We start from the raw sequence: 288,358 nt of genomic DNA on the forward strand, positions 1-288,358 counted from the left end.
TCCTAAAAACCTGGCATTGGTTTATTGACAGCAAAGAAAGATAAATGATGTTTTATTTCAAAACTTTAAATACTCTTTTATTACAGAAGCAGTCCATGAGAATTATAAAATACAGAACCAGCAAAAACAAAAAATAATCTCTGTTACACCCAGAAATCATCACTGTAACCCTTGGTCCATATCCTCCCACATCTTCATATACGTACATACGTATTAATATGTATTTTGCTTACAAAAATGTTTTCATATTGTTTACAGACATACTGTGGCTTGTAACCTGGTTTTTTTTTCAGTCAATAATTTCCACTTTTCCATGTTAGTAAATGCTTTGAATATTCATATTCAAATTTGACCATTTGAGCCAAAAATGCCCTTTACAGCTAATTTCTCCAAATCAGTCTTCAACTCAAGACCTTACATTGCATCTCCTGATTATGTCCTTCCTATCTGTTTTAATCCAGTATAGTCCCTTTCCTATAATTCTGACTTGAAAAAACTGGTGAGCTGTTCTGAAGAATAGTTCACCTCCTTTATTTGCCTGGTTATTTCCTTGTGATGTCATTTTACATACATTTCCCTCTATCCTCTACCCTGGGAGATATAACTAAAGATGTGATAGAAGCCCCAAATATTTTGGGCTAGAATATTTCATGGGTGGTAATGTGTACTTTACGTTGCTTCACACCAGAATACACATTTTCTGACATCTGGTTGACCCACCATTAGTGATCAAATTGACCACTGGGGAATGGCCATAATTGGAGATTTTATAGGGAAGGGGCAAAAGGAGCAACGGAGTAGGAAAAGTGTGAATACAACTTGGCTACTTAAAGTAACCAAGGGTTTCCTAGGAAGTGGGAAACCCAGCAGCAGGAGGTGGAACACCAAGGGCATCCAATTGCGCTTTCCACTCCGACATCGCTCAGATTGTGACCGATCCTCTGATCTTGTGCTCACAATTAGGAAGGCAAAAACAGAATCAGAACGTTTTCCTTTGTAAAACTGAGTTTAGCTGAGCGGATGCAGTATCCAGCCCACGGAGAGGCACTATCGCCCTCTGTATAAACTGGGACAAGACCCCCCCAGAATAGCTCTCTGTGTTTGGACCCACCCTATTCTTTTTGGTAGCAGCCTTTTCCCTGCTTCTGGCCACCAGGGGGAGCTACGACAATACAATCGTTCATTCAGGCGAGCGGGAACGCGTCTGTTTAAGCTTGTCTAACCTAGGGATCCGTAGCAAGATGCCAAAGCCGGAGGAACTGTTTTTCTATTCTCTCGCGAGCCTGAATAAGCTCCTCCCCGCCTGCGTGTGCTCAGCCCTCTTCCGGTGATTTGCGGCAGGTGGCGCTGTCTGCGGCGTCGCAGCGGCAGTGGGTGCCGCGGCGACGCTCTCCCGGCGGGCAGTGCGGCCCGGCTCTCCGGCGGCAGCTAGTGCCACGTCCCAAGTGCTACGCGGAGGAGCGGAGCGGGCGGTGCGCAGGGGGCGGGGAGCAGCGCGGATCCCGGCCCGCTCACATTGATCGCCCGCCGCCATGGGGTCCTCGCAGAGCGTCGAGATCCCTGGCGGGGGCACGGAAGGCTACCACGTCCTGCGGGTAAGAGCTCCGACGGCGGCTCGGGAGCGGCTGACTGCAGGCGGGGCCCAGCCGCGGGGAGGCAGAGGCCCCGACGGGCCCCTTCCCGGGACAGCCAGGCCTGGTCCCGCAAAGGAGCGGCGACCGCGGGCGCTGCCTTAGCCGAGGCCGGTTCGGAAGGCTGCGCGCAACTTGCCTACCGGGAGCGCTCCGGGCCAGGGGTCCGCCGCTCTGGGAGGACGGAGTGGAGCCTGAGGCGGCAGCCGGCAACTTGGTCAGGGGGCGGCCCAGACACGGAGGGGGTGGGGGTACAACCTTGACTCCTTTTTCTCCTCACAGCCTTCTCTGTTCTCTTCCTTTTAATTCTTACCTTCAAAGTTAGGAAAGGCTTGGGGGCAAAGTCTGCGAAAGAGGTGATTGTCAAGGTAGCATTGGAGTTTTCTGAGAAATTGAAGCCTGGAACTCGGCAGGCTAGAGGCAGGGGATGCGACGGCAGGTGATAATTCACCTCGGCGCTATCTGGGTGTCCGGAAAGGTCAATTAGGCAAACAGAAAACGAAATGGCCTAATAGTAGGTTTGACGGACTTAAATTCACTTGCTTTTGCAGGACTCTTTTCCTGTGTCGCTCCTGACCTTTCCAACCCTCCTTTTCCACATTTCCTGGCGGGGGGTACTTCCGTTCTGTTCCAAGACTGCTCAGGGTGGTAAAAGAGGTAATGGAGAGGAACGTTTGAAAAAAACAAACAAACGTAGGTAAATACAGGAAAGCAGCCTCAGTCACTGGGATGGAGAAACATAGTATCTCAAAAAGCATTAGGTAAGCCCCTGCTTATGAGCAGCCTAAGTTGTTGCAAAGCATGTGGTTCTTAGGGAACTGGAAGTCTTTAAAAGTAGCATTGATGGTTATGTGCTGTGACACCTGCGTGAGTGGCAACATGATGGATTGTCAACTAAGTGGCCCTAATCCGTAGTACCATTTCAGGACATAATAGAGTGTCACTAGATATTAGCTGCTCTCAGGCAACAGCATTTTCACTGAAAGTGAGAAAGTACTTCCTGGTGCTTACGGTCATTCTGTCTTAGATCACATGTTTTAGGTGAGACAGCATTCTTAAACTGAATTACCCAGTTAAGTGTGTGATAGTACTGTGATCGATCCCCTTTCTGATCTTCAGGATTATCATGTCTTGTTGCCTCCCCACTGTACTGAAAATCTCTCTTGAAGCCACACTTTTGGTAGGAAAGGATGATTTTCCCGGAAAATAAAGGGAATCTTTAAACAAACCATATTACCTTCGTATTCCCTTCAGCTAAGCCAGCCCCATGTGCCACACTGATGGGAGAAATTGAAGGAGAAGTGTTGGATCTAAATGTAAAGTGAAAATTAGCAGCAGTACTTTTCTCTTATCTGGTTTGATTTTGATTTTCTACCCTGGAGCCCGATATCCAGTATTACCAGCTGATTCTCACAGTGGCTGATGGTAGCCATGAATCCTTGGAGACTCATGATATTTTAATAATATGTGCACTCAGTAAAACAGCATTATTGAGTTTTAAAAGTCTGTTAGAAAGCTGTATACATCAAAAGGATTGCAGTTGAATGACTTCTGTTCATGACTGTGTTCCACGTAAAGTAAGTTGAAGTATATATTCTTTACGTAAGTGCACCTCAGTAAATCAGCACTCATACATATTCAGTAGTGCAGATGTGTTATTAATCTATAAATCTGATTTTCCAAATCACTAGAGACAACCTTAGTTTTCCTGCATCTGGAGCATAAATGTTGCAAAAAATGAAATCTTATTCAAGCTGTGCTAGAGAGAGCTTTAAAATAGTAATGACCATTTAGTTTAGGAGCATTTTTAAAATGTGTTTGAGTCCTAACCTACTCTGTCCCTAATTCTGTCATTGATTTCCAGTTATCTTTGTTTTTAGAGGGGAAAGTACTATGTTAAATCCGGACATATTAAAAAAATATATTCCTTTCATTTATTATTGCCTAATATACAGTAATATATTGCAGTGCTGGATTACTGAGCTTGTAAACTAGAATAGATACAGTAAGATAACCTTGGAGTAAAATCACTCCTATTAACAAGTTCTAGAATGATTTCTGAGAAGTTTGTTTCCTGGGGCTCCTGGGTGGCTCAGTCAGTTAAACATCTGAGTCTTGGTTTCACCCCAAGTTATGATCTCACCGTTTGTGAGTTCGAGCCCTGCATCAGGTTCTGTACTGACAGTGCAGAGCCTGCTTGGGATTCTCTCTCTCTCTCTCTCTCTCAAAATAAATCAACTTTAAAAATTAAAAAAAAAAAAAGTTTGTTTCCTTTAGTAATCGATTCCCTGGCCATTTCCTTGTTAGTAATAAAAACTTGTTGGACTGGGTTTTAAAATAACAATTATAGGGGTGCCTGGGTGGCTTAGCCGGTTGAGCGTCCAACTTCAGCTCAGGTCATGATCTCACAGCTTGTGAGTTCGAGCCCCACGTCTGGCTCTGCGCTGACAGCTCAGAGCCTGGAGCTAGCTTCAGATTCTGTATCTCCCTCTCTCTCTGCCCCTCCCCCTCTTCTGCTCTCTCCCTCTCTCTTTCTCTCTCTCTCTCTCAAAATAAATAAACATTAAATTTTAAAAAATTAAGTAACAATTATACTGACAACCATTTCCACTGCTATCTTATTGTTATTTCAGCATTCCTACAGTTCAAGTACTTTACATTTTTTTCTATATTCCATATCCATTGGTAGATTCTGCTTTTAAAAATTTTTAGGGGGCAACATTGAAATAGTTTTAGGTTTTCTGCTGTGAGCAGTGTACTTTCCTTTTTATGCATTACGCATTTTGTATTAATGTACATTTTCGCATTGTGATCATATTGTATAGCCAACTCCCCATTCTTACCCTAGAAGTAACCACAGTAGTTTCTTACGTATCTTTTCAAAAATGTTTTATGCAGGTAAAAGAATTCTGCTCTCCTTCACTCTTTGTTTCTTTCTGTAACTGTTGGAATCACATGATACCTACTGTTACTCCCCTTGGTCTTTTATTTGCTAATCCATCTTGGCAGTCTTCATAGGAGCACATAGAGATCTGCCTCTTGGTTTCACTTAGCTCCACAGCAGTTTGTTGTGCCAGAGTTTAGCTAAGCAGCACCTGGTGGTGATGGACATTTACTTTTTCTAAAAAGTCTTTGCTGTTGTAAGTACATGTTCACAACCTCAAATCCTGTCTTGTTTTCACTTAAAATGTACATTTCCCAAATTATTGAATCTTAGTATTAATTTATACAAATGATCTTCATTTTGGTAGATTACTACATTGTTTTCTGATTATCAGCATATGTTCATTACAGGCTTTTTAGATAAGTTAAAAAAGTGTTAAGAACCTAAACTACCTGTAATTCTGTCATCTAAAGGTAAATAATGCCGAAGTATTTTTTCTAGTCTCTTTTTTTCTGTGCCTAACCTTGCCCCTTAGCCATGGTTCACAAAGATTTTGAATGATATGACATTTTCAAGTATGGTATAGCCTGAAGTTATGGTAAGATATTGGCTTACAATCAAAAACACAGTGCTAAATAAATCAGGGCCTAACCACAGATTGGAATGCTATACATTCATGAAAATTGTGTTTCAAAACACTGTGTGGCCATAGGCATGTCTCTCTGTGTAGGTGCATGTACATTCAAGTATCAAGGAAAATAAAACAGAAAGGTAATAAGCCAGGCTATTAAAAGGATTATTGGCGAGGGGCGCCTGGGTGGCTCAGTCGGTTAAGCATCCGACTTCGGCTCAGGTCACGATCTCTCGGTATATGAGTTCGAGCCCCGCGTCGAGCTCTGTGCTGACTGCTCAGAGCCTGGAGCCTGTTTCAGATTCTGTGTCTCCCTCTCTCTCTGACCCTCCCCCGTTCATGCTCTGTCTCTCTCTGTCTCAAAAATAAATAAACGTTAAAAAAAGAATTAAAAAAAAAAAAAGGATTATTGGCGAATGGTGACATTTTTACATTCCTTTAAACCTCAGTATATTCTTATTATTTTAAGTTTATTTTGAGAGAGCATAAGTGGGAGAGGGACAGAGAGAAAAGGAAAGAGTGAGAATCCCAAGCATACTCCACACTGAGAGCCCAACGTGGGGCTTAAACCCATGAAACTATGAGATCCTGACCTAAGCCAGAACTAAGAGTCAGACTCTAACCAATTGAGCTACCCAGATGTCCCCTGCAGTATATTTTCTAAAATTTCCAGAGTGGTCATGAAATACTTGTATATTCAAAAAAAAATTATTAAAAGATATTTTTATTTTAATTTTTTTTAAGTTTATTTTGAGAGAGAGAGAACATGCGCACAAGTGGGGGGCGGAGAGAGAGAGACACAGAGAGAGAGAGAATCCCAAGCAGGCTCTATACTGTAAACATGGGGCTCAAACCCACAAACTGTGAGATCATGACCTGAGCTGAAATCATGAGTTAGCAGCTTAACCGAATGAGCCACCGAGGCGCCCCAAAAGATATTTTTAAAAAGTGGACTCCTAGTGGAAATTTAATTTGTTCAGAAGCTCTCTTTTAAAAATAGCATTATATTTGGAGCACCTACCTGGGTGGCTCAGTCGGTTGAGCATCCGACTTCGGCTCAGGTCATGATCTTGCAGTTCGTGAGTTCGAGCCCCGCGTCGGGCTCTGTGCTGACAGCTCAGAGCCTGGAGCCTGCTTTGGATTCTGTGTCTCCCTTTCTCTCTGCCCCTTCCCCACTCATGCTCTGTCTTTTTCTGTCTCTCAAAAATGAATAAACGTTAAAATAAATAAATAAATAAAAATAGCATTATATTTCAGATTCCCTTATGCAGTAAGTCCAATTTCATGTTCATCATGAGTACCACTTATATTCGCACCCTCTAATGTTAACATTAGGCAGGAAAAATGTTAGCCAGGGCTTCTTAGTTTTGTTAGAAGTTACTATAAGTTACTACAGTTGAAGTATGTTGAATTCAAAATTCTTGCCTAGATTCTCCCTTAATTACCAAGTGAACTACACAAGGCTATTTTCAAAATTACATTTTTGGAATTGCCTTATTGATGCCCATTATAAGATCTGTTTCTAAATTTAAATATTCAAGTGAATTCATTCTACCTTTAATATTCTTTGAGATGGAAGTTCTCTGAGGACATTCTGGAACCAGTGTTCACACCACTATGGGAACATGGAAAATGTCATGTTCACTATTCTTTGTCATTTCCTTCAAGAGAGATTTTGGAAGTGATGGATGTTTTGAAGGAAAGGCCATTGAGATGAAGTATGTCTCCAGTGCAATAACAGGCCTTTATCTCTAGAGCCATTGGCTGCAGACTGGGCAGCATTTCTTAGAGGAGAAAGTGACAGTGAAATTATTTCCATGGAAAATGGAATATCGGGGCCCCTGGGTGGCTCAGTTGGTTGAACTTCCAACTCTTAGTTTTGACTCAGGTCATAATTTCATGGTTCATGGATTCATGCCCCATGTAAGGTTCTGTGCTTGACAGCTGACACTGCAGGGCCTGCTTGGGATTCTCTCTCTCTCTACCCTTCCCCCACTTGTGCTCTCTATCTCTCTCAAAATAAATAAACTTTAAAAAAGAAAAAAATGGAATGCCTAGACATAACTACTATTGCGTGGATCTGTTCTTTTTTTAATGGTGCCTCACTAATCTGCATGAAATCCTGCACAATTTCAACTTGGCACTTATTTTGAGAAAGATAATTCCCGATATTTGATAGTCATAATTTTTCTTTCTTTTATTCTTTTTAACTAACACAGTGTATCTCAAACTTAAAAAAAATTTTTTTAACGTTTATTTATTATTGAGAAACAGACACAGAGTGTGAGCAGGGGAGGGGTAGAGAGAAGGGGAGACACAGAATCCGAAGCAGGCTCTAAGCTGTCAGCACAGAGCCCGACGTGGGGCTCGAACCCACAAACTGTGAGATCATGACCTGAGCCGAAGTCAGTCGCCCAACCAACTGAGCCACCCAGGTGCACCCCGCCCCCCCCAAATTTTTTTTAATGTTTATTTACTTTTGAGAGACAGAGACAGAGCACACGTGGGAAGAGGCAGAGGGAGAGGGAGACAGTCCAAACTCAGGCGAGATCATGACCTGAGCCAAAGTCAGACACTCAACCAATTTAGCCACCCAGGTGCCCCTCAAACATTTTAAACTCATGTCCCCACTTGAAAAACATAAAAATCTCACTACTATCCTCTTTCCTCACTCACTCTGAAAACAATGGTTATAAAAAGAAAACAGTTGGGTTATTTGATGTTTTTCAAATACAAAGTTATGACTGAAAAAGCTCTATAAACACCACCTAAAGATAATGATCTCCCAAAGTTGATCTCTTGTACTAAAAAACCACGAATAAGGGCACCTGCCTGCCCCAGTCAGTAGAGCATGCAACGCTTGATGCCAGGAGTTGGGATGTCGATCCCAACATTGGGTGTAGAGATTACTTAAAAATATAATCTTAAAAAAAGTTAATAGTCTTTGAAATTCCTTTCAAATGTAGGAGTCAGATTTTTAGTTCATAAATGCCGTCAAATACAATGTGTGTGAACCTTAGGACATGCTTAGAAGTTGTATCATTAGACATAAACTTTTTCTGAAAAGACCTTGAACAAATTAGTGTTACTCTGTTTATCTACACTTTCATATTTTGTGATGAAGTGTGTTTTAATGTGTTTTTAAGGATCCTTAGGATCCTTATTTGGGGAGGTCTACTGTTGATGGGTAACTGTGGTTTCTGTTCTGGTCAGTTAAGTAGTAGAATGCACAGCACGGGGTGTAGTGTTTTCTGGGTCAGACACTGACAGCTTTTTTTTCAACGTTTTTTTTTTTTTTTTTTTTTTTTTTTTGGGACAGAGAGAGACAGAGCATGAACGGGGGAGGGGCAGAGAGAGAGGGAGACACAGAATCTGAAGCAGGCTCCAGGCTCCGAGCAGTCAGCCCCAGAGCCTGACGCGGGGCTCGAACTCACGGACCGCGAGATCATGACCTGGCTGAAGTCGGACGCTTAACCGACTGCGCCACCCAGGCGCCCCAGTGACAGCTTCTTTTTAAATAATTCCACTGAAATTGTCATAAGAATTGAACTTGGAATAACCATTAATATCAGTACATTCATTTTGTTGGCTTTAATACTGTGCTGAGAGGATTACATTATTTCAATTGATTCACTAATACTAGTTAATCTAAACTAGAAAATATTTTATATGTAAAGGTTTGGTACATGCTTTAGAATATAACTGTAGATTGCCTTCAGAGGTGTGATTAACTAAATAAGAGGACTTTTTTTTTTTTTCTCCAAACAACATGCAGAACCAAAGTAGTTAACCTGAGAGACTGTCCATGTCCCTCTTGGCACTGCAAATGAATTTACTGCAGCATGAAGGGAGTGATGCTGAGGATTGTTTTTTATTGTAAGCACCAGTGAGAGACCATTCCAGCACATTGTCAGCATTGAGGAACCTTGTCATCTTGTAGGCGTGAATGCATTGAGAGACTTGATAGTAGAGCACCAGAGACCCCTCTTGGGAATCACTGAACCGTCCTGTCCCCTCCATCACTTCATTGTGTTTCCTTGGGCAAACCTTTGAACTTCTTTGAGCCCCATTCTTTGTATCTGAAAAGTTAATACTAGTGCCTCCTCTGCCTGTTTTTGACTAAAAACCATAGTAGATACTGTATATGAAAGTGTTTTGAAAAAAATTGAGCACATTAATTTTTTTTCCTGGCCCACTGCCACCTTGCAGACGGCCTTGCTCTTAAATTTCTTCATTAAAGACTCTTAAAAACTGAGAACAAACTTAGGGTTGATGGGGGGGGGTGGGAGGGAGGGGAGGGTGGGTGATGGGCATTGAGGAGGGCACCTGTTGGGATGAGCACTGGGTGTTTGTTGTATGGAAACCAATTTGACAATAAACTTCATATTAAAAAAAAATTTCTTCATTAAAACAGTGCTATTTAGCATAGGGTCTGGAGAATGGTAAAGACTCAGTAAATGTTAGCTGGCGTCTTTATTGTTAGCATCTGCACTATTGTATCACCCATTGAGAACCACTGTTGTAGTGGCAAAATACTAATTAAAATGGACCTCTAAGCATTTTAAGTAGCATTTCCATTTACATGCTCATTCAGCAGCTACTTTTGCCCTTGTATCTAACCCTATATGTTACTACTGTTTAAAACATAAATGTGGGATCAGATGTGACCCATGAATTTTATTAATGTGCCTGTGAATTTTTAAGGAATCCTCAGTTTTAAGGAAATTGTCTTTTTTAAAAGGAAGGTACCAGTGTCCTTTTCATTGCTTTATCGCAGTGATACTAAACACATTAATTAAAATGACTAAAAAAGTCTATGCAATTAAAATAATGTTGTTGGGTTGGATCTACACTGTAGAATCTATAGATAGTGGCAGTTAGACTTACTTCATGGTGAGTTGTCATTCAGTCTTAGAAACTATCTCATCAGCCTCCTCGCTTTACAGCTAAAGAAAAGGAGCACAGAAAGATTATTGCCTAAGGTCACACAGCAAGTTTCCTTTCCCTAAGAAACGCCTAAATTGGTATTTGAAGATTATAAAATTAGGTGACAACTTGTCAGACTTTTTGCTTCTTTTGGAGCAGGTTTCAGTTTCTTTCAACATCATTTTTCTGATATACAGACTTTCTCTAAGAAAGTACAGTGTATTGATGGGTTTTAATTTCCTTGGTTATCATTAGAATTTTTAAATTGCTTCATATGTTATAAATTACATCATAGGGTCAGTCAGAAAAACATGCTCTTTGAGTTATTTTGGTAGAACATATAAGAATGTTTTAGCAAACTGGGGCGCCTCGGTGACTCGGTTGAGCGTCTGACTTTGGCTCAGGTCATAATCTCCCTGTTCGAACCCCACGTCAGGCTGTGTGCTGACAGCTCAGACCCTGGAGCCTGCTTCAGATTCTGTGTCTCTCTCTCTCCTCTTACCCCTCTCCTGCTCGTGCTCTCTCTTTATCTCAAAAATAAACATTAAAAAAAAAAATGTTTCAGCAAGTAAAGCTTGAACTCTTCCAGTCTACTGCAAAATAATTTCCACATATTTGTATCAAGTCCCAAACAGGAACACTGGCCCTTTTCAGACATGGAAGAGCCCCCCCCCCCCACAAAGTGTCTTTCTATTTTTATTTATTTATTTTTATAACTGAAGGATTTCGGGTTTATTTTTATTATATCACACCCCCCAAGTTTTCTCACATCATTTTGATCACGCAAGCGTGTAAATATGTAACATGAGGCCTTATGTGTATAGTTGAAATGAATCATTATCAATACTTGGATTACTTGGATTGGACTTAATTTTTACTTTTATTTAATATCCCTGGTGGTTTTTTAAATAGTACAAAACATTAAATTGAGAGAGGAGATGATGGTATAGACAGAACTACCTTTTATGTGTGAAGGAATTGGTGGTGCAGTAATAAAAAGGAGACACATATCACTGAGCCCATTTTATGGAAACATCTCCTTGGTTAGAAAATGAGAAATAATTCACATACTAGCCAGACGTGTGATAGGTATGTCTTTGTATATCACCTTATGAAATGCTTGGTTTGATGATCTCCTGTATTCTGAAAGTAGCCTTGCAGTTTCCTTTCTTTGTTACATTAAGATGGCAGTTCTCCACTCCTCAGCTGGGAGTAGTATATAAATGATGGAGTTAAGAGAATGCCTACCCCCAACTCCACCCAAACTCTTCTCCCCTTCTATTCTGCTGCCCCTCTCTCCTCAAGCCAAGATTTAAGAGAGTGGTTCATGCGAAACGACCCAAACCTAGTATAAAGTACTATGACACTTTTAACCCCCGGAGAAGAGATGGATGCTTCCCTGGAAAGCAACCAGCTTAGAACAATTAGGTCTGTACACAAGGGAGAACCCATGTTAAATCTGGTAAAACTGCCTCATGGTCCAGGATCAGAAGGTGAGAGAAAAGCCAAAAGTTTAATTGCATTTATTATCTGGAGGTTGATTGGACAAAAAGAGTTAATGACATCTTGTAGGACTCTTTCCAATTTTATTTTTATTACAGATCAAAGCAAGAAATTTATTTTCCACTGCAACTCATGTGTACTACTACATTTCATGAAAAATAATGACCCTTATGAAGTCATGAATTTTTTGTATTTTATCTATTCTGATAGTTTCTTATTTTGACATTTCCCTCTTCTGTAATGGTCCACTAAATTGATTTCAGAACAAACTCCCTGTAGTAATTGGATGACACCACTTTAAGAAGAATTTATATATAGTTGGTGATTCCAAATCCAGCTTCTAATCATTGGTGCTAATTTCTTTTTATGTACTGGGGATGGATACCCCTTCACTGTGCAGTTTCTCTTATAAGCTCATTTTTTGTTTCTTGAGTAAAAATCTCTAGCAGATTTTATCTTGCATATTGTAGCTCTTTTTTCTAGAGTGCTTATGAAAGAAGTATTTCTTTCATGTTGTGAAATTTATTTTGGTAAGATAACCTCCAGATGTAAAGTTGAACTCTTATAAGTGCCAGTAAGTGTGTTCATAATTTATTCTACATGTGGGTGTTTGGCTCACATTTATTTTTGTCATTCCCTTGTAAGCATAATTACTCTTCAGTATTTTCAGCTGCTATGTTGTATTCCTTAATTGTTCAAAGTAAACCATGAGGCCTGAGAAGACTTCAGCATGCTTGTTAGAACTCCCAGGGAATGGATTTGTCTAAAGTCAGTTTTTTCCTTAAAATGGAGTATTTGCTGCTTTCAGTATCAAGAATATATTATAAACAAATCTATGTTTTAAATGCATTGCATGCTTCCACCATTACTGATAGGTGCTACATATATTAAAAAATTTTTTTAATCTTAATTGTTGTGATGATGTCCATGTGCTGTATTGGAATACATGTACTTATCACCTAGACTTGGGCTGTGCAGTACAGTAGTCTCTAGCCACATATGGCTGTTTAAACTTGGATGTAAATTATTTAAATTAAATGAAGTTTAAAACCCACTTCCAGAGTCACACAAGCCACATTTCACATGTGGGTAGTGGCTACTGTATTGGACAGCACACGATACAGAAGATTTTTATAATTGCGAGAAGTTCTAAAAGCAGCTTAATAGTGGAGACCTTTTTAAATTTTTGTATTCCCTACCACAAGACACAATCACAACTACACCTTTTTTGTTAGCGCACAGTTTATACTCACTTGGTAGAATTTGGTAAGTGGCATAAGTTAACACTCAACTTTTTATTTTTCTTTTGGTTTTTGATTTTTTAAATTTTTATTTATTCTCATTTTCTGCCAGCTATCATTTTTTTGCTGTAAGCAAGTGGCAGTGGCATCTCTTTCAGTTCTTTTGTTTGGTTAGTACTCTGTTCGTGGCTTGGAATCAGGTAGCCAAACCACGTAAATATAAATAGAATCTAAGAGTGGTCCTGAAATGTTCTGAAAGGGGAGCATTAGAGTAAGTTATTTTGTGGCCTTTGTACTGACTGCTTTGTACTCAACTGACCGTTGAGATTTAATTGCTGGCTTTCAAAGTATGTTCTTTGTAGGTGAAATATTTGGTATGTTCCTAGGTTGTAATAATTGTATTTCTGCTTTTTGGATAGAGGGGAGTATATGTTAAAGCTTTTTAAAGTGCACATAAGTGTAAAGCTTGATGAATTTTCACAGACAACATACTCGTGTAACCAGCATCCCATCCCTCTCCAGGCACACTCTGACTTACCCACCAACCCCCTCAGAGTGAATGCTGTCCTGATTTCTAACAGCATAGATTAATTTGACCTGTTCTTAGCTTTATATAAATGGAATCATATGTACTCATTTGTGTCTGGCCTCTTTTGCTCACATACCACTTGTAAAACATATCCATCTTGTGTGTTGTTGTGGGTTTTTGTTTTATTAATTTACCTTATACCATCGAGAGATTATATCAAGATTGATTTATCTGTTCTGCTGTTCATGGGAATTAATGTAGTTTTTAGTCTGGGGCTAGTACAAATAGTGCTGCTGTGAACATTCAACTGTGTGTGTCTTTTGAAGAACATCTGTATACCCATTTCTATTGGGTATTTTTAAACAGTGCAATATTTGGTCAAATATTTCAATATTAACAGATATTGCCAAATAGTTTGCTCATTTGCATTCCCACCAGCAGTAATTGAAGTTTCCAGCTGTTTTGTATCCTCACAAACATTTAGTATTTTCCATCTTTTTCATTTTCGCCGGTCTGGCAGGTGGTATCACATTGTGGTTTTAATTTGCAGCTATTGAAGTTGAGCATATTTTCATATTTATTGGCCACATCAGTACCCTTTTTTGTCTAGTGTCTGCTAAAATCTTTTCCCCATTTCTCCATTAAGTTATTATTTTTTTTTAGCAGCTTCATTGAGATACAATTTACCTGCCATTAAATTCGGCCTTTTAAAGTATACAGTTCACAGGTTTTTTAGTATATTCAGAGTTGTGCAACCGTCACTAGTATCTAATTCCAGAACCTTTTTATTCCCCCGGAAAGAAACTCCATACCCAATTGCAGCTACTTCCCATTCCTCCTACCCCCAGCCCCTGGCAACCACTAATCTACTTTCTGTTTCTGTGGATTTGCCTGTTTTGGACATTTCATATAAATGGAATCATGCAATATGTGGTCTTTGTGATTTAGCATAGTGTTTTCAAGGGTCATTCATGTTGTAGCATGAATACTTCCTTTTTATTGCCAGATAATACTTCATTCTATGGGTGTAACACATTTGTTTATTCATTCATCAGTTATGGGACATTGAGTTGTTTCCACTTTCTGGCTGCTATGAATAATGCAGCTATGAATTTTGTGTACAAGTTTTTATGTGGACATGCTTTCATTTCTCTTTTTTATATATCTAGGAGTGGAATTGCTGGGTCACATGGTAACTCTTTGTTTAACATTTGAGGATCTGCCAAACTGTTCCCACAGCAACTGCACCATTTTATATTCCCACCACTAATATATGAGGGTTTGTTTCAAACCTTTGTTAGTATCTTTTTTATTTTAGCCAGTCTTGTGGATGTGAAGTTGTATCTCATTGTGGTTTTACTGTCTCTTTCTTAATGATTTGCAGTAATTCTAAATTTGTTCTGAATATAGCTCCTTTGTTGGATGTATAATAAATCTTTCCATTGTCTTAAGTATGTCTTTTGATGAGCAGAAGTTTGTAGTTTTAGTATAATTCATTAATTTTTTTAGTTTATGATTAGTGTTTTTTGTATCCAGTTTAAGAAGTCTTTCATATTTGAAAATCTCAAAGATATTCTCCTTTGTATTCCTCTGAAGGCTCTATCATTTTACCTTTGACTCTACCTCTATGGTTTTATTTTTTTATTTTGTTTTTTGTTTTATTACAAATTTATTGCAAATTCTTTCCCTTTCCTTTTTTAAAGAGGAGAAAGACGATTAATGCATAATTAGAACAATCATGTAGTGTCCAGGAATTCATTAGTTGTAAAGATTTGCCCTCAGGTGGTGATTGCAGAGTTAGGAAGGTGACTTTAAGATTTGTAGAAACCCCCCCTCTCCCCCCGGGGGTGCCTGGCTGGCTCAGTTGGAAGAGCATGTGACTCTTGATCTTGGGGTTGAGTTAAGGCTCCAGGTTGGGTATAGAGATTACATAATACATACGTACATACATATATACATATAAACTAATTTTACATTAATTAACTAACTTAAAAAGAAAGATTTGTTTAGGCATCAGACATGCCAGGCACATCATTAAAAAAAGATTTGTAGGACTCCTATCATATATCAGAGTCTTAGCTAGGCATTTCATAAACTCATTCAATCTCTACAGTATTCATGCACAGTAGATGATGTTATCCTTTACTTGTGGATGGAAAGACTGAGGCCCAGAAAGGTAAATAATCTTTCCCAAGTTCACGCAGCTAATAAGGTAAGAGCATGCCTCAAAATCAAGTCAGTCTGATTCTAGAACTCCATTATCTTTACATTGTGCATTTTTTCAAAATCTTGCAAAATCTTAACTATAAACTTTCTAATTTAACCTATTCATCTTAAATTGCTGTAATATTTGGCCCAATAATAAATACTAATGATCTATGGAACCAGATAGATAGATGGATAGATGGATCCAGGGTTTTATATATTCATTTTTTTAATTAAGGTGGTTTGAAGGAAGCAGGTGAATCAATAATTGAGAGATCTTATAGGGGGCAGGAAGTATTGAAGTGGTAATCTGATGCCTGACAGATTGGGTGCCTAAGAGATTCTTGTCAGTGGATAGTATTGCCAGAGAAACTTAACCTGTGTGGATGTTTAATTTGCTGTGTTGTAGATCTTGTTTTGCATGCTATGAAATGTAGGAAATTGTCTTTAAGTATATTAGGGTCAAAGAGAGCATTTTCTAGGGCTCCCTCTGTTGGCTTCCTGTTAGATACCTAGTTGCCAGAATTGTACTGGTACTAATGATGTAAATAAATTTAGGAAAGAAGTTAACTTCAAGGTACATTAGAAACAGAGGAGATTGATGTTTGTAGCAAATGCAAATAGAAAAATAGAGAAAGGGTTATTTAAGTGTACTTATTTTAGAATTCAAATTTGGCTATTGAATTTCTTTTGAGTAATGGGAAAGAATAGTTCTAATGTTATTAGGAACTCCATTTCAAATAGTGGTAAAACTTTATACTTGGAGGGTGGCATGATAAGCATCAGTGTGTGGGATCAACTTTCTAAGTTGGTGATGACATTACAAAAGTACTATCTTTGTCCCTTTTTAACTGAAAGATAAACTTTTGGCAGCCTCAGTGGAGAAGTCTGAAATTGATCAATGGACTGGTTGGTTTCTAGAAAAAAAAGTCATTTGGAAACATTCAGATTCAGAGAATTAGAGGATTAGATGAGGACCTTATTAAGTGAGAAACGCCACAGCAAAGGGTCTCCAGGAGTCTATGCTAATTATCCTCTTTTCACACTTGAGGCATTTCACACCTAATTGCTAGGCACCTAATAGGCATTTCACACCTAGTAGATCATGACTCTTTCCCAGCTAGCTGTGACTTGACCTCCCTTTTCTTCTCATAATAACTCCAGACTGCCACTGTTTTCCTTTCAGAGTTGCCTTTTGAAGAGAAATCTGTCTGCCACTTCGAGTTCTAGACATTTTGCTTGGTAACATGTAGAATATAAAATATCCTTCATTTAAGAAAACTGAGTATAAAGAAGCTAAATGAGTTTGTGCTGATTATTTTCATTAGAGCTAACACTTGTAAATAATAAAACCCTTTGATATTTAATCAACTTGTTTAATTTACAAAAATGATGTAGTCCCAAATTTGCAAGAGAATTTACAGAAAGCAAGATTAAACGGTTTTAGTAAATTAAAACATGGAGCCATCTTTATAATGGACAACTTTTGTATTGTGACAAATGAAGAAGACCTAGTTTTACTTCTTCAGAAGCAGTGATAGTATAATTTGGTTTTACCTAAAAGGTAACATTTGGGGCGCCTGGGTGGCTCAGTCGGTTAAGCATCCGACTTCAGCTCAGGTCACGATCTCACGGTCCGTGAGTTTGAGCCCCGCGTCGGGCTCTGGGCTGATGGCTCAGAGCCTGGAGCCTGCTTCCGATTCTGTGTCTCCCTCTCTCTCTGCCCCTCCCCTGTTCATGCTCTGTCTCTCTCTGTCCCAAAAATAAATAAACGTTAAAAAAAAAAAAAATTAAAAAAAAAAAAAGGTAACATTAGTCCAAAAAGTAATGAATGTATCATTAATCAAAGATTAAATTTCCTTAATCCAAGAAGTCTGGTATTAGAGGAACATATTCTGGGTTCCTTCCTGGGTTCCATTTTGAAAGCAGTAAAATTTGTTACTGTATAGATAACTGCAGATTTGTGTGTGGATGAATGAGTGCATCTATTATTTGCATAACTTCAGAATTGACTATTGACTGTTAGAACTGTTGGGAGTGTTACAGATAATCGGCCTGCAAATATCCATGCAAACCTCGTTTTCAAAGGATAGTTTTGACAGTATAAAATAATATCACTCTGAATAAAAAGTCCTTAAAACATTATGAAAATATTTTAGAGGAAATACAAAGTGGATTGTATTAACTTTTTGCTGTTTTGTCATACTATATTACTATTGCCAGCTACTAATATTTTTATTACTGTAAATTTAGAATATTTAATAATTTTAGTCCATTTCAAGTTTGGTATGCTAACTAACCATTTGAATTGTTGAGAATCTAAGTAATCTTAATCTTCCATTTAAAGTCCTGTATAAGTCTGGCTCCACTCTTTTTTTCCAGTCTCCTTACTGGACTAATGTTATAAGATAATACTTTTGAGTTTAACCTCTGCCACGAGCCAACTATAGGACCTTAGGCAAGTCACAGGATGGTTTCTTCACCTGCAAATAAAAGAATTGCACAAAATCTGTGGGTTTAGCACTTTATTTGGAGAAACCCTTTGAGAATCTAATGAAAGCCATGGATCTTTATACCCGGAAAACTGCTGATTTCTACAAAATGTTGCATATAATTTCAGGAGCTGCAGTGCTCCCTGAAGCTATCCACACAGACCTCAGTTTAAGATCCCCTGGATTAGAAGTTTTGTGATTTTCAAAATCTATAATTCTATATTTCTGTCCCACACCATTCTGTTGTCTAGCTATACTATATTATGATCCCCATTTTTTCAGACTCCTGGATATTTACTCATTTCAACTTTCAGATGTCCTTTTTATCCCCTTACCTATCTCAACTTTAAAACCCTCTATTTTTTTTATAAGTGGTATATTCTTAAAAAAGTTTTTAAATGTTTTTTTATTTTTGAGAGAGCACAGGCAGGGAAGGGTCAGAGAGAAGGAGAAACAGAACCCGAAGCAGGCTCCAGGCTCTGTGCTATCAGCACAGAGCCTGACTCGGGACTTGAACCCATGAGCTGTGAGATCATGACCTGAGCGTTGGTCGCTTAACCAACTGAGCCACCCAGGCTCCCCCAAAACCATTTATTTTAAAGCACAATTCGGATGTCTTTTTTTTTTTCCTGTGAAGCTTCTTCAGTCAGAATTACTCTTCTCCTTAGAACTCTGTACCTCCATTATAGCCCTTAACCTCTGTAGTTATTAGAGGACTGTGTGTCCTCTGTCTCTCCTTCCTCTTGTCTGTTCCTTAATAGATTATAAATATCTTGACATAGTAGCTATGTTCCTATATTAGTTTTGTTAATTGAGTGGTGCCTTACTAGTAGTAGTCGTGGAATAAATGCTTGCTAAATTAATTTGAATTTGTCACTCAGTTGTAATGAGTAACTGTCTGCTATGTCCTGTGCTACAACCTGAGAAGGTTGCCCCCAACCCCCAAAAGTAGAAGGTAGAGTGAAATAGGACCATAGAGAAAGAACCTCATATGTGGGATGAACTTAAAGAATAGGTAGAATATAGGGAACTACAAGGGCATTAGCTGGGAGAGAGGAAGAGAAATGAGAGAACTAGTGTGTTTTACCTCTTATCAGTGAAATTATCTTAATTTTACTGAAAAGAGATAGGTATTAAAATTTAGCTCATAATTTTTAATTAAGCTTTGCATTTTTCTTTTTTGGCACTTTTGTTTTTACAGGTACAAGAAAATTCCCCAGGACATAGAGCTGGACTGGAGCCATTCTTTGATTTTATTGTTTCCATTAATGGTTCGAGATTAGTAAGTTCAGCTTTTTGTAGTTTTGACTATAGTATTTTGTAACCTTTTGAAATTGGAATTTTTCAGATTATCTGGGGTGGATGTTTATTCATTAGTTACAAACATTAAATGGAGTTATGATACCAGTTTGTAAAAATTATGTTAGTAAACATGAAAATGTCAAATACAAAATACTATATATACCTCACCCTTCAGTGACTATCTTAGGAGAATAAAATTCCTGGAGACTTTTATATGTTAAATATTTAATTTTTTTAAGCAGAAAGAAATAATTAGGATTAAAAAGTTTGCTTTTTCAGTAATGTCAAACTTCTGTATGTTACTGACAAGTGGATTAGTAAAGACCCGTTCTCAAATAACTTAGTTTTCTTGGAGCTGAATTCCTTGATATATATAAATAATATTATTGGAACCAGATAATTATGTTCCAAAAGTACAGAATTAAAACCACCTTTTATAAGTTGCTTTCAGTTTCCCTGTAGTAAAGTCTTAAGGAAAAAAAAATTAGATAATTTCAGCAACAGAAATTCTTACGACTATGGCTACTTGGTTGGTTTATTTTTTCATAGCAGTTTTTGTTCATTATCAGCATCTCCTACATAATGGCTTTCAACTTTTTGTTCATTATCAGCATCTCCTATATAATGGCCTTTTTTCATTTATGTAATGAAATATTTAACATACTGCTTCCATTTTTCTCTCCTGCCAGTTCCTAATAAATTAATAAAGCATATGTTTAGGAGTACTGTCCAAAATTAAACTACAACCTCAGCAAATGTTCTAGATTTTAAAATCAAAGTCATACCAATTTTGTTAGTAATATGACTTCTTAAGAAGTATTTTGTTTTTTGGGTTTTCTTTTATTTTTCTTACTAAAAACAATTTTTTTTAATGTTTATTATTTATTTTTGAGAGAGAGAATCCACAGAATCCAAAGCAGGCTCCAGGCTCTGAACTGTCAGCACAAAGCTGTATGTGGGGCTCGAACTCACAAACTGCGAGATCACGATCTGAGCCGAAGTTGGACGGTTAACCAACTGAGCCACCCAGGCACCCCGGTGTATTTTGGTTTTTTATCACTAAAGCTCTAGATCACTTCAAATAATGTTGGGTTTCAAAATCCATAATCCGTAGTTAACTATTAGAAAAAAGTCAGAAGTTGTTGATAACATAGGAGTTCTTAATTTTTTGACATTCTTTCACTTCAAGGAGCATTTGAATGTTAATGAAAGCTTTACCTGTTGGATGTTGATTATTAATACTACTCCAGTAGGGCCATAGGATGCTTAAGCTAAAATAGTTAACATTTTTTATTTATTAAGAAAAAATATTTCTATGTGTTCACAGAATAAAGACAATGACACTCTTAAGGATCTACTGAAAGCAAATGTTGAAAAACCTGTAAAAATGCTTATCTACAGTAGTAAAACACTGGAGCTTCGAGAGACCTCTGTCACACCAAGTAACATGTGGGGTGGCCAGGGCTTGTTGGGAGTGAGCATTCGTTTCTGCAGCTTTGATGGGGCAAATGAAAACGTTTGGCATGTATTGGTAGGTATCAAGTGTGAGCTGTTACTTGAAATTTAAGAAATGTTGTAGAAAGGTGCTGTCTTCAGCTTGGTTGGATTATAGAGGTATTATTACTATTATTATTATTATTATTATTATTAGGCTATTTTTAGTTTCTGAAAAATGGAATTCATTGCTTTAAAAATATGGATTAATAATTTTTTTAAACTTAGGAATAATTTGTAAAACTTAGGGTGCCTGGGTGGCTTAGTCTGTTGAGCATCCGACTCTTGATTTTGGCTCAGGTCATGATCTCACAGTTTGTGAGATTGAGCCCCACGTTGGGCTTTATGCTGACAGTGCAGAGCCTGCTTGGGATTCTCTGTCTGCCCCTCCCCTGCTCACACACATGAACTCTCTCAAAATAAATTAAAAAAAAAAAAAGGAAGAGCAGCAAATGTAGGTGCCTAAGAACTATTTTTCTATTGATTTATCCATTAGAAGAATTGTTAAAGCAGATAGCTACAAACAGCTAAAATAATAAATATTTTAAATATTTATTAAATATTATGTGATTTTATGTTTGAGAGATTTAAATATGTATAATTCTATAGTTTCTGACATGTCTAACAAGATAGAAGTACAGAGGTTTTTAAATTTTTTTTTTTAACGTTTATTTTTAAGAGAGAAAGACAGTGCTAGAGGGGGAGGGACAGAGAGAGAGGGAGACACAGAATCCAAAGCAGGCTCCAGGCTCTGAGCTGTCAGCACAGAGCCTGACACAGGGCTCAGACCCACGGACCATGAGATCGTGACCTGACCCGAAGTCAGACACTTAACCGACTGAGCTGCCCAGGTGCCCCAGAAGTACAGGGGTTTTTAAATCATTATAATTAAGGACTAAACTGTAAAATTTGAAAGATTATTTTATGTACATTAATTTGGGGGTGTGTTTTTGTGCTATTCCAGGAAGTAGAATCAAATTCTCCTGCAGCACTGGCAGGTCTTAGACCTCACAGTGATTATATCATTGGAGCAGATACAGTCATGAATGAGGTAATTAGTGTGTTTGTTAATAATGAAAGTTGTATATTCTCATTAATGTTAAGTTCAGAAGTATATTTGCATACTTCACATTTAGAGTTGAAATTTAGTTCTTGGCTGATCAAGATAACTTTCACAACAGGGTGTTAAACAGAATATCTGGGAGGTATCTTACTAGGTATAGCTGTGAGGAAAAATACATATGTGTGGCAGTTGCACAGATTTTGTATGAGATATACAGAAATCTCTTACATACTTCAAGACTAAATCAAATGTTCATTTTAGTTATTGATTTCATTTTCTCTTCCTCTTTTTAAGGGATCAAAGTTGGCTCAGCTGCATTAGATCCTTTTCCTTGTCTGTTAGCTAGTGGAAGTATATATTGCTAAAAAAAGTGAGAGGAAAAATATGATGCCCAGGTAACCAGGTCTTACTAATGAAGAGTAAAAGCAGAATATGTAGAATTTGGGTGTAGAAGAGTTTTGCTAAACTTGCTGACTAGGTCTTAGAGAACTGGACATAAGACCTTGCACATAGGAGCTAGGTAAAATATCTGAAACCTTGTTTGGAATATTGGTTTTAAGGAATGAATTTTATGTCTAGCGGCAGGGCCCACAGTCTGTACTTTTTAAAAAGGTTTTCCAGGTGATTCCGATATTAACCAGGTTTGACCCACTGTTCTAAAGTTCAGTAATGTAAAAATGTTTCTTTCCTGTGATGCTTTTGCAGTCTGAAGATCTGTTCAGCCTTATTGAAACACATGAAGCAAAACCATTGAAACTTTATGTGTATAATACAGACACTGATAACTGTCGAGAAGTGATTATTACACCAAATTCCGCATGGGGTGGAGAAGGCAGGTAAGATCACCTTTTAGACTAAGTAATGATTGCATAAACTTACAGTAAACATGATTGCTTTTATTTTTAAACAACTTACTGGTTTATTATAAGACTTTTCTTGAGAAAAGGAAAGAGCTGACCTGGAATATCGAATTCAGTAATCCATTTTTTTTTTTAATGTTTTATTTATTTTTGAGACAGAGAGAGACAGAGCATGAGCAGGGGAGGGGTAGAGAGAGAGGGAGACACAGAATCGGAAGCAGGCTCCAGGCTCTGAGCTGTCGGCACAGAGCCCGACGTGGGGCTCGAACTCACAAACTGCGAGATCATGACCTGAGCCGAAGTCAGATGCTTAACGGATTGAGCCACCCAGGTGCCCCTCAGTAATCCATTTTTTTAAAGAACATATTTAGGTAGTGTCCTTTTCCTTACTGATCTAAGAGTGAACAGCCTTGTTTTGTTTTGTATTTTAATAAAACAGTTTTCAGTTTTATTTTCCCAGTTCCCTTCCCCAGCAATGGGACAATACAATTGTAACTTTGTCTAGCTGCTGGGGAAATTCCTTAGCATTTTGTGGAAAACTGTTGGCTTTCAGAAGTGGACAAACTAGCCAAAAGTTAGACAAAATTGCAGCAACTATAAGAAGCAATTTAGAAAGAGGATCAAGCCACGCAGAGAAGCAAACTAGAAAATCAGTTTCTCGGGACTGTTCATCAAGTCAGTTTCCTAATTTCAAAAAGGCAAAGCAAAACATGTGGACTTAACTTTGCCTCTGTAGGTCTTTCAGCTGTTGTTTAAATTGTACAAGTTTTTCATTATCTTGAAAGCCTTGTTTAATTGAGGAATTTTTGAGCATAAGCCATAATTATAGGAAAGCCTAGGGTTTGGAAACTTTCACACATATTTTATAAAAGTTCCAGTAATTGCTGGTAAGGGGATGACCTAGTTGACACAGGCAGAGAAAGCCCCTATTTGTTCATAATCATTCCCCACACTACCTGAGATTCTGTAGCTGACTAGATATTGCAACCAGGATGCTAGCTTTTTGCAATTTGAGAAAATAGATAGAGGTATCACCTTAAGAATCTGGCCTTTCTGGGACAATTCTTGATCAAGTTATTATCTTTTGTCCAGGTTTGTAAACACACAGAAATATGATCTTCTCAAGGCATTCAAAACTGACTCATTTCAGAGGGACTGCCTCATAAAAACTAAATTTGTAGAGAAGCTGATGTATTTATTAGAATGGCTTTTAGTTTATAATAGAAAAGCGTCTCTTCTCCAGTTAGAATACTCAGGTCGGATTAGCATCACAAGAGTACTCAGTAAGCATGGAATCATGGTGGAGTCCAATAGCAAAGAACATCACTAATTCTTTAATGTTTAATTCTGCAGACTAAATACTGCTACATTCTCATTCTTGGAGCCTTCTTTTCTAGACTCTGGCAACTATTCCTTTTCTGTGGAAGACATTTTTGTTTGTGACATGGTTTAGTATCATTGATCAGCCATTGCTTTAGACAGGTGCATATAGACCATTTTTAGTTTGCCCTCATCTGGCAGATATGTACCTGTGGGTTTCATTCCTTCCTCAGAGACTGACCAAATTTCATTTGTTCCGGCGTATTTCTCTTAGTTTCAGTCTCGGGCTATCCGTAAGTTTGCAGAGGGGCTCACTGTGGCCTCAGTGCTTTCTCTGCAACCACTTATTTTGATTAATCACCTTGTTTTAAAATGCACCTATGTCTGATAGGCTATGATCAGTCAGTCTAAATTATTTAATCTTACTTTCTTCCTCTAAATCTGAGATCTAGTTTAGTGATAATTACAGATTTGATGGTAGAAGGGACGAAAAGTAAGCAAAGGAAGAGGTAATTTTGTAATAAGAAGCATCATTGCAAAGTCAGATTTGGCTTAGGAAGAGCGGAAGTTGGCCACTGCTTGCTCTCCCGGCTTTTGTTGGGGGCTCAAACACAGAAACAAAAGATGCATTGGCGGGGGAGAGGCAGAGATATCTGTGCATGGACTTCTCAGAAAGTATCAAGTAGTTTAAGAAATAAAAGTAATAATGATGGAAACCTAAGTTGGAATCTGATTGTGAAGGGCCTTAAATCCCACAGTCAGGAATTTGGATATACCTTGGGTAGTGGGACTGAGAAATACTGTACCAGTGGGGGTTTGTTGGTTCCAAACAGTAGAAACTAACTGTCGTTGTCCTAAGTAGACATGGGTTTATTGCTGTGGAGTTGCTCAGATAATCAAAGAAACAGCTTAAAGAATCAGATGTGGGAAGGACAGAATTCAGCACTGCTAGGGATTTAGAGAGGAAGGACTAATTGGCAGTTTTCATTAGTATTCTACTGAAGAGATGAAGCTGTTTTTGTTTTCTGTCACTCCCAAGATTTGCAGCCATGGGCAAAGAAAGGTGGATTGGCCTGGCTTTGGTTATGAGCCACTCCTTGGGTTGGACTAGGCTCCCTGATTGACAGTCCCACCAGCACTGCCAACAATGCGGAGAAGAAATTCTGCAAAGGGAAGAAGAGAAAAGGAATATTGGGAGGCCAGCAGACTGAAAAGCAGTGTGATCATGTCTTACTAGAAAGATGCCTCTGGTGGCAATGAGAGGATAAATTAGGACTCTGGATTAACTTGGATTGATTTGTGTCAGGCTCTGAAATAGAACTAGGGACTGTGTAAATGACATCATCGGGCAGAAGTACTTGGAGCTCTTTGGTGGAAAGGGCCGTATGTCATTAATTCAGCAAATAATTATTGAGTGTCTGCCATGTGTCAGGAACTGTTATGGCAGTAAACAAAACGAGGTCTCTGCTCTTAAGGACCTTAACATTTTATTGGGGGAGACAGCAGATAAATAAATGTGCAGTGTGTCAGATGAGGATAAATGCTTGAAGAAAAATAAAGGAGCTGTAAGGGTAGTGTCTGGTGAAGGGGGGTGCTGTTTTTTAAAGGGTGGTCAGAAGAGGCCTCTGATAGGATGACACTTAAAAGAATGGGAATTTGGTTTTGTATTTCCAAACCTCAGTGAAATGCAAGCTGTGATTGATAACAATAACTTTAAGAAATAAAAATATTTTCACAGCCTAGGATGTGGCATTGGATATGGTTATTTGCATCGAATACCAACACGCCCATTTGAAGAAGGGAAGAAAATTTCTCTTCCTGGACAGATGACTGGTACACCTATTACTCCTCTTAAAGATGGATTTACAGAGGTGAGATAATTTTACTACCTGATGATGTATAAAGTTTTCGCTAAAACGAGTCAAGTGTCAGTGTGTGTGGTAGTAGCAGTAATGGAGATAGGGTAAGAGAGGAGTTAAGTGTTGGCCATGTTGAATTTGAAATTCCTGTAGGATATCCAGATAGATAGCCTGTGGATCTGGATTTCAGGAACGAGGACAAGACTAGACATACAGATTTGGGAATCATCAGCAAAGAGAGAGTAATTTAACCTAATGAGCAGCGATAAAAATTATTGAGGGATTGGGCCTGGTGGATCAGAGGACTGAGGTTAGAATCTTGAACATTCCTAATATTTAAATGGATGGGCAGAAAGGGGATCCAGGAAAGAACAGGGATCCAACAGAGGAAGTCCAAAGGGAAAACAGAAATCCAAAGGGAGGACAAAGCATCAAGAAAAATTAAGAGAAGTCAGGTTAGAGAAGGAGTGACAAACACATGTCCTGGGCTAGGACACTTTCAGAGACTAGCAGCGGGCAGAGATCAAGTCACAGGATGGAGGGCAAATGGTGGTAAGGTGGTAATGATAGCTGGTGCTTAATCTTTCAAGAAACTGAACTAGAAACAAAGCAAGATGCTGTGTGGGGATGCTTACAAGATCAAAGTAAGACTTTTTAAGGATAAGGTATTTGTACAGGCTTAACAGGCTTTTATTTTTTATTTATTTTTTTAATGTTTATTTATCTATTTTGAGAGTGTGAGTGCGAGAGTGGGGAAGGGGCAGAGAGAGAGGGAGAGAGAATCCCAAGCAGTCTCCACACTGTCAGTACAGACCCCAGTCATGACCGCAACCACAAGACTTGGACTCTTAACCAGCTGAGTCACCTAGGCGCCCCAGGCTTACAGGCTTTTAGCATGCTTTCTATGAAAGCCTCCAAGGACAGTCTGCATGACAAAATAAAAACCAAACATCCAGAAGGAAAATGCTACAGCTATAAAGAAAGAAAGGGCTGCCACCACTAGCATCAGTTCTAAAGAAAGTAGAAAAAATGCTACAGGGAAGTGTAACCTTTCCTCACTCCCCACCCCTGCCATTGGCTGACAGCCAGAGCCCATGTAGTTACATGTTAATCTGCTGCCCCTCATCTGTGGTTTCTGCCCCAGATAAGCCTCTGTGGGCAGTCTGGAAGACCAGAGGTGAAATGGCAGCTAGGGAAAAGGGCTAGAGGGCACTGGAGCTGGCGGAAGTTGGAGTATCCAGAGATGAAACCACCCATCCACCCATCCATAGACTCCATATAGACTTATCCCTCCCCCACCCCAGAAGGTGGGGGTCTGGCTGCCACATTCATTCATTGATGAGAAAAGATGAGGTGGACTGAAGGGTTAGACATCTTGAGAAACTTTTAAGGACTCCATTCTGCATTAAGACTTTGAGCTGACTTCATCCGGGAACGATGAAAGTTACAACTGGCTGAGAACTCAGAGAAGAGAAAAGCAGTGTTTTCAAGGTGGAGTAAAATGAGTTTTGGGCATCTGTGAAGGAGGAAAAAGTAGAATCTCCTCCTAGGGTGGGAGTAGCTAGAACAGTGTGTGTAATGGGGGAGATGCCACGTGTCAAGAGACTGGAAGTGACCGGACGGGAAGATGTTTATAGCACGTGGTCCTTGACATGTAACAAAAATAGGAAGGAGTGTCTGAAGGCAGAAGTGCCAGGTGAAAACGTTGACAGCTAGTATGATTAAAAAAGGACAAACAAACAAACATTTGTTTGTTAGAAACAAAACAAATGAGCAAAGGGAAAAAGGCAAACCAAGAAACAGACTCTTAACTACAGAGAACTGACAGTAACTAGAGGGGAGAAGGGTGGGAGGATGGGTTAAGTAGGTGATGGGGTTTAAGGCGTGCACTTGTGATGAGCACCAGATGTTGTATGGAAGTGTTAAATTGACTATATTGTACACCTGAAATTTAATATTACACTGTATATTAACTGGAATTTAAATAAAAACTAAAACAAACAAAAAAAGCGATATATGTAGGACCCGTGAGAGACAGTGTATATATTTTCTTTGAAATAAACCTGAGTGGTTTTTCTTTCTTTTTTTTTTTGGCAGGTCCAGCTGTCCTCAGTTAATCCTCCATCTTTGTCACCACCAGGAACTACAGAAATTGAACAGGGACTGTCTGGACTTTCTATTAGCTCAACTCCACCAGCTGTCAGTAATGTTCTCAGTACAGGTGAGCAGAAAAATCTATTCTCTTTTCAACTTACTTTGTTTTACATGATCTTCTTTTCTGCCTCAAGCCATAGATTTTAAAAATTAATGCCAGTGTACTTTGAAAACTGTAGATATGTCCTGCATTTAAACCACTTCTCAGTGTATTTTAGACAAGTTGTAGAGTCAGGACTGTACCTTTAAATTCTGTTTGCTCTATTTCCTCAACAAATGTTTGCAGTATCCCCTGGATAGTAAACACTGGAGATAACAGAAGTGAGCAGGATAACGTTCTCTTCCTAGAGGGTTCAGTCTTGCTCAGGGGACACATACATGTCTTCCTCCTTTTCTGTATTTCTCGTTCTACCTAATAGAGTCATTTTTTGTTTCAGTTTTTATTCCAGCAGCTTTATTGAGATATAATTTACATACCATACAATTCACCCTTTGAAAGTATACAATTCAGTGGGATTTTTTTCAGCATATTTGTGCAAAGTTGTGCAACCGTCATGTCAGTCAATTTTAGAACATTTCATTACGCCAGAAGAAACCCTATACCCTGTGTCTGTCATTTACTGTTTTTCCCCAGCCCCTCGGGCCTAGACAATTCCTAATCTTTCTTTCTGTGGATTTTCCTAATATAGACATTTCATGCAGTATGCATGGTTTCTGTGACTGGCTTCTTTCACATAGAATAATGCTCTCAAGGTTCCTTCATGTTGTATCATATATTAATACTTCCTTTCTAACGGCTAGATAATGTTCTTTTGTATGGACATGCCACATTTTGTTTATCCATTAATCAGTTGAGGGACATTGAGGTGGTTTCTACTTTTTTGGCTGTTATGAATAATGCTGCCAAGAACATTTGTGTACAGGTTTTTACATGGACCTATGTCTTCATTTTTCTTGGTTATATTCCTAGATGTGAGACTGCTTCATCACATGACATAGATCTTAGCTTGGTTAGGTTGGTAGAGTTTACTTTTCTCTTGCCTTTTTAAAAATCTCCTGTTTTCTGGTTTTGTTTCCTGATAATACCAAGAGTATATTATTTAATTAAATACTGAGGAAGCAAAAGAAATACTGACATAGTTTAGTTGTATTTCATTAATACCTTTTATTCTTGAGCTCCTTTTAATATTTGTGTTCAAATTTTGTTCATACTTGGCTCTGTTCTGGAACGGACTTAGAATGTATTCACCAAGATGCAGTTAAGTTCAACAGTTTATTTCTGCAATTGGTCCCTTTGGTTCAAATCCCAGCCCTTTTCAGAGTCTTCGTTTTATTTCCCAAAGATGTGTTTTTCTAGATAATATTTAAAATTTCAATTTTTGGGGGCACCTGGGTGGCACAGTTGATTGGGCAGCCAACTCTTGATTTCGGCTCAGGCCATGATCTCATGGTTCATGGGGTCAAGCCCTGCATCAGGCTCCATGCTAATGGCACAGAAACTGCTTGGGATTCTCTCTCTCTCTCTCTCTCTCTCTCTCTCTCTCTCTCTCTCCCCCCCTCCCTCCCTCCCTCCCTACCTCTCCCCCCCTCTCAAAAATAAATGAATGTTAAAATTTCAACTTTTTATAATTAAAAATTTCAAACAGTCTAAAATAGATGGTATGGTACTGTGAACCCCCAACACCCAGCTTCACCAGTTTTCAATATGGTGATATACCTCTCTACCCCCTACCATTTGCTTGTTTTTTTCCCCAGCTTTTTTACAATATAATTTGCATACCATAAGATTAACTCACTGTATGCATACATCTCAATGATTTTTAGTAAATTTATGAAGTTGTGCAGTCATCATCACAATCCAGTTTTAGAACATTGCCTAGATGAAATTAAATATTAATGTCATCAATATCAAGTCATAGATCCAGTTGGGATCCAATTTAAAGTTTATTTCACTTGAGCAGTGTTGGCATCTTGTTTTTATATTGTGGGTTTTTTCCTTACATTCCATCAGATGGTCCCCTAGTTTATTCCTGAATAGACTTAGTAAAGGTGGGTTGGTGTAACTGCCACGGCAGCAGACCATATCTTCCCTCACTACATTATGGTTACACTTGTGTTATCTTAAAAGCATGTGCTGGGATCCCTGGCCTTATTACGCTGTGGAGAAATGGCTTCTTGAACATTAAAAGATAGAAATGTAAATAAAGCAATACTCAGAAGAGACTGAAATCAACATTTTCACTCTGAATAAATCAATTAAAAAATTGAGTATTCTTGCAGTGTGACATGTGAGAACCCACTTTTTGTTAGGCATTTACTTACCCATCTTTGCTTTTAAGTAATTTGCTGCAAAGTAGCCCAAGCAGTAACTGTAGAAACATTAAAAGTATCTTTAAAAAAGAAAACTCCTGTATAGATTTGAAAATTTTTGGATTATGAAATTTTAGAAAATGAATATATCGTTTTGAAATAGCATTAATCAGTGTGACCTTTTTGCTACCCTCCCTCATGCCTCACATTTCTTGTCCCCTCCCCTGCTTGAGTTTTCTGCAGAGAACTCCCACCATTTTGCATGTTGGTTATTTTACTTGTTCAATCTCTGTGTCCCTTCTCCTGTCCATTATTAGAATATATCCTGAAGGTAGTGATTTCTAATTTCTTCATGTTGTAGAGTGCCTCAGTGCCTAGAACAATGTCTAACATATATATAGATGCCGTAGGTGCCCCCAAAACGCTGGAATTAATGAATAAACGTAGTAGTCAACCAACTTTCATGAGAATCTGATGGAAGCAAAGAACCCTCTTCTTCTTTTACATGCCTCCAATTTCTGCAGAAAAGTAAATACATGAAAAAGTAATTCTATGAAAAGGGTTGCTTCATGCTTTTAGGCACAGTTCATTCCTGCTACCATATTTAAGCACATTTCTGTAAGAAAATCTGGACTCCATGTGCACTATTGTTTGGATAACAGCAAAGCCTCTAGCATGAGTAGGTGGTAGACATTAATAGATAACCTTTATTGTGTAGAATCCTAAGAGTTACTTGCACTTGAAGAACATAACCTTCTCAAGCTAATAACATCAGTAAAAAGACTTCAGAGGAGTGTCACAGAGCCTGTAGATCAAAAGGAAATGGAAATTCAGGAAGCCAGGTCGTTCTCTCCATCTCTGGAGGCCCACATGCTCTCTTGTCTCTTCCAGGCCATCTGCATCTTCTCCCCTTTCACAGACCAGCATTCATGGTTTCAAAGGGCACATGCCCCCCCCCCCCCCCCCCCCCCCCCCAGCCAGCAGCCCTAGGTTTATGGGGCATTCTAGTTCAGGAGCCCCGTAGAGATTGACTAGAATCCTCGAGTCTCATTTCTGAATTTGTAAAACAGTTTTCTAATCTAGCCTTATGTCAGGTATAAAATTCTTGTCCAGTGAGTTTAGCTGGGGTGGGTTTGCAGAGCCTCCCGCCCTCTTAGCCGAGACTCTGCTAACAGTCTTTGTTAAAGGCCACAGGCAGAGTATGTAGATCAGCTAAGACAGTCGGTGAAGCAGCCAGAAGCCGGGCCTGAATGAGTCCCACGGAATGAAGACCCTACCGTGGTGGTGAGGGAAGGGGTCTGAAGACTGTCCTAGTAAAGTGTCTTCATTCTTTGTCAGCTGAATTTGTTAGAAATTTTGTTTAAGATCGTGTTTTTGTTTTAGGTGTACCAACAGTACCATTATTGCCACCACAAGTAAGCCAGTCCCTTACTTCTGTGCCACCAATGAATCCAGCTACTACATTACCAGGTAAGCAGCAGGAGACTGGAGATGTATGTAGTGATAATAGCATTAGTAATATTGAGTAATATTGTGCACCTTAAAAAAACAGTGGGAAAAACCGTATACCTCTGTGGTGACTTTTTATGTCTTTTCATCTCATTTTATCTTTGCTCTAACTTTGTGATAAATGAGAGGAAGTAGCAGTGAGCTGTCAGTCACCAGCTGTTAACTTCTGAGCCCCAGGCTCCTTGTCCTCAGCCAGCTATGCCTCCAGTGCAGCGTGAGGCAGGAAGAAGGAATATGCAAAAGTTCTGTGCTGAAAGAGAGCATTCCATATTAGCTTCTTTAGAAGCTTTAACATGAAGTTAGATTTGTGTTTATTTCTTACTGTTCCCAGTGAAGACCAAGTTTCTTTACCCATCAGATAACAATCTTATTTCAGGGATAACGGTGTTATTAGCAGTAACACTATTATTTCAGGGATCAAATATACTTGCATCATGAGAGCCTTTAACTGTATGACTGAAGATGTCATTGCACACACATATTTAGTGATTAACCAAGTGTGTACACAGACACACACAGAGTGGTAAAGAAATGTGGTAAAATGTTGACATGTGGGGAATTTGAGTGAAAGATATATATATATATATATGAAAGGTATATATATATATATATATATATATATATATATATATATTATAGTTATATAAACTACTTTTGCAACTGTAAGTCTGAAATTATTTCAGAAAAAAATTAAAAAGCCAGAAGGATTGTGAACCTCAGCCATTCAAAGAGAAATTTAATTCCATTTACTACCATACTTGCTGACACAAATCAGCTCTTCCCCGTGACACTCAGGCCATCATCGTTCTTGCTCTTGGGTTTGGAGGTACTCGAGTGTCTTTTAAGCCTTACCTACTTAGCCATCTAATCGCTTAGGTACAGAAAGACATTTCACATAGTGAGCTTTGTTGTTTTGTGAATGTTATGATACAGAACTGCCCCACAGTAAGTGGACTTCTGGTGTTCTCAATTTGAAGTGGGTAGTATTTTTTTCAAAACATGAGGATTGAATGTTTTCCCCGGAGGAAGTGGTTTTATCATTTGCTCTCTGCCTTCTCTTTAGGTCTGATGCCTTTACCAGCAGGACTACCTAACCTGCCCGCCCTCCCCAACCTCAACCTCCCTACACCACACGTCATGCCAGGCGTCAGCTTACCAGAACTGGTGAACGCGGGTATGTGGCCCATCTTGCCTTCCTAGGACTCTGTCTAAATAAAAAGCTTTTACCCAGGAAGGCAGATCCTCTATTGCAGTTTTTTCTGGAAAGGGCAGGTCAGTTGAACAAATTTCAGTTGCTTCAAATAAATATTATTTTTTTTATTTAAAAAGCTTAAGAAAGAGGAAGAATATTTTTGTGATTCTCCTCTACTTGGCCGCCTCTCTTCCATTTTCCTCTCCTTGCACCCTGACAGCCCAGATACCAGAAAGGCCAGTTGTAGAAATAAAGAACAGCAGTGTGGTGCTGCTTTGAGTGAACTGGACGGAAGGTGTGCATTCACCCAGCGCAAGTGAATGGACTCCTCGTGTTTGGGTAGCTGCCACCAGCGGTGTTTGTTTTGAGTAGCCAAGACCAGAAACGTGGGCTGTGAAACTGTCACCCTTGCTCAGCTGGCTGGGTTTGTTGTTATTTGATACGTATTCTCTGTTACTAATAGATGTTTTTATGATAAAAACTGAGAGAGACTTTAGCTACACATAGTTAAGCTGGCAGATACTCCAAGTATTTACGCTCAGATTTTATGCCCTGATGAAAATGAAGCAGCAGAGTGGCCCACAAGTCTGTTCTTCCAGTTAATGATTACCCAGCTCTCCTTCAACTTTGAGAGGACCGCATGTCAAGGCGACTGCTAGTTGCTCATTTCAGTGGCTAGGCCCCTTGGTGATGTCAGGGAGTGTGCACGGTCGTGTTTCTGTCTCGGTCGTAGGTGTCCCCTTTGTGCCGTCCCCATCTGTATGTATTCATCACCTGTCCTCATGGACGCATTTACTTTCCGCCCAGTAGTTTAAAAAAAAAAAAAAAGGAAGACTAGTAAACCCTCATGTTTACCCTGTGTTACCACTCCTTTTGTTTTTTCTATTGTGCCCTGTATTCTTGGCTTCATCCGCCCTTTCCTCGACTTAACAGACAGACCCTAAGAGCATTGAGGTTTTCACCAGCCCGGTGGTTGCTCTGAATATATCGTACCTTCTGCCGTTCCTTTGTTTCTTAAAAAAGCAACGCTCTTTTCCTTCATTCTCCATTTTGAAATCCTCACATTGAGCCCACCAAGCGTAATGGTTACCAGTCAATCAGAGGGCTTGAACAGAGGCTGAGTGCTTACCGTGAGGTGAGGCTAAGGGAGGAGGCTACAGGACAAGCGCCTCCCTCCCCAGGCCGGCCCGTCTCCTCTTCCTGTTTCTGTCCAGAGGGCCCCTCTGACTCAGCTGGGGGCTTGCCTGACTGAAGGGAAGTTACGTCCAACACTAGTGTGGCCGCATTGCTTGCCAGGTGGGCTTCTGCCTGTCCTAACGGGGAGAATCATTTCTTCTCTGAACTGGCTGAGTCACATGGAGGTTGTGGAGTCTGGAAGGCGGGAACCTTTCCTTCTGGCCAGCTGGTCTTGGATTGGATATTTAACCCTAACTGTCCTGGCCTCCACCTGAGGATAAGCAGAAGTTGCGATTTGTGGTGTCTCTCCTTGGCTTCAGTTTCCCTAATGAAATGCAAATAAAAACAGTCACGTGATGATGACAGCTGCTCTTTCAGTGCCGGGAGGATGTATGATCTGTGCCGTTTTTGTCCTAGGTTTGCCACCTCTTCCTTCCTTGCCTCCCCGAAACTTACCTGGCATTGCACCTCTCCCCATGCCATCCGAGTTCCTCCCGTCATTCCCTTTGGTTCCAGAGGTGTCTTCTGCAGCGAGCTCAGGGGAGCTGTTACCCTCCCTCGCACCCACCGGGAGCCCACCCTCCGACCCTGTCACGACCACTGCAAAGGCAGATGCTGCCTCCGCACCCACCGCGGATGTGACGCCCCCCACTCCCAAGGCCCCCACCACTGTTGAGGACAGAGTCTGCGAATCCAGCCCAGCCGGCGAGAAGCCTGCTTCTGCAGTTACGGATGCAAGTGCCTCCGAGTCACCTTAACTTTGAACCGGTCTTCGGAATTGGTGTGGTGGGCTTTGTCTAACCACAGGAGCGTGTCTGGAAATGCAAACTCTCATTAATTTCATACTAGTTTGTACCGTATCTGTAGGCATCCTGTAAATAATTCTAAGGGGAAAACTAAGGAAGAGGACGTGGGCTTGTATCCTGCCAAGTCGGGGTGGGGCTCATAGGCTGGGAGGGAAATGTCAGAAAGTGCTTGTATTTTAAAAACAACCAAAAAGAATTTAAGAGTGGCTTGCTGCCAGGTTTCCACTGCCATTCGTGGGGGTACACATCTTTGGGAAAGGTGACAGGGCATCCACGAGGCTCCCTGTCCCCCTGCTGCTCCTCCTGTAAGAAAATGAAATATTTTATGCCTAGTACTCACATGCAACATTTCTTGTATTTTGTAAGTCGTTTTTGAGAATGCCGACCACCTCACTTAAATTGTGAAAGGAACAGATATTTTACTTTTGGTTTCTGTGAGTCAATCTCTAAAGGTTTACACGAAAATTCCAACTGAAGATGTTTGTTAAAGTTACACAGTGTGCACTATGAATTGGACATCTTTTTATTCAGCCTATTCACAGATCTTTGTTTAGAGCTCTCAGAATTACTCAGACAACATTTTGTAACTGCTGCTGTTGCTTTATACGTCCACCATCAAATGGCATTTAAAAAGAAATAAAGGAAATGCTGCACAGTTTTAAACCAGAAGGTGGCACTTTGTGGCTACTTCTAATATTATAGCTATACTGGACAAGCATAGATTCAGCAATAAATTACAGTAATTTTATTTTTCTTCTTGTGGTGCATTTAAATGACAACTCCTAATTGCCATGTATGCACTTGTTACTCTCAAGTATGTCACACATCTTTAATGTAATTTTTCATGTCTTTTGTTGGCTCTCTCCCAAGTTTTCTAAGAGATGGTAAGTTAAGTGGAATTGATTTATTGAATGAAATTAAATGCATATTGTATCTGTTTTTTAAATAAGACAAAAGAGGTTCATCAGTTATTGACCTGGTAGTAGCATGAATGTTGCTAAGGGCCCAGCACGTGTAATTGAGCTGCGACTGCTCAGCCGGAAGCTAGACTTGCCAGCGCCAACCTAGTGCCTCTAACGGGGGGCCCAGCACCAGCCGATTTTTAGGATATATCCACTACTGAACCAGGTTTGTACTTCACGCTGAATGATAAAAGAAGGCTCCAGCTCTGAGCACTAGCTTCTTCTGTTTGCATTGTAAATATAATTCTAGAATATTTCAGTTAGCAATCCTATTTTTTTTAACAAGAGCTTGTAACTGGTAGGAAAAATATTCACAAGCATACTTAAATGTTATATGATTTTTTACTTTCCAGTATAGGAAGAGGTGAGCAAGTTGTTATTACTTTCTAAAAGATGCTCGTATTTTTTAAAATGTCAAGGAGATACCTTAGCGGAAAGCAAGTAAGTTTTACGCTTTAAAAGTGATTAAAAAACAAAAAACAAAAACGGCAGCTCTTCCAATGCAGTGATTCTTAACTCTTGTGAGGTCACAGTTCTCATTTGAGAATGATGACAGCCCTGGACCGTCTTCCCAGAAAAAGGAACATAAGCATATATAAAACACTAAGCTCTGGAGAGAGGGGGATTCTTAGCACTCGCTTGGAAGCTAGGCACAGAGTTGGTCTATGTTGGCTCATTGGATCTTCCTGAGGTGTGAAACACGTATTTTAGATACTCCCTGCTTCCTTCAGGAAAACCAGATTCAGTGTTTATGGAAGTAGGGATCCTGTACTGGGTCCAGAGACACAGATATAAAAGATAAGTGTCCCTGCCAGGAAGCCACTTACTATGGCTGCGTAGCGAAGAGAGCTTGGGGTGTGGGGTGTGGGGTGTGGGGTGTGTCGGGCCTCAGGGCAGTCCTGAAGTGTTCTAACCATGGAGATGAGCTCTCTGGCCAGCCCTTGGTGGAAGGATCACATGCACTCAGAATTACCTCTGAACTCCCTATATCACTCAGTGTTCCCAAGTTCACACAAGAGAGACACGACTGAGGCTGTGATGGTGGAGGATGTTTGGAATAAACTCCGTTATCACAAATATTCTGCAAATAATGGAGGCTTAAACAAAAAAGTTTTTCTCCCGAGTCTGGTAGAGGCAGGATTGGTCCGTTAACAACGTCAGAGACCTCAGCCCCTATCTGTAGTTCTGGAGAGTGTTCTTTTTCCATTTGCATGGTCATCCCGTGGACCCAGATGGCAGGTGGGGCCCCAGCCAGAAGAAGAGAAAGGTACATCCCCTTTTGCGTTGGGGATAATTCAGAGAAGTGTCACACAGCCCTGTGGTTTACATCCTCCTGGCCAGTGTGGAGTTAATGGCCACTTCTCCCTGAAGGGGAAGCAAAGAAGTGAAGTCTTTATCCTGCCCTGTGCCCAGCTATTACTGAGGAGGAAGAAGAGGAACTAGTGAGGCCGGATGAGCAGCCCTGCTGCCCCCCTGTGGGACTGGACTGAGCCCTTGGCGTGGCCCGTGTGGCGCCAGAAGAGGCAGCCAGGTGAGGGTGCTGGGGAGATGGGCGGGAAGGTTCCTGAGATGACATTTGACATGAAGAGTTACTCAGGCAAAGGAGGAGGCAGAAACCTAGGTTAGGGAGAGTCTGAAGTCTTTGAGGAATGGCCAGGAGTAGAGTGCACAGGGAGCCCCGAGTGCCAGGCCGGGGAGTTAGGGCTTTATCTTAAAAACAGGGGTCCCTGAAGGGGTACAAGCTCAGATCTGCATTTGAGAAAGCTTGTCTAGCGGCGGGGAGGCTGGAGCGTCTGCAGCAGCCCCTTCAGGGTGGATGGAAGAAATTGACTTGCTGCTGTCACCCAGAGGCATCTTTGGTAGCTAAGACCGTGAGGAGGATTTTCCCTTTCCCCTTTGGGCTTTGTTCCTGTTTTATCCTTAGTTCATTATTAAGCACACTTACCAAGAACAGCCACGTTTACCTCATTTGCCTGACCATTGAAAAAGGAAATGCAATGAAAAACACCTTTCTTATTTGTGAGACACCAGTTAAGGTTCAGGGATGGCTCTGCCTTGGCCTGAAGGTGAAGGCCTTCCCTTTATCAGACCACCTGGTAAGCATAGCATTTCAACCTCGGCTGCAATTAGAATCATCTCAATTAGAGTATGGATTCCTGGGCCCTCGGAGTTTTGAAAAGCTTCCCAGAGGATAAGAGCCGCTAAACACATTTCTCTTCCACGCGGAACCTGTTCCCACTCTGGCAGTCCAGAGCTTGGGGAGGTAATAAGACAACACAAAGATCATTGTTTACTAAGATATTTTAGCACGTAGCAAAATGCACATGTTAAGGGACTCGCTTACTGCTGGTATTTTTTGCATTAGACCTAAGAAGAAGAGCCTCCTGTATTGCTAACCAACATATTCCTGTGTAGGCTTCTTGCATATGAGCGAATGTGACTAAATAGAAGAATGGGAGATTAACAGCCAAGGCCAATTTTTCCAACACCAGAACCACAGGCCAGTGGAAGAGTGCATGGGACCACCCTCAGGCTGGTAGCATCCTGGGCTCTGGTTTGGGGGGCAGTGGAAGGAATGCACCATTCACGGGGACAGAGCTTCTGTTACAGAGCAGCTGAGGGCTGGATGCAGAAAAAGCTGCCTCTCCAGGGAGTTCTGTGAATGTGGGTGCCCTCTGCCCACTTTACCAGTTCAAACGTAACATGAGAAAGCCATCCACCAGTGGGGTTGGGCCCTCGGACTTTCAGTGTTAGCAGAGCTGAGGTTGCACAGTATTTCCTGACAACAGAAACAGGACCCTGGTCCGCGAAGGCCACTGGGACTCAGGTACCTGCTCGCTGCCGGTGGGGTGAATAGGGGTGCTTGGCTGACTCGATCAGTAGAGCGTGCGACTTTTAATCTTGTGGTAGTGAGATCGAGCCGCACGTTGTGTGCAGAGATTACTTAAATAAATGAACTCAGTTTTCTTTAAAAAAAAAAAAAAGTTACTGAGCCAGCCCTTTGCAGGACAATCTGCCAGGTGAACAAGAGGTAGCAAACTGGCTCTCCCCCCCCGCCCCCAGACATGGTTCCTTTGAACTGCCCTGTATATACTAAAATGTGAATTAATTGCCAACTTTAAAAATCAGAAAGTTTCACATAAATCCAGATTTCTGGTTTCTCAAAAAATCCCAAGATCTGGGATTTTTCAGTCCCGCAAGGAAACAATCCCCCTCCACACCACCCCACCATGAGCCTAAATCTTTGAGTTTGCCACGGTCCTCACCTGGCCCGCAGGCATCTGAATTTGCAGTGTCTCTCAAGTATTCTCCTGGAAGGGAGCTTCAAAAAGTTAGATGGCCCAGAACCCGGGGGATCCAGGATCAGAAAACAAGATTGTTCATGGGCTTAATTATTTTGAATCCATGAACCATGGTAGAATGGACACTAAGGTTTACAAAATGTTAAGCAGTCCCTTAAATTATAATAAACTTGGAGGAGAAATAGGTCTGGACGATGATTGGGACAGTGACAGGGATTCGGGTTTCACCAGCCTCTTCCTGAAGCCAATTCTGGGACCCCAAAGCTGTTAGTTATTTACCTAACAACCAACTCTTGGAATTCATCACCAGTTCTCTTTTTTGGGTATCAAGGAGTGGGTTATAAGAGGTCCTGAATTCCTGAATGGCCTTCTTGCCCTCCACTCTAAATGGCCTCGAGTCCTGGTTCGAGGAAAGTGGCTGACATTTGCCCAGCTCTGACCAAGCTGGTCTGGCTTAAGACTGGAGCCAGTAAGTCTGCCTGAGGTTATGGGGGAAGCATGTTTGAGGAGCCCTTGAATTTAGGGTGGCTGGTGGTAGAGTGATGGGAACTTCTTTCTTCTCTTACATACTTGAGTATTGCCACAATCTTTTAAAAACACATTTGAATGCCCTTTTAATTAACAAAAACAACAAGATCGTTTCCATGTAGGGGAGAAATGGGACTTACGGGGCCAGGGCTGCCTAGCCTGGAGGGTGGGGACTGGTGATCTCCGGCAGCATTTAAAAGGACTATATGGCTGGTCATATATACGGGGAGCTCTCTACAAAGAAATCTTTAACACTGGCCCCTAGGTTAGAATTATCAGCCACATTAGCCTTAATAGACTTGCACTGTGACTGCCCTACAATGTTGTGTTCGTAAATCAGTTTCGTCAGCAATGTTCCTAAGTCTTCAGACAGCTGTGCTGAGCAGAGGGGCCCATAGACATGGCAAGAGTCCGCCTTGCTTTGGCATTTAGATCTCTGGAAATGATGTGAGCTGTCAGATACAAGAAGCACACACCCTTCTAACATTGTTTCATTTGAAACCAGCAGCTGAACCCCTGTGTGCTTTGGGGCAGAGGGGAACATAAATAATGAGAGCATGCTCTTGTTAGAGAGCTGAAACAGGGGCTCAGGGTGCATTTAATAAACGAGGCATTTACCCACCTTGGTCTCTGCCAAGTTTTTGGTTTTGTTTTCCTGGAATGGCAAGGGCATGACAGCTCATTTTTCCAAATTCAAATCTCTTCTAGGCACATAGTATATAACCTGAGGGGAAAAAACCCACAGGGATCTCTGACACCCTGGTGTTGCTGTGTTCCAGGAGGGGGTGAGTGAGGGTTGACTGTGCTTGGAACGTGGAAAGAAGCAGAAGAGAGAAACGAGGGGGCCTTGGGCAAGCACAGATTCTGGACTTGCTCCCATGGACTGGTGTTGCTAAGTGTGATACGTGGAGGAAAGTTTTATTTTCTAATATTAATACCTATATATTTAGCATGTGTTGAAAACCTGAGTTGCTTTGGATGAGGTTAAAGCAGTTTCCTTTACAAATAAACTTTAGTAAGAAAAAGGAATGCATTTAAAGGGAAGTATTGAGTTGACAGCAGGTGCCAGGCGCCATATTGAGCGAGTGTTCTTATTCTCCTGGGCATCCAGCAAGTAGTTCCGATATCTCCACTTAACCGTTGAGAAACCTCCTCCAGTTCGTACAGCCGGAAAGCTCTGGGATAGGAACTGACTCCGGGTAGGTCCGTCCTGTCCCAGGCCCGTTGTGTCCCCTGAAGCCGGGAGGCCGCGGCGCCTAACGTTGACTCTCGCCCAGAGATTCCTGGTTTCTCCACCGCCCACGTGCAGAGGGAGCCCGGCCCGCAGTGCGCGCCGCGGCCACCAGGTGGCGCCACGAGCCTGGGAAAGCCGCTCCGCGTCGGAGGCCGCGGGGTCTCCGGGCCGGCCTCGCAGGGCCCCTGGGCGGGGCTGGGGCATTGCGGGAGCGGCCCCAAGGGTGGGGGCGCTTTTTGCTCGTTGGAAAGGGACTCTGGGACTTAGTCCCCTGCTTCCCTTCCACCGCAGACGCTTAGCTGGGTGGGGATACAGAAAAGCCTGGGTGCATTCTCCAAAAGGAGTCTTCAACACAATTTTCAAGTAAATATGTCAACCTGAGGGTTGTTAAGATAAAAAGGAAAAGCCCTTCACTAGCCTGTGAACCCCTCCAATACTTCAAGAAACATCCGGAGTCTGAGCACCTAGTGCAGGAGGAGGGTGAGGAGGAGTCTTGCTTCCCACCATTCCACCGTCCCCTTGGCTCCGCAACCCCAGGTTGACCTTAGGCCCTGGCTGTGGCCGTCACAGCTGAGCCTCCCTGGGCAGACCGGCCTGGGGGCCTCGCCCCGGGCTGCGTGCTCCCACCCCAGTGTAATCCTCCCCACGGCTCCGCAGAGGCGAATATTCCCGCTTCGCCGGCAGGCCCCAAGTGCAGCTAAGTGGTGGGTTTGGACCCAGGTGTCTCAGCAGCCAAAGGCATTCCACCACACCGCTTGTGAGTTAGCCATTTAGTATCCGGTGTGATGAGTTAGGAGGGTTGGGAGAGCACGGCAGCAGGAAACTTCCATCTGGGGAGATCCAGGAAGGCTTTGACGGCCGGCTGGGGCTCCCGGAGCGGCACTGCAGGCGGAGGGCCCCGCAGCCGCGCTGGCGTGAGGTATGTAGCACGCGGCGCGTTCTGGAACCCCGGGTTGCTCCGGACGGCCGGATCGTGAAGGGTGCCGTGTGCAGGGGCAGCAGCTGCCGCCGGAGGGGTTCAGGGCCAGATCTTGAAAGGCCTTGGATGCCGTGCCAAGGAGCTGAGACTGCACCGTAGTGGAGAGTTGAGAGAGGGTTTTTTTTGTTTTATTTTGGTTTTGGCAGGGGAGTAAAGAGCTTGCCCTTTATAAAGATCGGCGGTTTGGGAAATCTTTTTAGCAAGCAGATAGCCTTTTGAAACTGAAATATCATATGGAGCACAGCCTTCAAAACCAGATCAAGGTGTAGCTGCTGACAGCCTCTGAGCAGGAGCGAGAGGCGTGGCACCGCTGGGGAAGGCGGCCAGTCACCCCAGAACGGGATACGCCAGGGAAACTTTAAGATCTCATCTTCCTTCCAAAGAAACTGAAGTCCAGAGAGGTGCTGTGATGCCCCAGGTCTCCTGCCTTCCAGTCCACCGCATTTCGTGCCCCCAGGACCCTACTCTAGGTGTGGCTGGCGAGCACCTTCAATTCAACTTCTGGTCTCGTAGAGGTCTGGGAAGAGCCAGAAACCCGCAGGGTGAGCCCCCTTCCTCTTCTCCAGCCAAGGCAATCCTTTTTGCCTGGGTCGCTTTAAAAAATACATACCAATGCCTGTGGATCGAGTAAAGCAGCTTCGCAGACTTTGGAGTTCTTTGCCCTCAATTCCTCATTTTATAGATGAAGATGGTGAATCCAGAGAGGTTGAGGGACTCTCCCTCGGGTTCCCAGCTAGGGGTGGCAGAACTGGGCCTGGTGTCCAGGTGGAAATAGGAACCGTTCACTTGTTCTTTGAGCGAGGCCACAACCTGGGCCACTGGAGGGCGGGGGACAGCTCACAGCCTGGTGGACATGCATAGATGACACAGGCAGCTGGAGGGCTGGGGGAGGTAAGTGTGGGGTCCTGTGAGCGCTCATATGGCATTTTCTGTTTTAAGTTTACTTATTTTTGAGAGAGAGAGAGAGAGAGAGAGAGGGAGAAAATCCCAAGCAGGCTCCGCACCATCAGCACAGAGCCAGATGTGGAGCTGGAATTCACAAACTGTGAGATCACGCATGACCTGATTCCAAGTCGGACACTTAACCAGCTGAGCCTCCCAGGTGCCCCTCGTATGGGATGTTCTTTTTTTTTTTTTTAATTTTTTTCAACGTTTTTTATTTATTTTTGGGACAGAGAGAGACAGAGCATGAACGGGGGAGGGGCAGAGAGAGAGGGAGACACAGAATCGGAAACAGGCTCCAGGCTCCGAGCCATCAGCCCAGAGCCCGACGCGGGGCTCGAACTCACAGACCGCGAGATCGTGACCTGGCTGAAGTCGGACGCTTAACCGACTGCGCCACCCAGGCGCCCCATGGGATGTTCTTAATGCAAACCGGAGCTAACAGTGCCTTCATTTTTTTTAATCAGAATTTAACATGCCAGTTATTTTCCCTTTTTTTTCAACAGTAAGACAGTGTAGCCGTCAAGACTCTTAGTTGTGATAAGAACCCAACTTAAATCAGCCTAGTCAAACAGGGGCCGTTTAAAGGCAGGCTCCTGGGGGAATTTCTGTGTCCAGGCTGCAGCTCTCTTCGGCCCCTGGGGTCTTTCTGTCCCCACAGACTGGCAGAGAAGTGAAGGAAGAGAGGACTCAGGTGAGAAAGTGCTACGATGGGACACTTAAGGGGAGGCTGACACACACCTGCCTCCCTGCCTTGGTAGCAGGGACTGGGTCTGGTTTCACTGGCTCTGCAGCATCTAGAACACCCCTGACTCAGTGCCGAATGAGTGACCACCAGGATCTGTCCTCATCTAACCTGGAGTCTAGCAGCGGGGCCCTGGCGAGGATGAGTCCGTCTGGTACATGCACGGCTCCCTGCCTGTACACCACCATGTCCATCTCTGGGCCAGGGACTCAACAGAGATCTAGGGATCAGAGGAGCTGGAGGGGCATATGCCTTCCTAGAGGAAGTACACAGAAGCAGGCAGGGGAGGAGCTCTCCCGCAGGGGGGCGGGGGGGGGGGGGGCTGTATCCATGGGCTGACTGTGGTGCCTAGCATAAGTGTGCGGGGCGTGCTACCCGGGGTGACGAAAGGCAAGGACTGTTCACACCTGCTGCTGTCTCTAGCAGAAGCTCAAGGCTCATTAGGTCCTGTCAAAGGTAGGGGACGGGGGAGACTAAAAATGTTTTTTTGTTGGGGTTTAGTTGTCTTGCTCAAGAGGAAACAGTAAGTTATGGGCAGGAATTGAATCCTTTTCTTTCCCCAAGGCCAAGATTTTTATTTGGAAATAGATAATTTTATCAAGAGATTTTTATAGCTTGTTCATGCAAAGGCAGAAGGCCTTATTTTTTTTTTATTCTTTATTTATTTGTTGTTTTTTTTTTTTAAATCCAAGTTAGTTAACATACTGTGTAATCATGATTTCAGGAATGGAATTTAGTGATTCATCACTTACATAAAACACCCAGTGCTCATCCCAACAAGTGCCCTCCTTAATGCCCCTCGCCCCTTTAGCCCATCCCCCCACCCACCTCCCCTCCAGCAAACTTTAGTTTGTTCTCTGTATTTAACAGTCTCTTATGGTTTTCCTCCCTCTCTGTTTTTTTTCTTATTTTTCCTTCCCTTCCCCTATGTTCATCTGTTTTGTTTCTTAAATTCCACATATGGGTGAGATCATATATTTGTCTTTCTCTGACTTACTTATTTCAGTTAGCATAATACCCTCCAGTTCCATGCACGTAGTTGCAAATGGCAAGGTTTCATTCTTTTTGATTGCCGAGTAATACTCCATTGTATATATAGACCACATCTTCTTTATCCATTCTTTATCCATTCATCCATCGATGGACATTTGGGCTCTTTCCATACTTTGGCTATTGTTGATAGTGCTGCTATAAACATGGGGGTGCATGTGCCCCTTCAAATCAGCATTTATCTTTTTGGATAAATACCTAGTAGTGCAATTGCTGGGTCATAGGGTAGTTCTATTTTTAACCTACGAGGAACCTCCATACTGTTTATCAGAGTGGCTGCACCAGTTTGCATTCCCATCAGCAGTGCAAAGGGTTCCCCCTTCTCCAAATCCTCACCAACATCTGTTGTTGCCTGAGTTGTTAATGTTAGCCATTCTGACAGGTGTGAAGTGGTGTCTCAGGGTGGTTTTGGTTTGTATTTCCCTAATGATGAGTAATGTTGAGCATCTTTTCATGTGTCTATTAGCCATCTGGATGTCTTCTTTGGAGAAGTGTCTATTCATGTCTTCTTCCCATTTCTTCACTGGATTATTTGTTTTGTGAGCATTGAATTTGCTCAGTTCCTTGTAGATTTTGGATACTAACCCTTTATCTGATACATCATTTGCAAATATCTTCTCCCATTCCATGCGTTGCCTTTCAGTTTTGCTGATTGTTTCCTTCGCTGTGCGGAAGCTTTCTATCTTGATGAGGTTCCAGTAGTTCATTTTTGCTTTTGTTTCGCTTGCCTCCTGAGACATGTCAAGTAAGGAGTTGCTGTGACCAAGATCAAAGAGGTTGTTGCCTGTTTTCTCCTGTAGGACTTTGATGACTTGGCAGAAATTGAATCTAAAGAGAGTCTTTACTTGACAGGATTTTCACTTTCAAAAGATGCTACTCAGAGCTTTATTCTTTTTTGTTTTAATGTTTACTTATTTATTTTGGGATAGAGAATACACATGCGTGCGGGAGAGGGAGAGAGAGGGAGAGAGAATCCCAAGCAGTCTCAGCACTGCCAGAGCAGAGCCTGGCACAGGGCTCGATCCCACAAACCTGAGATCATGATCGGACACTTAACCAACTGAACCACCCAGGTGCCCAGATCTTTGTTCTTTTACTTAAAACAAGTTGTGGGAATTAATAAAAGTTCTCAATAATGAGGAAAAAATAAAATACTTGTAACATCTGAGTATGTCAGAGATTAGCAGCTCTTTGCTTTATCTTAGGAGAACAGAATGTAGCTGGAGGGAACTGCATTTGATAAAATATTGGCAAAAGTATTAAAAGAATACAATTGTAGTATCAACAATAATATAACCTATTAGCTTCTTCAGATTAGAATGCCCTAAATATCTGGAGTATTGCCATCTTTTATTGCAGATGATCTCAATCTGCAGCCTAAGGTATACTTTTCTGCTTCTGAAATTTTGGGGGGGGGGGTATGACTGTGTCCTATTATTTCATCTCCAAAATGAAGAGTTTTTAGAGTGAAATTATTATGCTAGAGTAGCATACATCTTTGACTTTTTCTATGGACCTCTTTCTATTTTTAATTTTTTAGCACCATTCATCAGGTTATTGTCTTCCCACAATGTAACTTCACATTTATTTGTGTGATTCTCTTAACTGACACCTGTCTCTACTATTAGACTTTTTATGTTCCACAAGGATACTTTTCTGCTGCTTTCTGTATCCTCAGAGCCTCAAAGAGTGTCTGGCATAGGATATATGCTCTATAAATTCTTATTGGATGAGTGAAAGGGCCTATGAGGGATTTTTAGGCTAGGCTAGATCAGTACCCATTTCACAGCATCCCTGACTGCATTATTTTCTAAATGTTCAGAAAGCATTATAGAAAGGAAGGATGGAAGGAAGGAAGGAGAGAGAAAGAGAGGAAGGAGAGAGAGAGAGAGAAGAGGAAGGAAGGAAGGAAAATGAAAGCATTGCAGAGAGAGAGAGAAAAGAGAAGAGGAAGGAAGGAAGGAAGAAAGGAAGGAAGGAAGGAAGGGGGAAAAAAGCACTCTAATGGCTGGAATTGTCATCTAGCCATCTTATAGCTTTTAAATGATACTATTTCCCATTTTGAAAATCTTTCTTTGATTTACTTAAATGTATTCCTAGCTAAAACCACTAGATAGGTTGACTTCTTGTCTAATTTTCTCAACTTTTTTCCTTGAAGAAAACAACATATATTAGACACTTTTGCCTTTATTTGCAGATGAAGAGATTGGGGTGAAGTAATTTTTTATTGAGATAAAATTGATAACAACATTAGTTTCAGGTGTACTTAATAATGCTTTCGTATTTGTATGTGTTACACAATGATCACCAAGATGTCCATCTGTTTAAAATCTGTCACCGTAGGTAGTTACAGATTTTTCCCTTGTGATGAGAACTTTTAAGATCTACTGTTAGCAACTTTCAATATTTTAACTTTGTATACGATACAGGATTAACTATAGTCACCATCCTGCACATACATCCTCATGAATGGTTTATTTTACAACCGTACCTTTGGTCCCATTTCACCTACTCTCTGCCTCTGGCGGTCACCACTCTCTTCTCAGTATCTACGAGCCTGAGGTTTCTTTGTTTCTTTTCGTTTTTGAGGTTTTGGCTTGTTTAAATAAAAAAATTTTAATGTTTATTATTTTGAGAGAGAGAGGGAAAGCAGAGCAGGGGAGGGGCAGAGAGAGAGAGGACCCCAAGCAGGCTCCACCCTGTCAGAGCGGAGCCCGACTCAGGGCTCGATCCCATGAACTGTGAGATCATGACCTGGGCCAAAATCAAGAGTTGGACACTTAACGGACTGAGCCACCCAGGCGCCCCATCATTTTGTTTTTTTAGATTCCACCTATAAGTGAGATCTTACGGGTCTTTCTTTGTGTGACTTACTCACTTAGCATAATGTCTTCAAGGTCTATCCATGTGGTTGCAACTGGCAAGATTTCCTTCTTTTTTTATGGTTGAGTACCATTCCCTTGTGTACGTACATTTTCTTTATCCTCTCATTTATTGATGGACAGTCTGGTTGCTTCCATGCCTTGGCTGTTGTAAATAATGCTGTAGTGCATATGGAGGTGCAGGTATCTTGTCAAGTTAATGTTTTCATTTTCTTTGGATAAGTACCCAGAACTGGAATTCTTGGATCATATAGTTGCATTTAAAAAATTTTTTTGATTATTTATTTAGAGAGAGAAAGAGACAGAGTGTGAGCAGAGGAGGGGTTGAGAAAGAGGGAGACACAGAATCCGAAGCCTCCAGGCTCTGAGCTGTCTGCACAGAGCCGATGTGAGGCTCACACTCATGAATGGTGAGATCATGACCTGAGCCTAAGTCAGATGCTTAACGGACTGAGCCACCCAGGTACCCCTCGTAGTTGTATTTTTAATTTTTTGAGAAACCTCCATACTGTTCTCCATAGTGACTCTACCAGTTTACATTCCCACCAGCAATGCAGGAGAGTTCCCTTTGTTCCATATCATCACCAACACTTACTGTTCTTGTCTTTTTTTTTTTTTTTTTTTGAGAGAGAGAGAGCAAATGTGTGCATGAACAGGGGAGGGGCAGAGAAACAGAGGGACAGAGAGAGAATCTTAAGCAGGCTCTGTGCTCAGCGTGGAGCCTGGCGTGGGGCTTGATCCCATGATCAAGGTCAGGATCGTGACCTGAGCTGAAATCAAGAGTCAGACACTTAACCAAATGAGTCACCCAGGTGCCCCCTTTTTTGTTAGTAGCCATTCTAACAGGTATGAGGTGATAGTTCATTGTAGTTTTGATTTGCATTTCCCTGATGGTTAGTGATGTTGAGCACCTCTTTGTGGATCTGTTCACCATCTGAATGTCTTCCTTGGAAACATATCTGTTCGGATCGTCTTCCCACTTTAAAGTTAGATCGTTTGTTTTCTTGCTACTGAGTTGAATGAGTTCTTTTTTTTTTTTTAATATATGAAATTTATTGTCAAATTGGTTTCCATACTGAATGAGTTCTTGATATATTTTGGATGTTAACTTCTCATCAGATATATGATTTGCAAACATTTTCTCCCAGTTGGTAGGATGCCTTTTAATTTTGCTGATTGTTTCCTTTGCTGTGCAGAAACTTTTTCATTTGATGTACTCCCACTTTTATTTGCTTTTATTGCCTTTGCTTTTGGTGTCAGATCCACAAAGTCCTCTTCTAGGCCTCTATCAAGGAGATGATTACCTTTGTTTTCTGCTTAGGAGTTTTCTGGTGTTAGGTCTTATGTTCAAGACTTTATCCATTTTGAGTTTATTTTTGTGTATGCTGTAATATAGTGGTCCAGTTTCGCTCTTTTGCATGTTGCTGTCCAGTTTTCCCAGCACCATTTCTTGAAGAGACTATCCTTCCCCCATTGTGTGTTCTTGGTTCTTTGTCATAAATGAATTGACAGTCTCTACACGACTCTGGGCTCTCTATTCTGTTCTATTGACCTATGTGTCTGTTTTTATGCCAATACCATAGTGTTTTGATTTCTATAGTTGGTAATGTAGTTTGAAATCAGAAAGTGTAATGCCACCAGCTTTACTTTTTTTCTCAAGATTGCTTTGGCAATTCAGGGTCTTCTGCAGTTCCATACAAATTTTAGGATTGTGTGGTCTATTTTTGTGAAAAATGCTGTTTGAAATTTGATGGGGATTTCATTGAATCTGTACATTGCTTTGGGTAGAAGGGACATTCCAACGATATTTGTTCTTCCAATCTGTAACCACAGAATATGTTTCAGTTATTTGTGTCTATCACTTTCGTGATTAAATTTATTTCTAGGTATTTTATTCTTTTGATGTAATTATAAATGAGATTTTTTTCTTAATTTCTCTTCCTGATATTTCATTATCACTGGATAGAAATGCAACAGGTTTTTGGGGTTTTTTTGTATATTTATTTTGAATCCTGCAACTTTTACTGAATTGTTGATTCTGACAATTTTTCAGTGAAGTCTTTGGAGTTCTTACATATAATATCATGTCATCTGCAAATAGTGACAGTTTTACTTCTTCAATTTCTGCTATAGATGCCTTTTATTTTTCTTGCCTAATTGCTTTAGATAAAACTTCTGTTTGGTACCTTCTGTTTTCTCCCTCTTTATTGAAGTTCTTGCTGTGCTCCTCTATTCTCCCAGGTTCAGTGAGCTTCTTTATTATTTGAAACTCTTCATCAGGTATATCGCTTCTCTCCGTTTAATTAAGAATTTTTTTTCTGAGGATTTATCTTGTTCTGTCATTTGGAATGTAGTCCTCATTTTCTTCATTTTCCTTGACATGCTATGTTGGTTTCTGTGCACTGGATAAGATAGCCACCTCTCCAGTTTTGGAGGAGTGGTCTCGAGTAGGAGATGAGCCTCATTCAACTCTGCCCGAGCTCTTCACTGTCTCTCAAACCTTTGTAATTTTCCAAATAATCTATTTCATTTTTCATGGCTCCTAGTAGGTAATGGTGTGCCAGGACATCACGGGAGGATCTCATTTAGCACTTAGATTCAGGCTGATCGGAAACCAGACCCTGAAGCAGCTGCCATTAAAATATACAAATATTTACAGTCCTATAGGACTACAGGCATGAGTCCCTCTGGCCACCAGTACCAGATGATCCAGAGGCACCAGGCACTGAAATCAGGGCACCAGACAAGCGTGTACTTCTTTTCTGGGACGTCCGTGAAGAGGATTACAGTCAGCCCTTCAATGTGTGTTTAATTAGAAGCCTGCCCCTCAGACTGCCGCTCTGGTCATAGACCAATCAGCCTCTTTAACAGAAAGATTGGGTTCCTGGGTCTGTTGCCTCTTGTTGTGCCCTGGTGGTGACAGCCACTTAAGAACCCTTTCCCTGTTGGTTATCACCCTGTAGGACCCACGAGTACAAGCCCCACTGGCCCCCAGGGCCTGGTGACTTACAGGTATCCCCTAGAAGCAGCTGCAACAATTGGGGTGCCAGAGAAGGGTATAAGCTCCTTTTTGGGAGCTACCCATAAGCTGGAGTAAGGCGGAGGGCGAGCACAGGATTCCACCCACCGGCCCCCATTCCCTGAGAGCCCTTCCGAAGGCTTCTCCACATATGCCAGACCTGAAGCCTGTGCTCAGACGGAAGCTCCTGGAAAAGCAAACAGGCCTCTTCCACAGAAGGACTTGGGGCGTGTTTCAGTTCACTGTCTGTGCAGTGCCCTGAGGGTGGTAGCCTGCCAGGAACCCTCTCTCCAAATATAGTCCTGTGGGGCCCAGGAGCACAGACCTGCTGGCCACCAAAGCCAGGTGATCAAGTGTTCTCCCCTGGGCAGCAGCCACAAAAACTAGGTCACCAGATGAGTGAACTCCCCTCCAGGAGACAGTGGCACTTGGGAGTATGACAGAGGGAGAGCACCCTGACACCCTCCCACCCTTCCATATACATCAGTCCTTAGATGAATACTTAACTGGAAGCCTATCCCACAGCCTGTAGCCCTGATGATGAGCTAATGGCCTATTTCACAGAAAGACTGTGTGTGTGTGTGGGGGGGGGGGGGGGTGGGGACTAGGGTGGCTCACTCAGTTGAGCATCTGACTTCAGCTCAGGTCATGATCTTGCAGCCCGTGAGTTTGAGCCCCGCGTGGGGCTCTGTGCTGACAGCTCAGAGCCTGGAGCCTGCTTCCGATTCTGTGTCTCCCTCTCTCTCTGCTCCTCCCTCACTTGCACTCTGTCTCTGCCTCTCTCAAAAATAAAGAAATGCAATAATAAAAAAAAAAAAAAAAAAAGACTGGGATCCTGGGACTGTTGCCTCTGGCTGTGTGTCCTCAGGGTGACAGCCATTGAAGAGCTCTTTCTCCATTGGTTACAGTCCTGTGGGACCCTTGAGCATAAGTCCTGCTGGCCACCAGAGTCAGGTGGTCCAGAGGTATCCCCTGGGGATCAACTGCAAAAATCAGGGCTCCGGGAGGGTGCAAGCTCATTTACATGGGATAGGAGTGAGCTGGAATGAGTGGGAGAGAGCGTGAAAATGGTGCCTACTAGCTGGAACAAGGAAAGAGAGTGCAGTGGTGGTGCCCCCAGCCTCCATCCTGGAGAGTTCCCCAGAGACCCCTAGATCAGGGATTAAATTAGATGCCTGCACCTCAGGCAGATACTTGAAGATAAACAAATAAACCTCTTTCACATAAAGTCAGGGCCCCTCTCCCTCAGCTGCTTCTGCCCTGGGCCTCGGGGCGAGTGAGTCTGAAGAGGCAAACCCTTTAAGAGCTGTCTCTCAGATCACCATAGGTCCCATGGGCAGGTCTCATGTGGGTCTCAAGGATGCAAGCCCCATTGGCGTTCCAAAGCTAGATGCTTTGGGGGCTTGTCTCTCAGGTGCAGGTTTGAAAAACTGGGATCTCCATTGTCAGGTTAAAAACGCTTCGCTCCTCAGGGAGAAGCCCTGGGGTTTGAATCCCTTCTTGGCCGTCGTGCCAGTGATGGGGTTTATGGTGAGACTGTGTCTCAGCCTCTCCTACCAGCTTTGAGGTGAGGAGTGTTTCTGTTTGCCTGACAGTTGCCCAGCCAGTTTTGAGTATTCTTCAGAGGCAGTTGTTCCATATGTAGCTGTAGGTTTGGTGTGTCTGTGGGAGGAGGTGAGTTCAGGATGCTCCTGTGTCACCATCTGGAACAGGAGCCTTCGTGATGGTTTTACTGGATGTCACTGGATGGCTTTTATTTCTTTCGCTTGCCAGGTGGCTCTAGCTAGGTCTTCCAATGCTGTGTTGAATAAAAGCGGTGAGAGTGAGTATCCTCGTCTTGATCCCGACCGATATTAGAGAAAAAAACGTTCAGCTTTTCATAAACAATATATTTCTGCGTTGAGGGCTTGGTGTTTTTGGGTTGTTTTTTTTTTTTTTTTTTAAGTTTTATACCTTTATTTGACAATCAGCGATTAGTTCTCATCCACATGAACTGTCTGTAGATTTGTGAAAGTGGTGACAGGTGCATCAGTAACCAGCGCTTAGCGCTTGTTTGGTGAATCTTCATCCTCATTACGTTTTCCGGACAACCACACACGGAAACGGTATGGAACATTCCTTATTCCTTTGGCCCAGGCAGTTCTGTTGAGCCTGGAGTCAATGTACACATCTGGAGTTCCTCTGTCCTTCATGGTAAATTTCCGGATCTCTTTGAGTGCCCGAGGGGCATGCTTCTTGAAACCCACTCCATGCATGCGATTGTCAATGTTCTCTGGTCACTACCTCAGTGATGGCAGAACAGCCGTTCTTCTCCCCACCCTTCCTTGAGGAAGCCATCCTGCCAGGCCCTGGCCCGAAAGGAAGAACAATGTTTGTTTTGTTTTCAACATGTGTATATGTATGTATGTATGTAGGCAGGTAGGTAGGTAGGTAGGTAGGTAGGTAGGTAAGTAATCTCTACACCCAACGTGGGACTTGAACTCACAACCCCAAGATCGAGTCCCATGCTCTAGGGCACCTGGGTGGCTCAGTTGGTTGAGTGTCCAACTCTTGATTTTGGCTCAGGCCATGATCTTGCTATTCATGAGACCGAGCCCCACCTCAGGCTCCATGCAGACTTTGCAGAGCCTGCTTGGGATTCTCTGTCTCCCTCTCTCTCTGCCCCTTTCCCAGGCTCATGCGCTTGTGCACATGCACTCTCTCTCTCTCTCAAAAAAAAAAAAAAAAAAAGAGTCCCATGCTCTAATGACTGAGCCAGGCACCCCAGAAGAATGTTGTTTTAAACTGGAATTTGATATTCACAGGATAAAGAAATAGGGCTTTCCCTCCACATTTTACAGATTCCATTCAGAATTGGAGCACACTGCCTGTATTTTTACTCAAGTGGGTCTTGGATCCCCAGTGGTAGAACAAAACCTTTCAAATACCCCAGTATAATACAACTGCTTTTCTGGTAAGATCATTAAGTATGTAGGGGCACCTGGGTGGCTCAGTTGGTTAAGCGTCCGACTCTTGGTTTCGGCTCAGGTCATGATCTCATGGTTCATGAGTTCGAGCCCCTCATCAGGCTCTGTGCTGACACTGTGGAGCCTGCTTGGGATTTTTCTCTACCTCTCTCTCTGTCCCTCCCTGGCTTGCCTCTCTCTCTCTCTCTCTCTCTCTCTCACTGTCTCTCAAAAAATAAACATTAAAAAAAAAACTTTTTTAAAGATAATTAAGTATCTCACCAAATAACTTTATAAATCTCAAAAAGGTTATGTCAAACTCTGTGGAAGTCCAATGTAATTTTTCTTAGATATTCCACTGTAAATTAATTGAAGACTTTGCCCTGCTATTATTTTTGTCACTTGAAAGGTTGGTGAATAGTGTGTTGGGGATTTTAAAGTCTCTTGAGTACAAAACTATAAGAAAATGATAAATTTTTTTCTCCAGCTTTATGAAAGTATTTCTGACAAATAAAATTGTACATATTCCAAGTGTACCTCTGGCGATTGGATATATGTATACTTTGTGATGTGATTACCACTGTCATGTTACTTAACGTTCATCACCTCATAGGGTTAATTTTATTTTTTGTAGTAAGAGCGCTTAAGATCTGTTCTCTTAGCAGGGGCGCCTGGGTGGGTCAGTCAGTTGAGTGTCTGACTCTTGGTTTCAGCTCAGGTCATGATCTCACAGTCGTGAGATGGAGTCCTGTGGAAGATTCTCTCTCTCCCTCTGCCTCTCACCTCCCTGTCAAATAATAGTAATAATAATAATAATAACAATAATAAAAGATCTATTAGCACATTTCAAGTTTACAATACAGTTATTAACTGTAGTTACTATACTGTACGTTAGATCCTCAGTACTTATGCATCTTATAGCTGAAGACTTGCGCCCTTTGACAAACACCTCTCCATCTCCCCCCCACCCCCACCCCAGTCCCTGGTAACTATGCTATGCTCTCTGTTTACATGAGATCAACTTTTTTGTTTTTAGACTCTACATATAAGTAAGATCATACAGTATTTGCTTTTCGACCATATCGTCTGCAAATAAAAATTTATTTTACTTCTTCCTTTTTACTTTGCATTCCTCTTATTTATTGTTCTTGCTAATTGTTCTGGCTAGGACTTCCAGTACCATATGGAATAAAAGCGGCAAGAGGGGCCATCCGTGCCTTGTTCCTAGAGGAAAAGCTTTCACCTTGAATATGATGTTGGTTGTGGACTTGTCACTTATGACCTTTATTATGCTGAGGTACATTCCTTCTATACCTAATTTGTTGGGAATTTTTATCATAAAAGAATGTTGGATTTTGTCAAATGCTTTTTCTGCATCTATTGAGATGATCCCGATTTTTATCTTCTATTAATGTGGTGCACCAATTTAAAGAGAAAAACCAACTTTCTTCAGTCTTCCATTTCCTTCCATTTTAATTATTCTTCATTTTAGCTTTCAAATATACACAAATATATACGAATAAATACTGGTCTGTGCTCCACTTCCCGACTCTCTTCTCCACTTATCTTTGCCACCCTCTATAAAATTATTATCACCAAGGTTGCCAGTGGGTTTGCTACTAAATCCTACCTTGTGATGCTTGTCTCACTGAGTATTGGAAAATATTATACATATCAACTCTTTTATTTTTTTTCAACTTATTTTTTTGTAGCCAGGAGTTTGTACTTTTGAAGCCCCTTCACACCCATTTTGTCCACCCTCCAACTCCTTGTCTCTGGCAGCCACCAATCTCTTCTCTGGGTCTATAAGCTTGGGGTTTTGTTTGTTTCTTTGTTTCTGTTTTTGTTTTGTTTCAGATTTCACATATAAGTGAGATTGCATAGTATTTGTTTTTATCTTACTTATTTTAGCATTTAGGTCTATCCATCCATATTGTTGCAAATGGCAACATTTTCTCTTTTTTATGGCTGAATAACATACCACTGTGTGTTGTGTACATATCTGTGTTTGGGTGTGTATGGATGTGTGTGTGTGTGTGTGTGTGTGTGTATACTTTCTTTATCCATTCATCCAGTGATGCACACTTACGTTGCATCCATGTCTTGGATATTGTAAATAATGTTGCAGTGAATATGGAGGTACATACATCTTTTTTGAGTTGCTGTTTTTCTTTTGTTTAGAAAAATACCCAGAAGTGAAATTTCTGGATCATATGGTAGTTGAATTTTTAATTTTTTGAGGAATCCCCATACTATTTTCCATAATGGCCACTCCAATTTACATCTTTTTTTTTTTTCTAATTTTTTAATGTTTATTTTTGAGACAGAGAGAGACAGAGTATGAGCAGGGGAGGGGCAGGGAGAGAGGAAGACACAGAATCCAAAGCAGGCTCCAGGCTCTGAGCTGTCAGCGCAGAGCCCGATGTGGGGCTCAAACCCATGAGCTGTGAGATCATGACCCGAGCTGAAGTTGGATGCTCGACCAACTGAGCCACCCAGGTGCCCCTCCAATTTACATTTGTTTTAAAAGTTTATTTACTTATTTTTGAGAGAGAAGGAGAGAGAGAGTGGGGAGGGGGCAGAGAGAGAGGGAGAGAGATCCCAAGCAGGCTCCACACTGTCTGCGCAGAGCCCAATGCAGGGCTCAAACTCACAAACTGAGATCATGACCTGAGCTGAAATCAGAGTCAGACACTTAACTGACTGAACTACCCAGATGCCCCCCAATACACATTCTCATCAAAAGTGTACAAGCGTTGCTTTTTCTCCACATCCACACCAGTACTTGTCATTTCTTGTCTCTTTGATAATAGCTGTTCTAACAGGTGTGAGGTGATATCTTACTGTGGTTTTGATTTGCATTTCCCTGATGATGAGTGATGTTGAGTATCATTTCATGTATCATGTATCTGTATGTCTTCTTTGGAGAAATGTCTGTTCATGTCTTCTGTCCATTTTTAATTGGATTATTTGCATTTTTGGTGTTGAGTTCTGTAAATTCTTCTTAATTTTTTTTTAGTTAGTTTATTTGGCGAGAGAGAGAGAGAGCGAGAGAGCAGGAGAGGGGCAGTGAGAGGGGGAGAGAGAGAGAATCCCAAGCAGGATCTGCAGAGCCCAATGCAGGGCTCAGACTCATGAACCAGGAGATCGTGAATTGAGCCATTGTTTATTTGGAAAGAGAGAGAGACAGGGAGGAAGGGAGGGAGGGAGGGAGAGAGGGAAGGAGAGAGAGAGAGAGAGAGAGAGAGAGAGAGAGAGAGAGAATATCCCAAGCACGATTCGAGAGCCCAATGCGGGGCATGAACTCACGAACCGGGAGATCATGAACTGAGCCAAAATCAAGAGTCAGATGCTTAACCAACCTAGCTACCCAGCTGTGTAGATTCTTTATATTTTTTGGATACTAACCCCTTATTGGATATATCATTTACAAATATCTTCTCCCATTCAGTAGGTTATCTTTTTGTTTTGTTGATTGTTTCCTTCACTGTACAGAAGCTTTCTGTTTTGCTGTAGTCCCAGTAGTTTATTTTTCATTTCATTTCCTTTGCCTTAGGAGACCTATCTAGAAAAGTGTTGCTGTGAAATGCCTTTTAATTTTGTTGGTGATTTCCTTTGCTGTCCAGAACTTCTTCATTTGATTTAGTCCCACTTGTCTATGTTTGCTTTTCCTTCTTTTGCTTTTGGTATCAGATCCATGAATGCCCACCGAGACCAATGTCAAAGAGCATATGCCTATGCTTTTTTCTAAGATTTTTATGGTCTTACATCTAAGACTTTCGTCCATTTTGAGTTAATTTTTGTACACGCTGTAACACAGTGGTCCAGGTTCATTCTTTTGTATGTGTCTGTCCATTTTTCGTATCAACACTTATAGAAGAGGGGCGCCTGGGTGGCTCAGTCAGTTGAGCGTCTTCAGCTCATGTCGTGATCTCACGGTCCATGGGTTCGAACCCCACATCAGGTTCTGTGCTGACAGCTCAGAACCTGGAGCCTGCTTCAGATTCTGTGTCTCCCTCTCTCTCTGCCCCTCCCCTGTTCATACTCTGTCTCTGTCTCAAAAATAAATAAACATTAAAAAAATTAAAAAAAAAAACACTTATAGAAGAGACTGTCTTTTCCCCATTGTATATTCTTGGCTCTTTGTCATAAATGAATTGACCATCTGTGTGTGGGTTTATTTCTGGGCTCTCTATTGTGTTCCATTGATCTATGTGTCTGATTTTATACCAGTACCATACTGTTTTGATTACTATAGATTTGAAATGGAGTTTGAAATCAGGGAACTTGATGTCTCTAGCCTTTACTTTTTCTCAAGGTTACTTTAGCTATTCACAATATTTTATGGTTCCATACACATTTTAGGATTTTTTTTTTCAGTGAAAAATGCTGTTGGTATTTTGATAGGGACTGCATTGAATCTATAGATTGCTTTGGGTTATATGGACATTTTAACAATATTCTTCCAATCCATGATCATGGTATATCTTTCCATTTATTTGTGTCATCTTCAGTTTCATTCACAAATGAACCTCATAGTTTTCTGAGTACAGGATTTTCACCTCCTTGGTTAAGTTTATTCTAAGGTATTCTTTTTGATGTAATTGTAAATGGAATTGTTTTCTTAATTTCTCTTTCTGGCAGTTCATTATTACTGAATAGAAATGCAACAGGTTTTTTTGTATATTAATTTTGAATCGTGCAACTTTGCTGGTTGACTAGTTCTGACAATTTATTGGTGAAGTCTTTAAGATTTTTTTTTTTATTTTTTTTAATGTTTATTTTTGACAGAGAGACAGAGCGTGAGCAGGGGAGGGGCAGAGAGAGAGGGAGACACAGAATCCGAAGCAGGCTCCAGGCTCTGAGCTGTCAACACAGAGCCCGACACAGGGCTCAAAGTCACAGACCGCGAGATCATGACCTGAGCTGAAGTCGGACGCTTAACTGACTGAGCCACCCAGGCGTCCCTGGTTTTTAAATATAATATGTCATCTGCAAATAGTGACAGTTTTACTTCCTTACTGATATAGATGTCTTTTATTTTTCTTGCCTAATTGCTCTAATACTATCTTGGATAAAGTGGTGAGGAAAAGCTTTCAGGTTTTCACTGTTGATTGTTCACTGTAGGCTTTTCATATATGGCCTTTATTATGTTGATATACATTCTCTCTATGCCCACTTTGTTGATTTTTTTTTTAATCATACATGGATGTTGAATTTTGTCAAATATTTTTTCTATAAGTGATTTTATGATTTTTGTCCTAAATTTTATTAATGTGGTGTATCACATTGATTTTTAGATGTTGAACCATCCTTACATCTTACATCCCTGGAATAAATCCCACTTGATCATGGTGTATGATCCTTTAATGACTGAATTAGGTTTGCTAATATTTTGTTGAGAATTTCTGCATCTATCTTTATCAGGGATACTGGTCTGTACTTTTCTTGTGTTGTCCTTCTTTGGTTTTAGTATTAGGGTATTGTTAGCCTTGTAAAATGAGTTCAGAATTGTTGCTTAATGTCAGGTAGAATTTACCAGTGAAACCATCCATTCCTGGAATTTTGTTTGTTGGGAGACTTTGATTACCCCTTACTAGTAATTGGTCTGTTCAGATATTCTATTTCTTCATGATTCAGTAGTTGTGATAGGTTATAAGTTTCTAGGATTTATCCATTTCTTCTGGTTGTCAAATTTGTTGGCATGTAATTGTTTCTGGTAGGTTCTTATTATTCTTAGTATGTCTGTTACCAGTGGTTTTGTCTCTTATATCTCATTTTATTTGAATCTTCTTTTTTTTTTTTCTTAATGATTTCAGTTACAGGTTTTTCAGTTTTGTCTTTTCAAAGGAGTACCTGGGTGGCTCGGTTGGTTAAACAACTGACTCTTGATTTTGGCTCAGGTCATTATCTCATGGTTTGTGAATTTGAGCCCTGTGTTGGGTTCTGCACTGACAGTGCAGAGCCTGCTTGGGATTCTATCTCTCCCTCTTTCTCTGCCCTTCCCCAGCTTATGCTTGCGCTTGCTCTCTTTCTCTCAAAATAAATAAATAAACATTAAAAATTAAAAAATAACCAGCTCTTAGTTTCATTATTTTCTATTGTCCTTTTAGTCTCTATTTCTTTTATTCCCACTCTGATTTTTGTTATTTCCTTCCTTCTACTAACTTTTTTTTTTCTTTTTCTAGTTCGTGTGGTGTAAAGTTAGGTTGTTTACTTCCTTTATTACTATGAACTTTCCTCTTGGAACTGCTTTTGCTGCATCCCATAAGTCTTGGTATGCTGTATGTACATTTTCATTAGTCTTGAGGTATTTTTTATTTCTCTTTGACCCATAGGTTGTTCAGTAACATGGTGTTTAATTTTCACATATTTATGAATTTTCCAGTTTTTTTCTTGTAATTCTAGTTTTGTGCTATTTTAGTTGGTAAAGATGCTTATGACTTCAGTCTTCTTAAATATATTAATGCTTGTCATGCGGCCTAATAAATGATCTATTCTGGAGAATGTTGCATGTGCACTTGAGAAGAATGTATATTCTGTTTCTTTTGGATGGAATGTTTTGTATATATCAGTTAATTTCTTCTGGCCTAATGTGTCATTTAAGGCTGATGTTTCCTTATTGATTTTTGCCTGGATGATCTATCCATTGATGAAAGTATGGCATTAAAGTCTCCTATGATTATTGTATTCCTGTTTTTCCCTTTAGATTTGTTAATATTTGCTTTATATGTTTAGTTGCTTTTATGTTGAGTGCATAGGTATTTAAAATGTTCTGTCCTCTTGTTGGAGTGATCTCTTATTACAGTCTTTGTTTTAATTTCTATTTTTGTCTAAGTAGAGCTACCCATTTTGGGGTGCCTGTGTGGCTCATTTGATTAAGTGACTCTTAATTTCAGCTCAGGTCATGATCTCACAGTTTGTGAGTTCAAGCCCTGCATCAGGCTTTGCTCTGACAGAGAATCCCTGCTTGAGATTCTCTCTCCCCCCTCTCCCCCTCTCTCTCCCCCCCCCCCCCCCCCCCCCCCCCCCCCCCCCCCCACTGGTGCACTCACTCTCACATGCGTGTGCTCTCTCAAAATAAATAAGTAGAGCTACCCATTTTATTTCTGGTTTCCACTTGCATGGAATATCTTTTTCATTTTCACTTTTAGGCTGTGTGTGTCATAAATGACATGAGTCTCTTTTAGGTAGCATTTAGGTAAGTCTTGTTATTTATCCATTCAGGTACTCTGTGTCTTTTGATTGGATAATTTAGTCCATTTCCATTTAAAGTAATTATTTAAATGTATGTACTTATTGCCATTTTGTTCATTGTTTCCGGGCTGTTTTGTTGTTCAGTTCCTTTCTTCTTGCTCTTTTCCTTTGTGATTTGATTTTCTGTAGTGTTATGATTCCTTTATATTTTGTGTATCTGCTATACATTTTTGCTTTGTGGTTACCATTAGGCAAGCTCAATTTCTTATAAAGCTTTTTACTAATAACTTTGTATGTGTGTGTATATATACATATATAGAGAATACATATTCTATATTTCTGGGAAGGAAGCTCACAGGCATAACATTTTAAAATATTCTTAGTGATGAAGTTAAAATTGTCAAACATAAACATTAATAAATTTTGTTACATTAATTCAGCAACCACCATGGTGTTAATATTCACAGTGGCTTGAACATAAAAAATCTTGGGATCCAAACAGCATCTTTAAAGTGAAGGAAAAAAGATAGACCTCTGGAAACAGACACCAGTAAATTTGCAACCCACAGTAGTCATGTGCCTTAGATGTGCAAGTCACTGGATATGCAAACTTCCAAAATAGCTGCAGGTATTAGAACAGAGAAGAAGTCATTTATGGAAACTGCTGTATGTCATTGGTGAGAGGCAGGGTTCATGCTAGGTAGTTATGCACAGGTGTGAATTAAAATATAGAAATATGTCCACGTTGGTTGATAAATGGCTGCTTCCTAAAATCTCCTGAGCTTCTCATCCCAACTGTTCTCATCCCTTCTTCAGGGTTTACCACAGTCACTCTGAGATAGGGGCCTCTTGACCCTCTCCTGCACTGTGGCCAGTATTTGTTCTGACTTGGCAGAACCCTTGCCATATCTTCTGGAGAAACTTGTGAACCCACTTCTGGTGCCAGGTGCCTACACAGCAGGTGCTTTTAGTATAAACAGTTTAGAGATAAAGAAGGTAAGCCTAGAGAGGTTATTGGCTTATCTAAAGTCACACAATTATTAAGAAAGGTGGGATGCAGGGACCCGTGGGTGGCTCAGTTGGTCAAGCATCTGACTTCAGCTTGGGTCATGATCTCGCAGTTCATGGGTTTGAGCCCTGCGTCGGGCTCTGTGTGGACAGCTCAGAGCCTGGACCCTGCTTCAGATTCTGTGTCTCCCTCACTCTCTGCCCCTCCCCCATTCGTGCTCTGTCTTTCAAAAATAAACATTAAAAATTTTTTTAATTAAAAAAAGAAAAAGAAAGGTGGGATGCAGAGTCAAGTCTGACCTCAAAACCAATACTTTTCACATTTTTTAATTATCTTCTGAATGCTTTCTTAAAAGGAAGGTATTTGGTCATTAGCAGACAAAAAAAAGATGTACTAGGATCCAATATGAATGACATAATTTAGAACACCAAAAATGACTAATATTCAGAACACTTTGGCCATACTCGTTTTTTGGATCAGGTTATTTTAGTACGTAAATTTTAGTATCTAATTTTAGTATATTGTCTGTCATATTCTAGAAATAAAGCCTCAATATCTCTTTTATCATGTGAATGGTATTTACTCCAACACACCACATGCTCCATTAAGAAAAATGGAACGTTGATCATGTTCATCTACTCTTTAGCTCAGTTAGGTGTATGGTTATGGGAATAGCCTAATGTCTAAATCCTTCAGATGAAAATGGATCATATATTCAAAGAAAAATTTAAATTCAATTACATACAGACTTTTTAAACCAAAGGAAGAGTCACTTGATGAAGTCAGGATTACTCATTTGTGGTCTTGGTGATGGAGCAGCATCACACATGAGTAGTGTCATCAGACTTAAAGACTGTTAGACACAAAGTTTAGGGGTCATGTATAGGCAACTAGTGAAGTTTCCGTAAAGTTTCATGGCCTACTTTTGAGAAAGTTATTGTCCTAATATAGTCAATTTTATAAATTTTTAAAATTAGAGACCACCTGGTACCACTGCAGGGAGAAAAGACAGGATATATCTTTTGTGCTCATAAAAGTGGGCCAAGGATGAGGAAGGTGAACCGATGTCTACAAGTTAGGCGAACCAGATCTGATCTTTGACTTGAATAAAAATGTGACAAAGAATAAATGCGAGGACAAGAAAAGGTTTGCGACCCTTTCTCCACTTTACCTAGAATGAGCCTGGAACAGAAGCCCTTCTCAAATGGCAGCCATCAAGGTACAGCTCAGATGTCATTCTGATCTAACAGGTGAAGAATTGTTTAGATTTGCTCTTTTATGATAACAATGATCTGTTCTGTTTGGTGTCACCTTTGAAGAGTCACAAAGATTTAACACACTAAACAAGTTTTATAATAAGTAGGCAAGATATTCACATGGTAAAGCTGTGCTGTAGTTCTGACGTTACTATGTATGTGGCCTTACCTAGTAATTTCTTTCCTACAAATTTGTTTCTTCCTCTGTAAAACTGGGATAATACTGCCTGTTCTACTTCAGTTGCTTGCTCCTAGCAAGGAAAACTGGAAAGTATGGTAAAATGGCCTCTGATGAAATCGCATAAGTGGCTAGGGTGTGCTCCTTTTGGAGATTGCAGTTTCCAGAGTTACTTTTTTTTTTTTTTTTTTCCAAATTCCTATACTTGCTTACCTTCCATTTTCAGGTAATCTAATCATTATTTGAAACCTGAGTGGAGCATTGTAAACTATTTCTTAAAAGAATTTAAATTATCACAGGAAGCAAAGTAGGCTGCATTTTATGTATAGGATAAAAGCAATAGAATAATCTGTGAGTTTTAAAAAAGAATCATAATAGCTTATTCTACGTGGTATTACAATGTTCCGGGCATGGGTCTAAGTACTTTTTCTATATGAACTCATTTATACCTTACAACCACAATATGGTGGGTACTATTCTCATTTCCAGATGAGGAATCTGAAACACAGGTAGTAAATGACAGTTGACAATTGAACCAAAAAAATCTGGTTCCAAAATCTGAGTTCTTAACCAGTATATTGTATTGCCTTTCTCAAAACAGTCATGGGTATGTAGATAATCCATGTTGCCAGTATTTTAAATGAGGATTTCCAGGTGAAAACCATGCATTTCATCCTAAATAAAAACAACTCCTCTAAGTTCTTCTCTGGCTCTGTGCAAATTTTTGAAGTTGGTTTATACACATTTACTCAAGTCTTTCCTATTCAAAACTTAAAGAATTCTCAGGGGGAAAAAAATCCTCAGAAAAAGGGGCAGGAGAGATAAGTGAAAGCAGGGTAGGGTAAATGAAGATGTGTACATTCCAGAAAATCTAATTCAAGTAGACCAATTATTTAAATTCTAAAGCTATTGTAGAGTTCCTGAAATATAGGAACTAGAATTCCACTAATTTGATTTTAAAACTAGCCTCTAAAGCACTTTTTTACTTTTCTAAACAGTATTTTTATTCAATCCATCTTAACCATTTTTAAGTGTACAGTTTCATGGCATTAAATATATTCACATTATTATGTATCCATCACTATAATCTATCTCTGGAACTTGTCATCTTACAAAACTGAAACTATCCATTAAACAAAAACTACCCATTTCCCCTGCCCCAGTACCTGGCAACCACCATCCTACTTTCTACGAATTTGATTAGTCTATGTACCTCATATAAGTGAAATCATACATTATTTGCATTTTTGTGACTGGCTTATTTCACTGAACATAATGTCCTCAAGGATCATCCACGTTGTAGCATATTGGAATCAGACACACTACCATTGCACCCCCAGGTCACTGTGTTGTAGCATATTGCAGAATTTACTACTTTTAAGGCTGAATAATATTCTATTGTGCACACATTTCATTTATCCATTCATCTATGGGCAATGGGTTGCTTCCACTCTTTGCCTATTGTGAATAATGCTCCTATGAACATCAGTGTAGAAATGTCTTGATAAGTCACTGTTATCAGTTCTATTGTATAGATACCCAGAAGTGGAATTCCTGGATAATATGGTAATTCTATTATTTTTTTTTAAATCACTCTATTTTTTTTAATAGTGGAGACACCATTTTACATGCCCATTAAGAGTGTACAAGTGTATCAATTTGTCTACAACCTTACCAACACTTATTTTCTGGATTATTTTTTTTAAACTGAGGTATAATAGACATATACTATTATATGAGTTTCAGGTGTACCACATATCGATTTGACATTTATACGAAATGTTCACCATTATATATGTAGTTATCATCTATCACCATAGAAAGTCATTGCAATATTACTGTTTTTTCTATGGTATTCATTACATCCCAATGACTTATTCATTTTTTTTTAAGTTTACTTTTATTTATTTTGAAAGAGAGTTGGAGAGCAAGTGGGGAAGGGGCAGAGAGAGAGGGAGACAGTAATCCCAAGCAGGCTCTGTCTTGTCAGCAAAGAGCCTGATGTGGGACTTGAACCCATGAACCATGAGATCATGACCTGAACCAAAGTCAAGAGTTGGATGCTTAACTGACTGAGACACCCAGGTGCCCTGACTCACTCATTTTATAACTGGAAGTTTGTATCTCTTAAGCCACTTTACCTTTTTTGTCCATCCCTCAACTCTTTGTCTCTTGCAACCACCAGTTTGTTGTCTGTATTTATGGTTCTGTTTCTGCTTTTTTTGTTCATTTGTTTTTTAGATTTCACATGTAAGTGAAACCGTATGGTATTTGTCTTAGTCTGATTTATTTTGTTCAGCATAATACCCTCTGGGTATTGTCATAAATGGCAAGATATCATTCCTTTTATGGGTAATCTTCCAGTGTGTGTGTGTGTGTGTGTGTGTGTGTGTGTATTTTACACACACACACACACACACACATATGAATGGATAAAGATGTATATGTATATATATACACACATATCACATCTTTATCCATTCATGTATCAATGGACACTTAGGTTGCTTCCGTAACTTGGCTATTGTAAACAATGCTGAAGTGAATAGGGGTGCACTGTTTGTTGTTGTTGTTGTTGTTGTTTTAGAGACAGCATGAGCAGGGTAGAGTGGCGGTGGGGGGGGGGACAGAGAGAGAGAGAGAGAGAGAAACCATCTTAAGTAGGCTCCTTGCTTAGTGTGGAGCCTGACATGGGGCTCAATCCCATGACCCTGGGATCATGACCTGAGCCAGAATCAAGAGTTGGACACTCAGCCAACAGAGCCACCCAGGTGCCCCAAAGGTACGTGTATCTTTTTGAATTAGTGTTTTAATTTTCTTTGGGTAAATATCCCATAGTGAAATTACTGGATCATAAGGTCTTTGTATTCTTCATTTTTAAAGGAATTTCCATACCGTTTTCCACAGTGGTTGCACCGGTTTGTATTCCCACCAAGGGTGCACCAGTGTTCCTTTTTCCCCCCACATTGTCACCAATGTGTTTGTTATTTCTTGTCTTAGATTTTAGCCATCCTGACAGATGTAAGGTGATATCTCATTGTGGTTTTGAAGATTAGTGATGTTGAACACCTTTTCATGTATCTGTTGACCATCTGTATGTCATTTTCAGGAAAATGTCTCTTCAGGTCCTCTGCCTGTTTTTCAGTTGGGTTGTCTTTTTGGGGTAGAGTTGTATAAGTTCTTTATATATCTTGGATTTGGATATTATCAGACATATCATTTACAAATATCTTCTCCCATTCAGTAGATTGACTTTTGATTTTTTTTCTGTGCATAAGTTTTTATTTTGCTGTAGTCCTGGTAGTTTATTATTGCATTTATTTTCCTTGGTTTTGGAGACCTATCTAGAAAAATGTTGCTATGAGAATGCCTTTTAATTTTGTTGATGGTTTCCTTTGCTTTCCAGAATTTCTTAATTTGATATAGTCTCATTTATCTATATTTGCTTTTGTTTCTTTTGCTTTTGGTATCAGATCCATAAATGTTCACTAAGACCAATGTCAAGGAACATACTGCCTATGTTTTTTTCCTAAGATTTTTATGGTATCAGGTCTTACATTTAAGACTTTCATCCATTTGTAGTTTATTTTTGTGCATGGTATAACATAGTGGTTTCGTTTTAAGTCTTTTGTATGTGGCTGTCCATTTTTCCCAGCAACACTTATAGAAGAGATTGTCCTTTCCCCATTGTATATTCTTGGCTCTTTATCATAAATGAATTGACCATCTGTGTGTGGGTTTATTTCTGGGCTCTCTATTCTACTTTGATCTATGTGTCTGTTTTTGGGCCAGTACCATACATTTTGATTACTACAGCTTTGTATTATATCTTGAAATCTGGAATTTTGATATATCCAGCTTTGCTATTTTTTCTCCAGATTGCTTTGGCAGTTCAAGATCTTTTGTGATTCCATATAAATTTTAGTATTAATTGTTTGAATAATATGAAAAATGCTGTTGTGGGGGTGCCTGGGTAGCTCAGGCAGGTAAGTGTCCAACTCTTGGTTTCGGCTCAGGTCATGATCTCACAGTTCGTGCATTTGAGCCCCACGTTGGGCTGTGCACTGACAGTCTGGAGCCTTCTTGGCATTCTCTCTCCCCTCTCTCTGCCTCTCCCTTGCTCACATTCTCTCTCTCTCTCTCTCTCAAAATAAATAGACTTAAAAAAAAAAAAAAAGAAAAATGCTGTTGGTATTTTGATAGGGATTCCATTGAATATGTAGATTGCTTTGTGTAGTATGGACATGTTAACAATACTAATTCTTCCCTGAGTGTGAAATATTTTTCTATTTGTGTCATCTTCAATTTCTTTCATTAGTGTTTTATAGTTTTCAGAGTAAAAGTTTTTCACCTACTTGGTTAATTCTTATGTATTTTATTCTTTTTGGTGCAATTATAAATAGAATTGTTTTCTTAATTTCTCTTTCTGCTAGTTTGTTATTAATGTATAGGAAAATAACCAAAATGAATAAAGAAGCAATTTCTGCATTTTAACCTTGGTACCAAAAACTATTAGATGTAATTTACATAAATCCTTTAGGGTTTTCTAGATACAGTATCATGTCTTCTGCAAACAGTGGAAGTTTTCCTTCTTTACTAATTTGGATGCCTTTTATTTCTTTTTTCTTGTCTGATTGCTATGGCTAGGACTTCCAGTACTATGTTGAATGATAGTGGCAAGAGTAAACATCCTTGTTCTTGATCTTAGAGGAAAAACTTAGTTTTTCACCACTGAGTATGATGTTAGTTTATTTATTTATTTTGAGAGCAAGTGGGGGAGGGGCAGAGAAAGAGATGGAGAGAGAGAGAGAATCCCTTAGCAGGCTCCACACTGCCAGCACAGATCCTGATGTGGGGCTTGAACTATGAACCATGAAATATGACATGAGCTGAAAGGAAGAGTCAGATGCTTAACCAATTGAGCCATCCAGGTGCCCAGTAGCTGTGGGGTTTCCATATATGGCCTTTATTATGTTGAGGTATGTTTCCTCTAAATCCACTTTGTTGAAAGTTTTGTATCATAAATGGATGTTGAATTTTGTCAAATGCTTTTCCTGCATCTATTGAAATAATATGATTTTAATGTTGATTTATTTATTTTGAGAGAGAGAGCATGCATGAAAGTGGGGTAGGGGCAGAGAAAGAGGGAGAGAGAGAATCTCAAGCAGGCTCCATGCTGTCAGTGCAGAGCCTGACACAGGACAGGGCTCAATCCCACAAACTGTGAGATCATGACCTGGGCCAAAACCAAGAGCCTGATGCTGAACTGACTGAGCCACCTAGGCACCCCCAAGATGATATGATTTTTATTTTTCATTTTGTTGATGTGGTGTATCACATTGATTTGTGAATATTAAGCCATCCTTGCATCCCCAGAATAAATCCCACTCTATTTTGATGAATGATCCTATTAATGTATTGCTGTTGTTTAAGATTTTATTTTTATGTAATCTCTGCATCCAACATAGGGCTCAAACTCACAACCCCAAGCTCAAGAGTCCTATGCTCTTCCAACTGAGCCAGCCAGGAGCCTCCTATTAATGTACTGTTGAATGCAGTTTGCTAATATTTTTTAAAAGGATTTTTACATTTACATTCATTAGGGATATTGGCTTGTAGTTTTCTCTTTTTTTTAGTGTCTTTGTCTGGATTTGGTATCAGGGTAATAAGGCTGGCCTTATAGAATGTATTTGGAAGCTTTCCTTCCTCTTCTAGTTTTTGGAATCATTTGAGAAGAGTTTAGTATTAACTTTTTAAATGGTTGGTAGAATTCACCTGTGAATCCATTTGGTCCTGGACTTTTGTTGGGAGTTTTTTGATTACTGATTCAATTTCATTACTAGTAATTGGCCTATTCAGACTTTCATTTCTTTCTGATTCAGTTTTGGAAGTTTTTATGTTTCTAGAAGTTTATCCATTTTTTTGAGGTTGTCCGATTTGTTGGCCTATAATTTTTGGTAGTATTCTCTTATAATCCTTTCTATTTCTTGTTACTTCTCTTTCATTTCTGATTTTATTTATTTGTGTCCTTTTATTTTTTCTTGAGGAGCCTGGCTAAAGATCTATCAGTTTTGTTGTTTTTTTTCCCAAAGAATCAATGCTTAGTTTTAATGATCTATTGTTTTGTTTTAGTCTATCATTTACTTTTGCCTTTACCTTTTTAATTTCGTTTCTTCTACTAACCTTGGGCTTTGTTCTTCTTTTTCTATTCCTTTAGGTGTAAGGTTAGATTGTTTGAGATTTTCTTGTTTCTTGGAGTAGGCATGTATTGCTGTAAGTTTCCCACTTAGAAGTGCCTTCTCTGTGTCCTAAAGATTTTGGACCATTGTGTTTTCATTTTCATTTGCCTCCATGTATTTTTTCAGATTTCCTCTTTGATTTCTTCATTGTCCATTGGTTGTTTAGTAGCACATTATTTAGCCTTCACACATTTGTTCTTTTACCATTTTTTTTCTAGTGATTGATTTCTAATTTCGTAATGCTGTGGTCAGAAAAGATGCATATGATTTCTCTTTTGACATTTATTGAGGCTCGCTTTGCAATTTATTGAGCCTAACACATGATCTATCCTGGAGAATGTTCCCCATGTGCCTTTGAAAAGAATGCATATTCTGTTGTTTTTTGTTGGAATATTGTTTGTATCTGTGATGTCTAAACAGTCTAATGTATCATTCAAAGACACTTTCCATGTTGGTTTTCTGCCTGGACAATCTAGCCATTGATGTAACTGGGGTGTTAAAGTCCCCTACTGTTACTATATTGCTGTTAAGTGTTCCCTTTATGTCTCTTAATATTTGCTTTATGTATTTAGATGCTCCAATGTTCAGGGTGTTTAGATACATACAATTGTTACATCGGCTTGTTGGATTGACCCCTTTATCATTATGTAATGCCCTTCTTTGTCTGTTATTATAGTCTTTGTTTGTCTGATAGAAGTACCCTATCCTGGCTTTTTTTCTGCTTTCATTTGCTGGGAATATGTTTTTTCATCTTTTCACTTTCAGTCTGTACCCAGTATCCCCAAATTAATAGGATATTTTTCTCTCTCTTTTTTTTAAAGTTTATTTATTTTGAGAGAGAGAGAGAGAGAGAGAGAGAGAGCAAGCAGGGGAGGAACAGAGAGAGAGGGAGACACGGAATCCGAAGCAGGCTCCAGGCTCTTAGCTATTAGCACAGAGCCTAACGTGGGGCTCGAACTCACAAACCATGAGATCATGACCTGACCTGAAGTCAGACGTTAACTGACTGAGCCACCCAGGCTCCCCAGGTCTTCTCTTTAATCCATTCTGCCACCCTGAGTCTTTTGATTGGAGTATTTAGATCATGTACATTTCAATTAATTATTGATATGAACTTACTGCCTTTTTGTTAATTGTCTTCTAGTTGTTTTTATAGTTCTATTCTGTCCCTTTCTTCTTCTCTTGATCTTTCCTTAAGATTGATAACTTTCTGTAGTGGTTGGCTTGGCTTTCTCTTCATTTTTTTGTGTATCTATTATAGGTTTTTGGTTTGTGATTACCATGAGGTTCATCTGTAACATCCTAAGTATATAGCAGTCTATTTTAAGTTGATGGTCAATTAAGTTCTAACACATTCCGAAAGAACCTCTTTTTTGCTCTCTACTCCACATTTTATATATATGTTGTCATATTTTATATCTTATAATTCATAATTTTCTTTTAATTATAGCTTTTTTCTTTTCCACTTAAAGAAGTCCCTTTAGCATTTCTTGTAAGGCTGGCTTTAGTGTTGATGAGCTCTAACTTTTGTTTGTCTGGTAAGCTCTATCTCTCCATCAATTCTGAATGATAACCTTCCCCGATATGGTAGTGTGTTCATTGTGGATTTTTTCATTTCAGCTCTTTGAATATATCATGCCACTTCCTTCTGGCCTGCACCTTCTGCTGAAAAATCAACTGATAGCATTATGGAGTTACCCTTGTACATGATATTTTGTGCTTCTCTTATTACTTTTGAATTTTTCTCATTATCTTCAACCTTCAAATTTTAATATGTGTTGTAGTGTGGACCTCCCTAAATTCTTATTTGGAACTCTCTGTGATTCCTAGATCTGGATGTCTATTTCCTTCCCCAGCTTAGGGAACTTTTCAGTTATTTCTTCAAGTAACTTTTCTGTCTCTTTTTCTCTTCTTCTTCTTCTTCTTCGAGGACCCGTATAATGCGAATATTTGTTCTTTTGAAATTGTCCAAGAGATCCCTTAACATATTCTCATTAAAAACAAAAAAAAACCCATTCTTTTATTGTTTATTTATTTTTGAGAGAAAGCGAGAGAGAGAGAGAGAGAGAGAGAGAGAGAGAGAGAGAGAACGAGAGAATGAGGAGGGGAGGGGCAGAGAGAGAGGGAGACACAGAATGAGAAGCAGGCTCCAGGCTCCGAGCTGTGACCACAGAGCCTGATGCAGGGCTCATACTCACAAATTGCTAGATCATGACCTAAGCTAAAGCTGGATGCTTAACTGACTGAGCCACCCAGGTGCCTTTCTATGGCTGGATTTTTTATATACTGGTTGCTCTTTTAAACCATTGCTTGCTTTTTTTTTTTTTTTTTTTTTTTTTTTTTTTTTTTTTTTTTTTTTTTTTTTGGCGTCGTAAGGTGAATCTGCCTAGCCCTCGGTACTATCCCGCCTCACTGCCTTTTGCAGCATTGGGGGTGGGGGTTTCCTTTGTTACTGAGTCTCCATCTTTCTTGCCATTCTCTATGATGTCTCTCTATCTGCTGTTCATTCAGCTCTCAGTTTTTATTCAGGAGAAACTACTTATAAATACATATAGATTTGGTGTATCCATGGAGGAGATGAGTTCAGGGTCTTCCTACATTGCCATTTTATACTGTAAACCCAGGTCTTTAATCCATTTGGAGATTCTTTTTGTTTATGGTGTGAAAAAGTGGTAGTCTCTCATTCTTTTCCATGTAGCTGTCGAGTTTTCCTGATACCATTGTTGAAAATAATGTATTTACTGCATTGTATATTCTTGCCTTTTTTGTTGCAGATTAATTGAACACATAAGTGTCGGTTTGTTTCTGGGGTCTCTACTCTGGGCCATTTATCTATGTGCTGTTTGGAGGCCAGTTCCACTCTGTTTTGATTAGTATTGCTTTGTAGTATAGTTTGAAATTTGGGGATGTAACATCTTTAGCTTTTTTCTTTTTTTCTTGGTTGTTTGGGATCTTTTGTGGTTCTGTACAAATTTTAGGATTATTTTAGTCCTGTGAAAAATGCTATTGGTAATTTGATAGGGATAGCATTGAATCTGTAGGTTAATATTAACAATATTAATTCCTCCAATCCATGAGCATAGGCTGTTTTTCCATTTGGGTCATCTTCCATTTCTTTCATCAGTGTCTATTAGATCTCAGGGTAGATGTCTTTCCCCTCCTTGGTTAAATTTATTCCTATGTATTTTATTATTTTTGATGCAATTGTAAATGAGATTGTTTTCATAATTTCTCTTTTTGCTAGTTATTAGTATATAGAAACACAACCAATTTCTCTGTGTTAATTTTGTATCCTGCAACTTTACTGAATTCATTTATTAGTTCTAGTAGTTTTTGGTGGAGTGTTTAGAGTTTTATATATATATTATCATGTTATCTGCAAATAGTGATAGTTTAACTTCTTCTTACCAATTTGGAGGGCTTTTATTTTTCTTGTCTGATTGTTGTGACTAGGACTTCCAATACTATGTTGAATGAACATGGTGAGAGTGGGCATCCTTATATTCTTCCTGATCTTTCAATTTTTCACTATTGTGTATGACGTTAGCTGTGGGTTTTTATATATGGCCTCTATTATATTAAGTATGTCCCATCTATACCCACCTTGCTGAGATGTTTTATCATGAATGGATGCTCAATTTTGTCAAATGCTTTTTCTGCATCTATTGAGATAATTGTATGATTTTTAGCCTTCATTTTGCTAATGTGGTGTGTCATACTGACTGATTGCCATATGTCAAACCATCCTTGCATCCCTGGAAGAAATCCCACTTGATCATGGTGAATGATCCTTTTAATTTATTGTTGAGTCCAAGTTGTTAATACTTTGAGAATGTTGCAGTTATGTTTATCAAGAATATTGGTCTATAATTTTCTTTTTTGTCCTTTCATTGCTTTTGGTATCATGGTAATGCTGGGCTCATAGAATCTATATGGAAGCTTTCTTCCTCTTATAATTTTTGGAATAGTTTGAGAAGTATAGGTATTAATCCTTTTTCAAATATTTGGTAGTTGGGGCGCCTGGGTGGCTCAGTCGGTTAAGCGGCCGACTTCGGCTCAGGTCACGATCTCGCGGTCCGTGAGTTCGAGCCCCGCGTCGAGCTCTGTGCTGACAGCTCAGAGCCTGGAGCCTGTTTCAAATTCTGTGTCTCCCTCTCTCTGACCCTCCCCCATTCATGCTCTGTCTCTCTCTGTATCAAAAATAAATAAACATTAAAAAAAATTTTTTTAAAATATTTGGTAGAATTCATCTCTGAAGCTGTATGGTCCTGGACTTCTGCTTATTGGGAGATTTTTGATTGCTCATTCAATATCCTAGTAATTGGCCTGTTCTCATTTTCTTTTTTTTCCTGATTCAGCCTTGGAAGATTGTATGTTTCTAGGAATTGATCCATTTCTTCTAGGTTGTTCAATTTGTTGGCATGTAATTGTTTGTAGTAGTCTCTTTTTTAAATTTTTTTTTTCAACGTTTTTTATTTTATTTTTGGGACAGAGAGAGACAGAGCATGAACGGGGGAGGGGCAGAGAGAGAGGGAGACACAGAATCGGAAACAGGCTCCAGGCTCCGAGCCATCAGCCCAGAGCCTGACGCGGGGCTCGAACTCACGGACCGCGAGATCGTGACCTGGCTGAAGTCGGACGCTTAACCGACTGCGCCACCCAGGCGCCCCCGTAGTAGTCTCTTATAACCCTTTCTATTTCTGTGGAGTTGGTTATAACTTTTGTTTCAGATTTAGTCCTTTTTCTTGATAAATCTAAATGTTTATTAAGTCTTATTTCTCTTTTCAGGGACCAGCTCTTAGTTTCATCTTTTTTATTGACCTTTTCATCTCCATTTCATTTATTTCCACATTGATCTTTATTATTTCCTTCCTTCCACTAACTTTGGGCTTGTTTTATTTTCTGTTCTTTTGGGGGTAAGGTTAGATAGAGAATTTTCTTGTTTCTTGAGGTAGGTCTCTATCACTATAAACTTCCCTCTTAGAACTGCATTTATTGTGTCCCAAATATTTTGGAATATTTATTTTGTCTCCACAATTTTTAATTTTTTTTTTTACATTTATTTGAGAGACAGAGACAGAGCATGAGTGGGGGAGGGGCAGAGAATGAGACACAGAATTGCAAGCAGGCTCCAGGCTCTGAGCCATCAGCACAGAGCTTGATGCAGGCTTGAACTCACCAACTGTGATCATGACCTGAGCTGAAGTCAGACACTTAACTGACTGAGCCACCCAGGCACCCCTGTCTCCACTTTTTTAAAATTTAATCTTTGATATCTTCATTGACCCATTAGTTGTTTAGTAGCATTTTTAGCCTCCACAGGACTTTTTTCCAATTTTCTTTTATTTTTAGAGAGTGCATGCTCTTGAGTAGAGGAGGGGTAGAGAGAGAAAGAATCCCAAACAGGCTCCGTGCTGTCAGCAGAAAAACCAAGAGTCAGACACTCAACCAAGTCACCCAAGTGCCCCTTTCCAGTTTTTCCTTTAATTGACTTCTATTTTCATAATATTGTGGTTGGAAAAGATGCTTGACATGATTTCAGTCTTCTTACATTTACTGAGTCTTATTTTGTGGCCTAACATGATCTCTCCTGGAGAATGTTTCATATGCACTTGAAAAGAATGTATTCTGCTGTTTTGAATTCAATGTTCTGTATATATCTGCAAAGTCCATCTGGTCTAATCTGTCATTCAAAGCTACTCTTATTGATTTTTCTGTCTGGATGATCTATCCATTCATGTGAGGGGGCTGTCCAAGTCCCCTACTATTATTGTGTTACTGTCAACTTCTCCCTTTATGTCTCTTAATATTTGTCTTATAGATTTAGGTGCTTCAATGTTGAGTGCATAGATACATATAGTTGTTTATGTCATCTTGTTGAAGTGACCCCTTTATCATTATGTAATGTCTTTCCTTGTTGTCTTACAGGCTTTATTTTAAAGTCTACTTCATGTGATGTAAGTATTGCTCTCCTGGCTTTTGTTTGTTTGTTTATTTTCATTTGCATGGAATGTCTTTCTCCATCCCTTTACTTTTGGGTTCTGTCATTAGGTCTGAAGCCATATAGACGGCTCTTGTTTTGTTTTTGTGTTTAGCTTATTTATTTTTTAAAAACATTTTTTAACATTTATTTTTGAGAGACACAGAGCACGAGTGGGGGGAGGGGAAGAGGGAGAGAGGGAGACACAGAATCCGAAGAGGCTCCAGGCTCTGAGCTGTCAGCACAGAGCCCAACGTGGGGCTGGAACCCATGAACCGCAAGATCATGACTTGAGCCAACTTAGACACTTAACCAACTGAGCCACCCAGGTGCCCCTAGTTTATATATATTTTTACAGAGAGCAGGGGAGGGAAGACAGAGAGGGTGAGAGAGAATCCCAAGCACACCCCACACTATCAGCACAGAGCCCAGTGCAGGGCTTGAACTCACAAGCCTGTGAGATCATGACCTGAGCTGAACTCTTAACTGACTGATTCACCCAGGCATTCTGATGGGTCTTGTTGTTTTATCCATGCAGTCTCCTAATGTCTTTTGATTGGGGCATTTGGTCCATTTATATTTAAAGTAATTATTGACACATCACAATCCCAGACTTCAAGCTATAGTACAAAGCTGTAATGATAAAGACAGTATGGGTACTGGCACAAGAACAGACACTCAGATCAATGGAACAGAATAGAGAACCCAGAAATGGACACACAAACATATGGCCAACTCATCTTTGACAAAGCAGGAAAGAATATCCAATGGAATAAAGACAGTCTCTTCAGCAAGTGGTGCTGGGAAAACTGGACAGTGACATGCAGAAGAATGAACCTGGACCACCTTCTTACACCATACACAAAAATAAACTCAAAATGGATGAAAGACCTAAATGTAAGACAGGAAGCCATCAAAATCCTTGAGGAGAAAGCAGGCAAAAACCTCTTTGATCTTGGCTGCAGCAACTTCTTACTCAAAATGTCTCCAGAGGCACGGGAAACAAAAGCAAAAATGAACTACTGGGACCTCATCAAAATAAAAAAGCTTCTTCACAGTGAAGGAAACAATCAGCAAAATTAAAAGGCAACCGACAGAATGGGAGAAGATATTTGCAAATGACATGTAAGATAAAGGGTTAGTATCCAAAACCTATAAAGAACTTATCAAACTCAACACGCAAAAAACAAATAATCCAGTGAAGAAATGGGCAAAAGACATGAATAGACACGTCTCCAAAGAAGACATCCAGATGGCCAACTGACACATGAAAAATGCTCAACATCAGTCTTCGTCAGGGAAATACAAATCAAAACCAAATGGCTAACATTAACAACTCAGGCAACAACTGATGTTGGCAAGGATGAAGAGAAAGAGGATCTCTTTTGCATTCCTGGTGGGAATGCAAGCTGGTGCAGCCACTGTGGAAAACAGTATGGAGATTCCTCAAAAAGTTAAAAATAGAACTACCCTATGACCCAGCAATTGAACTACTGGGTATTTATCCACAGGATATAGGTGTGCTGTTTCGAAGGGACACATGCACCCCTATGTTTACAGCCGCACTATCAACAATAGCCAAAGTATGGAAAGAGCCCAAATGTCCATTGATGGATGAATGGATAAAGAAGATGTGGTGTATACACACACACACACACACACACACACACACACACACACAATGGAGTATTACTTGGCAATCAAAAAGAATGAAATCTTGCCATTTGCAACTATGTCGGTGAGGACTTTAAGACACAGAACAGATGAACATAAGGAAAGGGAAGCAAAAATAATATAAAAACAGGGAGGGGGACAAAACTAAGAGACTCTTAAATATGGAGAACAGAGGGTTACTGGAGGGGTTCTGGGAGGGGAGATGGACTAAATGGATAAGGGGCATTAAGGAATTTACTCCTGAAATCAATGTTGCACTATATGCTAATTTGGATGTAAATTAATAAAATTAAAATTTAAAAAAGTCATTATTGATAAGTCCTTATTTCCATTTTTGCTAATTGTTTTCTGGTTGTTTTTGTAGTTCTCTGTTTTTTCTCCTCCTTTCCCAGTCTTGTTATTTGATGACTTTCTTATGCTTGGATTCCTTTTTATTTACTTATTTATAATATAAGGTTTTTAGCTTATGGTACCATGACGTTTATATATAGCACTTTATCTATATAGCAGTCTATTTAAAATTGATGGATGTTTAAGATTGGACAAATTTTAAAAGTGCATTTTTTTTGTTTTTACTCCTCATCCCCCCCCACCCATGATTTATGTATTTGACACATTTTACATCCTTTGTCTCTTAACTGTTTTAGATATAGTGGATTTTACTACTTTTGTCTTTTAAGCTTTATCCTAGGTTTATAAGTGATCTACCTTTACTATAGGTTTGCTTTTACTAGGGAAATTTTTTCTTATATAATTTTCATCTTATACTATTTTCTCTCCATTTAAAGACCCTTTGATATTTCTTTGAAGGCCATCTTGGTGGTGTTAAGCTCTTTTGACTCTTTATATTGCCTCAATTCTGAATAACTTTGCCTGGTAGAGTATTTTTGGTTGTAGACTTTTTCTTTCAGCACTTTAAGCTCTATGTCCAATGTGGGGCTTGAACTCACATCCCCAAGATCGAGTTACATGCTTTACCACCTGAACAAGCCAGGCACCCTTCCCTTTCAGTACTTTGAATATATCATGCTACTCTCTTCTGGCTTGTAATGTTTCTGCTGAAAACTCCGCTGATAGACTTATGGGTATTTCCTTGTACATAATTAATTGCTTTTCTCTTGTTGCTTTTCGGATAGTCTTTAACTTTTAACATTTTTATGTCTTGGTGTGAACCTCTTTGGGTTCATATTGTTTGAGGTTCTCTGTGATTCCTGGACCTGGATGTGTTTCTTTCTCGATTACTATTAATAAATTAAGTTTTCTGTCCTCCCTTTTCCTTTCTGGGGCTCCTATAATGTGAATGTTGGTATGTTTGTTGTTGTCACAGAGGTCCCTTAACCTAGCATCATAAAGATTTTTTTTTTACTGTTCAGTTTAGATGATTTTGTTTTCTGTATCCTCTATTCTGTTGATTGCTTCTAGTGTTTTTCATCTGTTACTGTACTCTTCAGCTCTGGTATGTATGCATGTATATGCGTGTGTGCGCACGTATTATTTATTTTCTACCCCTTTGTTGAAGATGAGTTTATCTTCTCCCAAGTTCTGTGAACATCTTTATGACCATTACTTTTATCAGGTAGATTGCTTATCTGTTTTATTTAGCTCTTTGCGGTTTTGTCTTGTTCTTTCATTTGGACCATATCCATGTGTTTTTGTCTGGCTGTTTCTATATAATATGTAGGCCTGCTACATCTCCTGGTTTTAGAGGTATCAGTATGTAGGTGTCCTGTGGGGTCCAGAAGCACAATCCCCCCATGGTCACCAGAACAAGGCGCTCTACAGATGTCTCCTGTGGGCTGCATGTACCCTCCAGTTGTGACTGAACTGTCTTGACTTTTGTGTGTATGCTGATGGGTGGGCAGACTCCCAGGGTGGGTGGCTGTAAGGCCCTGCAGTGACTTTGGGATGTGTTGCTAGGCAGGGCTGCCCCCGTCCCCAGGGCCAGAGCTGCTTTAAAGGGGAGCCAGTCTTGGGACGCTTGGGTGGCTCATTTGGTTAAGTGTCTGATTCTTGGCTCCAGCTCAGGTCATGATCATTATTCCTGAGTTCTCTCTCTCCATCTGCTGTTCACATACACTGTCAACAAATAAAACAAACAAATAAATAAATGGAGAGCCAGTCCTGACCAAGACTTCCCACCAGACTGTGGTAGGGCAGGCGGCAGCTACCTTGGAGGTATGCTTACTGAGAGATGGGTTAGGTGGGTCAGAGCTGTAGGGAAATGCCAGGATTGGGTAAGTGGTGCTAGCAATGTAGATGAAGAGTCCTGAACTGGCACCTGCCAGGATTGGGCCAGCTAGGCTGAACTAAGGCAGGAACAATTGTGCCCATCAGCACTGCCCTTCCCAGAGAAAATTTCTACAGATCTGTGTTCCTTGTGTTCCTCTGGCACTGGCTTTAAAATGAGTCAATGTGTCTCACTTACATAGAACCTAGGCGCTTTTCAATCTGCTGCTTCTGTGCTGGGTCTTAGACTTTGAGAGTGCATTGGCCTTTAAGAGCAGAGACTCCGTTTCCTACAGCTCTCCTGGAGTTAAACCTGGCTGATTTTCAAAGCCAGACATTATGGGGGAATACCTTCCTGGTGTAGATTCCCAGGACAAGGAGGGGGACCCAATGGGCTTGAACCCCTCATTCCTCAGGCAAGACCTCTGCACCTGTGATACTCTTTTCCGCTTGCAGGTTGCTAAGTGCTTTTCAAACTGTTTTTCTACCGGGTCTCAGGGTGAGTCAGCTTGCATGCAGGCCCTCCAAGCAGTGATTCTGTTTTCCTATAGCACTTTGGGACCTCCTGCACGTCTACCCTGTTCCAAGCCAAATGTTCTGGTGGCTTGTCTGATGCAGACCTTGGGGTCTAGAGTGCCCAGTGTGGGGCACCAACCTCTTGTTCTTCCTAGAGAAGCATCTCTCTAGTGTGAGATCTCTCCCTATTGTGTTGCCACACTGGAGTTTTTTTGTTTTGTTTTGTTTTGTTTTGAGACCATGTCTCTGCCTCTCCCTTCGCAATGTGATCATTTATATCCTTTGCTGTGGAGGGCAAAGCACAACCCCCATGGTCACCAGAACAAGGCGCTCTACAGGTGTCTCCCGTGGGGCTGCATGTACCCTCCAGTTGTGACTGAACTGTCTTGACTTTTAATTCATTTAGTTTTCAGATCTTTTTCAGAGGGAGATGATCCATATGTAGCTGTAGACTTGGTATGCCTGTGGGAGGGGGTGAGTACAGTGTCTTCATATACCACCATTTTCCCAGTTGTATCTTTTATTTATTTTTGAGAGAGCGAGAACAAACCCCAAGCAGCACGGAGCCTGATGCGAGGCTCGATCTCACAAACTGCAAGATCATGACCTGGGCCGAAATCAAGAGCCGGATGCTCAACCAACAGAGCCACCCAGGCGCCCCTTCTCAGCTGAATCTTGAAAATTAGCTGCTAAAGCAATTTTTGGGTTAGATTAAGCCTTCAGAACACTTAGATTCGGTTGTATTAGGGAAGAAAATGTTCAGATAACATATTAAAATTTAAAGTGAGACTGCAGAAAGACCTGCCAATATCAAAGTATGAGGTTTTTTCACATTTCAAACAGCAATGTAATAACTAAATTCTTAAAAGAACTGCTGTCTACATTAGCACTAAAACATAGCTAATAACATCTGATGTTAACATTGTATTTAATAAGTAATGAACAGCAAAACAGACAATATACTCTTTAAATGTTTCGCTGAAACTCTCCACCATTTTGGCTTCATGTAATGAGGTATTTGTAGAATATACAGTCACATTTGATGTACATTTAAACTGAGGTTTTTTTTTTTGGTTTTTATTTTTAGAAGGGGATGGTGGTCAGTAAGGAAACAAACCTGACTTTATTGCTGAAAGACAAAAACCAAAAATCTACGCAACTCCCAATTTAGATTAGGGTGGTTTCTACACTTCCTCTCCACATGCATATACTAAATAAAGCTAATTCACATCAAAGAAAGATTTTTAAATTATATGCAGAAACTATACATTTTACCTTGTATCACTGCTGACTCCTGATGGGAGACCTTGGCTTTGTCTTAGGGAAAAAAGACATGCTTTAATTCTGAGGACAGAATTCTGTAGATCAGGCAACAATGTATGCTTCAAAAGATATTAGAGCCATAGACTGAAATTATTTAGTGATAGTTACCGATATCCCATATGAAGGTAACAGTAAATGATTCAGTTTGGCTCAGTTAGCCATCCTATACCTGCTGGGTTACTGGCATATGACCCCAAAGCTGTAGCATTTGTTGGGAAATACTTTAGGAAGAGATGGCGTGTAAGTTGAATTCATCTTTGACTCCAAATGACTACCTAAACTCAGGTCAGGGAAGCAGTGTCATTTCATGGCTTGTTTTCCTGCATTTCCACACTACGAGGCATTTTCACTCACTTGAAAATAGTATGACAACGCAGTGATCTAGTCCATACCACTTATTCGACCTAGTGTTAGCATCTCACTAAAACTTAGAAAACCAGGCATTTTCTTTTAATTCAGGACTTTAAATGACAATTACTATGTGAAGACAGTACTTTATGATTTGGAAAGATGAAAACTCCACAAAACTGAAAAATGTGCAGGCAGCATCTAAAGCACTCAATGAATGCTAACATTCCGTTACCATATCAGTATTTTTTAAAAATAAGATTTCTGTCTTAATCTATGGAAGAACAGGTATAGTAGCCCTTAGGCCACTCCTCATGGTGCTAAATGTTACTTACCCAGGACTAGCCTTGATAATGATTATTAGATTTGCTTAAACAGCTTGAAGCACTTGATACTTGAAGTACACTTAAAGAATTTACTGAGCTGATTCTTAAGGAGCCAAGTCAGTTAATATCCTAAGTCTTGAAAGCTCCCTTCAAATGTAATTTTCATAGTCCTTAAATTTTAATTGTCACTGTTTATTACTGTTTTGGCTACATTCTCTACAATTTCAGCAGCATCTTAAAGAGACAATGTGTCTATATGTACAATGAAAAAACAAAATGGCTTGCAACATGAGAAATAAGAGCCACAGTTTAACTGTACAATATTAAGGAGAATCTGTGGTATCACCTCCTTTTTCCGCAACATGGACAACTTACATGTAAGTATCAGCATTATGAATGTGACAAATAATTCTTACAGGAGTAAAATACAACATCCTGAAAAATAATGGTTTCTACCATACAAGGCAGTTAGAAAATGTTCACATTTTAACAAATCTGTACAAACCACAAGAAACTTGTTTATGGGACCATCATCCCACCTTGCTGATAAGAACCTTCTAGAAATGTAGGATAAACATGAACAATTTATAAATCTAGTATCTATGTGCTCCACAGCCCTAGAACCCAAGAAACTGATTTAGTGAACCCTAATATGTCCAAGAAGGATCATTTTTACATGCCTTGATTGTTAATGAATGCCAACCTTTAATATCTCTCTATGATGTACAGTCAACTTGCACCTTTAAAGAGGTCATTAAATTTTTTAGCAAAGAAGCAACGTCATTTAGCAGCAATTAAAGCGCCTTCAAGAAGACTTAAAAAAAATACAATATCCAATTAGAAAAGCCGTATTTTTAAACATTTGTACAAGAATAAGCTGCTGAAACTTGGTAATTGAAATACAACATCTGTACAACAATTTACAATAGAGCTAGAAGGGAACTTTATCATTATCCTGCATAGAACTGGTCTGGTCCACATTTGGTCACATACTATCACTTGTTTATGAACAAGGCCTGGTAATAAAGGGAAAATAATCTTAATTCTAACGTGTTGAAAACACCAGAGATAATGCAATTTAGCGAATTCAACTGATTTCAAAACAAGCAGCTCCTTTTATCAAAGGTGTAAAGTATCTAGAAATAACAGCTTTCCCGTTAACATGACTAGTGTGTGTGGGGTGGGGAACGGACATGTGACTCCGAGGTACAACTTGGTAAAAGCCAGAATAGGCAAGTGACAAAGTCTAACTTTGTCCAAAGATGCTAACTCTCACATTCTACTACTACAAAACACAACTGTCACTGCCATTCAGTTCTCACTTTGGTTTCAGCAGGTTAACTGCTGAATGCTGAAGAATGTATCCAGGCACTATAGTTCTTGTGTTAGAAATATTTTTTCCGTGTGTTTTTAAATAATGAAAAACTACCCTTCATATTAGAACTCTCTAGTAACAACCAAATGTATTTAAGTATTATAAACGTTATTTACAGTGTTCCCCCAAACAACGATTTTTCTCCTTAAGTATGGTATTCCTGTTTCTGTGCAACAGGCAGTCATCTTTCACTGCTTAAGGTTACAAAGTGTACACTTTATTCATTGTCCATGATCCACTCTCATACAAATGACGCTATGAAGAACTTCAGTTCACAAACAACCATGTCTGTGTGAAAAAGGAAACAAAAACAATCAAATGCTCTCAAACTCAAGTGTGTATCTGGAAGCAATTCAAAGATACCATGCCAATTTTGGAGGAAAATCAGTAAGTAATTATGCTTGAAGAAGGGGGTGTGGGGGATGCTGTGAGGCCAGCCATGTGTAAGTTTCCTGAAGAATTTGATCTTCTCATGTGCGGGAGAAGGTATGGGTCATTTGCCAGTTGGTGCACATCAAACCGATCTTCTTTTCGGTAGGCCAAACAGCGTCTTATAAAGGCCTTAAAAAAAAAAAATTCAGAAGTTAAAATTTTTGTTTTTAAAAAAATGTATTTTGGGGGGAGGGGCAGAGAGAGGGGAACAGAGGATCTGAAATGGGCTCCGTGCTGACAGTAGTAAGCCTGATGTGGGGCTCGAGCTAAAGAATTGTGAGATCATGGACACTCAACTGACTGAGCTACCCAGGTGCCCCAATTTTTGCCCCTTCTAATCATCCTACAGAAGGATGAACACATTTAATAAATATATTTCATTTCATTAGTATTCAAATCTTTAAAATTTTGTAGCAATAAAATTCTTCAAATTCAACTCAATTCATCCTTAGTGGTTCATTTTAGTCTAAATGATTATTGCTACCGTTTAAACTTCCTGTTGGAAAGATGCATCTCATTTTTAAAAAAATTTACAGCTAGAACAAAAATTAGCATTTTAATCCCTTTTGGATATGCAGTTAATTCAGTGGCATTTTAAGTACATTCATGTTGTGAAACATCAAGATTGACCATGTCCAGAACATTTTCATCATCCAAAACTTATCCAACATCCAAAGCAGAAGTTAAAATTCTGTATCCATTAAACAAGAACTCCCCACTCCTCCTTCCCCCAGCACTTGGTAACCACTATTCTACAAGTAGAGTAAGATTTGTCCTTTTGTGTTAAGGCTTATTTCCCTTACCATAACGCTTAAGAGTTCTCCATGTTGTAACATGCATCAGAATTTCATTTCTTTTTAAGGCTGAATACTCCATTCCATGCAATTACCACATTGTATTTATCCATTTATCTGTTGACTGACATTTGCATTGTTTCTTCCTTTTGACTACTGTGAATAATGCTGCTGTGAGCAATAGTATATAAATATCTATTTGATCCTTGCCTTTTGGGGTGGGGGGCATATACCTAAAAGTGGAATTGCTGGATGACAATTATTTTTAAAAACTGAAGTATAACTGACTGATCTATAACATATTAGTTTTAAGTGTGCAACCTAATAATTCGATATTTGTATATTGCAAAATGACCAGCACAATGTAACTAGTTAACATCCATCACCAAAGTTACAACTGTTCTTTATTTACTTTCAGAGAGTGAGAGTGAGTAAGCCAGCATGAGTTGGGGGTGGGGGGGGGTGGCAGAGAGAAAGGGAGAGAGAGAATACCAAGCATACTCCACACTGTCAGCGAAGAGCCTGATGCAGAGCTTCACTTCATAAACCCTGAGATCATGACCTGAGCTGAAATCAAGAGATGGATGCTTAACTGGGCCACCCAGGAGCCCATGTTTCTTTCATTTGATAAATTTAAAATCTATTCTCATAGCAACTTTCAAATATATAGTGTTAATTATAGTCACTATACTGTACATTACATCCCCATGACTTAATTTTTTAATTTACATCCAAATGAGTTAACATATAGTGCAACAATGATTTCAGAAGTAGATTCCTTAATGCCCCTTACCCATTTAGCCCATCCACCCTCCCACAACCAACCCTTTGTTCTCTATATTTAAGAGTCTCTTATGCTGTCCCCTCTCCCTTATTTTTGCTTCCCTTCCCTTATGTTCATCTGTTTTGTATCTTTAAAAAATTTTTTAACATTTTATTTATTTTTGAGAGACAGAGCATGAATGGGGAGGGGAAGAGAGAGAGGAAGACACAGAATCTAAAGGGGGCTCCAGGCTCCAAGCTGTCAGCACAGAGCCCGAATCGGGGCTCAAACTCATGAACTGTGAGATCATGACCTGAGCCGGAGCCACTCAGGTGCCTTGTATCTTCTGTTTTGTATCTTAAATTCCTTATATGAGTGAATCCCCACGACTTATTCTGTAACTGGAAGCTTTGACCCTACCCTCATCGCTTATTCTGCTCACCCCCTACTCCCTGCTTCCCACCAGTCTGTTCTTTGTATCCATGAGCTTGGATTTTTTTTTAAATAAGATTCCATATACAAGTGCGATTAGATGGTATTCGTCTTTCTCTGACTTATCTCACTTATTTAGCATAATGCATTTAAGGTCCATCCATGTTGTTGCAACTGGTGAGATCTCCTTCCTTCTCATGGCTGAGTAATATCCCATAAATGTGTGTGTGTGTGTGCATGTATATATACATATACATGCATATATACATATACACACACACACATACACACATGTTCAGCCACTATGTTGTTTTCATGTCTTGGCTACTGTAAATAATGCTGCAGTGAACACAGAGGTGCAGGGGTATTTTCCAATTTGTGTTTTCCTTTTCTGTGGATAAATACCCAGAAGTAGAATTACGTGATCACATGGAAATTGTATTTTTAATTTTTTGATGAAACTCCATACTATTTTCCACAGTGGCCATACCAATTTACATTCCCACCAAACTGTGCACAAGGGTTCCCTGTTCTCCACATCCTTGCCAATACCTGTTTCTTGCCTTTCTAACAGCCATTATAACAGGTATGATGGGATAGCTCACTGTGGTTTTGATCTGCACTTCCCTGATTAGTGATGATAAGCACCTTTCTGTGTATCTGTTAGCTATATGTCTTCTTTGGAAAAGTGTCTATTCAGATACTCTGCTCAGGGCAATCAGATTATTTTCTGCTATTGAGTTGTACAAGCTCTGTATATATTTTGGATATTCACCCCATATCAGCTATGATTTGCAAATATTTTTTCCCATTTGGTAGGCTGCCTTTTCATTTTGTCGAATCCTTTGCTATGTAGAAGGTTTTTCATTTGATGTACTCCCACTTGTCTATTTTTGCTTTTGCTGCCTTTGCTTTTGGTGTCAGATCCACAAATCCTCACCAAGGCTGATGTCAAGGAGCTTACTGGCTGTGTTTTCTTCCGTTCGAGACTCTCATCCATTTTTAGTTTATTCTCATGTATGGTGTAAGACAGTGGTCCACTTCTCACAATATCATTTATTGAAGAAACTGTCCTTTCTCTACTGTATAGTCTTGGCTCTTTTGTCATAAATTAATCATCTATGCATGGGTTTACTTCTGGGCTCTCTATTCTGTTCCACTGATTTTTCCCTTTTTTATGCCAATATCATACTGCTTTGATTGCTACAGCTTTGAAATATAGTTCAAAATCAAGCAGTTTGATGCCTTCAGCTTTGTTCTTTGGCTATCCAGGGTTCTTCTGTGGTTCCGTACAAATTTTAGGATTGTGGAGTCTATTGTGTGGATTGTGTGAAAAATGCCATTGGAATTTTCATAGGGAGTGCATTCAGTTTTCAGATTGCTTTGGGTAGTAAGGACTTTTTAATATTCTAATTCATGAGCACAGAGTATCTTTCCATTTATTTGTATTGTTTTCAATTCCTTTCATCAATGTTTTATAAGTTTTCAGCATACACATCCTTCAATTCCTTGGCTAAATTTATTCCTAATTTTATTCTTTTTGATGCAACTGTAAATGGGACAGTTCTCTTAATTTCTGTTACTCGTGTACAGAAATCCAATAGATTTTTGCGTACTGATCTTTATATCCTGCAACTTTACTGAATTTTTTTATTAGTTTTGGGTGCAGTCTATTTAGGGTTTTCTATATATATATCGTCATCTGCAAATAGTGACCTTTTTACTTCTTCCTTTCCAAATTGGATGCCTTTTATTTCTATTTCTTGCCTACTTGCTCTGGCAAGAACTTCCAAATACTATGTTGAATATGGAAAGCTGCTGCATTTTTCCTTATACAATTGTAAACTCTTAGAATTTTTCTTCTGCTGAGAGACTCCTCTCACCCTCCTTCCATTTTACTATCAGTTTATTCTGGCCACAGGGTATGATGCCGCTTTTTGTCATATTTCTTTCCTTTTTAAACATCTTTCTTTAGATGAAGGGAATGCTGAAGTGATACTTCTATTGGGGTTTGTTTCTTAGGTTAATATCATGTATCAGTACACTTTTGAAAAAAACCAATGGAATATAATCTGTATCTGTTTTTCCTTCTCAAACTGGTTTTATATATTGTCCTTCAAAATGGCCTTTTGTTTTTAAAAAAAAATCTAACATTTACAAGACAGTACACAAATCCTGAGTGTATAGCACAAAGCAAATCTACGTAACTGGCAACCAGAACAAGAAAAAGAACTTTACCAGAACCTCTAGTCTCTTCATGCCCCTTTCCAGGCACTGGCTCTGTCCACAATAATCTCTTTCCTGACTTCTAATACTGTAGTTGAGTTTTGGTTGTTCTGAACTTTATTTAAGTGGAATTATAGCTTATGTTCTCTTTTGCCTGGCTTCTTTCACTCAGTACTATATTTGAGAGATTCATCCAATTTTTGCAACAGATAAAACATTCTCAAGGGATAACTGATTGTTTCCTTTTAATCCTGACACTAGAAATAACTTTAGCAGCTTGTCTTGAAATTCCCAACTTCCAGATACATTCATGAATTAAAGCATTTGTAGGGAAACTACAAGTAAGATACATAACTTCAAAATCAAATCTTAATCACCTTAAAAAGTATTCTGCACCTTCTCAGTTTGAAATTCATTGTAAGTAATTTTTTTTCTTTAAAAACAAAACCTAGCTTTTCTCATCATTATACCTTGGGTATTAGCTAATATTTACTAAAATTTTTTCTGAATCCTTAGGTCTTAATCATTTTCTGAGTGGTCATTGAAACCCAACATGGAGAAAAAAATATCAAGAGTGACTGACATGTTCAAGGCAGAGTTTTAGAAGATGAAAAGCTGCTGACAGCAAGGTTAGGAAGTCTACAAGGAGAAAATGTACTTCAGATGCCCACACCAGGTCAGTGGAGGTACTTGGTAAAGGTGTACTCTGTAAGGATGAGATCTGAAAAAGAACACATACAAAACCCCACAAAAAACAATGAGATCTTCCCCATCCCAGATCTGAGGTGGGGGAACCTAGGAAGAGCCTAAGGCTCGACTCAGGGATCGTCAAATGGGACTTCCTTTTGGCACACTACATTCATGCCTGGTCATTTCTGCCGGTTGATTCATTTAGTTTCTGTTCTCATGAAGGCAGAATTTAGATGCCAACATTGTCAGGTTCCTTTTAAAGGAGACATATTTACCTTATGAAAAATACGTGATGTTCTTATTCTGAAGCATAATGAATTATCTTCTAAGAGTCATCCAAATAACTTGCTAAAGCACCAGTTAAGATGTAACAGACAAAATGAAATACAAGACGGTTCCAAGAAGCACACTCAGAGTACAAAAAAACCCTAGTAAGTACATCTTCAGTTATGAAGGTCACTATGACCTTAATGAGTGGCAACATCTAGCAGTATTTTATCTATATTCTAAGAAACTATATAATGCCTGTTTATGAATTATCCTTATGGCCTAGACTACTCACACCAGAAAAAATGGGAACTTCATGTGTTTTTTTTCTCAGCAATTTCATAGGTTTTAAAAAGGAAAAGATGCCAACAGGGCTCACAGAGAAATGAGCTTTGTGAGAAGGATAACAAAGCAGGAGTGAAAATACAAATGTGAAAGGCCAACAGGATGAAGATGGGAAGATATAAGTACCGTAAACATTCTATTAATTAGAAATGGCTATTCTGTGTTACCACACAGACATATGGATTAGAACTACAGGAAGCCACTATTACAGATTCACAGACCGCTACATGGAAGCACAGGTGGTGAAGAGGTCAGGCTTTTTCCACAGCTACTGTAGGGTGGCATCTGGAGTCTAGCGTAAGTGAATACTTTGGTCCACAGCTCTCCTACTTACTAGCCAGTTTGCTTCTGGACAAAGTACTTCTACGGTGGCTTAGCTGGCTTCCTACTTTATAAAATGGAAATAACAAGAAACTGATCTACACCTCATAAGGTTGTTAATAAATAAGTATCAACACAATGCTTGGCACACAAGCACTAAATAAATGGTAGTTATTACTACTTTTATTACTTCTTACACACTTAAAATACTTCAGTATTAACATAAGTTTGTGATTTTCCCTTGCTCTCCACAAAGCAAGCTGGTGTGATCAAAGAATCAGGGACTGTATCTGGGTCTTCAAACTATCAAAACCAAAGACCGAAGAAACACTTTTCCAGAGCAAATAACCAGTCCCAACGGGACAGATTTTACTGTGGTAGTGATCCCTTTTACTTTACTTGTAAGTACAGTTGACCCTTGAACAATGTGGGGGTTAGGGGCACAACTGAAAATCCAAATATAACTTAAACGCCCAAAAATGTAACTACAAATAGTCTAGTGTTGACTGGAAGCCTTACCAACAACAAACAGTTGAGTAATATATATGTTGTAGGTTATACATATTAAATGCTGTATTCTGTCAATAAAAAATTAGAGAAAAGAAAATGTTAAAATCATAAAATACATTTACAGTATTGTACTATTTACTGAAGAAAATCCACATTAAGTAGACCTGTGTGGTTCAAAAGTCAATTGTACTTTGTTTTAAGCACAATTTATGAAAAGAATTACTTCACAAAACCTATTTACATAAATTTAATACCTTTGCTTCACTGCTTACAACTGGTTTTACAGGGAACTGGACTTCTGTGGCTTTTAATATTGTATTTTCTTGAAGAATGTCTTGTTGAGATTGATTGTGACCAAATGGCTTAAAAAAAAAAAAAAAAGAATAAAATGTTTAAATATTTTGTGAGAAATTTCTACGAGTAATTATCAGTGAATCCCCAAGATACAAATGATTTGTATTCTAAAAAATCTTGTCCTCAGTTATTTGGAACTTGGGATGCATTTTCTTAAAACAAGGTTCTGAGAGCAGGCTGAGTAAACCCATCTAATCAATCCTCCACATAGCTTAAACGTTGTGAATAAGCACAGAAAATAAGGCTGTTACAATATAATCAAGATAAAAATATAAAAAGAAATCAAAATTATGACTGGTCAAAAAACGGAAATACGATTAGAGGAGTAAGAAGCAGTGAAAACGTCTGTGAAAATTCCAAAGAATAAAATACTTGATCACAATACACTCCCTTCAATGACAACTCAGGGATGGGAAAGTCTGTGGCAGCTCACAGTTCTGACTTCAATATAAAGAGAGGTTTGGAAAGAATTAAGGCTAAGTTTGATGAAGTTTCCCAGAGAAAGCTAAACTGAGTAGGAGGAGGGGAGACAATGTGAGCAAATAGAATGGAGAATGAAAAGTGTTTTCCACTTTCCAATATCCCTACATAGCAGAAAATGTTAGCACTATTAACAGATAGCTTCTTTTACTTTAAAAAAAAGGGGGGGGGGGTGGGTAGGGATGCCAAAAACAACTTAAGTAAGCTGCCTGGCTTTCCTTAGAAGGATCTACACTGACTTGAAGTTAGTTAAACTTTGCATTTAAAAAGGAAATTCAACTTATCTCCACACAGCAGAATCCTGCATACTTTAACTTACCTTTCTACCATAAAGACACTGAAAGAAGATGACTCCAACTGACCATACATCAACCTTGTTGGAAATCTTTGGTGGTTCTTTTCCAACCACAAAACACTCAGGAGGTAAATACCTATAGTTTTTTGGGGGGGTGGGGTGGGGAGGGTAGAAAACAGGAAAGGATACTGTTAAGAATCTGTAACTTAAAGCCTTCTCAATGTACATTTAGAATACCCAGAACACTCCTGTCATCTATACATAAAACCTTAGGACTTTTATCAATGAAAATGACCAAAACTTTTGAAGCACTTACATCCTATAGAGTCAAAACCTACAACTTTGTGATGAAGTCTGCAATATACACATATTATGTATACGTATTATATATACTAACAAATTTTTCATTTCTGTAGACAATATATATATAATCATTAGAAATTACAATGTTCTAATTTGAGCAAGCAATAATAAATGCTCTCCCATGCCCTTTCACCTGAGTTCAAACCGTAGACAATTCTCTTCCTAAAGCACCTATCTGACCACCTGGTTCTTCTGTTTAAAAAACTGCAACATCATGAACCACCAGCTTAAGACCTCCTAGCTCTTGTTGGTACACACAGACCCATCCTAATCTAGAAGCAACTTAAATTTCCAAAATCTGCACTCCCTCTTCTCCTTCACCCTCACACCTCCTCAAACTGGCTAGGCAAAAACAATTCACTTGGTTCCCCAACAATGCCCTCTGCTGCATCCACCCCCACTACCCACCACCTTCCTATGCTTAATATGAATCTCTAATGCCTTCCCTGACCACTCCAATTCATTTGGTGAGTACTTTCTCTCTTTTAAGAGCCACTGGACCTTCATAAGCCTTCTCTATTTCCTCCAGGCTGAGCTTTGCTCCCTCCCTACGTAACCAGCAGATGTTATGGTACCTCTATTATGGCATTAAACTAAAATCCCACTAAACTGTGAGCAGAGCTCAAGGAGCTCTTATTATTCAATGTGTAGTTTTTGAACACGGCAGCATCTGAAATATGTTAAGAATTCAAAAATACTATTTTCTATTTTTAAGTTCATAATTTTATATAAAGGAAAAGTAAAAATAAATTTGTCACACCTTAGATTGTAAGTAAAAAAATCCACCAGGGATGCAAGCATCTCCCACCTTAAAATTTAGATAAACTTAAAAAATCCTGGAAAGGAGTTTTTTTTTTCCTTTAGTTTTACACTATGATAAAATCATTTACATTTCAGCAGAAATGGATAGATTTCTTAAAAAAAAAAACTTTTTGAAAAAGAACCAACAAAAATGACCAATAATTTATTTGGAATGTAAATCCTTTTCTACCCCCCAAATCAAGTAAAAAGCCAGACTTGTTTTATGATAAAAATATGTATTTTGTGTATATTTATGAAACAAGAATGGCTTGTAAACACTATGCTGCAATGTCTCTTGAGGCAAAAGGGTAGAACCAAAGAGAGAAATTGTAGGAAGAGAGACCCAAAGCTGGAGAGATGACCACCAGGACTTAGTGAAAAACTGCATTTGAAGCCTGAGAGGAAAGGGGGCACAAAACTGATTTCCTTCTAACTGGTAACTGACAAATAGTTTATACATTTCTGGGGATGAGATGTAATTTGTGAAAGTACTATATATATGTATTGTAAAAGACTGTAGAGAACATCCCAGTTTACCAAACACACAGCTAAAAAACTTAAAACCATTTTTAAAAACGTTTCTATGGGAAATACATTCCAGGTTACTACATGGAAATGCTCCAGCCCTCCTGTCAGAGGTAAATCTCCTTGCCCAGACCTCCACTAGCAAAGCCGGAGTGCAAGGGAAACAACATAGCAGGAAACTCTGCAGAGGAAGGACGATCTATTATTCAGAACTGTCTAAATCTACTACGTCAAGCTGTCTTCCATAGAATCCAGGGTTCTATAAAGGAGACTCGATGCTGCAACTCTAAAGACTGCTGATTGAGGATACTAACTTCTAGGGGGTTACTAATTTGATAATTTTCTTTAAATATGGAAGAAAAATCCATGACCTACTATCTTACTGATATTCCTAGAAAATGGTACAACCAGAATTTGAGAGTAAAATGGTTTTAGAAGAATACAGGGAAAGTCAAGTTCACACAGACCGGCGGCATCCTGTGGAACTGGTTATTATGTGCCCAGGCTGTGTGAAGACTGTTCTAGAAACTAGTCTCCATCCTGTTCAGTGAAGTTGTGTACAGTTCTCTCTCCAATTAAAATTTTACTCCTTTTGCTAAGCTAAGTTTGTTTTGAAATCTTATAGTCTTATGTTCTCCACTTTGGTGAATTTGACCAGAAGTTTGAAAATTCACTGAGAAGTGATTTTTGTCAACACCTTGGTACTCTGAAGGGAATGACACTCATTTAGACTTAGATCTATGAATCTATAGTTCTATCCAGAGTTTATACATATGAAGTTATTAAAAGGGATTTCTGAGAGTCAAGTCCAAAGACCAAGAATATGCTAAACTTCTTTCCCATTGTAAGATCAATGCAATCTTCATCTTCAACAAAAACCAAAAAACTTCTACAATGAGGGCTTCATGCTTATGACGATTGCTTGTAATAGTTATGTTGTTATATTCACGTAAGTATTTTTACTCATGATAAACATCACTTGAATATACAGAAAGAAAATCCATAATTTTCTATGTGAGGCGTTTCTGGCTGGTAGATACTGAAGTCACTCACTGATGCCAAGTCATTCTCCCTTCACTTACCTCATATTTATAGTTAAGAGCAGATGAGAAGAGAAGGCTGATGACAGGAATCTCCCTCTTTGGACTCAAACTTCGTATTAGTACCCCCTCACCACAGTAATCTCCAAAATACATGAACATAAAAACTAAACTCTCACAAAAAGTAGTCTACACAATTTCAATTCAAAATAAATTATACATTTACCAGTAAGTGCCTGCCCCTTGAGAAGTTAGATCCATTCCATCTACACCATAGCTATCATCATCCATAATCTTAGATAGACCAAAATCAGTGATTTTGATTTCTCCACATGCTGTGCCATCTACCAGAAGAATGTTTCCTAAGAACAAAATATAAGGTTTTTTTTTTTTCAATGACACATAGATGAAACACATTACTATGCTAGCTGACTTGTGGGCAACAAACAGATATTTAAAAATACATAGTTAAAAATGTAAACAAATTATAATTTTAAAGTGTGGTAACACAATAAACATTTTAAATTCTTCTAGTATTCCATGGAGTTTTTTGTAAAAAGCTAAACCACAAAGCATATTTGCAGATAACTTAATAAAAACCACAGTCTTTAAAGCTTAAAAAAATAAAATTATTTTGACAAATTTTATTAATTACCTGGCTTAAGGTCATAATGTATAATAGGGGGTTTGATTTCATTGAGATATCTTAGTGCATTTACAATTTGCATTACAATAGACCTAGCTTCCTTCTCTGACATTAATTTATGTTGCTTCAGATAGAAATCCAAGTCATTGCCTTCACAGTATTCTAACACTGTACAAAACCTACAATGAAGAGAAAAAAAATTAGACTTAAAATATCACCCAATAATTATCACAGTGGAGAAATGAAGTGTGTATCATAACAGAATAGGGAAAGCAAAAAAGCAAACAGTTTTTCTTAAAAACTAAATCCTTATATTCACTTACGTATCCGTATCCAAGGAGAAATAATCATAGAGTTTAACTATCCTAGGGTGATCCAGTTCTTTATGTATTCTATATTCTCTGCAGGCATGTCTATGAGAAAAGAGAGTATATTCATTCTCCGTGACTATTAAATGTACTTTCACTTGATACAAACCAGAAAGTATTAATATTTACTTGTGGTAGTTTTCCTTCTTCTCATCCCTCCAGCTTTTATTAAGCTGATGGATCTTCACAGCAGCATATCTTTGTTCATAAAGGTCAAAAGCCTAGAATTCAAGGCATAGTAGAGTTAGGACCGAAGATCAACTGAATAGCTGAAGAGATTTTTACAAATTTTTTGGTGATGATTTTTGCAGTAATATGGAATGAGAACATACACTACAGTTTTTGAACTATGATTATATATAGTTCTGTGAAACATTTATTACTGGAAACAAGATACAAATTCCATCATACTACATCAGAGAAAACTTTAATGTGAATTTTCATACTCAGGTTCGTAAGTACCAATATATTGAATCAAGATAAAACAAAGTTATTGTTTTCCTTCTTTACACATGGATCTGGCTCCTCTCTACTGGCAGTAGCAGTAAGCAGCCAACAGAACAGATGGCTATAGTGTGTTTTTTATGGGCCGGACAAAGCAAACCTTTTTCCTCTACCTTTTTCTAGCAACTCCCCACTTCTTTAAAAATAAACAGGTTCCTAACAATTTCCACCTGTTTAAAAAATTATAAACTTTGATTATGAAACTGTTCAAACATAACCATAACCATACCACATATCATTTTATCACACCTAACTACATCAATAATTTCTTAAAATCTCTTCTAATACCCAACTTGTCTTCAATTTTCACTGGTTGTCTTAAAAAAAGAGGTTCTTATACTGGTTTGTTCAAATCATCAGCCTAATTCTTACATAAAAAAATTAAGAATGATTAGTATTCTTTTAAGGTCGTGGGTAATTTATAAATTAAAAAAAACCACACTTGAATGTCATTAAAGAGAGATCTACTAATTTAGGTTCTGTTGTGATTTATACATAAAGGTGTCCCTTTATTAAAAACTTTTTAAAAAATATTCATTTTTGAGAGAGACAGACAGTGAGCGTGGGAGGTGCAGAGACAGAGGGAGTCACAGAATCAGAGGCAGGCTCCAGGCTCCGGGCTGTCAGCACAGAGCCTGATGCGGGGCTTGAACTCACAAACCACGAGATCATGACCTGAAGTCAACCACTTAACCGACTGAGCCATCTGGGTGCCCCTGAAGGTATCCCTTAAAAAAAAAAACACTTAAGGGGCGCCTGGGTGGCTCATTTGGTTGGGCATCCAACTTCGGCTCGGATCATGATCTCGCGGTTTGTGAGTTCGAGCCCCACATCAGGCTCTGTGCTGACAGCTTGGAGCCTGCTTCGAATTCTGTGTCTCTTTCTCTCTCTGCCCCTCCCCCACTTGTGCTCTGTCTCTATTAAAAATAAATAAATGTAAAATACATAAATAAATAAACACTTACAAGGTACATATTTATAAGAATGAAGGTCCCCAGTCCCTACTCCCCACACCCCCATCAACTTAACCTAAAAATAAACAGGAAACACAAACTGCTTGTCACATAAGCCTGAGATCAGAAATAATATAGGATGCAGTAGTTAAGAATATTCACTTTGGAGGCAGAACTCATCAACTATACGGGGCACCTGGTGGCTCAGCGGGTTAAGTGTCTGACTTTTGCTCAGGTCATGATCTCACAGTCCATGAGTTAGAGCCCCATATCGGGTTCTGTGCTGACAGCTCAGAGCCTGGAGCCTGGAGCCTGTTTCGGATTCTGTCTCTCTCTTCTCTCTCTGCCCCTCTCCTGCCCACATTCTTTCTCTCAAAAATAAGCATTAAAAAAAAAGAACTCATCAACTATAGAACTTTGTGCTAATAGCTTCTTAGCCTTAGTCTCATTTGTAAAGTTTGGGTTGTTGAGAGGATTAAATAGGGTAGAGCATATAAAATGTTAAACATGAACTAATTACATACAATATTAAAAGTTTAAAGAAATAGAAAAGGATAAAAGTAAAAGAAGCTCATGTGAAAGAATGCAAAAAAGCATAAAGGATAATTAATAGAAGTGAATAAAATTTTAAGTACACTAATAAAAGTTATCAATATATATTTGACTTATATATGATACATCTTTCTCTCAAGATTAGGGGAGTATAGTATATCCTTCCCATAGGCTAATGTGGTAATTACTGAGCAACTGATTCAGTATTTTCCACCTTGGTATAGATAAAAAAGTCTGTATTTTTTGATTTACAGTCTGCTTCTTTCCCAGTGGACCTGGCCACCACAAAAAGGCTTTTTGAATGGGCTGGAAAGAGTGGTGTTTAGTATCTAGATCAGTATTGAAGATTCAAGTTATTAGGCCCAATCTGCCTTTTCTATTTGCTATATAAGTCTTTTCTTCAAAAAGAAAAACCCCTTTTAGCCCCCACCTGTGGCATTAAAAACAGTGCAAACACTGTAGGGCAGTGGCAGAAGGTTGTCATGAAAGGTGTTAGCAGGCTCAAAAATTGGGCAACTCTAAGGCTGAGCTAGTACTAACTGTACTTTGGTGATTTTTAGATCCAGAGTGAGCTACTATGATCTTCTTTTCTATTTCGTGGCCTGGGTAAGCCTACTTGAACCATTAAGTGCTTGAGGATGAACTATTGTTAGAATCAGAGAACCAGGAATTGAGAGAGAGCTCACAGATCACTCCTGATGGGTGAGGAAAGTTGGGCCCACGAATCTTAATGCTCATCCAACTTAGCAAAACAAAAACAAAATGACTCATAGCTGAACTAAGATCAGAACTGAAGTTTTTTTAATCCAAATCCCATATTATTTCCCAGAGTTAGAACTAGAATCTAGGTTTGTCCTCAGTAAACCAAGAAGACACAGTCCTTGTCTCACTGAACAGAGAGGATTTCTAATAATAATCTGATGAGCTTACATTTGCTAAACACTAATATTCTATGTGATTTCCCTGTGATAGCTCATTTAATCATTACAACAATGCTATGATGTAGGTACTGTTACTATTCACAGACGAAGACTGAAGCAGAGTTGGTGTCATAAGGCCAAGTATATACAGTTAGTAAATAGAAGTCAGAACTAGTCAGGATTCAAATCCAGCCTGTCTGGCTTCAGAACCCAAACTCTTAACCACTGACTATACCAATACATAACAAAGCACAAAGTGTCAACAAGGAACTATAAAAGGCAGATCAACTGGGAAGCCTTCTGTAAGAATCGAAATTTAAGGTGAGAGTACAACCTTCAATATGACTTCATCCTAGCTATGAGCAGATGGGAAGCCCCTGGGGCTTATAAGCAGGAGAATGAGATGATCAGATTGCGTTTTATAAAAAGGCCACTCTAGCTACAGTATATACATCAAAAATTGGAGAAACTCAGTGCCCCAAAGAAGGTGATTAAGTACAAGGCTCAGACAGCAATGCAAGTAAGAGACAAGGAGACCTTGGGCTAAGAGAGGACAAGGGTCATTGCTGGATTTGAGAGCTTAATGACATTAGTAGCAGTAGGCAGCAGGGACTGGTTTTATGTGGAGGGAAGGGAGTTAAGGGAGAGGTGGAATGAAGAATGGCTCCTATGTTTTTCATTTGGGCAGATGAATGGTAACGCTATGTACTGAAGTGGGGAGCAGTGTTAGAAGAAAAAGGTTTTGGAGAAGAGGAAGGTAACTTCTATTTCAGACCTAAGTTTTCAGTCCATATGAAGCATCCAAGTGAGGCAAACAGACTAAGTTATGTACACCAACAGGTATGGAGCTCAGAAGGAAGGTGTAGAATGGCTATACGTACACTGATACAGTAATGGCATTCATTCCTTCATTCCATTTATTGAGAGAGAGAGAGAGAGAGACAGAGACAGAGACAGAGAGAGAGAGAAAGCACAAGCAGAGGAGGGGGCAGAAAGAGAGGGAGACACAGAATCCAAAGCAGGCTCCAGGCTCTGAGCTGGCAGCACAGAGCCCGACGTGGGGCTTGAACTTGTGAACCATGAATGAGATCATGACCTGAGTCAAAGATGGACGCTCAACTGGCTGAGCCATTCAGGTGCCCCCAGTAATGGCTTTTTTTGTAAGAGTGAAAAATCCTCTCTGGATTTCTTTCGGTTAGGGAGCACAGGCACTAATATAGGTCTTTTTTTTTTTTTTTTTTTTTAATGTTTGTTTATTTTTGAGAGAGACAGAGCACACAGAGAGCGAGAAAGACACAGACTCCGAAGCAGGCTCCAGGTTCTGAGCTGTCAGCACAGAGCCTGATGAGGGGCTCAAACTGTGAGATCATGACCTGAGCCAAAGTTGGACTCTTAACCGACTGAGCCACCCAGGCACCCCCTCTAATGTAGGTCTTTTGTAAAAAGTGAAGAAGCCTGACAAAACTTCAGAAAGCAGGAGATACGCTTCCCTTTACGCCACTTTTGGCTTATGAAAGGCTGCACAGTAATGCTCTATTTTAGATAGCTGGGGAAACCTGTATTTGAAAAGGAGTATACAGAATGATAAAAGACCTTAGGAACTACAGAATTTTAAAGGTTGGGCAGAAAGATACAATGTAAAGTGAAAAAAGGTTAAGATACAAAACACTAAACACGGTGACTAAAACTTTTTCTACATTTACAGAGATGCATTTAAGAAACACTGGCCTTAAAATAGGTAGAAATTTGGGTAAATTCAGGACATGTAATACTTGTGACACATGCTTAAGGGGTACAATCTTTCCATAAACGTACTATATTAGATGGCTACCTGCCACTCTTGATTCTAATGACTGTTATCAGATTGGCTACTGATAACTAGGTGTCAGATATCAGCATGACACAAGGATAGTGTCCAGATTCTTGAGACAAGACAACATAAGCCACCAGACTATTTTGTAATGAGCTGAAACATAAAATCAATCAATAAAAGACAAGTACCTCTCTCTTTTTTTAAGTTTATTTATTTTGAGAGAGAGAGAGAGAGAACATGAGCAGGGGAGAGGCAGAGAGAGAGAGCAAGAGAGAATCCCACACAGGATTTAAGCCCTGACACGGGGCTTGAACTCACATATCACGAGATCATGACCTAGCCTAAATCAGGAGTTGGATGCTTAACCAACTGAGCCATGCAGGCACCCCAAGACAAATACCTCTTTAACCATGTACTCCTGTATCTTTGCTCCATTAGTGTGAAGAAAAGAAAAAAATTTACATTACCTTATACACTTCACTAAAGCCACCTCTACCAAGCAGATGAAGTAATAAATATCTTTCATTTAACGTTGGGTGATCTTTGAACCTTAAAGGTGGGAGAAAAAGACACTTAGGCATGCAAAAAACACACACAAAAAAGATTTCTTCCACAATAAAGTTCCACTCTCTCTTCTACTACTCTGAGTTACTGTTCTCAGTTACTCCACTACTAATTTCTAATTCCGTTCTATACTGCTTTTCTTTCTCTACTTGCATGACTACTTTCCATCTTAACTCTTTGGTGTTCACTAAGCTGAACATTTACAGCTGAATATTCAAGTTCAATAACCAAAATTATAGCACTCTGATAAAGACTTCTCAACTATCTTGTTTCCAAGAGCTTTATGAAATCCTGTAACTACTCACAAGAAATTATTTCCCTTGTAGAAATATACTTTTATATTGAGAGGATGGTTAGTCCAGATTTTACAGTATTGACGTATGATTAAAAATAATTGTATTTATAAGCTGGCCTTCATACGTGATTAAATTTTACTCTTTGGACTTGTATAAATAAAATTTCAATTCCCAATTAAATAAAGGAAGCTTTAAAACGAAACTTAAAAATCACTCACAGATAATACTACTCTTATTACTAAACACTTATTGCTTCTGCTATATATTAAGCATTCACATATATTAACTCATTTATTTCTCAGCCAACCCCTTCTAAAGCAGGACGTGCTACCATCTCTTATTTTACAGATGAGGACACCACCACACAGAAAGGTTAACTAACTTGCTCAGGTCAACCAACAGTTAATACATGACTGCACTTAGCAGAAAAATGTGATTCCAAAATGTGTGCCCTTGACATCAAGAAAACAAAACAAAACAAAAACAAAAACAATGACAGCTCTATTTTTTTTTTAATTTAAATTTTTTAATTTAATTTTTTATTTTTTAAAATTTACATCCAAATTAGTTAGCATATAGTGCAACAATGATTTCAGGAGAAGATTCCTTAATGCCCCTTACCCAGTTAGCCCATCCCCCCTCCCACAATCCCTCCAGTAACCCTCAGTTTGTTCTCCATATTTATGAGTCTCTTCTGTTTTGTCCCCCTCCCTGTTTTTATATTATTTTTGTTTCCCTTCCCTTATGTTCATCTGTTTTGAACAATGATAGCTTTATTAACTCCAGGTGCAAATACATTATATTTTGTTGAAAATCAACTGAATATAACTTTGACAATTTTTTTTTCTTGAAGAACTTGTTAATAAAAGAGATTTTGCTTGTTTTTTTTTTTTCTGTTTAAGTAAACTCTACCCCCAGTGTGGGCTCAAACTCACGACCCGAGATTGAGGGTCACACACTCTACCCACCAAGCCAGCCAGGCACCCCTCTGCTTGGTAAAGCTGTAACAATTCACTTGATTTTCATCAAGTGGACTAAGTCATATCCATAAATAAGTTTGAACATAATTTTCAGAACAGCCAACTGTAAATTAGTTTTGTCCTACCTGCTTTATTAGAATTTTCATCTGGTACATTTTAGGTTATTCCATAACTATATCATTTCTTTCACCTTATACAGAAGAATGATCTGTGTATTTATGAATTATACAAATACAATGATCATGGATAGGCCTTCTTTTAAGCAAGATTATTTATAGTTCACAAGAGAAATTGGCCATTTCCAATTCTGAGATTCAAATTAAGTCATGAAGCTTTAAATGACATGACAAATCTCACAGATAAAGGATAAAAAGACTACCCTTCCTTTCCTGTACATCAATTAAATCCAAGTAGTGCCTTGCTTAATTTCTATCTTCTTCATAAAGTTCCTACCAGTCATCTCCTCTTCTTTTGAATTTCTTTAGCATTTAGTATCTATGGCACTCATTCTGATAAGCAGGGATTAAGGACAGAGGCTATACCTTGAAACTTCTTTTCTGTTTCTTCTACAGTTTTTGCATAATGATGAAAACACGGCTTACTGAAGTCCCGTTGGTTGAAATAATTTCTCCTTCACTACTGTAATACTAACTTTGGTATTCAGTCAACAAACATTTATTTTGTGCCTATCATGTGCCAGGCACTGGTCTAGGCTCTGGGGATACAGCAAGAACAAAACTAAGCCTCGGCTCTCATGTAGCTTATGTTCTAATTAGAGGAGATAGACAAGAACTGAAAAATAAATCTGTAATTCCAGGTAGTGATAGACGCTATGAAAAAATAAAGCAAGGTAATGATACTGAGAGAGGGAATGGAGTGAGTCAAAGACTGCTATTTTAGAGGGTGGCCCAGGGACAGCCTCTCTGAATGGTCATTTGGAGTGCAATAAGGAGTAAGCCACTTAGATATTCAGAAGAACAACATTTCAGGCAGAGAAAATGGCAACCATAAAAGCCTTGAGGTGGGAATGTGCTAGACATGTTTGAGGGGGCCAGCTTATCTACAACATATAAATAAGGGGAGGATGAGAGAGATGGGAGTGGTGAGGTAGCCAGAGAAAAGATCATACAAGGCCTTCTGAGCCATGGGAAGAACTCTGGATCGTTTTCTAAGTGTGATGAGAAGCTACCCAATAAGGAAATATTGTGTTTATGCTCTTCACAGGGAAGGAAAAAACTTTTATCATGTAAAACTGTAAAATATGAATAATGACTTACTGTGAATTATCTTCATTATTTATTCTTTTGAGCTCTCGAATGTGAAGATTTCTGACTCTTTCCAAACGTTCAAGTTCTGCCTGGATTTCTGCCTCTTCCTGAAAATGAAGAGAGGGGACTATAACAAGCTCAATTTATTTGCAATATAAAAAAGATATTTTTACCCATGCATCAATTTTTTACAATGACGGGAAGAATAGTATATTATAAAGTACCACTGAGTTAAAAGACCAAAGTGCACTTTCAATGCCTGAAAGATGGAAAGAGATAAGGCAAAAGCCTATTTCAAGAAACCATCCTCCACATAAAAATCTATACCTAATGAGATGCTGAGTTTTATTCTGTACTACAAGAAATCTATTTTTATAACATCTAAACTGAAAATGACTGCAAGGTAGTCTGAAACTGACTTGTACCACAAAATGAGAGCTTTATTTCTGATACATCCTGATTTTAATTTAAGAGGGAATAATTTAGCAATACAAATGAAATGAAGGTATTTTACAATAGTTAAAAAAAGGAAGAAGACAGAACCACTGATTATTTCTAGGCCTTATAGTGTTTGATATACACAAACATGCACACACATACAATCTGACCACTCACTTAAGTAAATCTCTCTGCAATTGTAAAGAGACTTTAAAATAAAAACTACACGGATAGCTGTGGCAGATCCTCAGTTATTAGAGCAGATAGAGGCAAATCCTAATGAAATTTCCTTTCACATTTAATATAAAATTTTTGAAAATATTTTTCATGTCTCAAAATACACAATTTTGAGAACATTAAAAAAAAATAAGATCCCAAATAAACAATCACCCATCTTACATATCTCTGTCAATATAAATTTGAATACTACATAAGGGACAGATAAGAATAGACCAAATTTTAGTGGAAAATTCTAGAAATGCCCAATTTTATAGTATTTTTGAATTAGTGTTTGTTGAGGAAATAAACAAATACAAATTGCTTTGGCCTAAATGTGTATCTGCTATCATTATAAATCTATACCACATGGAATAGAGGTTGTTTTTTAGTATTACACTTAAATATTTCTGTATTATATTAGCTCATTTTCTTTTAATGATTTATCTGATTTTAAAAATCCTTTATCTAAAAAGCAATTTTCAAGTTTACTATGAAAATATAAATATCATTTCATTCCAAAGCAAATAATAGAGATATAAAGTCTATAACACCTTTATCTAAGGCTTAAACTGAAAAGAAGATTCTAATTAAGATAAAGAAAAACAAATGTTCACAGATTAAAAAAACTAAATCTAAGTATGTTGTCTGTATTCCACTTGACGCTTGAGGTTATTTTTTTATTGTTTTAAAATAAAACTCAACCACTACTTGTTACAGAGATATTTAATATAAAGTAAAAATTAGATGACAAATAGAACGTTTAAAAATAAATTTAAATGAAGATCAGCCTTCCTAGAATTTTGGAGATCTTTAGAAAATAGACACACTAAACAGACTGTCTTAATTTAACTGAAACTAATGCACTTAATACAGCTTCAGTCACAAATATTCCTTATTTCAATGAAAAAAAGAAAGGTAATAGTCTAGGGAATTAAATAATTGAAGACTCATTATAAGGACATGAAATAGATTAAAAACTTCTGGAACGATACTCAAATCACAGTTGTCTTAATTTAGTCATATGAAGTACTGTAAGAAACTGGCTGTAGAAAATGTTCGGGAGTATGAAAAAATTCAAATTCATTTCTAGCACAGAACATAGAAAGTGGCAACCTTTTCCTTTCATATTACTAACATTTGCTGTCTTAAAACTTGCCACTAATTTGATTCTTACACATGCAGGAAACTACTAAACACTTGGTAGGCTGGTGGATTTTTAAATACCTGATAAAACTATGAAATGCCTATTAGGATACCAGCTGAAAAAATTGTTTTAAGTTTTATTTGAAATTGTGGTAAGGGGTACTATTTCAAAAGTGAATTTACAGAAACTAAATCTTACTGAATCAATAAATATATAATTATGAGATCCAACTAGATTGTTGACACATAGTTACATGTGCTTAATATTTTTTGTTAATCTTCAGAGGTTTATCCAATGGCAGTAGCCAAGATCACAAAATACTTATTAAAGAAAGTAAAATGTCTATCCATGTCAGTTAAGTAAACTTTTTTATCCTCTGTAAAACAAGACAAATATGTCCCATAAAATCTTACAATACAAAAAGCACAGGCAAGCTGCATTTGGTTTGAATTATAAAGTTTACAGGAAAAAACAAAATGATGCCAGAAGCACTAAAAAAAAAAAAAAAAAAAAAAAAAAAAAAAAAAAAAAAGCTAGATCCTATGTATTTAAGAGGAAATGTCAAGGGAAGGAATTATAACCAAGTCTTACATACAGATAAATATAAATCCTCTATAGTCAGTGAAATATATTTACAGCTCCCATATTCTAATTTACTATTTATTCCACAGTATCTTGGACCTTAAACCAAAGTGACATACTTCTGGGGGGAAGATAATTCTGCAACTCTTATAAATAATTTCTCTTAAACCCCACTGAACAAAGGATATATACTGTTATGGACTAAAGGTTTGTGTCCCTCCCCCCCCCCCAAATTCCTATGTTTAAGCCCTAAACCCCAATGTGATGGTATCTGGAGATGGGGGCTTTGGGAAGTAATTAGAATTAGACTAGGTCATGAAGGTGGGTCCCACATGATGGGATTAGTGGCTTTATAAGGAGGAAGGGAGAGACATCTATCCTCCCCATCCTGTCCCCTCTTTGTGAGAGCAGAGAATAAGACAGGTGAGGACTTGAGAAAACAGCCATCTAAAACCAGGAAGAGATAGATCCTCACAAGAAACTGAACCTGCTGGACCCTAATCTTGGATTTCCAGCTTCTAGAACTGTGAGAAAAATTTTAAGACACCCAGTCTATGGTATTTCGTCATTACAGCCCAAGCAGATTAATACACATACTTTTGGGCAAATGTTAGGGCAATACTACCTAGTACCCTTTCCTTATATAAAGAGGCAAGACTGAATTTTGGTATGACCCCAGGGTACAACAGTCTAGAATACAGTAGTCTCATCAACTAACTTCTATTTAGTGCAGATCATTTCCAAATATAAATAATTTATATTTAGTGCAGATCAATCCTACAGACTACACTCTCCTTGCTTGAGATCAACATTAATCTCTGGGCCATCCTCAGAATTAATCATTTTCAGAGGGTTCAGGAGAAGCAAGTATGACCCAGGCTCACAACTAACCTGAGTTCATTACAGAACAGAATCCTCAAACCATGGCAAAACTAGGCAAGCTTACTAAAATATAAGAGAGATAATCCAACCAGATAGCTCATGCTTAAGAATACCAAGTAAAAATTCTGGAGTCATCTACTAGCTGAGCAGTTATCTAGAAGATACAAAGAAATAGCATCTCTGGAAAGGAACTGGTCTCTGTAGGCAATTATGGTGTAGAAGGGAAACGGGTAAGAAGAGACTGTTTTAGAGAGAGAGGTAGATTTGGTGATCACATACAGTTTTAAAAGGACATGGCTCTTTTCTGTTGAAACAGAAAGCTGTAGCAATGGACAATTTAACAGTATTTCTACAGCTATTTTAACAGTATCTTAAAATAAGCTCTTAATATTCTGAATTAAAAACCAAGTCATACAAGTATACAACAACAGATCTCAATATTGCCTTACTGTTTAAGTAACCTGTGAAACACACCTTCCAAAATTTATAGCTTTTAAATTTTTACGTGGAAGGTAAATTTCACAGCAACTCAACCAAAAATGTTTGTCTCTCAGCAGAAGTTTGACATAGAAATGCTTTCTATTTGTAATCAAAGTCTTTTCTTGCAACTTAGTGTCCCCTTGGATCAACACTCTAAGCCAAAAGTCAGTCACGGTACTAGACAATCTCTACAAAATGCCAGGTGAAAACTGCTAGGTGAAATTCTGAGCATTTCCCATAATGGCAATTTTTAAAAGAGCAATTACTGAAAGGTGGGGTATGTAGGCATTAAAGCTATAAAGCTTTAAGAGTTATAAAATGCATTATCACAGGTAAAACTGATACATTTCCTGAAAAAATTAAACACCTGAGTTTATATTTCTTTAACAAATCTTGAATATGTTACATGTTATACACACAAAAAACCTCTTTTCAAAGTGCTGCTTTTCTATAAAGGAAGATAAGATAGAAAGGATTTTAATGTATCATTCTCAACTTGCCTATATTCCAAGAGGGTTGGTAAAAAAGAAATTCTGCATAGTGTATTATGAAGATTGTAGGAGAGAAAAAAGCATATCACTTCCAACAGTCTATTCAACAGCACTATAAACGTTGCTTGGTCTAGGAAAACAAGTTCAGAATGAGGTTTCAAAAAGTTTAACTCCAAATCCATTTCAGTAATATGAACAAATATTAATTCCTCAAAAGTTAGTGTCTGCAGGTCCTCAAATTTTTAATGTCATAAACTATGTCATTCTAAAAGTTTATCACCAAGAAAGGGAAAGGAGAAATTAACAAAAGGCACTATTAAAAGCTAATGGAAAGAAAGGGCAGTGCAGAAAAAAGAATTAAGAAGAAAATCATTACCAGTTTACTTCAACTTTATCCCTATTGTGTGTTCCCAGATTATGTCTATTACATGCTTTCAAATATCCTACCTATGGATGTGAGAGATATGAACCATTGGAAATACGAACCAACCAACAAACCAAAAAACCATGCAGATAAAGTGAATCTGAATTTATAGAGATTGGTTTTGAAACTATTGCCCATAATCCTATTTTTGCTTGAGTATATTATTGTATAGATGGAGGACTGGGGTAGGAGGAGAAGGGACAAAAATTACGAAATTCCTTGGGGAGTGGAAGGTTTCTTTCCTAACTACATAAATCCCTTCACTCCTATTCCCAATCACGGAGCTGGCTATTACTAATGGGAGAATACTCTATCTCCCTCAGGTGTATTTCACTGCCTTACATAATTATTTTAGAACCTTAATGTTTTCCTTTCTCTGCACTTCATTTCCTTCTTTTTTAGGGGGACGGTGTGGGGTATGGCGATTGGGGTGGTTTTTTTATTCTCTCTTCAAATGCATAAATACATACATTAAAACCCCCGAGAATAACTGTTGAAATAGGCAGGGTTTGATTCCATTAGTTCCTCCATTCTATTTAAACAAAACAAAATAAAACCCTTCCCAGAAGCAAATAAATATAACAATTCAACTGATCGGCAAAATTTAAATATTTAGTACATTTCTTAAGAAAGCAATTACAGCTGCTGTATTAGGCTAGGAGTGAAATTCCTTGATGTTCAACACAAACCAAAGTGCTGACAGCATGCCACAGCATGTACAGGCACCATGCCCTACTACAACACATTGTAGCCCTTCTCCCCACTGCAGGCTTCCTTTTAACCTTTTTCAGGATATGGGTGGATTCATACCTCTAGCTCATTTTATTGTAAGAATACAGTATTATATATAACAGAAAATTTGTGTTAGTTGACTGCTTATGTTATTGGTAAAGCTTCTGGTTAACAGTAGGCTATTAGTATAGTTAGGTTTTGGGGAGGCAAAAGTTATATGCAGATTTTTGTGCACATGGGGGTAAAGGGGGATCGGTGCCCATAACCCCTGCATTGTTCAAGGGTCTATCGTAAATGGCATGGAGTTATAGTTCTCATTGGGAAGGGCCAGTGGTCAAGCAATTGTTTTTCTTTTTTTGTGAAACAGTGATCTTTAGACTGAATTTACAAATCTGAATTAAACTCTGCTCTGACCAATTGCTAACATGACTTCTAAAATTCTTTCCAAAATTAAAAGGATTCCATTGCTTATAAAACAACTGGATTAATATTAAACATTACAGAAGCAAAACACATTTCACCTCTAAAGTTTCATTTTGGTAACTGAACATCTACTACCAAGTTAAGATAAATGACTGCAAATGTGGAAACACAGGGCAAGGAATGTTTATGGTTTCATAGTAAGCGCAAGAGATAAAATACGAACACTGGGAGTTCTCCTATTGACAGCCAGTTCCATGATCTCTCGGCACGGTCACAGTCATCTGTTATAGACTACCACTTGTTCTTAAAAGGGAAGCAGTAGTAAGGACAAAATGTCAAGTTTAGAAATCTAACACTCCTCTTGGCACTTTTCTTGCCCACACATGCCAAGAAGTCAAGAACCTCATGACATTCTTCATGGGCTTAATCATGACTTTTTCTACTATAGTGCATTTTCATCAGACTTCCACTTAAAACTACTGCCTGTATATACAAGTAGCCTCTTATGTTCTAGAGAAATATAATGTACAATGTGGTTGGCTTTAATTGAGAGAAGAATTCCCAAGAGATTTCTTCTAGTCATGGCCATGAATATAAAGGGGAACACACAGATTTAGAAATTAAGTCCTCTAGAATTATACTGTTTTTTCATATTTTTATTCAAACCTAAAGTGACAAGAAATGTCACGTATGCAAATTTATTCTTTGTGGTTATACTAAGGATTTTATGAATCAGATGACAATGGTATTCTAGAAAGACCAAAGGAGATATCAAACTTCAAGAATATTTGGGGGTCAATTCACCTAAAACCAATGCCCTGTATTCTCCACTGTTCAAAAGGCTTGTAGACAATCCATTGTCTTCCATTTCAACTAGATGCATGGTCCACTGTGAAGGAGTGAGAAAAGAGCTGTGTGCTTGTTCTTGACCTGTAAAGATTTCATCATGGAAGATTAATACTGATGCTGCTGCTGCCTGTTACTGGTTGTTTCTCTTTGCAGGTGCCAATATCGGTCAGAGAACAGGATTTCAATGGCAGAGTTGTTGCTATACTGTTATCTCTTCAGAACGGAGGCACAAGGAGAGATGAATGCCACATCGCAAGGAGCAAAAGAGAGAGAGAGAAAGAAATGGTGTCAGGTGGCATGTTGGATGTGATTTTTGTTTTAGTAGAGATTGAGATGACTGCAAATTGTTTAGCTGATTCCTTCGGTCTGCAAAGATACATTTGTGTTGGTGCTGAGGATTCTTGACTAAGCCTGTTTCAAATTACAAATTGGTTATATTTTTCAAAATAAACTTCCAGCACTTATATTCAGGGCTTATAAATCTCTCTCTCTCTCTCTCTCTCTCTCTCACTCTCACTCTCACTCTTACTCTCCCTCTCACACACACAACCCAAAACACATACATTAAGGCCAATCCTACTAACATTATTTAATATTCCATACTGAGATGTCAAATTTCCTATATGTATTATTTTCTTTAGTTAATCAAGTATTTTAAATATAGAAGAGGACAAAACTTAAAGACTAAAAAATAAAGAGCAACATATGCATGCTGTTCACATCACAAACTTAAGTAACAGCAGGGGCAAGACATAGTTATTAGTTCTAATAACCTTCAAAATTCTTATTTCCTCATCATTTTGGGATGCCATGATGGGTAACTAGGATCATTTAAATAACAGTATGACTACAGAGAGAATCTATTACAAGGATGATGGTTTTTCAGGGATTTTTAAAAAATATATTTGTGTTAGGGGCGCCTGGGTGGCTCAGTCGATTAAGCAACTGGTTCTTGATTTTCGCTCAGGTCATGATTTCACAGTTCGTGAGTTCGAGCCCTGCATTGGGCTCTGTGCTGACAGTGCAGAGCCTGCTTAGGATTCTCTCTCCCTCCCTCTCCACCCTTCCCCTACTCACTTTCTCTCTAAAAAAATAAACTAAAAAAAATTAAATATATATATATATTTGTGTTAATTTAGTAACAATCCTAGAAAAGCATATCCATGTAGTTTTCTTCAATTCCAGAATTATCTGAATACAAACAACAATCTAGCAGAACTCCTCAAATCAAAAAGATAAACTGCTTTCCCATAACTAGGATTTATCAAAGATTGGTATCAAAACAAGATTAACCATAAAAGCTAACTGACATACAGTCTGTTAATTTCCTTAAATCCATATTCCACATGTGGTACAGGTACATAAAATGGGACAGTTAGTAGTCTTGCTTCAAAGAACCAACTTCTTAAAGATAGTAAATTATTCCTATTGCAACTACTAGCTTTTAGTAAGTGATAACTGGGTAAATTTGCACATAATTACTACCAGTGAAAGGTCATTTTTTAAAAACTGTTTTGGGTATAATTTGCATAGTCTCCATGTATTTTATTATATAGTTCTTTTCTGTTAAATCCTTAAACTACATAAAAGGTAAGATTATGTTAGAGTATTTATACTTTTTATTAAAAATGTGCTTTTCAGTTGACCTTTAAAAATAAATTTAGAGTGAAAAGCAAATGTATCAGCTAATAAGAAATACTGTAGCTGATATAATCATCACTAACATTACCCAAGGAAAGTAATACGTGAGTTAAAGAGTATCTGTGGGTGAAAAACTATACTGCTCTCCTTTATCTGCAATGAAAATGAAGCATGTATCTGAAAAAACAAAAAGCCAACATCAGCACTATTCTAAGACAGATGCAAAGAGAGCTACAAGTGAATTAATTCTTCTGAATACAAAGAATCAACTTGCTATCCTAACTACAACAAAAAAATTGTAGGAATAAGTGTATAGGTATTGCCATTGAAATGGGAGTGGAAAAAGGTTCATGTTTGGCTTTGCCAGTTACTAGCTTTTGTTAATTTCTACAAAACATAGAAGATCCTGGCATTCAAAAAGTTAACATTAATGTTCACTCTAGAATGGTTAAAACCTCAAAATCCATCAAGTGTAGTTATCATGTAATTCTTCTGAAATGGGGATACGAATCATGCCTGTATCAGGCAGAGTGTGGAAATAAGTCACTTAGTGAATGAGTAAGCAATGATTTCATAAAGTGAGAAAAACTGAAAATATTGAAGAATTCTTGATATATATTTAAAAAAAGCGTGCTGCACAGCAATTTTCCTAATCTCAGAAGAAAAAACTAATAAGCCCCTAAGCCCCAGAAATATCTATTTGTTAGCCATGGACTTACTTTTGGAGACTTGTGCTTACCTTTCATTCCTTACTCTATCACTTTCACAGCTTTGGATTTATTATATTTCTAACCCCACAGAACAGCACAGAATGTGAACTGAACTTTATGATTTATTCAATGGTAAATATACTTTTTCATATTTGACTTTACCTATTCAATTATTATGATCTTTACAAAATACAATGCACATCATAAATTATTCATTTCAAAAAAAAGTAAGTAGGTCTTCTAGTCCCATATGTCCAAATAACATGGGCTTCCTCAATAAAATAAGTTTCTCTTTCGGTGCCCACAAATTTAATCTAGTAATTTGACTGAACTTTAAGAGCCTGCTCCGGCTTAAAGACAGAATGAAAGCAAGAGTATGTCAGGCTCTAAATCTAAACCGTAAGCTGGCATACTATAGGTTAATTCCCGTGCAGGTTACAAGGATCTCAAATATACACAGATCAGATCCAGCCTATGGTAGAAACCATATGGTAGTTACAACTTGGGTACAGTTCATGTCAGCTTAATAAACCCAGGAGCGAAGGGAACTGCTAAAACAGAGGTCATAACATCTTTTCTCTTAACTGAAGCTTGTTCTCTGTGTATTAAAAGTATCCAATCTACTTTTTTAGAAAACAGAATGACCTGTTTTAATGGCCTATTTTCCAGTTGTGCTTTGGAATGCCAAATAACTTATTTTTAAAACATGTGACTTAATGCTTATTATTTAATTGTGCAACTCAAAATTTATATCCAAGTGGTAAGCAGGCAACTCTTGTTGATTTGTGCTCTAAGATGACACTACTTACTCAATTCTGTTCTCTGTATGTACTACCAACAACTTTCTTTATAATGCATTCATACATTCTTCTCACCCAAAACAGCCTCTTAGAAGAAAATGCGAGAATTCAAGACATGAAAGCATATTTCAGCATTAGTAGTTTATCCACTCTCCCAAAATATTCCATGATGTTGGTAAAAAAAAAGTACTGTTGTAAAATGGCTAAGAAGATAAAGTTAGAAATCTAGAGCTGCTCAGTAAATATGATAAAAGCTGAAAAAATAAAGCAGGAAAATGATTACGGAGGGGACAGTTATTAGAAAGAATGAGTAATACAAAACATGGAGAAGTCAAACACAGGGAAAGAGGCTAATATGGAGGTTAGAAGAGAAAGGGTAGTATTTTACAACAGTTTGCAACTATTTAGATAGTGTCTAGATGTGTAAGTATACCTCCCTTAAGAATACTTACAGAAGTGTTTCAGACAAACCAAATATTATCAAAGTACCAGGAAAGCTTTAAAGTCAACCAAACACAACCAACCAAGACCAAAACCAACCCTTCTCTGAAGCTTTTCAAAAAGCAAAGTATTTTTTGTAATACAAATAAGCCGATTCCTAATATAACTGCTTTGTAATTTCAGATTTTATGTAACAGGTTTTCATAAAATAAGATATACAATGTACAATCTCATTATTAGAAAGAGCAATTTAAAATGAACTATTTTATTATATGTAAAAATAATAACCCTCCAGTTAAAATGTTCCATTATCATGAAAGGCTGGTTTGAAAATAATTGATAAATCTTTATAGGGGACATCAAGCATAGGTCTCTATGAATTCATTATGACAACTGCTTAGGTGGGCACACAATACTTATACTAATTCTGTATTACAAAATCCCCCAACAGTCTCATTACAACTCATCTGTTACAGAGAATAGACTGAAGTTGTCTACTGTAACCCAAAGAGCAGGAAAAATAGTCAATAATTACAACAGAAGAAAATACACTTTAAGAAAAAAAAAAAAAAAGACCAGAATAAATCATTTCACAATTTACTGTTAAAGTATTTGGGGTTGAAACTTTTCTGAGTAGGGGCATAGACAGATACAGCATAGTTAAAAATGCTAATGCAAATTACACATATATGTGGACACATTTATGTATCTTTTTCTATTCTCTGTAATTAAATGGCAGGGGTCTGAAAGCAGGTTGATGGCATTCCAAAAACAAAACAGTACATAGTATGATGGCAGCTGCTACCAGAATGGGTTTCTCTGTCCTACCTCACAGGAAGACAACTTCACAGAAGCTATCTTCGATTAGTTCACTAACTCACTTTTAGCAATTATTCAGCCTATTAAAAAAAATATGTAAATGATGTGACAAGCAAAAAGCAGAATTAAAAAATTTGGTCAAAGAAAAAGAATTTTACATCTGTCATTAAGTTCATTTTGAGTGGGAAAATCTATTATTTATTTGAAATAGTTTGAACTAAAAAACTGTAAAAACAATGAACTGATTACAATTTCGTAGTTTACAAATCAGTACAAAGCTATACATTTAAAAAATTTTACTATAATAACACGTAGCAACATTTTAATAAATTATATCACTTTATACTATTATTAATGATTAAGGCTCTTCTAAATTTGCCAATGTACATATTTTAGTTGAAACATTTACTCAAGCATTTGATAGCTTAAAAGTTAAGCCAAAGAACCAAGTTTGTTATTAATTTATAATTATTTCAGTTTATTATAAATGGACACAAACAATATGGAAATTTACATTTCATCTTAAAAATGAAGCATTTTTACAAAAATAGTACTTAAACACAGTAATCTTAAGACCCTGAAAGTCTGGCCAGGAGTCACTTCTCCACTACAGGCACATGGTATTATCAGCATCTCAATGTTTGTAAGCTGCCACAAGGTAAAAGGCATGTTATTTTAACATATTCAACTTAAAAGGACAACTTTAATGCCCCTCTTTTTTTTGTCTGAGCTTTGGGTATTTTCTCTCTAAGCTGACTTCTCCAACGAGAGACTTATAGTAACAACTCTCCATGACCTCTGGTAACAAACTAAAATTCCAGCATATGCTTCACATACCTTTTTGAGATGTCCTAGTCTAAGTTTGAAAATTTCTTCCTGTTCATGATATTCTGCCAAAGTCAACCTGTCAAAAATGAAATTGTAATTCTAGATATTAAGATGAATACTTATTACTTCTTATTAATAACCAGCAAAAGAAGATTAATGTTTCTCAAAATGCTAAAATGTTGACAACTTTCAGTCCAGAATATAAGCCAGAAGTCCTTTAAAATATTCTTCAGAATATTTCTAACACTTATAGATGGAACACCTAATTGATAAATTCTGCAACTATTTAATGAGTGCTATGTATCAGGTGATGTTCTAGAATTTCAATCCTAAGGATACAATGGAAAAGACATTTTCTCCTTTCATTTTAGTTTGAACTTACACTCTATAGTGGGGATAAGGAGGCAGAAAACAACTTAAAAAAGAAATAAAATAATCCCAAATGGCAGTAAATACTATGAAGAAAACAAAAAGGGTGGTTGATAATGACTGACTATATTACACTACTTGCAGTGAGTATTAGGGAGGCGGTCTTGACCTAAAAGTCAAAAAGGAAACTACAAGAGAACCTGGGGGAATATGTCCTAGATATAGGACAAGTGCAAGTGCAAGGATGCTAACATGGACACAGGGTGGCATACTGTAAGAAGAGAGAAAAAAAAAAAAAAAGTAAGCATCAAAACAGTCAAAGAGGCTGTGAGAAGTAGGAGAGGTAAGCAGGGGCCAGCTTACAATGGACTTCCAGACCAAGGAATGAATTTCATTTTATTCTAAGAGCATTAGAAAATTACTGCACAGTCCATCCAGTTGAGTACTGGTTTAAAAAAAAAAAAGAAAGAAAAAACTAAGACATTTTTCTATTTTCTGCTTCCATGTGTTAGTGAGAAAAAAGAATGCTAAAACTATAGTCAAAGCATCAAATTCTTAATAAAATATAAATAGACATAAGAATTTAAATCCTGAAAAGTACTTTATGGTTATTTTATTATTAATTTCAAACATTCCTATAGAACACTGAAAAATAACTAGCTTATTATGTAGGTCTATAGTAAGACATACATATTATAACATTTCCTAAGGAAAAATGATTCTGTTTTCTGATAAAGTAAAAGTAGAAAAACCACTCTACAATAAAACAACTTCCATTTCATACCCCAAAACTGAAAGAATTGCTTTTATCCATCATACTCAGGGCCCATTCGTTTACTTATGTGTTCGGGGGTACTTGGTGAAGCTCCTACCCTAGGTATGATTTATTTATGTTTTTCATTCAGGTCCCTCAGCAACATTTAATATAAATGCTACTTTCCTTTAGCTAGATGTTAGTTAAATTTACTAATTCTAAAGAAAGGGCATTCAAAGGAAACAAACAAAACCCTCCAAGAAATTCAGTTAGTATTCCACTAGAAAATCTTAAGAGTGAAAAAATAAACATTTAAAATTAAATCAGTCTTAGGTTAACACAACTGCTGGATTTTGTTATACCAAATATAACAACAGTGGAGAGTTGCAGCAGATGCTTAAAGCAAATTTAGAGAAATAAGTGTTGCAGTGTGAATACAGATGGATTGAAAGAGGGAGAAGAGGGAAAGGTGATGTTAAAGGAAAAGGATTTGGAAACAAAAATTGATAAAAATCTCTACTAATCCAATAAAGAAAAGCTGTAAGAATTTTTGGTGAATGGTTTTTGGATAGGCATATATACCACCAGTGAAAATTTGGTACAATTTGAATTTCCCATAATTTTTGAAACTGTTTTCTACTAAGAAGTTTGGCTCTCATGCAAACTTGCAAAGCCTTTACATGTACAGATGGCTGAGAATTTCTGTAATTTGGAGGTAAGGATATTTTGTTGTCTTTAGTTGGTGTAGTTTTCAATAGCTGCTATTCTTGTGAGTCAATAATGAATTAATATCAATTAGCTCCACGATGATTTAGTTTGTTGAATACTGTCTGGTTAATCTTATAGCATAATGTAATGCATACTTGCTTTTAAAAGCACTCAGTTCCAGTTGTTAGTATGTTTTGTGTTGTGGTTCAAATCATCCACATCCCCATAGCTAAAGCAAATGCATACAAATACTCCCTCCCCACATTTACTTAGTAATAATTCTTCACTGATTTAAAAACTTGGACCTTAGAGCATTATTTCATAGGTCTCACATTTCATAGGTCTTTATTGTATGTGTTAAACGCATACAATTCTCACTAAAGCTTAATGGTAACTTTCATCAGCAGGAGAATTTAGCTATTTACTTCCTGCATTTTAATGACTACTACTATAACTACTAACTAAGCTTCAAATAAACAGCAAAATATATAAATTTACCAATTTTTCTCTGCTTGGTTTTGATGCGTTAATAAGCAAATTCTATAGAAAGCACTAAATACTAGGCTACTGACTTTCTAGACAGTGGTTCTTACCACTTTATGATCGTGGATATCTAAAAATAATCTAAGGAAATTTATAAACACTCTCTCCAGAAAATATCACATATACATAAATCGGGGGGTTCACAGATCTCCATTTGATAATTCCTATTTCCAGGGTCTTGTCTCACTAAATAAAATGCAAAAGAGACATTTCTTACATTTCTCTGCATTTCCCTATCAGGAGGTACTTGACATATTAGAACTTTTTAGATACCTCTGTTGTCTCCTTCCAGTAAGGAAAAATGTTTTTAGATAAAATGTGATTTTAATACATAGAATGAGAAGAGGTAAGCTAGGATAATGTTAATTTTAATGGCTACATAATTATTTTTATGATGTGTTTTTAAAGATCCTAAAAAAATTCACACTCTTAAGCAAGTCTGTTGGTTAGGTTATTTAGCAAATCTTTTATTCACAGATAATGAGAAGATAAAGTCCAACTCCTCCCTGTATGAGTCATACCTGACATTATTGCCTGAATGATTAATATTTTATTATGTTCAAATATACGTATATGTGTTTATTTAGGGGCATGCTAAAAGCTCCTAGAGTAGGTTTATATAAAACTTTATTTTAAAAGCCAAGAAATTTAAAATAAGACTTAACTCTTGATAATCTTTCATAATGAGTCTAAATGGATGAGCATTTTTTAAATGTTTTTTTAATTTTTATTTTTGTGACAGCATGAGTGGGGGAGGGGCAGAGAGGCAGGGGACAGAGGATCCGAAGTGGGCTCTGTGACGAAAGCAGCAAGCTCGACACATGGCTTGAACTCACGAACCAGGAGACCATGACCTGAGCCGAAGTCGGATGCTCAACCAACTGAGCCACCCGGGTGCCCCTAAATGGATGAGAATTTTATTTCTAATTCAAAGAGCTGTTTTACAATAGTTTGATAGAAATGTGAGATGACTGTAATAGAAGTAACTAGAACAAATAACAGGAAAAAAGGGAATACTTGATAATCAATTCTTCAAAGACATCCTGTTTAAGAAGGAAATTAACCTTAAGTCTCAAAGTTAAAGAATGCAAGCTATAGTAAAGAAGACTGTTACAGGCATTGAAGAAAAAAAAAAGGCAAGCCCATTTATTTGCATAATTTAGTAACAGGCTATGAGCCCTGCATTGAGGATTAGATTTTTTAAATGGAGGAAGGTGGGACATGAGACTAGTTTGTCTTTTTTTTTTTTTTTTTTAAGTTTATTTATGAGAGGGAGACAGAGAGAACGTGTGCACACATGTGACCACGGAGGAAGAGGAGAGAGAGAGGGAGACACAGAATCCCAAGCAGGATCAGTGCCCATGCGAGGCTCGATCCCATGAACCATGAGATCATGACCTGAACTAAATCAAGAGTTGGACACTTAACCAACTGAGCCACCCAGAAACCCCAAGACTAGTCTGCCTTTGAAAAGCCCCCAAAAAACTAGGAGCAGAAGTTCCTCAACATGATACAGGGAATTTATTAAAAACCCACAACTAACATCATACTCAGTGGTGAAAGACTGAAAGCTTCCCCCTTAAGGTGAGGAAGAAGACAATGATGCTTTCACCATTGCTATTCAATATTGTACTAGAAAGTTCTACCAGAGGAGTTAAGGAAAAAAAACAAAAATGTAACATAATGCATGAGAATTAGAAAAGAAGTAAAACTATCTTTATTTGCAGATGACATAACTCTAGATGTAGAAAATCTTGAAGAACGAACAAGAAAAAACCACAAGAGCTAATAAATTCAGCAAAGTTGCACGATACAAGATCAACCCACAAAAATAAGTTGTGTTTCTACACATCAGCAACAAACAATCTAAAAAGGATATTAAGAATACATTTCCATTTATAATAGAATCCAAAATAATAAAATACCTAAAAACAAATTTAACCCAGGAAGTGACTTGTACACTAAAAACTAGTAAATAGTGCTAAGGAAATTAATGAAAACGAATTAAATGAAACGACTTCTATGTTCATGGATTAGCAGACTTAACATTGTCAAGAGATAATCCTCTCCAAAGTGATCGATATATTCAGTATAATCCTGATCAAAATACAAATGGCTCATTTTGCTGAAATAGAAAAGCTAATTCTCAAATTCATACAAAATTGCAAAGGAGGCTCAAATAGAAAAAACAATATTGAAAAAGAACCAAGTTATAGGACTCCCACTACCTATTTCAAAACTTTCTACTACAAAGTTATGGTCATTAAAACAGTGTGGTGCTACCATAAAGACAGACATTGACCAAAGGAATAGAACGGAGTGCGGAAATAAACCCAAATATCCATCGCCAGTTGATTTCTGACAAGGGTACCGAGACCTTTCAATGGGGGAAAGAATGGTCTCTTCAACAAATGGCGCTGGGACAACTAGATAACCACATGCAAAAGAATGAAGTTGGACTCCTGCCTCACTCTATATAAAAAAATTAACCAGGGGCGCCTGGGTGGCTCAGTCGGTTAAGCCGCCGACTTCGGCTCAGGTCATGATCTCGCGGTCCGTGAGTTCAAGCCCCACGTTGGGCTGTGTGCTGACAGCTCAGAGCCTGGAGCCTGCTTCGGATTCTGCGTCTCCCTCTCTCTCTGCCCCTCCCCCGTTCATGCTGTGTCTCTCTGTCTCAAAAATAAATAAAAACGTTTAAAAAAAATTTAAAAAAATAAATAAATGTTAAAAAAAAAATTAAAAAAACAAAATTAACCAAAAAGGAATCCATAATTTACATATAAGGACTACTAGAAAACTATCAGAAGACAGCACAGGGGTAAATCTTTATAACCACGGATTTGATACCAAAAGCATGAGCGAAAAACAAAACAATAAACTTAAGTCATAAAAATTAAAATAAAAGGACATTATCAAGAAAGCAAGACAACTTACAGAATGGGAGAAAATATCTACATATCATATATCTGATAAGAGTGTTGTATTCAGAATATATAAAGAACTCTTATAACTCAACAACAAAAAGACAAACAGCTTGATTAAAAACTGAGCAAAAGACCTAGATATCTATATAAAGACCAGCAAGCCCATTAAAAGACACTGAACATAATTAGCCACTCAGGAATATAAATCGAAACCACAATAAGATGACCTTTTATGGACACTAGGATGACTGTAATTTAAAAATGGAAAATAGGGGCGCCTGGGTGGCTCAGTCGGTTAAGCGTCCGACTTCGGCTCAGGTCACGATCTCACGGTCTGTGAGTTCAAGCCCCGCGTCGGGCTCTGGGCTGACTGCTCAGAGCCTGGAGCCTGTTTCAGATTCTGTGTCTCCCTCTCTCTCTGACCCTCCCCCGTTCATGCTCTGTCTCTCTCTGTCTCAAAAATAAATAAACGTTAAAAAAATATAAATAAATAAATAAATAAATAAATAAATAAATAAAAATGGAAAATAGGGGCACCTGGGTGACTCAGTTGGATAAGCCTCTGATTCTTGATTTAGGCTCAGGTCATGATCTTGGTTTGTGGGCTCGAGCCCTGCATCAGTCTCCTCAATGACAGCATGGAGCCTGTTTGGGATTTTCTCTCTCCCTCTCTCTCTGCCCCTCCCTTGCTCTCTCTCTCCAAAAGAGGAAAAAAAAAAAAAAAAAAAAGGAAAATAAAAAGTGTTGCCAAAGACGCAAAGAAATAGGAACTCTTGTTTATTGCTGGTGGCAATGTAAAATATTGCAGATGTGAAAAAGTTTAGCAATTATTCAAGAATTTAAACATAGAATTACCATATAATGCTGCAATTCTACTCCTAGGTATATACTCAAAAGAAATGAAAACATATGTCTACACAGACACTTGTACATAAATGTTTATATCAACATTATTCATAATAGCCAAAAGGTGGAAACAATCTAAATGTTCATAATAGATGAATGGATAAACAAAGTGCGCAGCATGTACATGCATATACATACAATGGGATACAGTCAGACATAAAAAAGAATGAAGTACTGATACATGCTACAACATGGACACACCCTGAATATATTATGCTAAGTGAAAGCCAGTGAACTCTCCAGAAAAGGCAAACACATAGAGAAAACTGTTACCAGAAAATGAGGGGAGGAACAAAGAGGAATTAATGGGAATTAATGATTATTTAATGGGTATGAGGTGTTCCAAGTTAATAAAGTTTTGAAACTAAAAGGGTTGCATACATTGTAAACGCACTTAATGCCACTGAATTGTACACTAAATGGTTAACTGTTATGTGAATTTCACCACAATATTTTTAAAAAAGCATCATTGTGAAAAAGAATGGAGGTGTGTGGGAAGGATGAAACTAGTCTGCCTCCGAAGAGCCCAAATGTTCTCAATGCAATTAACAGTTGAATTGAGAATAACTTATACCAAGTGCTAATGTGGTATGCAGAATAATGGCCCTCCAACGATGTCTATGTTCTAATCCCTGGGACATGTGAATATGTTAAATTATACAGCAAAGGAGAATTAAGATAGTGAATGAGTTGACCTTAAAATAGGGAGTTATTTTGAGAAGAGATGACCGCTTCTTGAAGTTCACAGATTAAGAGGAATTGTGTTTTGGAGTGGATTATACAGATTCTCACCCATACCTGATTTCGATAATGAGATTCAGAACATTTGAGATGATGAAATTTAGATGAGATTTTTGAATGCTGAGTTGATGCTGTAGTGGGGTTGATTCTTTTGGGGATGTTGGAATAGGATGAATATATTTTACATGTAAGATACGAATCTTGGGTCAGAGTAAAGACTGATAGGCAGAATAACTGCTTCCAAAGTTAATACATCCTAATCTTTGGAATTTGTGGACATGTTACCTAACAGGGCAAAAGATTAAATGGGATAAGGTTGCTAATTGGCTGACCTTAACATAAAGTGATTATCCTGGATAATACAGCTATGAGTACACAGAACAAAGACAAAAATTTTTTATCTAAAGGAAACTAGGAAAAGACACAGAAGAGGTAACATCTGGGCTTGATTAAAGAGGAGTAGCAGAAGGAAGCCAGGAAAAAGAAACGGTGTATAAGGCCATTGTAGCTCAAGAGCACAGCATGTAGATATGCATGCCAAAAAAATAAATAAATAAATGAATGTATAGTGTAGATTAAGGAAGTTTTTCTACTGATTCCTAAGAGTTTTAATCAAAGATTAATGCTGAATTCTGTCTGATGTTTTTTGTTTTGGCATCTGTTAAGACTATCATATGATCTTTCCCCTTATATGGAAAATTACACTGATTTTTTTTTTTTTTAATGTTAAACCAACCTTACATACCTAAAATAAATCCAACTTGGTCTTGACGAATTAATACATGGAAAAATCACACTGATTTTTTTTTTTTAATGTTAAACCAACCTTGAATACCTAAAATAAACCAAACGGTGAAGATAAATTATCATTTTTACATTATTATATGTTGGGTTGCTAATATTTTATTTAAGATTTTTACATTTGGCTTTATAAATGAGATTAGGCTATAACTTTCCTTGTTTGTGTCATCCTTATTAAATTTTGACATCTAGATTATGCTGGTCTCATAAAATAATCTGGAAGTATTTCTGACTTAACTATTCTTTAAAAAAAAAGTTTTAAAAGGAGTGGCACTATTTCTTCCTTAAATGGATGTTACAATTCATAAATGAAGTCATCTGTACCTGGAGTTTACAATTCATAAATGAAGTCATCTGTACCTTTTTAATTACAGATTCAATTTCTTTAATAGTTATAGAACTATTTAGACTTTTGTTTCTTCCAATGTCAACTTTGTTGTTAGATTTTTCTAGAAATTAACCCATTTCACAAAAAATTTCAAATTTAAGCTATTTATTTATTTTTTTAATGTTTATTTATTTATTTTGAGAGAGAGCAAGCATGAGTGAGGGAGGGGCAGAGGAAGAGGGAGAGAGAGAATCCCAAGCAGGCTCTGCACTGTCAGGGCAGAGCCAGAGTCTCCATCTCAGGAACCATGAGATCATGACCTGAGCTGAAATCAAGGGTCAGATGTTTAACCAACTGAGCCATGCAGGGACCCCTTAAGCCATTTATAATATGTATTTTGTTTTCCTTTAAATATCTGTAGACTCTATAGTAATATTCCTTTTTTTCATTCCTGATAATGGTTGTCTTCTCTCTCAATTTTATTAGTTTAGCTTTTGGGGGGAAAAACACATTGTTTTTGGATTGGTTGATTCTCTGTATTGTATATATTTCCTGTATTGTTAATTTCTGCTCTTATCTTTTCCCCTTTTCTTTGGTTAAGTCTATTGCTCATCTTCTAACTTACTGAAATGGATGCTTAATTTATAAAGTTTGAGTTTTTCTGCTTTTCATATATAAGTACATGAAGCTATTAATGTCCCCCAGATACTGTGTCAGATTTATCTCACAAATTTGGCCACGCAGCACTTTCACTATCACTCATCCAAAAATATTTTTCTCATTTCCATTGAAAATTTTTTCAATACCTTTTTTGTTACTGATTTCTAGTTTCATTCCACTGTGATCAGAGGTCATATTCTATGATTCTAATCCTTTAAGTTTCACCCAGGAGTTCTACCAAACATTTAAGGAAGAAACAATGCCCAGTCTTATACAAACTCTTTCAATCTTTTGAAATTTGTTGAAACTTAACTTTATGACCTAACATGGCAAATTCCTATAAAAGTCCGTGCTTAAAAAAGAAGACGACATATTCTGCAGATGTTAGGAGACATTCTCCAAGTGTCAAATTTGTCAATCTCACTGAAATTTTCTATACCTACACTGTTTTTTGTTTTGTTTTTCTAATTTTATCTATATGTTCGGGGCACCTGGGTGGCTTAGTCGGTTAAGCATCCAACTTCAGCTCAGGTCATGATCTCACGGTTTGGGAGTTCGAGCCCTGCGTAGGGCTCTGTGCTGACAGCTCAGAGCTTGCAGCCTGCTTCGGATTTTGTGTCCCCTTCTCTCTCTGCCCCTCCCCAACTCGCATTCTGTCTCTCTCTCAAAAATAAATAAACATTAAAATTTTATCTGTATGTTCAATTACTATGACATGTTGTATGCTGAAATCTATTATGATTTGTGGATCTGTTTTTATCTCCTGAAAGTACAATTTTTTATTTATCTTGAGGTCATATTATTACATGCATGCAAATTTAGAATTACTGTATGTTCCTGGTGATTTGAACTTTATTTATAGTTCTGAAATAACCACTATTTCTTCATATTTTTTTTTGCCTTAAAATTTTACTGAGTCTCATACAGCATTTACCTGGAATATTTTTGTCTTAACTTATAGTCCCAATATCTTTTTTCCACCCTTTGGCTACTTTTAAGAACTTTTTCTCTTTGCCTTGCTTTTTCTGAAATTTCATTATGATGTTCCTAGGTGAGTATTTCTTTTTATTCATCCTACTTGGAATTCTTTGGCCTCTATAAATCTATAGATTGATTTTGTTAATCTGTTTTAAAATATTCTCAATTATCTAATCTTCAAATATAGCTTCTGCTCCATTCAAGATGGTTTTTCTATGGTCAGGTGACTTGTCTAGTAAACAAAAACTGAGCAATCCAATAAAAAGAAAAAAAAAATGGGTCAGGGATGAGGCAGGATAAATCAACAGTACAAATAAAGACCAGATTTAAGCCCTAATAAATAACAGATGAAATGAAAATAGATTAAAATGCTCCAATGAAAGATTTTTCAGGCATGATTTTTAAAAAAATCAATTAAATATTTATCAAAGCCAATAAAATGTAAACTACCAAAGGTGAACTTTAATGTACACTGTAAACTCTGGGTGACAATGATGTGTCAATGCAGGTTCATCAACTGTAACAAATGTCCCACTCTAGTGGAGGGTACTGATAGTGGGGAAGGTTATATGTGGGGACAAGGAATAGATGAGAACTCTTCTACTGTCTGCTCAATTTTGCTGTACACTAAAACTGTTCTAAAAATAAATCTTATTAAGAAAAGTTATAGAAGACAAGTAATCCATTAAATAACTTTATGCTACATAAAATATAATCTTGAGCTAAAATTAAAGCTTTCATGAGAAAACACAGTAACCTCTAAAACTTCGTTAATATTAAATGTAAGGTAAAATATTACTGTTTACTTTGCAATCATCCTCTGTGAAACATGAAATGCATAAATAAAATCAGGATATTGAAAATATATTTAACATGAGGCCAAATCTTAATTAAAATTAATTACAAAGGTCATTAATTAGTCCAAGGGTCATTTACACATCCATAGATAATACTATCTTATGCAAACTACTCTGAATAATAAAAGTCTTTGTGACTAAAATTAGAAACTACTACCTAAAACACCTGACTGAATCTTGCTGGAAGATAAAAATCCGTAAAGAGCCAGGAACCATGCAAGTACTTTACATTTACATGTATTACCTCATATCATCTTCTCAACACTATGATGTAGGTACTTTTAAAAGTGAAGAAATGTAGGCTCAAAAAATGTAGCTTACAAAAAATAACCACATCTGACCATCTACAGAAGTTAAAGTCCTAACCCACTACATAGTAGGTAACTTCTTTTTCTAGATTAACTTCTTGACAGAAAAATAATTAGGAGCACCTGGGTGGTTCAGTCAATTGACCATCTGACTTCAGCTCAGGTCATGATCTCAGAGATTGTGAGTTTGAGCCCCGCACTGTCAGCACAGAGCCTGGAGCCTACTTCAGGTTCTCTGTCTCTCTCTGGCCCTCCCCCGCTCACACTAGGTCTCTCTCCAAAATAAATAAACATTAAAAAAATTTTAAAAAGAAAAATAATGAAAGATTCAAAGTCTCTATGCTAATTATACTAGATGTTTTACAAACACACTAGATGTTCTAGTTACCACGAAACAGTGATTTAAAAGGAATTTTTAGAAGACAGTTGCAAAGACTTGGGCACCTGGGTGACTGAGTCGGTTGAGCGTCTGACTCTTGATTTTGGCTCAGGTGATTATCTCACGGCTGTCAGATCGAGTCACAAGTCGGGCTCCACACTGACAGTGCAGAGCCTGCTTGGGATTCTCTCTCTCTCTTCCCCCCACCCCCCCCCAAAAAAAAAAAACCAAAAAAAAAAAGGCAGTTGCAGAGTATAGCCACTAAAATCAAAGTATAATAATACATGAATCAACGTCCTTCTACGGCTTCTTTTCCCCATTTAAAGCTGCATTTGTATAAACATGCAATAAAACTACTAGGAGTATCACTTCATTTGCCATTCCAAGAACACAGAGCAGTATAACTTCAGGGTTAGTTCTCAGTCAACATATACAATAAAGTGTGGTGGAAATGAGATAAGTCTATGATTATTAAACTATAGTTAGGGCTATCAGCACCTTGGAAGACAAGTAGTAAGCAAAACACCTGTAACAAACCAGAAAAATGGTCTACTGAGGAGAAAATGAAATTCAACCCAATGCTTATGTACTGGAATTTAGCATTTACTGACCACTTTCCATATGCCAGGAAACTGTGCTACATATTGGGAATATAGAGCTAAAAAGGTGAGATAAATGCTACAGTATATACACATACACATATAAAAGGCTATGGGAACCTAATCTGAGGGGAGAGACAATGGGAAGAAAAAACGTCAGAGGTGGCTTCCTACTGAAAGTGGTATGTGAGCCAAGCCTTCAAGGATGGATAGGAAATGAGACAGGTGAAGAAAAGGAAAGAACAAGGTGTACGAAGGCACAGAAACAAGAAAGCTCAACCCATTTAGAGAACTAAAAGAGTTTAACGTAAGATGCAGAAGGCAGATATTGGGAGTGAAGTGAAAGAGAAAAATGAGAAAAATAAGAAGGCCTACAAAGAGTCCTTCATGAGGGTGAATTTTATCTTAAAGGCCAGTGAAGGAGGTTAAAGGTGAAACTGACATGAAGAGAATCAATTTTAACAGTAATCTAGGTTAAAAAAAAAAAAAGAGATGAGGTTCAATACTAAGATAGTGGCAATGATGGACAAATACAAGACACTATAGAAACAGACACAGAGAATGAGGCAAAGGGAAACATCTACAATATTTCTAGTGTCATTAACTGAGTGAATGGTGATGCTGTGACTGAAGAGACAGAGGGCACTATCACTTTACCTTACAGTGATCATTAACTCCTATTCTTCAGGGATCAAGGAAAAGCTTTTAGGAGGAAATACCTAGCATGGGATTTAAACAATGAACAGAAATTAAAAGAATGGTTTGGAGTCTGAAAGTTGGCAGTGAAGGGTAGGCAACAGTTAACAACAAAAGATGAGGCTAGAGTGGTCAGAAGATGCCAGATCAAGGTGCTCTGTGGCACAAAAACAGACATTCAGATCAATGAAACAGAACAGAGAACCCAGAAATGGACCCACAAAATTATGGCCAACTAATCTTCAACAAAGCAGGAGAGAATATCCAATGGAAAAGTGTTCTGAAGAAGTCATCTTAGGGCGGTGACGCATCCATCTTAGCCCGCTGGCTCGGGTGGTTAAGCATCCAACTCTCGATTTTGGCTCAGGTCATGATCTCACAGTTTGTGGGATGGAGCCCCACATCAGGCTCCGTGCTGACAGTGTGGGGCCTGCCTGGGATTCTCTCCCTCTGCCCCTCCCCTGTTTATGCTCTCTCTTTCTCAAAATAAAGAAGTAAACTTAAAAAAAATTTTTTTAAATAGTCATCTTGGGACTTTTGGATTTTATCATTCAAGTAACAGAAATCTATGTTAGGGTGATAAGGAAGAGAACAAAAGGATCGTATTTTGCAAAAATGATTCTGATTGCAAAATGAAAATGAATTGGATTGCTGGACCAATGTTGAAAGGAGAGGTAGGGGTAAAAAATAACCCAAGTAAGAGACGACTAACCTGAGTTAGAATGGTGTCAGTGGGGACTTGCATAGGTGGATATAATTGAGATCTGGAAGGACTAGTGTCTTACAGGAGTGGGGTTAAAGCTAACACATACTGTATTCTATATAACCACTTTTCTACCCACTACCTTTTATCAAGCAACAAATTTACTGATTTACAAAAAGTTAACCGTTTGCTAAATTAAAAAAAATATCAATAGCTGAACGTTTCAATTCCAATTTACAAAAGCCCCCCAATCAGGAAAGGCTTGAAGATGGAGGTAGATTTTGAGATGGAATTTGAAAAATTATCACCTATTTTTGATGAAAAATAATAAAGAAAAATAAGTGGAATCTTGATCTATAATATTAAGGATGATAATAAAAATTTGGCATGTGAAACTTAGAGAATGGTAATACAATTTACTAATAGAACACAGGAAAAGGCAAGGGGTGTGTATGCGGATATGTGTGTGTAGACAGAAAGAGACAGACTAGAATGGGAATAACAATAAATGTTTTGTGTTTTTAGTAAATATGGTTTTGAAAAGGCTGCATTAGAGGTTCCTGTGAAGCACTGAAGTACCAATATCAATTATGCAAGGATATGACACTCAAAACTGAGATACAAATATTTAATACTCAAGAGAAAAGTGTACTGGAGATCAAATCTTGGATGTCAGTAGCATGTATGTGGTAACTGAAATTCTAAGAGTAGCTAGTTTTTAAGAATATGTAGGGGAGGAAGTAAGATGGCCAAGACAGATCCTTAAAACACCTACATTTTACAAACTGGTAGAGTAAATAATGTCCACAGAAGAGACTGAGAAGATGAGCCAGAAGAGTTAAAATGAAAATTAGGATAACAAGGTATTTCAAAAGAAATAGGCAAGAAAGATAACTGGGAAAAAATAAGAAGTCAACAATATTCAATATTGTCAAGTTAAAGACTCAAATGTCTAGGATACTGAGCATCAAAAAGATAATGTTTAAAAGGCAATTTCACTTAAGAAAGGACAAAAGAGAAGTTGAGGCAGAAGAGACTGGCCCAAGTAAGTCTTTTGGGAAACCTGGTTAATAAAGATGACAGAATATGGAGACTAGGGTAGAGATATATAATGGCAGCAGAGTTTTTTGTTTCATTTTGTTTTCTAAAAGGAAGGAATCAGTAAAGAACAAAGTCAACGATGTAAGATAAAGGAGTATCAGATAGAAGAGGTCCCTCATGTAGCCAGGGATGGGAATCAAAGCATAAGTGAAACACAACCTTCCAACAAAGGAGAGAAAGAATACATCCACATAAAAATATCAAACGGGGATGGGTGTGTTTTAAGTTTAACTCATAAACTTAAGTTCCTGCAGAAGAGAAAAATTATAGAAATTTGGATGTATCTTTAAATCAACATTTTAAAAATGGTCTTCTCTGTGGGATGGGATCATGGTCTATATTGTTTTATTATGTTCTTTCATATTTTCCCAATTTTCTATCATAAGCATTTAATGATTTAAAAATGTCTTTGTCCCTTGAACTATGAATTCATCATTAATGCAGAAAATTTAGAAAATAAGTAAAAGCAGGAAGGGAATAAACAATACCTACAACTTACCAACGTATTGCTTTCACAGGTTAAAAAAAATACGTCAGTTATATTACTTAACATTTTCTCAGAAAAAGGAACATTAATGGAAACACTGAATTGAAATAATCAAAACTGATAACTGACTCTATCATTCAGACATGAAGAAAGAGTGGATTCCAGTTTCCTCTTAGCTACCTAAATCTCTACTTTAAAAGAGGATTAATAAATCTCCACTTACAAAGGCAGAATTCAGATATCTGGAGATTATTAATTTAGTCATAAATTTCAATACTGCCATCATTCCTGGCCATAACTACTTTTAGTATTTAAGTATTAGTTTAACTACAAATAACATCTATCACAAACATTCATGCTCATTGGCAACAATTAAAAAAAAAAGAAAAGTTAAAATGGAGGCTTACAGTTGTGGTAAATTTGGTCTAACAAAGGGATCATTCTCTGCTCCATTGACTGCTTTGTTTTTCCTCTGTTTTGGTTCAGAATTGGTAGAGGGTGCCTGAGAATTATTAGCTGTGGGAGGTTTGCGCTTGGCTAGAAGTTTCCTTTGCCTTTCAATATCTTCCCTTTGCTGATTCACCCATTCTTGTTGCCTGTATAAAAATAAATGTAAAAAACCGTATTTACTTTTTGTTTTCTCTTCACAGTTAAAAGATGAAAATACATTAATAAACATGAAAAAATCATTTAACAAATCATATAACATAAACATAAATTATGGTTCCACCTTTCTGAACTAACTTATACTCACTTTCTAGGTCTAATTTGAAGCATTCATTTCTAAATTCCCTAAATCCCTTGAACTAGGGAAAGCTGTGTTGCCATATATAATCTCATGGTAGCTTGTAGATCTCCGCTTCCTTCTTTCTAATAAGCATCAATCCTACAGACATTTGATTAGAATGTCTCTAGTTAGACTACATTACTCCATGAGAACAGAGACTGCATCTATTTTCTACCCTATTGTATCTCTGGTGCGACCACAATAATCAGCACATACTAGGTATTCAGTAAATATTTGCTGAATGACATAAATGGGCTATTAAAAAAAGAACAGAGGTAAGCATGGAGTATATTTTAAACATGCATCTGATCACTTACTGTTTGTAGAAAAACTTACAAAAGACAAATATGAATTTTTTAAATGTGTAATATTTATTTTCTATAATTTATTTATTTTTTTTATAATTTACATCTAAGTTAGTTAGCACACGGTGCAACAATGATATCAGGAGTAGATTCCTTAATGCCCCTTATCCATTTAGCCCATCCCCCCCCAACCCCTCCAGCAACCCTGTTTGTTCTCTATATTTAAGAGTCTCTTATGTTTTGTCCCCCTCCCTGTTTTTATATTATTTTTGCTTCCCTTCCCTTATATTCATCTGTTTTGTATCTTAAAGTCCTCATAAGAATGAAGCCATATACTTGTCTTTTCTGACTAATGTCGCACAATACCCTCTAGTTCCATCTACCTAGTTGCAAATGGCAAGATTTCATTCTTTTTGATTGCCATCATCCGTTGACGGACATTTGGGCTCTTTCCATACTTTGGCTATTGTCAATAGCACTGCTATAAACACTGGGGTACACGTGTCCCTTCGAAACAGCACACCTGCATCCCCTGGATAAACACCTAGTTGTGCAATTGCTGGGTCGTAGGGTGGTTCTATTTTTAATTTCTTGAGGAACCTCCATACTGTTTTCCAGAGTGGCTGCACCAGTTTGCATTCCCACAAATATTAATTTAATGAAGTGTTATTTTCTAAATTTATCTCTGTTAAGAAGATTTGGGGAATGTGCAAGTGCTATCTTGAAACAAAAATTGATCTGAATATGAGAAATTTAAGAAGAGGGGAGTCTGGGTGGCTCAGTCAACTAAGCATCTGACTATCTGATGCTTGATTTCTGCTCAGGTCACGATCCCAGGGTTGTGGGATGAAGCCCTGCGTCAGGCTCTGCGCTGAGCATGGCGCCTGCTTGAGAGTCTCTCTCTCCCTCTCCCCACATGCACACCCACGACTGCTCTCTCTTTCTCTCTGTCCCCCCCACCCCGACACACACAGTTTAAGACATTTATGAAGAAAGAGGAAATTTTCACTACCTGAAGGAAACAAAAATTAGCATGGCTTTAAAGAATGAGCAATTAATGAAAGTAAATAAATATTACTGTTTCCCATTCAAGAATCTAAAGCTTACTAAGTGTAAAAAACTACTAAATATCATGTCTACTATAAAAATACATGTTAGAGATTTCAGCAATCTGACCAGAGCAAGAGTAGGTTAACAGTGAAGCTTTTTTTTTTTTTTTAACGTTTATTTTTGAGACGGGGGAGGGGCAGAGAAAGAGGGAAACAAAGAAACCGAAGCAGGCTCCAGGCTCTGAGCTGTCAGCACAGAGCCCAAAACGCAGGGCTTGAACCCATGAACTGTGAGATCAAGAGCTGAGCCAAAGTTGGATGCTTAACTGACAGAGCCGCCCAGGCAAACTTGTTCTCAAAGTAACCGGTTCCCTTTTAGGTCACCTCAACACCCTAAGAAAAAGTTTTAAAAACGCTACATGGCTATAAGACTAAGATTTAAAACAAGACAAATGTTTCAATTCCTTGGCTCCCCACCCCCACTCAAACCAGAACTACAGAACTTCTACTCTGCTGATGCAAAACTGACTTCATGCACAATGCCTTTTCCTATGGTTCTAGCCAGATGGTAGTAGAATATGACCAGAATGAAAGAATCACTAACCACCCACAGAGAAGAGTAAAAGGGTGGAGAAAATTCAAGAATAGCAAAGCTAGAACAGGACTTTAATCCAGTTTCCATTTGGAAGTAGGAATAACTTTATTTAAAAAGTTAACTTTTAAAGCTACTTTAGAACACAATCAAGATGTTATAAATGAAAATAAACAGCAATAACCCTACTGATCAAAATCCTAACGGAAAGTAAAGAATTACTGGAATGAATATATAGCAAATATCTGATTATTCAGGAATGACTACACATTTTAGAGATTAATTTAACATCACTAATATTTATTTCTCTTATCTGTCAACTACTTTGGGTTCTATCACTGATAAACTACTTGATACACACTGATAAGTAACTTGATATAAGATATGTATAACAATACACAGTAGGCCCTCAATTCAAGAAATGCAAGTAATTTTTTAAAAACTAGATTACTTACTTATCATAAAAAGGCACAAAGCCAGAACAGCCAGACTGAAGAGGTGCATAGGGCAAGGCACAAGGGAAGGGCACAGAGCTTCCAACGCCCTCTCCATTTGCACCACTCTCCCCAGACTTCCACGTGTTCACCAACCCGGAAGCCCCAATTTTGCTCTTTTTTGATAGCTCAGTGAAGAAATTTTAACTACTAACAGAGCTTGTGTTTTAGATTTATATTTAAGGTTATACACTGCAACCTATTTTATTCATTACCAGGACAACTGTAGGTCTGGGTTTAGCAGCTGAGGTTCTTGCTTTTAAAATACTCAAAAATCATGGTTTCTACCTCAAACGTATCTCTAGTTTCACTGTCAATATTTTAGCTCAAGCCTAATCATCTTTCACTTGGAGACCTCTCCCCATCTCAGCTGTCAACAATTTATCTTCTTTCCAACATTCCCATATTATCATGAGTTATCTTTCTAAAACTCAATTCTGACCACACACACTACAGACAAACCTTTAATAGCTCCATATTATCCACAGAATTAAAAGCCAAAATCTCTAGCATCACAAGAACAACATCCTTCATTATGGTACACCTTTCACCCAGCACAGCTAAAGAAATCAACTGAGATAGAGAAGGCCATTCTGTGCTAAGTCCTGGGAACCAGTGTTTAAAACAGCGATGTTTATATAATACGGGAGATACAGCTTTGCCTCCATTTTGCACATAACTGAACGAGTTCTAGGAAATCTGATGTAGATGCTGCCACTACTCCTGCTTTTCAGGTTTTAAAATTTTTCCGGCAAAAAAAAAAGGGGGGGTGGGCAGCATAGGTCTTGGCTTCTTAACAGAGTCAATCATCTAAACTCAATAACTTCTCTGTTTTAAAGTTTACCTCAGAAACACTAAAGCTACATGTTCAGTTCAACTGATTTAGCATTATTGTATCTAAAGCAGAACAGAAAAAGTTCTTGTCTTTTCCATAGGAACAGAGAGCAGACAGGGGCTGAATACTAAGACTAAAGTAAGGATTGGAGAATGGGGGGAAAAAACTAAGTAGGCAAATCCCAAAATATACATACATATAGATGTAAATCTTCCAATGACAATTACATTTCCCTCCCAAATCATCTATAAAGCTGGAAGGTCAGTTTATATTTTGGAAAGTCATGTTTAGAATAATACATCATGCTGTATGGATGAATGCTAACTAATCAAGAAATTTGCTAAAGTTGAAATTGTAATACTTGTGTTTTACGTTCCTTTCAAATGTACTAAATTCTGTGATTTCAAATAGTAAGGAGTAGATGTAGAACACAATTCCAAATGTACAATCTTTGCAAGTAATAAAAACTCAAAGGAACACTACATTATTTAAAATGTAAGAATGACTAACTTCACGAGATTCTGAAACGCAAAACCATCTGTCCATTGTTCAGTAAATGAAGCACCATGTCTAACTGTTGTGAAGTGCCCAAGGCGTAATCTGTCTTGCATACTCTTCTCTCGGCTTGACAGTTTTTCTTGCGTACTCTGGAAGGAGAAGGAAAATATCATCAATTTTATTTATTTAAAATTTAAAACTGTACAAGGCAAAAAAGGGGTCAAGCGGAATGAAAAGGAAACAAATCACTGAACTTTAAACCTACCTTTTCAATAAGCAGTTTTTTGCTCATTGATATGCACTTATTTAATCGTTCTTTGTATTTTTCAAGTAATTTTTGTTGTTCATCTATTTGCCGTCTGAGATCACAATTAGCCTACAAAATAGGGAGAAAATGGAAAAGGTCTAGAATTTGTGTATATGAAACAGTGATGACTATTTTTAACATTCTGAATAAAGTATATAAAAAGAAAGGGTTAATTAAGGATTTGAGTATGGAGTATGATACTAAAAAATTTTTTTCAACATCTACTTATTGTGGCATAATACTGTTAAATGTTCCTTAACTGTGCAGTGGAAAGTACATGGAATTTGTATCCATATTCCATGGTTCAAATCCACATCCTAAGGTATATAACCTTGGCTAAGTTCAGTCAGTTACCTGAACCTTAGTTTATTTCTTTTGTATTTCTAAAATAGGGGCAATACTAACTATCTCACTTAGTTAAAAATAACTATATGTATATAAAATGACTAACACTTAAAAATGAATGTAAGTTCTCTTCCATCTTTTGTAACTGATAAAACTGTTTTCTCCATTAAACTTGGGGCTGACACTACCGATGCCTACCCAATAGCTAACTATTTCCACCATCTTTCTTGGCAATAAGATACCCATTTTGCTGACTTTCTAGGCAGCCATATGCTCATGCAAAGGCCCTTATATAAACTCAGGAGATGAGTCAGATTAGTCTAGGATAATGACAGAATAACCTGGAGGGCTTGTTATAATACAGACTGCAGGGACTGTATTGGGGGACACACTCCCCAAGTTTCTATATAAGTCAGTCTAGAGTAGGGTCTGAAAATTATTTCTTTCTTTCTTTAAAAATTTTTTCTTAATGTTTATTTATTTTTGAGAGAGACAGAGACAGAATGCGAGTGGCTTGGGGCAGAGAGAAAGGGAGGCACAGAATTTGAAGCAGGCTCCAGGCTCCGAGCTGTCAGCACAGAGCCCGACGCGGGGCTCGAACTCACGAGCTGTGAGATCATGACCTGAGCCGAACCAGACGCTCAACCGACTGAGCCACCCAGGCACCCCTGAAAAATATTTCTAATAAATTCCACAGGATGCTGATGCTTCTGGTCTGGGAATCATACTTTGAGAACCACAGTTCTAGGCCAATCATTGTAGAAGCCAAAAGACGTAATATATCGAAAATGCTAGAAGAAAAGAGCTACCAATCTAAAATTATATACCTAATAAAATTATTTTTCAAGGAAAAGGGTAAAATAAAGAGATTCTCAGAGGAACACAAATGGAAGTCAGTACCAAGAAACCTTCCTCATTAGGCACAATTCAAACAAACTGTGGTGTGTGTGTGTGTGTGTGTGTGTGTGTGTTCAAAATTTGATTCTAACATTTCTCTAAAACTACAAAAAGCCAAAAATAGCAAAAAAGAAAGGATATTTCTTCGATCACAAATCAAGATTTAATATAAAGCTACAGGAATTATAATCACCCAAATCTATTTTCTCTTTCTTTATTAGTAATGAAAGCTTACATTTTATTCTGGATTGATATGTAACTAGCTAACCTATTGTAACTATGAGACCCTAATAAATATTTTATACCTTGATATGACCTTCAAGATGAAAGCCATACACTAAGGATAAAGGAATAAAAAACTGAAGGAGTCAAGATCCCATAAGACACTATGAAGACATCACCAGTTCTGTGATGACAGAACCAGTTCTGTTCTCCTCTCAAAAACTAATATTGTATCTCATTTAAACTATTGCTGTTTATGTTCTCTGGTACTAACAAAGACAATTGCTAAATGATAAAAGATGCTATACCAGTGTAGGAATACACAAATAGAACATGGAACACAGCAGAGAATACAGAAATAGATCCACCTGTATATGGAACATAGATTACATGATGGAACTGGCAGGAAAGAGTGGAGTTTCAATTAAAAGAGCTGGGCAACTGATTATCTATATAGAAAGAAAATAAAATGAAACCTTATTTACACCATACCGAAAAACAAATTCCAGTGAGATTAACAACTTGTCTTGAAAACCCAGACTACAAAGGTTTTAAAAGAAAATATAGAGGGATATCTTTATGATATTAGAAATTAAAAAAAAAATTAGTTCTTTTGGTATACCTTTGATAATAACTTGGTACAAACATACCATAAGCTACAAACAAAAAGATGTATTTAATCATATAAAATTTTTAAATGCATCTAATCATCAAAAGACAGCATGAAGAAATAAAGAGGCAATTTGCACACTGGGAGAAAATCAATATATATGAACAACAAGAAACTGACATCAATAAAAAAACGATAGCAACCCACTAAGAAAAAATGAGCAAAAAACATCAGTTATTTCACAGAAGAAACACAGTTAATAAATATTTTAAAAGATGATAAAAGAGAATGCACAATAAAAGACACCTTGTTTCCCTCTATCAAATTGGCCAAAAAAATTTCTTATATCTGATTATAATAAGCCTTGACAAAGATAATAAGCACCAAGATTATTTCTTGCCCACTGCCGGTAGGAGTGTAAACTAATCCAACCACTTTGGGAAAAATTTGGCATCATTATAAAGCAAAATTGAAGATGTGCATGCCATGTACTCTGGCCACATCTCTCTTAAGCATATAACGTAAGACAAATTTTTCCACATTTGCGCTAGAAGACATGTATTAGAATGTTGTTAGCAGGACCATTCGTATTAGCAAAAAAGTAGAAACAAAATGTCTACCAACAGCAAAAAGATGTATTACGGTATATTCATATAAAACCTTACTATATAACATGAAACAAAGTACATGACAATTCCACATTTAATGTTTAGTGAAAACAAGCAGGGCAAAAGGGTACATAGAGCGTAATTTTTTTTAAATGTTTTTATTTATATTTGTGAGAGAGACGGAGCAAATGGGAGAATGGCAGAGAGAGGGAGGGAGACACAGAATCCGAAGCAGGCTCCAGGCTCTGAGCTGTCAGCACACAGCCCAACGTGGGACTCGAACCCATGAGCCATGAGACAATGACCTGAGCTGAAGTCGGATGCTCAACCAACTGAGCCACCCAGGTGTCCTCAGCGTAATTTTATGCAAAGTTCAAAAAAACCCTGAAATATGTTGTTAAGAATGTATAGATACATGTGATAAAACCATAAAGAAACACAAAGGCATAATAAATACAAAACTTAGAACAGTAGGTAATGGTAAAGGGATGTGAGAAGTGACTGGGATAGGATCAGGAAAAGGCAAGCTGGGTGTTTCAAACATATAGATCATCATGGTAAGACCACAGATGTTGATTTCACTGAGTTTCTATACCAACAGTTCTTAATGCTGGCTTAAATTATAATTATCTGGAGGAGTTTTTAAAACTACCAATGCCGAACCCCTGACCTCACATCAACTTAATCAGAACCCCTCAGGTTGGAGTTTAGGCATGGCCACCTTTATAAAGTGCCTCCCACCTTTCCCATTTGCTAATTCTAATCAGCATCATGGAGTGAGAACCACTGCTTCATACCTTACTCATATTATAATACTTTCTGATGTGTCTTTTTGCAAGGTTTCCATTAAAAATTTCACAGGATTGCAGCAGTTACTTCATCTTGTATAATACCAAATATCAGAGGGTTTAAGACAAAATCAATTACACCCTTAAAACTAACACAAAATGGCTATTTGTCTTATGATAGTTGATCAAATAAAAATAAATTTTATAAACTTCCCTCTATTTCTCCAACTGTTTCTCAATTCACATTTAAAGAATAATTTGCACTTTAAAATAGTTATTTTCATGTACTTAAAACTACCAGAAAAAGCTTATTCTTCTCAGCTATAAATTTTTTTTACGTTGCTAAGTATTTCCTCAACTTTTACTATTGCCAAATAATTCACTCAATTTTCCCTCTATGACTTATTACTTACCCTGAGCAAGTCATCTATACGACCCTCCTTCTTTTCCAGGTCCTGGTTTTTATTACTTTCTAATGCTGCTAATTTCAGCATTGTGAGATCAGTCTAAATGAAAGAAAACTATTTGATTATCTTCATTATATGTATCACTGCATGCAAATATAAACTAGATTTTACTCTGATTCTAAAAAGCAAAGAAAATATTTGAGTTTGTGTTCATAAAAGTTATCCCAAAAGTCTTAGTACAGTTTTAAGTTTTAATATCTTCAGAAGTATAACTTCTACAAGGTTACAAAGAAATATTTAAAAGACTGATTACTAAAAGTTTTAGAATATTGTTATGTTCTTCATTAAAATTCAATATAACCACTGCTTTGTGCTATCAACTCTAGCTGACTTTTGAACATGGCAAAAACTTTCATGAACTATTCATTGACTGAAAGCAATGAATAGCCTGAAGTTTTGATGCATGTACAACAATTTGCACATGACCTAACAGAAAAGTCTAATGGCAATAAATTGGGTAATAAAGATGGCTAAGCAAAAACATCTACTCTTCAAATCCCCCTGGTTTGAGACAGTATCATCCCCAAACTGTCATATGTAAAAAGTTAAAATGAAAAACTTAGTAATCAAAATTCATAAAACCAAATAAACATAAAAGATATCTAATATTCAATTTTCAAATATTTTAAGTATATAGCATATATATATAAATTTATATATATATATACAAATTTATATACACACATACATATGTATGTATATAAATACATACACCCAAAATGAACACCTTTTATGTCCACGTATGACAAATGTAATAGCTTCAGGAAGACAATGCTTATATTTATTTGGATGGTATGTTCAAAAAAAAAAATCAGTAAACAAAATTGACATGTTATGGTTGTTCTATTTAATATGCTTAAACATCTAGATATTTTTAAAAAGTTTTTAATGTTTATTTATTTATCTTGAGAGAGAGAGAGAGCGCGCACGCAGGGGAGAGGCAGAGAGAGAGGGGGAGAGAGAGAAAGAATCCCAAGCAGGTTCCGCACTGCCAGCACCGCGAACTCACAAACCATGAGATCATGTACCTGAACCAAAATCAAGAGTCAGACACTTAACCGACTGAGCCACCCAGGTGCCCCAAAACATCTACATATTTAACCAGCATGTAACAAAGGACAAGCTGATAGTAAACTGGGTGTTTCAATTTCTCACCCCCTACAAACTACTTTTTTGTCTAGTAATTAGCTTTCTTGATGTATAATTTTACTTTATGACTATGTCCACTAGTTTCTACATTATACTAAGTTTCTTATAAGTCACTAGTTTCTTACAAATCACACAAAGAAATTTCAATTACTATTTACCTGAGTAATTTTAAAGGATAACTGCTTTGGTTGTAAAATAGGGTGGTCCCCAAAAGCTAATGCAGTAGGAGAAGGGCTATTCGGTCGAACCTTAAAAAAATATATTAAAATTTTTACATTAGCAAGAAGAAAACAGCCTTCTCCTCAGCAACAACTACTTAACCCTCCCTTACATAAAGGTGCAATGAAAGAGACAACCATATATTCCCTGCCCTCACGAAGCTTACAGCCTAGAACCATCAAAAACATTTTAATGCTTTCAATCTGTTAAACAAGGCCAAATACATTATTTCAAAACAAAAATATTAAAAACAGATGACGATGGCTCAAAAAGTAAAACTGAGAAGATCTTAATATAGAATTCTTAGTAATAGGGACAATAATGCATGCCCATATATAGTATAATATCAATTTACTGTTGAGTTTCATGGTTTATCTAGTGACTAGTTTTAAAACACATCATTGAAAACAGATTATATCATTGTATCACTGCTATCACTACGACTCAAAATTATTGAGTCTTATAGTTTATTTTGCATATTACAATATAATGTGTCCAAGGTACAAAATAAGTAAGATACAACTAATTATATGTCTACCAGCAAGGACCAGAAGGGAACACTGGAAATAATAACAAGGTATTTGAATAAATAAGAGATACTTTGATTTTAAAAAACCTTCAATTCATTTTTAAATTACTGAGAGCCAACACTGCTTTTCTGGTTAGACATTAAACTTTCATATAATGAAAGATAAGGAAAAATGAAATCCAATATGCAAAACAATGCATATAAAAAGGACTAGGACTTAAATACACTAGAAACAAACCAAGAAGTTGTAAGATAATTTTTAGATCCAAGATTCTTCTCCTATGCTGAAATAAAATGGTCCAAGGCTAAAGGCTGCCTACCTTTGTCTAGAAAGGAATCATGCTATCACTTTAGTGGGTTAAGAAATTTAATATCTAAGAGAATTAGAAATTAGAAATCAGTAACTGAATATGGACCGATACAAGAGTATTCATTGTAGTCCCCTAAGTTTGACAGCATTCTTTTATAGAAACATTACTTCTTGGATATAATCAATTCAGGAAATCTTTAACTTAAGGATCTCACTTTGAGAAATAACGTTCTAACAGCATCAAATCATTAAAAAGAATTTAACTTACCTCACAAAATAATTTTCTTAGAAGATAAATACAAATAAATATATATAGAAGTTCTCAGTGAAAAGATATTCAGTATACATACATACATATGTTAGTAGATTTAAGACTCTCTACACATGTCAAAACTTACAGATGAGGAAGGAGTGGAATGTGAATGTGAATTTTGAGGAGAACGGATCGCAGGAGGTATGCCTCTTACTGGACTTGAGCCATTCCCACCTTGGTACTAAGAAAAAAAAGAAAACACTTTATGAAAATAGGTTTGGACAGATGTTTAGACATGATATTAATAATTAATTTAAATATATTGTCTTTTAAATTAAATTCAGTAGTGATTTAAATGGGTCAAGAAAAAGCAAAACTAAGGTTAGTTACAGCCAAGTCCTAAAAGACTAAAGAGAGAATACTGATCACAAGAATATGAAAAGACTATGTTTAGCAAAGACCCTTATTTTTTTTTAACATGCTGGTTTTAATTTGTTACTGCAGCAGACTCAAAAATTCCCCCCCTCCCCAACAGTGAACATATATTATTTTTCCTTCAAATTTTAATAGTTCCTTATAAATGTTTGTTGAATGGGTATAATCCCTAACACCCCCAAATTAGCATATTTACAAGTAGATGTTAGTGAATGTAATAAGCCATCTTAAAACAACATTCTCTAGATCTGTTAAAAATCCAAATGTTTGTAGCACTTAATATAAAAAGTTACACAGACAAAGTCTCTTCTGTTTAACAGCACAAAATCTAATAAAAATCAATCCTTTCTTTCATGCATGAGATGAATTACAGTGCATGACTTAGGTGCCTATGAAGAGAAGCCTCCAAATCTATTCCACAGCTACCTTTCTCATTTCTCTACCAAGAATGGGAAGAGAAAACTGCTACTGGATTCCTCTCAGGGTATTAGGAGAAGAGCAGAGATGGGGACCTCCTAGTAGGTCTTCCTGCAGCCTAGGGACTTGGTCTAATTTATTTTTTACTCTACAGTGACTAGCAGAACTAGTGGCACATGAGGAATATTCAACAGACTTGAAATTTGTTTATTTGAATTGATCCAACCTTTGCCAAAGATTCTTATTAACACTGAGGGACTGACCTTAACTAAAGAGCACTAGGTTAGCAATACAAGACCGTGGTCAGCAATAGTTTTACCTTAGATTCTGTAAATCCAATTAAGAAACACAATGGATGGTTTAAAAAAAAAAAAAAAAAAAAAAAAAAAAGCTTTTAATGCAGCCCTTCCCCTAACTGGCAAATTCTGCTCTCACACTCAAGTAAATATAAGTATTTTTCAACTGAGTAGATCATGTTTGTGTTTTAACAATCATATTAATGTACTGTAATGTAAAACTGGTAGCCAAAAGTACTTCTGTGTAGAAGAATAAGGTAATATTCTAAATTGGGTAAGAATCTAAATGTATCACATTTATTATTTTCAGGGGCTCTTAGATTCACATTTCTATTATTTAACTTCCATCTACAGGGCTCAAATGTTGCTATGGTGCCATAAAGGCTGCACTGACAGCAGAAACAATTCTAAACTAGAGGTTATTCAAGTTCTCTCTTTGCACTTCCATTTAGAATTTGATGTTAAATAGGCTACTTTACATGTCTGGTCCTCAGTTTCCTCATGTGTAATATAGAAACCCTAATATCTCCTGTGCCTATCTCCTGGGCTGTTATAAGCAAGTATGTGAGGAAGTACTTTGAAAATTACAACAATAATATATGAATATAAAAGTAAATTTTAATGTTCCTAGGAAGACAGGACATTACATAGTACTGACACTCTGCTCTAATCACGTAGATAATCAAAAGTTGACCTCGTACTTCAAAGAAATTATTTCAGCCCATACCAAAATAATATTAAGAACTGGAGGTATTTGTCAATAAACTTACTTCAAAATAGTCGCTAATTTTGTGGCCACGCCCCCCAATACTTTTTCCTAGAATATAAAAGTAAAAAACTGTTACAGATCTGGTCATGACTACCTACCATACTATATCAGAAAAAGAATGTGTCAAACTTGATTTTGCTAATACACATAAAAATCATCTGCTTAATAAAAAGAACATGATATTTTAGTTGGGTAGTGATAGACATTGAAAGAATTATATTAAGAATCCTCAGAGGGTAAGATGCCAACTTCAGAAATCCAAAAATCAAATGACATTTCAATAGAAACACGTCAATTTTTAAAGTCCCAATTACTGGAGAACCACATATACAAATGACATTAAAGGATTTTGTTTTTAAAACTACATTATTCATATTGCTTAATGACTGCTAATTTCATAAAAGCAAATCAATGAATTAAAAAAAAAAACAAGTAGCAACTGTATAACTAACAAACCAATTCATACCTGTAAATAATATAAAAGCTTTGGTTAACACAAAACCATAACAAACTGACAATAATAAGCTTTAATATGAACGTTATTTTGTAAAAGTTTGGATTTTCTAAAAAAAGTATTCCCGGGGTGGGTGGGTGGCTCAGTCGGTTAAACATCCAGCTCTTGATTTCGGCTAAGGTCATGATCTCACAGTTCACTGGTTCAAGCCCGCATCGGACTTCCCACTGGCAGTGTGGAGCCTGCTTGAGATTCTCTCTCTGCCTGCTCACACACCCTCTGTCTCTCTCAATAAACAAAATAAACTTGAAAAAAAAAAAAAAGTATCCCCAAATCAAATCAACAGGATGTTCTTCTTCTTCTTTTTTTTTTTTTAAGTTTATTTATTTTCAGAGAGAGAGAGAGAGAAAGAGTGTGTTTGCACACAAGCAGAGAAGGGGCAGCAAGACAGGGAGAGAGAAAATCTCAAGCAGGCTCTGCATTGTCAGTGCAATGCCAGATGCGGAGCTCAATCTCACAACACATGAGATCATGACTAAGCCAAAACCAAGAGTCAGATGCTTAAATAACTGAGCCACCCCAGGCACTCCTGTGTGTTTTTCTTTAAGTTTATTTTGAGAGAGAGAGAGAAAGAGCGTGCACATATGCAGGGGCGTGGTGGAGAGAAAGAGAGGGGGGCTGAAAATCCAAAGCTGGTTCCATGCTGCCAGTGCAGAGCCTGATGTGGGGCTTGATCTCACCAACCATGAGATCAAGAGCTGAAATCAAGAGTTGGACCCTTAATCAACTGAGCCAGCCAGGTGCCCCCAGAGGATGTTTTTTAATAAACTAGATTTTAAATATTGCTCTTATGACCATATTGATAAAGTGGTCCAAATCATTACATATCACAGTTCTTTGATTAAAAGTTTTGCTCTAAAAAGAATCAATTTTATAAATCCTGAATTAAGGGCAGGGGATAGGCTAAATGGGTGATGGGGATTAAGGAGGGCACTTGTGAAGAGTACTGGGCTGTTATACGTAAGTGACGAATCACTAAATTCGACACCTGAAATCAATTTTAATATATATGTTAACTAATTAGAATTTAAATAAAAACTTGAAATAAAAAAAAATATTGAATTAAGAAGGTGCTAAGAAATACTGTGTTTAAAGATACTTTTTTGGATAAGAGGCACCCACCCTTCATTGGAACTATACAGAATACAGGATTTCTTCAATACAAACAAAACCTGATGACACCATGAAGTCAAAAGCTTCAGATAATATAAACACACACATTTATCAATTTAACACTGACTTATATTAATTTATTCATTTATTTTATTTATATAACAAATATTTGAAGTGGTTACTATGTGCCAGGCACTACTGAGATGAACAAAAGTTACATTTAAGGTGTGCCTGGGTGGCTCAGTCAGTTGAGCATTCAACTCATGATTTTGGCTCAGGTCGTGATCCCAGGGTCATGAGATCAAGCCCTGCATCAGGCTCCACACTAAGCATAGACTCTGCTTAAGATTCTCTCTTTCCTTCTTCCCTCTCCCTGGCTTGATCTCTCTCTCTCTCTCTTTCCCTCTCTCTCTCTCTTTCCCTCTCTCTTTTTTCCCTCTCTCCCTCATAAATAAACAAATCAATCAATCAATCAATCAATAAGATTTTAAAGTTCAGCAGCCTTAAATTCTTTTTTATTTTTTTAATGTGTATTTATTTTTGAGAGAGAGAGAGCAAGCACTGGAGAGGAGCAGAGAGAGAGGGGGACAGAGGATCCGAAGCGGGCTCTAAGCTGACAGCAGAGAGTCCGCTGTGGGACTCAAACTCAACAAAGCATGAGATCATGACCTGAGCTGAAGTCAAATGCTCAACTGACTGAGCCACCCACGTGACCTAACAACCTTAAATTCTTTTGTTTAACAAGAAAAACTAAGTACTCACAAGTATAAACGCTACCTAGAAAGTTTGAACAATAGTTTTATACAGATTTATTTAGAGGTCGGAAAGGAATGTAAAAGGTTTTACAGGCATACCTTGTTTATTGCGCTTCACTGATACTGTGCGTGTGTGTGTGTGTGTGTGTGTGTGTGTGTGTGTGTGTGTGTGTGTTTAAACACAAATTGAAGGGTCTATGGCAACCTTGCACTGAGCAAGTCTATAGGCACTGTTTTTCCAATAGATAGCATTTGTTCACTTTATGTCTCTGTGTCATACTTTGGTAATTCTTGCAATATTTCAAGCTTTTTCATTATTATTATATTTGTTATGGCAAATAATCACCGTTATCAGTGATTACAACTCACTGAAAGCTCAGATGACAGCATTTTTTAGCAATATTTTTAAATTAAGAAATGCATGATGGTTTTTAGACATAATGCTATTGCATACTTAATAGACTATGGTATAGTATAAATATACTTTTATATACCCTGAGAATCCAAAAAATTCATTTAACTTGTTTACTGTGATATTTGCTTTATTGTGATGGTCTAGAACCGAACCTGAAGTATCTCTAAGGTATGCCTGTATAACCCAAGGAATTTTCCTTCTGCCTATAACAACTTTCCTGCAGATTCTGAAGGTGCTATCCTTTGATGAAGACAGAGACATTTTTGGTTATCTATCCAGAAGCTATTTCCCTAATCCTTTTTCCCTAACTGAACACAAATTTTGCTCTGTTAACATTCCCTCCCCTACATAGCACATGTAATTTCAGAAGAAGCTGACTCCTGTCTGGCCTCCATCCTAATTTCCACCCCCTACTGATCAGAAATCCAATTTTGTTCAGGTATCGTCCCCTCTCCACAAAGCCTTCATTTCTAAAAGGAATTTTACCCACTTTCAATTTCAGAGATGGACCTGATTTTTGTAAGAGCAATAGTATGTCTATGGACATAACTGGGTTTGGAATGGACTCATGATCCAATTCTGGCTGACCAGATTATAAGAGAAGTTTGCTCAGGACTTGAAGAAGCTAACGTTCAAAGAAAGGGGAAAAACATAGAAAGCCAACTCTCTCTAAAGCAAATACAAGTGTGAAAGCTGAAGCAAGTAAATCCAATCAAAATTGGCAACCATTCTAAAACCGTAAGGAAACCAGACAATTCTGTGGATAGCAGACCACAAAGAAATAAACATGGATTCTTAAAAACATAGGATCTGGGTTGGATCAACCACCCTCTAATTTGGGACCTGCTTTTAAGTGAGTTTTTAAAACTAGAGTTGAAACTATCATAACTAATGTATCTTTACACTAAATCAAACTCCCAAGTCCACTAATCACAAGCTGGTGGAACTACACCAAGACCAAAAACAAGCTCAGAGCAGACTGAGATACAAAGTACCACACGTCTACAGAAAGATGCTAGAGTGGTTTAACTCCTTCCTTCCACACAGACAGTTGCTTCAAGTACATTTCTTGACGCCAGTGCCACATGTAAATACTAGGATACCACATGTTCGCGGCCTTAAGTCTTTACAGCTAAAGTAAGTGGCTCTAAAACATGTAATATATGTATAAAGTCATTACATGTGATTGAAGAACCAATTTATTGTATTTAATTTTGAGTAGCCAAATTAAAGGACAATAACTATTTTGTTGCCCATTACAAGAGTTGTGTAGTCTAATGAAAACCATCTTCTTAGCCTATATCACAAAGGGTACGTATGCAACAAAGAATGAAGAACAAACAGGTTTGGAAAGAAAAAGTTGGTGCTTTAATAAAAGTCTTTATATAAAGTCTTTAATAACCAAAGCAAGTTTTGGGTACTTGCACTTTAAAGTGACATCTAATGTTCTTATCCGAAGACAAGAAGCCACTTCAATACCATAATTCAGATAAAGAAAGAAAAATGAAAGGGATAAGATAAGGTTTGGACATGATACTTGCCTTTTTAATTCTCAAATAAAAAAAATAAGGGAAATGTCAAAAAGCCTAAAAATAGTAACCATACACTAACTATCTGTGCTACACGGAAGATTCCAATTTTATATTATTATTTCTTATAGAAGTACATTTCTAAACTATTAGTAATGCATAAGTTACATAATAGCTATAGAAATTACAAAAACATAGTATTACTTGTACAGTTAAACTACTGATTAAAAAATCAGAATAATTAATTGTAAATGGTCATTTGGCTCTGAAAGGAGATTTTGTTTCACTTACCCTGACTACTTTCATTCTGGTTTTCTGATTTTCTCTTTCTTCCTCTAGATGATTCCGATTGTTTCTTTTCTGGTGTCTACAGAAAGCAAGTTAACAGAATTTAAAAATATACTTTTTACATACAAAATTATTAGTCACTATACAAATTATTTTCATTTTCAAAATAAAAACAGTTTTGTTCAATAGTGTTCATGTGATATAAATGGTTACTTTTACACAATTTATTAAAAGATAAAATTTTCTGTGTAAGCTTTTAAAATTCAAAGTACATAAGACTTACACACATTACGTGAAATTCACATTTACAGAATCTGATTTGAGGTGGGTGAAAATCTGAGAGTAATTAGCCTTTTTTTTTTTTCAACGTTTTTTAATTTATTTTTGGGACAGAGAGAGACAGAGCATGAACGGGGGAGGGGCAGAGAGAGAGGGAGATACAGAATCGGAAACAGGCTCCAGGCTCCGAGCCATCAGCCCAGAGCCTGACACGGGGCTCGAACTCACAGACCGCGAGATTGTGACCTGGCTGAAGTCGGACGCTTAACCGACTGCGCCACCCAGGCGCCCCGTAATTAGCCTTTTTAAAGGCTGTTCTTTAACATCTTTAAAGAAAAATGAAAGTTCTTCACATTCTTAACTGGATTGGGTAAAAAACAACAAAAATAAAGAATAAAAACTTATGTTTTTCCTATTAGCTTTCTATTATTCACACATATTTAGTCTATAAAAGTAAACTCGGATGAAAAAGAAAAGAGCAAACTTAAACTCTGATATATATACAATCCCTACTAAAAAGGACCATTCACCTAAATGTTTAACAATTATTATGTAACAACAATTAGAGCAAATTTGTAGACTGTGCCCTAAATTAGGGGACAGCAAACTACAACCCACTGGCCAAATCTGGCCAGCCACCTGTTTTTGTAAGGCCCAACCTAAGCCTAACTTTTACTTTTTTAAATAACCAAAAATTTAATAATTAAAATACTATGATAAGAAAATTTTAAGAAATTCAAACTTGAGTGCCCATAAATAAAGTTTTATTGGAACACAGCCACACTCATTCATTTATGTACTATCTATGGTTGCTTTCAGACTACAACAGCAGAGTTAGTTCCTACAGAGACTCTATGGTCTACAGAGCCTAAAATACCTGGCCCTTTACAGAAAAAGTCTGCAGACACCCCACCCTGGAAGATGGCTTATTCCCAAATTAGTATTTTCATCAGGCTAAAATGACAAGTAATTTTCATGGAGTGTTGACAGACTGTTGTTGTGCTTAAAGATTAAAACTAAGAGCAAAAGCACAAGGCAATGGCACAAGGCCCTCAAATTCTAGAAGCTTGGCAAGTACGTCTGGTGCCAGAACAAAGAATGTTTGAATGAATGAAACATCGAGGCAACTTAAAATAAATCTCTAAAGGCAATGTAGTCCCCAAACAAGGAAGGAACATATTCCATATTTTGTTTTATGAATAGTCTATGATTAAACAGTATGAATGACAACACATAACCTAACTCATGTTGAACATCTATGATTCCTCTTCAGTATTATCATGGAGATTTTAAGTTTTCTTACCCTCATTTTTATCAACAAGATAACAGATTCTGAGAGGATGAAGTGAATGTTTAGAATCTGAATTCTTTAAAACAGGAGTGACACCATCTTCCCACCTCACCTTCCCATTCTCCCATTCCTGCATACAGTTATCACTTGATAAATACATGAATATTAAATAACTTATTCAAGGTAACCAGGATGGAAATCAAATTCAACTCTGTACTTTCAAGGCCAGAATGGTCTTTTTTTCTCTATGTGACATGTTACCTGCCCTATATCCAGAACTGAATGAATCAACTATACAAAAAAACTTCAAAATTTTATCAAGTTTGCAAATAAAATTCATTATGTCTATCAATAAACTGCCTATATGTTTTCACAACACAAACCAGATATCTTAAAGAAATCCACTCTAACTTGCAATCTACTCAGAAGGCAGACTGATGTACCAACAATTTAGGGTAAGTAGTTCAGAGTTTAGTTATCAAACTCAGACAAACAATAACCAATCTTCTATTTGCTTCAAAATAACACTAAATTAAAAATTCTAGGTTAACATTTTTATAAACCCTAAAATCTATCTTAAACAAAAAAAGAACTGATTCGCAAGTAATATTTATTCATATCCTTCCCAACTTAATCTATGTAAAAAATATAATTTAAAATCAAGAATATATGGTTTTTCACAAGTTTAACGTTACACTAATTTTTTTTAATGTTTATTAATTTTTGACACACACACACACACACACACACACACACACACACACACGGCATGAGTGGGGGGAAACACAGAATCCAAAGCAGGCTCCAGGCTCTGAGTTGTCAACACAGAGCCCAATGTGGGGCTCAAACTCATGAACTGTGAGATCATGACCCAACGCGAAGTCGGATGCTCAACCAACTGAGCCACCCAGGCACCCCAATGTTATACTAATTTTTAAGCATGACAGGATCCCATCTGAATTCCATTTTAAGTCTTGACTAGCTAACTTCTGATAAACAACAAAGAATCCACACAGAATTATACAATTCTAAAAGTTATACTGGAAACACTGTCTATCTAAATGGTTCCACATTATTTTCTAAAATACATTGCAGGAAACACTGGATCAGTTAGATGAGAGGCTACATTTTAAATGCAGAAGACCGTGGGGTGGTTCAACTGGGGTAAACAAAGTTAGATTTATTTACCACAAAGCTTCTAGGAACCATTACAATGCTAACATTCACTGGTTATCTCCAAAAAGAGACTGGGATGGAAAGTTACAGTGTATATAGAAATTCTCAAACTTATTTGGAATATCATTTATTAAACACTTCACTAGATATATACTTGAAGATACTGTAGGTCTTTTTTTTTTTTTTTTTTTTTAAAGACCTACAGGTTACTTAGGAAAAACTTCTTTTCTCTGAGGCAACATTTCCGTACCTAAATTTTAAGTTTGATGGAATGGAAAAGTGGGACAGTCCCTTGAGGGAAATGTCATTTTGTTAAAAACTGTTAACAATGAATGATGGGACACCTGGGTGGCTCAGTCCATTGAGTATCTGAGTCTTGATCCCATGGTTTGTGAGATGGAGCCCTGATTTGAATACAGCTCTATGCTGACAGCTCAGAGCCTGGAGCCTGCTTCTGATTCTGTGTCTCCCTCTCTCTCTGCCCTCTCGCATTCATGGTCTGTCTCTCTCTCAAAAAATAAAAAATAAACATAAAAATTTACATAAATAAATAAACTTAAAAAAAAACCCCAAATGAATAATTATTACAGTTAAAACACACACACACACACACACACACACACACACACACACACACACACAAGGAACGGGTTTACCTTGTTTACACCAGAAAAGAATTTGAGGAAGAAGGGGGGAAAAAGGATGACTAAAGAACTAAGGAACTAAAATTAATTTTAAGACCAACATGACTAATGTGGGGTAAGAAGTTGGAAATAGGTAATAAAAAATTGAAAAGTTAAGCAAAATAAAAAATGAGAAAGGAAAACCTAGATATAACTAAATTTGCCTATAAAGTAAATGTTTCCATTACAAACACACCATTTTGTCCCTTCCTATGAACCTTAATCTTTTTTCACCGATGCTGTAGTATGACCACCTCATTCCTCACTCTCACCCCAGATTATTTTAGGCTTGTTCTGTCAGCCCAAATGAACTGTAATTTTCTAAAGAGCAAGTACCATGGCTCTCTGAAGAAAAAGACTGGGACTAAGAATCAAACTCTGGATCCATTATTTACCATAACTCTTAGCATGTTACTTATTAACCCGACTCAGATTTTCTCATCAATTTTTTTTTACATAATCTCTATGCCCAATGTGAGGCTTAAACTCAGGACGCTGGGATCAAGAGTCACATGCTCTACTGACTGAGGCAGCCAGGCACCCTATTCCCATCAATTTTAAATGTGATAATACAGGTATAGGATTGTGGGGATTAAATGAGAAACATATCAGAAACACACTTGATACAGCATCTGGAACAGATACATACTCTATAAATGTCAGTAAGTACCCAATAAATTTTCTTATCTGAGTAGCTATCCTATTATTACAAATATCCGTGTACTTTCATATTTCTAAAGTTCAATCATGTGCCACCTGTTAAATGATTAGCAGATTCTGCCCTTACAGCTTACAAGTAACTTGTAGGGCTTGCTTGCAAAATAAGTGGTTTCCTCTCTAAGGTCCCATTCAACTCTGTTCTCAATTACAAGCCACAGAACTGGCAGTCTAGGCCCTAAGTGTTGTATCACTAACCTTCAGGACAACGTGCATTAGTTATGTGGTTTTAAATTTAAATAATCTCAATAACACTTATATTAAACAAAACAAAAATTCTCAGTGAAGGCTACTGCTGCCAATTCTCCTGAGTCACTCATTTCTATATGGATTTATTTGGGAATTTAGAAACGTGGAAATTTAGGATATGTGGAAACTTGGCAAATATTTAATGTCTAAAATGGCTCATCAGTGAAGAAAAATTCAGAATGCTATCTGCAATTTTTCAAACAGTACTCCAGAGATACCTTAAGAGAAAGGAGGTTGTGCCTCAAAAGTTTAGTTAAAGAGGAGAGAGAAGGGAAGAAAGAAGCAGGTGGCTGAGCTAAGGCTCCAGCTTATCAGAGACACATCCTATCCCACCTCCACTTCTATGCTTGCAAACACTGCATTTCTTATTTTAACACTCGAAATTCTATATTTGACTCACTTTGAAGACAGAGTTCTATGGCTTAAAAAAGATTTGAAAAACCATCAATCTTGACCAGTGATTTCCAAGAAAATCCAAGGGACATCAACCACGTCAGCTTTGTATTTGCACAAGGCATAATATTTGCTCATATCAAGCATTTTATATAAAATAATTCCAAGCTTGCTATTGCTCTCGTGAAGGCTGTTAATTTCATTCTTTTCTTCTCTGTTTTTTCTCAATTGTTGCATTACACTTGACCACAATAACAAAGGCAAAATAAATATAGAAGGCAAAATATCATCATTTTGCTTTAGAGCAAAGATGGAAAGATTACAGCAATTATAAAAAGTCAAAGAATTATCACATACAACAGAACAGTGGTTAGGAGAAAATGATGAAAGGAGAGACTGGTACTATTTAAAAAATCAGTTTAGCTTCATAAATGCTAATTTGTAATCATACCAAAACCTGAATGATTACTCTGGCATTTAAATGTTCTAAGATATTAGTGAGAATTTAACACAGTACTTCCTAGCAGTTGAAAGTATGTTCAAAAAACAAAGACAAATCTAAAGGATTTAAGAGGTGATTGTGACATAATTGAACTAATGCTTCCATTTTACTTGGAATTTAAGCCAGTGATTATTAAAAAAAGGTTTTCATATCTACTACGGGATCTTGTTTTATCTGGCTCCTTGACGTATTTTTAAGATAAAAATACATGTGTGTTTCTTCAATGCAATTAAGACAAAATATAAGAAAACCAGAATCTTAACACTGTCACAGAAGGAGGCAGATAAATCAGTATGGATTGTGTCGTGAAAACAGATAACCACCTCTATCAGCCTCCAACTAGAGATATTTAAAATTATTGGCACAAATGCATTACAGGAAATTTTAACATTATGTGAAAAGATACCATTATAACAACAACAAAAGAAGAGTGGATATTAAAATTTATTCTTCGCCTCTACCTTAAGCAGAACTCATCAGCCCTGACTAGACAACAACAAAAAATCAGGTATCATCATCTCTAATAAAATTACTACAGTTAACCGACACAGATATATTTAGTATTTTCCTGTTAAATGAGAAAATACTTTACATCAGAAAGAAAAGTTACTCTATTATTAAATAATATCTATAACCGAATATTCAATCCTTAGACTTGTCAGAATGAATGTTTTCCAATCAATTAATTTAGCTTAAGATAGGTTTCAAAAATACAACTCACTGGCTATTCAAATGATTCACAGAGTTACTTAGGTATCAAATTTAAGGTCACTGTACTTTGAACAAATGGCATGACAAATCTTTTTGCCTGAAGCTGGTAATATCAATGTTCAATTTTATTCCACATTTCTAGGCAAAATTTGTTAAACTAGATGTAAGACAGAAAAATGCTGGAGAAGTCTGTTACTTTAATGGCATATATCAAAACAGCACTGAACTAGAAAGGAAAATCTGGAGCTTTATAAAAATAGTCAATGTAAAATAGATGTTCTATTCAAGAATATCAAATGTACAAGATACTGTTCCTTCCAACTTTTTGCTATAAAAAATTGGTTAGAATAATGCACTATAAGAAAACTAAAATTCTATTGTAAAAATTTCCTTGCTGCTTTGCATCAAATTTACATTTAGATAAAACTACCATGAAATATGTACATCCTAATACAAGGATGATTTTGAGCTGGCAGGACCTGAAATTCACAGTCTGACTCTGCCCAAGAGTCAAAACTTTAATATTATTATCTGGAAATATTTGGTTGAATCTTTGACACCTAAAAGAAGATCGACGTTATACTACTGATTTCAATATTTAGTATAAAAAGTTTATGTATACATCATTTTGGGGATCCTATCATGAAATAAAAGCACTTCCTTGCTGTCTGAAGTTATTCCAATGAATGTGTCAGCAATTTTGAGTGTAGCCTATTTTCTGCTGTACTGCCTTTATTATTTAATAATATGTACTATCAAAGATGGTAGAGAGCCAAGAAGATAAACTTGGGTAACTGACCAACTAAAATGTGTGTTTTTTTTTTTTAATGTTTACTTATTTTTGAGAGAGAGAGAAAAAGACAGTGAGACAGAGACAGAGTGCAAGCGGGGGAGGGGCAGAGACAGAGGGAGACACTGAATCTGAAGCAGCCTCCAGGCTCTGAGCTGTCAGCACAGAGCACGATGTGAGGCTTAACTCAGAAACCATGACATCATGATCTGAGCTGAAGTCAGGCGTTTAACTGATTGAGTCACCCAGGCGCCCCAAAATGTGTGCTCTCTATAGGTAACTTAATCTGTGCCAGCTCATAACATTTTTAAAAGCCTGAAGATTTTTACTTTGCTCACAAATATACAGTACCTACAACCTCATTAGCACCTAAAAGAACTATAATACTAAAGCAATCTTACTGTCAATTTTTTAAAAACTACCTTAGCTCGCCATTCTCACAGTCTGACTTTTTAAGATCCTATCATCTGGACCCATTTTAATTTGCATTCACATATGTTTAAAGGAGCATACCAAGTCTTCAATATTGATGAAATGCAATTTTATCTCCCATTTTCTTACAATTTACATAGCATAACTATTTCTTGGCATTTTCCCTTCTCTGGCTTTCCTTTTAAAGGCTTTATTTGTTGAATAATATAGACTAAAAATTAAAATAAAGTTGGACTTTCTCCCCTATTCATATGATCTTGTAAGTTTTCAAATCATACAATCAGAATAAAACAGCCATACAGAGCAAATGCCGTGGGAGGAAAAAGCAAATTTTCAAGATAAGTTATTCTGGAAATGTTGGCATTTTGAGAGTGCTTACAATAGTAAAATTTAGAGCAGTGATTTCACAACTTTTCTCCCGGTGTGACACTCATGATGGAGTAACATACTCCTGTATAATAGCCCTACAGACATTTCCTTGAACGTGAATCCCTAGATCCTTAAACAATTTCTTTGGGATAGACACTTTTACGTGTAAGTTTTGTGACACAGAATATGCACACTAATAATTTTAAACATATTGCCAAAGTGCATTTTCAGAGGCAATGCCAATCTACACTTTCAATAACACTGTGAGAATGCCCACCAATCGTTAAATATCTGTCTACCGGATATGTTAAAAAAAAAAAAAAAAAAAAAGGTGGTATTCCATTGTTGTTCTCTATAGCAATACTACATTTATAACCCAAAAAAGTGAGTTTGTTGTAGAAAGAAATCATTCTATCATTCAACCATTAGCCCTGATTTTCAAGGTTACTATACATCATAACCACTTAATGCTTTTATTTAAGCTCATGCTCAAGTCCCCATTCCAAATTTAACCATCTCTGGAGAGAGACCAAAGGAATCCTCACTTTTAAAGAGCTCCGAAAGTGATGCCGATGTATCCAGGATTAGCAATAATCTATGTATATAATAATAAGACCTGCATATTCCATACTGGAAATTGTCTAAAATTAAGAAATTATTCTTAATATATTCTTCTATTAAAAATTAAAGACCAAAATTGTGACATATAGCTATAGCAGAAAACTCATTAGGATATAAGTCCAATGGGTTGTCATGGTTACTCACTTATTTTAGAAAATGAGAATTAATCATAATACTGTGTGCTGCTGACATAAAAATACATCTAATATTTTTAAAACTCTACTATAGTATAACACACTGAAACCGAATTTCTCAGTAATGTCAGCTTGTGCTGACTGCCCTTAAAATCCAGACTAAAAGCAGTATTTATCAGATAAAAACATTTGTGAAATGCTTTTAGTCCAGGCATACCTTGGACTGGCAAATCTGATGTTATTATAAATCATTTTAAATCTAAATATTGCCAAAAAAGAATACCTTTTTTTTTCTTCAAAAGACTAGCTAGGATCATTTATCTAACTCATGAGTTATACATTATCTTATTTATACAGAGAGAGGGTACACACAGTGGTTGAGAGTATCACTTTGAAATAAAACAGATACTTAGGTACTAGAATGTTGACTGTTAACTTACTATCTGTGGGCAAATTAATTAACCTCTCTGGACTTCTGTTTTCTTACTTAGGAGACGCGAAACTTACAGAGTTGTAATCTAGCTCCACAGGTAACATGCTAAAACTATTCTCTCTCCTTCATTAATAGGGTGGTACTCAACGAGAGGATTTCTGGCAATACCTGGAGATATTTTTGGTTGCCACAAGGGAGGGCAGTTGTGGAAGAGGAGAGAGGGGCTACGGAGATCTAGTATGTTAGGCAGAGATGCTGATGAACAACCTGCATTGCACAAGACAACCCTACCCCTAGCCCAGGAATTCTCCACCCCCAAATGTCAATAAAGTTAAGAGACGAATGTGTAAGAACCACCTGTAGTTGTTGACACAAAAGCTACCCGTATAGTACGGTACAACTAGAGTGGTGTTAAGTTTATTCATTCAAAAAATATTCACTGAGCATATGTTATGGTCAAGCACTAGGCCAGGTTCCACTTTAAAGTATGTCTTCAGTCTTAGAATGACTTGGCATTTTTCTCTTCCAATCTTATTTGCATCAATCAGCTTAGAACTTTCTTGTCCAAAGAACAACCAATCACTGACGCTAAATGCACTTGTACAAAGGGAAACATTTAACAGCTAGCTGTTTATTTGCTTCCAAAATAAAAGGGTTACAGAATCATTATTTCAAGATTTCATGATTTATAAGAAACCGAAAGATTATCTAGACAGAGTATGTAAGAATTTCCAAGCAGGGAGCCTGAATACTTTTCCTCTGAAAAAGCTTCTCAGATGATTTCGACACATACAGTCCTCTAACTTTATGGAAAAAGAGGCACAGTGACAGTATCAAACCCACATTTGATTTCAACTTTTCCTTCCAGGAGACTAAGGACATATATATTCAACTGGATAGATCCACTTCCTTTGCTGTGAACCCTGTCATATAACATATTTTAGGGTCAAACACTAACTTTTAGCTGAATATAGCTCCTATAAAAGCATGTCCTTTAATGGATAGTAGTATAAATATAGTTTTCTTTTTAAATAAAAGGAAATTTTACAAAGAAATTCCATGAATTTCACAGGAACTTTAAATCTTGTAATTTAGAAGTATGATTATCAGTCTTATAAGGGAAAGAAAAAAAACAAACTTACTCTTCTACTGAGAAAATGTCTTTATTAGTGTTATAAAATACACCAGTTTGCATGCACACAGAGTACTCTCCCCTTCAAGATGACATTGTTATTATACATATTACATACTGTATATAGCAACACTGTTATATACAGTGGTTTTGGTTTGGCCCTCCTAACATAGTAAGAAGTAATGACAAAATATTACTAGCACAAAGACAAAAAAAGACAGAGGAACCCAATCAAGTAGAACACCACAAAAATTATTTATCAGACTAAAACATTTTAGAAAATAATGTAGGCAGCAGGATACAAAGAATATTTCTTAAAATTGATGAAGGTACTAAACTAGGTGCCTAACAATCTTGAGGAGCTAACAGATTTAAACAGAATAAAGTGAAAAACAAGGTAATTCACCAAAGGGAGGAATGGGCATGAAAATATAACTTTCAGTGATACTTAACTACACACAACTAAATTCATTTTTCAAGTTTTCTTCTTTCTTACTAGGTGTTCACACTAAGACATTAAAAAATTCTCTGGGTTATAAAAAATATATATAGACAAGTAAAACTTTAATGATTTTTTTTTTAACTCAATCTAAAACCCAAAATTTAAGGCCAGTATTTGCAGCAACATGGATGGAAATGGAAGGTATTATGCTAAGTGAAATAAGTCAGAGAAAGACAGATACCATATGTTTTCGCTCATAGGTGGATTTTGAGAAACTTAACAGAAGACAATGGGGGAGGGAAAGGGGAAAAAAAAGTTACAGAGAGGGAGGGAGGCAAACCATAAGAGACTCTTGGATACTGAGAACAAACTGAGGGTTGATGGGGGATAGGGGAGAGGGGAAGTGGGTGATGGGCACTGAGGAGGGCACTTGTTGGGATGAGCACTGGGTGTTGTATGGACACTAATTTGTCAGTAAATTATATTAAAATAATAAAATAAAATTTAAGGCCAATATTATCTATATTTTCAAAGATAATCATAATTTCCAATCAACCTAGGATACCTAAGCATTCACTGCAGAAACATTTAAGCCAAACACTATTAAGAGGGCAAAAAAGAAATATGAAAAGTAGAGATGGGTATGAATAAAAAAAAGTAAAAACAGGAAATACTCTTACCACTCTCCTAATCTAGCCAGTAAACTAATATAAGAAGATAACCCATTTAAATAATTCATACATATGTATAAGTTACACATGGAATTTTTAAATACCGTCTTCAACAAAGGAGATTTTACATTAAAAATAACCTATTAAAGAACTCAATACACAATATCCCTAGCTCTAGAAATGGAAATAATACCCTGCTAAAGCCAGGTTCAAGTTAGCTTTAGGTCTAATTCCCTAGTGTCAACTTCTATTTCCTCCAAAATATGAAAATAAGAAACCACACATAATGTGGTCCTTTGAAAATTCTTTTTAAAAAAGAACAAAACAAGCCATTAATGTTTTCAAGTATCTTTAATGCTATCACTTCAACTCGAATGAGAAAAAAATCTCATTTAAGTTTCAAGACTTCTACAAACTTAATTCAAATGACAAAGCTAATCAGAACTTTCATAAAATGACCTTCATTAATCAACATTAGAGGTAAATTAAGACAATCAAGGCACCATATCATATTTACCTTTCATTACAATCCTAAAAACGCATGTAAGTTTAAATGTCTAGATGCAACAGCTGTCCTGGCTTCCCTATATCTATAACTTAAAATCCTTAATCCTAAATAACTCAGAAATCAAATTCAGTTGGACCAAAAATAAACAGTAATTCAATGCCAGCGGACAGAGAGTTAAAGGATTAACCTTCCTCAAGGCGGGGGGGGATTTCGGTTCTAGAAAAGAGAAATAATTTATTTTAAAATGATTAACTTTGATTCAGGTTATATAGAAGTACTATAAAAGATGAATATTAAAGATTAAATTGAGGCAAAAATAAAGCAATTTGACATGTGTGTTTGCTTTACCAACATTATTATGTAACATGTTGAATGTAAGCACACAGGTATAAACAGACTTACAGCGTGCTTGTCCAATATTATTAAAGACGACATAATTCAATTATATTTATATTCAGTCACAAATATTTCAACCTTAGTAAGAAATAAAGTAAGGCAGAGAAATATAAAATATATTCTAGGACATCCAAGAGGAGAGGGAGGGAGAAGAATTATGTTATTAGTATTCATGATAAATTCCAAATGAACTATACAATACATAATTTATCTTAGGATCTGGGGTAAGGCTGGGTGGGGACAGCAACTGCAAAGAATTTATAGAAAGTAGCAAAGGTCTTTGTGCGTAGTTAGAGAAGGGTCCTTCAAGAAGAACTGCAAACAGGTGAATAAAGGCAGACTTTAAAACTTAGAAAACACTGATAACCAAAGAATATGGGCTCCATTCTCTTATCCTCATAAAATAATCTGGACTCTCATCCAGCAGACAACGCACGTATATACTGTTTCTAACTCCTTGAGGCATTCTAAAACATTTAAAATAAGATGAACGGCCATCTCCCTCCATTCCCTACAAACTCCTTTTCTGGTCCGTCCCATAAAATTTTTATCATTCTCACACCCACAACCCATTCATGATTCTCTCCTTCAGCTGATAACCTCTATTTCACTGTGAAGTATGAGAAAGGTCGTTTGGTTGGAAGTTTGCCCATCAGGGGAAAGGATGTACCCAGTCAACTCTATCTACAATGAACCCAATCAACCCAGGGTCTGGATCTTGGCATTTCATTCCACCTCAAAAAAAAGTTTAAGTTTGATTCTATTTTCTCTCTTTACAGCACTTTTCTTGTCCCACTGTCACAGCTCTGCTATGAGCCCTTCCCTAGCACATAATATGTCAAGCCTGTTAAGACTCTAGATACCGTCTCCCTTCCTTTATCATCAGATTCTGCCAAGAGTAGTCAATATTTGCTGTCACTATTTCCTCACTATCCAATGTCTCCTTAACAGACTATAATCTGGCATCTTGTTACCATTAGTCTACTAAAACTAAGCCTAAGTGACAATTCTTAGTCACTTTTTACAGTCATTATCTAACTGACTTCTGTGACATTTAATTCTCCTTATTATTCTTCTCCTCCACTTTCTCCGCTTTTTCTTCCCACTGTCTGTCTACTTGCTTACCAGACTACTATTCTTTCTCTAGCATACCTATCTCACCTGCTAACATTTCCTAGCATTACAAACACTATCAAGATGAGTTCAGCTACAGAAGCAGTTTTTAAACTTTTGGGTCTCAGGACTCCTCCACGAACTATTAAAAGTGTTGAGGACCCCAAGAGCTTTTATGTATGTGGGCTATAATTATCAATATTTACTATTCTAGAAGTTAAAACTAAAAAAGTTTTGAGACACCAGAATATACAAGTCATCAGAGTGATGATGTCATCATGTGTCATTACACACTAGAAATTTTCACACTGTAAATTCATGAGAAAATGAAAGTTAAAAAGCCAAACATGTCTTAGCATTATTGTAAAAAAGGCAAATAATGTTTTAGCATTACTATACAAATTGTTCTGACCTTCAGAACACTCTGAAAGAGTCTCAGAGACACCCCCTTCCCCATCCCCCACCCAGGAATCCTTTAACACTCAAGGATTTAACACCCACACCAAAAATTCCTCTAAGTCTTCATCTCTAACCTGACCTCTTTTCCTGAGCTCCAGATAGCTCCTACCACCTAACTGAAGTACCATCTTCATTTGGTCAGTTCACAGATATTCAAACTCACTGTTGTCCAGAATTTAATTCATTACCGTCTAGGCCAAATCTATGTATCTTCCTTCTGTGTTATCTATCTTCATCAAAGGCACTAACATTCACCTAGAGCCAGATAACTTTAAACAACCCTAGGTTCTTCCCTTTCCTTCTTTACCCTCATTCAGTCATCAAACCCTACTGATTCTGCTTTTATAATCTAGTAGAATGTGAGAGCTTGTTAGAAATGCAAACCCCCACTCCAGACCTAAAGGCATAAGGAACTGTTGGTAATTAATTCACTTGCACACTAAAATTTGAGAAGCATAAGCCTGGATGGTGATAATATCCAATAACCAAAGTTAGAAAATCTGAAGGAGAAGGCAGAACCCAAAAGGTAAACTTGAAAACACTTTAATTAGCACCCTGCCCACTTTTTTTCCTCCTACTATTAAACTGTGGAGGTGAGCAGTTTCGTAAAGGTGGCAGTATTCCTTAACTAAATGATCTTCCCAACTTAGGTTTCTCCTCTCTCCCAACTCTATTCTCTGTACTGCCACCCGGGGGAGCCTTCCTCATCTTTACTTTGCGTTTTGTTTCTCCTGCTTAAATGGCTCGCCATTATCTAGACCAAAGTCCAAATTCCTTAGTACAAAGAACGAGGGCTTTCAAACCCTGATTCCTACCAATCTTTCACCATCCTTGCATATCCTACCTACACCAGAAGTCTGCAAACTAGGTGAATCACACAGGCAGATTATGTTTTTTAAGCTTCTTGGGTGATCTAAAGTGCAGTTGGGGTTGAGAACCACTACACCATGTCTTGAACAAAACTATTTGCCATGCTTCCAGGCAAAAGCAAAAAGCGTATCATAGTCTCTCTGCCTGCCTTCTCATACTTTGCCCTTGTGTTCTGGGATGAATTCATAGCCTTTCTAACAACTCAATCACCATCTCTTCTTTAAAGGAAGACTTCTCTTTTCTCCCCTCTTCTTCCCTGCAGGCAGATGGAATTGGGGGGTTCTTGCTCTTTGCTCCCATACCACCTTGTACTTCTATCATAGCATAATCTACACTGTTTATGAAGCAGTCTGTTCTACTAGACAATGATCTCATGTGAACACAGGGATTGTATCGTATTCATCTTTTATATTCTCTGTGCTTGGACACAGAGGCTAGAAGATAACAGATATGTAATAAATGCTTACTGAAAACACAGCAAATTTTTGGAGCCTATCAAACAGACCTAGAATGATGTAAAAAAAAAAAAATGAAGGAAAAACAAGACCAATCTACTCCCTATCTACTAGGCAATTTCATTAACAAAGGGAAAAATCTCTGTTCTAAATTCTACATTTAGTAACAAAAAGCAAATCTATGTATGAAGTAATTCACATCTGAGCTGAAATGAAAAATTTCAGTTGAAGTAGATTCAAATCAGCCTAACAGTGAGTATCAGATGCTTTCAGTTTTAACAGTACAAGGATGGAAAACAGAAGGGTTCTGGGTGTCTGAAAAGAGTACTGGGTAGGAGGAAAGAGCCCAACTGAAGAAACAAAAGCTCAGGATATATATTAATATGCATAAATAAAATGTGGAAATAAGTAACAGGAAGAAGGGCTAAAAGAATTGAGGATGCGGTAGGGTAGAGGTGGGTGGCAGAGAACTGCTATTTTTTTTTTTTTCAAATAAACTTCTAGTACTGATTGTTCATAAAAACAAAAACTATTATTTAAGAAAACGTAATGGATCAAGGGATGGATTACCAAAAAAATAAAATGACACCAGAAGACAATGAAATACTACATAAACTTTACTACGAGGTGTATCAGGGAAAAAAAAGCAGTACTCCACCCTACAACTGTTTACTCCCAACAACTTCATTTAAAGACCTACAAATACCTGTATTTTGAAGCGTGTAAAATTTCATCCCAAGGAAATTCATTAATTAAAGTATCTTAATATAGAAATAAAACTTGGAAACCATTTTCCAGATAAGTAGCTTCCTAAATGATAAGACAAAAAAAATTCCTTCTTCAAATCTTAAGGAAAAAGTGTAAGCTGTAGACCTTTCCAATACTGTGCCACTTAATGATTAATTTTTAAAAATTCCAGATACAGAACACAGAACAACAAAAGCTCCAAAATTTTAAGGTTTTCTATTCCTTCCCCAAATGTCAAATTTTCTATACAAATTAAGCTAAGTATATGCAATGGTTAGCCAAATTGTACTTCACTGTAAATTACACTATGGTCTTAAAAGAAAAAATTTTAACTACAAATACAGCCAAAAGCGACTCTTAGAGTTCTTTAAAGGGAAGTGGTACTTTCTTATAGACTCATTCTTTTGAAAGAATTGAAATACTCTATGGCTTATATTGGGGGCATGGGTACCTATAAAGGACATGGAAACATATAACTACTTTAGGTGATCTAATTACTAAGTTTTGCTATTAAAAAAACTCTCAAAAGTATCAGATTTGGTGAAGAGAAAAGGGAAATATTTAAAACTATTTTATTACCCTTCATAATGTAACAGCCTATGAAAGAAAAGACATGTGAAATTACTAAATGGACCAAAATCTGGAAATATCAAGAAATGTTCCAAAGTCCAGGAGATATAAAGTGAAAACATTCTTGATGTAGCTTCTGAAAAGCTGTACTCTGACTAAATCTAAACCTACACTTTGTAAGGACTTAATGTAAATGTGCTAATTTGAGAACAAACTAAACTGCAATAATCTGGTGCTACAGGGGCTACTAACGCTTACCTCAAGGGAACCTACTGCAGATAAAGTCCCGTCACTTGCACAGTCCTTTCAGCTGCCTGCCAGTTGTCTCTGTGGAAGGGAAAGCCTGATGAGTGAAAACCCTATGCCACACTCCTCTGGAGTGTCAGGGTGCCTGCACAGAACTGCACAAAACTGTCTACCTAGAGAGTCCTAGATGTTTTCAGTAACACAGGACTTAAAAAGATGCCACCTTTGACATTCTCTTTCAATGAACACCAAAACCAAATGGCTAAGAGTTACTAAATGCTAATGACCTACTGATATTATCAAAGAGATAGATCTACACTAGCCCAAGTAGGAAAAAGACTAAAATGGATCAAAGAGAAATAAGTTAACATTGAAAGGAAAACACAAACACACATACACACACACACACACACACGCATGCGTTGAAAAGTAACACAATGCTATGATCTGAGCAGAAGTTGTATCCACAAAAAGTGATGTTGTTGCATCAGCAAGTGAATGCTAAAAACCCAAAGAACTTCCTATCTACATATATCAAAAAAGATGCTATTAAGTACATCATGCCCATTGTTAACTATACCATGGATCCAAATGCCTACTTATAAAATCCCACGTATTTTCTTAGTGGGGTCAGTAAGTGGATGGGAGGGGAGAGGATTTTCCAGGTAGTTTTAAATATGAAAAGTGAAAAACAGCAGCATGAAATTCCGCAAGAAATTTCCAAAAGAGAAAAAATATGTGTATCTACATCTCAGTACACAAACCCTTACTCAGAACCAAACTAAGAGGGGAGTATAACAAAAAACAGTGGAAAACTGTAGTACATAGTTCAAAAACCACTTTCATCTACTAGAATTATAAATGGCCAGTAACTGTCTTCCATTAAGAACACTTATAACGCTAATGTATAAGTTCAGCTACATAACCAAAGAAACTATATTTTCTTACTAATGCCAAATAGTCTTCAGTCTGAATACTGTGCCTCATAAGGCAGAACAAAAATGCTCCCATCAGAAACTTTAGCATTAATGATTATTAGCACAAGGATGGGGAGGGTGGGGGGGTGGGGAACTATTAAAAGAAAAAAGGTGATTCCAGCTTTTACTTTAATAGCACCATATTTAAAATGAAGTTACTTACCTCAGATTCTTTGTCACTTAAAGATCCCAAGCTTCCAAAACTGTGATTAGAACTTTCATTATTTGTTGAGGCCTGTTAAAGATTTTTAAAAAGGTAAAAATTAGGAAAAATTTTAAATGAAACATACTACAAAAGGTAAGCTATCTTCATAAGTGAAAATAAAGTATGATTCCTTTAAGCAAGGAAGTTAAATGAAGTAAAAATGAGAAATATCAACTTCTTAACACTATAAATATCTTGGAAAGTTTTATCAAGTCAATAAAGATCTGTATTTCAGGAACTGACTTGTTTTAGCTGAGTTTTTAGAATACCAAATTCAAGAACAAAGGAACTGGGCTATTACTAGGATAACAAGATCCCTAAAATTAGTACCCAACATATAAAAAATTATGCTTCCTTAAAAAAAAAAAAAAAAAAGTATTATTTGTGCTCCTTAATTCCCTTCACAATCTCATCAAATTCCATTATATACCATCCACACCCCTTTGCCTTTTTTTATATAAAACAAACCAGGCAATCCCTGGGGTTTTGTTTGTTTTGGTTTAGTCTTTTAAGAGAATTTCTTCCCATCTTTACCATTTTAATTGCTTCAACCAAGAGTTTTTACATTTCCTTTAGTAATACTTTTTTAAGTTTATTTATTTATTTTGAGAGAGTAGGGGAGGGGCAGGGAGAGAGGGAGAGAGAATCCTAAGCAGACTCCATGCTGTCAGCACACAGACCAGTAAGGCTTGATCCCACAAACCATGACCTGATCGTGACCTGAGCCGAAGTCGGACGTTTAACCAACTGAGCCACGCAGGCACCCCTCCTTTATAATGTATTTTTAAAAATTTTTAAATGTTTATTTTTGAGAGAGAGAGAGAGCGAGCAGGGAAGGGGCACAGAGGGAGACACAGAATCCAAAACAGGCTCCAGGCTTGGAGTTGTCAGCACAGAGCCCAACTCGGGGCTCGAATTCACAAACTGCAAGATCATGACCTGAGCTGAAGTCAGATGCTCAACCGACTGAGCCACACTGGCGCCCCTCCATTATAAGATTTTTAAACAGTGACGGGATGACATTTGCTGTGTTTCCAATATGTTTCTATGATGCTCATTATTTTGTAGACTTTTTTGGACCATCAGCTTTAGATCAGTGTCTTCCAGGAGTGTTCATATCAGAGGATGACAGACTATGGCATATTTATCAAAGATGATGCATGAATAACCTACGTGTACAGGCAGGCCAGTTGATATCCCTGTTTTTCTCCAATTTGTTAAGAGTAGGAGCTAATCCTACTGTTAAAAGGTTGGAAGTTGGCCTACAATTACTCTTAGGCTAACTTCTAAACTGATGACTCTTGAGTCACTATTTGGAAGAAGGTATAATTAGAGCAAGATTATTAAACACCATAAACAGCCATTAAGAAGTGATAAATTAGATTCAGAAACAATGGAGGCTGTACCATGTTTTTGAATATCCCCAAATCCTCAGATAAAAATATAAACCCAAACCCACAGACAACATTTACAACAAAACTGGCTGACAAGGAATCTCCATGAATTCCCCCAAAAGAGAAGGTAGGGACAAATCACCAATAACCACAGGAAATGCATCACAGGAGAGGAAGCAAAAGGAAACAATGACAGATCTGAGAAAAGAGACTCTGAAAACAGCAATTTAAGTACAATGGCTGTCATTGGAAGGGTTTCTGTCCTTTCCAACAGAGATTAAGTATGGGAGGACCATGGTGAAGTGTGAAGAAGTTGGAGCAATCTAGCCTCTAGCTACGAACTCTTAACACATCCCTCATAAGGGTATCACAAGGAGGATAAACTACTGGGTGCAGAATCAAAATTGAGCACAAGAGGTACAATGAAGATAAAGGAAAGAGAATATTCAGATAAAAGTGAGGAAGGGAGCAAAGCCTAGAAATTTCAGAAAGCAGATGCCACACTTTTGAAGAGTGCCCAAAAACAATAGCAGAGAGAGCTCTGTAAGAAAAGCCATTCTAAACCACAAAAATGTAAACAACAGAAAATGATGTAGGTCAATCCCATGAAGTTATCATAAGAAAAAGAAGAAAAAGAAAAAGGAAACATGGGATAACATCCTGATAATAAAACCATACCAGGAATACATATCCACAAAAGAGTATGAAAACTATAACCTACTATTTCAAAATGAGCTAAAAAACATTACAAAAATGACTCAAGACAAGAAAGAACATAAAGCTGGTTTCAAAAAACTGAGATTTAAGGTTAACAGAACTCAGGAAAATATCAGAAATAAGAAAAAAAAGTTTCAGAAATGAAGATTAAGCCTGAATGAAAGTAAGAGGAAATACATACATGTAATGCTGCAAGAGAACTAGAAGGTAAAAAGGAGAAACATTTCTGAAATTCAAATGAAGGGATAAAAAGGATTGAGAAGGCAACAACTAATGAAGCAATAAAAATTCAACACTCAGGTAAAATAAGTCTTTAAAGAATAATACCAGAAGAAAACAAATAGTAAAAAGTATAATTCAAGAAAATCTCCTTGAAAATTAAAAAAAAAAAAAAAAAAAAAGGAAACTACCAACAGAAAAGCACACTGTACACCTAAGAATACCAACCCAGAAAGCCAGTATCAAATTTTTCTAAGGAAACACTATATGCTAAAAGAAAATGGAGTAACATACTTAAGATATTCAAGAAAATATAAATGAAGAGTTTTATATTCAGTAAAATGGATTTTGGGGACGCGTGGGTGGCTCAGTCAATTAAACATCTGATTCTTGATTTCGGCTCAGGTCATGATCTCACAGTTCATGAGTTTGAGCCCGTCATTGGGCTCTGTGCTGGCAGGGTGGAGCCTGCTTGGGATTTTCCCCCCCCCCCCTCTCTCTCTCTCTCTCTCTCTCTCTCTGCCCCTCCCCTGCTCATGCTCTCTCTCTCTCTCTCAAAATAAATAAACTTAAATTTTTAATTGATTTTTAACACATAGAAGGCACTGATAAACTGTTATCAAAATGTCAGAAATCAATACTGCTCCCATGAACCTTCCAAAAGAATCTAGAGAACAAGTATTAGATAACCAAAATGAACAGAATTTCAACCTAAAAACTAATGGCAAGCAACATTATTTACTTGTTGATAAAGATTAAATGAGAAGTATAAGGAAGAGAGCATAAAATATAATGGCTAAAGCATGTCAAGTTGTTAATAATAAAATACTGTTTTAAAATAGGAGACGGAAGAGTATGGAAAGCACAAGCAAAAATGGTAATGGTTTTTGGTAATCACTTTGGTCACGATGATAATACAACTATTATTTTAAGACTGCTATGTGTAAGATATGGAAAGGAGTGAATAACTATGTGACCTTCTAATTCTATCATCTGCTTTATGTCCTTGAGAACCACAAGTTTTAGTACAGAAGAAAGAAAATAGAGATGTTAAGTAAAAACCTTGTAAGTTCCCATTTGAATTGGAAGTATAAATATAAATTCATAAGGTGTTTTTAACTTTTACAACAAACAACAAAAAAATATAATGGAGATTCTGTAACAAGTAACAGAGTATCTCATCATACCAACATTCCCTCAGATAACTATATATTCTGGAAAAAAAATAAAACACAACTACCTGAAGGTATCTGAGCAACCAAAAGTAGGCAGAATCTGGATAGGATATAATATCTGGAAGAAAGGAATAGAACTGGGTGGGTTTCCTATTTCTACAGCTTTCACTTGAAGAAAGGTCCTAGTCTGAACAGCACAGAACAGCTGGAACTTGGATCAAAATATGCAGTCTTACCGGCCTGAAAAATTCACTCTCTAAAATAAAAAATTCAGTGAATGGGTTTAATAGCAAAATGGAGAAAGTACTGAAAAGATAAAAAAAATTACTCAAACTATAGAAAGAAAAAAATATTTAAAAAGAGTTGGCTCTTGGACACTGCAGCAGTCTAACAAAAATTTACTTGGAGTCATAGGAGAGGAAAAGGGGCAGAAAAAATATGTGAAGAACAGCCAGAAAATTCCAAAATTTGGTTAAAGACATAAATGTACAGATTGAAGCAGCTCACTGATTTCTCCAAACAGAAATACAAAGAAAACCATAACTATGTACATTATAGTCAAACTACTGAAAACCAAAACTAAAGAAAAAAATCTTACCACAGTAAGATATCACCTCACACCTATTAGGATGGCTATTACCAAAAAGACAAGAAATAACATGTTGGCAAAGATGTGGAGAAAAGGGAACCCTTGGCCACTGTTGGTAGGAACGTAAACTAGTACAATTCAGAACATTTCATCCTAAAGCAGCAGAATATACATTCTTCTCCAGTGCACATGGAATGTTCTCCACAACAGACCACATACTGGGACACAAATCATATCTCAACAAGTACAGAAAGATCGAGATCATACCGTGCATATTTTCAGACCACAACACTATGAAATTCAAAATCAACCACAAGAAAAAATTTGGAAAGGTAACAAATACTTGGAGACTAAAGAACATCCTACTAAAGAATGAATGGGCGGGGCGCCTGGGTGGCTCAGTGGTTGAGCGCCCGACTTCAGCTCAGGTCATGATCTCACACTCCGTGAATTCGAGCCCCGCGTCGGGCTCTGTGCTGACAGCTCAGAGCCTGGAGCCTGCTTCAGATTCTGTGTCTCCCCCTCTCCCTGCCCCTCCCCTGCTCATGCTGTGTTTCTGTCTCAAAAATAAATTTAAAAAAACATTAAAAAAAAAAAAAAAGAATGAATGGGCTAATCAAGAAGTTAAAGAGGAAATTAAAAAGTTCATGGATGCCAATGAAAATGATAAGACCACAACCCAAAACCTCTGGGACGCAGTAAAGGCGGTCATAAGAGGGAAATATATAGCAATCCAGGCCTTCCTAAAGAAGGAAGAAAGATCTCAGGTACACAACCTAACCTTATGCCTTAAAGAGCTGTAAAAAGAACAGCAAATAAAACTCAAAACCAGCAGAAGACAGGAAATAATAAAGATCAGAGCAGAAATTAATGCTATCGAAACCAAAAAAAACCAGTAGAACAGATCAATGAAACCAGAAGCTGGTTCTTTGAAAGAATTAACAAAATTGATAAACCACTGGCCAGTTTGATCAAAAAGAAAAAGGAAAGGACCCAAATAAATAAAATCAAGAATGAAAGAGGAGAGGAACATAAACTAGTACAGCCACTATGGAAAATAGTATGGAGTAAGGTAACTGGATGACTCAGTCAGTGGAGCATGCAGCTCAAGATCTCAGGGTTAAGAGTTCGAACACTACGCTGGGTACAGAGATTACTTAAATAAACTTAAGGAAAAAAAAAAGACAAGTATGGAGGTTCCTCAAAAATATTAAAAAATACAATTACCAGGGGCACCTGGGTGGCTCAGTCAGTTAAGCTCCCAGCTCTTGATTTTGGCTCAGATCATGATCTTACAGTTCATGGGACTGAGCCCTATGTTGGGCTCTACACTGACAACACAGGGCATGCTTGGGATTCTCTCTCTCCTTTTCTCTCTCTGCCCCTCCCCTGTTCTCGCATCTGCCCACTCACTCTCTCAAATAAATAAACTTAAATAAATATATATATACGTATATATATATGTATATATACGTATATATATATATATACGTATATATATATATACGTATATATATATACATATATATATATATCTATAATTACCATACAATCCAGCAATTCCACTTCTGAGTACTCATCCAATGAAAATCAAACACTAATGCAAAAAGTTATCTGATCAGCAAAACTGAAAAGCAACCAACAGACTGAGAGAAGGTATTTGTAAATGACATGTAAGATAAAGGGTTAGTATCCAAATCTATAAAGAACTTCTCAAATTCAACACCCAAAGAAAACAAATAATCCAGTGAAGAAATGGGCAAAAGACATGAATAGACACTTTTCCAAAGAAGACATCCAGATGGCTAACAGACACATGAAAAGATGCTCAACATCACTTATCATCAGGGAAACACCAAACAAACCTACAATGAGATACCACCTCACACCTGTCAGGATGGCTAACATTAACAACTCTGGCAACAACAGATGTTGGCGAGGATGCAGAGAAAGAGGAACCCTTTTGCACTGCTGGTGGGACTGCAAACCGATGCAGCCACTCTGGAAAACCAGTATGGAGGTTCCTCAAAAAATTAAAAATAGAGTTATTTTACAACCCAGCAATTGCACTACTAGGTATTTACCAAAAGATACAGGTGTGCTGTTTTGAAGGGGGACATGCACCCCAACTTTTATAGCAGTAATTCTGACAACAGCCAAAGTATGGAAAGAGCCCAAATGTCCATCGAATGATGAATGGATAAAGAAAATGTGACATATATACAATGGAATATTACTCAGTGACCAATTCTTGCCATTTGCAAGAATGGAATTAAAGTGTATTATGCTAATGTATTATTTGTCAAAGAAAGACAAATATATGACTTCACTCATATACGGAATTTAAGATACAAAACAGATGAACATAAGGGAAGGGAAGCAAAAAATGTAAAATAGGGAGATAAACCATAAGAGACTCTTAAATTACACAGAATAAACTGAGGGTTGCTGGAAGGGTGTTGGCTGGAGGAATGGGCAAGGGGCATTAAGGAGGACACTTGTTGGGATTAGCACTGGATGTGACACATAAGTGATCAATCACTAAATTCTATTCCTGAAGTCATTATTACTGAAACCATATTAACTAACTTGGATTTAAATTAAAAAAAAAAAAAAAGTGTGCTTGTGATGAGCACTGGGTGTTGTATGGAAGTGTTAAATCACCAAATTGTATACCTAAAACTAATATTACACTGTATGCTAACTGACTGAAATTTGAATAAAAACTTGAGTTAAAAAAAAAAAAAAAGGAAGAATTATCTGCACCCCATGTTCACTACAGCATTATTTACAATAGCCAAGACATAGAAGCAACCAAAGTGTCCATCAATGGAAGACTGGATAAAGAAAATGTGGTGTATATATATACAAGGGAATATACTCAGCCATTAAAAAAAAGAAAAGAAATCTTGCCATTCACAACAACATGGATGGACCCTTCAGGGCATATGCTAAGTGAAATAAGTCAAAGGCAGACCAAAGTTTATGATCTCACTTATATGTAGAATTTTAAAAAATAAACAAAACCCCCTAAAACCCAAGCACACAGACACAGAGAATAGATTAGTGGTTCCCAGAGGCAGGGGATGGGGGTGGGTGAAATGGATAAACAAGTCAAAGGATACAAACTTCCAGTTATAAAATAAATAAGTGCTGGGATGAACAGTATGGGGACTATAGTTAATAATACTGTATTCCATATTTGAAAAATGCTAAGAGATTAAATCTAAAAAGTTCTCATCACCAAAAAAGAATTGTAACTGTGTGGTGATATTTTCACTAGATTTACCGTGATGATCATTTTGTGATATATACAAATATGATATATATATTATATATAATATATATACAAGTATGTTGTATGCATGAAACTAACATAATGTGATATGTCAATTACACCTCAATAAAAAATTAATCCACTAAAAATTTTTAAAAAGAAAAAAATCTTGGGGCACTGGCTGGCTCAGTTGGTGCAGTGTGCCACTCTTGATTTCAGGGTTGTGAGTTTGAGCCCCATATTAAGATGCAGAGATTACTTAAAAATAAAATCCTAAAATATATATATAAAGAGAAAGAAAAAAATGTTGAAAGCAGCCAGAGAAAGCTAACATATTGTATACATAAGGACAAAAAAGGGTATGACTGACTACTATCTCATCATCATAAATACTGCAAGCCAGATTTAATCTCTGGAAATGATGAGCCAGAACTATGGATTTAGGCACATCCGGCACACCTGAGGAACTAGAAGGTATTAAAAGCAAGTCTACACACTAACTGAAGAGACCCTTAGCCCTCTTTCCATGCTCAATTCTATAAAGTTAGCAACCAAACTTATACTCCACAGATAGAAGACTATAGACTTTCTCTCTAAAAAAACAGCATCTCAAGATATAAGACCTATAGATAAGAAGAATTAAAAATCTCTCAGAAAAATGACCCAATCATGTCATCCTGCTACAAAACCTATTGGTCAATAAACCCTCCCTACTCATACAAAGCTTCCAGTAAGTGTTTCACTGGCCGGGCGCCTGGGTGGCTTAGTCAGTTAAGCATCCAACTTTGGCTCAGGTCATGATCTTGCAGTTCATGAGTTCCAGCCCCATGTGGGACTCTGTGCTGACAGTTCAGAGCCTGGAGCCTGCTTCTGATTCTATGTCTCCTACCTCTCTCTGCCCCTCCCCTGTTCATGCTCTCTCTCTCAAAAATAAATAAACATTAAAAAATAAAATGTGCTTCAGTGTCTAAAGCATGTACATGAACAAAGCCCAGTATCACCAGATATGTGAAGAGATACAAACAAAAAATATAAAGAAACTGGTAAGAAATAAACTTCACACAAAAATAATACCACTATTAAATATCCTAGGATAGCAAACTAAAAATGAAAAAAAAAAAAAAAACCCTCCTGGCAAAAGAAAATACTATAGCTAAAAATGAAAGAAAAAAATGGATGGATTCAAAGATAAAGCTGAAGCAATCCTCCCAGAAAAAGACCAAAAAAATTCAAAGAAAAAAGAAAACTAGAGAATCTATCCAAGAGGTCCTGGTTCAAATGATGTGAGTTCCAGAAAAAAGGACAAGAAAATCAAGGAGCTGAAATTATCAAAGAAATAATTCAAGAAATTTTTCTAGAACTGGAAAACATGAATTTCTGCATTGAAGGACATACTTTTGACCAAGCACCTGGCTCAAGGAAGAGCCACACCAAAACATATTGTAATAAAATATGTTAAATGCCAGGGATTAAAAACAAGATCCTAAAAGCGTTTAGGGGGAAATAAACAGGTTACTTACAAAGGATCAGGAATCAGAATGGCATTGGAATGCTCAGCAGTAACACTGGAAGCTAGAAGGCAATGGAACAATACCTTCAAAATTCTAATAAAATGATTTCCAACCTAGAATTCTACGTGCAAACAACCAAAGGGAAGAAGAGAATATGCAAGGTTTCAAAAATCTGCCTACTCATTTACCTTTCCTCAGGAAATAACTAGAGAATCTGTTCCACCAGAGCAAAGGAGTAAACCAAGAAAGATGAAGAGATGGCATACAGAAAGCAGAGCTCACAGGACAGACACAAATGGAATTCCCACGATGGTCAAGAAGGTAGATTCCAGGATGACAGGCATCCAGCAGAAAGAGAGAGCAACTATCTTAACAAAAGAGCTACAAAAGTTCAGGGAGGATGTCTAAATAAAAAAATAATAACAAAAACTTGTATGTGAAAATAATGAGAGATCTGCACACCTCTGCTGGAGAGTATTTGGATGCTTCCACTAAATACTAAAAAACTAAAGATATAAATCAACTATTAACTCCGGTGAAAACAGAAAATTGTATAAAAGAAGAAATGTAATCATGGAGCCTTCACAGCTGTGAATAAAATTTACACAGTCATACTGTAAATAATGAAATAACAATCAATCCCAAAATTGCAGTACTGTCTATCTAAGTTAGGATGGAGTCAGGGAAATGTGAATATTTTTATAGAGGTAGAGGGTTGGGTCATTTAAAAGAGTTAATGTCTCATCTTCTATGATACGAAGTCAATAGGCGTGCCTGGGTGGTTCAGTCTGTTAAAGCGTCCAACTCTTGATTTCCACTCAGGTCATGATCGCACCGTTTGTGAGACGGGGCTCTGCACTGGGTTCTGTGCTGTCAGGGCAGAGCCTGCGTGGGATTCTCTCTGCCCCTCCCCCGACTCATGCCTGCTCTCCCTCCCTCAAAATAGGTGAATAAACACACACACACACACACACACACACACACAAAAGGGAAGTATTAAATACCTAAAACTGAAAAAGACAAAGAAACAAGAACAAAGAAACTATATTTATTATATAACCTTACTTAGAAATACAAATAAAACAAAACCTGCGATAAAAAGCTGTAAGATAAGGATCACTTCTGTGAAAAATGAATATAGGGTTGGAAGGACAGGACGTAGTTCTACTACTTTTCATTACAGGTTGGGTAGAACAATTTGGCTTTGGCAACTCTGACCATGGATTACACGTCCTTTTCTTCTTGGTTTGTAGGAATTCTTCACATAATTCTCAGTATAAATCTTCTATGACTTGCCTCTTCACTCATCTTACTGGTGTCATTTGAACATAGTTACATTTATTAAATCTTTTCACTTTATGGTTAGTGCCTTTTGTGGTACATATATGAAATCTGTCATTATTCTTATTAAATATTTATTGTTTTACCTTTCATATTTAGATCTTCAAGTCACCTATTACTGATTTTTGTATGATGGTAAGAGTTGAGGGTCAAGAATCATTTTTCCCCATATGTATATTCAACTGATCCATCATCTATTATAAAAGACTATCCCTTTCCCCACTGCACTGTGGAACTACCTTTATCATATATCTAGTTACTATATATAAATGGATCTGTTGCTGGACTCCATTCTGTTCCATTAGTCTATTTTTCTTTTCCCATGCTACTATCACAGTGACTTAATTCCACTCCTTGATATACACCTAAGAAAACTGAAGAAAACCTGTACCAGAGTTTTCAAAGCAGTTGTACCAGTATTAATTCAAAGACTATTCACATCAAAAAATAGAAACAAGTCAAATATCCAACAACTGATGAACAGATAAACAAAACGTAATACATCAATAAATGGAATATTTAGTCATAAAAAGGAATTAAGTACTAATATATGCTATAATATTCATGAACTATGAAAACATTATGCTGGGTGAAAAAAAAACACACACAAAATGGTACATATTATATATTTCCCTTTATAGAAATGTTCAGAATAGGCAAGTCCATAGAGACAGAAAGTAGACACAAAATGCTGTATTTGTATGAATCCATTTGTATGAAATGTTCAGAAGAGGCAAACCCATAGAGACCGGTAAGACTAATGGTTGCCAGGGGCTAAAGTGTAGGGTAGGAGAGCAGAATGGGGAACTACTGCTAATGTGTAGGGGGTTTCTTTTTTGGGTGATAAAAATATTCTTGAATTAGAGAGTGGTGATAGCCACATAACTGTGATATACTGAAATCCCCTGAAATGTACACTTTAAAATGGGTCAATTTTATGGTATGTGAATTATATCTCAACACAAAAAGATTTTATAAAAGTTTCAAATTATTGAGGAGAAAGGAACACAGAAGGAGGAAGAAAGCTTGGTAAAACCTAGTATATAATCACTTATACACTCAGATACATAGTTATACACACATGGCAAGCACACACTCAGACTTTCAAAGCCTTCAAAGCAGATTTGGTGGGGCAAACACTCATGAGGTATTTTTTAAAATATAAAAACAACACAGGCACATGGAAAAAAATTTCATTACCGAAACATAAATTTCTCCCTCTCATGCTAGTCCCAATATTGAGGCAACCATTTTTTTAAAAACTATTTTTAATGCAATTTTTGAATAAGCAATACAAACAGGCTACTTTACTTTCTTATTACCTTTCTAGAGGTTATCTGTCTACACTAACAAATCAAACATACAAACTTGGTTCCTTCCTTCTCACACAAAAAATAACATTATGCAGACTATCCTGCACTTCTTTCTTTCCTCTTAATAGAGACTGGGAAATTCCTAATCAACATATAATAAATTCTTCATTCCCTTTTTCTTTTGCTAATTTCTTTCTTTCAAACAGGGGCAGAGTATTCTACTGTATGTACCTCTATTTCAGTAAGTCCTTTATTGACTCTGCCATGAATGATGAAGAATTTAGTTCACTGGCACCACAGCTTCCCCTTCTTCCTGATATATTCGCATTTTTTATTTTACATTTTTCAAATGGTTACCTTACCCTTAAATATACACAATTTTTAAGTTCTTTAAACCATGTGTGACTCCTCACTATATAAGAAAATAAATCTTTATATTTAGCTCCTTTTCCTGACATGACAACCACACAATAACTTTTACGTCAGTCCATAACGTTTACCTTTACCTTCTATTTGTAACCCTACAACAGAGTCACAAACTCATGCCATAAGGATCTGGGACAAGTAAAATAAGCAGGTGAAGCAGGCTTGGGCTAAGATAAAAGAAGTAGAACATGATGGAATAAAAGTTCTCTCTCTCTACAGTCAATTTTTGTATTAGCTGTGAACACTGAATTAAGTGAATGCTGAATCATCGCCACTTGGGGAAATACACAGTTAGGGTCCTGCAAGCTTCTCATCACATTTTTTGTTAATTAATACATAATCTTGTTTTGTATAAAAGTGTGTTTCTGTTTTAAGATGCCTTATTTAATATATATTGTTGATTCATTCACACTGAATTCACAGCTAACAGTACTATAACTCATGCTTGAACAAAGCTTACATAATAACACATGTATTTTGTCCCTAGGGCATATCACAGCCTTCTTGTGCTTAGAACACTAGATAGCAACTCAGCAATACTACCCCTGGGGGCCATTTTAAACAGCAAAATTACCAATAAAAAGCACAAAAAAGTGAAAAACATGGCACTGAGTAAACTGTGAAAAGAACACTTGTTTAAAGTATAAGAGCTGAAACACGGAGTGTTGTTTTGTTCAGCCTCAGGCAGCTCAAATTTTCCAACACTGCACATGCACAGGTCCTTGAATGATTGGCAAAAGCAATCTGAGTTTTGATTTTGAGGTTACAAATAAATTTTAGCAAGTAGGTGAATTTGCAATTACAAAATCCTCAAATAAAGAAGACTATTGTATGTGTGTTCATTATCTATCAAACCAAGCATATAGATTATATTGTGCAAACTGCAAATCCTGTATAGCCTACTGTTATATATATGTGTATATACACACACACGCACGTATATATATATACATACACGCATCTATACATATATATGTACATATATAAATATAACTGAACAGTCAAAATTTCAAAGAATTTAAAATTTAAAAGAATTAAAATCCTTCACTATAATTACACTTTAATAGATTCACCATGTATTTTTAGAACTGTATGACATGTGAAAGTTTATAATTTTCATATCTTCCTTATGGATTATTAGTCCTTAAAGGGTATCTATCTTTGTACCATTCAGGCTTTTGTTCCTGAAGAATAGGCTTAGTACTATTGCTGATGCTAGAAATATAGCAATGAAAAAAAAAAAAAAGACTTAACTCCAAGGCTTATGGAGTTTAACACTGTACAAGAAAGGAAACAAACAATAAACAAACAAATATCTAGTAGTATGTAAGGAAATAGAAAATTAGAAATTAGGTGGAGAAAGGGGGAGAGTGATATAGCTATCTTCTTACATAGGGCAGACAGAGAAAGCCTCTTTGAAGAGGTGACACTTGAGCAAACATCTGAATGATGATGGGAGAAGTATGTTTGAGACAAGTGGCAAATATAACAATGTGGGCATAGTGGAATGGCTGTTAGTTAAATAAGGTATTTAGTCTAAAGTCAGATCAGAAGGTCTTATTACAGTGTGATGAAGACATTTAATTTTATTTTAAGTGTGATGGGAAGTCTCTGGAAGGCTCCGAGTTGGGGAGAAACTGATCTCAAATTTATATTTAATTGTTCTCCATGATTATCTGAAATATCTTCTTTTCAGTTATTTCTAATCTTTGTCATTTTTGGGAAATGCTTCTTGTCAACAGTCTATAGATGGAGTCTCATTTGTTGTGATAATATATACTTGGCTTTATGCTTTCCACATTATGTAACAGCTTAAAATAGAACTTTTTGTTTCTTTTTTCTCTCCCTCACTTTTATTGGATTATTTCTTTTTATTCCACCTTCTACACCCTGTCACAGTAATTTAAAAGTTCTATTTACAGTATCTCTGTTGCCTATACTTATTACTTTCCTACTTTTAAGCAAACATACCTCAATATAGACAAATTTATGATTACTCTATACTCTTAAACAACTTTCTTACCTTTCTCCCATTCCTCCTCTCCCAGAGCACCATCACTATCAGAATTGTGATCCTTGTGCTTTTACTTCCACATTATCAACTCCTGGTTTACCACTATTAAAATTGCCTACCCAACAATACTGCATTTCACAGGCACATTATCACCAGCAATTTATATAAAATCATTGTAACAGTCATTGATCAACAGTATTTTACATTCTGTAGCTTCATCTATATTTGTTTTTAAATTTAAATGGATATTTTAAAAATGGAAGCCTATCCACAAAGAACAGTAAGCCAACATTAATTCATCATCTAACACAGAACCCATACTCAAATTTCCTGAGCTGTCTCAAAAAACATTCTTTATAACTATTTTTCTCCCAATTCAGGAGCCAATTGGGATTCACAGATTCACAGACTGCATCTGGCTATGTCTCTTTCACTTCAATCAATCTAGACAGAACAGTTCCTCCACATCTCTTCATTCTTCACGGGACTGAATACTTTGAAGAGTCCAGGCCAGTTGTCCAGCAGGATGTTGCAGGAGTATTTTATCATGACTAAATTCAAATAAAATTTTCCACTATGGAGAAAGAAAATTCCACTATGAAAACTATAGGGGTTCCTCTTGTTGCATCTCCTCAGAGTGCACCTAATTAATGTCAGACTGTGTCACTACCAATAAAAAATTTGACCTTGATTATGGTGGTGACTAACAAATCTCTCCATTTTAAATACCCATTTTCTCTTCTGTAATAAATAACGCATCTATAGGGTGAAATTTGAGACCCTGAAAATACACTAGTCTCTGAAACATTTCACTAAATGATTTTAACATCCACTGATAATCCTTGCCTTAAATAATAATTATGCTAGGGAATACTGAATGTTGACTTCCTGATTCCACATTCCTTCTACATTAGCTGACATTCTTCCAAAAGACTACCACATAACAAGCATACCTAGCTTGGTTCCTAAGTACCATTCCCCACCGAAATGAAGCACAGCTCCCTCAGAGAAAAGTCCGTTCACATTCACTGAAGAGACCACAGTGATATTAGAGAAAGATGGTAGGGGCTTGTGTACACACGAGCAAAATTTCACAAAAATGATTACATCTCTTAAATCTGGATAAAGAATATGCAAGTATTCTTTGTACGGTATTTTCAATTTTCTATAGGCATAATATTTTTTCAAAGTGAAAAGTTATTTAAAAAATAGGGGCTGGGTGGGAAATCCTGCAGGAATACACAAATACCAGTTTGAGTATAAATATAATTAATATAAACAATATAATTAGTATAAATATACACATGAGTATAGAGTATCATCATAATACTAAAAATAGAACATGTAATCTCGAAACATCAGGAAAAACTCCATCTGTCCAATGGAAAGCAAGGGATAGAAGGAAATAAAAGTAAAGTATAATTAGAAGACACTGGACAATAGATAGCAGAGCCAAGTCAGAAAATAACAATAGTTACAATAAATATAATGGACTAAACCCACCATTTAACAGGTAAAAACACTAATATTCTATCAAAAAAGACATGCAGTTGGGGTGCCTGGATGGTTAAGTGTCTGACTTCAGCTCAAGTCATGATCTCACGGATCATGAGTTCAAGCCCCGCATTGGACTCTGTGCTGACAGCTCAGAGCCTGGAGCCTGTTTCAGATTCTGTGTCTCCCTCTCTCTCTTCCCCTCCCCTGCTATCAAAACTAAACAAACATTAAAAAAAAAAAAAAAGGGGGCGCCTGGGTGGCGCAGTCGGTTAAGCGTCCGACTTCAGCCAGGTCACGATCTCGCGGTCCGTGAGTTCGAGCCCCGCGTCAGGCTCTGGGCTGATGGCTCGGAGCCTGGAGCCTGTTTCCGATTCTGTGTCTCCCTCTCTCTCTGCCCCTCCCCCGTTCATGCTCTGTCTCTCTCTGTCCCAAAAATAAATAAAAAACGTTGAAAAAAAAAATTAAAAAAAAAAAAAAAAAAAAAAAAAGACATGTAGTCCAAAAGAAATACAATTAAAACGAGTAAAAATAAAATAGAAAAACATATACCCATATATCTAAGACAAAAATGAACCAAAAGAAGGCCGAAAATAGTAAGATTTGAAAAAAACAAATAATTAAGGAAAAAATAATTATTATAGAAAGAACAGAATAAGATGTATGCATGTAAAAATATAGCCTCAAAATATATTAAGCAAATGCTGATAAACTGCAAGCTGAAATACATAAATCAATAATCACAGCTAATGATCTTTTTTTTTTATTGAAGTGCAGTTGACACACAATGTTACATCAGTTTCAGGTGTACAACATAGGATTGAACAACTCTATATGTTATGCTATGGTCACCACAAGCGTAGCTGCGATCTGTCACCATACAATGCTATTACAATACCACTGACTATATTCCTTATACAGCTAATGATTTTAATACACCACTCAGGGAAAAGGTCAAGCTGACAATACAAGGAAATATCTAAGATCTGAACAAATAAAATTAAGAGTTATTAGATATGAAGTGTTTATAAAACAGGGTGCACTTCAAGAATTAATGTCATACAAACTGTATTTTCAAAATGTAATGCAATAAATTAGAAATCCGTAACAAAAGAATAGCTTAAAACATCCCACATTAATAACCCTTGTGTTAAAAAGGAAATAAAGGTGGGGCACCTGGCTAGCTCAGTAGTTGGAGCATGTGACTCTTCATCTTGGGATTGTGAGTGTGAGCCCCACATTGGGGATAGAGCTTACTTAAAAAAAAAAAAAAAAAGTAGAATAAGCATTATAATATGTAGCCTTTTGAATCTGGCTTCTTTTAAAACTCAGCATAATGCATCCATTTGAGATTCATCCATGTTGTTGCAGGTCGTCATCAACTGCTAAATAGTATTCCATTGTACAAATATATATATCACACTTTTTAATCCATTTCTTAGATGAGGACATTTGGGTTGCTTACAATATTTTGAAAATTACAAATAAAGCTTTTCCTTCCTTTCAGATTTGACAGCTGCTTATGTGGTATAAACACCACTCAAAACAATATAGAGGATTTCCATTTCTGAAGGCCCTGACCAATAAAAAGAAAAAATACATAGATGAGGTGTAAGAAATAAAATGATTTTTGAAAGAATATGATTTGTTAGAGAAACCTAGAGAATCAACAAACTATTACAACCAAAAAAAAAAAAAAATCAACAACAAGACTGCTACATACAAGACCAAACTATAAAACTCAAAAACCTCCAAGGTCACCTGGGTGGCTCAGTTGGTTAATCAATCCAACTTCAGCTCAGGTCATGATCTCACAATTCCTAAGTTCGAGGCCCCCAATGGGCTCCACGCTGACAGTGCAGAGCCCTCTTAGGATTCTCTCTCTCCCTCTTTCTCTTTACTCTTTCTCTTTCCTCCCTCAATTAATCTATAAATTCAATGTATTCAAAATAAGAATTCTACTTGAATCTTTTAAGGATAAAAATACAAATAAACCATTATATAAAAATTCCCAAATGTTAACAAGCAAGTGAAGAGATACTCAAATTTTTTATGAGGGAATAAAGATCCATAAATAACTAACTCAACCTTAGAAAAGATGATTAAAGAAGAGACTTGCTTTACCATATAAAAAAAAACATACAAAAATACAACAGTATTTTTTTTTTTAATGTGATACTGGGACAGGAACACAGACCACTAGAATGTAAGAGAAACCTCAGACAGATCCACCTAAAGACATGGCAACTTAACATACACGGTAACGGTGGCATCACCAATCAATGGAAAAATACGGATGATTTAAGAAGTCTTGTGGAGAAAACTGGTTCACTAGATGGTGAAAAATAAAACTGGGTCCCTATCAATACTATATAAAAGATAGGGCCTAAAGTGCAAATATGACAGTAAAACTATAAAATTAACAGAAGAATCTGTAGAATTATCTTTGTAGCCCAGGGGTGGGGAAGATGTATTTAACTCTTAAAATACCTCATGGTCCACTGGACCCAATTTCAGTGTTTGAGTTTTTGAGTAGTTCTAGCTATTTGTAAAAATTGGTACTTTGGGACTTTTGTTCTTTTTTAGAGCTCATCCAAAGCATAAAAATAAAATTTATTTTTAATAGAATAAAATGCATTCTATCTGGTCATTAATCACCAAACATCCAATGGACCTTTTCACAAATTTAAAATATATTATGTGATCTTATGGATCTAATTTTTCCTATATTTTGTTATTACATCATCCTCGAATTACTTCATCATTGTTCATCAATTATTCCCAACTATTCTGAAACAACCAAAAACCATTAAAAAAATAGAAGAATGATGATACGATAGGCAGAATAATGAACCTCCAATGATGCTCACACCCTAATCCCTACAACCTGTGAATGTTACCTTATATGGCAAAAAGGACTTTGTACATGTAAGGGTAAGAACTTTGAATTGGGGAAATTACGCCAGACTATCCAGATGGGCATGAGCCCAATTCTAATCACACGAATACTTAAGTGAAGAACCTTTTAAGACTGATCAGAGGGAGATGTGACTTCCAAAGAACAGTAAGAGAGATGTATGACTGCTAGCTCTGAAGATGGAGGAAGGAGACCACCAGCCAAGAAATTTAGGCAGGCTCTAGAAGCTATAAAAGGGAGGGAAAATTATCCCCACCTAGAGCCTCCACAGAAGGAATCCAGTCCTCCACATACCTTGATTCTAACCCTATGAGACCAACGTCAGACTTCTGACCTTCAGAACTTTGAAGAAAATAAATGTCTGTTGTTTTAAGCAACTCTGGTAATTTTTTACGGTAGAAATAGAAAAACAATACAGAGTTAATGACCTAAAAGAGTGACACAATAGTGAAATAAATTATCATCTTTCAGTTATCTTCTTGTCTTGCCCAAAGTACTGCACCATCTTCCAAGAACGTATGAAAGACTGGAGACATCATTGCAGACTGATTTTAGATTGCACTGACTCCAGTGGAGAATCAAGAAATTTTCATCTTCCACCCAAGATGGTCAAGAGAAGAAAATGACAGAAGAAGACATTTTATAATTAATTATAAGACAAATCAGAAAACAAAGAGATAACAATAACACCTCTAGATTCTAAAACTGATGGCAATGACCATATAAAATCTCAGTCATTGAATGTTATTACCCAAGATGAATTTTCCCAAATTCAAGAATCAATGAATCAGATAACGCATGTCTAAGGAAAAAAAGGAAACAGAATTTTCATCAGTCATTTAACTGAAGAATTTCACCATTTAATATTCTTCTACAGGAACGTGGACCACTTCATGCTCAAAGGATGCATGACAATAGCCTTCATCCTTTATGATGCTTGTGCTGTTTGTGCACCAAGATTTACTTGACACAAAGAGCTTTTTAGTATGTTTAAATTCTTATTGAAATTTCTAATAAAGTTGTTTTTCATCATACTTTTATTCCTGCTATAAATTAGTAGCAAAATAACTTAAAATGTAAAAATAGCAAAAGGACCTATTTGACCAGATGGTTCATGATGAGGACTGTTTTTCGTAGTATACCAACAGCTATTTAAAACTTTACAGTTATAGGCTCTAAGGCAAAAAAAACTGGTAAGTTTGATTATAACAAAATTAAATAATTGTCTACAATGATCCTGTACAATGCTGGATACCATGAACAAAGTTGATAGACATGACAAAATGGGAAATGTTATCTGCACTGTATACAACTAACGTGGAATTGCTATGTAGAATATACAAAGAACATGGGAAAATCAGTTCAGTTTGAAAAAGTAATCACTAATCCTGATTGGAACAATTTATAAGAGACTCCCAAAAAGCCAACAAGCATATAAAAGAAATGTTCAAAATAACTGGTGGTATGAGTGAAAAAATGAGATACTATTGAGATACCTGTTAAACACTATCAAAAATGAAGAATCCAGATAATGCCAAATGTTTCTGAGATGTAGGGTTATATAAATGCTCATGCATTCTGTTGAAAGAGCAGATTAGTTGTATACAACTGCTCTGAATAGCAATCTTATACTATTTATTCAACTTAACTCTATACATACCCTATGACAAAGCAGTTCTGCTCCTGGGAACATAACCTCAATAAATGATCAGAAAGGTCCATAAGAGAACAAGTACATTAAAGTTACTACCGTGTGAGGTAATGGGGAGCTGAAGACATCCTGATGTCTATCACTGGAAGACCTAACAGATACACTTAATTTTTTTTTTTTAACGTTTATTTATTTTTGAGAGAGAGAGAGAGAGAGAGAGAGAGAGAGAGAGAACACACAAGTGGGGAAGGGACAGAGAGAGAGAGGGAGACACAGAATTTGAAGCAGGCTCCAGGCTCTGAGCTGTCAGCACAGAGCCGGACGCAGGGCTCAAACTCACAGTCGTGACCTGAGCTGAAGTTGGATGCTTAACTAAGCCACCCAGGCGTCCCCAGATACACTTCTTTGTATTATCTGCTGTACAAATAAGAACATATACAGATAGGAACAAGGGTGACAGGGGCAAGGAAGAGATAAAGGACAGGAAAAATAAAAATTATATAATGGGAGAAAAGAACTACAATCTACTAAACTCATTTTTACTCCTGAAACCTGTTAAGCTATAACAACATATATTAATGTATATATATTAACACATATATATTATATATACATATATATTATGTATACACATATATATTATATATATATAACATAATGCTCCCAAAGCATGTTATGCTGTATTAAAAATCAGATTTATAAATACTTTTTCCCTATACATTATAAAAATTACAGTAAGTAATAATTTGCTTTTAAGCACATATGTAGGGATCCTTTACAAAATATATTTTAGATCATTTAATACAAGGAAAGAATGTCAAATGAAGATTACAATTTTACTCACTTTTGCTCCAACACTGCAACTGCCAGTGCTTCCAGTGCTCCCACTTGCAACTCCTGTAAATCTAGCTTCCAATAATTCTTGCCTTCTTGGATCCAGACTATGAAGCTCATCCATTGCAACTATTAGGAAAACAAAACAAAACAAAAAAAAACATACACATATATATCTTCATATACACACAAACACAAATACATAGACATGGTTAGTTGAGATGTCAATATAAACTTAATGAATCAATTCTACAAACAGATGAGAGAGACTTTAAAATTTTTGTCCTGTCCCACACTCATTTAACAAAACAATCTACAGTGGATTTCCAACAATTTTGACTGCAATCCACGGTTAGAAATATATTTTCCACACATCAGTACACAGACATATACATACATATATTGAAAAATTCCGGGGGTGCCTACATGGCTCAGTTGGTTAAGTGTCTGACTCAATCTCAGCTCAGGTCATGCTCTCACAGTTCGTGAGACCAAGCCCCACGTCAGGGTCTGCACTGACAGCGTGGCACCTGCTTGGGATTCGTTCATATTCATTCTCTCTCTCTCTCTCTCTCTCTCTCTCAAAATAAATAAATAAATATACTTTTTAAAAAATTCTACAAATACTTCTTACCACATGCAGTGCACTCGATTATTTTCTATTTGTCTATTAGAAAAGAGAAAACACTGGTTGTGAGCTATTAAATTGATTTCATGAGCCATTAATGGACCATGGGTCCACAGTCTGAAAACACCACCCTCCTAGTAAAATCTCCCTATTCTTAGCTTATACAGAATTTTGACACTAAGTAACATTAGTAATTATTTTGTTTATATATACTTTATATCTGACTACATTTTCAACTGGGAAGAATTCTTTTGACTGTCACATCGCAAAGATTTTTTGGACATTGGATAGTTTTCAGTTTCTATCAAGTACATGAAAAACATACATATATTAAAAAAAGATCATTGAAGTAACATCTATTACTAAACAATCACTGGAGAATTAAGGGGGAAAAATTAACATCCTCATGCAATTGTTAGTATGTAGACTAAAGCATCACAAACTCTAACCAAAGTGCAATTAAACTTGTAAAATTCTTTTATTTATGTCTGTCAATTCTCTACTGATAAAACCTTAGAACTAACAATAAATGAGTGGTTCTCAAAAGGAACAAGGAAAATACTATCAGAATCCCAAATCACATGTGGACATTTTCAAACTACTCTAGACCCCTTCCACATACTCTGGCATTCCTCTATCTTAAAGGCTAACAATTATTCCTATAGATCTTATCTTTTAAAATTCCTTTCCTTACCTCTCATCTTTATCTGGACATAAGACTAGATGGATAACGACTATCCTACCATGCTTACTTGCATCTCTGTACCTAAATATATCTTTCCTGCCCACTCTTCTTTCTTTCAACTCAAAAAGTAACTATGTTTAAAAAGCTAAAGCCTTCAATTTTTGCTTTTCATCCTATTCCTTCTTGATATCCAAGGGATCTCACATTTGCATATACAGACCTAAAACTATAGATTCTTAGAAGAAAACAGGGGAAAGCACCATGATCTTGGATTTGTCAGTGATTTCTCAGATACGAAACCAAAAGCACAGGCAACAAAAGAAAAAATAGGTAAGTTGTAATTCATCAAAATTAAAAACTTTTGTGTATCAAAGGACACTATCAAAAAAGCCAAAAAACAACCAACAGAATGGGAGAAAATTATCTGCAAATCATATACCTCATAAAGGACTAATATCCAGAAATAAATCCTACAACTCAACAAAAAACAAACAGCCCAACAACAAAAAACAAACAACCCAATTTTAAAAATGGGCAGAGGATATGAATAAACATTTCTTCAAAGAAATACAACTGGCCAGTAAGTACATGAAAAGAGGTTCAATATCAATCATTAGGGAAAGGCAAATCAAAACCACAATGAAGTATCACTTCACATGCATTAGGATGCTTATTACCATAAAACAGAAAATAGCAAGCATTACAAAGGATATGGAGAAATTTGAACCCTTGTGCATGGCTAGTGGGAATATAAACTGGTACGGCCACTATGGAAAACCATATAGCAGTTCCTTAAAAAATTAAAACATAGAATTACCATATGATCCAGAAAATCCACTTCTGAGTATATATACACCCAACAAAAGTGAAAGCAAGAACTGGAATAGATCTTTGTACATCAATGTTCACAGCAGCATTATTCACAACAGCCAAAAAGTAGATGCAACCTACATGTCCACTGATGAATGAATGGATAAACAAAATGTAGTATATGCAAAGAATGGATTCTTCAGCATTAAAAATGAAGAAAACTTTGACAGAGGTCACAACACAGATAAACTTTGAAGACATTATGCTAAGTGAAATAAGCCAAACACAAAAGGACAAATACTATGTAATTCCATTTATATGAAGTTCCTAAATAGTAAAATTCACAGACACAGAAAGTAGATGGTGGTTGCCAGAGGGAGAGGGCCATGGTGGAATGAGGAGTTAAGTGATCAATGGATACAGAGTTTCAACTAGGGAAGACAGAAAAGTTCTGGAGATGGATGTTGGTGATGATAGTACAACAATGTGAATGTACTTAATGGCACTGAGCTGTACACCTAAAAAATGGTTAAAATGGTAAATATTACATTATGTACATCTTATCACAATTCTTACAAATAATTTTTTAAAAATAAATAAAAAGGACTTCAAATTTTAACATAAAAATTAAAAGGCAAGCAAGAGACAGGAAGAAAATATTTGCAAAACATTTATGTGCTATATACTATTTCTACTCTTTGGCTTAGTAATGGGTTGATGGCCCACTGAAATTTAGCAAGGAAGATGAGAACCTAAGTCCCTGCTTTGACCCTGACCAACTAATAATGTATTTTGTTTCCGACTGTTTTTGTTTCTTAGATATATAGCTTCCTCTAGACCTCAACACTTCCCCATGAGGTCCTACAGGAAGCTATACACTCAAGGAAAAGCAAACAAACAAACAACTAGTTTCTAACCAAAACTCCTTACTAGGGGTCCCAACCTCATTATAGTCCTTAACACCTTCTAACAAGTTTTTATGACATTTTAATAGCAATATATGCAAGAACCCTTGGTATAATTCATAACAAATAATAGATGCATAACAAATATTAGTGTACTCATCTAAATAAAAATGTAACCTTGAATACTAAAGCCTTGCTTCCCAAAATGCAGTCAATGACCAGTAGCATCTATTCTCACCTCAGATGCTTATAAGAAATGCAATATCTTAGGTCCCATACCAAACCTACCAAATCAGAATCTGCATTTTAACAAGACCCTGAGGTAATTATTATGTGCACTCATGTTTGAGAAGCACTACTTTAGAATCTGGGTTCTCAAACTTTTCTGAAAAGGGCCCAATCGTAAGTATTTCAGTCTTTGCAGGCCAATAGGCAAAATCATGTAGATACTTACATGAGAGAGAAAAACTTACTACAAACTTTTTACTGATAAATTCAGGATATAATAATAACAGTATAATACTTTTTAATGTTATAAAATAGAAGTCAGTTAATGAAAAATAATGGAATTGGGAAGTGGTAACATTTTACTTAATTTGAGTTTCCAATCATCAAAATTTATTGCAAATACTCAACTGATAATGTTGATCAGGTTTTGTGTTTATCTTTGAACTGTTTTGTTGTTGTTGTTGTTGTTGTTTTGACGCATAGGTACTGCTAAATACTGAAATCAACCCACAAGCATATGATTTTAATTGAGTATATTCATTACTTTGAAGGCAGCTACAGAAGTCTCTTGGATTCTTCCTTTGATATTTACCTTTCAATGTGTTATTACACTACAGATTAATCATTTCCAATTGAAGGTTAGGTAGAAGTTCCTCAAATGCACAATTAAGTGGATTTTGAGATATGGAAACTTTCTTTGCACTTGCATCAATGTCTGAAAAATGCTGCTGGAGCTGTATTTTATGATGAAAAATATATTAATGCAAATTCATATGGGAATGAAGATCTCACTTTGACAGTATAAGAAATGTATAAAGCAGCTTGATGTTACTTGTGATTTCAAACATCAGTTCCCACTGAAATGACTTCACTGCAGCTAAATTTCACATGAAAGCACTATTTTGCCTCATAATTTTAGGTCTGATTTATTTAAAAATATTTCCAAATCTCCAGAAAAAGCTAATTTCAAAGCCAATCAGTATTTGACTGGTGGTTAAAGGCCATCTGCTTCATTCAGAAAAATTTCAATCTCAGTCCTAAACTCAAAAAATTGCAAAAAAATTTACCACTGCTAATAAGCCAGTCAAGATATTCAGCTTCTCTATGTCTAACAAAAATTCAGGCAGCTGATGCTAGTTAAATCCATGAGAGCAAATGAAGTTCACCACTGACAAACTGATTCAAGAACACAGAATGAATTCAAATTATTTTCTGCAAAGTACCTACTGATAAATAACACAACAAATAACCATAGCTTTGAACCTCTCACATTTGTACAAGCCTTGTAAAGTTGTCCAACTAAGCCTTTTTCTGTTCCACACATATTTTTACCACCATCAGTTGTAGCACATCTTAGCAGATTCCACTTCAGATCGTACTAAAGTATTTTCTCAACTTCAAAATATTCTCGTCTGTAGTTGCTCTCCACAGACTATTCACAGAGGTTAACTATTCTGTCACTTCAAATCTGGCATTGACACCTTGAATAAACAACTGAATAGTCTCAATAACATCTGTTCACTCATTAAGAGCCAAGGAAAACCATTATAAATTACTTGCCTTGTTGTTGTTGGTTTTTTGTAATGTTTATTTTTGAGAGAGAGAGAGAGAGAGAGAGACAGAGCATGAGCAGGAAAAAGACACAGAATCTGAAGCAGGCTCCAGGTTCTGAGCTGTCAGCACAGAGCCCGATGCGGGGCTTGAACCCACAAACCATGAGATCATGACCTGAGCTGAAGTCGGACACTTAACCAAATGAGCCACCCAGGCGCCCCACTTGCCTTGTTTTTTTAATACACTATTAATGTTACTTCAAATGTCGTCAATTCTTAAATCAAGTGTTCTTGCCCAAAAAAATCTATGGTCTAAAACAAGTTTTTGTCCGCTGCCTCCAGCCCCCCCCCCCCCCCCCGCCCCGACACATTTCTTTGCTACAATCAAACACAATTTAATTAACTCACCATCAGTAAATGGCTTTCCTTGCTTGGCTAACAAATGAACCACTTGGAAACTTATTTTGGTGGCAGTCTCATTTTCAATTTTTATTTTTATGAAGAAATTATGCTGTGATAAGATATTCCATTTTAAATTGACTGTTACTTTAAGAAAATTGAGGGTTGAAAAAAAAGAAATATAGAAATAAAGAGAGAAAATTGAGAGTTGAGAAGTGTGGTGTATGCTTAGTCTAATAATGTCAACATATATTCTTCTCTAACAGCTACAGTGTCACTGCATAATAAAAAAAAAATGTTTTGCTCTGATTCAACAAAATAATACACACTCCACTGTGCCTTAAAAGTATGCCACTCATAGTCCATTTTTCTTTCTTTTCTTGTTTTGACATGATAGATATGCACTGGTATAAAAAAAATAAAAGAAATATCGCAGGCTGGCAATACACATGGCACTCAAACACCATCAAGTTATAACTGCAGCACTGAAATTTGTAGTGCACCAAGAGCTGTATGAAGTGCTGAGAATGCCATACAGGGTCTCTGTCACAACTACTCAGCTCTGCCATTAAAATGCAAAAACAGCTGTGTTCCAATAAAACTTTATTTATGGACACTAAAATTTGAATTTCACATGTCACAAAGTATTATTCTTTCAATTTTTTTAACCATGCAAAAATAGGCAGTTTGCAGACTTGTTATAGCAAGTACATTTCAAAGATTTTAATCTTTTATGGACTCAAACTATCACTTCTGACACTTATCCAAAAATTTGGTCCTAATTACAAGAGGTGCGATTTTCTGAAGAATATGTAATTTCACTATAATCCATTAAATTCTTTATTATATGATAAATGTTTATACTTTTGAAAAAGAAACAAAAGCCACTATAAAGACCATACCATCCTTAAAGAATACCTGTCTCTAAATAGAACCACATGACTCATAATTATGCTACTATTCTTACTACTCAATAAAATTTATTATAAGCCCAAAATTTCACATAAAAAACATAACAAGATATCACTACCTGAATTAGAAATCACATCCCATTCTATAAAGAAAAATTTTAGGGAAACATAAATGAAAGCCACAATTTTACACAGTTTGTCATGGCCCCTTCTAATAAACATTTCTCTCTCTCTCTCTCTCTCTCTCTCTCTCACACACACACACACACACACTCACTCACTCACTCACTCAATAAATTTTACTTTTTATAAAACTATAGTCTCCAAAGGTGACCAGTCTAAAAAAAAAGGATGTATTTGGACACAGTATTAGTTCTGGTTAGTCAGCATTACTTTATAATTCTATCACCTTTTTTATAACAAGGAATCTACCTTTCATTGTATCATTTTTAATTACCTTAAGACTTCATCTTCCTTGGCAGATAGTCAAAACAAAATCACGGTATCTAGAAAGCATGTTTTCAAAAGGTTAATACCAGTTACTAAAAAGTAAAGGAAATGAGTTTGTTCACTTAGACCTTCCTAATAGATTCAGCTGCTACTAAGCCATTGCCTCACATTTTTAAATTTAAAACTTCCTGAAGTCTGAAAATATTTTAATTCATTCCAGATTTTAATTGTTACTTTTTATATTTCATCTGATAAGCTGATTTATACAGAACAGTTAAGGTCTTTGTTCTATTAATACTTTTCACATTATGCCTGATAAGGCAAAGAACTCTGATTAAAAACAGAAACACTATGATAAAGTTAGAAATTATTTTCACAAGATAAAATATTCCATTTAAATCATTCCTTTTCATTAGTTTTTTAATGCATTTGAAAATTTAGGACACAAAAAGAATTTAAGAAATCTACACTGTTCAACACTCCAGAATTACCTCCAACTCTTGTCTTTAAACATCCGTTTTATTTTTTAATATTTCTTTCTTTCTTTCTGAGAGAGTGCAAGCGTGCGTACATGTATGTGCAGGGGAGGAATAAAGAAGGGGAGACAGCATCCCAAGCAGGCTCCACACTGTCAACGTAGAGCCCGATGCAAGGCTCTAACTCAGGAACACTGAGATCGTGACTGAGCCTAAATCAAAAGTCGGACTCTTACCAACCACCCAGGTGCCCCTAAATACCATTTTAACATGGTTGATAGAATATATCTATTTTCATATACAGTATTTTCTATCACATATTTAGTGAACATACCTATAATTTTTGTTGAGTATATCGCATTTCAACATTTATTCCATGGCTTGATTTCCAATTTAAAACCAAATATCCTGGGGCACCTGCATGGCTCCACTGGTTAAGCGACTGACTTTGGCTCAGGTCATGATCTCGTGGTTTGTGAGTTTGAGCTCCATGTCGGGCTCTGTGCTGACAGCTCAGAGCCTAGAGACTGCTTCAGATTCGGTGTCCCCCTCTCTCTCTGCTCCCTCCTGTCCCCCACACTCACGCTCTGTCTCTCTCTCCCTCTCAAAAACAAATAAACATTTAAAAAAATCAAATAAACAAATAAATAAAACTAAATATCCTAATTTTTTGGTAGTTAAATCAACATGTTAAATAGCTATCATAAAAGTAGCCCAATTTCCTTCATAACCTTTTCCCCCCATGAATCTAATAAAAACATCTCCCACATTTTTTCTAATGATTTTAAATATTAGCATTTGAAATTTTAATCCATTTAGAGTTTAATTGTCTATCACTAGAATTTTTTCCAAAAGAAAATGTTATACAACTTCTTACAAATGCAACCTCTCCCAGTGATTTGAAATATTTTTCTGGTCATCTATCATATTCTCACATAACCATGGGTCTGTTTTTGTATTTTATTCTGTTTCATGAAACTATTTCTGAGCCATATACATTTATCCATCTACCTACACAAATACATATGTACTGTACACATATACATAAATATACTCACACCAAATATTTCATGTAGAATGACTTAAAGAGTAAGCATAGAAAGTCAAGTTCCTCAATCTAGAGCACACATTTAGTTATACAAGCCTGTGGTTAAAGAGAAGACAAGTCTGATCTAGAATCACACTCCAAGTCAGATTAATACCTCAGCTTATCTTTAAGATACTTAGTCATTTTAAACAGTTTTGTTGTAACCCTTACAGCAAAGAATTCAGACATACTGAGACCAAATTATTCAGAAAAGGAAATATAGATTACATCAGGGGTAAAGCAGAGAGTTCTAGTTTTTGCTTCTCTATCCTATCACGACCTTAGAAAACGAGTAATAATTTAATTTCAATTTTACTCTTACAAATTAAAAAAACAGGGAGCCTGGGTAGCTCAGTCGGTTAAGCATCTGACTCTCGATTTCGGCTCAGGTCATGATCTCATGTTTTGTGGCTTCGAGCCTCTCTACTCTGATAGCGCAGAGGCTGCTTTGGATTCTCTCTCTCCTTCTCTCTCTGCTCCTCCCCCACTTGCATGTGTACGCACGCGCACTCTCTCAAAATAAATCAATAAAGATTTTTTAAAAATAATGTCTGACAGCTTTTTTCCCAACAAAAATGAACACAGACAGGTTGTATAAATATGGCCAAGTTCCTTAACCATGTTTTAACTTTTTTTATATGTAAAATGGATAATAAATGTAACTGTTAGTTGTTAGAGTAAAACAAGTGTATATGCAGAGTTTTAAACTAAATCTGTCACTTAGTAAGTATTCAATAAAGTGTGAGCATATATGTATGCTACAATACAACTGCTTACTGAAGATTGACCTATTTTACACACACACACACACACACACACACACACACACACACACACTCCCTTCTAGCTTTCTCCCTGAGGTTAGAATTTCTGGTATGTAAAATGACATGTACTTCAGTGCCTAAATTTCTTCTGTTAATGTCAAAGTAATATAACTCCTATTCTTCTACCTTCATGTTTATAATTACTTGCTGTTTTTAAAACCAATCTCTCTCATGTACACACATGCATATACATATAAATGTGTGTAGATATACACAGACACATAAATGTATTTTTATATTAGGCTATTTCTCTATTTTAACATATAGTTCTCATTTTAAAGATAACATTGAGACGCTGAGAGATAAGTCATATTACCTTTTGTTAGAACTTAAACCCACTCAGCTAAGCACCCCTATCCCAAAAGAGCAGTAAGAGTATGTGGTATGTGTGGTGTGTGGTGTGTGTGTGTGTGTGTGAGAGAGAGACAGAGAGATGGAAAGGAAAGGAAGGGGGGAAGAGAAAGAGAGAGAACGCATGTGCTTGCTCATGTAAAAAGGAATGTTTTCTGAGAAATCTCCAAAATAGGCATTTGGCTGAGACTTGACCTAGTTCACTTTCTTCTTACTACCACAAAGTAAACTGGTATCTTATCCCCAACATAAGTACTAATTACTTAAGAATCTTTTTTAGTTTCATGCCTTTTCCCATTATTAATGTAATACATGCTGGATGAAATGATACAGAAAACTAAAACTGAAAGGCCCAATACTCCCTGTCTCCCAAAATCCCACTCCTCAGAGGTAACCATTTTGATATACCTTCAAAAGGACAGTGATGATTTACTGCCCCACACTACTCCTTTTTGGTCTGTTCTATCCCAACAAGGCAGAGTGAAAGAAGGGCTACCAAAAGTTACTTCATATGGTCCATATGCATCAGGGAAATAAATCTCTGACAAGGAAGGAAGTTGCATTCACTCTACATAAGAAGTCCAAGTTGAGCACTACCTACCCATTAAAACACTTCTTAAAACAATGTATTATAATAAATAAGGATAAAATATCTTAATGTTTACACAGTGATTTCAACATAAGTATTATTTTACCAACATCATCTCTATCATATCCTCAACAAGACTCCTAAAATGGATTTCTGTGGAAACTTATTGTAGCAATACAGCTTTAGGGTTAAGAACATGGGTTTAATCAGACTGAGTTCAAATCCCAGCTCTGTCCTAAAATCCTGGTAATAACAGAGCCTACTTCACAGGATTCTTATGCAAATTAAATGAGATGATACTTGTAAGCCTTGTAGCAGGTTCCTGGAATATATAGCCTCCACAATTTTTACTTAACTATAACTGAGTGCTAGAAAAGTAAGCAACTTGCCCAAAAACACACACCAAGTTAAGTCATGTGAGAAGAGAAAGCAACAAAAGAATATTAACAAACAGTGGAGTATCCTAATTTACTCACTTTCAATTTCTCTAGCCTAAGTTTTCAAATAAAGAAAAAAAATACTAAAGTCTTTAATAAACCCAAAAGATTCCCAACAAAACAAACCACTCTGCCTAGGAACCCTACCTGCTCTCAATGCCCACACAGACATGTTTAACATAAATTATCCTGCTCAATGAAAATAAAAACACACTTAGCCATCATTCCCAACTCTAAATTGTTATACAACTCCAGAGTATGCCAACAGTTTAGATGCCAGATACATAAATGTGTGTATAAACCCATTAAAATCATAACATTCCTCTAGAAAGACACATTTCCAAAGACCAAACCACCCAACAAACAAAATTTTTAAATTTTAGTAATATTTCCTATTACCTGCAACCTTAATAGAAACACCAACCTGCAATTCCAGATAAATATGTAAACTAAGAAAATCAGTTTTAACAAAGGATGAGAAATTATAATTTTTGACAGACTGAACCATATGCAGCTATATCAAAACATTTTTAATCTACAAAATGGGTTCATACGGTTCAACCTATGTACTCGATGACCTGAATGGCCTAAAGTATAATCAATCCCCTCGTATCTTTACAAATGATTATGACTGCCATTTTTCAGTTTTCAGTGATTCAAAGAAACTATGGGTCACATCATTCTCATACATCTTTTACTTGTGTATTATCTCAAAGCTGCCAAAACAGTGATACATGCAAAGCCTTATTAAGTATAAGGCTTAAAAGGTAGCATTAATATGCAATGAAATTAAATAAAAATATGTTTATAATTTATCTGAAGCTTTGGCCCTCAAATTTTACACCATAATGTTCCAGCAAATCTATACATTTAAAACCTCTGACTTATACCAAGTTTTCTTTCTATTATACCAATTTTCTGACTTAACATTTCCCAATATCAAGCTATCTGCCTTATGAAAAAAAGGACATTATCTTTATAAAATAAGGACAAGAAGCAATTTCACTCCTTTCCCTTTTTACCACTGGTCACGAACCCCAAATTGCCCACAATAAAGAAAAACACAAAAATGTAAAAAAATTGGAGCCTAAAATTCCCACCCATAATCCTACTACCCAAAGATAACCAAAGTCAACACCATTCATGTTTATTTTCTCCCAGTCTTTTTTCTATATACTTTTTATCCAACAACTAACATTATACTTCATAGTAGCCCCTGGCATTCAAAAATGTTTCCACGTTCATAATATCAACCATTTGCAAAAGACCCTAAAAGTAATGACATAATAAAATTATCATTTTTGAAGTGCTGCTAAATGAGACACTTCTATAGCCTCCACCCATTCAATTCTCAGTTTGGGTTTGATTTTCCTTATCTATAGTCATATACCTAGAAAAATCACAGTTACCCCAACCCCCACCCCCGACCACCAAAAAACTATTTTGTTTTTGAAAAATCTTTCCCCCAAATAAACCCAATTAATAACATTAATAATGAAAATGGCAGTGGCAGTTCTTTGCCATAAAAAAGCTTCAGATAAATTATAAATTTATGTATTTAATTTACTGCATATTAATGCTACTACCCTATGCAGTATACATGTTTTAATGAAATTTATTTAAATTTCCTACAAGCAACTTAAACTTTTGTATTAAAACTGATGATTGTCAAACTGTGTGATGGGTATGTTAAGGTTCATTGCAATATTCATCCTACTTCGATAAATTAAAAGATGTTTCCATAACAAAAAATTAACAATTTTTTATATTTTCCTACATTCCTATGAAGGAATTTATCTTCTCTTCACAAATTTCAGAACTAAAAGCAGAATCTGGTAGCCATCACTGTCAAGATTCTACACTAATTACTATTTTATATCTGCTGTTCTTACAAAAGCAATTTTCCACATTATGACATGTTTTCATGAACATTATTTCATGACTACCTAACATTCCATTAAATGGATGTACAGTAATATATTTAATTATTTCTCTACCACTGGTGATTCAAGCGTTTTCTAATTTCTTGCTATTGAAAACAGTGCTGCAACAAACATCCTTCTACCTAAAATGCTTTGTTTGGATTAGATTTCCTTAAAACAATGACTCCCAAGGCGTAGTAGGAAAACTACTATGTAAGTATTCATTTATCTCTCCCAGATCCACCTCAGCAATCTCCATCCAGAATCAAAAGGTAACTGCAGAAATGAGTTAACCAAGCGTAAGGATGTGATCTTTAGAAAGGCCTGCTGCAAAGAAATCCCCACTTTCCATAATTGATAGGAATTATGTGCCTGACCAGTGCCTGAACTGGTCGTGGAAATAATGTGGTTGGTATAGGGTAGGAAGAAGGTATCCCCAATAAAAACCTTGAAAGCGGAGTCTCTAGTGAACTTCCCCAGATAGGCACACTGCACACTTGTTGCTGCACTCTCATGGGGGAAGAGTGTGTACTCTGCGTGCCCCCTCTAGTGAGGGAGAGAACTTAAGGAAGCCTCCATATGGATTCCTCTACTCCTGCCTATGTATTTTCCCTTAAGATCCAGCTATGTATCTTCACTATGTTATAATGCACATCAAAGATGAGTACAACTATATGCTGAGCCCACTAGCCTTTCTAACTAATCTCTGAAATAGAAGTGGCCTTGGGGACACCTGACATAGTATGTGAAGCCCCTTCAGCCTACTTGACCACTCTAAAACAGGCTGACACCATGTTCATAGCCCTAAGTAAAAACTAGAGACTACCCCGCCATTTGAAGTTATGGAGAACCCCAAGTAAAGTTAAATTTCACAAATCTCCCTTCCCCTGTCAAGACAGGGAAACACTGTAGTTCTGAAACTCCCTGGCAAACAGTCATTCTGAGTCTGCAGCTTTATCAACGAGCTGGCATATCTCCTCTTACTAGAAGATAAGTTCCAAAAAAATAGGAACTTGGGGGAGTTTGTTTACTAAAATATCAAGGTGCCTGAAAGAATGCCCTACCACATAGAGACTCTCAATAAATATTTCTTGAATGAATAAATGGATATTCTCAGGCATCCCCAAAATTTCAAACTTAAGAAACCTGGTCTAAAAGACAACCAAATCGGTATTTCAGCTCTACTGCCTTAGTAATTCTCAGCCTCAGTTTCCTCATTCATAAAATGAAAACAACCATGTAACCTACTGGCATGAAGACAAATGCAATACTCCTCCTGGCATATAACAGACAGTAACATGAAGACACCTTATTTAGAAAGCCAAAGAACTACAGTTTCACATAACTCAATAATAAAATCAACATAATAAAAAAATTACTTTAGTCAGGTAGAATATTAAATACTGTCACTTGGAAAGTATTACAGTTTCTATGTTTCTTCCTAATTAGAGATTCCAGGGTGGATTCATGGACACCAGTTAGGAGTCCACTATAGTGATCCAGGTAAGAGGCACTAGACTGAACCAGTGTCACAGAAGATCAGAAAGGTACCCGGGAGATGAAAAAAAACCAGGACTTGGTAGTAGACTGAATGTGAAAAGTAAGGGAAAGGGGAATGTTTCTGGTTTACACATGGATAACTGGCAGTAACAGTAAGTAACTATAAACGGAACTGGTTTGGGGAAACAGATCACGAGTTCCTTTTTGAAGACACTGAATTTGGCGTGTTTTAGCGACAACAGTGAGTTTCTTCCTGCAGGTCTCACTTATCTAGTCACCTGACAATAAACACTAAGGCCCAGTTACCTATTTTATGGGCAATGGTTCCATTATCATTAGCAAAAAGTATGGGGTAGCAGGAAGGAAGAATAGGTACAAAATAAAGCCCAGTTCAATATACAAACAAGTACAAAGGATGAGGAAAAACTGGTTTCACTGACCTTTTAGACATTTAAAAATTCATCCATACTATGGATCACTTATACAATCAGCAGTATTGTAAGTCACTGGGCCTAAAAGAAGACTGTGCTCACACGAATAATTCTATATGATGCATAAAATCAATCCTGTGTCTTTTTTAGTCATATTATATGTACTTCATCTTCCCAAATTGCTGTTCATGTACTTTAAAAACAATGATGCGGGGCGGGGAGGGGGGCGCGCCTGGATGGCTCGTCAGTTAAGTGCCCAACTTCAGCTTAGGTCATAATCTTAGGGTTCATGGGCTCGAGCCCTGAGTCTGGCTGTGTGCTGGCAGCTCAGAGCCTAGAGCGTGCTTCAGATTCTGTGTGTGTGTCTCTCTCTAACCTCCCCCACTCACACTGTCTCTCCCTCAAAAATAAATAAACATTAAAAAGAGAGAGAGACAGAGGGAGACAGAGAGAGAGAGAAAGCTGCATTGGAGAGGTAGGATTTGTTCATCAATAGATTGTCCTGTCATAGTAAAAGGAAAAAGTAGTCGCAGATATCATTTACTTAACTATACATTCATTATTACTACTGAGAGGATGAAAAAAATTTCAAATTCACCCAAAATTTTCAAGCCAATTGAAATATTAAAAATAAAAGCAGGGGCACCTGGGTAGCTCAGTCAATTGAGCTTCCAACTTTATCACTCAGGTCATGCATGAACTCACAGTCTGTGAGTTTCAGCCCCAGGTTGAGCCCCACATTGGGCTCTGCAAGGAGTGTGGAGCCTGCTTGGGATTCTCTTCTCTCCTTCTCTCTGCCCCTCACCCACTCACATGGCAAACACTCTCTCTTAAAATAAATACACTTAAAAAAATAAATAAGAGCAAACAAGAAGTTTCTACTTCTAGTAATGGTGATTAGGTAAATGAGACCAATCTTCTGGCTCAGGAAACTTGAAAAGTTGGACTAATTCTTTTTTTTTTTTTTTTTTAAGTCTACTAAGAAATATCAGGTAATGAAGAATCATGGGGCCAAGAATCTTTTCTTCAAGAAAAGAAACTCCAGAGAGTGGAGTCTGATATACCAAGCTTCCCCTATCTGTAGAAGCATCTGCTGATTCTAGAACTAGTGACTTAGAGGCTGAGATGCTAAGCAAAACTTTGGCAATATCACTGGGCCAGCCAGGCAAAAAAAAAAAAAAAGGTGAAATCCAGAGCCTCCCCCAAACACTGCACTGGGATCCCAATCTTGGAGCAAAAGTGAATAGGATTAAAGCCGAGCTTCTAATCTCAATCCTTAAAAGTAGATCAAGAGAATCTGAGATTTTACAGTGCCCCTGTATTTCTGCCAAAATTAATGTAAATCCTGTCATAGAAGACTGCCATTATTCTAGGCCCCAAATTATCTCTATGGTTTTTCATTAAAAATGTCCCGAATGCAATTAAAAAATAAAACAACAAAAAAGAAACCCAAGAAAATAACACATGACTGAAAAGCAAATAAAACATGGAACAAGACTCAAAGGGATCTAGATAATAAAGTTACCAGACACCGACTTCCAAATAATTACACTGAAAAGTAAGACTGAGAACTTTGACAGAGAACCTGAAACTAAAAAGAGAACCAAACTGATTTCTAGAACAGTAAAAGGACCTAAGTTAAGAACTCAGCAGATGAGTTTGACACATATTAAACGTAGCTTAAGAGAGAATTAATGAGATAGAAGGTATCTCAGAAAAATATACCTTTTATTTTTTTTTTAATGCTTATTCTTGAGAGAGAGAGACACAGAGTGAAAGTGGGGGAGGAGCAGAGAGAGGGGGAAACACAGAATCTGAAACAGGCTTCAGGCTCCAAGCTGTCAGCACACAGCCCGACGCAGGGCTCGAACCCACAAACCGTGAGATCATGACCTGAGCCGAAGTCGGATGCTCAACTAACTAAGCCACCCAGGCACCCCAGAAAAATATACCTTTTAAAATGTATATTAGGAATAAAAAGATGAAATACAGAAAAAGGCATAAGAAATATAAGGCACACAGTAAGAAAATCTAATACACGTATAACTACAGTTCCAGAAGAACTATTTGAAATGGTATGGGCTAAAAATTTCCCAAAACTTATAAAAGCCCTCAGCCATGCTGTCCAACAAAATATTCTGCAGTGATGTGATGAGGGAGCATAAGGCAAGCTGACACCCCACAAACCACTCCCCTCCCTCACTAAAAATGGGATACGTGTGATATTCCTCAGGTACTCCTGGCTGCCCAAGAACAAGGGAAAGGACAGAAAACAATTGGTTAAACTGACAGAAGTTCCATCAGTTTACACATATCTATCAATGGCCTCATCTCCAAGAACTCTCTACTATCTTAATTATAATGCTTTGCTAGAGGGAAAAACAACCTTATTAGCTAGGCCTCCAGTAATCTGTTAAATCCTCTTTAGCATATGGAAATCCTTTCAAGAAATTTCCTCTTGGGGGTTGGGAGGGAGGGGAGGGTGGGTGATGGGTATTGATTGAAGAGGGCACCTTTTGGGATGAGCACTGGGTGTTGTATGGAAACCAATTTGACAATAAATTTCATATATTGAAAAAAAAAAAAAGAAATTTCCTCTTGACTTTATCTCCCCCAAATCCACAGTATATAAGCAGTCACTCTTCACAAACCCAGTGCAGCTCTTTCTGCCCAGGCTCCTGTCCCCATGCTTTAGTAAATTACCTTTTTGCACCAAAGACATGTCATCTCTACACTCCCACCCCACCAACACCCCCAAACCTCATCAGAAAGGTTTTCCATCTGCCAGTAAGGCAGCCAATAACTACACATAGCTACTGAGTACTTGAAAAGAGAGGAACTTAATTTCTAACTTCTTAAATGATCATTTATCATTTAAATACCCACATATAGGTAGTGGCGCACTGGACAGTACAGCCACAAGTCACAGATCTAAGAAGTCCTACACACACCAAGTAGATGAAAAGAAAAGCATACCTAGACACATCATGGTAAAACTGCTTAAAGCCAAAAATACCACCCGGTCCCCCCAAAACCTGGAAAGCAACCAGAAGCTGCAAACTAGATTACCATCAAAGGAGCAACAATAGGACTGATAGCTGACTTTAGAACAAAACAATGGAAATCAGGTCTCAATTGGATAATACACAATGAGCTGAATGAATGAAAAGAACTACCTATCTAGATTTGATGTCCTGTCAAAACAAAAACTTTTCAAGAATAAAGATGGGGAAAAGACTTATGAGATAAGCAGTAACAGAGAATTCCACACCAGATAGGCCCAAATAGAGTAAACACTAAAGAGCATTCTTCAGGAAAACAGAAAATCAACTCAGCCTAAAAAAAAAAAGTAAATGCAACATCACTATATAAAACACTAATATCTTATGGATGGCTAACATACATGTAGAACCAAACTATACAGTAATAATAGTATATAATTCAGAAGAGGGAAATGTACAATTCATTTTTCCAAAGTTATTGCACTGGCCAGGAAAATGAAAAAATACTGACTTACACTGCACTTTACTAACTCAAGGAGGTATGTATATATGTTAAGTTTAATTTTTGAGAGAGAGAGAGTGCAAGCGGGGGGGGGGGGGGGGGGGGGGGGGGGGGGGAGGGGGGAGGAGCAGAGAGAGAGGGAGAGAGAATCCCAAGCAGGCTCCATACTGCTAGTACAGAGCCCCAATGAGGGGGGCTTGAACCCACAAACCGTGAGTTCACGACCTGAACCAAAGTTGGACACTTAACTGACTGAGCCACCCAGGTGCCCCAAGGAGGTATATTTTAATTTCTGGGATAGCCACTAAAAAAAAAATTAGGATAGGGGCGCCTGGGTGGCTCAGTCGGATGAGCATCTGACTTTGGCTCAGGTCATGATCTCACAGTCTGTGGGTTCAAGCCCCACGTTGGGCTCTGTGCTGACAGCTCAGATCCTGGAGCCTGTTTCGGATTCTGTGTCTCCCTCTCTCTCTGCCCCTCCCCCACTCTTACTTTGTCTCACTCTGTCTCTCAAAAATAAGTAAATGTAAAAAAAATTTTTTTAATAAAAAAAATTAGGATATAACCATTAAGCCACCTGTGGGGAATTGTCTGAAATTAAAAATAATAACAATCCAAAAGAAAGTTCAAACAAACAAGGAATAAACAGAATTAAAAATATCAATTTAAACCCAAATATATCAGTCAGTATATTAAATGTAAATTTACCCAACATTCCAATTAAAACAAACATGGTCAAATCAAACCAGTTATTTTTTAAAGAACGTATGCTACTTACAAGAGACAAAGTATAAATAAGTTGAAAGTAAAAGCATGGAAAAAGATTTACCATTCAAACATTCAGTAACTGAAAGCTAGTGTTATCTGTCTTAACACTGGATAAAATAAACTACGTGAAATACACTAGGCAAAACACATTACAAGAGATAAAGAGAGGGGCGCCTGGGTGGCTCAGTCGGTTAAACGTCCGACTTCGGCTCAGGTCATGATCTCACGGTCCGTGAGCTCGAGCCCCGCGTCGGGCTTTGTGCTGACAGCTCAGAGCCTGGAGCCTGCTTCGGATTCTGTGTCTCCCTCTCTCTCTGACCATCCCCCGTGTATGCTCTGTCTCTTTCTGTCTCAAAAATAAACAAACATTAAAAAAAATTTTTAAAAAAACGAGATAAAGAGAAATATTTCATGATGATAAAAGATATGATTCACCAGGGACATAAAAAAAATCCTTAATTTGTAAACACCTGTAACAAAAAAATATATAAATACATAATACAAAAAATGACAAACTATACAGAGAGACAAATCTACAATCATTTGGGGACATTTTAAACCTTTACACTCACTTTAAACCTGTTCTGGGGGTGCCTGGGTGGCTCAGTTGGTTAAGAATCTGACTCTTCATTTCAGCTCAGGTCATGATCAAGCCCAGAGTCAGGCTGGGCACAAGCACAGAGCCTCTCTCTCAAAATAAATAAATGCTCACTCTCTCTCAAAGTAAATAAAGCTTTAAAAAAATGTTTTTAAAAATAAAATAAACCTGTCCTTAATAAGAGCAAGCAATCAAAACAATGATAATTTTAAAAAGAAACAAACTTGACTTAACTGATACACATATTTTACCGCATCTAACAACTATAGCCTCCAAAATTTTGGGAGCTCCTATACAAGGAATATTTACCAAGACCATAGGTCATAAAGCAAGTCTCAAATTTTAAAGAACTGAAATCTTATAAATTTAGTTCTGACTACAGTAGAGCTAGGTCAGAAACCAGAAAAAGCCACTTAAAGTATATAATACTTCTACAAAATGTGTGCTAATCAACTATTTATGTTATTGGTAAGGCTTCCAGCCAACAGTAAGCTATCAGTAATTAAGTTTCTGGGGAGTCAAAAGTTATAGGCAGAGTTTCAACTGTATCAGGGGTTGGTTCCCCAAACCCCTACATAGTTCAAGGATCAACTGTATTTCTGAATAATCCAAGGATCAAGAGAAATGATGGAAACTGTAGAATGTTTTCAGCTGAATGAAATACATACACATACATACATAACATATATCAAAACCTGGGGGAGTAAATTAAAATGGTTAATTTTGGGGGCACCCGGCTGGCTCTGTGGTTAAGCATCTGATTTCGGCTCAGGTCATGATCTCAATGCTCATGAGTTCCAGCCCAGCGTCAGGCTCTGTGCTGACAGCTCAGAACCTAGAGACTGCATCAGATTCTGTGTCTCCCTCTCTCTCTGACCCTCCCCTGCTTGCGATCTCTCTCTCTCAAAAATAAACTTTTTTTAAAAACTTAAAAATAAAAAATAAATAAAATGGTTAATTGTACGTTACGTGAATTTCATCTCAATTTTGGAGAGAAGGCAAAAAAAAAAAAAAAAAAAAATCAGAGAACAAAAGCCAAACCCATGCTTAGGTAACTTGATAACCTCAAACACCTGGGAGGTGGGGAGGAGGGGTAAAAATCCAAGAACTAAGCATTTGTCACAGAAATCTAGAAAAAGAACAGCAAATTAAGCCCAAAGAAAGTCAAAAAAAGAAACAAAAATCAGAATAGAAATCAACCAAACAGAAAACAAACATTAAAGAGAAAGGATGAATGCTAAAAGTTGGCTCCACGAGAAGATGAATAACCGAGTAAGAGGGATCAAGAAAAAAAGAGACAGGACACAGTAACTATCTGGAATGAAAAGAAGACATCATTATAGATACTAAACACAGAAAGATCACAAGGGAATACTATTTACAATTTTATGCATACACATTTGAAATTTTAAATAAAATGTAGGCAATACTAGAAAATACAATTTACCAAAACTGATATGAAAACTGAAACTCTAAAGAGTACTATGACATTATAGAAACTGAAGTCATTATTTACAACTTCTCCAGAGAAAACTCCAGGCCTAGAAAGCTTCCTCAGTGACTTTCTACCAAATATTTAAAGAAGCTTTAATACCCTTCTTACACAAATTCTTAAAATAGTGGTAAAAGAAAAAGCACTTCCCAATTCATTTTTATGAAGATGGGTGTTACCTTGGTACAAAATCCGACAAGAAAATTATAAGAAAGGAAAGTTTCAGACCTATCTCATTCATGTACATAGGTGCAAAAATACTAAACGAAAAATTGGTTTAAATAATTCACATAAAAAATAATAACAACTCACAGTTAAATTGGATTTAGTCCAGGAATACAAGGTTGGTTTAATAATTAAGGGAATTAAAATAACTCCCCACTTTTAAAAAAAAAACTGAAAAGTTAAAATGATTACGTAAATAGATGCAGAAAAAGCTTTTGACAAAACTCAGTATCTATTCATGCTTTAAACAAAAACAAACCAGTAATAGAAAGGAACTCCCTTGATCAGAGAAAGGAAAAATTGTCAAGTACTCATTCTCTCTCTACTTCTAAAATTAGGAGCAACCCAAGAATTCCCACTATAACCAATCTATTCAACACTGTACTGGCAGTTATAGTCACTGCAACAAGGTTAAAAAAAAAAAAAACCCAAAAAGTATTAGGACTGGTAAAGATGATATTACTTTATCACTCATAAGCCATATGCTTATAGAAAATCAATCTAGTTGAGATAAATTATCAGAATTAAAGCAAGGTTGCTGGTTACCAAGACAATAGGCAAAAATTAAATGAACTTCTACATATCAGCAATAAACAGAAAATAAAAGTTTAAAAGATGCTATTTGGGGCACCTGGGTGGCTCCGTCAGTTAAACTCTTTTTTTTTTTTTTAGAGAGAAAGAGAGAGCGAGCATGAGCATGCAAGAGCAGGGAAGGGGCAGGAGGCAGGGAAAGAGAGGGAGGGAGGGGAGAGAGGGGGAGAGAGGGGGAGAGAGGGGGAGAGGGGGAGAGAGGGGGAGAGAGGGGGAGAGAGGGGGAGAGAGAGAGAGAGAAAGAAAGAGAAAGAGAGAGAGAGAGAGAGAGAGAGAGAGAGAGAGAGAATAGCAAGCAGGCTCCATGCCCAGCGCAGAGCACAACACTGAGCTCTCACAACCATGAGATCATGACCTGAGCTGAAATCAAGAGTCTGATGCTTAACCCACTAAGCCACCCAGGTGCCCCAAACGTCCAACTCTTGATCTCAGCTCAGGTCTTGATCTAAAGCCCTGCACTGGGCTCCACACTGGGCATGGAGCCTAATATAAAAAATTAAAAAAAAAAAAAAAAAAAGATACTATTTACAATGTCAGAAGATAAAAATAAAACACCAAGAAGTGTAATAAAATTATGCAAGATCATTACAGAGAAAAGTATAAAAATATTGAAATGATGAATTTATACTATCTACATGGACTGGAACATTATTGTAAAGATAAAACATTATTGTAAAGATAAAATCAACAGATCCAGCGCAATCTCAAACCCTCATAGATTGGTTTTGGTTTGGTTTGTAGAATGTATCCAGAAACAGCCAAGGCAATCTTGAAGAAAATCAACAGAAAATCAATAAAATGTGTATTAATTTTCTATTACTGTTCTAACAAGTTACCATAAACTTAGCAGCTTGAAAAAACACATGTATTATCTCCAGTTTCTGTGGGTCAAGACTCTCAGCACAGCATGGCTCAGGGGGTTCTCTGCTTAGACTCTCACAAGGATGAAATCAAGGTATCAGATAAGCTATGTCTCTGTCTAGACACTCTAGGAGAGAGAATCTATTTCCAGGTTCATTTAAGATGCTGGCAAAATTCAGTTCCAAGCAATTATAGGACAAAGGTCTCCATTTCCTTCCTGTCGGTCAAGCGAGAGCTTCTAGAATACAACCTATTCTATATACAAGAATATTCTGTGCCTCATGGCCCTCTTTTCAAGGCAGCAACAGCAGGCCAAGTCCTTTTCATGTTTCTGAGCCAAATTCCTCTGATCTCTCTTGATGCCCCATCTCTCTTCTGCCTTCTTCCCTTCAGCCCCTTTTGTATTTAAGGGGCCTGAGTGGTTAAACTGGTCCCACCAAAATAATCCAAGGTAATCTCACTATTTTAAGGTTTGTTGCCAATAACTTTATACCTGCAAAACCCTTCAGAGCACTACTGTAGATTAGTATTGAATTGAATAACTGGAGAAAAGAAATCTTGGGAGGACATCTTTAGAATTCCACTTATCAAAAGGCGGGATAGTTTGTTTTAATGGATATCAAGGTAATTATATTTACTGGATATCAAGCTGGTAATTAAAACGGTACTGATGAGGGAGCATAAGGCAGGCTGAGGGCAAAACACGAACTAGCACACACGCACACACCCCAGGTGGGATATGTGTGATATTCCTTGGACACTCCAGGCTACCCAAAAACAAGAAAGGACAAAAAACAAATGGTTAAACTGGTAAAGAGTCTCCACCCGTTTACCAGAAAAAGGCAACCTCATCAACAGCTGAGAAAGTCCAGGACTCCCTATGGTCTTCATGTTAATGCTTTGCCAGAGGGAAAAACAACCTTAGCTTGACAGTAGCTAGGCCTCCAATACTTCGTGACTCTTCAGCATATGATAATCCCTTCAGGAACTCTCCTCCAACTCCATAAGACGGTCACCCCCACACTTAAAGTGCAGCTCTTTCTGCCCACAGGTCTTGTCCCCATGCTTTAAGTAAAATCACCTTTTTGCACCAAAGACATCTTCAAGAATTCTTTCTTGGCCGTCAGCTACAAACCCCACCATCACCCCTAAACTTCATTGGCACAAGAATAGACAAATGATACAGAATGCACGGCCGAGAAACAGACATGTTCCTGGGTACAAACGCTTGATTCATAAAAAAAGGGGGCACTGCAAAACAGTGGGAAAGAAGAGTCCATTTCAGTAAACGGATATCAGGACAGCCATATGGAAATGACAATTACTACTACATCACACCACACAGAAAAAACCAACTTCAGAAAGAAAAGCATATGAAAAGCATAACAGGGGCGCCAGGGTGGCTCAGTCAGTTAAGCATTCGACTTCAGCTCAGGTCAGGACCTCACAGCTCATCATGAGTTCAAGCCTGCATCGCGTTCTGTGCTGACAGCTCAGAGCCCAGAGCCTGCTTCAGGTTCTGTGTCTCCCTCTCTCTCTCTGCCCACCCCTCCCCAGCTCCCGCTCTGTTTCTCCCTCTCTCTCCTTCAAAAATAAACAAACATTAACAAAATAATAATAAAAAAGAGACAGAAAGAAAAGTATAACAACGAAGTTTCTGAAAGACAATATTGCAGAGTGGGACAACTTTAGGAACAGTGGCATAAGAAGCTCAGTAGACTATCCCTCCATCCCTCCAGTGAAACAACCATTTAACTGGTGAAACTTTTTTTTTTAACCTGTTTTGTTTTTTTGTTTTTTTGTTTTTACACCAACCAACCAACCATTTAATGTTTCTGGAGATTGTCCTAAGGGCATACAGCAAATGGAGAAACACAAATTCAAGAAAATACACCAAACTAAGATGAGAACAGCACCTCATCTGAGCCACAAGTCACTCCCATTCACACGTCACAACTATACCAGATGGGTTCTGCATGAGCTCCGCTACCCCAGTCCAAGAGTATAATTTCACCCTGGAGGAGAAGGATGCTGGCATCTCCCACCACCCACCCCACCCCCACCCCCAGCTCCATGTTGCAGAAACTATGTCAGGCAGGCATGGATGAGAAAACTAATGGGTCCCTCTTCCCAACCAATTCCCACTAATACAGCAGAAGCTCTACTCCAAAAATACTGTGTCACAATTGCTCACTCATAAGCAAAACTTGTCAGGAGGAGCAAGCTGAGAATACTGATTACCATCCTCATCCAGGGCCCTACTCCTACAGCTGGGTGTCAGTTTAAGAGAAGTTATCTCTTTTCTCTATCCCTAACTCCACTGAAGCAAGGCAGAGATTCTTCCCAGGAGGAAAAAACAGGCTGTAAGAACTGAGAGCTCTGTTCTCCACCTAAGGAAACAGACTTTATTTGGCAGATCATAGGGAAGTTCATTCCTAAGGGAATTTTCCAAAACTATGAAGATTTTGGAGGTAAACAACTAAAAAGAGGATTGTAGTTCCATGACAGAAGTAGCAACAAGCAAAGCTACAGACCATCTAGAAGTTTAACCATGAGAATGATGCAAACTGTGAGAAATGCAGTTACCTCTCAAAGCAAGCACAAGTCTCAAAGACTGTCAACCCTTAAGCTTCTGTAGAAACCTGACTTAATGCAATCAGGCTGTGGAGCAATTTATGCTCCGGGAAGTTGATGAAAGCAACAGAGCAATCAGCTAGCAATTAATGGAGGCTGACAGCTGAGTGTGATGGCAGTAGAAGCAGACCAGCCAAATGCTTAATGGAAAATCAGGGAAAGACAAAAAGAACAGGGTCAAAATCACAGTCATCTCTGGTAGTCAAGAAGACCATGCACATGCCTTTGAGAGGGCCCAGATGTTGGATTCAGCAGAGTTCAAAGCAGCTATTATAGATATGTTCAAAGAACTAAAAGAAACCATGAAAACCATGTTTAAAGAATTAAAGAAAGGTTATTATGACAGCATCTCTTCAAATAGAAGAGAATGCCAATGAATACAAAATAATTAAATTAAAACTCTAGAGTTGAAATGTATAGTAACTAAAATGAAAAATCCACTAGAGGGGCTGAAGAGCTGATTGGAGCTGGCAAAAGAATAAGTTCTTCTGGCTACACCATACAATAATCTGAGTCTACATGAGAGAACCTGAGTGTCAGCAAAGGTAGCATAATTGCATATTTCTCCTTAATTCTCTTAACCAACTTAAAAAAGTAACCACATACAACATGCATATAATTCTGTCATTAGGCCTAAAACATTTAGAAATGGGACATCTGATAATAATAGCATAAAGGAGGCAGGTGGAGACAAACTTTATTAGAGTAAGGAAATGACATTAGATAGTAAACCAAATCTACAGAAAGAAATGAAGAGAAGTGAAATGATAAATAAGAAAGTTAGTAAAAAACTATTATATGTACATGTTTTCCTTTCTTATCAGTTTCTTTAAAAGGCAGAAGTTATATGAAATAATTATAATAAGGTGTTTTTTAGTTTGTAACATAGCAATGTGATTTAAAGAAAAGGATGGAGTAGAACTAAATAGAAATAAAGCTTCTATATATCACCAGAATTATAAATCTGAAGTAGATTTTGACAAGTTGTGTAATGTATACCCTCAAGCAATCACTAAGAAAATAACTCAAAAATAATTTAAAAATCATTAAAGGAATTAAAATGTTACACTAGAAAATAATGCAAAAGAATGCAGTAAAGAAGGCACAGAAAGACAAAAAGAGACCCACAGAAAACAAAAAGCAAAATGGCAGATGTAAATCCAACCGTACCAATATCATTATCAAGAGGTAAAGACTGGGGGCGCCTGGGTGGCTCAGTCAGTTGAGCATCTGACTTTGGCTCAGGTCATGATCTTGAGGTTTGTGGGTATGAGCCCTGCGTCGGGCTCTGTGCTGACAGCTCAGAGCCTGGAGCCTGCTTCGGATTCTGTGTCTCCTTCTCTCTCTGCCCCTCTCCCACTTGTGCTCTGTCTCCCTCTGTCTCTCAAAAATAAATAAATAAATAAATGTAAAAAAAAAATAAAAGTAAAAAAAAGAGGCAAAGACTCTAAGACTGGATTAAAAAAGGACAAGATCCGACTAAGTGCTGTCACACTTTAGATTCACAGACACAAATAGGCTGAAAGTAAATGGATGGAAAGACACGATGCAAATAGCAACGATTAAAAAACTGGAGTAGATATACTACTATCAGACAGCGTTTAAAACATTTCTAGAAGTGAAGAGGAACATTTTATAACAATTAAAGGGTCAAGCCATCAGGAGATAAAAATTATAAATATGTCTGCACCATATAGCAGAGCTTCAAAATACATGAAGCAAAACTGGCAGAATCAAAGGAAGAAACAGACAATCCTACAATAGTTAGAAGACTTTAATACTCCATTTTCAATAGAACTAGACAGAAATTAATAAGGAAAGAAAAAGCTTAAATACTATAAACCAACAAGACCTAACAGGCATGTAGAGGATACTCCAACAACAGAACACATATTCTCCTAATGCACACATCAACATTCTCCAGGACAGACCACATGCAAGGCCATAAAACAAGTATCAACAAATTGAACAGGGCTAAAATCAAAGTATATTCTCCAACCACAAATGAATTACATCAATTACAGAAAGAAATGTGGGAAATCCACAAATATGTGAAAACTAACATACTCCTAAATCAGCAACAGGTCAAAATAAGAAATCAAAAGGAAAATTAGACAACACTTGAGATGAGTAAAAGCAAAAACATAACAAGGGTGCCCGGATGGCTCAGTCGGTTAAGCTTCTGACTTCAGCTCGGGTCATGGTCTCTTGATTCATGAGTTCAAGCCCCGTGTCGGGCTGTGTGCTGACAGCTTGGAGCCTGGAGCCTGCTTCAGATTCTGTGTCTCCCTGTCTCTCTGCCCCTCCCCTGCTCTCACTCTCTCTCTCTCTCTCTCAAAAAAAAAAAAAAACAAAAACAAACAAACAAAAAAAAAACTTAATGATGAACTGATAGCTAACTGAGTGCTTAAAGGGAAATTTACAGCTGTAAATGCCTATATTAAAAGCAAGAAAATACAGGAAAACATTTTTATGAACTTGAGATACTTCTTAAATACCATAAAGGGAGGGAAATAGCAAGCCACAGAAAAGGGGAAGTAATAATAGAAGAAAAGAATACTTATCCAAAATATAAAAAGAATTCCTTTAAATACATCACTGTTTTTTGTAAGACAAACACCACAAAGGAAAACTGACCAAAAGATTTGAACACTTAACATATGTTAGACACCCAAAAGCCAATAAACTTATGCAAAAATGGTTAGCTCATCAAGGAAATGAAAACTAGAACCATAAAACCACCTCACACCCATCAGATTAGCAAGAATAAATAATACTAATAAGATGTGGAACAATAGGAATTCTCATAAATTGCTCATGGGAGTATAAATTGTTACAGCCACTTTGGGAAACCAGTAGGATCTACTAAAGGCAAATAAATATCCTATAAGCCAGTAATTTACTGTTAGGTATATACTCAATAGATATTAATAGTACATGCAGAGACAGGTATAAACATGTTCATACAGCATTATTAGTAATAGTCAAGAAGTGGAAACAATCTAAACATCCATCAACAGATTATATAAACTGTGATATAGGCACACAAAGTAACATTACAGAGCAATGAAAATGAACTACAGTTACAGGAATTAACATGGATATCAAAAAACAAAGTATATACTGTGTGAGTCTTATCTATATAAAGCTCAAAACAGGCATAACCAAGTCAGAATAGTGATTTCTGTGGGAAGAAGAGAGAAGGTAGTGACTGATGGGAGAAGGAATAGGGCTTCTGAATGTTCTGTTTCTTTTTTTTTTTTTTAATGTTTTTATTTATTTTTGACAGAGAGAGAGAGAGAGAGAGAGAGACAGAACACTAGTGGGGGAGGGGCAGAGAGAGAGAAGAAACAAAATCCGAAGCAGTCTCCAGGCTCTGAGCTGTCAGCACAGAGCCTGATGCAGGGCTAGAACTCATGAACAACGAGATCATGACCTGAGCTAAAGTCTGATGTCTGGGCCACCCAGGCGCCCCTGAATGTTCTGTTGACTGAGTGAGTAGTAGTAGTTACACAGATCATGGTTTATAATAATTCACTAAGCTAAAATATATTTGTGGGCATTTTCTATATGTCTTATGCTTCAATAAGATAAAGCAATATACAAAATTTAAAAAATCAGCTGCATCACAGCAAAATTAGAGTACTTGAACTTTAAAGGGCAATATCACAAGAAAAAACTTGTGTTGAATTTAATAAAAGTATAAAACTTTATATAATGGAAAATTTACAAATATATAGAAAGAAAAAAATGGAGAAAATGGTCCCATCAAATATAACAACAACTGACATCACTACCATATATTCTAATGCCTAAGGTAAAAGATATCAAGAAAGATCAGCAATGGGCTCTTGATACAAATACTAAGTTCAAGGGGCGCCTGGGTGGCTCAGTCGGTTAAGCGTCTGACTTCAGCTCAGGTCATGATCTTGAAGTTCCTGAGTTGGAGCCCCACAATGGGCTCTGTGCTGACAGCTCAGAGCCTGGAACCTGCTTCAGATTCTATGTCTCCTTGCCTCCTCTCTCTCTGCCCCTCTCCCACTCATGCTGTCTCTCTCTCTCTCTCTCAAAAATAAAGATTAAGAAAATTCTGAAAAATATTAAGTTCACTCTCACTAGCAATCAAGACATAACTGTAATTCCCTTCTCTAGGGAGCACTTTGTTCATACCTCTATGATAGAAATACAATTCCCTCACTTGCTACTTTTCTTTCTTAGAGAACTTTCCTTCACAGCTGCAAAGGGTTGCTCTATGATCCACAGGAGAATAGTGCTGCCTTGATTCCTGAATGTCCAGTTTCTATTTCAGTCCCCCTGAGGTCTGCGTTCTAAGATATACCCAGCTGTATATCCTTCTAATAGGAAATCTTATTTGCTTAAGTTTTTTTTCTAACAACCAAATGACAAATACCTTGATATAGTATATGCTGCAACTACATCACAGTTCTTCTTTTTATACCGTAAGTTGAAACCTACTAACACAGAGACTGTCTTACTTGATCCACAGCGTGTTTTTTTAAAAGTATATTTTGTAAAAGTACGAATTACTTGTTATGAATTATAGTCTTCCCCATCAGATTGTGACCAAGCTCCTAAGAGGCAGGGACTCTATCATGTATCTTTGTTTTCCCAGTACTAGGCTCTAGGTCCAAAAATACTTGCTGAGTAAATAAACAAACTACACCAGTAAGGTTTCTATAAAACTCTAAAGCTATGACAATTGATTCATAGCTGAGAAGCAATAACAGACATGAAAATCCAAGTTATCCCACTGGGAAGAAATAATAATACACAATAAAATATATGATGCTTAATATTTGTCTCCTTCTACCCAATAAACCAAATCCTTCAAATATACACTAAAGAAGCAATTCAAAGGAAGAAATATTATTGTATGCATAATAAATGCCAAATATTATACAGTGAAATAACAATTATAATTAAGTTTTGGTGTACGTATCAACTAAGTTATGTTAGTATAAATTAAATATATTTATTTAATTATATTATACATTTAATATAATTAAAGTATAATTATGAAACCTACAATACAAGAACACATAGAGATGAGGGAATGTAACCTAAACATTAGTTTTCAATGACTCTCTAATATGAGCTGGTTTTTTTATCCTTGCCTTTCACCTCAAAAGAAAAAATTGACCATTGCATGAACATACATACACAAACACTAACAGCAGCAGCAGCAAGTAACTTAACCAAGGTCACACAGCTCAGAAGTGACAGAGAATGAATATAAATCCAGGTCTATCTATAGTATCCCACAATCCTAACCCCTGGACTACAGTGCCTACACACCCACCAATAAACACACATTATTAAGCACCTACTGCACATAAAGCAATCTCCTTGGTATACACATAAGAACACATGAAAAAACACAATACAAGGCACTTTTACAATTTTCAATGCAGTGCTTTCAAGTATATTTCTGCATATCGAAAGCAATATGAAAAACAAGATGAAGCATAAACACTGCTAATCCAAATATATACTGCTTGATGCTTGCTTAAATGTTATAAACATGTCTCATAAATTTGATCAATTCTCAAGCCACAGAAAATTACAAGAACTAAAATAATGAAAGTAGCAATTTTGAACAACGTTCGAAATCTGCCTCTGTCAGACACAACTTTACTAGAATTCTTCAACAGCCCAGGGAGACAATCCATGTTGCTCCAGCAACAAGGGACCTCTATCCAGATAGTACTTGTTTCTTATTCTTGCCATTTATATATTTTTTTAAGTTTACTTATTTATCTTGAGAGAGAGGGAGAGAGAGCACAAGCAGGGAAGGGGCAGAGAGAGAATTCCAAGCAGGCTCCGTGCTGTCAGAGCGGAGCTGGATGTGGGGCTTGAACCAAGAACTGTGAGATCATGACCTGAGTCAAAAGCAAGAGTTGGACGCTAAACCGACTGAGCCACTCAGACGCCCCATTTTTTGCCATTTGAATAAAGAAAAAAATTAAATTCTAAAGCATTATATCTATATATAATAGTAATATTTAACATATAATGACTGCTTAATGTGCCACGAATTTCTCATTTAATTCTCACAACCTTGTGAAGTAGTTACCACTAGTATCCCAACCTACAATCAAGAAAATCTATAGGTGAGGCACTGAGAGGTTAAGTAACCACAGTTTAAGTGACAAAATTCAAATGGGAACCCAGGTCTGACAATTGCATGCTTATAACTATTACTTATGTTACACTAACTTACTACATCATAATGCTTTTTACATATGGTATCAATATCTAAAAACTAAGGACAATGCTGTCAACGAGGTCAAAGAAATAGGAGACACTAGACAGAAAGAGGAGTAGGAGCCAAGAGCTTGCAGGATACTGCCACTTACTAGCCTTAGGTTTTTTACTGTATAAAAGCATAAAAGTTTATTAAAATGTTTAAAAGCATAAAACAAAAGTTTTTAAATAGAGTAAGAGATGCCCAGAAAAAATATAATAAAGCATTTGACAAACTCAATTAGATACATGTTCCTTGTCAGGTTTGCAACCTTTCAATTAAGTGCAAAGCACTGTGTTAATAATATTTAAGCCCAGTACTTCATAGGATGAGTTGAACCTCACCTGCTTCAAAAATACATGCCCATCTCATGCACTGCAGATATATGAACTCAGTACAATCCTTAATATAATATTTGACAACACTCATCAAAAGTCCTAAAATTGTCATATTTTTTGCCGACAATTCCACTGAAAACTGTCTTTAAGGAAAAAAAAAAAAAAAGCTTTTACTCAAAGATATTTATTATACCACTACATAATAGCCAAAACAATAAAATTTAAATTAAAAATAAATAAAAAGAAAAAAATAACCTAAATAACTACCATAGTTGTTTTTGTTCACCATAATCCCTTTCTCAGGAAAACTACCACTCAACTAATCTGTGTGATCTTAAGGGGATTATCAATCATGATTTTCTGTGGGTTCCCCAACTCACCCTACCCACAGCCACAGTAGCTAGTTACCTTGCAGAACTTCATCTCCCAGGTCCCAGTGACTGGTTAAGAAACTGACAATTAGAAACATCAGCATCACGGGTGTAGGGATGGCTCCGTTGACTGAGCATTCAACTCTTGATTTCAGCTCAGGTCATGATCCCAGGGTCATGGGATCGAGCCCCATGTCAGGCTCTGCACTGAGCATGGAGCCTGCTTAAGATTCTCTCCCTCTCTCCTTCTGCCCCTCACCCCCACTCTCGCACTCTCCCTCTCTAAAATTAAAAAAAAAAAAAAAAAAAAAGCAGCAACCCAAAACTGACTGACATGTGGACATCAGGAAAGGGAAGCTATCTTTCAATTGTCATTGCTACACTAAAAGGTATGTGTCTGGAAGTTCCAAAAAGAGGCTACAAGAATCCAGAAATGGAAACAGAGACTCAATGCCATTATGTGAAATCTTGAATCTAAGCTATTTCCATAGCCATTCCAGGCTCTTCCACACATACAATTCCCACTTACATAAACCAATACATTTCTTTTGTTTAATTTACCAAGGCATATGTTAAGTTTTTATCACAGGTAAGCAACAGAACCATGACTAAAACACTACCTAAAGAAGAATGCTTAAGTTAGTAAATTATAGTCCATTCATCCAATGGAATACTGTTGACAAAATAGGGTAACTGTAAGAGCATGCACTCAGGAGTCTAGTCTGAGTCCTGGCTCTGCTACATGTTCTCTATGCGTTCTTCAGTAAGTTACTTAACCTCTCTGGGCCTCAATTTTCTCATCTGTAAAACAGGGATATAACAGAACTTACTTCGTATGATTGTTACAAGTAAATGAGTTACTATTTACAAAGTACCTAGAATAGGGTCTACCATTAATAAGTATATGAATATTTTAAATAAATGAGGGGCGCCTGGGTGGCTCAGTCGGTTAAGCATCTGACTTCCGCTCAGGTCATGATCTCATGGTTAGTGCATTCAAGCCCTGCATGGGGCTCTGTGCTGAGAGCTGAGAGCTCAGAGCCTGGAGCCTGCTTCAGATTCTGTGTCTCCCTCTGTCTCTGCCCCTCCTCTGCTCGCACTCTGTGTGTCTCTCTCAAAAAATAAACATTAAAAAATAAGTAAGTAAGATACATAAGTAAAACAAGTAACATACTAAGTTGACTAAATCATATAATTACGATGATATTTTTAAAAACGTGTGCACAGAAAAAAGGAAAAACTGTATTTTTAAAGAGGCAAACACTATATATCCAAAGAGGAAAAAAAAGTGGAACATGCCTCAGATCTTATGAGAGACAGGAGGAATCTGACTGGCCTCACACAAATCCCTATGACCTTCACAAGTGTCACAATATTTTATCATCAGATGGGAAGCACATACACAGCGTCAAGTGTCAATCATAAAATCACACAATGTATCACATTTAACAAAACTAGCGATACTATTAACAATAAAGCTTAAGAATTTAAATCTAGAAAAAGTTTGTCATTACCTCCAGCTGAATCAGTTTCCAAGGAAGGCACAAAGTTAGGAGTGTGACCAGTGAAGAAGAACAAATGTTATCCCAGAAGTCACTCATATTTGGCTTTGTAATGCATCTTTGTAGAATATACACATTTTTGCTTAAATATGGGTATAACTTGTCTTCTGCAGTCCCAACATTTCAGAACTAATAATGAAGCCACAGGAGAAGATTTGAGTTTCAGGGCGCCTGGGTAGCTCAGTGGTTAAGCATCCAACTCGATTTCGGCTCATGTCATGATCACCCAGTTTGTGAGCTCAAGCCCTGTATCAGGCTCTACGCTGAGGGCATGGAGCCTCTATGGGATACTCTTTCTCCCTCTTTCTCTGTCCCTCCCCTCTCCCCCCAAAAAAGAAACTTTAAAAGTTAAAAAAAAAAAAAAAAAAGATTTAAGCTTCATAACCTACCCACTGGATCAGCTCTGTCTTTCCTCATCATGCTTTGAATTCCTATTAACCTAGTCAAATTCTCTGTCTCTCGTTAGATTTACTAAATAATACATATTATCAAGAGATTTTTTTTGTAAGCAATAAAGTAGTTAAAACTAAACACTTTAAAAAATACTTCTTATAGACAAGCCATAGCTTCAAGCCTCTTGCTTCAAGCCTCAAAGCACCTCAACTTTGTTCAGAACCTTATGTACCAGGTTATAAAGCCTCCTGTACTCAGTAGGAAATTCTTTGTTCCAACCCTAATGTTTATTTGCTACGGCTGTGGTGGGCTTATGAGGCCAAATGGGAAGATAAATGGCATTCCAATTTAGATTATTAAACATAAAAATAAGGTTTTTCACTAGTGTACCTCTAACATTTCCCATGAAAGAACTAAACATATCTGAAAAAACGAAATGTAAGATTTGCACAGCTGGCATAACTTTCTAAATTGGGTTGTTTGGTTTGGGATTTATTATATGTGTCGTTTTTTAATCTTATCTTCATACGTGTATAAAAACTCATGCAAAGGGGCACTGGGTGGCTCAGTTGGTTGAGCGTCCAACTTCGGCTCAGGTCATGATCTCGCGGTTTGTGAGTCTGAGCCCCACTTCGGGCTCTGTGCTGACAGCTCAGAGCCTGGAGCCTACTTCAGATTCTCTCTCTCTCTCTCTCTCTCTCTCTCTCTCTCTCTCTCTCTCACACACACACACACACACACACACACACACACACACACACTCTTTTCTTCAAAAATAAATAAAACATTAAAAAAAAAACTCATGCAAAAAAAAAAAACAAAAAACAAAAACTAACACAAGTTTATAGGTAAACTGAATGGGCCTAAAAGATTAGTAAATTAAAATCTGTTAAGGAAAAATAACTAAGAAAGTAACCAAAATGAAATTTCTGTATCTTAGGTAACATATCCTCGTGATATGTTACCTAAAATGTAGACACTACATTAAAATGCAGACTTTGCTCAAATTTCAGCCCTAGCATTCACTGCTGCATCACACAAGTTTCTTCACTTCTCTTGTGCTTCAGTTTCCTCATCTGTAAAATGAGAATGAAAGTTGCGTACACCTCACAAAGTTACGAGAATTAAATGAATATATGCAAACAATAAATTGTGGCTATTATTGTTGGTGCTATCCATAATATCACTCTCTAAAATATAACCTAAGAATTACTAACATAAGCATCTTCCTGGGTCTGAAAATATGTGCACCTTAAGATACATAATCACTCAATTTTTAAGAAGACATAACAGTCTTTCAGCAAAACTTTGTGTTGGGTGCCAATACAGAAGACATCCTGGTATGCACTAAGAATACAGAAATGAACAAAACACAATCTCTGAATTCAAGACTTCTCCATCTAGCAGGCAACACAAATAAAACTGTGATAAAAGACAGCACAACGGACAGCACAACGGACGTGCTATTAAATAATGACAATCCTAACTCAGGGGGGAAACACTCCAGAACCTAGCTACTTCACTTCAGAGTACCACACTGTTATTTATGTAGCTAACATTGTTTTTAATATATTCATAACAGTGTTTCAGAAAGTAGATCATTAAAAACAAGATCACTCAGCACACTACTTACCAAGCTCATAAACTTGAAAATTTTTTCCATAATAATGAAGGTGATATCTTCCCTTAACAAACCCAAACATAACCTTGAAAAAGTCACACTGCTTCTTCAAGAAACATCTCTTTCACCAATAAATAAAAGCTACCAAACTTTCCTCCAATAAGTTATATTAGGACAAATGTCAAAAGAATAATATTTTTGAGCTGGTCGAGACCTCTGACAGCCTCGAATCCAAACCCCCTCATTTTACAGATGAAAAGAAGCCACAAAGTATAATGGAAAAAGCACTAAGTTGAAAGTCAGAAGAGTGAATTTTGGTCCCAGGTCTCTCACAATAAAAGCCTGGGTAAATTATCTAAGTTTCCTCATCTGTAAAATGAGAGGTTTGGACTCAATTGCTTCCAAGGTCCCTTTCAGCTCTACAATTCTCATTTTATGAAACTGAAGCAGAGAGATAAGCAACTTGCCCAAGGTTACACAGCTAGTTAATGGCAAAGCAGGGACTACACTTGGATTTCAATTACGATCAATGTACTTTCTCATCTGTACCATACTGCTTCTCTTACTTCATAACACTATTCTTCTAAATTTTTCTTAGATTTTTGGAAATGATTAACAAGCATGAAGCGTTTCATGAAACTAAATAATTTATTCCTATGGCTCTTCTATAAAAACAGCTCTAAATCCAACTGCAGCAAGTTCATGAAGTCTCGAGCTGTGTGTCACTTACTACACTTAAGTTGAACTTCAATGAAGTTATGGGAATTTATGCTTAAGTTCCCTAAAATCTAACTTTTCAATCCAACTCATAAAAGAGATTATGTTCCTTATAAAATTAAAATATGAATTGTTACAGGTAATGGTAAGTATTATATGCATAATTCTCTGAATACGAGGAGAATTAAAATTCTTCATTTTACTTTATGTCCTGGTTATATTTAATAGGCATTTTTAAATTCAAGAGTAATCAATTTCAACACTTTTCTTTCATGTATCTTCTTTTCAGACTCTCTAGCTTTAAAACCATTAGAACAGATTAAGCATATTCCTTCTGAAATCACATAAACAATTACAAATAAGACTATAAAGACCGGTGAGAGTTTCTCTTTCAAAATTGAAAATCAGCCCCCACAGTATTCTAAAATTCTGTGCCTGAATATATTACAAACTCTACTAAACTGTATCATAAGCAGCATCTGATTCCCTAAAATGCCCTCAAAGCTTATTATATTTCACAGGGAATTTAGCAAGATTTCAGGAAGACTAATAGCGTTGATTCCTGAAAATACAAGAAAATACTCAGAGGAAAAGCACAATAAAAACACAAAATAAAGTCAACAAGAGTTTCATACCAGTGACTGAAGAGAATATTCAAATCATTCACACACATATAAGTACAGTTTAACTATAGAATTAAGTGATTTTCAAAGAATCACAGAATGTTTATATTTTTAAATTGGATGGGACCTGAAGTCACTTAATCCAATAGCACTCAAAATAAGAATCAACAGAATTTATCTCTGCCTCACCCAAAAATGTCCCTGTAGACTGCTTTAAATTCTTATTGCTAAATACTTCCAAGAGCAGTTTTTTCCACTGTTGGACAAGTCTAGCTGCTATACAGTTCTTACTAACATCCTTGCCAAAAAATTATACTGAATTCAATCTATGCCTAACTTTCACCTGCTGGTCTACATTCTAGAATAGCAGAATGATTCTACTCACTCTGCTATTTACATTTTTGAAATACAAGACAGCTATCATGCTTCCCACCATTTCAGTGGTCTCTTATTTGGGCTATAAATGTATAGTCCACAGATTTCTTGTGGGTTCTGGAGACATTTCGGAAATACGGTGTACTTCCACACTGAAGTAACGTTTTAAAAAAACCTGCCACTTGTCAAATTTTGGTGTAATATCAAAGAAGAATAGACACAATTTCTTTAAAAAGACTATTAAAATACATCATCTTTTCTAATTACCTATCTATATGAAGCTGGATTTTCTTCACAATACCTCAATCAAAATAAATCATAACAGACTGAAAGCAGAAGCAAAATGCAGCTGTCTCCTAATAAGCCAGAAATTAAAGTGATGTAAAACTATGAAACAATGCCACCACTCTCACTCAAGTTTTTGTTTTACAATACTTTTTCTTCATTTAAAAACGTTACCAAGTAATCAGTTTACTATTTTTACATAAGATAGTACTTTTGAAATTATTTCTAAAACAGTAAATATTGATAGGCATATCCCAAATAAAATCTCTTTAGAGTTCTCAGTAATTTTTAAGACAGCAAAGGGTTCCTGAAACCAAAAAAAGTATTTCCCAAGGGCAGATTCCCAGACCTCTAACTATCCTGGGATGCTCTCTTTTCTCTCTCCTCCAATTCATAAATGTGCCTCTGTAAAGAAGGCACCAACTACATATCTATTCCTAAGCTAAAACCCTTAAACATACAACCCTGTCCTCCAGCTAGTGACTACAAGCAATTAAATGGCCATCTGGTACACCTTTATTTTTAACATCTCCCTACAGGTATTAATCATCCAGAGTCAAATACTTTAATTCTTCTATCTAAGGGATGCAGTCTGTAAATATGAAAATAAAATGAGCAACAGTTTAATTACACTGTGGTATTATCTTTTTAACCAAACTACTTTCACTGTTTACATAAAAATAAAGCAAATTATTCATATCTAGTAAGATGGAACAGAAAGAAAATCCAACTCTTCTGTATAATCATTTGATTCTTAGCAATAACTTATTCAAAAGTACCCATGTACTGACAGGCAAGAAAAACCATCTGTTCTTCTAGCCAATATGACACCAGGTTCCTAGGCCTCAGTAAAGCAAACTAACCTTTATTTGGAAATGCACTTAATTTCTTCTCATTTCCTTAACCACAGGATTATTAGAAGATAAAATGGGATAAAGATTGGGGCACCTGGGTGGCTCAGTCAATTAAGCCTCTGACTTTGGCTCAGGTCATGATCTCACGGTTCATGAGTTCGAGCCCCACACCGGACTCTTTGCTGTCAGCACAGAGCCTGCTTCGGATTCCCTGTCCTCCTACCCCCACCCCTCCCCAGCTCATTCTCTCTGTCTCAAAATACATCAATAAACTTTTAAAAAATGGAATAGAGATCACAGGTTTAGAAGATCCAACATGAAATCCAGAGTGACAACTGCTGACTTTCCCAAGGAAAAAGCCTTGGGACTCTTGGGAATAGAAGTGGTCTATCCTCTATCACACAAATTACTAAATTCCAACAAATCCCTAATTCTTACAATATTTAAAGGTGTATTTTATTTGTAATCAAGCAAAACTATATTAATATGAGAATAGAGAAAGGAAAGAAGAGAGCCAAAATATAGAGCATTGAAAATAATCACAGTATACTATTAAATTTTTGGTTTCAAATATATCAAAACTTCAAAATAATCAATTTTTACAGTTCTGACACATCTTCAAAAACAGCCCATGTTTTTGAACTCCGTGAAGGAGTTCCTCACGTAGCTTTGTACACATACATCCATGTATCTTCTGAGTTTAAATTTTTCTGTTATGTTACATGAAATTGCTTCAATTCTTCAGAAACAAAGTTTGTTTTCACCTTGATCCATACATCCTTTTCTTTTTTAAATGTTTACTTTTTAGAGACAGAGAAAGAGAGAGAGCAAGAACAGGGGAGGGGCAGAGAGGGAGGGAGACAGAGGATCCCAAGCAGGCTCTGTGCTGACAGCAAGAGCCTTACGTGGGGCTCGAACCCACAAACCGTGAGGTCATGATGTGAACCGAAGTCAGCCACTTAACCCACTGAGCCACCCAGGTGCCCCAGATGCATATATTCAAGTTCTACTAATATTAACGGTTCTTACTAACAGTCACCCTAAGTCCAAAACTCCCTCAACTTACATCAACTTATACAATATACTAACGTGCATATCCACAAAAGATGTTAAAACACTTGTTAAAATGAACACTGGGATCTCACTCAAAAGTAAATGTCTCCATCATTATGTCTAAGGTTTCATATATGCAATTCCTATTAGCATTAATGATACTCGAAAGACAATAGCTTCAGAATAAATACATAGAACCCTAGAGAAAATTAACACAGTTTTAACTTACATGCTGGTTGGTCAAAAAGAAATATACCACTGTGGCCACAGAAGTACTTGATGAAATATAAATGTTCACAAAAGCACGTCTTGTTATTTTATTAATAAACAAAAGATTCACTAATTTAGTTTACATAAAAGCCTACTGTAATCCAAACTGCTACAAAGAATTCTAGTTATTTGGAAGCTCAAGCTAAATTATTCTAACCCCTCAGGATTTTCAAACATCAGGAAAATTGCAGAATGACACAGAAGTTTTTTAACTAGAGTTAAAGTAACCTCAGAAACTCACAATCTAGACTTTGTAGCCCCTAAATTACTAATACTGATAATTGATGTTACAGATGAACAATTCAACACTACGTCTTGGCTCAGTGAAATGGCTCAATACATACTTGAGAAATAAATGAATGATAAAAAGGTATAGCCTTTTAAAAAGACGGTCTTTCCCAAGACCATCATTTACTATCACTCATTACACTATTACTGATAACACTATCATTAAGTATCTTAATGAAACTACAGATAAAAATAAAAGCATACTAAAAGCACCAATTGCTCTATTTACAAAATAGAATTTGGAACATTCATTTACAAATTTTCAAGTGCAAAAAGAAAAATCGCCAGATGCACTAAATTTGAATTAATAAATAAACTTTTATCTTCTAATAATCAGAACTCAGTGTTGGGGGTAAGATGGAAAAGGGGAAAATGTCTCTCAATGTACTCAGCATGCTTAATGGATGCCATAAATCAAATCTTTCCATGAATTTTCTGGAGCAAATTCATGCCAATCTTTGAGCCTATTGTCACTTTCACACATGCTCACAGGAACAAGATGACAAAGAATGCTATGCCTGAACCACTAGATTCAGGGCACAAAACACTTGATTAACAATTGTCAAGGCTGAGTAGTAAATATTGACAGATATTTTCAAAATAAATTAACCCCACCAATACCTACATAAACCAAAGCTCCTGGTTTCCTTTAAGGATTCACAAGACTATTGGACTTCCAGACATTTATTGAAAATGTGGTTACAGTCTCCTTGTGTGACACAACTGGGAGTGAACAACCCATTTACCAACTGCTGATGAATACCGCTAAACGGTTTCCCAGACAAAAGAGCGTTAAACGTGATTCCATGCGCATTTCTTCCTCCCCCATAAATGCCTCTTCTTCCAAATTTCATTTTATGTCGTATACTTAAAGTTAAATACAGCAAGTTGAAATCTTGGTCAAAAGCACTCCTGTGTCTTTACTAGCTGTGTAACTGCTACATCTGGTGGCAGCACACTTGCATGCAAGAAACCAGAAAACTTAGAAAACAATTGTAACCGATTTGGTGCGTGTTTGCAGTAACCTTTACGCCGATATTTCCCACAAAACCCACGACCCTGTCAGGGAACAGTAGCCTACTTGCACAAGAGAGATAACGCACCAACACGCAGTGGGTGATGGCGAAGGAGAGAAAGTTGCAACCATCTGGAGAGGGTGGTTTCAAAAGCCTGCCCACGAGTCAGTCTGCCGTTTAAATTGCTCTAAGGGGCCAGGCAGGGGATCAAAGTCGGCTTTGATAATTTAAGCGACTCTCCCCCAAAGGGCAGGGACCCCGCTAGCGAGGGGCATCCTCCAGGTCCCGGGCTGCAAAGCTCGCAGAGCGGGGACCGCCTCTATGGGAGGAGTGCGCGAGGGAAGGGGAGGGGGCTCGAGGATGAATGCTTCAACGGGAGGGAAAACCCACCAGAGACCGGAGGCCAGGAGGTTAAGAGTACTGAGTGTACTAGCAAATGGAGCAGAAAGGGGCTGGCGTCCGGGGGGAGGCTTCCCACCCTAGCAGCACGGGCTCTTAGGAACCCCATGCGAGTCTGCGCGCCTCGCCCCGTCCCCTCCAGCGCGCACCCCCTCGTCCGTCTCCGCCGCCACCCGCGAACCACCACCCACAGCCAACGCACTACCTCCCCGGAGCCGGGCGGCCTCGCGTCCTCCTCGTCACCATCCCCCACCCCGGGGTCGGCGGAGGAGACCCGGGGGGCGCGGGGGCCGCGGCGCGAGAGACGAGGCCCGCGAGCGGGCGCGGGCGCGACGGCGCTTACCTTCCCTGGGCCTCCCGGATGGCGGCGTGTGATTCAGCAGGGACCTGGCCGCCGCCGCCGAGCCCGGGGTTGGAGACGTGGAGAGCTGGGACCAAGATGGCGGCCCCTCCAAACTTCCACTGCTACTTTGGACACTCATCAAGCTACTTTCTGGGAACCCGACTCCCCCCCTGCGACGGCAGCGGCGGCAACGGCACCGGCACCCGCCTCCGTCATGGCGGGGGCCGCGCTGAGGGCGAGCGAGGGAGCGAGGGCAGGGAGGGGAGAGTCAAGGGGATGGGGGAGGAAACCGAGAAGGGGGGAGGTAGGAAGGGAAGAGGTGAGGGGAGGAGAGGGGACGGGGAGGAGGAAAAGGGGGAGAAGCGAGGGAGCAGGCGGGCGCGCCGGGGAAGAGGCGGAGGGAAGGAGCGCGGCGGCGGAGGCGTCGAGGGGGCGCCCGGCGGTGTGCAGGCGGAGCGCGGGCTGCGCCGGCCGAGGAGACTTCCGCGAGCGGAACCTGCCGGCACCTCTGCAGTGCGTCGGCCCCCGGCGTCGCCTGGGTGGCGGCGGCGGCGGCGGCGGCGGCGGGCGGTGGGTGGCGGCTGAGGCGGCGGGGTAACCTCTGCATCAGTTACAGGCGGCGGCGGCGTCACGCGCCGCCTGTGCAAACACTATCGCGAGGCTCCTGTGCCTCCGGTAGCGGCGGCGGCGGCGGCGGCGGCCGCGGGAGCAGGCATGGGGGAGGGACCTGCCAGGGGTTGGGGGCGGGGGGGGGTGTGGAGAGGGAGCGAGCGCGTGAGGGAGGAGACGCGGGTGCCGGGCGCCCCTGGCGCACCCGCGGATCTCAGCGCGGCGCGGGAGCCCCGGGCCGGCTGACTCGAGAGCGCGGGGGCGGCCTCCCCGCGCCGGCCGGAGGGAGGCGCACCCCGCACGCTCCCCCGCCGGCTCTGGCTCCCGCTCCGTTGCCACCTGACTCCCCCTCCCTCCCGCGGAAGCGCGCCTGGCTCCCGACCCACACCCAGCCTGGGGAGAAATGCTTCTGCTCTCGCTGGGCTGTCCTTCTCAGGAGTTCGATGTGATCATTTCTCAAAATGGAACTGAAAAGTTAAGAGTTGCTTCTTTCTGTCCCCTTTGTAGTGTGCGAAAAAACCTGCGTGCGTCTCCCCGTCTGCAGAATTGTAGTGATTACCGAATAGAAGAGCTACGAAAATAAGTTGGGGGCGGGGGAGGGCGAAAATAAAACTTTATGAATGTTTTCTAAAAAGAATCTTTACCGGTGTTGTGCACTGTGTGTGGTGTACAATTCTTTGTTTTAAGACGGTAAGTGGATAATCTGGATAGAAAAAAACTTGATTAATGAATTCACACATTTAGGGAAACTATCCAGTGTTCATCTTGTAGGAGAGTATGGTTTCTAGAAAGTTCCAACTTGTTTTCATGCCGACGCTGAGTTACGGCTAGAAAATCCCAAAGCAAGTTACAGCATTTGCCAAAATGTATAGATACAGTGTAGCCTTCTCCACACCTTCACACCCACACACAGAAGACACACCACGGATTGGGCATCTTGTACATAAAGTAGCTGTGTAATAGCTCAGGAAAAACAACAAGGTTATTGCTCCCTTTAAGAAACCAAATTGACTATAACACTAAAAAGATTATGATAATAGAGCAACTGTACAGGCATGAGGAAATGGTATGATTACCAGGGGGACAAAAATGTCATTTCTATTTTTTATTTTTATGACTTTGCATTTCTCATAGTAATGTTATGTTCAGATAAACTATCATACTAGAATAGAGCCTTGGTTGTCAGTTATCACCAGAAGTAATTTTAGTTTTCTTATATTTCAGATTCTTCAGTGAGTTCTTAGTCATGTTCTGCATTTCAGACCTAAGAGGTGGATCTCACAAATTAAACAACTTTTTGAAGTATAGCTGATGTACAATAAACTGCACATATTTAAAGTATACAGTATAGGTTTTGATGTGTATACAACCGTGAAACCATTTCTGTAATCAGGATAATGAATATATCCATCAGTCTCCAAAGTTTCCTCTACCTTTGATACTCCTTTTGTATTCCCAACTGCATCCCCAAGTCACCACAGATCTGCTGTCACTTAGTTTGCATTTTCCAGAATTTTGGATAAATGGAATCATATAGTTTGTACTCCTCCAGCTTCTTTTTCTCAACATAATTGAGTTTACTCTACATTGTTGCACTTAATATTTTTGTGTTGTTGCCAGAGTAGCCCATTGTATGAATAGAACCCTGTTTATCCGTTAACCTGTTAATGAACATTGGGATTGTTTCCACATTGAGACCATTACAAATAATGCTACTATGATCATTGGTTTGTGTAGAAGTCTGTGGACATATGTTTTCCTTTTTCTTGGAGATGTATCTAGGACCTTACCATTATTAGACTTTTATACCAAAGTACATGCACTCTAAGGGGGAAACAGAGTTCCCGTAAGGACATGTAGGTAAATATATGCTCTTTCTGTATTTTAAGAGTAAGCTTGGGGCACTAGGGTGACTCAGTCGGGTAAGTGCCTGACTCTTGATTTTGGCTTAAATCATGATGGCAGGATCGTGAGATTGAGCCCCACATGGGGTTCTGCACTAGGCGTGGAGGCTGCTTAAGATTCTCTCTCTTCCTCTTCCCCTACCCCTCCCCCCCCCAGCTCATGCTTGCTTGCTCTCTCTCTCTCTCTCTCTCTCTCTCTCTCTCTCAAAAAAAAAAAAAAAAAGTGAGCTTAGTCAGCTGAGTATGATGAAAAGAGAATAGGACAGGAAGTCAAGATACTTGGGTATTAGTCTCAGCAGATAACAATCCCTCTTGATTTAATTTCCTCACCTGTGAAAAAGGTTAGCACCACTAGGTGGTCTCTAAATCTCCTACCAATGCCAAGACTTCTTTCAGAGCTTAGCTCCTCTCCTGTAGTAAACACAACCCAACCAAAGAGATTTGATGGTGGGTTATCTTCCAACCTTCTCCACAGCTTCCAGTTATCTTTATACCAACCTAGGTTACATTTTATGCTGACCTGCTCCTTTTATTTTAAATGGTAAATAGAGGATCACAGCATATACATAATTCAATGTAGATACATTGTTACAAGTGCTGCCTAGGAAGGACAATAAAATGATTGATTCCTGCATTCCTGTAGTTTACATTAAAGATCATCAAGGCTAACTTGTAAAGAGGCTGCTGCCAGCAGTAGAGTTAACTAAATAAACCGTGGGGTAGCCTGAAAATGGAATATCATGTCATCATTTAAAATCAGATTTTGAAAGAATACTGAAAAAGATAATAAAATTTTCACACTGTAGTAAGTGAAAAGGTGGGTATGATTCCAGTTTGTAAGTATGCATAACAAATGACTGCAAGGGTGCACCCCAAATAGTTCCTAATTGCTAGCCTTGGATTGTGACATTAGATAATTATTCTTTCTCCTTTATGATTTCCAAATTTGGTACAATAAATCATTTTATTTTTTTAAGTAAAGCATAAAAATTATACAAATAGATGGTTTTATAAAATGATTATGATAATGAAAACGTAGAGGGTGAGTAGAGGCTCCCCTGCATCTTGCACATCAGCTAGTACAGAGGCATTCAAAAATTATTTGATAGAGATAGATAGGATGGCTAGAGTGACAATTTACACAATAGGAAAAGGTACAGAAAAGTCAGGAGGGTCCAGATTTGGACAGAAAGGAACACCTGCCACTCTGGGGATGGAGAAATCTCTAGAAAAGCAAGAAAGGATCATTGAAAGGGGAGTTTTGGCAAGCTTCCTTGGCAAAATATGCCCAGAGGGAAAGCCAGCATGAGAACACAAGAGTGAACTGAATAAGTGAGAAGGCAGTAAACCTGCCTAGAAAGAATCAGGATGAGCTGGGGAAAGTGTTCTTTCTGTGAATTGAGTGCTCCATGAAGACAGACTCAAAGCTTTAGTACAGTGCCTGGCACAGACACTCTGTCAACATTTATGGGATAAATGAATGATGAGGATTAGCCGGGATACAAGTGAGGGAGCAATGCAGGAGGGTCTCCTGATAGGTCATATACCAAAGGGGATATCTTAGCTCCCATCTATATACTAATCATAATTTAGAACTACATTTATTAGACTCTGTATATGCCATAGTAAAAATAGTTACAAAGCAGACAAGACTATAGATATAAAAAATGCATTTTATATTTATTATTTGATTCCTTCCAAAGTTGAGGAAATACTTAATGCCCAAGTTCCTTTCCCCCCAACCAACCAGAAAAGAGCCTACAGAATGGAAAAAGTGCCCTGAGTATTCCCCATACAGTGTGGTGTCGGAGCCCGTTCATATTGCCCAGAGAACAGATTGGGTGCATCTCTCCCCAACTCAGAGTTCAGTGATGTCACACTGGTAGCTTGAAGTCAGCCATGGTAAGAGTATTTACAACCCCAAAGGCATCAAAGGCTACAAATCAGGGCTTCCTCACCAGCATACCGCTGCTCCCATAGTGCATACATCATTTCTTTACTGTTCTGTTTCCCCACCTTGGCTAAAAGCCTAGAGAGGACAAGGACCTTGTCTTTCATGTTTACAGGTATAGTCCCAGCATCTAGCACCTGCCTGGCATTGAGTTGATGCTGTATGCACATTGGTTGAGCCAATTAGTTACCCATATAGTTGGTTAGCAAGCATTTGAGCCCCCTGAGCTAACAACTGGGTTGGCCGCTCTGGCAGAGGGAAAAAGGACCAAATATTCCATCACCCCCTCATATTTCATTGGCCAATGTTTGTGATTTGGTAAAGTTTACTGACATTGTTAGGGTTGCCAGATGAAATATAATTTTTTCATGGACCATACTAACATTAAAAAAGTATTGGTTGTTCATGTGAAATTCAAATCAAACTGAGCATGCTGTATTTTTATTTATTAAATCTGGCCCTTTTGAACTAAGCAGAGAGTAGTTAATGAGTACTTCCTAGTAAAGTTGAATTCTATGACCTGAAAATTCCATTCCAAAGAATATATCCTAGAGGAATTCTTGCTTGTGTGCAATAGGACATAAGAACAAGAATGTCCATAGCAGCCCAAAACTGGAAACCACCCAGATGTCCATTGACAGAATGGATAAATAAATAGAAATATGTATCTTCACACAATAGGAGATTATTCAACAATTAAAATGCTCACAAGCAAGGCGCCTGGGTGGCTCAGTCGGTTAAGGCATCTGACTTTAGCTCAGGTCATGATCGCACAGTTTGTGGGTTCAAGCCCCATGTTGGGCTCTGTGCTAACAGCTCAGAGCCTGCAGACTGTTTTGGATTCTGTGTCTCCCCCTCTCTCTGCCCCTCCCATGCTTGTGCTCTGTCTGTCTCTCTCTCTCAAAAATAAATAAACATTAAAAAAATAATAAAAAAATAAAATGCTCACAAGTATAATGCTGATTTAAAAGAACAAATTAAAGAATGATGAAGTCAGTTTGACTCCATGTATAAACATTCCAACTAAATGATATATTGTTTAGGAATGTATATATGGTAAAACTAGGAAGAGAAAAGAAAAGGGAATGAAAAGCCAAAATCAGAGTGGTTACTTCTGCCAAGGAAAAGGGGTGATGTACTCATGGAGAACAGACAGGGGCTTGATAGATAAGCATCAATAAATGTGCTACGTGTTAAGTTGGGTGGAGGTACAGAGGTATGTTTGTCTTATTCTTTTTATTTAAGCTATGCATGTATGTGATCTACTCTTATATGTACGAAATATTATCTTACAAATGTTTAAGAAATGAAGAAAGCTTTGCCTTCTCATCAGACTGAACTTAGATGCCCACCCTGTCTCCTCTGCTTGGACTCATCCCCAGATTTGATTTCCTTCTTTGTCCAAACGTAGGCACACAGACGGGAGCTCTAAAGATGCCTGTCCTACCATTGCAATATGCCACCTCCATAGTCTTTTTGGTAGATGCTTAGACAGATGACTCCATCACATTGGATTATGAAGAATTCTCATTTTGCTGTGTCCTAACTGCCCTGCACAATTCACAAAGCCTGCTTAAATATTTTGGTTTCCACATCCCTGTAGAGATTGTCCCAGGGTTTTGTGCATTATATGCTAGGTCACACTTCCTCTGCTCTCTCCAGCATTGGAAACGGCTTCCTTCAGGTTTATCAACTTATGGGGGAGAGGGATTGATCTATATGTAACAAAACTGGAATTACTGGATTTTCAAAACTGATTCACGTTGCCTGAGGTTAAAAAATCATAATCAACTTCAGAACAATATTACCTCCCCAGAGTGCACTAGAGGCTGTCGCCAAGGACATGAGTATTACAACATGTTTACAAAAACAAAGTACAACAAGCAAACAGTACTCAAACAGCAGATTTAAAATCAACAGTGTATCTCTTAACTAAGCCTACTTAGAAAAGTGATTAAGAAAACATATAAAACCAAGTAATCTAGTGTTCTACTTCACTCATTCTGTTTTACTGATTAAATTGAAATATAAATTTATCACATTAGAGGGAAGATCAAAGATTTTCAACACCTTACACTGAACTTTGTTTCTGCAATATGAAATTTTTTGTAGGCACAGAAAGTGATGGTGGTTTTTATAAAAATTAACATCAAACACTCTTGACTTTTTGACAGTATCTTTCCAAATACACAGGTTTAAGATTTACAAAATCAGGTGCCTGGGTGGCTCAGTCGGTTAATTATCTGACTTTTGATTTTGGCTCAGGTCATGATCTCACTGTTCGTGAGTTTGAGCCCCACATCGGGCTTCTGCGCTGACAGTGTGGAGCCTGCTTGGGATTCTCTCTCTCCCCCTTTCTCTGCCTCTCCCCTGCTCTCTCTCTCTCAAAAAATATACTAATGAAGATTTTTTAAAAACCAGATTTACAAAATCACTTAATGCTTTTCCAAGGAATATAAAGTGCTAGATCTTTCTTAATTAGATACATGACAAAAATAAGTAGAGATGTCTATAACCTCATACATATTTAGAAACTTTGAAACACTTATAGAAATGTCAAGGTTTTTTTTTTTTAATTTTAATTTATTTAAGTAATCTCTACCCCTAACGTGGGGCTCAAACTCACCACTCCAAGATCAAGAGTCACATGCTCTTCTGACTAAGCCAGTCAAGTACCCCTATAGAAATGTCAAATATTGATGAGAATTTCTTTCCCCTCCAAAAAGAAGTAAAAAATGCCACCATAAAGCAAATAGAGGCTTTCTGAGATGCAAGTAATATTCTGTTCCTTAAGCCAGGTGCTGTTTAGAAGCATGTGTTAAACAGTTTGTGAAAAGTCATCAAACAGTACACTTATAATAAAAAGTTAGAGGGACACCTAGGTGGCTCAGTCGATTAAGCATCTGACTCTTTTTTTTTTTTTTACTTTTTAAAAAATGTATATTTATTTTTGAGAGAGAGAGACAGAGTGCAAGCCGGGGAGGGGCTGAGAGAGGGAGACACAGAATCCGAAGCAGAATCCTGGCTCTAAGCTGTCAGCACAGAGCCCATCTTGGGGCTGGAACATAAAAACCATGAGATCACGACCTGAGCCAAAGTCAGACGCTTAACTGACAGAGCTACCCAGGCACCCCATTAAGTGTCTGACTAGATTTCAGCTCAGGTCATAATCTCACAGTTCATGAGTTCAAACCCCACATCAGGCTCTATGCTGACAGCATGAAGCCTGCTCGGGGTTCTCTGTCTCACTCTCTCTGCACTTCCCCTGCTCACAAACACACAAAAACAAATAATGAAAAATAAAAAATAAACAACAAATAATCAAAAATAAATAAACATTAAAAATAAATAAACAATAAAAAATTAGGAATAAATGAAAAAAAAGACCCAAAACCCTGGCACTTGTAATTGTAAGTGAATATACACAACACATATAAACACACATTTAAGGGCAAATAAATTGTTGTTTAATGAGAAAATGAAAAGGAGGATTTTTTTGTTTTGTTTTTTAAGTTTATTTATCTTGAGAGGGACAGAGTGTGTGAGTGGGAGGGGGGAGAAGGAGAGAGAGAGAATCCCAAGCAGGCTCCAAGTTCAGCACAGAAACTGATATAGGGCTCCATCCCACGACCCTGGGATGGTGACCTGAGCAAAATCAAGAGTCAGGTACTCAATGGGGCACCTGGGTGGCTCAGTTGGTTAAGCGTCTGACTTTGGCTCGGGTCATGATCTCACGCCTCGTGAGTTCAAGCCCCATGTTGGGCTCTGTGCTGACAGTTCAGAGCCTGGAGTCTGCTTTGGATTCTGTGTCTCCCTCTCTCGCTGTGCCCCTCCCTCATTCATGCTCTGTCTCTCTTTCTCTCAAGAATAAATAAAACATTAAAATTTTTTTTTTTTTAAAAAGAGGTGCTCAACTGACTGAGCCACCCAGGTACCCCAGAAGGTTTTTTATTTATTTATTTTTTTAAGGAAAACGTTAATATAAAGGAAAATGAATGGTGGTTTCTCATGAGAAGAAGATAAGAAAACAATATGTTAAAATCAATAAACATACAATGAAATTTCTAAAAGAGCCACTATGAGAAAATCCTCAAGGAAATATCTGCTACTTCACTATTGTTCATCTTGGGCACTTTGTAAAGAAAGTTGTTTGGGAACACTTGACCTGTATATTCACTGGTAAAAATAGTTATGGACTGATAAACATTTATTTCAGGAAATACTTATCGAGCACCTACCCTGGGTAAAGCAATTTGTCAGGTGCTGTGGGAGTATAGAGGTGAATCAGACATGGAGCTTAGTGGTGACAGCAAAGAATAGTCAGGCAAATGACTACCATCCCAAGTAAAAATGATTCACACCAAGCGTAAAGTATAGGTAAGTGGGAGAATTTAGAGGCAGGAGAGATCACATTTGAGGCTCCCTAAAAAAAGAGCAATTCTAGCTGGGCCTTGAAGTGTATCAAAAATTGATCTAATTATTCTTTCCTTTTCAAGATTCAAAATTTAACCATCAGAACCCAGATCTATTCCATAAACAAACTGAAGATATTTTCAGTTTCATACAGTCTTAAACTTTTAGTTCAATCTTTGCTTTTATCTCCCTCCCTTTTTTTTTTTTTTTTTTTTTTTTTTTTTTTTTTTTTTTTTTTTTTTTTGCTTTGTTTAGAGGCCACAACACACTTTCCAATCCCTCCTAGAACTGCATCTTTAATTTCGCATTCTCTTTGCTCTATGGGTTGAGATGGGTTGGGAGAGAAAAGGGACACTGGTAACAAAAGTAATTTTCTCCACTGAAACTAAGTCATCTATTACTCAACATGCAGAAGAGAAACCTTCTAATTAAGTCAAAGCATTATTTTTATTGGTAATCAACAAAAAAGCATACAGGAACATTCTCCCATAAATTGACACAATTTGATGAATCATAAAATCATGAATCACTGCATCATAAAAAGAACTCATGATTTGGAAGATAAGGGTTGGAAATAATTGGCAGAGATATCTAAAACAGACTTTAGCTGCAGACGTAGTTAATATAAACACTAATAATGAGAGAAGAATTGGTGGTGCTAAGCCTAATTGAACTATGTAAAATGTAATTACATTGAGATTTTCTTTATAATGAAGGGATTTCTTCTGAGAAGCAATTTAGCTATATGCATTAAGAATCTTTTTGGGGTTCCTGGATGGCTCAGTTGGTTAAGCATCCGACTTCAGCTCAGGTCATGATCTCAGTTTGTGGGTTCTAGCCCTGCGTCAGGGTCTCCCTCTCTCTCTGCCACCCTGCTTGCACTGTCTATCTCTCTCAAAAATAAATAAACATTTAAAAAAATCTTTTTAAAAAATTATTCCTTTGACCCACTGATTTCATCTTGGGAATGTATTCTAAGAAAATAATCCTAAATTAGAAAAACAATGTGATTTTTTTCTCTTTCTCACAAAGACAATCTTTCAACATCATTTATAACAATAAAAAATTAAAAATATCCTAAATGGACGATAATAAGGGTATGGTAATAACTTATGGCTCATCTACTTTATAGACTATAGTAAGGTCATTAAAACGATTGTGAAGATTTTACAATAACCAAAAACAACTGATTTGCTTATAAGAGCATTACAGTGACTAGCACAGAATATAAAAATTACACATACAATATAGTCTCAATCATATAAAATGTATATGGTAAAAAAAATTGAAAGGAAATATACTAAAATATTAACAGGGGTTTTCTCAATGTGTAAAATGATGGCAGATCTTGTTGCTGGCCTTTGTACTATTGGATATTATCCAAATGTTTTGTAGGAATAACAATTACTTTATGGGAAAAAAAGCCTGTATATTTTCAAATGATTGGATTTACTAACCCAGATTAGATTAATAAAGAGCAACGAAAGGAAGTATTACCAGGAGATGGGGGAAAAAAATGTTTGGTACCTCCTTCTCCATAGAGCTTCCAAGGACTATTGTTTGACTTTTCGTGGATACAATTAAACAAATGTAGATTTTAAAAGTATTTGTGTAAACCTCTAAGGAACCCACCAGCAGAACCAGAGGAATGCCGACCTTCTAAAATCACAGTAGAAAATAAAAGCAAACAAATGACAAAACGGAAAAGAAATAGCATGCATACATGAAAATAGAGGCACAGAAACATGGCAATAGTGACACTAAGCCCTGTAAGTTTAGTTATTAAATTTAGTTTCTCTGTTAATAGAAAAAGATTCTCAGATTGTGTTAAAAATTAAAATCCAATACTTTGCTGCTTATAAAAAATACATCTAAATGAAATAACACAAAAAGACTAGAAAAGACAGGATGGGTACAAATGTAGTAAGCAAGCTTGCACTATATTAGAGATAGCATTAGTAAGTTAAAATAGAATTCAAGGCAAGAAATTTTAAAGGTTATTTTGATTTAATACAAACATTAGATACCCCTTGTGCTTGCAATAGACACAAGCAATTCACAAAGTGGAAAATAGGATTAGTTAATTGTGGGAATGTAGTCGAAACACCACCTCTCTGGTATCTGGTTTTCCTCTCCACCCTGAGCACAAGGGAAAACCATTCCAGGTTACTTGCAGTGAGAGGCGGCCATGTTTCCAGGTATAGACAATAGAACTGGAGCAAAAATCAGGCGTGTCCCATCCAGGCCAGGGATCTGAGAGTCTGTGTGCCACCGGCACACTCCCCTCCTTTAACAGGGATTACAAATGCCACACAATAATGTGAAGCCACAAGATGCGAGTAACATGGGTCTCCCAGTCACTACAAGGAGCCCAGCTGCCTTATAAGGTGGTAGGTACACTGGCGCTGGACTTTGCATGCAGAAAAAAAAATCCGATGTTTTTTTTAACCCTCTGAAATTGGGTGCTTTATTTGTTATTTATAGCCTGTCCTTTTTTTTTTTTTTTTTTAATTTTTTTTTTTAACATTTATTTATTTTTGAGACAGACAGAGACAGAGCATGAACGGGGGAGGGGCAGAGAGAGAAGGAGACACAGAATCGGAAGCAGGCTCCAGGCTCTGAGCCATCAGCCCAAAGCCTGCCGCGGGGCTCGAACTCATGGACAGCGAGATCGTGACCTGAGCTGAAGTCGGACGCTCAACCTACTGAACCACCCAGGCGCCCCAGCCTGTCCTGTCTTAATTAATACAATAGAGAAATGGCAAATGGCCCAAATAATCAAGAAATTGAAATTATGGGGTGCTTGGGTGGCTCAGTCGGTTAAGCCTCCGACTTCAGCTCAGGTCACGATCTCGCAGTTTGTGAGTTCAAGCCCTGCGTCCGCTCTGTGCTGACGGCTCAGAGCCTGGAGCCTGCTTTGGATTCTGTGTCTCCCTCTCTCTCTGCCCCTCCCCTGCTTATGCTCTGTCTCTCTCTGTCTCAAAAATAAATAAAACATTAAAAAAAATTTTTTTAATAAATAAAAAATTTAAAAAACAAGAAATTCAAATTAAACAATGAGGTACCACTTTCCATATGTTAAACTGGAAACAACAACAACAACAACAAACAACTTTAAATACTAATACCCAGTGCATTGGGGGGAAAAGACAATCTTTTCAATAAATTAGGCTGTCAGATACCCACATGAGAAATATATTCTAGATGGATCGTAGATCTAAATATGAGAATAAAAAATAAATCTTTAAAAAAAGAACATAGGGAAATCTCTTTATGACCTACAGGTAGGCAAAGGTTTCTTAAATAGGACATAACATGTGCTGACCATAATGAACAAATTTGACAGGTTAAACTATATTAATATAATCACCCAAAGACTCTTGATCACCAAAAGACTCAATTTAAGGTAATGAAAGCAAACATAGAGTAGGAAAATATACTCGCAATACATATATCTGTAAAGGACTTATATTCAGAATATGTAAAACAACAACAACAACAAAAGTGTCCTACAAATCAATAAGGAAAAGACAAACAATATAGTAGAAAAGTGGACCAAAAAACTTGAACAATTACTTCACAAAAGAGAACATCCAAACGGCCAAAAAACATATGAAAAGATGCTAAACATGTTTAGTTAATGAAGAAATGCAAATTAAAGCCAATGAAATGCCACTCACCAGAAAGGCTAGAGTGAAAAAGACAAAATGTCAGCTAGTACGTGGAGCGTTGGGATCTCCCACACACTGGTGGGAGTGAAAAGTGATACCCTTAGAAAACTGAGGGCAGTATAACTACCAAAGCTAAACATTATCCATCAGTTCTATTCCTAGGTATACTCCCAACAGAAATGCATACATAGATGCATCAAAAGACTTCTACAAGAATTTCATAAAGCAGCACTGCTGATAGTAGCCCCAGACCAGAAACTACCCAAATGTCCACCAGAGTAAATATATTATGGAACACTCACACAATGGAATGCTCTACTACAGAAATGAGAATTAACGAACGACCACCGACAGTGACATGGATGAACTGTATAAACATAATGCTGAACAAAAGAAGATAGACAAGAAAAATTACATACTACATGATTCCATTCATATAAAGTTCAAAAACTGGTAAACCATTCTATGGTGTTAAAATTCAAGACAGTGGTTTGCCTTGGGGGTGTGTGAGGGAGACTTCTGAGATACTGGTAATGTTCTGTTTCTTGATTTAGGGTCAGGTTACATAGTGTGTTCACTTTGAAAATTCATCAAACTGTGCACTTGGATTTGTACATTTTGGTGCACATATATTTTACTTCAATAAAATGTAAAACCTATATAATAACAATATATGCATGCCACAAATGTATAATACCAAATAATGGCAAGTACCTAGTTAAACTTGCATTATTTGGGGGGAGGGGAGATTTTATTTTTAAGTGATCTCTACACCCAACGGGGGTCTTGAACCTACAACTCCGAGATCACATGCTCCACTGACTGAGCCATCTAGGCTTCCCTAAACTTTTATTTTTATACACTGTTGGAATCAAGCATAAACTGGTACAACCATTTTGGAAAGTAATTTGGATATACATATACAACACACATTAACTATATAACACACAAATATATTCTCATTTCTGAGAATCTTTCCTAAGAAAAAAAATCCAAAATGTGGGGGGGGGGGGGGGGGCGGGAGGGGAAACTATGAATAAAAATGTCTATCACAGAGCTAAAGTCAACTATATAGCATACCCTCTTGCTATATTTTTATTCAGCCACAGTTATGACTGCCTTGAAAACTCTCGTGAAACATGACAAAAGCTTTTGGTATAATGTCAGGTGAAAAAAGGAAAATGAAAATTGTATATACCCAATTATTATAATTGAAGATATGTTAGAAGAAAATAACTAGAAAGGAAAGCACACAAATGATACATGTACAACTTCCCTGCCTAGTCTCATCCACTCGTGTAACTCCAAGAATCACATATGTAATGATGACTCTTCAGTCTGTATCTCCAGCTCACACATCTCTCTTAAGCTCTAGGATTGGAGTTCCATGAGTCCCTCAATTTCTTTGTCCTATGTTTGTTATCTTGGGAAGAAAGGCAGCCAGGAGTAAGAACAGGGACAGGGATTCACTTATCCAAACGAAAGATCTGAGAGTCAACCTTGTTTGCCCTACTCCTCCCACCCCATATCCGCATCCTTTTACCATTCCCTAAGTCCACACTGTCTCCTCAAGAGCCCTTTGAATTCATCCCATCCATCCATCTATCCATCCATCTAACCTTCTGCCATTGCCTTTATCATTTCCCACCTAAATGATTGCAAAAGCTTTCAAACTAGTCTTCCCATCATGAGTTTCAGCCCTTTTCAGTCCAGCTGCTGTGGTTCTATTTGTAATACCAACTCTGAGTCTGCTTTTCCACTTTAAAATTCTTCTGTGGCTACTCCTAAGTGATTGGATAAAGCTCAAACTCGCTAATATAGTCAATGTGATTCTTTTTATCTTTTTTATCTTGTCATCATCTGCCTGTCTTTCCAGTTTTATTCCTGGTTACTCCCTCATGAGAAGCCCACACTCCAGCCACACCAAAGTTATTACAGTGGCCAAACAAGTTATACTGTGTTTCCCTTCTCTTGCCTTTTCCCAGCTCAGAACTCTCTTCCCACCACCCTCCCCCCCAACTTTTCCTGACCTCATTTGCCTGGCCCATCATCTAAGACTCAATTCAAAACTTACCTTGACTGGGAAACCTTTAGGAATCACATTTTTACATGGTTGGAATCATGGGCTATGCCCAATTTTCCATCTCGTTTTTCTCACTAAAATTAAAACGTGAGCAATTTTCCAGTTTGCCAAGGTACTCTTCATAATTATCATTTAATACCCAGTGTTAAGTTCTCTAGCTTCTCTGCTCCCTCAGTATACCGAATATAACCCTTATGAGATCACTTATTGCTTTTTTAAATTCTTTTTTTAAATGTTTATTTAGTTTTGAGAGAGAGACACACACACAGCGAGAGCAGGGGAGGGGCACAGAGAGAGGGAGACACAGAATCTGAAACAGGCTCCAGACTCTGAGCTGTCAGCACAGAGCCCGATGTGGGGCTCAAACTCATGAACCTCAATATCATGACCTGAGCCGAAGTCGAATGCTCAACCGACTGAGCCATCCAGGCTCCCCTAGTTTTGTAATGTTTTTGTAAAGTATTAACTTCTTCTACTAGCCCCTGAATTACTTGAGGGCAAAGATTTTTGTTGTGTTTATTTCTATGTCCCCAGCAGAGTCTGCTGCCGAGTAGGAATTCACTGAATGAAAATGAACGACCAATTAATGGTGGCTGTGTTAGTCCAATAGAATGGGAGTAATAGTTTTTTGCTTTTTCTCAAAAACTCATACTTTTTGTGGCTATTTATTTATTTAGATTCACCATCTTAAAGAAAAAAGGAGTATATTTAGAATATAATTTTCAGTAATGTGATCTTTACCGTCTTCAATTATTTTTTTTAATTTTTTTTTTTAACGTTTATTTATTTTTGAGACAGAGAGAGACAGAGCATGAACGGGGGAGGGTCACAGAGAGAGGGAGACACAGAATCTGAAACAGGCCCCAGGCTCTGAGCTGTCAGCACAGAGCCCGATGCGGGCCCGAACCCATGGACCGCGAGATCATGACCCGAGCCGAAGTCGGACGCTTAACCGACCGAGCCACCCAGGCGCCCCTCAATTATTTTTGATTTATCAAACATCTCATGATTCCCAATTCTGTCTAATATGTGTATATACAATGAAGAAAGACTGAAAGAGCATTCGTTATCTCCTTTCTGTTTGTAATACAATCATCATGCCTAATTAACAGTTAACTCTCAGTCCTTATCTTACTAGTACTTCTAGCAGTATTTGACTCAGCTGATTACTCCCTCCTCCTTGAACCTCTGTCTTTATTTGACCTCTAGGACACCATCCTAGTTTCCTTCCTGCCTCAAGGGCTTCTTTTGATCTGTCAATCCTGTTGCTGAACTCTCTGCCTCCTCTTCTGATCCACTAAATGTTGGAGTCCACCAACGGTTAGTTCCTTGATTCCCTTCTCTTCTTGTCTCATCCCTTCTCTTCCTATTGTCAGCTACCTCCTTTCCTTTGGTCTTGGTTCTTGAGCCTGGCTATACATTGAGTCACCAGAGAAACGTTTTGTTTGTTCGTTTTTTTGTTTTTGAGAGAGAGAGAGAGAGTGAAAGCGAGAGGGGGGCAGAACGAGAAAAATCTTAAACAAGATCCACACCCAGGGCAGAGCCCATGGCCGGGCTGGATCTCACGACTGTGAGATCTTGACCTGAGCCGAAATCAAGAGTCAGGCACTTAACCAACTGAGCCACCAAGCACCCCAAGAGAAACTTTTTAAAGCATATCAAATCCAGTGTTGAGGATCATATTGGGTGTGTTTAAATACCATCTTCATGCAAATTAGTTGAAAATATATGTCCCCAGCCATGACCTTTCTTTGAACTTCAACCTCAAATATCCAACTAATTCTCATCAACTTGTTTTGGCCTAATAATTAGCATATCCAAAACTAAACTCTTGATTTTTGCCCCCCAAATCTTCACATTCTATAAATGGTCCCACAACTTAGTAGTTGCTCACACCAAAACTCTGGGAATAATTTTTGATTCCATACTCTCTTCACTTTCCATATAATTCAGTCCTGATCTGCTGCACATGAAAAGTATCTTCTAAATTTTACCATTTCTCCTCTCCTCCAAAGCTACTGCCCTAGCCTAGGCTATCATCATCTCTCACAGGTAATCATCCTTCCACTCCTGGATTCCTACCTTTCATTTCCCACACAGCAGCCAGAGAGATCTCAAAAATTATAAAGTTGATCATATCATTCTACTTAAAAATTTTTAATGTTTATTTACTTTTGAGAGGAGAGAGACAGAGACATAACAGGAGTTGGGGAGGGGCAGAGACAGAGAGAGACACAGAATCTGAAGCAGGCTTCAGGCTCCGAGCTGTCAGCACAGAGCCCAACGTGGGGCTTGAACTCATGAGCGGTGAGATCATGACCTGAGCTAAAGTCGGATGCTCAACGGACTGAGCCACCTAGGCACCCCAATCATGTTTAAACCCTTGCTTAAAACCCTTCAGTAGCTATCTTCATGCTTCCAAATTTAGTCTACAAATGACCTGGCCCTGTCTAGATATCCAGCCCTCCTCTTGCCCCCCTGTGCCTTGCTTGCTCTGCTGCACACGACATTGGCCTTCTCAAAGTTCTTCCTTAAACAGAGCAAGCACACTCCCAACTCAGGACCTTTTGTTTTTGTTTTTGTTTTTGTTTTTGTTTTGTTTAAGTAAATTCTACCCTTCAGTGTGGGGTCTGATCAAGAGTGCATGCTTTGCCAACCGAGACAGCCAGGCGTCCCTCACTTCAGGACTTTGCCCTTTGTTTCCTCTGCCCGGAAAGCTCCTCCACCAAAACTTAACATGGCCTATTTCCTCACTTCATTCAGGTCTATGCACAAATGCTCCCTCCTCAGTAAAGCCTCCCTCAACCACTCTATCTATAGTACAGTTCTCCCTCTGACCAGCTGTATTTTTCTTCAGAGTTCTTCTTCACCACCTGAAATTATATTATATATAGATATTCTTTCTTTGTGAATATTCTGTATTTTTCACTCTAGAATGCAAGGTCCCGGAAGGCTGACTTTTATTTGTTTACATCTGGTTTCCCAGCATCTAAATCAATACCTGTTGTTACATTTAACATATCTGAAACTGGGATGCCTCTTACAATTAATGGCACGATATAGCGAAATTAGCTGTGTTTCTTTTTCTTTGTATAATAGAAAATAAAAGTGTATGTTATAGTCAACATATTTTACTTTTTTCCCTTTTAATTTTATTGTGATATAATTGACATGTAGCACTGTATAAGTTTAAGGTGTACTGCATGGTGAATTACATATATTGTGAAATGATTACCACAGTAAGTTTAGTTCACTTACATCACTCTATATACCTACAAAGAAAAAGAAAGAAAGAAGGAAAGGAAAGGAAAGGAAAGGAAAGGAAAGGAAAAAAAAGTTTTTCCGTGTGATGAGAACTTTAGGATCTGCCCTGTTAGCAACTTTCATACATATGATACAGCAGTGTTACTAGGTCACCATGCTCTTAGTACATCTTCAGTACTTATTTATCTTATAACTCAAAGTTTGCACTTGTGACCCCCTTCATCCAACTTCCCCACGTCCACCAAGAGTCAATGCATTTTAGGCTCAATGAAATATGGCGGTAGGCACTCAATAAATAACATAATGGGTTGGGAACACTGAATAAACATATAAACAATTAGAATAAATATGGGGTGCCTGGGTGTCTCAGTAGGGTAAGTGTCTGACTCTTGATTTCAGCTCAGGTCATGATCTCACAGTTTGTGGGTTCGAGACTTGGGTGCTTGGGATTCTCTCTTTCTGCCCGCACTCACTCTCTTTCATAATAAATAAACTTAAAAAAATGTTAATATGCCTGGGCCCCAAAAATGATATCCAGGTTCCCATATACATAGAAGAAATGTATCATAGGAAAAGGAGATTTTTGTTGTTGTGAAGGGGACAAAAAGCCCTGGGTTAACCTCAAACACTATTGTGGGATCCCTTGGCAGGCAGACCCTAGGTGGTCTTGAGGGTAGAGGGAGAGTCACTAGAGACATCAAATTTGAAACAGAACTGGTCATCAAAGAAAAAGAAGTATCAAAGATACTGGAGAAAGTTGTGTCCAAAACCTGTCTCTTCTCAACTAATAAAGTGATGCAAGTACAGCACTTTTTGGGCTCCATGTCATTTCTGAATAAAGATATCCCCAAAAGGACATGGGAGCATCTCCTCCCAAGGGTATAGGGCATTTTTAAAACAAAAATATTTTTATATTAATAGCACCAATGTTTTATTAGCTAGCATGTTTTAATGCTTACCATATGCCAGGCACCATGTAGTGTTTACATGCATTATCTAATTGGATCCTATCAATAAACTCTACGTGATAGGTACTATTGTAATCCTTATTTTACAAATGAGAAAACAGAGGCGTGGAGGGATTGCAGAACTTGTCGAAAGTCATGCAGGGATAAGGGAAGAAACCAGAGGGGCAGCTCTGTCAGGTAAGTGTCCCCGACTGACTCTTGATTTCGCTGGGGGCATGATCTCAAGGTCGTAAGACCGAGTACTTCATCGGACTCTATGCTCGGCGTGGAGCCTGCTTGGGATTCTCTCTTGCTCCCTCTGTCTCTGCCCCTCCCCTGCTAGCACTTTCTCTCTCTCTCTCTGTCTCTCAAAATAAATAAATAAACATTTTAAAAAATGTGTTTAAAAAAGAAAAAGAAAAAGAAAAGAAACCAGAATAGGGACCCAGGTCTTCCTTGAGGCCAAGGTCCTTGCTCTCAACTGTTCTGCACACTGACTTTTATTTATTTCCATTTCCAAAGACTATGCTTCTTAATTTCTGGATGAAATGTCATGGAGCTTTCGATTATGGACAGGAGCTGAAGGGGCGTGTGCTCTTTAGCTTCTCACCCTTTTCTACTTCGTGACCATCTTTCTTCTTCTATAAAGAAGAAACATAAGAGAAGGCTTGGGTACAGGCAAACTTTGTGACAACAGTGGTAACAGAAGCTCTAGAACAGGCAAAAAAAAAACAAAAAACAAAAAACAGTGAAAAGATAACTCCAAGGCTGACAATCATAGTAACCAAGACATATTTAAGTAAACCATTAGCTGAAATGGATTGAGAATCAGTCAGCTTTATAAGGAAAACTACCGAGAAACCAAAGGTCTTACTTGTCCAAGTGGAGTCAAACAAAGCTGTTGTAATGCATATTGCTTTTATTCTTTTTGTTAAACATTTATAGACTTATTAAGCTGAAGAAATATCAAGTGGGGTTCAGCTTTGTATCACTTGCCTGGTTTGGGGTATGGGTTTAACTAAACATTATCAAAACAGTCTTAATTTTCAAGTATTATGGACTTTTTACACTGATGATTATCAAATTTTATATATACTTTTTATTACATTGGATAATTCCGTGGGTTTTCAGTGCTGTAATATTGAATGACTCCTTCCAAGGTTCTGAGGTAGTTTGCACCTGCTCTAGTTACAGCTTTTTATAGCTTCGTCTAAAGATGGATTTGAGACTATTCTAATATTTATCGTTACACCAGAATGGGTCTTATATTCCATGTAAGAAGATATGGAATAGTAATTACCAACTGTATAGGGAAATTGGCAATGCTGCTGTGATGACAAGCAGAGTTGTAGTGGTGTGACCGATTTATTCATTTCCTTAATAACCTTCAGAGTTGTAATGAGTCATCCCTGTCTCTTATTCTAAATTATAGGGCACCCTTTTATTCCCAAACCAAATGAATATACATGATGGCATTTTTTTTCTTCCTCGCTCTCATTTCAAAGACCTAATTTTTCATAATCTAGCAGTTAAGAGAATCAGACAGACATGAGTTGGAATCCTAGCTAAGAGGGAGAAAAGGTTACAGAAGGTGTGGTTTCCTCCACTGCCCCCAACTCGTCCTCTAGACGTCTTTCAGAGGCTTTGAAACATGGCCAGGCTCTGCGGCCGTGAGTCTGACATTTAAGCAGCTAGCCCCTTCTATTCCTTTTACAAGAAAAAGAAGGAGGAGGAGGAGACGATGAAGTAGTTTTTGGTTTGACAATCAAGCACACAGTGTTTGCTTTATACATCAACTTCATTATTCACAAACGAGGAATTTTTTAAGGAGCCATTAAAGAACAGTCATCTGAGAAGGCAGGAAATCGCATCCACCTTCCAGGTCCCAGTGTGTTAGTAAGTGGTGTTTGTCATAGAAATTAAAATGCTGAGCTGATGAGAAAGAAAGCCCCTGCGCATTATTAGCCGTTGTATCCATATTAATACCTTTCGTCTTGAGCATGGATAATTGAAATCACAGATTAGCAACATAGTAGTGCTGCAAACTAAGGAGACCAATTGTTTTCTCTTATGATTCCTGGAAACAGAGGAGGAACTGTGTGGGCTGAGAAGATTGCAACATGTTTTAACTTGTTGCTTCAGTAGTACACAAGGCTGTTCTACACTGGCTTGAAGATGAGTGACTGTTATTTAGACAAAGACTTGAAACCCAGTTTTCCGTCATGTAAATTTTGCAAATGAGTCACTTGACATATTAGAAAGATTATGTGGGCATAAAAACAATGGTAAGAAGAAGTATTTTTTACTTTATCACAAAGTCCAAAGCTGGAGAAGATGCCTCTCATGACATATATAAAACTATAGGCCTAATGAAAACGTTGAAAAGTTCAGGGATGATTAACTCTGATAATGATGACTGAGAAATTATATTTAGATCAAGGAATAGATTCATTCTGTAAGAAACCTGGAGCACAAGAGAGTTTTTGTTTGGATTGCGAACAAAAACAGTAAAGGTCTGCCATTTGTTCTGATCTTTCAACAGAAGCCAGAAAAATTACTGTCTCATTAAGGAAAATAGTAGCTGAAACAAAATATGGTGTTTCTTTTATGAACTGGAAATAAAACATCAAAGTTGGTGGTGTAAAACTGTAACGTCACCAAGACCCCTAAATTGTCAGACTCACAAGTGAAGGCAATGTTGATTTGTTTCTTGACTTCAACTAGTATGAATCATTCTGTGTGCTTAAGCAATGAGGTGTAAATATAAAGGCTCCGAAAAATTAATGAGCAGCTGAGAAATCCAAAGTCAAAAGCTGAGCCAACGCTTGAACCCAAGTGCTCTAAAGTCTTCATATGTCTCCAGAGCTGATCCTCCACCATGTTAGCAACACGGTTAACTTCAAGGTTCTAGGTCCTCACCTCTTTCCATTTCTTCCTAATCAGTTAGCTGCCTCTGGCTTCACTTCCTACGTTGTCCAGCCAGATCCCACAATCCATCCCTTCAACTCCACTGAGATCGTGACCTGAGCTGAAATCAAGAGTCAGACACTTAACCGACTGAGCCACCCAGGCACCCCATCCATCTCGTCTACCCAATTCAAATGCCAATCACAAGTCGGGGTTGTTACCTGTACTTCTGACCAACTGGCTATAAATCAGAGGTTCCGATAACCCCCCCTAGGAACAATTACTTTCCTAGAGCAGTTCACAGAACTCATAGGAACATTTACTTGTGTTTACTAGTTTATTATAAAAGGATAACAGCCACATGGAAGAGATGCATATGCAAGGTATGTGGTAAGAGGTGAGAAGCTTCCATGCTCTCTAGGTGTACTACTATCCCCTCAACTCCATGCATTCACCAACTGAACTCCATCCTTGAGGTTTTTATGGAGGTTTCATTATCTGGGCATGATTAATGAAATCATTGGCCATTGGCAATTGATTCAACCTCCCGCCCCTCTCCCAGCAAGAGGTCAGAAGGGTGGGACTGAAATTTCCAACCTCCTAATTGCCTGGTTGGTTCGCCCTGGCAACCAGCCCCCATCCTTAGGGGATTTCCAAGTCACCTGCTGTTGAAAACAGTTTGTAATGAACACCAATACACCTTTGTCACTCTTATGACTTAGGAAATTCCAAGGGTTTTAGGATCTCTGGGCCAAAAAAAAAAAAAAAAAAATGGGATGAAGACTAGATCTACATTTTTTATTATAAATCCTAATATCACAAACACATAAACCTGGAGTCGATCCTTTTGCTATAAAGAATATCATTGAGACATTGCCAAACTTGAATAGGTTCTCTGAGCAAAAGATATATGGGAATTCTTTGCACAATTCTTGCAACTTTTCTGTAAGTTTGAGATTGTTTCAAAATAAAAGTAGACAAAACAACAACCTGATTTTCCATTTTTAAAATCACGAACCATTGGATACATATACATAAAAAATGAGTTTAAAGTATATATAAGTTATGACATTAAAAATAAAAATAAGTGTCTATGAATTTACCACTTAATTTGCGAAATAGAACATCAATAATATTAAAGTTCCCAGCATGTTCCTCTCTACCTCACCCCTCTGTCCAGGAAGCACTATCCTGAATGTATTTTATTATTTCTTGCTTTCTTCAAAGATTTAGTGCATATATAGAAATTCCTAAATAATATTTTCTAATAACTACAGGAGTTTTGCTTTCCCTTCCTTCTTTGTTTATTGATTATTTTTATTTCTTCTTTAAATCATCTGTTTTATCCTTTGCTCATTTTTCTGTCAGGTTGGGCTTTATCCTTATTGGTTTGGAAGTAATCTTTACATACTATATGAATATTATCTTTGTCTGTTATGTATGTTGCAAGTATTTTTTCCAGTCTGATGCTTGTCTCTTAACTTTGTAGGTTTTGTGGTGATTTTTATCATACAGATGTTTTGAATATTTATTGGATCAAGTCTGTTTCATAAATTTATTTATGACCACTGGGTTTCTTATCCTATCCAGGAAGGTCTTCTGCTTAAAGATATCCTCCTATATAGTTTTCTATATGGTTTTGGTAGTTTTGTTTGTTTTTATGTTTAGATCTTTAATCCATAAATAATTTATTCTTTGTTTATGGCGTGAGGTAGGGATCTAAATTGGCATCTTCTTCACCTGTGATAGGCAGAATAATGGTCCATAAAAGAGGGTGACACCCTAAACCCCAGCACCTTTAAATGTTACCTTACATGGCAAAAGAGATTTTACAGATGTGATTAAGGTTATGGAATTTGGAATGAGGAGATTACCCTGAATTATCTGGATGGGCCCAATCTAATAACAGGAATACTTAAAAGCAGAATTTTTCATGGCTATGGTCAGAGGGAAACATGACTATAGAAGAATGCTTACAGAAGTACAATGCTGCTGGCTTTGGAGATGGAAGAGGAGGCCAAGAATCAAGGAATAAGGGTGGCACTTAGGACTGGAAAAGGCAAGGAAATAAATTCTTATCTATAGCCTTCCAGAAAGGAAAGCAGTCCTGCCAACACCGATTTTAGCTCACTGACACCTATGTCGGACTTCTGACCTATAGAACTGTAAGATAATGAATTCTTATTGTTTGAGGGACCAGGTTTTTGGTAACTTATTAATTAGAAACTTAATATACCCCTCTCACCAACACCTTTTATGAAATATTCCATCCTGTTCTTACTAAATTAAAATGACAGATTTACTGCATAAATAATTCCCATGCACCTGTTGGTTTCTGAACTCTCTATTCCGATCAACTGGTCAGAATGAATCTTTTTTCCTGATCCAGAACCATATTGTTTTAGTTACTGTTACTTTATAATTTTTTTAATGTCTTGAATCCTTCCTCTCCTTTTAATCCCCACTCCTATCTCTTTATTTAAGACCTCATCATTCCTCTTTCCTCAAATCTTAATAACACTCTATCTCCAGTTTCACCCTCCTCCAGTTCATTTTCCATTATATTACTAGCATGATTTAAAATGCAAGTATTAGGGCACCTGGGTGGCTCAGTTGATTAAGTGGCCAACTTCAGCTCAGGTCATGACCTCGTGGTTTGTGAGTTCGAGCCCCTCACTGGGCTCCATGCTGATAGCTCGGAGCCTGGAGCCTGCTTCAGATTCTGTGTCTCCCCCTCTCTCTGCCCCTCCCCTGCTCATGCTGTCTCCTTCTCAACAGTAAATATTTAAAAAAAATTTTTTTAATGCAAATATCATCAGATTTCTACCCTTCAGGTCCTTTGTGGCCATCCTTCATCTTCAGCCGAAGTCCAAATTCTTTGATAAGGTACATAAAAATGGTATGACGAAGGATGTTGCCCATCTCACAGGGTCATCCCAACCCCTCTGCTCCAGACATCAAAGAACGTGAAGCTCACAGAGTGTACCACACTTTGCATCTTTGGAGCTTTGCACAGTGGCAGTATCGTAGCCAATGAGGTTTATCTGAGGCACGATTATTGCTAATTGAAAACTTTGTATCTTTGGATATGTTGCTGCTTCTTCATAGAATACCTTCCATGCCTCCTCCAAGCTAATTAGCACTGTACATTCAAAACTCAGCTAGAGCATCCAATTCCCTCGGCGAACCTTCTGCATTCTTCACTGGTAGACTGAGCTAGTGCCCCTCCTTTACCCTCCCAGAGCAGCACAAATATATCTCTTCTAGCCTGCACTTACACATTTTGCAATTGCACTTGTTGGTTTGCTTGTCTACCTCCCTCACTAGATAGTGAACTCTTTAAAGGCAGGAATTGTCTTTCATTTATGTATCCCCAATGCTTAACAGAGTGCTAAAATCTTGTAATAATAAGAATATGAAAAATAGTGATATCAGGGGTACCTCTTATTAAAACCTGGGCTAAGTGCTCTTCATTATTCAATAACCACTAAGTGTCAGCTCATAATTTTGTGTTCCGTGAAACTGTTTTTAACTAAAAATAATATTGTCCAGCTTGTTCGCTTGTCTTATTCACAAGACTTGGCTACAAGCAACTTTGGGATGTTTCCAAAGGAAGAAAGTTTCCTATGTTGAACAAATTCAAAAGAACATGACTCAGGCTCTAAAAGTAATCCAGAAAAGAATTTCTAAAATATTTTGAATAGGAATGGTATTACTGGATTATTTTGATAGGAAGAACCCTGATTTAAATGCCTGTGAGAACCACCAGACTGGGTTAGGTGCCCCCACTCTGTGCTCCCATAGCAACGAACACAAACATTTAGCCAAGCACGTATCGTGTCATGTGGAAGTGATGTGTTTACTTATTTTTTTTCCCATTACCAGTGGTTTTCAATCAGGAGGACAATGCAGCCCCCTTCCCTGGCAGGGGTGTTTGGGAAAATTTTTGATTGTCATAATGACGGGAGAGAGATGCCCCTGTCATTTAGTGTCTACAAGCCAGAGATGCTGACTATCCTACATTGTGCAGGAGGTCTTGTACCACAAAGAATTATCCTGACCCCATTAAGAAACTGACTTTATTTATCTCTGATTTCTCATTGGCTAGGAGAAACCCAGCACTAAAAGTCACTCTGAACGGAAACTACAAAGTAATGGGCACAGAACACCTTGTCATAATGTGTAGGTTATATGGGTTTAAATAATCAGATTACTTTGTAATCACCACTCATAGTTACTTCTATATTTCTGTATTATATAATTGTTGAAAGACAAATGATAAGAGAGTAAGGCCATTAAATCCAGATATTTCTTTTTCTTGTTTTGGTCCAAGTAAACTTTTCTAATAGAAATAGCAAAATAGCAAAATAAATAAATAAATAAATAAATAAATAAATAAAATAATAAAATAACAATAATAAATAAAAGTTCATCTTTAGTATTTTGTTCCATCAATCCACCCATGTCAAGGCGTCTCCTTCATATTTTGGCATCCATCTGTAGAAACCTTCTCAATTTGGCACCACCAAAGAAAGACATCCTGGCCTGGATATGTACACCTGATATTCCATTCCATCAGGGTCCAAGGGCGAATTGTTTAAACTGATAATCCAGGTGGATCCCAGATAATATGGCTTCCATATTACCTCTAAATTCCCTTCCAGCTCTGGGGCGCCTAGGTGGCTCAGTCGGTTAAGCATCTGACTTTGGCTCAGGTCATATCTCATGGTTCGTGGGTTGGAGTCCCATGTCAGGCTCTGTGCTGACAGCTCAGAGCCTGGAGCCTGCTTCAGATTCTGTGTCTCCCTCTCTCTCTGCCCCTCCCCCACTCATGCTCTGTCTCAGAAATAAACATTAAAGAAAATTTTTTTTAATCTACAGTATTTCACAAGTCCTTCCTAAATTTATTCATGACTCTAAGCCATTAGTGAGCACTTACGGTTTGTGCCAGTGCCATAAGTTGAAGGGCAAGAGAGAATTTTAAGGAGAAGGGGGCACAAGACCATTTCAGTCAAGGGAGATATTTTCCAGGCTGCTGGATTCTGGGTTTTTCTGATTATGATTTTTAGGAAACCTGTTTCCACCATTCCCTAGGTCCATTCCTTGCCGTAAAACAGCATGGTTTATTGTCTGCTTTTGCTAGAATGTCAACTTCATAAGAGCAATATCCTTGTCAGCTTTATTTGAACTGTATTCCCGACACCTAGAACTATATCTGTTATATCATGGCACTCTTTAAATATTTGTTGAATAAATGAATGGATGAATAAGTAATTTACTATAAGTAGAGATTTAATCATTTATGAATAAAAGAATAGAGTAGCATATCTACAACAAAAGGAAACTTCACGTTGAGGGGCAACTGTGTGACAGATTATAAACTCTGTACTGAATTGCAAAGTCATGGGAGGGACGAGAAACAGGAACCCATGAACATGACATGAAATATAAAAGCAGATATCACTGAATTATAAGGAGCACTTAAGCCTGGTACAAAGGTCAAATGAAATTCGTTTATCCCTCAAGTCTGATCTGGGTGAAGAATATCTGATAGGCTCTCAGCAAAAATAAGATCAGTTCTCAAGTGCTACCCTGGAAAATCCAAAGTCCATTAGCTTAAGCAATAATCCTGGACATACTTAAAATCTTATTTTACAGGATCCTCATATGCACATTAGGAACCAAGCAAAATATCTCATAGGAGTAATGTTGAATAACTACCAAAGGCATACAGAGAAATTACAACTCATTTATATCATTTGAGTTTCATAAGAACAAGTAATTATTTCCATTTTCCAAAACGACAAAATAAAGATATATGAAATATATAAGTCAACCAGGGATCATGAAAACCATTTTAAATCAATACACCACGTCCTAAGTGAAATTTCCATGCAACCAGAAAATAGTAAGGGAATTTAAATAAAATTTAAAAATCAACTCAAACATTGACAGTACCATAATTCTAAGACTTCAAATATTTCTTGATTTTAAAATGTCAATGAGAAATATGGGAAAGACTTGTGAAAACAATGTGCATTATTCATTGCATAGGCTGACAAATTTTTTAAATGTTCAAAGTCCCACAGAGAGTTGCAAAAGAAATTCTGTCTCCTGGATCCTTAATTCAAAATCACTACCATGGGAAGTGTTTCAATTTACAATTGTTTTCAGCAGCAAAAAACAGAAAAACATAACAAGTTTTTTTCAGGTAACAAGGAGTGTGAGGGTTGACAGTGACATCAGGTCAGAAGCCTTCCCTTCTATCTTTCTGTATCTCTCTCTCTCTCTTTTAGTTTATTTATTTATTTTGAGAGAGACAAAGACAGCACAAGCAGGGGAGAGGCAGAGAGAGACAGTGAGAGTATCCCAAGCAGGCTCCACATTGCCAGCTGTGGAGCCCGACTTGGGGCTTGAACTTCCAAACCATGAGATCATGACCTGAGCTGAGACCAAAAGTCAGATGCTTAACCAAGTGAGCCACCCAGGAGCCCCTGCATCTCTATCTTTGCATATGGTTTTTTGCCCTCATGTCATTTTGTGGTCACAATATGGCTGCTCCACTGCTGGCATTGCAGCTGAATTCCAAACAAAGGGCAAAAGGCATGTGCTCACTAAAACCTGGAAGAGATTTTTCAGAAACCTCCATTTAGTGACATTTCACTAATGCCTCCTTGACCAAAGCTTGTCTCACATGGCCACCTCAAGCTGTAAGGCAAGTTGTGAACTGTTTTGTTTCCTGGAACATTGCCATACTCTTGGTTTCTATAGGATATATGCATAGTAGACTGTTCAAGTTAGTGCAGTATTGAAGATCCAATTCAGAGGCACTTGATCTTGAAAGGGTATGAACTTCACAAGGAAATTGCCCCTGATGCTGATGAAGCTGATACTTCAGTTCCTTCACTTATATGGAGCCCCTCCAAGGCCTTGGGAAACATGTGTTCACAATGTCATATATTTTGGTAGATTTTTCACCTTAAGATATTTTAATGGTCATTAATTAATATCTATGTTCTTCCTACTGTGACTTTCCCACCCTTGTGACAGGTGAGTGTTGTTGGAATGGCCACGGGCATTTGGGGAACGAAGCTAAGTCAGAGCTAAATTGAGGACACATTCCATTTGAATTTAATGGGATATATCAAGGAGACTCACACATTAAGTAGGTTCTGTGTATAGTTGAGTCATTGCCAGCATAGGAATTGTTTCCAGGAATACTCCTGCTGCCCACTGTGCTAATTCACCTGGCACCATGATGTGAAGGTACAGGGCTCAAAATAAAGCTCGTTAATAAGCCACTACAAAAGGACATTGGGGACAAACCGCCAGTGAGTGTCTTCAACCGAAGAGTAGTCGTCAATTAGTGACTACTGACAAGAAGACTTGAGATGCTCTCATATATGAAAGAGACTAGGTAAAAGTTCCCCAAATTTGACAATAGTCCTAAAATTTTACATGACATTTCTGATAAGATATGCTGCTGAAAGAAACTTTTTTAGGGGCACCAGGGTGGCTCAGTCGGTTAAGCGTCTGACTTCGGCTCGGTCATGATCTCTCAGTTCATGGGTTAGAGCACCGCATTGGGCTCTGCACTGACAGCTCAGAGCCTGGAGCCTGCTTCACATTCTGTGTGTCTCTCCTTCTGCCCCTCCCCTACTCGCGTGTGCACGCGCGCTCTCTCTCTCTCTCAAAAATAAATTTTTTTTTTAAATTTTTTTTTCAACGTTTTTTATTTATTTTTGGGACAGAGAGAGACAGAGCGTGAACAGCGGAGGGGTAGAAGAGAGGGAGACACAGAATCAGAAACAGGCTCCAGGCTCTGAGCCATCAGCCCAGAGCCTGACGCGGGGCTCGAACTCACAGACCGCGAGATCGTGACCTGGCTGAAGTCGGACGCTTAACCGACTGCACCACCCAGGCGCCCCTCTCAAAAATAAATTTTAAAGTGTCAAAAAAAAGAGAGAAACTTTTTAAATTTTCAGTAACACATTTCAAGCTTGCTAGAGGAAAGCCTCTAGTATCTTTCTAGTCTACATAAAATCTTTGAAACCTTCCTATGAAGAGGCAAACAACAAGCATGCAGCAAAAATAAATAAATAAGTAAATAAATAAAATTTTAAAAATGTACAAATTATATATTAAAAATAGAAGTGTGTCAGGCAGGAAATCAAATTTGTGTTGTTTTCCCTAGATATTGTGATATTCATGGAGTTTGTCAGTTTAAAAAATCCAATTTGTTTTAATTTCTTTCCTCATTTTAAATAGTCACTTTTGTCCCTAATTTTGTATTCTTTCTATGAACAAGTTTCCTTTAACTAACAAGTTACTACAAACTGAGTAACTTTCAAGCCTCATGGAACCTGGATCTGCCCTTGAGCCTCAGGAACCCTGTGAGTCCCCCAGTGAGAAGTAATCTTGAAGGCCTTCCAGATTCACCTTTACATGTAAAGGTAACAATCTACCATCAAGTCAGAATCAAAGCTGGCTGCAGATGCCCATGTGAAGTGTCCTTTCGCCTGAGCTGTACCCTGAATTCACTTGGTCTTCTTAGGTGAAGGTCACTGTCAGGTATCCCACAGCAGCCAAGAGAGGGCCACAGGACGAAGCAAAAGGAAATTGAGCTGTTAATTCCCTTACTCCTCCCACTGTATCCTTAAGAACTCCATTTATCATGTACCCATATTAACATTCTTTCTGCTTGGATGTTAGAAGGGGTTTACCCGGCAAGGTCAACACCCCTCCCTAAGGATGTCCAGTAAAACATCAATCTCACAAATTTCTCCTTCTTTGGTAAAATACATTGTAGGAATGCTGCCCATTAGAATGGTCTCTGAAGATTCCCAATGCACTAGCATCTTCAGAGCTTTGAAAAGTGCAAGTGAACTGACTTTGATTCCACATTTTCCCAATCTAATTTAATCACAGGATCCTATTTACCCTAGAATACGTCTTCAGAATTTTTGCTCAAAGTGGATGTACAAATATTTAATTCATATTATTGTTATGTTCACACCACAAATGGCAAGTCTCCAAAGGGCATTTGGACTTTAAAGAGCTCTTGATAACAAAAGAAACCAATCTTGTAATAATGGACTTTAGGCTGCCATGGCCCAAAGGGCAGAACTAGGTTAAGACAATGTTAGAGGACTATCTGTACACATTTCAAATTCCAACATGATGCTGACTGTTTTTCTAGCCATTCATAAGGCAGGTCTTGAACCTGTTCACAAAACAGAAGATTGTAATGGAGGATGTTGTTACTTGATTATGTTTCCATATTATTATTCTCAGATTTGGAATCAGTCACCTATTGCATCAATAATACTTAAACACATGCACTTGTTAGTTTTTAGTTACAGAATCCGTGTAATGATTACGGTATAAAAGTCTGCTAATTTTCCTTGGTTACTAATAAAGCCAGTTTGGGTTGCTTTTGGATTGCTATAAGAAATCTTATTTACGTTTACATTTCAAAACATTCTGCTCAGGTATAAATTTGTACAGTGCTGATAACAAGCATTTGATCAAAGAAGGGAATTTGTGACCTCATCCATGTGCTAAGATAAATCAAGTGCCTGAAGTTAGCGGCCATGCTTAGAAATATCAATCGTAGGGGCGCCTGGGTGCCTCAGTTGGTTAAGTGACCACTCTTTTTTTTTAGTGCATTTTTTTATTTTGAGGGAAAGAGAGGGAGAGGAGAGACAGAGAGAGAAAATCCCAAGCAGGCTCCATGCTGTCAGTGCAGAGCCTGAGGTGGGGCATGAACCCACAAACCCGAGATCATGACCCCAGCCCAAATCAATAGTCAGATGCTTAACTGGATTGAGCCACCTAGGCACCCCAAGAGACTGACTCTTAATTTTGGCCCAGTTCGTGATTTCATCATTTTTGAGTTCAAGCCTTGTGTAGGGCTCCACACTGACAGCACAGAACCTGCTTGCGATTCTCTCTCTCCCTCTCTCTCTGCCCTTCCCATGTGCACACATGCATGCTCTCTGTCTCTGTCTCTGTCTCTGTCTCTCTCAAAATAAATAAATAAACTTAAAAAATACTCTTTAAAAATATATATAAATCCTAAGGGAGAATGAAAGGCCTACTTTAGGAGGGGTGGAATCACTACCATCATGACTTCATAAACCTTGTATCTTAAATGACACAAGATACATCTCCATGACTCTGAGCTCAAAGACTTTGAGCTTTCTATTTGCTTTTATTATTTATTTATTGCTTTAATAATGCAATTGTCCTGGTCTTGACATATTTGGATCTTTTTTTTAACCTCTTGTGTTGAAAGCAAATGGCTTATATGCCACTGCATGGAGGGCATAACTGGAGCTTTCTATTGATGAAATATATTTCTTTGGTTTCTATTCTTTTTTTTTTTTTTTTTTTTTAACTGAGTTGAATCCTCAGCAGCTTTTTTTTTTTTTTTTAAGTTTATTTATTTTTGAGACAGTGAGAGACAGAGCATGAACGGGGGAGGGACAGAGAGAGAGGGAGACACAAAATCGGAAGCAGGCTCCAGGCCATCAGCCCAGAGCCCGATGCAGGGCTGGAACTCACGGACCAAGAGATCGTGACCTGAGCTGAAGTCGGAGCTTAACCGACTGAGCCACCCAGGCGCCCCTTTTTGGTTTCTATTCTTATTAGACTGCAAACACAAAGCCCAGGAAATGTAGGAAGATAAGCCTCTGCAATCAGAGCTGTCCCATACGATTGTGCAGGTTGTGGACTGTACAACCTGCACAGCTATATATAGCAGCCTAGTGCTGCAATCTTTCATGGGGACCTGTGCTGTAATCATCCGTACTTGCAGAAGTAAGTTAACTGAAGAAGAGGAGTATGTAAAGAAATCTTATGAAATCCTGTAATTTTTTTTTTCACACATGAAGCAAAGTTGATAACTTATTATTTAACTTTGAGTTTCACAGTCTTTATTATGGAGTAGAGTAATTTTTGTAGAAGAAAAGTTCAGTAAAATTTGAATAAAAATTAGAAGTGGTGGGGGCGGGGGGGGGGGGGATGCCTGGGTGACTCAGTCAGTTAACCATCAGACTTTGGCTCAGGTCATGATCTCGAGGTTCTTGAGTTCGAGCCCTGCATCAGGCTTTGTGCTGATAGCTCAGAGCCAGAAGCCGGAAGCCTGCTTTAGATTCTGAGTCTCCCTCTCTTCTGCCCCTCCCCCGCTCACACTCTGCCTCTCTGTCTCTCAAAATAAAATAAAAACATAAAAAAAATTTTTTTAAATAAACAAAATGATTGCTGTTATAAGATTTTCTGTTAAGATTCCAATTAGATCAAAGGCATTGTAGCTATTTTATGGTGAGATTGTTTATTTTATTTACATTTTTTTTAATTTTGAGAGAGAGAGACAGAGAGAGAGAGACAGAGCACAAGTGGAGGTGGGGGAGGGGCAGAGAGTGGGAGACACACAGAATCCAAAGTAGGCTCCAGGATCTGAGCTGTCAGCGCAGAACCTGATACGGGGCTGGAACTCTCAAAATGCGAGATCATGACCTGAGCCAAAGTCAGTCATTTAACCGACTGAGCCACCCAGGCACCCCTGTTTTATTTTATTTAAGTGTAATGTGGGTAATTGTCTCCTGCTTATTAAAAAATATCACACAAAGACAAATATCATACGACTTCACTCATATGAGGACTTTAAGAGACAAAACAGATGAACATAAGGGAAGGGAAGCAAAAATAATTTAAAAACAGGGAGGGGAACAAAAACATAAGAGACTCTTAAATATGGAGACCAAACAGAGGGTTACTGGAGGGGTTGTGGGAGGGGGGATGGGCTAAATGGGTAAAGGGCATTAAGGAATATACTCTTGAAATCATTGTTGCATTATTTGCTAACTAACTTGGATGTAAATTTAAAAAATCACACAGATTTTTTTTAATGCTGTCAAAAAATGACATATATACACCAGTATCATATATAATCATATATATGGCAGCCAAGTAACTGTCAATTTATATGTAGGTACATATACATCCTTAGCTGCATGGATACAGTTGGTAGAGAAGTTAAGACAATGGATTTCCTCTCAGTAGGGTGAGCAAGGGCATCCCTTTAAGCAGCTCTAAAAGCCTAAAGAACTTGCAGTTGAAATGCAAAAAAGGTGTAGGAAAGCAGTCTGGAGGCTGATGTCAGCCTGGCTGTAGGAGAGACTTCACGGTGATTTGGAAAAGAAGGTTTAAGATGGGGGGGGGGGGGTGGTGAGTGGGAGTGGGGCCTTTGCCTGATCAAACTCAAAATACCAAATTTTAAAAGAAAACTACCAAATTCTACACAGCCATCACTGTTGGTAATTAGAAAACACTGTCAAAAGTATTTTTTTAATGTCAGGATGTAGTCATATCAACATTTTCCACCCTAAATTGCATAATATATGTAAATATCATTGCTTCTCTACTTTCTTAAATCATTAAGGAAATTTTGAATTACCGAATTCTACTTTCTTCAGATTTTCTGGTTTTGGTGAGACAAACTGAAATAAACTCCTGAAGCATTAAAAAAATAAATAAGTAGGCCCCTAAAAACAATCTCTTTCCAAGTAGAGCACATATGGCTAGCAGCCACATCTCAAGCAAATCATAATTTAGGCCTTTAGTTGGACTAGAAACACTAAATGTTCCTCTCCTTGAAGCAGGAGACCCTACTTGCAGGAAAAGTGTCTACAAAGAAAAAGCAGACTCAGAGTAGTAAACTTTGAAAGCTAAACTTTCACAGAGTGATAACATTGTTGTAACAGTGTTACAAGGTATTTAATTTTATGGGTTAATGCTGGGGGGAAAAATACAGGATAAATTTCTAGGCTTTGAGTAAAGTATTTATACTTTAAATATATATTTTTTTAATGTTTATTTTTGAGGGACAGAGCATGAGTAGGGGAGGAGCAGAGAGAGAGGGAGACACAGAATCTGAAGCAGGCTCCAGGCTCTGAGCTGCCAGCACAGCCCCTAAATCTTCTTATTCTTAACTGGTAATCTCAGAATATGAGATTTCTTATTTTAAAAAAATGATGAAAAAAAATTATGGAAACCGGTTAAATAACATCTTCCTTGAAATAGCATTTTTCTTAAACATTCAATAGAATTTAGTGTTGTGTTTTAAAAGTGTTTTCAATGCAGGGGTGCCTGGGTGGCTCAGTCGGTTGAACGTCCGACTTCGGCACAGGTCATAATCTCACAGTTCATCAGGCTCTGTGCTGACAGCTTGGAGCCCGGAGCCTGTTTGGGATTCTGTGTCTCCCTCTCCCTCTGCCCCTCCCCCATTCATGCTCTTTAGCTCTCTCTCAAAAATAAACAGACATTAAAAAAAAAATTTTTAAGTGTTAGCAATGGACTGTGCACATCAGAATCACTTACTAAAATACAGATTCCTAAAAATAAATAAATAAATAAATAAATAAATAAATAAAATAAAATACAGATTCCTGGGCCCCACCCCAAAGTTTAAAAATAGGGGTAGGTGAGAAATCCAGAATCTGCATTTCAACTAATAAACCTCACATGACTCCTAAGAATGCTAAGATATGAGACCCACTGCACAAAGTTTCTTGTAGATAGAATAGACATTATGTGCTTATTAGGGCTAGGTATCCCTAATAACTAGTATGTCACCTGGCCCAGAGCAGATGGTCAATAAATGTTTACATAATCAACTTATATAGGGGAGATGGTCTTTCCCCTCTTAAATCACAGCTCATGTCCAAAAGTTTACCTAAAGAAAGTATTCATCTATATTCTATAGTTACCAGGGATAAACAAGTACAAAAAGAAAAAAAGAGAGACAGAGAGAAAGGCAAAGGATGTAGGCTAGCCAACTGGAAATACATTATGAATGTATTCGATGTGCATATCTAACGTGTGATATAAATGCACAGGCTCAAATAATGTGCTACAAATGTGTTAGTTCAATTAATTAAAGCCTGAAACTTTTCTACTCGCAGGCACCAGTTAAGAAAACAATGGATCCATAGAGCCCCGATATCTCAACTGCAAAAAATATGTAAAATATTTGCATCTTATGGATGAGAAAAATAATTTTCAATATAAAAGTGTGCACATTTAAAACTACAGTGGAAAAATCCTAGAATGAATGTGCCAAAGTAGAAGAGTGGAGTGGGTTTGGATAGGATGTATAAAAGGGCCATTATAACTATTGAATGAGCAGGTTGTGAGAGCAGCTGGGCTGGATAGAGTTGGTGGTTGGGTTGGCGGTGATGAGAATGGGAAGTTAGACCAGTATCCAAAGATGCATCAGAAGTAGGTCTGATTGACTAAGGGATAGAAATGACAAGTGATTACAAATGGCCTTCAAAACTGTGCATGATCAGAAAAATCTGACCATAATAAATTTATCCTTCAATCCAAGAAAAGCAAATGTTTGCTTATTTCAGTTCTTTACTGATTTTTAAAAAAATTTTTTACATTAATTTATTTTTGATAGAGACAGAGCACAAGTGGGGGAGGGGCAGAGAGAGAGGGAGACACAGAATCTGAAGCAGGCTCCAGGCTCCAAGCTGTCAGCACAGAGCCTGATGCGGGGCTCAAACTCACAAACTGTGAAATCATGACCTGAGCCAGAGTTGGACACTTAACTGACTGAGCCACCCAGGCACCCCTGTTCTTTACTGATTTTAACTTAAAGTCTTTCCTCTCTATTTACCTACTGATCAAGTTAAAACAAATTTATAGCATATTTCCATATTTCAGTGCTTTGTTTTAATAGATTAAAATGAATAAAGCATGGCTCTGATATCGCCAGAATCAACATTTTTGGTAATATGTAACATAAGTTACTAAAAAATAAACCTCAAGTCCTGTTCATCCAGTAAATTTCTAATGAAAGGGCCATGTACCTAAATTCTTTTTCCAAAATAATGAAAAGATTATTTTCTAAAAGGGCATCTGTAACTATTGTTTGTTTATCTTAGAAGTAGTATTTTATTAGCAATGTGTATGTGTGTCTTTTAGGTTAGTTTTCTAGGCTAGCCCACAAAATCATGCCAGGGTCACTCTGAAATCTAAAAGCCCCAGGAATATTGAGTCTTTCTGAGCCTTGATATCTAAAGCCCAGAGTCACTTGGAAATTCAAAGGATCACTCAGCCAGTGGGTTTTCCTTTATGTTTGTTTTGGGAGTGGGGCATAGCTAAAACAGCAGATCTAGTGGTCCTCTTTGTTGGGGAAGTATTTTTCAGTCATGAGGAAGGATTATCTTGCAAATTCAAAACAGAACCTGTAAATTTTAGAGCCTAATCTCTTGAAAATGTTCTACACAGTAGAAATCATGGAATTGGAGGTTTCATATTTTTGTGTCTTCATGTACAGACTACAGTGAACAAGTAACCTGCAATTCTGTTGATATTTTATCTTCCTAAAACATTTTCTTTTTTTTTTTTTAAGTTTATTTATTTATTTTGAGAGAGAGAGAGAGAGAGAGAACATGTGGGGAAAGGGCAAAGAGAGAGAGGGAGAGAGAGAATCCTAAGCAGGCTCCTTGCTGTCAGTGCAGAGCCCAATGCAGGGCTCGATCTCACGAAGCATGGGATCATGACCTGAGCCGAAATCAAGAGTCGGACACTTAACCAACTGAGCAACCCAGACACCCCTTGTTGATATTCTAAATAGAAAAAGTCTAAGGGGGAAGAACACTATTGCACAGTGAATAATTAGTAACTGCCGAGTAGATGGAACACCTTTGACACAGCTTACAATAGTGGCTCATGGACTCCCTTTTCCTAAAAACATGGGAGCCACTAGTATAAATGTGAAAGACTGGAAAGAGGGCCAATGTGGCAAGAGCTTTTCTCCTCATTGAGAGGACCAGTGCTATTAGAAAATAAAACCCCATTGAAATAGGCAAATAAGCATACCTCTTCTTTGGAAAACACAATAGAAATAGAAATAGTGAGGTTTTCACTTCCCCTCCCATCAGAGTTGCTATTTCTCAGCATTGCACAGTAACATTATATTACTTAAAATGCTTCAATGCATCCTTCAGCTGTTTCTTTTGCCATCCTGCATGCTGGGTAGTTAAATTTCAACTGAGTGATACTATCACATAAAGGAGTTTTAAATTTTGGTCTGTGCAACAATAATGATTTGAACATACCTTTATCACATGACTACGTGGAAGCCATGATTCTTTTCTCTGCATTCCATTAGGATGACTTACATAGCCCACATTTTACAATCCTGGTGTGATGTATTGGGATCCATATAGGTAGGCTTGATCTTAGAAATTTTAAAATTCAGTCGAGCTAAATTGGACAAAATCCAAACTATTTGGGAGATTCATATCGGGTACTGATTAGTATCAGAAATATAGTAGGATCAATCAGTTTCAGTTTATATTGTTTTTTATTTGAAATTTGAAAATTGCTTCTAAGTTACATTAGGCACTTGACTAAGACCCGTCTTATATTATCTGTGTTCCTCATCCTAATTTCATCACAAAAGCCTACACATTTATAGAGTAAGTTTGTGATTCATTTTATTTTTTTAATTTTTTTATTAAAAATTTTTTTTTTTTTTAATTTTTTTTAACGTTTATTTATTTTTGAGACAGAGAGAGACAGAGCATGAACAGGGGAAGGGCAGAGAGAGAGGGAGACACAGAATCTGAAACAGGCTCCAGGCTCTGAGCTGTCAGCACAGAGCCCGACGCGGGGCTCGAACCCACGGACCGTGAGATCATGACCTGAGCCGAAGTCGGACGCCTAACCGACCAAGCCACCCAGGCGCCCCTATTAAAAATTTTTTAAATGTTTATTTATTTCTGAGACAGAGAGAGACAGAGCATGAGTGGGGGAGGGGCAGAGAGAGAGGGGGACACAGGCCCGAAGCAGGCTCCAGGCTCTGAGCTGTCAGCACAGAGCCCGACACGGGGCTCGAACTCACAGATTGCGAGATCATGACCTAAGCAGAAGCCTATGCTCAACCGACTGAGCCACCCAGGTGCCCCAAGTGATTCATTTTAAATTCACTTTACCAATGCTTGTTAATTGTGACTTAATTGCCATCACATTGTTTACAGATATACATATAATATTTCATCATCAATCATTGAACATCCTTTGAAATTCCTGGATGAAGAGTCATTATTTGGTAAGAGTCACATTATCAACACTAACTCTGCCTGACCTTATTTTGGAGCATTTGGGAGGACAACTGGGCCATATATACAACCATTCAATTAGGAAATCACCTTTGTGACACTTTTTTTTTTTTTGGTTTTTTTTTTCACCTTTGTGACACTTAAAAAAAATTTTTTTTTTAATGTTTATTCATTTGAGAGAGAGAAAGAGGGGAAGAGAGAGAGGAAGACATAGAATCTGCAGAAGGCTCCAGGCTCTGAGCTGTCAGCACAGAGCCCAATGGGGTTCAAACTCCCAGAGAGTGAGGTCATGACCTGAGCTGAAGTCAGAAGCTTTACCAACTGAGCCACCCAGGCGCCCTGACCTTTGTGACACTTTTGACAGGACTCACCCAGCTACAGTTGGTGAGAAACTCAACTGCTCTTTAGGTTTTAGCTTACTGGATGTATAGACTGATCTAGCTCTTGAGAATTTTCCTCACAGTTGCCTAACAGCCACTTCGAGGTCAATCTTCTACTTTGGTTCTAATCTTTACCTTGGTACAACTCTGGAGAAATCTAAGTGGTTCTTAAAGGGAGTTTTTCCATCGCCCTGAACTCATCTTTTCTGCTCAAGTCTTCCTGAATTTTACTCCAGCTTACTCAAACCACAGGAAAGGGAGATGAAACTCAGTTCCCTTGGCTGGACTTCACCATTAATTTAGCCTAAAACTACTTATAGCCAGCTAGTTAGCCAACTATTCAAGCATTTAAACAACTTGCCTCACACTCGGGGCTCATGTAGAAGCTACAGTTTGGGACTGTTACTGGGTTTCGTTAACATTTTTTGAGTTCCCACCATGCCTAAGACAGGATTGCCAGACAAAATATAAAACACTCAGTTAAATTTGAGGTCAGATAAACAATGAACTATTTTTTTAGTGTATGTCCTAAATATTACATGATTATACTTACATGAAAAAATTATCTAAAATTTCAATGAAAACATAAAATAAAATTTAAATTCAACTGTGTGTCTTCTAGATTTATTTGCTAAATGTGGAAACCCCATTAAGACATTAACTCATTTTACCTTCATGATAACATGATGAAATCGGGGACAGTTTTACTCCCATTTTATAGATGAATCATCTAATGCTAGCAGAGTCCCCCAGCTAGTGACATGGGAGTGGGGATTCAATTTTAAGCTGTCTAAAACCACGGTGCTTAACCCAGGACAAGGGTTCATAAGCAACAACTGTTGAACTTCAGAAAAATACAGATGCTAAGGCCTATCACAGACCTACTGAATTAAAGTCTTCAGCGCAGTAGCCCAGGCATCTGTATGTTTGGATAGAGCTGCGGATAATTCTGATCTGCGGCTGAGATAGAGAAGATTGCTCTTACTTCCCCAGATGTTTTCACGTGAAGTGCTATTAAGCTGGGGTTCCACTTGAGAAATTAATTTTTTGAACATAAAAGCAGAATTTTGTATTTACCTGTTAAATTGCTACATCTGGTCTATTTTGGTAGCATTTTAAATTATTTTCAAATCTCAATTCTGGCACTTTTGAAGATTTCTATTTCTGTAGAACAATAGGATTAAGCTTCTTTTAGAGTCACATAGATTTTTGTGAATTTGATGTAAACGATAGATTCTCTCTCAGGGGGTGGGAAACACATATGAACACTCATGTGATTTGGCACACAAGCTCAGGGGTTCTGCAACCTGGTGATAGATCTAAAAATCCATGGGCCCTCAAGTTAAGAACCCATACTTAGAGGATGTTTTCACTCTCCATCGCAAAATTTACAAAAAGTGCTTAACAATATTCGTATATTGTTAAGGATGGTTAATTCTTCCAATCAACTTCATTAAACTTTGAAAAATAAAACTAGTTGCTGTTTTCATTATAAAAGTAATTTTAGGAGAAATAAATACTCCTATACCCTACTGATGAAAGTAGGAATAAAATTTTGTTTTTACTTGTGGGAAAATACACTACATAAAATTTGCTATCTTAACCAGAGTTAAGTAGGGTTAAGTACATTCACATTGCTGTGTAGCCAATCTCCAGACGCTTTTCATCTTCCAAAACTGAAACTCTATACCCATTAAACAACTCCGCATTCCCCCATGCCCAGCCCTGGCAACCACCGTTCTATTTTCTGTCTCTATGAATTTGACTACTCTAGGTAACTCATATAAGTTGAATAATACAGCATTTGTCTTTTGTGCAACTAGCTTATTTCATCTATGTTGCAGCACAGATGTTGTCAGAATTTCCTTCCTTTCAAATTAGAATAATCTATTATGTTATGTATGTATCACATTTTGTTTAGCCCATCATCAGTCAACAGACATTTGGGTTACTTCCACCTTTTGGCTATTGTGAGTAATGCCGGTATGAGCATGAGTGTAGAAATTTCTTGAAGGAAATTTAGCAGTGTCAAAAGAGGTACTACAGATTGGTGAATGATGAAATATATAAGGATTATAAGAAAGGATATGAGGGGTGCTTGGCTGGCTCAGTCAGTGAAGCATGTGACTTTTGGTCAGAGGTTGTGGATTCGAGTCCCATGTTGGGTGGAGAGATCTCTTTTAAAAAAAATCTTAAAAAAAAAAACAATAAGAGAGGGGATGATAAAACTATGGTTAAATGAGGGGTTAAATACTTACGTAGTATGTTGTATAGAAAACAAATTCAAAATTTCTATATGGGTGGGCAGGGTGCCTCGGTAGCTCAGTCGATTAAACAACCAACTCTTGATATTGGCTCATGTCATGATCTCACAGTTGTGAGATCAAGGCCCACATCAGACTCCATGCTGAGCCTGCTTGAGATTCTCTCTGTCCCTCTCTCTCTGCTCTTCCCCAACTCATACACAAGCGTACTCTCTCTCTCTCTCTCTCAAACAAAAATAAATACATAAACTTAAAAAAATTCTTTATTGGGTCAGAACTTAGAGGACTTAAAGTTAGATTGGAATGTTACTGTTAAAGTGGAGAAATAAATGTCAACTCAAGATTATCAAAGAGAAATAATTTTTTCCAGCTCTGCTATCAAAGTGGCCTGGCATAGTCAATGTCCTGGATACACCAGGCATGGAATCTAATTTGTTACCCCTAGGTTGTGCCCAGATTTTGGTCTTTAATTCTAGCAGCCATTAAAAGTATCTAATTCCACATCCTACAATAGAGAGAAAAATCAAGATAGGCTTAATATATCTTAATGTTTTCAGAAAGCAAGGATGTTTATAAAATACCAGGGCAATGTCAAAAGGATGATGAAGCCAACCTAAAGAAAACAAGATACAGCCAACTAAATGAGTTTCATCTGTGAAAACCCATGAATCTTTAATGATACACAAAAAAGGAAAAGTCTACATATATTATATAAAATGAAAGTTGTAACCTAAATAAGGCAAATGCAGTAGAATATGCTTAATTTTTTGGGAGAGAGAGAGAGAGAGAGCAAGTGAGTATGAGCAGGGGAGAGGGGCAGAGGTGGGGAGAGAACCCAAGGCAGGCTCCACGCTCAGTTCAGCATGGAGCCTGATGTGGGGCCTGATCCCACAACCCTGGGATCATGACCCAAGGCAAAATTAAGAGTCAGATGCTCAACCGACTGAGCCACCCAGGAGCCCCCATGCTTAATTTTCTAAAGTGTATTTAAAAAAAAAAATTTTTTTACTGATAATTTATTTTTGAGAGAGAGAGAGAGAGAGAGAGAGAGAGAGAACCCAAGTGGGGGAAGGGCAGAGAGAGAGGGAGACAGAATCCAAAGCAGGCTCCAGGCTCTGAGCTGTCAGCATAGAGTCTGATGTGGGGCTCGAACTCATGAACCATGAGATCATGACCTGAGGCAAAATTAAGAGTCAGATGCTTAACCCACTGAGCCACCCAGGTGCCCCTAAAGTGTATTTTTAATAAATAGGGGAATGTTGACATTTATGGGTGTTATGCTTTTTCTAATGGAAAATGACAATTAATGAGTTATAGATACATAGTTATTGATTCTAAGATAACTTTTTTTTTTTTTTTTTTTTTTTTTTTTTTTTTTTTTTTTTTTAGAGAGAGAGTGTGCAGGGGAGAGGGGCAGAGGGAGAGAGAAAATCCTTTTTTAAAAAAATATTTATTCATTTTTGAGAGAGAGAGAGAGAGAAAGCAGAAGCAGGGAAGAGGCAGAGAGAGAGAGAGGGAGAGGGAGACATAGAATCTTAAGCAGGATCCAGGCTCTGAGCTGTCAGCACAGAGGCCAACACGGGGTTTGAACCCATGAACTGTGAGATCATGACCCAAGCCGAAGTCAGATGTTTAACGTACTAAGCCACCCAGGCACCCTAAGAGAGAAAGAATCTTAAGCAAGCTTCGTGCTCAAGCACAGAGCCCGACGTGGGGCTCAATCCCGTAACTCTGGGATGGTGACCTGAGCCAAAACCAAGAGTCAGATGTTCAATCAGCTGAGCTACCCGGATGCCCCTCCCCCCCTTTTATTTTTTTACATTTTTAACATCTCTAAAACTGTGCTTCTACTGTGAATGGCTTTATAAATTGCTGTTGGTGAAGAGCTGCGTGTTCATACTTGGTCACAGCTGTTCATGATGTTTTCACTTTCACTAAGTAACGTACATTGTTGGTATTTTACAGGTTGAATTTAACTGTCATTTGAAATGTCTAAAAAAAGTTTCTTCTGTAATTTTGGCATTTGTTGAAATGAGGTATTGTGTACATAGAAAGGCAGTGAAACAGAGCAATGGAATGTGCATTTGATATTAGTGAGGACTTCATCTTCAGAGGAATGGCAACATATTTTTCATATTTTTGTTCAATGAAACAACCAAGTACTTTATGGAAACTGAGAAAGAAAAATGCCCACAAATAGATGGAGCTGGTTATATTTTGTTACTAAGATACATACAAAAAGATTCTTATCACACACCAAGAAATATAACTGAAGGCAGGAAATATTGCCAAATCCCTTGTAAGAAATAAAAGAATTTCAGAGTGTTGAGAGGGTAGTTTAACTAGTTCCTAAGTCATCCCAGACTATTGTTAAGGCATTGTGTGTAGTTTAATAACATTTTTCTTTCTTAGAGGTATATAAAATAATGACACAGCTGATGATACCATCTTATATTTGATAAAATATGGTACATATTTTCTCTATTTGATTAAGAAGGAAAAAGGAAAGTCATGGAGCTGTGAGATAGCCAAATCAAATGAAAAAAGTAGAAACTCTACCAAAGATAGGAAGAAGTAGGAGAAGGGGGTCCACGAGAGGGTGGAAAGATGATGGATTAGCTACATGCTCTGAAGAGGGAGGGAGGCAGTATAATCTCTATCCTTGTCCCCATGGAGATGAACCTATAAAGGGCTTATTACTTCCAAGGCCGAGTAAGACTTACCTAGTTTCCCTATAGTGCTAGAAGACCAGGACTTAATACTTAACAGGGACATGTTACTGGTTTATATAATGCTGACCAAGCAAACAAAAAAGAATACATTATTTCAGGAAAAGAGATCATCTTACAAGAAACTAAAATCTATATGAAAGTGTGGACATGAAAAGTTCCCTTGATATGAGTAAAATCTAATTATTAAAAAGGGGCTTATCTTACCAAAGAAGACATACAGATGGCAAATAATCATATGAAAAAAATGTTCAACATCATATTTCATTAGGGAATTGCAGATTAAAACAACAATGAGATATTACTACACACCCATGAGAATGGCCCGAATCCAAAACACTGACAACATCAAATATTGGTGAGGATGTGGAGAATAGGAACCCTCATCCATTGCTGGTGGAAATGCAAAATGATACAGCCACTTTGAAAGACAGTTATAGGTTTTTTACAAAATTAAACATACTCTTACATGCCCCTTGGTATTTATCCAAATGAACTGAAAATGTCGGTCTACACAAAAATCTGCACACTGATATTACTGTAGCTTTAGTTAGAGTTGCCAAAACTTGGAAGCAACCAAGATGTCTTTTAGTAGCTGAACGGACAAATAAGCTGTGGTCCATCCAAACAATGGAATATTATTCAGCACCAAAAAGAAATGAGCTCAGACCATAAAAGCCATTGAGGAACTTTAAGTGCAAACTATTAAAGGAAGCAAGTCTGACAATGCTACATACTGTATGATTTCAACCACATGTCACTCTGGGAAAGACAAAACTGTGGAGATAGTAAGAAAAGATCAGTGTTTGTCAGGGCTTAGGTGGGATGGGAGGATGAACAATCAGAACATAGAGGATTTTTAGAGCAGTGAAACTACCCTGTATGATACTGTAATGATGGATACATGCCATTCATTTGTCCAAACCCACAGAATGTACAACTCCAAAAGTAAACTTTTGGTGAGTTAAGGTAAACTATGGACTTTAGGTCATAACAATGTGTCATTGTGGGTTCAGTTGCAACAAATGCACCTCTCTGGTGGGGGATGTTGATAGTGGGGGAGGCTGTGCGTGAGTGAGGGCAGGGAGAATATAGGAATTCTCTGTACTTACCACTCAATTTTGCTGTGAATTTAAAACTGCTCTAAAAAAGAAAGCCTATTTAAAAAAAAAAAGGGCAGAGGGAGGAGTATTCAGATGACAGATGATTTAGGTTTGAATTACCTTAGAAGATAAAACTACAAGTCAATGAAATTGACAATTCAGGCTCTCTAACCTAGTCTGAAGCAGTCTATTTTCTTTCTGTCTGTCTTTTTAAAAATTTTGTCTCTCATAAAATTACCAGAAAAGTATAATCCCAGGAAAGTATAGAAATTGGTACTGTTGCAACCTTAGGAAGGTGTAAAAACAAGTATACAAATAATTTTTTTAAATGAATTGAGGACACCTGGCTGGCTCAGTCAGTAGATCATATGACTCTTGATCTCGGGGTTGTTGAGTTTGAGCTCCAGACTGGGTGTAAAGATTACTTAAAAATAAAATATTTTAAAAAATAATAATAAAGGTGCACCTGGGTAGCTTAGACGGTTGAGCGTTGGACTTTGACTGAAGCCATGATCTCATGGTTCATGGGTTCAGGCCCCACAGCATACGGTGCAGAGCCTGCTTCAGATTCTCTGTCTCCCTCCCCTGCCCCTCTCTGCCCCTTCCCTGCTCCTATGTTCTCTCTCTCTCTCTCTCAAAAATAAATAAACATTTAAAAAAAAGTTTAAACAAACAAAAATAATAATAATAAAATAAAAATGAACTGAATTCAGGGTATTGCTGTTTTAAAATTGTAAATGTAAGTTTTATCACTGCTGTTTAAAGCATTTGAAATATTCTAAATAATTCTTTATATTAAATTTGTAATTAAATTTTAAACCATTAAAGAGATTTTGATTAATTAAATTTAAAATCATGTTTAAATGCTTAAAGAAAACTGATTTTCTAAGTTTTGTTTATTAGCTATATAAGCTTAGCACATTAATTACGTTGCAGGAGGGGAGAGTGCTCCTCTCCATGCTTGAAAGCCCAGGAGACTTCAAGAATCCCCCAAGTAAGTACAGTTAAAAAGCTCTAAAAATGCAGATACTCCTGGAACAACATAATCAACTTTGAGAAATTTATTTTAAGGGAATAATTAAAACATGAGCCAAGGTAAAGCTATAAGGATATTAATCATAGTGTTGTTAAGTGTAGTGAAAGTGGAAGCAACTTAAATGTTCAAAAATGAGGCATTTGATATTGATCAACATCCAAAAGTTTGTAGCTCATCCTACTAGGGAGGCTGTGCAAAATTAGTCGCTGCTCACAAAATGGCGCAGCCCCTATGCAGGGCAACGAGGCAGTGTCTATCAAAACTACAAAGGCGTTTTGACTCAGCAATCCCGCTCCTAGGGATTTATCTTAGCAATACACCTGTAATTGTAGGAAATGACATATGTATAAGTTTATTCTTTGTCCCTCTGCACGTAATAGAAAAAGATGAGAAATAACCTTCCGCAGAGGACACTGGTTAAATAAACTATGGTTCATTCACACAATTGTATGTTTTGTGGCTGTAGGAGAGAATGAGGATGCTCTTGCAGTACTGATAATGGACACGGTCTAGAAATATATTAAGTAAAAAAAAAAAAAGGTGCAGAGAAGTGTAAACAGTGTGTTCTCTGTTGTGTAAGAAAGCAGGGGAAATACGAATGTATATTTGCATTTGCTTTTTTATTTGCATAAGAAAACACTGGAAGGAGACACAAGAAACCAATAAAAGGAGTTATTTATGAGGAAAAGGGGGATAGGGTGGGAGTCTTCTTAGTGTTTACCCTTTCTATACTGTTTTGATTTGCAACTGTATGCATGTATTTCTTATTCAAAAAATTAAATTAAAAATAGAAGAATTGTTAACTAAATTACAATGTGTTTGTATGACAGAATACTAGATAATGATTTAAAATTGATGTTATAGGGGCGCCTGGGTGGCTCAGTCGGTTGGGTGCCCGACTTTGGCTCAGGTCATGATCTCGCGGTTCGTGAGTTCAAGCCCCGCGTGGGCCTCTGTGTTGACAGCTCAGAGCCTGGAGCCTGTTTCAGATTCTGTGTCTCCCTCTCTCTCTCTGACCCTCCCCCGTTCATGCTCTGTCTCTCTCTGTCTCAAAAATAAATAAACACTAAAAAAATTTATAAAAAAAATAAAAATTGGTGTTATCAGTGTTTCAATACATAGAGAAGTATTAAAAATATGTAATGAGTAAGAAATGCAGGTTATAAGAAAGTAATATATATCCTATAATTTGAGGAATTATACTTACTTCTTTAGTATAGCTTCCTAAAAAGTCAGTCAAGTGTCCCTTTTTAAGTCCATTTGTTGAAGTCCTAACCCCCAGGACCTCAGAATGTGACTGTATTTGGAGGCAGGCTCTTCAAAGAGGTAACTAAGTTAAAATGAGGTCATTAGAGTGGGCCCTAATCCGATATGCCTGATGCCCTTATAAGAAGAGAACATTTGGACACAGATATATACAAAGGGAAGACCATGTGAAGACAGACAAGATGAGTATCTATAAGCCAAGGCAAGAGGCCTCAGAAGAAACCAACCTTACCTACATACACCTTGATCTTAGACTTCTAGCCTCCACAATTATGAAAAAATAAATTTCTGTTGGTTTAAGATACCTGGTCTGTGGTACTTTGCTATAGCAGCCCTAGCAAACTAATACACTGTGATCCACATTCTCAAAAGGTTTAGGAGCTTGTATCCATTGGTGATGTATGATGATGCCTGTTTTGTGCCTTCTACTAGCTACTTAAGTAAGTCAAAATATGATATTGTGCCCTAATTTGCATTTCTTTTCATTTTCTTTGTATTAAATAGTTCTATTATGGCTCTTCTGAATTTGAATATCTTTCCACTGCCGTGATCTGTGAACCAATTGATTATTCTTAGATGAATAAAGCTGTGCTTGAGTGTGGTATATTTATAGTGCTCCCCTGAAGAAGGAATAAGGTTATAACGCCACCCATACCTTCACGGTCAATATTGTTCCCTTTGTGTGGAACAGTCCTGGCTGGGCCGCTCCACTCCATCCCTCCTCTCGACACCTCCCAGACCTCATTGTGACTGCTGTTTTTCCAGCTTTAACACCAGTTCTCCCAGAGACCACACCTAGGAAAGTATGTGGGACAGGCAGGTATTTCAATCCCAGAAATAATCAGAAAAATCTCCATAATGAGCCTGTCTAATGGTCTGAGCACCACATCAGCAAAGATAGTCTCCCTATGCAAAAAGAGCAAAGCAAAACAAAACAAACGAAACCGAAAGGGCAGTGTTAAAGCTCAGGGATAGTTTGGACTTTCAAGTTTCTTCCATTGTATTGCAATATCCTTATATCAGAACCATCTAGTGACTAAACTTAGAATGCTGTACAAGGAAGAACTTGCTGGCTAATTAAGCAAGGGCAAGGTTAATTCACTGACAATGCTGTGAGATGTAAAGAGGGAAGCTAGGAACTGCTAACAGGAAATAGTTTTTCTGACTTACCAGCAGGAGAAAGGAAGCTGCATTTGAACCTGAATGCATCCCAGAGGCTGTTGAGTAACTTCACCCAGCAGATATATACAGCTGCGCATACCCGGGAGAGCAGTTATGACCAGACAGTCCCAAAGGCACTTCTAAAGACAAGTCTATCTCATAAGATCTTTGCGGTGACCTCCTTCGGGCTCATGAAAACCTTACTTCTGGTTGATTTCTCTACTTCCTGCCCCATGTTACATTCTTAGAAACCAAAAAGTGCTCTGAAGACAGATGTTCAACAATCCAGAGAACTCAAATCTTACACAATTGTCAGCGCCTGCAACACGGCACATACTGTCACAGAACCTTTTGTGCAACAGAAATTTAAAGTACTGTTTTGTTTCTTACCTGGCTCATTTTCTGTAACAGATTTTGGTTGTAAGAAGCCTTTTGGTGTTCACCACAGATTATTTCAAACTGTTTGTCATGGCAAATTCACTTCCTCTTCCTTTTTTCGCATAGTTAAACTCATTTAAGATGCCACGGTGTGGTTACCCCATATTTTAACACAGATGTATAACAAATAAAGATATTTTGCTGATGCGCACACCGAAGTTTAAATTTGCAATACTGTTATCCACTGACCACTCTTAGTCCAGTATTCCACATCACAAATATATCTGGTGATATATGAGTTAAATGGATGCTCCTTCCCCCTTTCCTCTTGGTTTAAAGCCTGTCTAGCAAGACTTGCCAGTTTGGAACTCCAGAAATTGATTGGTATCTGCATAAGTGCAGCCTGGCCATGCCAGAGGTTGCATTTTATCATGCAAAACATTTCTGGTTCCCTCCCGCAAACTCCAGTCCTCCTTTCCTTATGCTGCCTTTTTGCCACTTGAACCTAGAATCCCCAAATTTCCTGAGATCTCTTGGGTTGATATTATCTTTATATCTTGTAATAAGTCCCGACGTTTGATTTTATCATATCATTCTTGCCTGGGTAAGTTAATATGTTGCCTCAAGCACATAAGAGACATCCTATTAGACTTCCTTTATCAACATCAGTGTGGTCTAAAGGTGAAGGATTTGGAACCAGGAGATAGACGATTTCAATTCCAGCACCAGCTCTTTTTATAACTGGTTATGTGACCTTGGAAAAGCAATTTAAGTCCTCTGTTCTTCTAGCATGTAGTTTCCCAACTGTAATAAATATTATAAATCCATTCTGTCCTCATCACTTTTATCATCAAAAAACATTTATCAAATGCCCACTTGGTGATGGCACCTTGCATGGTGAGGCAGGTAGTCAAGGCCCCTGTTAGTTTCTAAGGCAGAGCATTTGAGCCTCCTGTGAGCATTTGTTCACAAAGTTTTCCTGCTTTGGGGGGGAATAAGAGAAAAACACACAGTAAAAAACCATTTTTTCCAGAAAAAATAGCCAAATTTATTTAGTGTTTTAAAAGATCTATCTTTTATTTTAAGATACACAAGTGTGCCTGGGTGGCTCAGTTGGTTAAACATCTGACTCATGATTTCAGCTCAGGTCATGATCTCATGGTTCATGAAATTGAGCCCCACATCGGGCTCTGTGCTGACGGCATGGAGCCTGCTTGAGATTCTCTCTCTCCTTCTCTCCCTGCCTCTGCCCCACTCAGGTTCATTCTCTCTCTCTCTCAAAAATAAATCAATAAACTTGAAAAAAGATTATACCTAATATTTTATTTTGGTGTAAAAATGACACTTCTTTTATGAAATTATGGTCATAGCAGATGCTACTTTCTAAAATTGTACTCAGCGAAATGAAAAATTTTCACTTTAAAAAAATTTTTTACTCCAAAAGATTTTGCTAATGGTTGAATTCCAAGTCTAAGCTCTGGACTGGACCATATCCCTCTTGAGAAAGGGTTTGCATCCTGCCTCTAGCAGCCATCATCCTCTTCCACACTCTGTGATTGTGGTTTTAGAACATTCTAAGCTGGTGGTCTGTGAGCAAACCAGGGCCTCATGTCAGCACTGTAGTGTCCATGTAGTATGGGTAAGCCCTTTAATCCTTTTGCACCTCAGGCTCCTTATTTGTAAAATGGGGTCAAGAGAGGTGTTGGGGAGGGAAAAATTTCTTCCTTCCTCTTAGTTCTTTTGGCTGTTGAATAATTAAAATGACATAAGACAGATTAGCAGGAGTAAAGCAAATTTAATTACATATTTCCCAAGAATCCACATAAACATGAGAGATCCCAAAGACAGGCAAAACACGGTATATAAGTCATCTCAAACTAAGGAGAAGGGGGTAGGGGTCTGGGACTTCAAAAGGAAGAAATGCAATTCACAGGAAGAGGAAAAAGAGTAAATAATTGGTAAATGTTCACTGGACTCTATGGACACAAGAGGACACAGGAATTTGTATGAAAAATTTTGTTAAATTCCTCTCTACCACACCTAGTTCATATTATACTGTCGCATGTATGGTGATAGCTTCCTTCTGGGAGCAGATCCTCCCTCTAAACCTTTTAGGCAGTTAGGGGAAGGTTAAAGGTTCTTCTTGAGGCTTGTTTTTCTTAAAAATAATCAGCCTAAAATAAGCCATATGCCAAAGAGATATATTTTTGGGGTGGTAAATTTTGCTTCCCTGTAGTGGTCACTTTTTATCCTAATGAGTGACAAAGACTTTCTCCTTGACCTAATTCTATTCTGGCTCCTCTAAACTCTCAAGGCCCTGACCTTGGGCTCTGTCCTTGAGCCATTAGTCCAGTTTTAGCAAGAATCCTGTTGGGTCAATTTAATGGAAAATCCTCCCTCCCCTTCCCCCCCCCCTTGATATCTGATCAAATTCTTCATTTCCCTCCTTCCATATCTTATCGCTCTGGCCTGCCTTCAGCAAGAATCTTGTTCAGTCAGTCTAGCAAGAATCCCATTAGCTTTGATGTTTTATCTTAGTAATTTTCCATATGCTGATCCCCACTCTGCTCTTTGGCTATAAATCTCCACTTGTCCTTGTATTCAGAGTTGAGCCAGATTTTTATTCCCTGTTATAAACCCCATCGTGGTAGTCTCCTGGAGTAAAATCTTCCTTTTAGCAAGTGTCATGAATATATTTTTTTAACATGGGCATTACATGTGCACACGCATATCTCTCTATGCCCCATTCCCTAGACAGTAGGTGTAGCATATTTCTTCACCCCTTTCGCTCTCCCTTGATAGAGCACATCTGCGTGCCAGGTGAATGAAATTAATGCTGCTTTAACAATGGTTCTCACACTGGAGTGGGCATCAGAATAAACTCCAGCACTCTGTGATCACACATTGCCCCTGATTCGGTAGGTCTGGGATTGGACTTGAAAATTTGCATTTCTGTTAAATGCAAATGATCAAATGCAGCTGCTGCTGGTGGTCCTGGAACCATACTTAAAGAACTATCAAGGGAAGGGTGCCTGGGTGGCTCAGTTGCCTGCTTCAGATTCTCTGTCTCCCTCTCTCTGCTCCTTTCCTGATTGTGCTCTCTCTTTCAAAAATAAATAAACATTAAAAAAAAAGAACGAATGTAGGAGAAGAACTTTGAATCCACAAGAATATAGTAATCCACCAAGTCAGTCATTCACAAACTGCTCTCACTTATAATATATTACTTTCTACATTTTTGGCTCAACTGCTGAGTTAGCGACCTCTCAAGGACCTTCCATCTAAAAAATTTTATGATGTTTAAGTGAAGCAAGACAATGAGTTCAATAATTGATGCCTGGCTCCTGCTACAATCATATCCTCTTTCAATTCTTCCCGGGATCCCCTCCACCCCACCCACCTGAAGACTCTAGCACTCAGTGTCCTAGGGACCAGGGGTGGCACAGTGTGGTTTAGTTTCCTGCATGAATACAGAACAGTGTGCCCTCCTACAAGTCTCGTCAGTCGTGATGAGAATCTTTTATTCACCTCAGGCATCTCTTGAAGGAAATCAGATCTACATTCTGACTTTTCTGAGGCTGGAGGGAGGTCATTCCAGGCCCAGCAAATGTTGCAATTTGCTTTTAAGAATGTCCAAGACAGGTACCACAGTGAGGTATTGCCCTCAGGTCATCTTAAAGGAAACAAAGGAATCCCAAAGGAAACGAAGAAAATTTAAATTATATGTATGTAGGCTTTCCTAACAGTGATGTATTTTCTGTGGAAACATTTCAATCAATTGTTCTTCAGAGGCTGACTGTCCAAAAGAAAGGAGAAATGCTTCTCCAGGACTGTCAGAAGTCTATCGGCTTTATGGTCTCCAAGCAGTCAGGAATGATCACTTGGCAGCATTGGGAGTGAGGAGTACATTGGGTCCTTGCCCCTCACTCCAGGTCCAGTTTCTCTTAGAAGGAAGCTCTGATAGGTGCATTCATACAGTGGAATGCTTTATTCCCCTAGGCCTTTTTACAACATACCCAACACCACACCTTTCTAGTGGGAATTAATGATAAGAATAGTCAGTTTGGTGTACCTGACTGGCTCAGTCAGTAGAGCATGGGACTGTTGATCCTGGGGTTATAAATTTGAGCCCCATGCTGGGCGTAGAGATTACTTAAAAATAAAATCTTCAGGGGCGCCTGGGTGACTCAGTTGATTGAGTGTCTGACTCTGGATTTCAGCTTGGGTCATGGTCCCACGGCCTTGGGATCAAACCCCACTCAGGCTCTGCATTAGGAGTGGAGTCTGCTTAAGAGTCTCTCTCTCCCTCTCTCTCTGTCCCTCCCCCACTCTGATGCATTCTCTCTCAAATAAATATAATAAAAGAAAAGAAAAGAAAAAATAAAACCTTCCAAAAAATAAGAATAGTCAATGTATGGTTGCTTATTTTTAATACAAAAAGCTAATATGTATCAAGTTATCATAAGGACTAGCCTTGCATTAATTCATCTAATCCTTACAATACTCCCATAAATACTATTTCCATTTTTCAGATAAATAAACTAAGTCACAAGGAATTAATTAATTTGTCCAAGGTCACATGTTAGTAAGAAGTAAAAATCGAATTAAAACCAACTCTGGCCTCAGAGTTGCATTCTATGCTGCCTTTTTTTTTTTTTTTCAAACAGGGAACAACAACCTTCTAAAATAATTAAATCCATAGTTCAAATGTTTTATTGAACCATTTGATAATAAGAATCTGTTATGGGTTGAATTGTGCCCCGCCCCACCCCCGCCAAAAAGATACGTTGAAGTCTTAACCCTCGGTATTCCAGGATGTGAACTTCTTTAGAAATAGGGTAATGGCAGATATAATTAGTTCCTTCATACTGAAGTAGAGTGGGCCCTTAATCCAATATGAGTAGCGTCCTTTTAAGAAGGTCATGTAAAGACAGAGACACACAGAGATAACACCAAGCGACTACAGAGGTAGTTAGTGGGGTTAGGCAGTTACAAGCCAAGGAATGCCAAAGACTGTCACAAACCATCAGAAGCCAGGAAGAGGCAAGACAGGATTCTCCTTTAGAGTTCCGAGGGAATGTGGCCTTGCCCCGACACCCGGATTTTTAACATCTAACCTCCAGAACTATGGAGACAAACATTTATTATTTTAAGACATCCAGCTTTGGGTACCTTGTTATGGCAGCCCTAGGAAACTAATCCAAAATGGATGCATTTGTTTTCTCCATTTCCCCCATGTCTCCCTCCTAACTTTCACAGGAATGTTACAGAAGAGCAGATCCACTCGGTAGGACAAAAGGCAAACATCTGAGTTGTTCATTCATTCAGAGACTGCCTGGCACGATTCCCAGTGCATTGTACATGCTTAATAAATGTTTGTTGATTGAATTCTTCTAACATTTACTAAAGGACCACTCTTTGCCACAATTACCTAGAAATGGCACACCAAGTTTTAAAAATCAAGAATAGGCAGTGAATTCCATTCCCCCTTTCAAATCCACCGATGACTTAATAAACATTAGCCACCAAAGTGTCTTCCAACCATGCCCAACACAAGTAAAAATGCCTGTGTTAAGATTTTGTTTCTGGGCCCTCTTGTTCCACTGATCTATTTTTGAGCAATGCTTCACCTCTTTTCCATTTTCTTGCCCCCCTCTGGTGGACGTGCTAATAAACGGAGAAAGGTATGAAAAGCAGACAGCAGGAGGGAGAAGTACAACCCCAAACTTGATCATGAGGGCTTGGATAATTGAGAGGACACCACTGTCAGACTGTAGAAAAAGCCCTCTGAACACGTTTTAGACATTAATATCTAACGAAAGCTTATAAAGGTACTTTAAAAAAGGTTTGTCCAAAGACAAAGAATGAAATGATTTTTCTGAAAGTAAATTTATTAAAGATGTTGAGAGCAAAAGAAAAGTATATGTAATATGGTCTCATTTTTATAAAACAATGACAAAAATCCCTATGTATATATGCATGTATAAAACTGCTTATGTACATACAGGGTATCGCTGTTTCTAGGCACTGTCAATGGAAAAAGCTGGGTTTTCTGGTAGTTTTTAAAAATAAAGCATCCTAATTTATAAACTTACAAGACACCCACTCATTCACACTTCCCCTTCCCCAGTAGTCTCCTGTGAGTACTTATGGATTTCCCTTGGTGGGGTCCCACATCCTGGAGCCCCAAGGAAATAAATTGTCTGGTAATCTATAGAGCATGTTGGAACATACAGTGAGAATAAGAAATAAGCTTTTGTTATTATAGGCCATTGAAATTTGGGGTCATTTGTTGCAACCACAGAATCTAACCTAATCTGTTATAGTAATTATGCACAAGGCACTGGGCTAGGTACAAACAGTCATTTTCATATAAGTGGCAAGAAATTCTAGAAAATTAATATCTTGTTCGCTTTCACATAAATCAGTAAGATATCAACAGAGCAGAAGACCTATTAGAGTTTTAAAACTGGCCAAATTTTCTAGAAGGCATCTGGTATTTGATTCGGATACAATGAGGGTCAGTCTCTATACAACAGAGGTTAAAACCCCAAGAGAAACAGAGTAACAAGGGTATGTTTTCCATATAAAAGTCACTTCACTAGAATATGAGGACTCCATGTCACTGTACAGATTTATGAAGAAAACAGAATTCTTAATAGAGCCTTGGGCATCTGCTCCTATCATGGAGGGAAAGCACTCCCAGAAGCAAGTAGACAACATTTGCCTAGAACCTGCTATTATTACACTCTGTGCATATGGTAGCTAAAAACTCATTAGTTCTATAATTCTGGCTGAAGTTGGCAAGCCACCTCCAGAAATATTTCATAGAAGCAAAGTGACAGATGGCAATTTCCTTTGTTATAGGATGAGCTGGTTAGGATAGTGGTCACACACAAGTCATCTAGATAAGAGTGAACGACTCTTATGTAAAGTAATTTACCTGCAACTTCCGATAAGTCAATCTTCATAAAGTTGGCCTCATTTTTCTCATCCAGGAATACATTATTGGTCATACTTACAGAATTTCTCTCAAATAGGATTAGAAAATATATTTCAGTCGACATGGTGACATAGATCTATAATTACTTAGGGATTTTGTTTGTTTTTTTAAATTTTTTAAAAATTAATTTATTTATTTTGAGAAAGCCAGAGAGAGCAAGCAGGGGAGGGGCACAGAGAGAGAAAGAGAGAGAACCCCAAGCAGGCCTTGCACTGTCAGCTCAGATCCCAATGCGGGACTTGAACTCATGAACCGTGAGATCATGACCTGAGCCAAAAACAAGATTCGGATGCTCAACTGACTAAGCCAGTCAGGTGCCCCTATAATTATTTTGTAGCAGCAGAAAACCAGAGGGTAGTCATTTTGTTCTAATTTTCCTCTACACCTGCAGGTCCTTCTGTAAAGGACTGTTTGTTTTCTTCTCCCACATACCATCCCCATCCTCTTTCTTTTAGTAAAAATGTACAATACTTTGAGGGTCCCTACCAACCCTTCATGTGCTTCAGGTAGAGCTGATCCCCACTCCCATCCCCAGGCTCTAAGTGATGAGTGTATGACCCAAACCTGGCCAGTCAGAATACTATATCTCTTGCCCTCATAATTCATTGAGATGGACATGTGATCCAGCTTGGACCAATGAGAGTCTTATTCCAGTTTTGTGCTAGAACTCTTAAGATAGAATGCAAGCCTGAAGTTGTTTTTGGAATCTTGGCTGCCACTTCAGGAGAGCCTGTCAGACAATGCAGACCTACTGAGGAAAGCAGAACCAAGAGATTCCTGGCTTCATTTTTTGTGTACATGGATCCAAATAATCTTGAAGCCACCATGCCTTAGACTGTTTCATTTACATGAGTCAGTAAATTTCCTTTTATGGTTTAAGCCAGTGGATTTTTTTTTTTTTTCATTTGCCACCATAAGAGTTTTGACTAATGCTCTCACTATCACAGGTCAAAGAGCCAGAAAAAAATACTATAGTCTTCCTTGGTCTTATCTCTATGACCTAGTCATTGAACCAGAAACACAAAACAAATAATAAAATTTCAAATAAAATTTCTTCCCAATATAGTACATTTTCCCAAAGAATCTCAAAGCCATTTACAAACCTTGGAGAATAATACCCTGGAGTATACAAGGCACCTTGGAAGAACACCTAACTCTTGTTAGTAGAGTTATGAATAACATTGACCTTTTCCTGAGAATAGTATACACCGAAAACTGCACAAGCCATTTTATAACTTTACCTTATTTAATATTAACAACTATTTTATTAGTTGTGATATTTATTATTTACATATTTATTATGCCCAAATTATAGATGAGGGAGTTGAAATCCTCAGGTGATTTAGCTTATAAGTGACCTCTCCTGCATTTAAGCTCATATCTTTCTGACCCAAAGTCTGTGCTCTTCTAAGAAACATTGCTTGTGTCTTTTCTTATGTCTATATTGACCTTTGTCTCAATACCTCCCTTCTTACCCCTTTTGACTGGCCTTCATCCTTCTGAGGTCCTAGCTGTATAGGCCAGAAACAGACACCTGACCTGGGCAAGGTAATTATATCTACTCCCTTGAGAATTTAAATATGAGACACAGAGGGAAGTTCTACTCAGTGGTAGATTTTTGGGCTGAAATAGCATATGTGTTACTTGTAAGACACTTTTCCAGCTTAAGGAAAAATATGGTCTTAAATCTTTCATTTTTCCAAAGAGTTATTTAAATTCTCACATGTTCTTTCCTAACATCCCCTCTGTGGGGACTTCCCCCAAGACTCTTAGGGGCTTTCTTGGTACAAAAGGATCCACCCATCAAACCTCAAAAATAATGAACTTGAAATCTGATTATATCACTGCTAGTATTAGTCCTGTTTCTGCCCTTAGTTATTTGCATAACTAAGTTGGAGGGGGCAGCATTAAAAGAATTACTTTCATAGTAATGAAACTGCTCCTGGTTCAGTTAATTGTTTCCACCTGAGAATACAGACAACTCTAAATGTTTTCTAAAATTGTACCTCAACAGGTATCCGGTGCCATCTTGGATCAGAAGCATGATGAGTTAGCTAGTGGAGGAAGTCGATTGATGAGCTCGAGAGAGAAAGAGGCTTTCTGACTGTACATAAAGCTCCCCATTCTACAGTGCAAAAGGCTTTCATGTTCTTCTTGCCTTTCCTTAGGTTCCACCCATGTTAGTAAAGTGCCACCTCTGTTTAGTAGTTCATGTTGCAGGTCAAATTCGTGTTCTAGGAAAATGCAACTTAACAGTACTAAAGGCTGATAAAGGCTGATTGTTTTTATAATAATTAATATGAAAAATTAATATATGCTTCCAAAAGCTCACCATCCAACTCTTTATCCATTAACTGACACAAAACACATTAGCACTTCATTGATTTGCATAAATAATAGAGAAATAATAAAAGACTTTGTGTAATCATTCTCAAAAATGTTGGTTTTGGGCTTGATGCAAGAATTTTTAAATTATTCTATGGAGAACACCAAAATCAAGGACTATAAAAACTTTTTTGGTCAAATGGCTGGAATCAGGCAAAGGAGAAATGAAGCAGAGGACTGACTTTATTCTTCACTATCAAGTCTGCAAGTATATCTGGAGTCAGAAGCAGCTGAGAGACATGAAAGAGCATTTTATCATAGGCTCAGTGGACCTCCCCTTCCTATATATATAGCAAATATACACTTTTAAATGATGAGTTATTTGTACTGTATAGAAAAATACAGAGAATAATACCCATAAACCTTCAAGTGACATATTTTGACTTTTTGCACTACTACATTAATTTCCTAGGGCTGCCATAACACATTACCACAAACTTGATGGCTTAAAACAACAAAAATTTATTCTGTCAAAGTTCTAGTTGCCAGAAGTCCAAAATCAAGATGTCACCATGATTGATTCCTTCTGGAGGTTTTGAGGAAGAATCGTCTCCATCCCTCTCTCCTAGCTTCTGGTGGCTGCCAGCAATGCTTGGCATTCCTCTGTGTATTTTTTCCCCTTCTCTCCTCTTTGGAAGGATAGTTGTCATTGATTTAGGACCCACCCTGATTCAGGATGATCTCATCTGTAGATCCTTAACTTAATTACGTCTGCAAAGACTCTTTTACCAAATAGGGTGATATTCACAGGCTTTTGATGGAACATATTCTTATGGAGGCCACCATTCAACCCAGTACAACTATTTACTTTAACCCTTACATATTAAAAGGTGCAGATATCATTGAAATTCCCTCCCCAAAATCCTTCTATCTATTTTGCTTCATCCCCAGATGTAACAGCTATCCTAAGCATCACTGCCATGTACATTCTAGTATTTTTACTACCTTTGTATGCACAAAGAATATGCAGTTGTTTATATAGACACTACCTTTATTAGACTAAAAGATTTCTGTAAATGATATCACACAGTACATTTTCTTTTGCAACTTGTTTTTTTCACTGAACCTTAATATTTTAAGATTTATTTATGCTGATACATGCAGTTTGATTTATCTATTTTGACTATGGTATGAATATCCCACAATTTATTTATCCAGTCTTCAGTTCAAAGAGATTTAGTCTTTTATGATTTGGGGTATTATAAACTTCATGGCCATGATCATCCCAGGATGTATCTTCCTATCCTTCAAAAATTTTTTTTCTTTTTAACGTTTATTTATTTTTGAGACAGAGAATGAGCAGGGGAGGGGCAGAGAGAGAGGGAGACACAGAATCTGAAGCAGGCTCCAGGTTCTGAGCTGTCAGCACAAAGTCTGATGTGGGGCTTGAACCCACAAACTGTGAGATCATGACCTGAGCCAAAGTCGGATGCTTAACTGAGCTATACAGGCGCCCCTTTTCCTACCTTTATATATATATATATATATATATATATACACACACACACATATATATATATATATATATACCTGTGTGAGCATTTTTTTTAGGGTGAATACCCTGAAGTGGAACCAATAGTCCCCCCCCCCATTTATATTTCTATTCCCTTGAAGAGAATAGGTAAATATTAAGTGTTGTTTCTTAAAGGTTTGCTAACATTAGGTTATAAACTGTCTGGGCCTCATTCTGTTTGGGGGATAGATATTTTTTTCACTATAGTTCAATTTCTTTAATGATTATAAGTATACTAAAATTTTTAAATTTCCTTTTTTAGTTGACTTCAGTCATTTACATTTGTCTAGAAAATTATCCTATTTATGATTTCAAATATTTGGCCTTAAGGTTGTTTATAACAACATGAAATTGTGGTTTTATAAGGTCAAAAGTTTGAATATTGGCAATTTTATATGACTTGACTAATTTCTTGTGGCTTTAAAATTTCTTCTTTCTCTGCAATTATAAGCTCTATTCATTCTTAATAACATTATTGTACCCTTGGATATTTTTAGTGTTATCACTAAACATTTCTTTATTTTATTAGTCTTTGAAAACACAATTTTTTCATTTTTTATTTTATGAATTCTACTTTTTAAAAAATTTCTTCTTAATACCTTTGAATTTACTCGGCTTCTCTTTTTCCAACTTATTGAACTGAACATGGAGTCATAGATTTTAATATTTCTGTTATCTTATACACATATATTTAAGGCTATACTCTCCCAGGTGTACCCAAATTTTAATAAGTAATAGTTTCATTGTCATTTAGTTCTACATATTTTTTTATTTCTATCTTAATTTTTTTGTTGAAAAGTAAGTTATTTTAAAA

General features: G+C 37.6%; 2 protein-coding genes and 1 pseudogene across 7 annotated transcripts; 2 read left to right on the forward strand and 1 right to left on the reverse strand.

Annotated features, from left to right (window-relative positions):
• The first annotated feature begins 1,353 nt into the window (after positions 1-1,353).
• On the forward strand, positions 1,354-35,835 carry GORASP2 (golgi reassembly stacking protein 2). The gene is made up of 10 exons (XM_042994668.1): positions 1,354-1,595; positions 19,244-19,324; positions 20,672-20,875; positions 21,803-21,889; positions 22,607-22,737; positions 25,820-25,952; positions 28,038-28,161; positions 31,788-31,874; positions 32,977-33,087; positions 34,699-35,835. Exons 1-10 carry the CDS (start codon positions 1,533-1,535, stop codon positions 35,037-35,039), a joined length of 1,362 nt encoding a protein of 453 aa, XP_042850602.1. The 5' UTR covers positions 1,354-1,532; the 3' UTR covers positions 35,040-35,835.
• Positions 35,836-82,118: 46,283 nt separating this feature from the next.
• TLK1 (tousled like kinase 1) lies at positions 82,119-227,681 on the reverse strand. 6 transcript variants are annotated; one of them, XM_042994670.1, is made up of 23 exons: positions 227,440-227,490; positions 192,384-192,432; positions 186,649-186,736; positions 185,818-185,936; positions 164,894-164,965; positions 147,368-147,443; positions 142,752-142,798; positions 140,979-141,074; positions 139,681-139,770; positions 138,320-138,412; positions 134,395-134,505; positions 134,142-134,278; positions 129,977-130,165; positions 114,737-114,803; positions 102,834-102,931; positions 100,184-100,265; positions 95,104-95,195; positions 94,930-95,019; positions 94,616-94,785; positions 94,187-94,322; positions 91,256-91,367; positions 90,357-90,464; positions 82,119-83,883 (listed from the first exon to the last, which is right to left on the reverse strand). In XM_042994670.1, the coding sequence occupies exons 4-23, from the start codon at positions 185,929-185,931 to the stop codon at positions 83,707-83,709; spliced, it is 2,157 nt and encodes a 718-aa protein (XP_042850604.1). In that variant the 5' UTR covers positions 185,932-185,936; positions 186,649-186,736; positions 192,384-192,432; positions 227,440-227,490; the 3' UTR covers positions 82,119-83,706. The 6 variants fall into 6 exon arrangements, with proteins under 6 accessions (XP_042850604.1, XP_042850606.1, XP_042850605.1 ...); XM_042994672.1 differs by lacking the exon at positions 227,440-227,490 and adding an exon at positions 193,911-193,926; XM_042994671.1 differs by lacking the exon at positions 186,649-186,736 and having other exon boundaries at positions 227,440-227,492.
• Positions 227,682-252,192: 24,511 nt separating this feature from the next.
• Positions 252,193-252,398, forward strand: LOC122241590 (annotated as a pseudogene).
• The last annotated feature ends 35,960 nt before the right edge of the window (positions 252,399-288,358 follow it).

This window comes from Panthera tigris, chromosome C1 (genome assembly GCF_018350195.1).
Source record: "Panthera tigris isolate Pti1 chromosome C1, P.tigris_Pti1_mat1.1, whole genome shotgun sequence".
Taxonomy (NCBI): Eukaryota; Metazoa; Chordata; class Mammalia; order Carnivora; family Felidae; genus Panthera; species Panthera tigris.

Excerpts from the sequence above, each read along its gene's own strand:
- GORASP2 (XM_042994668.1), top strand. The coding sequence starts at position 1,533 with ATGGGGTCCTCGCAGAGCGTCGAGATCCCTGGCGGGGGCACGGAAGGC. Across the intron at positions 19,325-20,671 it reads CCATTAATGGTTCGAGATTA|AATAAAGACAATGACACTCT; the intron begins GTAAGTTCAGCT and ends ATGTGTTCACAG. Across the intron at positions 33,088-34,698 it reads ACCAGAACTGGTGAACGCGG|GTTTGCCACCTCTTCCTTCC; the intron begins GTATGTGGCCCA and ends TTTTTGTCCTAG.
- TLK1 (XM_042994669.1), bottom strand. The coding sequence starts at position 227,578 with ATGAGTGTCCAAAGTAGCAGTGGAAGTTTGGAGGGGCCGCCATCTTGG. Across the intron at positions 142,799-147,367 it reads CCAGAATGAAAGTAGTCAGG|GAAAAAGTATTGGGGGGCGT; the intron begins GTAAGTGAAACA and ends TTTATATTCTAG. Across the intron at positions 138,413-139,680 it reads TATCCTTTAAAATTACTCAG|ACTGATCTCACAATGCTGAA; the intron begins GTAAATAGTAAT and ends TCTTTCATTTAG.